Below are 252,665 nucleotides of genomic sequence, written 5' to 3'. Positions count from 1 at the left end.
CCGAGAGTGGGGAGGAGGGCGGAGAAGCTATTTGGGTAAGTATCACTCGTAGACTCGTCCCACACTTCTGTGGGGGGGGGGGGGAGTCTACTTCATTCACTTACCCAAATAGCTACTACATATGCATAGAGTGGCACCGACAATCGGTGGCTGGGTAGGCGAGAGCCCTGGAATCAAATGGTTAAACAACAGTATATATATATATATACATAATGATTTAGACCATTTAGATTGAATATACATGTAAATGTATTACCTGCTTAGTTGGTCTCCTGGCCAGGCCGGGAAGAACTACTGCGCAGGGTAGGGTTCGTAGACGAGGACTGGTGTTGTGTCAGTACCGTCTTCCCTGTGTTCCCTCCAGTCTGGAGTACATCACGTAGGTAGCAGGATGTGAATGTCGTGGCAGACTTCCAGCATGCTGCTTGAGAAATCTCTGAAATAGGGACTCCCCTAAAAAATGCCCAGGACGCCGCTACGGCGCGTACGTCATGGGCTCGGACAAGGCCTTGGACAGAAGCATCCTTTTTGGATGGCCAGTCCGCATTAGCAAATTTGATAGCAGCTACTACCCAACGCGCAATGGTGTCCCTTGAGGCGGGGCCATGTGGCTTTATGGTTGTAATAAAGAGCTGCATGCATTTATCCCTGAGTGACTTAGTGCGTGCCAGATACCATTTTAGGGCGCGCACTGGGCACCATAATTTGTCTGAGGGGATAGAAGAGGTTGACTCTATTTTGGGGAGAAAATATCAGGAGGGCTGAAACTTGCCGTCTGATTTTCGTCAGGAAGGACGCCTTGGGATCAGGCAAACCCCACCTGGTTCCCAGCGGATATGTCCCGAATCTAAAGTCAACGCATGGATCTCGCTGCTACGCCTAGCGGTAGCCGCTGCGAGCAGGAAGGCCAACTTTATAGATACATGAATGAGGGGTGCTTGGCCCAAGGGCTCGTATGGAGCCTTGGCCAAAATGTTCAGGACCTGACCTAGATCCCAGGATGGGACCAGTTTCCGGATTGTAGGTCTCTCGTTGAACATTCCCCGGAGTAGGTTAGTGATTGCAACATTAGAGGAGATAGATGAGCCATCAGCGAAGCCTTTGTGAATTGCTGCTATGGCTGATCGATAATTTCGTATTGTTCCTACTGACAAATTGGCTCTGAACAATGACAGTAGGAATTCCGAACAATGGCTTAAAGAAGCACAGAGCGGATCCACAGCCTGTTCTGCGCACCACCTACTATAATGTCGTAGTCGACTGTCATAGATTCGTCTTGTTGAGAGACGACGTCCCTTTGCGGCCAGAGCTGCAGCGTCTTCAGAAAGACCTGCTGCCTCGGTAGGCACGTTTGACAGTGGCCAGCACGCTAAGTGGAGATCTCCCGGAGACGGGTGTCGGAACCGGGACTGAGGTTGAACAAGTAGGTCGTGACGATCTGGGAGGATTAGTGGGGAGCCCACTAGGAGCCTCACCAGTCGCGGAAAACCAGGGCTGACGCGGCCAAAAGGGGGCGATCAGCAGGATCTTGCACCTGTCTCTCTCCAGTTTCCCGATGACCTTTGTAAGGATTGAGATCGGGGGGAAGGCGAAAGCGAACATGTTTGTCCAGTCTATTGATAGTGCGTCCGAGGCCCATGCATGAGGATGATGGGCTCTCGAACAGAACACCGGGAGCTGAGTGTTGACTGCTGAGGCGAACAGGTCTATGTGTGGACGACCTAGGATCGAGAAGATCTGATGTACGATCCTCCTGTTCAATGACCACTCCGTGGGAACTACTTTGCCTCTGGAGAGAGAGTCCGCTATGTCGTTTTCTGCACCAGGAATGTGAATGGCACATAGATCGACTTTGTGTCTGATTAGCCACTGAAACATTTCCCAAGTCCGGTAGCACAGCTGGGGTGATTTTGTACCGCCCTGTTTGTTGATATATGCTACCACTGTCGTGTTGTCGGTCTTGATTAGAACAGACCGACCCACTACGTCTGCCTGAAAGTGGTGTAGGGCATTGACTACGGCCTGGAGTTCTAGAACATTGATATGTAGGGACCGAGTGTTGTCGTCCCAAGTGCCTGCAGCTTGTCGAGGGGGAAGGGAGGCTCCCCAGCCCTCGTTGGAGGCGTCGGTGGAGATTATGACGTGAGGATCCCCTCTGGGGAAGCTCCGTCCGCACCGAATGTTCTGTTCCAATAGCCACCACCGAAGGTGTGGCCGAATGACATCGTCGATCGAGACCAATAGAGAGATTGGATCTGTCTTTGGTCTGTAATGTGCCAGAAGATGCATTTGCAAAGGACGCATCCTCAGTCTGCACCATGGAACCAGGTCCACTAAGCTGGCCATGAACCCTAGAAGTTTCAGCCAAGCTCGGGCTGGAGCGACTTGAACGGATAGGAAAAGTTTGACGCACTTCAGCAGGCTGGTAACACGTTCCCCTGTGGGGACGGCTATGCCCCTGCGTAAATCGATCTCTGCTCCCAGGAAAGTGATTTCCTGGGACGGGATTAGGTGGGACTTCTTTTCGTTGATGATGAAGCCTAGCCTCGTCGTCAACGTATAAGTATCCCTCAAATTCTGAGCAGTCTGGCCTTCTGATTTTCCCACTATCAGCCAGTCGTCGAGATACATAAAAATCATTATGTTTTCTCGTCGGAGACGTGATGCCACTGCCCGCACAACCCTGGTGAACACTCTTGGCTTGGGTCAGGAAAGTGATTTCCTGGGACGGGATTAGGTGGGACTTCTTTTCGTTGATGATGAAGCCTAGCCTCGTCGTCAACGTATAAGTATCCCTCAAATTCTGAGCAGTCTGGCCTTCTGATTTCCCACTATCAGCCAGTCGTCGAGATACATAAAAATCATTATGTTTTCTCGTCGGAGACGTGATGCCACTGCCCGCACAACCCTGGTGAACACTCTTGGCTTGGGTCAGGAAAGTGATTTCCTGGGACGGGATTAGGTGGGACTTCTTTTCGTTGATGATGAAGCCTAGCCTCGTCGTCAACGTATAAGTATCCTCAAATTCTGAGCAGTCTGGCCTTCTGATTTTCCCACTATCAGCCAGTCGTCGAGATACATAAAAATCATTATGTTTCTCGTCGGAGACGTGATGCCACTGCCCGCACAACCCTGGTGAACACTCTTGGCGAGGTTGATAGCCCGAAGGGAAGGGCAGTGAACTCGTAAGTGCGCCCCTGATACCGAAAACGAAGGAATCGGGAGTGCTCTTGGAAGATGGGGACGTGTAGGTATGCGTCTTTTAGGTCTAATGACGCTCCCCACGCTGGTGTGGGTAATGACTCTAGAACTACATGGAGAGTTTCCATTCGGAAACGTTTGGGTCTGACAAACTTGTTGAGCGGTTTCAGATTGATTATCGGCTGCCATTCGCCAGCCGCCTTCTTTGGTGTTAGAAAGAAGGAGGACAGGAAGCCTTTGAACTGCTCCATTGGTGGCACCAAGCGGACCGCTCTCTTCTCGATGAGGGATGAGATCTCTTGTTCGAGAGCTAATCGTTTGTCTGTGTTTGCCGGAACCGGTGTTTCGCGAACACATATTTCTGACGGAGGGGTGCTTGTAAATTCTAGTTGATAGCCGTGGCCGACTATAGAAAGCACCCATGCGTCGGAGGTGATCTCTCTCCAGGGCCCTACAAAATTTCTGAGACGACCCCCGACGGGCCCCAGTGTCGGGGTCGACTCGGTAGGGGCGTCACCGACGCCACCCAGAGCGGGGGGCCGATTGCCCACCGCCACGTCCCCGGCCGCTAAATTGGCGTGCAGGGGCAGAGTAGGGGCGTGGAGCTGAAACCATTGCACCAGCTGATGCCTTGGCCGTCTGTTGGCGAAAAGGCTTGAATGGTTTCTTAAGGGCAGGGCGAAACGAGGGAGCACCCTTCGTTGCCTTCTTCCCAGAGAACTTGGGCTTGTTAGTGGCTGAAGGCTTCTTCAAGCTCAGTTTGTCTGCTGTCTCAATTCGTTTGGCTTCAACTTCCAGAATTTCCTGGAATTTGCCTCCGAAAAGGTCTTTGCCCATAAGAGGAAGGTCTTTTAACTTCTTCTTAGCGCCCTCGTGTGGTATGTAAAGTGCATCCATCACGTTAGTCCTACGTGACTTGGCAGACAGGATAGAGATTCTCGTAAATTGGTCCAGAGAGAAACGGAGTATTTCGTCCAGACACCGGAAGGCCGCTGCTAACATATCGGCTGGAATTTGTGAATCTTCCTCACATGCGCAGACGATATATTCAGATAACAGAAGTAAAAAGGCGCTTGTTTGTGAGCCAAATCTAGCCGCCTCATCGACCTTCTTCATTGTATCCTCCATCTTTGCTCTAGTCTTATCGACAAATATTGACTTGGTCGGGGCTTTGCCGCTATCTCCAGTCAATTTGTCCTTGGCCGTATCCGGAATAGAAGGCACCGTAAAGAAATCGTTTCGGTCCTTTTCTGGAAATTGGAAATAGGCTGCCGACCTTTTGTTGAAAGCCGTCCATTTCTTTGAATCGGCGATGCGTTGTATGCGATCGGCGCATAAACGATCCACCGGCATAGTTGGGAAAGCTTGATCCCGAGGTTCCTCCACGCCAGTCCGGCGTTTGAAAGAACGACGGGTGGTCTCTGGTTTACTGCTCTCTGGTAGTTGCAGTACCCGAACCATATCTCTTTGAACCAGCCTCAGCTGAGTCTCAAATGGCGAAAAATTGCCAGGGTCAGTGGCCTCATCATCCCCAGAGCGCTCATCTTGTGAGTGAGTGTTTAGTGAGGGCTGCTAGCGAAACGTTGATGTCCTGGAAAGCTTTTAGAAAGATTTCTGTGGATACACCTTTGTTTTTCTTTTTCCGATGCGTCGACTTACGGGGGGGAATCCCCTGAAGAAGACGGCGCGGCCTTGTGTTTCCTTTTCTTGCTTGGGTGACTTGATTCACTGGATGAAAACTCCGATAATATCCTGGGAATTCCGGAGCATTGATCGAAGAATGATGTTGACTGCGAGTCCGTGGCCCGAATTGGGGGAGGAGGCAAGTCAGTCACCGCGAGTCCTGCCCATTCCGCACGGGTGGAAGCAGGATGCTCGGAGCGCGATGAACGCGCAGACAGGGCCGGTGAGGATTGAATCCTTTTACCGCTCCGTGACTGGTCATCCCCGAGAGTTGCTGGAGCCAGCAGACCGGGGGGACGAGGCGAAGAAATTCCCGCGAAACCACGGGAAATCGACGCCGGGTTGCTAGGTGACGCCGATGGTCCGGAGACCGGAGGCGTAATCGAGCGACTATTGGTCCCTTTTTGGGTCTTACCCTTGGGACCGCCGGTGGCCTTTGATGTGGCCTTTTTAACCGCGGAACCCTTACGGCTGGTCGCCTGGGGGGCCGTGGTTACACGGGGAGTTTTATCCCCAGTATCCTCACGGTGTTCCATACCGTAGGACGTATGTTTGATGCCGGTCAAAACGCGTAAACACGGGATGACCGTTACAAACTACGGCGATGTCCCTGCGTGGGGACTCACTGCTATCTCGTCTTTTCGTACTATTGTACTACTGAGATATTTGCAGTTGAGAACAGCCGAGGGGAAGGGAACGACCGCTGGTCGTTGTACCCCACGGAATTTCTCTTTACACGCCCGGCGAGGCGGCCGAGGGAAGTGAACGGCCAGCGGCCGATATACCCACGAATATCTCGCCGCTATCTCGTTTGTCACCGCACTACCGAGATAGCTTAGGACGGACGAGGGGCAGGGAACGACCTCTGTCGATATACCCGACGAAACGTCCTCTTCTAGCTTACTAGCTCCCCGAGCTAGCTGAAACAGTCAGGGGGGAAGGGAACGACCTCTGTCGATATACCCCCACTGTACTCGTCTCGCTAGGCCCTAGCTCACCGCGAGCTTAGGGGAAACGAACGGAGAACAGGGAACGGCCGAAACCGCTATATTCTTCGAAACGTTTCGCTAGTCCCCTGAACGGCCGAAAGTCTGACTTCCGGAACAGGGGCCCCACGTGTGGGGCGACTAGCAGACCCTGTGGAGAATAACCGCACTTCTCTCCGGGGATATACGACGCACTGTCTCCCCTAAAGGTCTTTACGGATTTCTATGGAGTCATAAAATAAATGCACTGCTTTTTTTTTTTTTTTTTTGACAAAAAATATTATTATAAGATAACTGTACAACAGAAATAATAATAATAACTCAGGAAAGCCGACTCGGCTAAAATGGGATTGCACTCGATCCCAAAGGGAGAACCCACGATGCCTACCCGGCACTGGGCTAGCCCCGCGGTGCCGACCTGGCCCGCCGCACGCGGTGTCAGACAAAGGCTGAAAAGCCTGCTACGCCACGTGAAAGAAAAACGAAAGCAAAATGACTCCAAAATCACTCCAAATGAGAACTACTTAACTCAAAACAAACTCTACAGATTCTACACAAACTCACTTGGTTGATAAATTCTATAAAACAGAAACTCTTAAAGCGAAAATCGTACAAAAACTCGTCAAAAGGCGAGAGCAAAAATATTTGCTTCTGCACGATGCCGTCGCTAAGAAAAAAGAGGAAGTATAATGGCGGATTCATGACGTAGCATGATGGGTAGGCCCCGAGAGGGCGCTCGGTGGTTGATTAAATCTTTTAGCGTTTGAGCCTGTCGGCTGAATAAATATGCATATGTAGTAGCTATTTGGGTAAGTGAATGAAGTAGACTGGCCACTTGTTGGTTGAATTCAACTGGTATCACTCATGGAGTCAATAGAAAACTGGTTGAAACCAGATGAACAAACCAGTTACCAACTGGAAATTCATATGGAGTCAACAGGTACCAGATACAACTATTTGAACAGACCAGTAACAAACGGGTCAGTCTTATGTAGACTTTGCTTAATGAATATTGGGAAAACATTGAATTGGGTTTCGTTGGCGTAATGTTATTATTGTAATTGAATTACAATGAACTAGTGTTACACTCAAAATGAAAGAAAGAAAGCTAAAGTTGTGCTTTGTACGCACATGTAATAATAGTAATAATGCACACAAGCACACACATTTGAAAGGCGCACAGGCCTATACGGGGCATGGTACGGGGAAATGCTGAGAAACACTGTTGCATACAAAGTCTATGTGGCTTGAAATACTCTACAAATTGAAACGAGTATCTGATTTAATGTCAACGGAATGCAACTTTTTTTTAGAAAATGAAAATACATTAATGCGGCAGGGGCGGATCCAGGAGTTTCGCAGGGTGGGGTTTTTAGTTTAATGTAGACAACTTTTTTTTCTCCGGACACTTGTCCTCCGTAAAATAAACACTTTCAATGGGTGCGCTGTTCAAATCCGACGATTATTAGCACTATATCACAGAATAATGTACATATACCCGCTAACCAAGCTGGCTCTGTACGTATTTTGTGCAAGGCGGACATTTTGTGCAAGGTCGGAGCAGGGGGAGGGGTGTTTTGCATTTTTTTCAGGAATTTCTATGGGAAAATTTTTGGACAGAGCTGGTTTTTTTTTTTTTTTTGACCCCCCCTCTGGATCCGTGTGTTCCATACTTTCACTGGGGGCGCTGTTCAAATCCGACGATTATTAGCACTATATCACAGAATAATGTACATATACCCCCTAACCAAGCTGGCTCTGTACATATTTGGAGGGGGGTGGTTTTGACCCCCTAAACCACCCCCCCTCTGGATCCGCGCCTGTGCGGTCTTGGTCTGCACCAAGTTTGGAGCTGATCAGATCAAAAACAGTGTCAAATTTTGTTATAAGAAAAAAATCCTAAAAAAAAATTTCTGAATTTGCATACTGGCACTGTTATCTACCTATCCAACAAGTTTCATGACGATCGAACATTCCCAAAAACGTGTTTTGAAAAATTGCATTGTTGATGATGTCATCATGACATCACACATTTTACAAAATTATGTGATATATCTATTACCTAATAAACCTAACACCAAATTCTTTTGAATTTAGCATGTTGCCTTCGTGAGATAAGGTGTTAAGTCTCAAAATTAAGAAAATATGTTTATAATCACACGTAGACGTCATGATGACATCACCTCAATTTTCACCTGAAATACATCCCCCTTTACCTACACACCAAGTTTCAATCCAATTGGACTTACAGTTCTCTAGATATAGGACTTTAAAATATGCACTTTTAAGTTACCGTTACGTGGCCCATGATGATGTCACCATGACGTCACTCTTCTCACTGCCTTTTCGGCCGTTGTGACAAGTGAAGAATGGCTGTGCGCATGAGCCACTTTCACAGCCCCCCCCACCCCCGGACTGGAAATTTGGCAAACGGAGAAAACAATGGCATTCTTACATGTCAGTCCTGTCAGTTACCATGGTTATAGACCGGTCAACATGGCTACATAGCCAAGGTTAGTTTGGACTTTCAACATGTTCAAAATATCGGTTGGAACCCTTCCACTCATAGTCCCGAAATTTAACAAGCATTGTTTGTTCATGAGAGTTTATCCAAGAGCTTCCAAGGGCGTCTATAGGATCTGTCATTCCAAAGAAGTTCAAGGGAAAATGGAGCACATACGAATGTGTGGAGTGCCGTGGCCTCGTGGTTAAGGGCACTGAATTCATGGTCTGGGTTTCATGGTCATGGTTGTGGGTTTGAGTCCAGCCTGGGGTTATGGTGCGTGTGCCCTTGGGCAAAGCACTTTGTCACTCATTGCTTCTCCCCACCCAGGAGTAAATGGGTATCTGTGAGGGCACAGATGGTTATTGCGTTGAATTAGCTTCCTTGCACCTAACAGGCAGCATCCAGCTGTATACTCCTCAAGGAGCTGAGATGGTATTTGGAATGTTTAATTGGCACAATGATCAGGGATAACAATAATACTGTAAGCGCTGTGAATTAGTTTACTAATAAGAGTGTTCTTTAATGCAGATTATTATTATGTGTTCTGTAGAAATTTTTTGGAAGTTCTGAGTTATGAACAGAGCATGGCTAGGAATGTAACAACGTTTACCAGTCTACCATGTTTTAACGATTAAAACAACCAAATCCCAACCCTGTGCCTCTGTTTTGTTCATTCATTACTTGACACAAATGGACTGGAGCATTAGACACGTTCTAATCCGTAGTTTCTTGACTCGCCGTTTGTCTCACAATATTCCATAACTCGTAACAAAACACCAGAAAGAAGGGGTATTTAAAGGGCCCCCTCTCACACGCGTCCCCCTTGGCAACGCCGCTGGCAATGGTTACACTGTGCCAACCAGACTTGTATGACTCGTGACTCGGACTCGGACTCGAGTCCTACTCGAGTCACATTTTTAATGACTCGGACTCGGACTCAAGTCACTTTGACTTATGACTCGGACTTGGACTCAGACTCGGGGCTACGGACTCGGACTCTAACTGACTTGTGACTCGACGGAAATTACCGCACTGCACACGCGCACATACATAAGTCGATCGTTTTCTTTACTGTGCGATACATGTACAGGGCGCTTGATGCGGTGCGTGCGTGGCCGTGGCCGGTTACCATATTGATTAAAGAAATCAATGTACCGAAACTTGTACCCCGCCATCCGCATGTAATACTGCATTGGTGCAAGATTGATAGCGTAAGGTACCAGATTTTTCTTGTCAGACGGCCTATCGTTCACACGTGTATTGCTGTCGCATCGCGATAACACGATATGAATAGTTTGCTGATCTGCCCGTTTCAGTAACGTTACATGCAAGTTGCAACGTAGATTATGATGGCATCCACTCCAAAAATTGTCAATCTTGGGTATCATTACTTCAAGAGAAATGCCAATGGAAGATCAAGTGCAGAATGCAAGTTCTGCAAGAGGAAAATAGAGGAGAAAACCGGCACTACGTCAAACTTCAATCGCCACCTTTCACGTGTGCATCTTAACAAGTAGCCTAGTTTTTCCCTTGCCTCGTACCGTGTTATGTCGTGGAGGACATACTGTACATGTAGGCCTATATCCAAGGTGACTCTGAATCTCTGTATTCCCTAAAATGTACGTTTTTCCAATACAATGTTAGAGGTAACTCGTGACTCGGACTTGGACTCGACCTTTGTGACTAGTTCTCGGACTCGACCTGGAGGACTTGGGACTCGGACTCGAGAAATGTGACTCGGACTCGGACTCGATGTTTCGTGACTCGAATACAAGTCTGGTGCCAACATAACGCTTACATCTGTGCACGGCCCTATACCATGGCGCGTTGCATGCCTGTTTTATATTGCACAGAACGAGAGTAAAATCAGGTTTGCTAACTCACCTTCCAAGGTATTGAAGAGACGAAGTACCATTCTTCACCCCGAAACTGGACATTTTTTGTGGGGTTTACTTATAGACTATCAGTTTGAGGCCCCTAAAAATCCCCTCGAAGTTGACGAAATAAGGCGTACGAAACCAATATTATATATTGAAGTTACTCTCAGAAAAAGACTACATGGACATGGTCTATATTCTGCATCTGACTTCTCATCATTGTTCAAAAGTTAACTTACATATTTACCTAGCCACAACACAGAATGTACATTTGAGTTGCACATTTTTATCTCGCTTTATCATGAACTACATGTGCTTGGTTCATTTTGCTGCTTTGGACCGTATCCTTTTCAGGCAAAGGGTGTACATTCATGAGAACATTCGCTTACTCTTCCTTTATTCAAAACTGCAAAAACTTTTTTTTTTAATACTAGCACTTCAATTTAAATGTTATTTTTCAAGTTGATTTTTAGTCAAATATTATTGGTCAAACTAGTATAGATGGGTGTCAATGAACTTTGTCATGGATGTCATATAACAATGTCATGGATGTTATTGAACTCCGTTATGGATGTCATTAGACATGTACCCTGCGATAAATGCTGTTTGTTATGACATTGCTATCTATAGCTTGGTACTAACATTAGTGAATTTTAGAACAATTTTGTACCGTGGTTACCTCTCAGGAGCCGAGGTAGACAATGCGTTGTGCAGTAATTGTCTGCAGGAATTATGTATGTAAGACAATTAAGACATCAGAGGGGCAGTAAAAGAGAGTCAGCAGTGCGAGGAGAGGGCTGCTCCACCCCAGCCAAGTTCATGTCGCTAAGTTACTGTTACTCTAAAATGTACCTGTGCAGCCATGGCAGGTGCTGCAGACTGCTCCATTGAAGGGTCAATATGACAGGGGCAGTGACATCAACTCTCAAGACATTGCCCTGCCCACTAAACTTAGCTTCAACCGTCATATGCAATTGGCAAAAATCTGATTCATATGTTTTCAGTTACAGAACATATAGCAAAACAGCATCATCTCTCCTTGAGGTTCATCTTTTAAGTCACACTAATACACGGCATTAGACTGGAAATGCCCTTTAATTATGTTCAAAAATGGAGACAGAAATCAAAACAAAAACTTACATAGTTGCTCCAAAGCCGACCCTTTTTACATTCTTCACATCCGTATGAACTCTAGAACAAATGAAATGAATGTAATCATGATTGTGCTGGGTTTCATAAATTGATCACATTTACCAAAAAAGGGCAAGTATAAATTAACAAATTCATAGCAAATTAACAATGAATGGTTCTCCCTAAATTGAGGTAAGCAATCTTTACAAATTAATATCCATGCTTGTGTTACGGTATTTGATATTATATAGCACTGGCAAAATATCAGCTTTGAATAAGACTAGTTATCAGAACATTATCTCACCTGTGACCCGACCTGTACCTGCAACATGACCAGCTGTGGTTATAAGCTGATAAGTTTGTGCTTATCGTGGAATTTAGGAAATTGTGAAAATATTAGCATGATGAAAGGTGACTCTTGTGTTTTACACTTTTGCCAAAACTAGGACTTAATTGAGACAAACTTGAGTCTGATGGCTAGCTTCAGGTCACATGACATCAAGGTACACTACATCTATCCAGAGAACTATGGTGTACAACTCGTATCATGCTCAAACTTAATGAGTATAGTGACAACATAATCTTATTTAAAATTTGAGGTGATGCGATAATGTGCTGGTCATTCTTGGATCAATGATGTACCATGAGCAAACCAAGTTAACCAGTTTTTGGAATTTGAACATGATGACTCAAGAGACAGTATCTTTTGCTGAAAAAAATTAACATAGCTAATCTGTGTCTTACCCTTGTATACTTTGCTGCACTTCACAAAAGCTTGAATCACTTGAATGTTGATCAGATGTCACTTGAATTCCACTCTCTGATGACTGTGAGCTGGCTGATTTCACACTTTGAATATTCTGTACAGGATCAAACTGATGAAGATTTAGCTTAAGGTGGAACCACATTTTCATATAGAGAAACATCACTTCTAAATGCTTATAACGTCCTGCAGATGTAGTCACTTGGTAAATTTGCGAGCAGACATGTTCATGGGCGTCGCCAGGATTTTTTCTAGAGGGGGCAACAATTTTTTGTTACCAAAAATGCTTGTATTTCTCAACACATTCTCGATTTATCAGTTTAAGAGGGGGGCAGGGACATTTTGCCCCCCCCCCCAACTCATTAAATTTACACCACTTTGTCTTCGTGCCTCTTTTTCTTTTTTTTTTCTTCCTTTTTTCTTCCTTTTTGGTTTGTTTTTGTTTTGCTTTTCCGGGGGGGGGGGGGGGGGGCAAGTGCCCCCCCTCGCGACGCCCATGGACATGTTGTGCATGCGCAGTGTGAGAAATCCACTGGTACCTCAAAGCATTTCATCAGCATGTTGTACAAACTGGCTTTAAGGTGATGACATGAGATGGCCAAATATATTTGGTCTGTGACTTTTCCTGCAGTTATACACAAAGAACTTTCCGAAAACATTTACTAGAAAATCAGCCACAATAAATCAGCCACAATACTTTTCAAGAAATATTTATTGATTTTGATGCTGCACTGCCATGAAAAGTTGACTGTCGATAGTATCAACTCCAGACAATTTTCTAGATTTGTTGGTCTTGATATTAGTGAAATAGCTATTAAAGGGAAACTAGAGGTTGTGGCTGTGAACAAGCACGGAGCTGTTCCCAGTTTTGATTCTCTATTGGACCGTAAACAAAATGATATAATGAGATAAAAAAAATGAAATTAATAAAATTGACATTATTACTTTTAAATTGCACTTCCGGTACAACCGGAAGTAAGGGTCAGATGACCTTGACATACACATTTTCATTTATAACGCTTCCCTGTCTATAAACCTACTAAGTTTGAGATCAATCAGTTAAATAGTTTTATAGTTATAAGTCTACATGTATGAAGATTGCCTCATTTAATATTCATGACGTCAAAACCTGAAAAAAATAAACTGCCCAATAATAGTAATGCATAATATATAACCTTTAATGTTGCTTAATGCTATTATAAGGTGTCAACCCCATGAGATTTATAATTCATTAGATATGCTAAATAGGGTCTAAATTAACACTTCCGGTAACACCAGAAGTAGGGGTCACATACACATTTTTATTTATAACACTTCCCTGTCTAGATATTTGCCAAGTTGGAGATCAATCTGTCAAACAGTTTTAAAGTTAAAGAATTATAAAGATTGCCTCATTAAATATTCATGACGTCATAACATGAAAACATTAAACTGCCCATTAATAATAATGCAACATATTTATCCTTTAATGTTGCTTAATACTAATATAAGGTGTCGACCCAATCAAATTTATAATTCATTAGATATGCTTATTAAGGTCTAAAAATAGCACTTCTGGTAACACCGGAAGTAGGGGTCACATGACCTTGACTTACACATTTTCATCTAGAACACTTCCCTGTCTATATACCTACCAGGTTTGAGATCAATTGGTCAAATAGTTCTATAGTTATAAGACTGTAAAGGTTGCCTCATTAAATATTCATGACATCATAACATAAAAACAATTAATTGCACAGTAATAACAATGCAATATAATTATTTGTCAATATAGCTTTGTATTATTGTGAAGTTTCAACCCAATCAGAGATTAATAATTCATGAGATATGATATAGGGTATAAAAATTACCACTTCCGGTCAAACCGGAAGTGAAGGTCACGTGACCTTAACATATCAATTTTGATCTATAACACTTCCCTGACTATATACATACTGAGTTTGAGACCAATCGGTCCAATAGTTCAATATTATAAGACTGTAAAAAATGAACATTCAAATCGATTTCACGTAACCTCCGATGACGTCACGATGACAAAAAGTTTGGGCATACATCTTCAGATGATGGTTAATGACTATGCTAAGTTTAAAGTTAATCGGATTTAAAATAATTCCCAAAGTGACTTGAAGAATAAAAACATGTACAAAACCTATGGGAAAAGTGGAAAAAGAACAAAAAAATAAACTAGAGGTCTATGTCTGTTTCCAACAGAACATAGGGCTTTTCTGCATTATGTTTTTTTTAAATTGAGGTCATGTTTTTCTGTGCAAAACTGTGTGCATTTACCTTTTGTCTAACAAACCTAATTTAAAAAGAATTTGGATTTTGGAATAATGCACTTGTGAGATACGGCAAAAGTATTCAAAATTTAAATATAATATATTTATATATATATATAATCACAAGATGACATGATTTTAATCACAAGATGACATCATGATTTTAAATTGAGGTCATGTTTTTCTGTGCAAAACTGTGTGCATTTACCGTTTGTCTAACAAACCTAATTTAAAAAGAATTTTGATTTTGGAATAATGCACTTGTGAGACGCAAAAGTATTCAAAATTTAAATATAATATATATATATATATATACATATATAATCACAAGATGACATCATGATGACGTCACCTCAATATTTATACCAAGTTTCAACCCAATCTGACTTACTTAAAATATACAGGTTAACGATGACGTCACCATGTCTAATGATAACGTCATCGTAACAATACTTGGCAGTGCTCATTATTTTATTGTGGTTTTAGTCTGAACCAAGTTTGAAAACAATCGGATTAATAAAAGTGTTAAATTTTGTAAGCAGAATAAAATTGGCAATATTAAAAAAATCGTCAAAAATCTACCGATGACGTCATCATGACGTCATTCAAGATTTTGTGTACTAGTGTTATTATCTACCCACCCACCAAGTGTCATGACGATCTGACATTCTCTTATATGTGTTTCAAAAAAGCGTCTTTTTTATGATGTCATCATGACGTCAGACATTTCTCCAAATTTTTGTTCATATACCAATTTGGAGAAACTAACCTAATACAAAAAGAATTTTGAATTTAACATATTGGGTTCGTGAGAAATGGCTTCAAGGTCCAAAACCTCAAAAAATCTATATAAAATCACACTGTGACGTAATGATGATGTCACCTCAACATTTATTTGTAACACATCCCGGCCTACCCCCATACCAAGTTTCAACCCAATCTGACGTACTGTTCATGAGATATAGGGGCGTTAAATATACAAGTTAACGATGACGTCACATGTCTAATGATGACGTCATCATAACAATACTTGGCAGTGCTCATTATTTTATTGTGGTTTTATTTTGTACCAAGTTTGAAAAAAACTGCATTAATAAAAGTGTAAAATTTTGTAGGCAGAATAAAATTGGCAATATTAAAAAATCGTAAAAAATCTACCGATGACGTCATCATGACGTCATTCAAAATTTTGTGTACTAGTGTTATTATCTACCCACCCACCAAGTTTCATGACGATCGAACATTCCCTTATATGTGTTTCAAAAAAGCGCATTTTTGATGACGTCATCATGATCGAACATTCCCTTATATGTGTTTCAAAAAAGCGCATTTTTGATGACGTCATCATGATGTCACACATTTTTCCAAATTTTGTACAGATACCTTTTGCCTAACAAGCCTAATACAATTTTTTTTTTAATTTAACATATTGGGTTCGTGAGATATGTCTTAAAGGTCCAAAACTTAAAAAATCTATATAAAATCACACGATGACGTCACCTCAATTTTCATCTATAACACATCCCGGTCAACCTACATACCGAGTTTCAACCCAATCGAACTTACGGTTCTCTAGATATAGGGTCTTAAAGTTTGCACATTTAAGATGACGTCACATGACCCATGATGACGTCATCATGATGTCACTCTTTGGGACACAATGTCACTAAGGGGTCTTTACATGGGACAAGTTTCATTAGAATACGAGTTTGTTTTAGGTCCAAAATGCCGCAGTGAATAAACGTGTACAAAGTCTATGGGATTTGGGGTAGGAACAAGAGGAAAAAAAAACTAGAGCTCAATGTCTGTTTGCAACAGAACATAGGGCTTTTCCGCATTATGATTTTTTTTAATCAATAATATGCCCTGAATATTCATGAACATAAAATCTGTCAAAAGAATTTTGCATTTTGCATGTTGCGTTCGGGAGATATGGCTAAAAGGTCCAAACAAATAAATATTCATATAAAATCTCAGGATGACGACATCATGACGTCACCTCATTTTTAATCTATAACACATCCTGGTATAGCCACATACCAAGTTTCAACCCAATCGGACTTACATTTCTGTAGATATAAGACTTCACAATATGTACGTAAATTTTCAAAAATCAATAAAAAAATTAGGTGATGACGTCATCGTGACGTCATAGTCTAGGCAGAATTTTTGTATGAGGGTCTTCCTTGGCTGTAACTTTGATGACGATTCCAGATCGCCAAGTTATAAAAATGGTGGCTTGAAAACGTGTACACATAAAAGTCAATGGGTTAAAAATCCAACAGCAGAAAAACTGCACCTTTATATACGTGATTTGCCTTTAAACTGAAACTTTTTTATCAAATATTACTTGATATTCTGACTCTTGGGAATATTTTCAATCAATGACAGGCAAAAAAAAAATACGATTTCTTTTTCCTTCTCATAGTAATTCTCAGCCGAAGTTCAGAACTACTCAGTAAGATATATCAGTGTTGTATAGGGAAAGACTTGTGGAGAAAGCTGTGTACAAAGTCTATGAGAAAAATTAATTATTCATGAATCCATAATAAATCATTTGATGATGACGTCATCATGATGTCTTAGTCTTGGCATAATTTTTGTATGAGGGTCTTTCTTGGCTGTAACTTTGATGACGATTCCAGATCGCCAAGTTATGAAAATGGTGGCTTGAAAACGTTAATAGGTTAAAAATCCCACAGCAGAAAAACTGCACCTTTAAATTAGTGATTTTCCTTTAAACTGAAACATTCTTATAAAATATTACTTGCTATTCTAACTCTTGGGAATATTGTCAATCAAATGACAGGCGTAAAAAAATACGATTTCTTTTTCCTTCTCATAGTAATTCTCAGCCGAAGTTCAGAAAATCTGTCAAAGTTAGCCGAAAATCGGCTAAAACGGTCACTGTGGACAGGATTTGACCTCAGCAACACGTGCGCTGCAGGCTGACTGACATACGATGTATGTGCCTATGTACAACGTACGTGCATGTACATGTACATGTACATTGTGGACGTCCTGTCCTGTGCATCTTTTGAAGCAGAGGTATTGTCAACGTGAAGTTTTATGCGTGCGCAGGGTATGTTCGAGTTCGCTTATCACCTCGAAACTTTGAAATGTTTTAGACCTACCCTTCAATCGACAATTAAAGTAAAAACAAATATAAAAACTGCCATGGTTGATTTTTCAGGAATTTTCAAATGAAAAAGGGTCTTTTTATTATAACTTCTGGTCTGATGACGTCATTTGCCTAAAACTTCCCACACGTCTTAAGTAGGTCAAGGTCATTATATACACCAATATTTAGGCGATTCCGACAAACTTCGCCACAGACATCTATTGAAAATACATTTTTGCTAATTTTCAACCTGTCGGTAGAGGGCGCTCGAAGATTGCATGACGTCATCGGTAGATGATTTGAAGAATTCTATCGGCCAAGAGACTAACACTGTTAAAAGCAAGTTCATATCTATTACCACTTTCAAATAATAAGCCACTTCCGGTTTGGGCCTTTTTCGACCGGAAGCAAGGGTCACGCTATTGCACGCACACTGAATGAAATGAAGACCTTAACCTGCTCTACCACTTGCCGGCAACAGAATGCTGCGGACGCGTACGGTTGATTTCTTATGCATTTTTAAATATTAAAAGTGTCACAATTTAATTGCCTATAAATAAACACAGGATGACGTCATCATGACGTCATCATTCCACACTGTTGTTTGAATTAGGGTCTTTGCTTGGACAAAGATTGGTGTTAATGAATTACTGGCAAAGAGTCAAAAATGCCCTTTGAAAATCGACAATTATTTTTTTAATTTCTGTGTACAAAGTCTATGGGAAAAATTAAATATTCAAAAATCTATAATAAATTAGTCGATGACGTCACCATGACGTCAATCTTCGGGACACATCTTTGCTATAGGGGCTATGCTTATGCTAACTGTGAATGATGTATGACAAACATTAATGCCAAAAGTGGCGTGTAGAATAAACGTGTACAAAGTCTATGGGGTTTTGGGAAAAAAAGAAGAAGAGGAAGAAGAAGAAGAAGAAGAAGAAGAAGAAGAAAGAAAAAAAATCAGAACAAAAAGAAAGACTTTTCCGCAACAATGCGGAAAAGCCAAAAAAAATTCAGAACAAAAACAATGCTTTTCCGCTTTAAAGCGGAAAAGCAACTAGAAATGTGTTTGTGGACAAACACTGAGCTGTTTCGACCGTTTTATTAATAACTGCCGTAAAGGAGTTTCATCCAAGTGGAATAAAACATGTACATGAGTATTCTATACATGATTCTATACATTTCCATCCGATGTAAGAAAAAAAGCATTTTTCATGACGTCATGGTGACGTCACACATTTTTAAAAATTTTCTGTATCAATCTACGACCTAACAAACCTTTTGCAAAAAGAATTTCGAATAAACCACGTTCCGTTGATGAGATACGAGTAAAAGGTCCAAAAATTGAATAATTCATATAAAATCACATGATGACGTCATCGTAACGTCACTGCAATTTGGTCTACAACACTTCCCGGAATACCTGCATACCAAGTTTGAACCCAATCGGACCTCCGATTCTCTAGATATAGGGACTTAAACTATGCAGGTTTAGAATGACGTCATGTGACACGTGATGACGTCATGATGACATCATGATGACGTCATGATTAGGCCTTAATCTTCAGATGGTGGTCCTATAAGTGTGTGCCAGGTTGGAAGTCGATCGGCAAAATTTGAAGAAAATATCAAAATTTGAAAAAATCATAAAAAATCAGATGATGACGTCATGATGCAAAACTTCAGATTTTGAATGCTTTTATCTTTACCTACCTACCCACCAAGTTTCATAATGATTGGACATACCCTTATATGTGAATCAAAAAATCACGTTTTTGATGACATCATGATGACGTCTCACATTTTACGATTTTTTTGCATCTATCTTTCACTTAACAAACCTTTTTGAATTTACCACGTTCCGTTGATGAGATATGAGTAAAAGGTCCAAAAATTGAATAATTTATATAAAATTACATGATGACGTCATCGTGACGTCACTGCAATTTTTGTCTATAACACGTCCCGGAATACTTGCATACCAAGTTTGAACCCAATTGGATTTCCGGCTCTAAATATATGGCCTTAAATTTAGCCTTGGTCAATGCTCTCGTCGTTATTCGTCCTGTACGCGGTCAATCGTCGGCATAAAAATACAACGCGAACAGCGACCTCATGCGGCCACTATTTTTTTATGCAAATCAGTGGGGACGATCGAGAGCCTTGGTTCAATCATTGGCAAAAGCTTATGTTTTTCTTTATTTTGCGCTGGATTTCTAGCGCACGACCTCGTATGCGAATACAGATAAGTGTAGGCGGGGCTAATATGTGGAGTGTCCAATCACACCTTGGTAAATCCGGACGTCATTAAATTATTTGCAGCTATTCGCCTTTTGCGGACGTGACAGGAACCACAGTTTTTGTGCATTGGTGCCGTGTGCAGAGACACACAACATGTACGTGTATGGATTATGTACGGTGCCACGTTTCACTATGCAATTTTCCACGCAACGATCGACCAATAAGAAAACGACATTTAAGGTCAGCTAAGGCTATTAACATAATGAGCACAACCCCCAAAACCTCACACGGACGATTGAACCAAGGCTCTCCATCGTCCCCAACTGATTTGCCTATAAAAATAGTGGCCGTGTGAGGTCGCTGTTCGCGCTGTATTTTTACATGCATGTGCATAGCGCGTGAGGATATATGCCAAAGATTGACCTCGAACGGGACGAATAATGAAGAGAGCATTGACCAAGGCTACCTTAAATTATGCACTTTTAGGATGAGGTCACGTGACACGTGATGACGTTATGATGACGTCACTATTCGGCCTGAATCTTCAGATGGTGGTCTAAGTGTGTGCCAGGTTTAAAGTCGATCAGATTGTTTTTTTATGTAAGTTTGGGTACTTGGAAGAAAATATTAAAATTAAAAAAATTAATAAAAAAATCAAATGATGATGTCATGATGACGTCACTTCCAGAATTTTAATGCTTATATAAATACCTACCTACCTACCAAGTTTCATAATGATCGGACATACCCTTATATGTAAATCTAAAAATCGCGTTTTTGATGACGTCATGATGACGTTACACATTTTACGAAATTTTGTGCATCTATCTATGACCTAACAAACCTGTTACAAAAAGAATTTCAAATTTATCACATTCCGTTTATGAGATATGAGTAAAAGGTCCAAAAATTGAATAATTTATATAAAATCACACGATGACATCATCATGTCATCGTTTTGTGGACAAACACTGAGCTGAAACTCCTTTTCGACCGTTTTATTAATGACTGCCGTAAAGGAGTTTCATCCAGGTCGAATGAACATGTACATGCATATGCTATACAAAAAGTGTCGATCCTATGTAAAAAAAACCAACATTTTTCATGACGTCATGATGACGGCACACATTTTTTGAAATTTTCTGTAGAGATCTACGACCTAACAAACCTTTTGCAAAAAAGAATTTCGAATTAACCACGTTCCATTGATGAGATATGAGTAAAAGGTCCAAAAATTGAATAATTCATATAAAATCACATGATGACGTAATCGTGACGTCACTGCAATTTTTGTCTATAACACTCCCTGGAATATCTGCATAACGACATTGAACATCAGGTTCTCTGAGGTCGATCGGACCGTATTTTATATAATTTTTGAAAAATTTGAAAAAAAATATTAAAATTTGAAAAATTCATAAAAAATCAGACGATGACTTCATGATGACGTCACTTCAGCTTTTGAATGCTTTTTTCTATACCTACCTACCCACCAAGTTTCATAACGATCGGACATACCCTTATATGTGAATCACAAAATCACATTTTTGATGATGTAATGATGACGTCACACATTTTATGAAATTTTGTGCATCTATCTTTCACCTGACAAACATGTTACAAAAAGAATTTTGAATATACCATGTTTCATTGATGAGATTTGAGTAAAAGGTCCAAAAATTGCATAATTTATATAAAATCACATGATGACGTCATCATGACGTCACTGCAATTTTGTCTATAACACGTCCCAGAATACTTGCATACCAAGTTTGAACCCAATTGGACCTCCGGTTCTGTAGATATAGGATCTTAAAGTATGCACATTTAGGATGACGTCATGTGACACGTGATGACGTCATGATGATGTCACTATTCGGCATACATCTTCAGATGGTTGTATAAGTGTGTGCCAGGTTTGAAGTCGATCGGACCGTATTTTATAATAATTTTTGAAAAATTTGAAGAAAATATTAAACTTTGAAAAATTCATAAAAAATCAGATGATGACGTCATGATGACGTCACTTCAGATTTTGAATGCTGTTATCCATACCTACCTACCCACCAAGTTTCATAACGATCGAACATACCCTTATATGTGAATCAAAAAATCACGTTTTTGATGACGTCATGATGACGTCACACATTTTACGAAATTTTGTGCATCTATCTATGACCTAACAAACCTGTTACAAAAAGAATTTCAAATTTATCACATTCCGTTTATGAGATATGAGTAAAAGGTCCAAAAATTGAATAATTTATATAAAATCACATGATGACATCATCATGACGTCACTACAATTTTCGTCTATAACACGTCCCGGAATACTTGCATACCAAGTTTGAACCAAATCGGACTTCCGGTTCTGTAGATATAGAGCCTTAAAGTATGCTCTTGTAGGATGACGTCACGTGACACGTGATGACGTCATGATGACGTCATGATTTGCCGCACATCTTCAGATGGTGGTCTAACTGTGTGCCAGGTTTGAAGATCGGATTTGAAAAAAAGCCAAAAGTGACTTGTAGAACGAAAACACGTGTTATCCTATGAGAACAAAAGTTGAAAAAAAAGAGAAAAACTAAAAATAACAAAAACAAGAGCTGTTTCGGTGTGTACACCGAAACAGCTAAAAAAGGAAAAAAAAAAAAACTTTAGCGAAAACAAAAGCTGTTCCCAATTGAAATTGGGAACAGCTAAAAACTTTAACGAAAACAAAAGCTGTTCCTAATTCAATTTGGGAACAGCTAAATACAACATTTGCAAACATCAAAAAACAAACAATCAAATTATCACGAAATACCTTACTTGATTGTTAGGGAATGACAGTCTAAAGCATCCTGTAAAATCGTGGCTCCTGGTGTGCTGACATTTACAAGAAAAATTGTATTTCTCCAACACTGGTCAGGAGAAAACTGGCTTTTTTTCAAAAACTTGTCCTAAATGTGCATATTCAGTTATTCCGCATTTTCTTTGAAATTGATTACACACCTGTGAAGGGGTACAAGCCTGCTAGACTGATTCTCTGACCTTACGATTCCCCGAAGTGTATAAATTGCTCCGTTCATCTTAAGTGGGGTCTGGGAACCAGACTACGAGAACATGATTGGTTTCTTGTTTTTTCAAGCATCTACAAGCCCAAAACACGAAACAAGTCAGTTTAACAATATCTGCTATAACATACTAATCCTCCAAATCCATTTATTTCTGAAACTTGCAGCAAAAGCAAATGTTGTACATTCCCTTTAAAGCATTCATTATGTGAATATCATTGGAATTGTTGGGTCAACATCGATGACAGTAACAGAGCGAATCATTTGTGAAAGAAATGCCAAAAAAAACCAAAATACTAACTAGAAATGTGTTTGTGGACAAACACAAGCTGTTTCGGATATTTGAAATACTCTGTGCACGTGATGAACACTTGATGAAGTCACTTCGAATGTCATCTGCCAAGTGAAAAGTCAATCAGACATACAGTGCCAAAGTACATGGTTTGAAGAAAAACGTGTACAAAAGCTATGGGAAAATGCATCTTAAATGTGAAGTAACCTTACACCTGATGATGTCACGATCACAAATTTCTTCTAGGACCATCTGTGGGTGGTAGTCTAAGTGTGTACCAAGTCTAACGTCGATCGGATTTACGAAGAGGCCAAAGTGGAGTGTTTTAAAACGTGTACAAAACATATGGGGAAAATGCATCTTTAATGTGACGTAACCCAACACCTGATGACGTCACGATCACACATTTCTTCTAGGACCATCTGTGGGTGATGGTCTAAGTGTGTGCCAAGTCTAAAGTCCATGGAATTTACGAAAGTGCCAAAGTAGAGTGTTTTAAAACGTGTACTAACCCTATGGGGAAAATGCAACTTTAATGTGACATATCCTGACACCTGAGGATGTCACAGTCACGAATTTCTTCTAGGGCCATCTGTGGGTGATGGTTTAAGAATGTATCAAGTCTGAGGTCGATCGGATTTACGAAGAGGCCAAAGTGGAGTGTTTTGAAACGTGTACAAAACATACAGGGAAAAATGCATCTTTAATGTGACGTAACCCAACACCTGATGACGTCACGGTCACCAATTTCTTCTAGGACCATCTGTGGGTGGTGGTCTAAGTTTGTACCAAGTCTGAAATTGATCGGATTTTAAAAAGTGATTTAGTGGACTGGTGGAAGAAACATGAACAAAACCTATGGAGAAAAAGTCTGAAAAAGGAGAAAAAAAACTAGAGGTGTATGTCTGTTTGCAACAGAACATAGGGCTTTTCTGCATTATGATTTTTTGTAATCAATAATATGCCCTGAATATGCATGAACATAAAATCTGTCCAAGTTAGCCGAAAAATCGGTTAAAACGGTCACTGTGGACAGGATTTGACCTCGGCAATACGATGTATGTGCGTGTGTACAAGGTCTTTGCTTGGACAAAGAGTGATCTAAATAAATTACTGGCAAAAAGTCGAAAACGCACTTTAAAAATCGACAAATATTTATAAATTTTTGATGACGTCATCGTGACATCATTTCGAACTTTGCATACTAGTATGATTAACTACCTACCCACCAAGTTTCATGACAATTGGACCTTTCCTTATATGAGTTTTGAAAAATCACATTTTGATGACGTCATGATGACGTCACACATTTTTCAAGTTTTGTGCGAATAGCTATTACATAACAGACCAAATGCAAAAAAGAATTTTGCATTTTGCATGTTGCGTTCAGGAGATATGGCTAAAAGGTCCAAACAAAAAAATAATATTCATATACAATCTCAGGATGACGTCATCATGACGTCACCTCATTTTTAATCTATAACACATCCTGGTATAGCCACATACCAAGTTTCAACCCAATCGGACTTACATTTCTGTAGATATAAGACTTCACAATATGTACGTAAATTTTCAAAAATCAATACAAAAATTAGGTGATGACGTCATCGTGACGTCATAGTCTTGGTATAATTTTTGTATGAGGGTCTTCCTTGGCTGTAACTTTGATGACGATTCCAGATCGCCAAGTTATAAAAATGGTGGCTTGAAAACGTGTACAAAGTCAATGGGTTAAAAATCCAACAGCAGAAAAACTGCACCTTTAAATACGTGATTTGCCTTTAAACTGAAACATTTTTATAAAATATTACTTGATATTCTGACTCTTGGGAATATTTTCAATCGAATGGCAAACGTAAAAAAAAACATGATTTCTTTTTCCTTCTCATAGTAATTCTCGGCCGAAGTTCAGAACTACTCAGTAAGATATATCAGTGTCGTATAGGAAAAGACTTGTGGAGAAACCTGTTTACAAAGTCTATGAGAAAAATTAAATATTCATGAATCCATAATAAATCACTTGATGATGACGTCATCATGATGTCATAGTCTTGGCATAATTTTTGTATGAGGGTCTTTCTTGGCTGTAACTTTGATGACGATTCCAGATCGCCAAGTTATGAAAATGGTGGCTTGAAAACGTGTACAAAGTCAATAGGTTAAAAATCCAACAGCAGAAAAACTGCACCTTTGAATGCGTGATTTTCCTTTCAACTGAAACATTTTTATGAAATATTACTTGCTATTCTAACTCTTGGGAATATTTTCAATCAAATGACAGGCGTAAAAAAATACGATTTCTTTTTCCTTCTCATAGTAATTCTCAGCCGAAGTTCAGAACTACTCAGTAAGATATATATCAGTGTTGTATAGGGAAAGACTTGTGGAGAAAGCTGTGTACAAAGTCTATGAGAAAAATTAATTATTCATAAATCCATAATAAATCACTTGATGACGTCACCATGACGTCACTCTTCGGGACACATCTTGGCTATAGGGACTATGCTTATGCCAATTTTCAATGATGTCTGACAAAGATTAATGCCAAAAGTGCTATAATACATCCCTGTCTATGCACATGCATGAACATAAAGTCTGTCAAAGTTAGCCGAAAATCGGCTAAAACGGTCACTATGGTCAGGATTTGACCTCAGCAACACGTGCCCTGCGGGCTAACTGACATACGATGTCTTTGCGTATGTACAACGTACATGCATGTACATGTACATTGTGGACGTCCTGTGCATGTTTTGTCAAAGTTAGCTGAAAATCGGCTAAAACGGTCACTGTGGTCAGGATTTGACCTCAGCAACACGTGCGCTAGCGCTGAGGGCTGACTGACATACGATGTATGTGTGTATGTACAACGTACGTGCATGTACATGTACATTGTGGACGTCCTGCGCATGTTTTAAAGCAGAGGTATATTGTCAACCTGAAGTTTTAAGCGTGCGCAGGCCATGTTCGAGTTCGCTTATTGCCTCGAAGCTTTAAAATGTTTTAGACCTACCCTTAAATTGACAATTAAAGTAAAAACAAATATGAAAACTGCCATGGTTGATTTTTCAGGAATTTTCAAAGGAAAAAGGGTCTTTTCGTTATAACTTCCGGTCTGATAACGTCATACGCCTAAAACTTCGCACACGTCTTAAGGGGGTCAAGGTCATAACATACACCAATATTTAGGCGATTCTGACAAACTTCGCCACAGACATCTATTCAAAACACATTTTTGCTAATTTTCAACCTGTCGCTAGAGGGCGCTCGAAGATCGCATGACGTCATTGGTAGATGATTTGAAGGATACTATCGGCCAAGAGACTAACACCGTTGAAAGCAAGTTCATATCTATTACCACTTTCAAATGATAAGCCACTTCCGGTTTTGGCCTTTTTCGACCGGAAGCAAGGGTCACGTGATTTCACGCACACTGAATGAAATAAAGACCTTAACCTATTCTACCACTTGCCGGCAACAGAATGCTGCGGATGCGTACGGTTGATTTCTTATGCATTTTTGAATATTAAAAGTGTCAAAATTTAATTGCCAATAAATAAACACCGGATGACGTCATCATGACGTCATCATTACACAATGTTGTTTAAATTAGAGTCTTTGCTTGGACAAAGATTGGTGTAAATGAATTACTGGCAAAGAGTCAAAAATGCCCTTTGAAATCGACAATGTTTTTTAAATTTCAGTGTACAAAGTCTAGTCGATGACGTCACCATGACGTCAATGTTCGGGACACATCTTTGCTATAGGGACTATGCTAACTTTGAATGATGTATGATAAAGATTAATGCCAAAAGTGGGGGCCAGAAAAGACGTGCACAAAGTCAATGTCATTTTAAGTGGAACAAAAAGAAGAAGAAGAAGAAGAAGAAAGAAACAAAAAAAAACCAGAACAAAAACAAGGGCTTTTTCGCAAAATTGCGAAAAAGCCAAAAATGAGAACAAAAACAAAGGCTTTTTCGCAAAATTGTGAAAAAGCCAAAAACTAGAAATTGTGGTTGTGAACAACCACAGAGCTGTTCCCAATATGGATTATCTGTTGGACCCATAGACATATAAGTAGAGATCTATGTCTGTTTGCAACAGAAGATAGGGCTTTTCCGCATTATGATTTGTTGTTATCAATAATACGTCCCTGACTATGCATGAACATAAAATCTGTCAAAGTTAGCTGGAAATCGGCTAAAACGGTCACTGTGGACAGGAATTGACCTCAGCAACACGTGCGCTGTGCGCGGGCTGACTGACATACGATATGTACAACGTACGTGCATGTCATCATCTCATCATCTTCCTATACTGTGCAGAAACCTCCGCTGGAGTATACTCGCACATTGGTTGAAGTGCAGACAAGCAGGTGCAGACATAACTCGAGGCATAAAAAGACAAATATGTGCAAGTAAAAAACACAGCTATTTTTGGACAGATCGGTTATCTGAGGGTGACACCGTTCACTTTGGTCTTGAAGACATCCAGGGTTGGTGACTCAACAACTTGCTGGGGCAGTGAGTTCCACAGGTGAATGGTGTCTGGGAAGAAGGAGCCCTTCAGTAAGGTTGTACGGGCGGGTGGGATGAGGAATTTCTGGCTGTTGCCTCTGGTAGATGAGTTGACCGGGATAAGGTGGTTGTCTGGGATGTCGATGAGTTTGTTGGTGATGTACATGTACCGGTACATTGTGGACGTCCTGTGCATGTTTTAAAGCAGAGGTACTGTCAAACTGAAGTTTTAAGCGTGCGCAGGGCATGTCCGAGTTTGCTTATTGCCTCGCAGCTTTGAAATGTTTAAGACTTACCCTTAAATAGACAATTAAAGTAAAAACTAATATAAAAACTGCCATGGTTGATTTTTCAGGAATTTTCTAAGGAAAAAGGGTCTTTTCATTATAACTTCCGGTCTGATGACGTCATACACCTTAAACTTTGCACACGTCTTAAGTGGGTCAAGGTCATCATATACACCAATATTTAGGCGATTCCGACAAACTTCGCCACAGACATCTATTCAAAACACATTTTTGTTAATTTTCAAGCTGTCGCTAGAGGGCGGTCGAAGATCGCATGGCGTCATTGGTAGATGATTTGAAGGATACTATCGGCCAAGAGACTAACACCGTTGAAAGCAAGTTAATATCTATTACCACTTTCAAATAATAAGCCACTTTCGGTTTTGGCCTTTTTCGACCGGAAACAAGGTCACGTGATTTCACGCATACTAAATGAAATAAAGACCTCAACCTACTCTACCACTGCCGGCAACAGAATGATGCGGACATGTACAGTTGATTTCTTATGCATTTTTAAATATTAAAAGTGCCACAATTTAATTGCCTATAAATAAACACAGGATCCCCAATGTTGTTTGGGTCTTTGCTTGGACAAAGAGTTGTGTAAATGAATTACTGGCAAAGATCAATAATACGCCCTGACTATGCATGAACATAAGATCTGTCAAAGTTAGCCGAAAATCGGCTAAAACGGTCACTGTGGTCAGGATTTGACCTCGGCAACACGTGCGCTGCGGGCTGACTGACATACGATATGTACAACATGCGTGCATGTACATGTACCGGTACACTGTGGACGTCCTGTGCATGTTTTAAAGCAGAGGTATTGTCAACCTGAAGTTTAAAGCGTGCGCAGGGCATGTCCGAATTTGCTTATTGCCTCGCAGCTTTGAAATGTTTAAGACCTACCCTTAAATAGACAATTAAAGTAAAAACTAATATAAAAACTGCCATGGTTGATTTTTCAGGAATTTTCAAAGGAAAAAGGGTCTTTTAATTATAACTTCCGGTCTGATAACGTCATACACCTTAAACTTTGCACACGTCTTAAGTGGGTCAAGGTCATCATATACACCAATATTTAGGCGATTCCGACAAACTTCGCCACAGACATCTATTCAAAACACATTTTTGCTAATTTTCAAGCTGTCGCTAGAGGGCGGTCGAAGATCGCATGGCGTCATTGGTAGATGATTTGAAGGATACTATTAGCCAAGAGACTAACACCGTTGAAAGCAAGTTCATATCTATTACCATTTTCAAATAATAAGCCACTTTCGGTTTTGGCCTTTTTCGACCGGAAACAAGATCACGTGATTTCACGCATACTAAATGAAATAAAGACCTCAACCTACTCTACCACTGCCGGCAACAGAATGATGCGGACATGTACAGTTGATTTCTTATGCATTTTTAAATATTAAAAGTGCCACAATTTAATTGCCTATAAATAAACACAGGATCCCCAATGTTGTTTGGGTCTTTGCTTGGACAAAGAGTTGTGTAAATGAATTACTGGCAAAGATCAATAATACGCCCTGACTATGCATGAACATAAGATCTGTCAAAAGTAGCCGAAAATCGGCTAAAACGGTCACTGTGGACAGGATTTGACCTCGGCAACACGTGCTATGCGGGCTGACTGACATACGATGTATGTGCGTCTGTACAACGTACGTGCATGTACATATACGTGTACGGTTGATTTCTTATGCATTTTTAAATATTAAAAAGTGTCATAATTTAATTGCCTATAAATAAACACAGGATGACGTCATCGTGACGTCATCATGACACAATGTTGTTTGAATTAGGGTCTTTGCTTGGACAAAGAATGGTGCAAATGAATTACTGGTAAAGAGTCGAAAATGCCCTTCATATATGGACATTTAAAAAAAAAATCTGTGTACAAAGTCTATGGGAAAAATTAAATATTCAAAAATATACAATAAATTAGTCGATGAAGTCATCATGACGTCATTGTTCTAGGATCATCCTTGCATAAGGGTCCTTCATTGGTATAAGTTTGATGAAAATCCGAAGTTGCAAAAGCACTAAAGTCGTGTAGAGAAAAAACGTGTACAAATTGAATGGGCTTTTTGGAGAAGAAGAAGAGGAAGAGGAAGCAAAAAAAACTAGAGGTCTATGTCTGTTTGCAACAGAACATAGGGCTTTTCTGCATTATGATTTTTTTTAATCAATAATATGCCCTGAATATGCATGAACATAAAATCTGTCAAAGTTAGCCGAAAATCGGCTAAAACGGTCACTGTGGACAGGATTTGACCTCGGCAATACGATGTATGTGCGTGTGTACAAGGTCTTTGCTTGGACAAAGAGTGATCTAAATAAATCACTGGCAAAGAGTCAAAAACGCACTTTAGAATCAACAAATATTTATAAATTTTTTGATGACGTCATCGTGAAGTCACTTCGAACTTTGCATACTAGTATGATTAACTACCTACCCACCAAGTTTCATGACAATTGGACCTTTCCTTATATGAGTTTTGAAAAATCACATTTTGATGACGTCATGATGACGTCACACATTTTTCAAGTTTTGTGCGAATAGCTATTACATAACAGACCAAATGCAAAAAAGAATTTTGCATTTTGCATGTTGCGTTCGGGAGATATGGCTAAAAGGTCCAAAAAAATAAATATTCATATAAAATCTCAGGATGACGTCATCATGACGTCGCCTCATTTTTAATCTATAACACATCCTGGTATAGCCACATACCAAGTTTCAACCCAATCGGACTTACATTTCTGTAGATATAAGACTTCACAATATGTACGTAAAGTTTCAAAAATCAATTAAAAAATTAGGTGATGACGTCATCGTGACGTCATAGTCTTGACATATTTTTTGTATGAGGGTCTTCCTTGGCTGTAACTTTGATGACGATTCCAGATCGCCAAGTTATAAAAATGGTGGCTTGAAAACGTGTACAAAGTCTATGGGTTAAAAATCCAAAAGCAGAAAAACTGCACCTTTAAATACGTGATTTGCCTTTACACTGAAACATTTTTATAAAATATTACTTGATATTCTGACTCTTGGGAATATTTTCAATCGAATGGCAAACGTAAAAAAAATACGATTTCTTTTTCCTTCTCATAGTAATTCTCGGCCGAAGTTCAGAACTACTCAGTAAGATATATCAGTGTCGTATAGGAAAAGACTTGTGGAGAAAGCTGTGTACAAAGTCTATGAGAAAAAAATAATTATTCATGAATCCATAATAAACCACTTGATGATGACGTCATCATGATGTCATAGTCTTGGCATAATTTTTGTATGAGGGTCTTCCTTGGCTGTTACTTTGATGACGATTCCAGATCGCCAAGTTATGAAAATGGTGGCTTGAAAACGTGTACAAAGTCAATAGGTTAAAAATCCAACAGCAGAAAAACTGCACCTTTAAATGCGTGATTTTCCTTTAAACTGAAACATTTTTATAAAATATTACTTGCTATTCTAACTCTTGGGAATATTTTCAATCAAATGACAGGCGTAAAAAAATACGATTTCTTTTTCCTTCTCATAGTAATTCTCAGCCGAAGTTCAGAACTACTCAGTAAGATATATCAGTGTTGAATAGGGAAAGACTTGTGGAGAAAGCTGCGTACAAAGTCTATGAGAAAATTAATTATTCATAAGTCCATAATAAATCACTTGATGACGTCACCATGACGTCACTCTTCGGGACACATCTTGGCTATAGGGACTATGCTTATGCCAACTTTCAATGATATCTGACAAAGATTAATGCCAAAAGTGCTATAATACGTCCCTGTCTTTGCGCATGCATGAACATAAAATCTGTCAAAGTTTAGCCGAAAATCGGCTAAAACGGTCACTGTGGACAGGATTTGACTTCAGCAGCACGTGCGCTGCAGTCTGACTGACATACGATGTATGTGCCTATGTACAACGTACGTGCATGTACATGTACACTGTGGACGTCCTGTCCTGTGCATGTTTTGAAGCAGAGGTATTGTCAACGTGAAGTTTTAAGCGTGCGCAGGGTATGTTCGAGTTCGCTTATCGCCTCGAAACTTCAAAATGTTTTAGACCTACCCTTCAATCGACAATTAAAGTAAAAACAAATATAAAAACTGCCATGGTTGATTTTTCAGGAATTTTCAAATGAAAAAGGGTCTTTTTATTATAACTTCCGGTCTGATGACGTCAATTGCCTTAAACTTCGCACACGTCTTAAGTGGGTCAAGGTCATCATATACACCAATATTTAGGCGATTCCGACAAACTTTGCCACAGACATCTATTCAAAATACATTTTTGCTAATTTTCAACCTGTCGCTAGAGGGCGCTCGAAGATTGCATGACGTCATTGGTAGATGATTTGAAGAATACTTTTAGCCAAGAGTCTAACACCGTTGAAAGCAAGTTCATCTCTATTACTATTTTCAAATAATAAGCCACTTCCGGTTTGGGCCATTTTCGACCGGAAGCAAGGGTCACGTGATTTCACGCACACTGAATGAAATGAAGACCTCAACCTACTCTATCACTTGCCGGCAACAGAATGCTGCGGACGCGTACGGTTGATTTCTTATGCATTTTTAAATATTAAAAGTGCCACAATTTAATTGCCTATAAATTAACACGGGATGACGTCATCATGACGTCATCATTCCACAATGTTGTTTGAATTAGGGTCTTTGCTTGGATAAAGATTGGTGTAAATGAATAACTGGCAAAGAGTCGAAAATGCCCTTTGAAAAGCGACAATTTTTTTAAAATTTCTGTGTACAAAGTCTATGGGAAAAATTAAATATTCAAAAATCTATAATGAATTAGTCGATGACGTCACCATGACGTCAATCTTCGGGACAAATCTTTGCTATAGGGACTATGCTTATGGTAACTTTGAATGATGTCTGACAAAGATTAATGCCAAAAGTGGCGTGTAGAAAAAACGTGTACAAAGTCTATGGGCTTTTGGGAAAAAAAGAAGAAGAGGAAGAAGAAGAAGAAGAAGAAAGAAAAAAAATCAGAACAAAAAGAAAGGCTTTTCCGCAACAATGCGGAAAAGCCAACTAGAGGTCTATGTCTGTTTGCAACAGAACATAGGGCTTTTCCGCATTATGTTTTTTTTAAAATTGAGGTCATGTTTTTCTGTTTTGTGCAAAACTGTGTGCATTTACGTTATATCTAACAAACCACATTCAAATGGAAATTTGATTTTGGCATATTGCATTTAAATATATTTATTGCAGTTTTAGTCTGTACCAAGTTTGAAAACAATCAGATTAATGAAAGTGTTAAATTTTGTAAGCAGAATAAAATTGGCAATATTAAAAAAAATTGTAAAAAAATCTACTGATGACGTTATCGTGACATCATTTAAAATGTTGTGTACTAGTGCTATTATCTACCCACCCCCCAAATTTCATGACGATCGGACATTATCTTATATGTGTTTCAAAAAAGCGCATGTTTGATGACGTCATCATGACATCACTCATTTTTCAAAATTGTGTACATATACATATTGCCTAACAAACCTAATACAAAAAGAATTTTAAATTTATCATATTGGGTTCGTGATATATGGCTTAAAGGTCCAAAACTTCAGAAATCTATATAAAATCACACGATGACGTCATGATGACGTCACCTCAAAAAATATTTGCAACACATCCCGGCCTACCCCCATACCAAGTTTCAACCCAATCTGACGTACTGTTCATGAGATATAGGGGCTTTAAATATACAAGTTAACGATGACGTCACATGTCTAATGATGACGTCATCGTAACAATACTTGGCAGTGCTCAATATTTTATTGTGGTTTTAGTCTGTACCAAGTTTGAAAAAAATCGGATTAATAAAAGTGTTAAATTTTGTAAGCAGAATAAAATTGGCAATATTAAAAAAAATTGTAAAAAAATCTACTGATGACGTTATCGTGACATCATTTAAAATGTTGTGTACTAGTGCTATTATCTACCCACCCCCCAAATTTCATGAAGATCGGACATTATCTTATATGTGTTTCAAAAAAGCGCATGTTTGATGACGTCATCATGACATCACTCATTTTTCAAAATTGTGTACATATACATATTGCCTAACAAACCTAATACAAAAAGAATTTTAAATTTATCATATTGGGTTCGTGATATATGGCTTAAAGGTCCAAAACTTCAGAAATCTATATAAAATCACACGATGACGTCATGATGACGTCACCTCAAAAAATATTTGCAACACATCCCGGCCTACCCCCATACCAAGTTTCAACCCAATCGGACGTACTGTTCATGAGATATAGGGGCTTTAAATATACAAGTTAACGATGACGTCACATGTCTAATGATGACGTCATCGTAACAATACTTGGCAGTGCTCAATATTTTATTGTGGTTTTAGTCTGTACCAAGTTTGAAAAAAATCGGATTAATAAAAGTGTTAAATTTTGTAAGCAGAATAAAATTGGCAATATTAAAAAATCTTTAAAAATCGACCGATGACGTCATCGTGACGTCATTCAAGATTTTGTGTACTAGTGTTATTATCTACCCACACACCAAGTTTCAAGACGATCGGACATTCCCTTATATGTGTTTCAAAAAATCGCATTTTTGCTGACGTCATTATGACGTCACACATTTTTCCAAATTTTGTGCACATATCTATTGCCCAGCAAACCTAATACAAAAAGAATTTTGAATTTATCATATTGCGTTTGTGAGATATGGCTTAAAGGTCCAAAACTTCAAAAATCTATATAAAATCACACGATGACGTCATGATGACGTCACCTCAATTTTCGTCTATAACACATCCCGATCTACCTACATACCGAGTTTCAACTCAATCGGACTGACAGTTTTGTAGATATAGGACTCTGTAATATGCATATTAATGATGACGTCACGTGACCCATGATGACTTCATCATGACGTCGCTCGTCCGCACACATCTATGCTGTATGGACTATGTCTATGCAAACTTTGAACGATATGCAACAAAGTTTAAGGGCAAAAGTGGCATGTAGAATAAACGTGTACAAAGTCTATGGGGTTTTGGGAAAAAAAGAAGAAGAGGAAGAAGAAGAAGAAGAAGAAGAAGAAGAAGAAGAAGAAGAAGAAGAAAGAAAAAAAATCAGAACAAAAAGAAAGGCTTTTCCGCAACAATGCAGAAAAGCCAAAAAAAAAAAAAAAAATCAGAACAAAAAGAAAGGCTTTTTCGCAAAATTGCGAAAAAGCTAAAAAAATCAAGACAAAAAGAATGCCTTTTTCGCAAAATTGCGAAAAAGCCAACTAGAGATCTATGTCTGTTTGAAAACAGAACACAGGGCTTTTCCGCTAATTATTTTTGTATGACTTTATGCTTTTTTTGCCAATATATATGCAGTCATTTTAATTTTGTTTTTTTGTTCAAAGTTCATAAAGCTTGCGGCCCATGATGACGTGATGATACGAGTGTAGTCAGTGCCCAATATTAAAATTGATCCAGTGCTGTGTGAAGTTGATCTGAGCAAAGACGATGTTAAATTGTGGGAGTTGAATGAAATATAAACAAATGAAACAAATAATAAAGCATGAACTGATGACGTGATTGTGACGCCATTTGATTGGGAGTTGCATATTAATAATATTATCTACCTTCACCGTGTTTCATGAAGATGGGACCTTTCCTAAAAATGTGTGTTTTAAAAATTCAATTCCCATTTGTGCAAATGTCTGACCTGACAAACCCTTTACAGCAAGAATTTTGAATTTAGCGTGTTGATTCCGTTTGTTGCAATGACCTTTAAAATGCCACAAATCCATGTAGAATTTGAGATGGCGTCATCATGACTTTTCTTTGTGTTTAATTACAATAAATTATGTTACGGTGACACGATATTGACTTCCATATAGAAGTTGGTGTCACAACGAACAGAAATCTTATCGATAGTGTTTGTGAATTTGGACTAAAGGTATTACTATAGCTCATTTGCGGTCACAAGAATCAGGGAGAAGATCTCGAAATTAATACTTTTTGTGATATTGATTTGGACAATTTTGAAAATAAGCGGCATGTAATTGAAATTGTCTTTCATTGTGAAGGTAAACGTATTACGCTATATATATATATTTTTTTTGGGGGGGGGGGCTGTCTGAAGTTGAATGTATCAGTGTTGTGGAACATAATCATGTTCAATTTGTATTTATGATGGTACAAGTTCATGCTACGTGATACAAGTGGCAGTGTACAACTGTTCATCTATATATTTGTATGAACACATTCAGTTTTAGTTTGATTGTTAAAATGGGGGGGGGGGCTTATTAAGCTGTGTTTGTGTACTGAGATAATTTCTTGTGGCATGCCCCAGATAGGTGTGGAGACACATGCTTTACAAATATGAAGGTTTTTCTGCATTCTAGAGTATGTTTTGGGGAACAGTTTTCCCTCTTCACTATTTTAGCTGTAAATGTGTAGTCTTCATGTTATCCATCAAAACACTTTATAAATGCTCAGTAACATTTATCAGGGACAGTTTGTACATGTATGCACTTATCTTACTTTTAGATGAAATTGTCTTTTCCACTGTTTTTTAATTGTGTTAAGAAATTAGCTATATTGTCAACGGATGATGTAGACATTTTAATGTTGGTCAATTATATTTAAAGCTATTGTCACATATAGGCCTATGCCCTTCCCAATGTCAGCCATCTTGGCTATAGGGACTACGCTTATGCCAATTTTCAATGATATCTGAAAAAGATTAATGCCAAAAGTGCTATAATACGTCACTGTCTATGCGCATGCATGAACATAAAATCTGTCAAAGTTAGCCGAAAATCGGCTAAAACGGTCACTGTGGACAGGATTTGACCTCAGCAACACGTGCGCTGCAGGCTGACTGACATACGATGTATGTGCCTATGTTCAACGTACAACGTACGTGCATGTACATGTACATGTACATTGTGGACGTCCTGTCCTGTGCATGTTTTGAAGAAGAAGTATTGTCAACGTGAAGTTTTAAGCGTGCGCAGGGTATGTTCGAGTTCGCTTATCGCCTCGAAACTTTGAAATGTTTTAGACCTACCCTTCAATCAACAATTAAAGTAAAAACAAATATAAAAACTGCCATGGTTGATTTTTCAGGAATTTTCAAATGAAAAAGGGTCTTTTCATTATAACTTCCGGTCTGATGACGTCATTCGCGTAAAACTTCGCACACGTCTTAAGGTGGTCAAGGTAATTATATACACCAATATTTAGGTGATTCCGACTAACTTCGCCACAGACATCTATTCAAAATACATTTTTGCTAATTTTCAACCTGTCGCTAGAGGGCGCTCGAAGATTGCATGACGTCATTGGTAGATGATTTGAAGAATACTATTGGCCAAGAGACTAACACTGTTGAAAGCAAGTTCATATCTATTACCATTTTCAAATAATAAGCCACTTCCGGTTTGGGCCTTTTTCGACCGGAAGCAAGGGTCACGTGATTTCACGCACACTAAAAGAAATAAAGACCTCAACCTAATCTACCACATGCCGGCAACAGAATGCTGCGGACGCGTAAGGTTAATTTCTTATGCATTTTTAAATATTAAAAGTGTCACAATTTAATTGCCTATAAATAAACACCTGATGACTTCATCATGACGTCATCATTACACAATGTTGTTTGAATTAGGGTCTTTGCTTTAACAAAGTTTGGTGTAAATGAATTACTGGCAAAGAGTCAAAAATGTCCTTTGAAAACCGACATTTTTTTTAAATTTTGTGTACAAAGTCTATGGGAAAAATTAAATATTCAAAAATCTATAATAAATAAGTCGATGACGTCATCATGACGTCACTCTTCGGGGCACATCTCTGCTATAAGGACTATGACTATGCTAACTTTGAATGATGTATGACAAAGATTAATGCCAAAAGTGGCACTGAGAAAAAAACGTGTACAAAGTCTATGGGATTTTGGCGACAAAAAGAAGAAGAAGAAGAAGAAAGAAAAACTAGAGGTCTATGTCTGTTTGCAACAGAACATAGGGCTTTCCTGCATTATGTTTTTTTTTAAATTGAGGTCATGTTTTTCTGTTTCGTGCAAAACTGTGTGCATTTACGTTTTTGTCTAGCAAACCTCATTCAAATGGAAATTTGATTTTGGCATATTGCATTTGTCATATATAAAATATATATATAATCACAAGATGACGTCATTATGACGTCAGCTCAATATTTATTTGTAACACATCTCGGCCTGCCCCCATACCAAGTTTCAACCCAATCTAAATTACTGTTGATGAGATATAGGGGCTTAAAATATACAAACGATGACGTCACATGTCTAATGATGACGTCATTGTAACAATACTTGGCAGTGCTCATTATTTTATTGCGGTTTTAGTCTGTACCAAGTTTGAAAACAATCGGATTAATGAAAGTGTTAAATTTTGTAAGCAGAATAAAATTGGCAATATTTAAAAAATCGTAAAAAATCTACTGATGATGTCATCGTGACGTCATTTAAGATGTTGTGTACTAGTGTTATTATCTACCCACCCACAAAGTTTCATGACGATCAGACATTATCTTATATGTGGTTCAAAAAAGCGCATGTTTGATGACGTCATCATGACGTCACACATTTTTCAAAATTTTGTACATATACCTATTGCCTAACAAACCTAATACAAAAAGAATTTTAAATTTAACATATTGGGTTCGTGATCAATAGCTTAAAGGTCCAAAACTTCAAAAATCTATAAAAAATCACACGATGACGTCATGATGATGTCACCTCAATATTTATTTGTAACACATCCCGGCCTACCCCATACCAAGTTTCAACCCAATCTGACGTACTGTTCATGAGATATAGGGGCTTAAAATTAGAAGTTAATGATGACGTCACATGTCTAATGATGACGTCATCATAACAATACTTGGCCGGCTCATTATTTTATTGTGGTTTTAGTCTGTACCAAGTTTGAAAAAAATCGGATTAATAAAAGTGTTAAATTTTGTAAGCAGAATAAAATTGGCACTATTAAAAAAATCTTTAAAAATCGACCGATGACGTCATCGTGACGTCATTCAAGATTTTGTGTACTAGTGTTATTATCTACCCACCCACCAAGTTTCAAGAGGATCGGACATTCCCTTATATGTGTTTCAAAAAATCGCATTTTTGCTGATGTCATTATGACGTCACACATTTTTTCAAATTTCGTGCATTTATCTATTGCCCAGCGAACCTAATACAAAAAGAATTTTGAATTTATCATATTGCGTTAGTGAGATATGGCTTAAAGGTCCAAAACTTCAAAAATCTATATAAAATCACACGATGACGTCATGATGACGTCACCTCAATTTTAGTCTATAACACATCCCGATCTACCTACATACCGAGTTTCAACTCAATCGGACTGACAGATCTGTAGATATAGGGCTTTGTAATATGCACATGAATGATGACGTCACGTGACCCATCATGACGTCATCATGACGTCGCTCGTCCGCACACATCTATGCTGTATGGACTATGTCTATGCAAACTTTGAACGATATGCAACAAAGTTTAAGGGCAAAAGTGGCGTGTAGAATAAATGTGTTCAAAGTCTATGGGGTTTTGGGAAAAAAAGAAGAAGAGGAAGAAGAAGAAGGAGAAGAAGAAGAAGAAGAAAGAAAAAAAATCAGAACAAAAAGAAACCCTTTTCCGCAACAATCCGGAAAAGCCAAAAATGAGAACAAAAAGAAAGGCTTTTCCGCTTTTTGCGGAAACCCCCCCCCCCCCAAAAAAAATCAGAACAAAAAAAAACAACAAAATTGCGAAAAAGCCAAAAAATGAGAACAAAAAGAAAGGCTTTTCCGCTTTTTTGCGGAAAAGCAAAAAATGAGAACAAAAAGAAAGGCTTTTCAGCTTTTTTGCGGAAAAGCCAAATACCAAGTTTCAACCCAATCTGATGTACTGTTCGTGAGATATAGGAGCTTAAAATATACAAGTTAACGATGATGTCACATGTCTAATGATGACGTCATCGTAACAATACTTGGCAGTGCTCATTATTTTATTGTGGTTTTAGTCTGTACCAAGTTTGAAAACAATCGGATTAATAAAAGTGTTAAATTTTGTAAGCAGAATAAAATAAGCAATATTAAAAAAATCTTTAAAAATCGACCGATGATGTCATCGTGACGTCATTCAAGATTTTGTGTACTAGTGTCATTATCTACCCACCCACCAAGTTTCATGACGATTGGACGTTCCCTTATATGTGTTTCAAAAAATCGCATTTTTGCTGACGTCATCATGACGTCACGCATTTTTCCAAATTTTGTGCATATATCTATTGCCCAGCGAACCTAATACAAAAAGAATTTCGAATTTATCATATTGCGTTAGTGAGATATGGCAAAAGTCTTCAAAAATTCAAAATTAAATATAAAATCACATGATGACATCATGATAACGTCATCTCAAATTATATCTATAACACTTCCCGGTCTAACCACATGCTGAGCTTCAAGCCAATCGGACATACCGTTCTGTAGATATAGGGCTTTGAAATATGCAACGTTGTGATGACGTCACATGACCCATGATGACGTCATCATTGCGTCTATCTTCGCGAACGACCTTTGCTATATGTTCTGTGACTATGTTAAGTTTTGTTGTCATATGACTTTGTTTTATGCCAAAAGTGTTTGCTAGAAAAAACGTGCACAAAGTCTATGGTATTTTGGTTGGAAGTCCCAAGAGGAAAAAAAAAAAAAAAAAAAAAAAAAAATCGCCTTTTCAGTGGCGGTTCTACGGGGGGCTTTAGCCCCCCCAAATTTTGTCTAGCCCCCCCCCCCCCGAAAAAAAAAAATTGAAAAAAAAAAAAGGCATTAGCATAAAGAAGGAATGTGACGTACATGCGAACGGTCTCCCCCAAAGAAATAGTCGTGACAAGGGTGCATTTGTAGTTAATACAGTGTGCCTGATTGTAGGATTTTATTGGCGCTCCCCATTGAAAATATGGCACGAACCCCCCCCCCCCAACCTATTCAATTTTCGGAAGCCTAAGTGTCTGAAGAAAATAACCGGTCTACATTTTAGCATGCCTCCCTGAAAAAAAAATTCTGGATCCGTCCTGCTAGCCCCCCCCCCCCCAAATATTGGCTCTAGAACCGCGCCTGGTGCGCCGCCATGTTTGTTTGCATTACATGCCTTACTTTGATTTTCAAGATGGCGTACCCTGATAAAGGTCTATTGCCATACCACCCGCTACAGGTACCATAGTGGTATCTGTCCATGCCATGGCATCTATCCACATCTCGGCATGGTACACAGTGGGCAAACAAAACCCAAGAAAGTTTCAGACTTGATTTCAAGGATGATTCTATGGTATTTATCTTGATGTGGAAGAAAATACATACCTTCTGATCCAATGCAGCAGTGACTTCTCCTTTTGTTTCTTTCTTTTCAGTTTGTTTCATTCCTAAAAAAGGACAAAATGGTGATAATACTTAAGAAGTTAAGACCTGGCCACTGCATGTGGGGTGCATTGTGATATATTCATTCAGTACCTAATAAGTGTACATTTGCAGCCCTGGTAGTAGGGGGTGGTAAAGTCCGGTGTCAAAATATGAAGACGCCCATCTAAGAAATGGTTAACACCATCAATACAAGACTTTTGACACCAAAACTAACGCTGTATCTCTTAAATAACCCTCCACCCCTTGAAATTCAAAATTAACTCCAAAATGGCATTTTCTGGCATTCTGCCGATTATAATCTGAGTAGTCCTGTTGTAGTAATGGTTAATAAGGACTTATTATTTCAAATTAGAAACACTAAGTCACAGCAGCATATGGAAAGAACTCCGAAAGATGCTTAGCTTGAGGTGCTGCCTTCAAAGTTTAACCCTTGAAAGAGGGAACAGGAGCATAGCAAGGTCATTTTCTATTGGGTGGGGGTTAAATATTTCTTGAAAAGGGCAGTTGCACATCCGTGCTCAATTGTTTATACAGACTCATTTTTTTCTCAGTACACTTGGCCTCTGTAAAATCAAATGGGGGGGGGGGGGGGGGGGCTGGTGCCATCCGTCGATGGGGGCACTGTTTCTAACCAAATATTATGCACACTGTAAAGGATATCTATGGCGCTTTTCAGGGTGATACATGCATAAAATTCTTACAAAGGCGTCCATACGGCTGATGGCACAAGGGCACAACTTTTTTTTTTAAAGTTACAACTGATGAGGTGGGGGGGGGGGGGGGACAAGCACACTCTCCCCCACCACACTTTTTAAAGTGGGGGGAATATCATATTGTTGGTCCCCCCCCCCCCCACACACACACTTTTTTCATGCCCGAATAAAAATTGTAGCCAACATAAGCTCAGAATAGCTGATTCAATGACTCCAAACTCGAACAAATAATGTTTAAAAGATGATCTTTTGCTCACAAAAATTGGTTTAAGTGGTCACAAATTGCCTCAGATCGCATCACAGAGCGTCTACTAAAATCCAAAAAGTTTCTCGCTCGCAGGTGGTATGTCCACCCCCCACGCATTTTTGAGAAGTGATTGACGCCCTTGGTGAGATTTCAAAGCAGATTTTTTGCATTTTTTTTTTAAAGACATTCCTGCATTATTTGTGATTGCACTGATATGTAAGCTGATTCACTGGATATGTAGGAAATTACTAGGCCATCTTTATAAGATGAAATGACGGACATGGACGGACATTCTTAAATCATACTATACATTCTTGTTATGATTAATCCATCCCTTGTATGTTCCGTTTACAGTCGACCCTGATAAGAACAGCACTGTTAATACAAGGACCTGCTTATAACAAGCACAATTTTAGGTTCAAAGTCTTTGTTTTTCTTTGTTTTCCATTACTGTTAATACAAGGTACCTGTTATAACAAGGTAATTCGTAAAGTCCCAAGGACCTTGTTATAAACTTGTTCGACTTTATGTATAACTTATATAATGTTGAATTGGCATCATTCAACACTAAAACAAGCTGTTTATTTTTGAAATTAGGATGCGACTTGATACATATTCATAACAAGGACACAAATTTGTGACAAATTTCTGTCCCTGTTATGAACAAGAAGTCTTGAAGATGTGTACACCCTGTAGTTAAAAAATACCTACCGGTGGAGGTTTAATGTAAGATTGGTCAGTGGCAATCCCTCAATGGATAGCTTTGTTTTTGGAACAAATTTGGGATAATTCATGTTTTCATTTATTGCTCCCAAACACTTAAAAAACTTATCAAACTTGTTGGTGGGCAATGTTCTTACTAGGATATTGGATATAAAAAGAGGAAAAAACATGACAGATTACTTCATGTATCGACCATGCTTCCCTCTAAATGTCACGCTTTTGTTACCGTTTGTGTGGAAAGGCCCTTATATCTGTTTTATACAAGAGATTTTATACTCATTTACATGTATATCCATGCCCCCGACTTTCTGTGATATTTAGCGATATTAGAGCATTAATAATGTTCTTAATATATTAAATTGTCAGTTATGTGCTCATCTATGAAAGTCTTACTGACTTCAGTGTTGTGTTCAATGTAAACTATACCAAAATTGATTTAAATCGGCACAAAAGGCATTCATATCGCAATAACTTACTGACTGTCCCCTGTGCGTACAGTGCAGATTTAGTTTTTTGCGTGGGGTGATTTTTTTTTTCATTCTAGATACCCACTTCCCATGCAAAATATTCCCAAAATGACCCAATGCATCACCTCTGAAGTGGGTGCAATCATACTCCAAAATTTTGGTTTTTATCCCCATTATCACCCCCTGCTAGCCTTGGGTCTTTTATGGCAATATAATATGCCTAATAGAAAGTGTGCATATTAAAGGGAATATACATCATTTGCTTTTGCTGTAATTTTCAGAAATGGATTGAATTGGGGGGTTGGAAATATATAGCAAATATAGTTACACTGACTTTTTTGAGGTTTTGGGTTCGAAAATGCTATAAAAACCAAGAAAAACAATCATTTATATGACTCCATATAAGAAGAAACAGAGTAGTTTACATACATTGGGGAATTGTAAGGTCAGGGAATCAGTCTAGCCTGCTCGTACCTGTTCATAGGTTTGTAATCGATTGCAAACAAGTGCGATGGTCAATTGGGGCCAGTATTTGAAAAAAAGCCAGTTTTTTCCAACGCTCATCGGCCGATCAGCGTTGGAAATTGATACAAAAATACCACTTTTCTTGAAAATGACAGTATACCAGGTGCCATGATTTTACAGGATGCTTTACACTGTCATTCACTAACAGTCCAGCAAGGTATTTCAAAATGATTTAGTAGTTTTATTTTTTGATGTTTGCAAATGTTGTATTTTCCCTTAGCACAGCAATAACAAGGTGGTTCTCGAACCACACGTCCTGCCTGTTTTCTTTTTCATTTTTTGGACAGAGTGACTAATCAGGGCCAGACTGCCTGGTGTATATTGTAGGGTGGCAATGGCAGGGGGTAGTATAATGAGGATGAGAGGGCCCTGATCAGTGTAGAAATGATTGTGGGTAGTAATGTGGGTGGAATTGTATGAACTGCTAATAATTTTAGAACCTTGACACTGAATTGCAGCATGAAGCGAAGACTCAACGGTCACGCATTTAAGCTTGGAAGATGTTGTCTGTAAAAGTAAAACTGAACTTGGAATGTGACCTTTGACATCTTCAACTTTTCAAATGAGACAATTTACGTCGTTAAAGCTGTTTGGCTTTAAAAATGGTGGAATTGTGTAAATATAGCCAAGGATAAACTCCCTGGTTTTGGGGCTTCCATCTGAGGGCAGGCTTGCTAAAATTACCGTTGAAAATGGATACTATGTGCCTGCAAAAGTGGAAGGCTGCCACTTGTAAGCAGGCTTGGGAACTGTCACTTTTCGAGAGGTGATTTTGTTATGGTATGAATATTTAAAAATGTAATTGGGCCAAAACAAAACTGCTTCCGATAACATGGCATTCCAAAATAGGGTAGGTAGATAGGGATTTTTTTTTTGCATTTTTGTGTGTGAACGATCATATTGAGGCGTCTGTGTGCAGTCAAGGGTAAAATGTAGAAATTGATGATTTTGGGTGTTTTTTCTCATTTTTCGCATAACAAAATTAGGGTGGGGCTGTCAGAATAGGGTAGGTAGGGAAACCGGAAGCAGAACTATTATATTGTTTGGCCTTGGCTAATCGACCCAAAATTCAAAAGAAATGAAAAGATGATTTTGTTTTTTTGACAAACCTCAGTGATGTCGGCTTGCATGTTATTAGGCCCTGAACTCTGTTGATTTTACACTTTTTTCAATGACTTTTTTTTTTAGTTCGTTGTTGATGAGAATAAGTTAATTGAAATGATATAAAGCCACTGATGATATTTTTGCACCGTCTTTTAAATTTCGGTGTTATAAGTGAACTTCTTTCTTCAACACTGTGACTAGAAAGTGCACTGTATTTATTGAGTCAAAAAATCTACCACAAAAGTCATACTTGATTCCTAATGCAAGTTAAGGGTCGAAGAGTCGCCTTAGGCAGATGCCACCCGTCGTGTTTAGGGTCCACGACTTAATACATCCCCTGCAAACAAGGATATTAATCTTTCGTCCCCCGTACGAAGCTGGTCGACGATAGTAATCCTGTTCCTGCTTGAAAAATGGAAGCCATTTGTCCGGTGACAATGTTGTTGATGTGTTCTACACACACTTGATCCAACGGAAGTTTGGGGAACACTTTGTCATTGTTAGATGTGAAGCCCGTCCTGCGCTTGAAAGATTTATGATCGGCCGGAGGGGGCTCATCAGCAGAGGGTAATGTAAGTACCAATATCATGTCCCTCTGGACCAAATGGAGTTCTGTTTCCGCGATGGACAGTTGCTATAATTGGTCTGGTTTTTCGTCATCATCGGCATAATCAACTGATTGGGAAGGCAAAGTTGACACCGGTGAACGAGCGGGATGAGTTGTACAGAACCACGCAGCAGTGGCTGGTCAACTCCCTCGGAGGCAGTTGACACGGGTGAGGATCCCAGGGCACGGCTAACTGTGTGTGGTTGGTCCCATTGTCCACAACCATGGCCCACGGCCGGCAAATGTGAAGCACTCGCCTGGGCCTCCGGTGCACGCAGCAACATGTGGTATACATGTGCATGTACTCATGTATCCGGTTGTATTTGGGCCTCCCAACTGTGGCCAATGAATGACGACTGTGAAGCATTCAAGGCAGGTAGGGACTCTGGAGCACGGCTATCTGTGTGCGGTATGTCCCTTTGTTCACGGACCACCCAACCGTGTGTTGTGGTTTGTCGCTCGTCGTTTCAGTGGGGCTTCCAATGGGGCCCGCCTGGCAGCCTGCAGACAGATAGCGAAGCTAGATCGACTGAAAAGCCTGCAGGAAATCAGTCCTCGAGATTGAGTCCTCACCTCGGGAGCGTTTGCCCCGGTGGGACCAGTCAGAGGAGCAGCCAGAGTCTGAAGAAGAATGGCGTGATCGGCGATCAGCCTTCTTTTTCTTCTTTGAAGAACAGCCCCGGGGTTTGTCGAAAGGAAATGTCATTAGCCCGTCCCGGCAACCAGTGGTACTCGGCACTGTGTCGGGAGGGTACGGGTGACTAGAGCCCACTGGAGCGTGGCGGTTAGTCCCCTCAGGCTGCCCTGTGCTCAGGGAAGGGCCGGGGGCTATAACGGTTCTCGTACTCGAGCCACGCTTGCCATGTCAGCCCTTTTTTAGGCTTTGCTCCGGTACAGGAAGTATGTTTTGGAGGAACCTTGCCGGAGCCTTTTGTTTGGGTGTTCCGCTTGAATTGACCAGAGAAGGAGACCGAAGACCCTTTAACTGGTCAGGGGAACTGCCAACTCCCCCAGCCGGCAGTGGCTGAGGGTGCTGGGCCTGCTGCGGTAACAACGTAGCATTATTGGCAGAGTCCCCCGAGAACTTGGTCCGTCCCCTGGGAGAGGAATTCCCCCCCCCCCCCCCAGTGTGCTACAGATCGGTTCTCCCCAAACGCTTTATAATTATTGAATAAATATTACAAATAAATCAAGAAGACGATTGTAAACTATACAAACTGTTGTTATTAACTCTTTAAGCGAAAAAAAAAAGTAGTAAAATGACGAGGAAAACAGGGACTATTTTACACGTCCTACCCGACCTGCCGCTAAGAGAAAAGAGGACGTTCATGAGGCACGCATGCCGCGGGGCATTATGGGTAAGGTGCCGGAGGGTGCTATTGTTGCTAAGTTGACCAAAATGCCACACTCTTGGCAATCGTGTGCTCAGGAGCAAATTCCTGTCAATATAAACTTGTTTTAATGTAGCCTATGACTTTATTTGTGTTATTGGTACACAAAATAGCTTCACATACCTTTGAGAACATTGATATCCTTGTTAATCTTTATGCTTGCAAGTGTGAGGTCCTTTTCTTCAGTTTCATCCGTAGTAACATCAACATCACTTCCATCTTCTTCATCATCATTCTCAATGGTAACAGCTGCAGAATCGTTCAACTCTTTCTTTATCCATGTTGGCATCTGCAAAAATTAGGAAGCCAAAGTATGAAACCAAACTGCTCTTGACAATGAGGTTGGCGTCTTTGATAGAATATTTATTTGTAGTTGAAAATCTACATGATACAACCTACCCTTGTGGCATGTCTCCCATTAGTTGATTTATCATTTCTAGTGCACTACAGGATAACTTGAGCACAGAACTTATATCAAATTCTATTAACCTAAAGGAGCCGGGTTATTTTGGCCATTTCACAGAAGGTGGGGGGGGGGGGTGGGGGAAATTCCTCCCCCTTCTCAGATCTTGGCTATTGAGTGCAAAAAACTTATGAAACTCGGTGCATGCATAGCGCAACCTAATATAAACATAAACAAGAAATTTCATGATTATAGGTTAAAGAGTTTTGGAATTATCAGCTAATTACTTATTCATATGCACCACTGGTAATTCTGCTTTGTGTACACTACATATGGTGAAATTCAGTCTTCACAGCAAATTTTTTCGCTGTGCGGTAACCCATGGTCGGAATTGTAAGTTTGTTGTATCCAAAGATGCGTAAGACTTGAGGCTAAAAAGTCAGGAAAGCTTGGGTCAAGACAATTGTTTTTGGAAGGGTATCGCGGAAAAAGTTGAGGGGGGGGGGAGGGGCAGATTCCGTGTTCAGAAAATTTGCATTGTAAAGAATGTGTATCGTCACTCCCGTACAATCAATCCAGTAGCAAAAGCCATTTTGTTCGGAGACACCTTGACCTCAGCATGGATAGTTCAGACGAGGATTTGTGTTTTACCCAACCTAGTTTTTGCAGTGACAATGGAGAATCTGACAATGGAGAATCTGATAATGAAGACATAATTAAATAATTTTCTGCAGGAAAGCTTTCCTGCAGACTTTGGCTGTTCATTTTCGAATAATGCAGTATTCGAATATACAAAACTGCATTTGACCAAATATTCAAATCTTTGAAGCTCGCTGGTCAACACACAGCAGTCGCAACTGCATACTGCGCCAGTCTAAACTTGAATGCAAAGCATGCCGGTTAAAGTGAGCATACAGGGGACGATATTGTGGCCCACTGGAGGGTTTTGCAGTTCTAATTTCTTAATTGTGAAGGGCTTTTTCCTTATTTTGCATGTGAACACGTCAACAGCAACAACCAAGGACACTTTGCAGCGCGTATACACGTCCTATGTGGCGCCGGCTGTAGTTTCCAGTATATGCAGTAATTCTATGTAAACAAGGGCCGATCCAGAACACAATTGTTTGTATTTTTGGGTGGGGGCAAAAAAAAAGTTTGTCCCCCAAAAAATTACGGGGAGGGGTTTTTGATTCTTGATGCTCTGTGGTGTGATCTGCGGCAATTTCTGATCATTTTAACACATTTTGTTTGAGGAAAATATAGTGGTGTACGCAGTGCCTGCCTTTATTATGACGTCACTAAAAAAATATTTTTTTGGGGGGGGGGAGGGGGGTCCATGGCCCCCATTGGCTCCCCTGGATCCATCCATATGTAAACACATCATCCGTGCATAGTACACGCATATTGTGGGCCATGCACGTTGCGGGTAGATCAGTCATCCAATCTGAATTTTGCAAATCTTTTGCGCGTATTCATGGCCTCCAGTGCAAACTGGTTAAAGTGTAAAATTCAAAGACAGCACCCTTACTATCATGGAGCCACGGAGCCGTTTCGCTACTAGAACGCACTGGAAATTTTTTTGGTAATAGCTGGCATGCATGCTCGATCAATTCTTTGAATCATAACAAACAAGACTTGGATGGATGCCATTGTTCATTTTGACCCTAAATATACCTAATTTGCATAAATCGTTAACACCTGCCGTGTAATATATTTCTCCCCATATTTAAGTATATTGTATATATATATATATATATTTTTTTTTCTTTTTTTCTGGTGATTCTACTTGCACATCCTTACTTCAATAACATTTTCTTACGAATATAAATAATTATGAGGACATAATAACAGTGTTGTAGTACTCATACTCGGTACTACTCAAGTACTTTTTTGGAGTACTTGTACTCGTACGTCGAAAGATCCGTTTTTTCGTAATTAAACTGATTTTGTTTTGTTTTGTTTTCATTGTAATAGCGCCCTGAGCACCTTGGTGGATATGTGCGCTTTATAAAACTTCGTTATTATTATTATTATTATCTTTTGATACTGATAAAGATGTAATTGCTCACTACAGCAATCCTGAACTGGCTTCCATTGAAGGCACTATAATGGGGTCGTACTAATAAGCATCAACACAGCGTCAACACATGATAGAAACGTCAACTTAACCCAATGATAGAAGCGTCAACACACCGTCAACACTGCCAAAACGCATTGTAAATTGACAAAAAAGGCATAGAACTTTAAAGTTTAGACTTAAAGAGATTTTCGGTGGGTCAGAGGTTACATTTCGTTTACGAAAATGGAGTTTTTTTCACGCGATAAAATGATCCGAAGGAGCACCGCTGTTGTCGGCCATCTTGCCTTTGCACCGAGCTTGGACTTCACCATTTCAGATATGGGTGTGGAGGTAATGAAATTATCATGTCGTATACGGATTCACACGTTACGACCGCCCTCTGTTGATTTATTGTATAATTATATTACCCCTTTTGCGTAATGGTATCGTCTGCGCTGCCCCTGAAGCAACGTGGCTGCCGATTTCGGCGCTGCACTGAGAGCCAATTTTTTTTGAACAGAAAATTACAATTTTCAGACGTTTATCTTATTGATTTTGAGCCAATATTTTATTTCTGCCCATACTGTACAGTTTGAACACTGGTTTTGTCAATTTCAATGCGTTTTGGAGGTGTTGACGCTGTGTTGACGCTGTGTTGACGCTTCTGTGTGTGTTGACGCTGTGTTGACGCTTATTAGTATGACCACTATAATGCACCATGTATTAACAGCTAAACCTATCACACCGCCTTCCTCATCACTTAATTCTGTGCCAAAAGTGCACAACAAATGCACAGAGCTTAAGTGCGAACTGTCTAATGATGTTTATATGGAAAACATGTTAAATGTACTGAGGAACAGAAAATTCAACTTGCTGAAGCAACAAAGAACCAATTAAGACCCTCTCCTGTGGGAAGACCAACGCAAACAAAGAATTACTAGTAGTGAGGCTGCAGATGTTCCCAAAAAAGCTGAGCCACAGAAATGGATTAACAGGAAATTACACAATTGTTTCCAAGGGAATGCAGCAACAAGACATGGTAAAGAGTGTGAGCCACTGGCTTGTGATCAGTTTCAGAGAGCATTTCATAAAAGGGTTACTAAGACTGGACGACTTGTTCACCCAACAGAAGACTGGCTTGCTTCAAGCCTGGATGGTATCATAGATGAGAATACAATCTTGGAGATTAATGCCCCGAAGAAAAATATTAGAAGCACATGGTGGGAGTCTTATAAACATGATAAATGCTGACAAGTATGATGTGAGAAACAAAGATGGAAAGTATTTTGTTTGCATCAGACAGCATCAAGATTAGGCTACTACTATCAAGTGCAATTGGCAATGCATTGTTCTGGGCGTAAAGTCTGTAAATTCCTCATTTGGACCCACAATGAATATAACGTTCTTGATGTTTTCTATGACAGTATTTTGGTTCAGAAAACTTTAATTCATCTAAAGAAGGTGTACTTTGAGAGCTTACTTCCTGTACTAGAAACAAAGATTGCCCATGGACATTCGAAAATCACAGTTCTGTAGTCTTGAAAACAACCCCAAGGTCAAGATATCGTGTTGTGTACAATAAGTACAGTCCCGCAAGCCACATTGAGAAGTGATTTGTGTTTGCTGTTAACATGTTTTAATAATGTGAAGTCTCCAATTAAATAAAAGAAGAACTTGGTCAAGTAATTTTTTAAATTGAGAAAAAAACCAAGCTTTTAAGAATATGTAGGTACACTAAGCCCATGAAGAATTCAAGGTATTAGCCAGTGGTGTGGATTTTGTTTTGGTCCCCCGATGGGTGGTTTTAAAAACACCATTTTGTTGATACCTGTGATTAAATCCACTCACAATGCAAATTCCATTGCACTGTGTGCTATGTAAAAGGTGATTTTAATCAACTAGATTTGAGATTCGGGCTGAAGCCTTCAAGCAAAAACAAGCACCTACAGATAACTGGCAAAGCATTCTTATGATCATTCACCCACTCCTCAAGGATTGCAAACGGAAAGTTCTTTAAGTCTCGTTACTCATCTTCAGTTGCAGTTTCATGGTTATCCTCATTGCCCTGGCAAGGTGCAATTTCTCCATCATGAGGTCTGATTAGATGGGGCTGCAAATTGCACAGTCCTGCACAAACTGCAACAAATACTGAACACCCCTACACCGAACATTTGGCTATACCGATTTTTGTGTAAAATATATACATTGTTTCAGAACAAAAAAATTTAAATGGTTTTAAAAAAGAAAACCGACCCGGCCTTTTAAAATTTCCCAACGTCAAACTGCCGGTACTTACATCACACTTTATGTTGAAGAGTGAAAGGTGGCTTGTATTCATTTTCCAATGTAAAGAAGGGAAAAGCAACCCATTGCTGTAGGATTAAGTTTGATAAGTAAGCCGAGAAACTGTGTACATGTACTTGTAATTACATGATTCTATAGTCGGCATATGGTTAAAATCGTCTTTCAGTAACTTCCAGAGCATGCAGGGCTAAGTTCTGCCAACAGAATTGAAAAGATGAATGGACAAGTTTTGTGACTCTACGCGCATGAAGTGTGAGAAATTGCACTATACTAACAATGGTCAAAAGAGGGCGCTACTGATGTGTTAAAACCCCAAGCCGTGAGGATCACCAAAGTATTTTTTTAATGGAGATAGATGTCGACAGCAGCTTTGATTTCGAAAAAGTAAAGGTTAAAATGGCCAAATCAAATGGCAATCGTCCTACTCTGATGGTTCCAGTGCTCAAGTATACAGTCAAGTTTTAGCTGCTTTTTTTCACCGAGTTTGCTGAAGTTTTATTTAAGAGGAAGATAATGACCCTTTCTAATAAGCAAGAAAATCATCCAGAGAATTGATGATGGTGCCACCCAAGCAGCTGTCGCTCTGGAATATGGGATCGGCTGCTTAATGGTCAATGAATTCTACAAGTCTACAGCTTGAAGGGCAACACCATTTAACGTCAGTAAAATTTTCATCTACATGTATAACACATCCATATATAAGCACATATCAAGTAACAACCAAATTCTTTAGATAAAGGCCATAGAAAAATATTATCTTTAAATGTGATGTCACATGGCACTTGATGACTTCATGATGACGTCACCTTAATTTTCATCTGTAGCACATCCCGGTATAAGTACATATCAAGAAACAACTAAATTGTACCTATACTTCATGAGATCTGGGCCTTAGATAAATGCCCCTTAAATGTGACGTCACTTGACATGTGTTGACATCATGATGGTGTCACTCCAATTTTCGTCTGTAACACATCCCTATCTATGTACATACCAAGTTTCAACCCAATCGAACTGGTACTTTCGAAGTTGTAGCGATTTAAAAAATGCACTCATCATGAACCATCTTCGGCTGATGGTCTGCCAAGTCTCAAGTCAATCAGACATACGAAAGAGCCAAAGTGTATGGTTGGAAGAAAAATGTGTACAAAACCAATGGAGGAAAATGCACATTTAATGTGATGCAGCTTGACACCTGATGACATCATGTCTATTGTAAACCAAGTTTAAAGTCAGATGGTCTTACAAAAGTGCCAAAGTTTATGGGTAGAAGAAAAAATATGTACAAAACCTATAGAGAGGAGTCTGAAAAAAGGGAAAGAAAAAAAAGGGGAAAAGAGAAGAAAAAAACTAGAAATGTGTTTGTGGGCAAACACAAGCTGTTTTGGATATTTGAAATGACTGACATCAGTTAGATTTTCATCTCTAATACATCAATGCTTTTTAGGTACAACTGAAGCAACCAACAGGTGGTCCAGATATTTCAAACAAACGACTTGCAAAGAACTCCCTATTAGTGTGCTTACAGAAAATGAAGGAATTGGAGCAAGGCCAAAGTCAAGAAAACCAAAGTACATTGTTGGTTCAGTCACTTCAGTCCATTCACCGTCTATGGACCATTTATAAAGAAATTAGCCCCCAGGTCCCTCCCAAAAATCCTGGCATTTTTCGCTAGGGGGCCAAATCCAAGATGGCCGCCGACGCCATCTTGAAAAATTAACTTTTGAACCAGAGCACCTACATTGTAGAATCATGTATAAAGACACTTTTTCAGGTAAGTCGGCCATGAAAATTCCGATTCCGACATCAGTTTGAAGCTATGACATTATTTTGACCCAGAAATCCAAGATGGCCACCATTCGATAGAGCAAAAACATAACTTTTGAACGGGGGCACCTAGGATCATGAATGAACACATTATTTTGGCAAAACCATTGCGCTGATGCAATTTAAGAAGGTCCTGGACCTATGCAGCATAAGGAGTGAGGTCCTAATTGGATCGAGGGCCATATCTGCTGGATTTTGTGTGACTTGTTTAGCACAATGACAGTCTGATTTGTTTTAACAAAGCAAACTACTATAGGTTATGTCCCCACTGACTACGGCAATCATCATCATCATCATCATCATCACAGGGATGTGATTTCTCCATTTTTTTTCCGGAAATCTGTTTTTTGGGGCCTCAAAAGTCCACCAACGTGAATCGTGTGAATCCGTTGAGAAAATAGGGGGTAGAATGTGCTAATTAATTATTCATAATGAGTTTTGCTTGCCGAAATATCCGAAATTTACTTACGGACATTACTTCGTTGATCAATATATCTTTTAACGCACGCACATATTGGATACCCAATGTGAGAACGAAGTTGAAGACTATGCGTTGCCGTTAGCGCGATCATGTGATCTTTCGCTCGGGTCCGAGGTTGTGATTATTTAGGTCTAGTTCCTGTGTCGGTACTTGAGAGATGCACGTGTTGCGCTGGTCAGGTGTACAGACTAATATTACTCAGCGTGCGCAGGGGCATACAGTACGGTACAATGTGGATTATGCACGTTGTTGTGTTGTTTTACGTGCGTCGGCGCGGCTCAGAGTGTTTGTGTACGTATGCTTCCAACATGGCTGCGCCCAACAAGTCGATACTGTCGCAAGGAGATTTATCAGTGCGACTGCGAGAGCTTGATAAAGAAGTGAAAAATAATGGTTTTGGGACTTTGTTATTATTGACGGGCATCAGCATGAATTTCAAGAGTGTTTTGGCGCTGGCAAGGTTTTTTGCAATGTTTGCAACGACATTATCAACTACGCATTGAGTGGATAGAAATCGCCCGAGTCGTATCCCATGTGAAACACCCAAAGCACACCAAAGCATGGCAAATACGGCGAGGTAACATGAAAATGCATGGTTCTCAAATTTGAGTACAGAAGAAACTTAATAAGAACAAGAGTACATTTTACAAATGAAGGAAAATTCTTCCTAAAATTAAAACAAATTCTGCTCCAAAATTTCAGAGGAAAGTGCCCAGTAATCGCCTCAGATTGCACCACAGAGCATCTAAAATCAAAAATGTTTTGACCCCACACCATAATGGCTTCGCGCTTGCCAGAGTTTGCACTTCATGCATAACATTTTCAGGTTTTTTTGTCACAGACCAATCACATCCCTGTCATCATCATCACGACATATATGTTAGCACCAAATTATTCTCTTTTTATATATTTTATATCACAAACACTTCTGATACTTCTTACTGTTATTGTTTCCTGGGATTGGTATGCACACTGTAATGATGCTGTGGTTTTGGTGGTTAATTGTGATGTGAATTGGGAACAGGCATGTATCTTATGACAATGTCCACCGTTCCATGTTTCCTCCAATGTGATATGCTTTGCGACAAGGCCACCGATTCCATGACCTCAAATGAGATGTGGGAAAATCCCAAGATAAAGGCCCTGTAATGGAGCGGTCTGAACAAGTTTGGAAATGTCCACGCAACTGACTATTAAAATAAAAGCCCTGTCGGAAAATATCCGTCCATGATGCATGTAGGTTGACCTTATGAAATACTAAGAAACTTGAACAGGCCAACAAAAGACAAGAAAAACAACAGCTTGATGAACGCCAATCTCAGTCTTCGTCTATGTCCGTTGTCTAGTTCTGTTCCAAGGCTGCGGCTCCAGCTGCTGAGTGGCTGCAATTGAGTCCAGGGGCCATACATCATGAGACAAAATGTTAATGGTGCTGCAATACAGATTCAGCAAAGCACCCAAAATCAAAGCAAATCCTGATTTTGTACAATCACGCATGGCCAGCTTTCAAGAGACAGAGTGGCCATGAAAGATCAGATCCTGCGAGACAGATTCAACTGTCCGGTCGATCCTGCAGCTGATCAGCCCTACGCGCTTGAGATCAGACATAGCCTGAAATGTCGTTATGACACCTCAAATGACATAATGCGTAGCTATCAGAAAATAAGTGAAGATGACAAACTCCCACGCATGCTCCATGTCACTCTCTTCAAGGCTCAGACTATCTTCTTTGATTATATTAGAATAGTTATCTTTGAGGAACATGAGCTAAGGTCCGTGCAGATACCTGCTCCAAGACTACAGCTCTATCCTTTCTCAGTTGTCTTCCCAACATCCTGGGTAAAGTCATCCTATATAAAATACATCCTGACCCCGGGAGTTAAATATGTACTTTTTTAATGTAAATCACGTGCAATTCAGCTGTGGCTGCTATTCATGATTTGTTAATAAACCATGTTGAATTGAATTGAATTGAAGATGGCTGAGATGAAAGCAGTTATGTCGTAAAGGACTATACAGCGCCATGAGCCACCCATCCACCCTAAGGCCAAAAAAAAAAAGTCTCCCGCTTCTGGTATGCGCGCGCGTCGCGGTAGCCATGCGCATCGGCAAAATGAAAAAGTTTTTTTTTCAATGAAAGATGATGTCTCAAAACTGCCAAACTCACTGGTTTGACTGGAATCCTGCTGCCGCACAATTTTAACGTGTTTTTAGATTGGGTTATGGTCGAGAATAAGCTTTATGTGGCCTCTCTGGACTCCCATATATTTGCACTAAGGCCTAAAAAAAAAAAAAGTTATGTTGGCGTAACGGGCCAGAAAAAATAGGGTAGGTCGGTCGGTTTTTATTTTTTTTTTATTTATTTATTTTTTTTTAAATCCCAGCAACGAAAATGACATTAAGCCGGTAGTAGTACACGATAACAAAAGAAAACAAGACTACTATTTGTATACTTTTAAACTCTGAGTGACATTTATTTCACTTTTTATGTCTTTCTTTTATAGTTTCTTGTTTTTGTGCAAATAAAAAAAAAACTGTCAGATCGAGGAAAATTTAAGGAAGGCATGGTACATATCAAAGGTACATATCAAAAAGCGGAATCCAAAATCAGACAAAATGTTAGCCGTTTCATCTGGCATCGACATCTTTATATGGACCCGATTCTTCCTTGAAGTTTGTATGTTTAGCACGGTGTAACCCGCTTGTACACCATCGGCACAGCTCTGGGCGATTACCCCCAGCTCTAGACTCAAATTTATCCGCATTAAACGGTCGAAAATGACCGAAGATCCCCATTTGCCCTTGATGGAAACACTGTACGCTTCGGTACCGGGCGCCATGATGCGACGGCGTACGCGCGTAACCACGGGCCGGGGGCCGGCGCGGCGCGGCCGGGTCGTGTCGGCCGCCGGGGTACAGAATAGTTTACCATTTTTAGAATAAATATATATCAATTGTTATCGTGTTAAATAGTGAAAAATTAATTAAAATAATTTATATTATAATGAACTATTTTTTTTAACATGGAATAAATAGCGAAGTATTTTCAATAGTGTATGTAGCAGTTCGCGCCGTGCAACAGTCTAGGACGAGGCTATACATGTACTGTACACGTACATGTGCATCTATCATGCATGCATGGTGCATCGATCTCCGCACGCGCACTAGGCTAGGCCTGCGCGATCTTCTGCATGTTCGTTGTGTCATGGAGAGGAAGGTGCAAAACATTGTGCACTCCAAAGTTCCACGCGCGCTATCGTCATACAATTGAGGAGAAACGGTCAGAAATGGTTTCAAAACGTATTTAAAATTCATTTCTATAGATTTTAATTATATTTCTTCCCTTCAAAAAAAAAAAATATCCAGGGTCGGCCGCATTTTTAGGGTCGGTCGGGTTACGCCAACATAACACTTTTTTTTTTTAGGCCTAAGTTTAGTCGGGCACCACTTGCAGTCATCAGCCGACATTTGAAGCAAAAAAATCAGGTAAAAAAAAAAAAGCCGTGTTGCCGCACCACTTTTTGGGCAAGCTCCATACCAGAAACCGGAGACTTTTTTGGAGGGCCTAATCCTGCGATGTACAAAGCCATGCGCTTAGCGGCGATGATGTAAGACAGCTTGCCTTGGACGCGATTCACAACTGACTTGTTTGGCAGTCAGTGTAACTATATATGAAAATAAGCCTTGCGCTTCCCCTGCTCCATATTCAAGCCATCATGACACCGTTGTATGAAGGAATAGTTTGCTCAGGGCGGTTGCCATTTACTGATACTTGGTTCTCCATCAGCGATCTCCTCACCGAGCACCCCTCCAGGTCATTCATGTTCTAGACGTCACGCAGGAGAATTAAGCACGTTTGGGTAGCTGATCCCCATGTCCAGTTTGTAGTAAGAGTCAACTAGCTCCTTGCTGTAAGTCATCCTGAGAAGGGTGAAGATGGCATTTCTGGCGGATGTGGTGGGTCGCTTTATGACGTATTGTGTGATGAGAGAGGTGATAGAGAGTGTGCTTGGGGACAGATCTACATTGTACCCCCTCTTCCCGCGCAAAGCAGAATGCACGCAGAGCTCCTCCTCCTCCTCTAGCTCCTTGACCCGCTGTGGCCACGGGACAAGTTTGATTAAGTTTGATTATGTCATCCCTAAGCCAATCAGCCACATTGTGCACCAGATGACTAGGGTGACTTGACCCTGGATGTTGGGAAGCTATATATGTACAGAAAAGGTCTATCCTATCGTCTCAGGGCTCTAAAGTGCCCTTAGCTCATGTTCCTCAAAGACAACTGTTCTGATGTGGCCAAAGAAGATAGTTTGATCCTCACAGAGAGTGGCATAGTGCATTCGTAGTAGTTTGTCATCTTCACTCATTTTATTATAGCTACGCACATATTTCAACCGGCATGTAAGGTGATATCTGATCTCAAGCACGTAGGGCTGATCATCTGCAAGATCGATCAGACAGTCGATTCTGTCTCGCAGGCTCTGATCTTCCATGGCTAATGTGTGTCACTTGAAAGCTGGCCATGCATGATCGTACAAAATCAGGGTTGGCTTTGATTCTGGGTGCTTTGCTGAATCTATGTTACAGCTCTATTAACATTTTGTTTTATCATGTATCGTCCCAAGACTCAATTGCAGCCGCTTGGCAGCTGGAGCCGCAGCTGGGGAAGTAGATGAAGACGAAATTGTCATTCATCAACCTCTCTTTATCTTGTCTTTATTGGTCTGCTTCTAGTTTCTTGTTTAGTTTCTTGGTATTTAAAAAGGTCAACATACAATCATGTATCACAGACACACTGTCCAACAGGGCATTTATCCCAAATGACAGTTGTGTGGACATCTCAAAACCTGTTCAGACCGCTCCATAACAGGGCCTTTTCCTTGATTTTCCCACATCTCAATTGAAGTAATGGGATCGGTGGCCTTATCGCAAAGCCTGCCACACTGGAGGACACATGGAACGGTGGACATTGTCGTAAGCTATGTTCTCAATTCATATCACAAACCAGGGAAACCACAGCATCATTACAGTGCGCGTACCAATCCGAGGAAACAATAACAGTAAGAAGTAGCAGAAGTGTTTGTGATATACAATATATTAAAAGCGACATACATGTTGTTATGATGATGATGATTTATGATGATTGCCGTAGTCAGTGGGGACATAACCTGAAAAGGAAGTGTGCTTTGTTAAAACAAGACAGAATTTCATTGTGCTAATTATAGGACCTCACTCCTTAAGAACCATTAATCATCATGTCTGGCTGCGGGGTTCTCGCTGCCTTAATGCTGGATGGATCCAGGACCTTCTTAAATTGCATCAGCGCAACGATTTTGCAAAAATAATGTGTTCATTCATGATCCTAAGTGCTCCCGTTCAAAAGTTATGTTTTGGCTCTATCGAATGGTGGCCATCTTGGATTTCTGTATCAAAATGATGTCATAGTGTCGAAATGATGTCGGAATCGGAATCCTCATGGCCGACTTGCCTGAAAAAGTGTCTTTATATATGATTTTAGGTGCTCTGGTTCAAAAGTTAATTTTTCAAGATGGCGCCGGCAGCCATCTTGGATTTGGCCCCCTAGCAAAAAATGCCGGGATGTTTGGGAGGGACCTGGGAGCTAATTTCTTTATAAATGGTCCATAGAAGTCAAATCAATCGTCAAACCATCCTAGCCAGAGAATGGTCACGGAACTTATGTTTTGGACCCAACTTTATAGAGCTATGTTAGTTTGATAGGAATGTGCTTTAGCATAAGCATTGTTGTTGGTTTGTTACAACGTTCACAGTTCGGCATGCAGTGACTTCAGCACTTTTCAGACATTGGTGTACCTAATGTAAAGCTGCAATAAAAGTGACAATTCAAAATAGTATTTTCTTCAAATTGTACTTGTACTTTATTTCTCAGGAACAGCATTAAGTTATTTACATAGGTCAAAGGTGCCCCCTGGTCCTCAGTCTCAAGAAAATGACATCACGGCAAAGTACCCTCAGTTGTCTGGAAAAGCATGGACAATTTAAAATGTTTGAAGTTGTGCACTTTTCAGTAAAACTAAACAAACAAAAAACACTTAAAATGATTAGAGTAGCACAGAATAGGTTCCTAAGAACTACATGTATTCACTTCATGGGATTTGCCCCCTTACTCTGGAACAAATGCATATTGAAAATCAATCATGAAACACAGATTCTTGTTGTTTGGACAGTTTTGGACACTTACTTAGCCTTATTAGACTTTTAAAGAAAGTCAAACACGTCATAGACATCAGACAATAACAATAACAACCATGCAAGGAAGAAAACCTAGCTAGGCCTAAACCTACTTCATCGGGTGATGAGGACGCACATGTTTGATGAAGGCAGAAGTTGTCCCTGCCTTATCGCTGATGCTGGTTCTTGTTGGGCAAAAAACACAAACTGCGACATGTTTTTTTGCCTCCAGTTTTGGCATCAACGTAGTCTTTGTGGTCCTTGTACGCATACAGTATGATTGCCGAATTGGCAGACATGACTCAAATTAACTCCAACGGTGCGTAAAAAAGAGCAAACTTTCTCGCAAGGGTCATTCCATGTCAGACCAACGCACTTTTTTACCTCATGTCTTCCGATTTTGATAAAAATTGCTGTGCTTGTAGGTCCTGATGAGCAATGAATGCACACCAATTTTTAGCCCGATCCGACCTAACATGTGGTCAGGGCAGAAACCATAAAAAATTGACATTTTTGGAGTAAAATACCACCCTTTTGATAGAAATACGTCAAAACCATATCAATTTTCATCGAATATATGCGAATTTGGTATTAAAATAATAAGAATTGAGTGCTCAAATCAACTTTTTTTGTCAAAATTAAATTTTGTGAAAAGTAGGTCACGTGACCATTAATAGGTTAACCTGACCTTTGACCCAATTTATGCACTAATGTATCATTCCGAAAATCAACGAAATTAAAATGACTTAATAGAGCATGTCTTCCTTCATCAGAATCCACTAAAAATCAATTGGGGTCTTCAAAATTTACAGCTTTATGACTATTTGTGTACAGTTGGTAGGTTACAAATTAGTCAATTTATAGACTTTACATTAGAAATCCACCAACACAACTTACTCTTCTGTTTATTAAGCTACTTAAATTAATCTGGGTTTGTGAATTTCTCATGTTTAGGGCTGATGAGGTCTAACCAGACTCATAATATAAATTATCAGCAGTGGCGCACCCAGGATTTTGCTTTTGTGTGTGTGGGGGGGGGGGGGGCCCTCATAATTTGTTTGGTTTCAATTTTCTGTAGAAGATTGAAAAAAGAAAAAAAAAAAAAAAATCAAACAAACAAATTGGCAACCTTGGAGGGGGAGGGGGGGTGGGGGGTGGGTTCCAGCCCCTCGTGCCCCCTTCGTTGCCACTGATAATTAGTTATCCCAAGAGTGCGCTTTGAATTGAGGCCAACCCCCCCCCCCCCCCCCCGGGGTGCCACTGATAAATCCCCCGAGCGCGCTTGGAATATGAAATAGTGCAATGCTGCTGTGACCCATATGCCACCCGACGCACTACATTATTCCGTGTTCCACGAGCGCAAGTAGGCTGACGAATTTATCTTCAAGCAAACTTGACGTCGAATGCTTGAGAGTCAATTGTCATCAGATGTTACTGTTTAGGGTACGCAACAGCTCTATGCTTTCTACCTGGATCCAGTACAGGAGACACACATCTAGGTGAAAGTTGTCTCGAAGGAAAAAATTGCGAAGTCTGTGAGACTCATTAAATTTCAAGAAGCGCAGTGATGAATGAGTAAGGTAACTTTGATTGCGATATTGAGTATTATCTTCAAGCAACCTTGAATCCAAGACCCTGATTAGTCCATCTATAGCGACAACAATGTGATTTGATATAATATTGCACAGTATTGCAACCCAGATATCGAATGTACATGTACATGTATGTATTGTGTTGTTTTTATTTGCTGCTGAACGGTACATCCCTCACCACGTGCAATGTACGCATTCGACGTCAAGTTTGCTTGAAGATAAATTCGTTATGGCTGGTGGAACATGGAATATTGTAGTGGATCGGGTGGCATATGGGTCACTGCAGCATTGCATTGTTTCATATTCCAATCGCGCTTGTAGGATAACTAATTATCAGTGGCACGGGGGGGGGGGGGGGGGGGGGGTTGAGGGGCTTAAACCCACCCCTCTCCAAGGTTTTCAATTTGTCTTGTTTGATTTTTTTTTCAATCTTCTACAGACATTTGAGCTATGAGCCCCCCCCCCCCCAAAAAAAGCCAAATCCTGGGTGCACCACTGCTGATAAATTATATTATGAGTCTGGTTAGACCTCATCAGCCCCAAACATGAGAAATTCCCAAACCAAGATTAATTTAAGTAGCTTTAGAAACAGAATAGTAAGTTATGTGGGTGGATTTCTAATGTAAAGTCTATAAATTGACTCATTTGTAACCCACCAACTATACAAAAATAGTCATAAAGTTGTTTTTTTTGAAGATCCCAATTGATTTTTAGTGGATTCTGATAGAAGACATGCTCTATCAAGTCATTTTTAATTTGTTGATTTTCGGAATGATACATTAGTACATAAATTGGGTCACAGGTCACGATAACATATTAAAGGTCAGGTTACCTCCTTTTCACAAAATTTAATTTTGACTAAAAAAGTTGATTTGAGCATGCAATTCTTATTATTTTAATACCAAATTTGCATATATTTGATGAAAATTGACATGGTTTTGACATATTTCTACCAAAAGGGTGGTATTTTACTCTAAAAATGTCCGTTTTTTGTGGTTTCTGCCCTGACCACATGGTAGGTCGGATCGGGCTAAAAATTGGTGTGCATTCATTGCTCATCAGGACCTACAAGTACAGCAATTTTTATCAAAATCGGAAGACATGAGGTAAAAAAGTGCGTTGGTCTGACATGGAATGACCCGCAACCGAATCAGGCACGCATGCTTCCCACATACAACGTTCGTGCACTATCCTAGAATGGTGCCTTGCCAGTCAAGTTCCAGATAAATCAACATTGCACACTACACGTGTCTAGTTACCGGACCACGCAATATGTGACTACGGGATACAGGTACCGGTTGCCCTGCAAACCATGCATTCAATACACATCTTTTAAGTGATGGTAACCAGTGGCAATAATTATTATGTGGCTGCGGCTAGTCACCATTATGCGTATAATAGATCATGCACAAAGGCACAAGGTATCTGCCAAAGCTAGCCTTAGCCAAGTCAAACGTAGTAGTCAGATTATGTACGTCAGTGCAGCCGGTACGACGGTCGCCAGAACGATGGAACATTTACGGCGGTATTATTCTGGCGGCATTTGGATTTCGTTAGCAACAACTGCAAGTGCATTTTTGTATTGGTCTCGTGCTGGTCTCGGCCCAAAATTCCAAGAACAGTAGGTGTGAGACCAAGACAAGTGTTTTTTTCCAAGACCATGCGCGGTCGAGACCGAGAACACGTTCAAACTGGTCTCGAGACCAAGACCAGTCTCGACGGCTACAACACTGATATTTGTGAAGAAGTTATTTGAGAAACGATGCTAATTTCTCAAAACAGATTGAAGCACCCCTTAAGATATAAATGGATCTGTCCATAACGTTTTGGCACCTTGCTGATTTTTTTTTCAAAGAAAAACGCGATCCAAAAATTGGGATTTTGCGTTACAACTTGTTACTGAAAATATAAATCCGATGACTGTGGTAGTCTGTTTGTTTTGGACAATAACAGTAAGCACTTTTTGCCACAAATCACACATTTAGTGCTCCAGACATGCTCCAACAAGACGGAACCCGACCGGTGTGTTGCTTTCTCAATAAACTTGATCGTAGTTCGCCAGTGTAGGGTGGGCTAGCCGGGCTGGGAAAGGTAGCAATTCCCTGTGTTTAGTTCTCAGTGCCATCATCTATAATTTCGGGGTTTTTGTGACGTAAAAAATGATGATTCCTCCTTCAAATTGTATTGTACCATGTGGAAATAGCAATCGCCAATCGGGGGCGGATCCAGGGGGAGATGATTACACTTTACAGGGACAGGAAAGATGTCAAACTCTAGACCCCTTAATTTATAGAATGACCAATACTAATGACAACTTTTTCGGGGGTGGCAGGAGCAGTTTTTGCAAAATATTAGAAGAAACTTTGAATAAGTCTGTTGGTAATACATTTCACATTTAAATGAAATTCTTTGAGAAAGATCGGTATGTCATGTGTCAGCACATTTTCATTTGGCTATAGCACGGGAGTTTGGGGAAAATTGTTCCTTACAAAGTACGACTGCGAGTAGTAATAAAGATATCTTCTTCTTTTTTTAAACTCTATCGATCACATGGCGATTATTAAGAAACGTTTTTTCCTTAGCCACTGTTTATGAAAAATAATCGGCTACACTGATTTTTGTGTGAAAAACATACCTTGTTTCAGAAAAAAATTTAAAAACAAAAAACAAACGACCTAGCCATTCTAAATTTCCCAATGTCAAACTGCTGGTACTTACATCACGCTTTATGCTTCATGCGCCGCAGCACCTTGTAAAACCTTATAAGGTGCTACCTAACAGGTCTCATGGCTCTTATGTACTTCATTCACCTGTTTTTAATAATAAACATAACTCCCAGAGCATTGAGTACCAATACTCCATTGTGTTAATGCCTAAACAGGTTTCTGCAACATAGCCATACAGATACAAATATAGAGAAAAAATTTTTTGAAGAATAATGTAATTACTTACCGATCCAAGTGTATCAAGTTCTGAAGCTTCTGAACTGGTATACTCATCACCACCATCACCACTATTTGCAGAATGCGACAATGACTTGGGAACATGGAGGCTCTGGCCACTCCTTAACGAATCAAAAACATAATTTGAACATCATGAAATGTTCATACTATACTATACTGTTGGTCATTAAATGTGATGGTTAAAACCATTAACCTTGTGCGGTTCTGAGAAGAACCAGTTGTTTTAACTCAACCTTTCAAACAGTGTGCTCTGTTCGTCATCAGGAAACTGATGTTACCACAAACCTTCCATTCACAGCTGTTTTCCTTTTCAGTCTTATTTTTATATGCCAAAGCTGAAGTCTTTGTAGTATTAAATATGAAGTAACATGATATAAGATTTTAGGCTTTCCATGGTGGAGTATCAGTATCATTTCGGTTTGCGGTAACACCATGTGGTGATAACTACTGTTGCTCAGTAGATATTTAGTTCTGATAAGAATAGCCCTGCTTAGTTCTAAAAGAACTTGTCTTTGGTCTCAACATTTAGACGAGCCTGCTCTAGTCTTTACTTATCAGAACTAAAAGTACTTAGTGACAGTTGATAATAAGCAGGACATGTTCTTATTAGAACTAAATATCTACTGAGCGACAGTAGTTATTAGGAAGGAAAATGAATGCCTCCTTGACAATTCAGGCAAGACACTACTGATGCGTTGTACATTTTCACCAGTGTGAAGTGGTTCAAAACCATTCTTAGCATGCACTGAAGGGCCTTGAGAAAAGTAAGAAGTTCCTAGTGGTTGATGCGCAGGAGTTCCTCTGTTAGAGACCAGGTTCCTAGAGCACCTCAGTTGAGAGAGAGAAAAATAAACATGGGATCTGAGAAAGAAGAAAGCATGGGATACTTTCTCCAGAGAAGCTGCCCACTGTCTGTCTGTGGAATGAGCTTCCTGTTGAGCTGAGAGAGATGGACTTATTGTCTTCTTTGGAGCACTTGTCAGACCTTCCCATTCCGGGACCCAGTGTTGTAGGTCTCGAGACCGGTCTCGAGACCACTTTTTGCTGGTCTCGGTCTCGGTCTCGGTCTCGGAAGCTGTGGTCTCGGTCTTGGTCTCGGTCTCGGTCCCCTTTGGTCTCAATATTTTGGCTGGTCTCGGGTCGAGACCGGCAATATGTAGCTTTTACAGCTCGATCCATTACTTTGTGTTCACTTCGTTCAGTACCGTTGTTAGTTAAAACATTTGCTAGCCCGTAGATCAAGCTTGTTATATATCGTGGTCGGTTTGGACTTGACTGCACGTTGGAAAGTCCCCAAAGTACATGTAAAGCTGCAGCAGTACCAGTCACTGAACGATTTGGAACAAGTTCGGCATTTACTGTTGAGTCGGGCACATAAAGCAAAGTATAAACTTGTAACAATTTATGCAATAAGGGTCAACCATTTTCGGGGATTGTGTAGTTTAGCCCACCCCTGTGGGCGTAATCACTTGCATTTTGTATTCTGATAATAAATGAGGTGCTTCAAATTAGTTATATTTTCGACCCCACACAATGTTCTCATTAATTTGGGACAGTAATTTGAAGAAAAATTAAATTTTTCTACCTGATTTTCCAGCATTGAACTCAACACACTCTTACCAGTTACCACTCACTGTTGCCATGAATGTGTATGATGAGACCCCATTTTCTGGCTGCTCATTTTGAAGTACCCCATTAATCCTCAAAAATTAAAATCCCGTTCAGAAAAAAAATAAAAATCCATATCTGGCACATTCTGGCTACCACCTCGCAACTTGCGGGTCTACATAATTATGTACAAGTCCACATTCTATGACAGAAATTTAAAAATTAATTCAACATTTTCTAGCTCCCATTTTTTAAAAATCAAGTACACAAGTCTTGTTAGAAGTTAAGTCCTATATTTATTTTAGGAAAAAAGAGGCACAATGTAAAATTAAAATTGCATCTTTAAATATCCGTTAGAAGTCATAGCTGAAACCAAGGGGTGACTGTGGAGTTTAGGATCCGAGTTCCTATAACAGATGAAACATCTACCTTTAACTTTTTTACTTTTGTCACGATTGGGTGCAGACAACATGTCAAAGCCCATATTTCTTAAGTGTAACTACTTTTTGCTCAAGTAAGGTGTCATGTATCACTTTGTCAACACTGCCACTGGTCAAAATTTTGGTCTGTATTCTTTGTGAATAGAAAGGTTACTTTTTCAACTATAATAACGTGTCTTGTTTTTTTATTTCGACTATTGTTATTTATTATCAGCGGTCTCGGTCTCGGTCTCGGTCTCGGTCTCGGTCTCGGACCATATTGGTCTCGGTCTCGGTCTGCCTTGAATCTTCAGGTCTCGGTCTTGGTCTCGGTCTCGGACTATCCGGTCTCGACTACAACACTGCCGGGACCATTCTTCAACTGCCTACTTGCTCTGATTACAATTAATTGGCTGTTTCGGCAATTGCTGAAACAGCCTTTGTTTCTGTAAAGATTTTATTATTGGCTTTTTCGCAAATTTGCAAAAAAAAAAAGCCTTTGATTTTGTTCGATTTTTTTTTTTTTTTTTTGCAAATTTGCAAAAAAGCCTTTCTTTTTTAAGATTTGGTTTTTGCTTTTCCGTCTAGTTGTGGAAAAGCCTTTCTTTTTGTTCTCATTTTTGTTTGTTTCTTCTGCTTTTTGTTGTCTAAATCCCATAGACCTTGTACACGTTTTTTTTCAGTGCCACTTTTGGCATTGATCTTTGTCATACATCATTCAAGTTAGCATAGTCATAGTCCCCATGGAATATAATAGCTGTGTCCCAAAGAGTGACGTCATGATTGCGTCATCATGGGTCACGTGAAGTCACATTAATAATTAATTTATTTAATCTTTGAAAATCAATAGAAATTCAACCGTGAGAGACCTGAACTTGAATTTTGCGGCAATTGATAGAATAATCCTCATAATTTGAATGTGGAAAAAGATGTGAACTTACTTTCAACAATGTTAGTCTCTGGCTAGGTTGTACTTCACACAAAAAATACCAGTGACGTCATAAAATGTTAGAGCACCCTCTAGCGGCAGGTTGAAAAATGTATAAAATGAAATTTCAGTTGATGTCTGTGGTGAAGTTTGCGGTAATCACTGTAAAATGAATATATATGATGACCCACTATGCAAACAAGGCCTGACTGTTGACGTCAAAAATGTTGACGTCATCAGACAGGAAGTTATAATGAAAAGACCTCTTTTCCTTTGAAATTCCCAAAAAATGAACCCTGACAGAAATTAGCTTGATTTAGCTTGTTTTTATAAACATCATGGTGACACACTTCTGATTAATATCTGCTGCACCTACACCCAGTATATTTATTTTGTTCCAGCTACGTTGTGGCAGAGACTATTTTCACTGTGTAGTCCTAATTGTTCCACTGGATTTCATTCCACAAAGTCAACGCTCTCTAAATGGTCCAAATGTGGAAAACTTGTCTTGTTCTACCTGGCCATGATCCTCCAGAGGATATAACAGTATATATGGACATATCAGTAAATCCCACACCTAGCAACATCAACTGTCATGACCGCACTGATCAAGAAAACCACGTTAGACATCGTTTCCAATGCTGTGATCTTTTGGCCATAAAGGCTAATTCCAGCCACAAAATCTTGCCTGATAGTGTCCTGCTAACCTTACAAGAACTTGGCATAAAAACAATGCTATAGAGGCTGCACAGCAGGTGCCCATCCCCGTAGACATATCCCCACACGAATAAAAATCCGCTCTGATGTATATTTGCATCGAAATATACTTCTAACTGACATCACTGTACCAGAGGAGCTTAAATGTTTATGGGTAATGGTTCAACCTGAGCGGCTTCCCTGAGGAGTGTCAGCTTTTAAGGGCAGTGTTCCCTGTATATATTCCACCTGACTCTCCCCACCAGGACTTGCTTCTCGATCATCTAATCAACTCCACTGACATTCTGTGTACAGCTTACCCTGAAATTGGTTTTGTCACAGCAGGTGACTTTAACAGATCTAAAATATATACGCTTGTAAAAGGTAATGGCCTGAAACAGGTTGTTAAATTTCTTACGAGAGCTCAAGCCACTTTAGACTGATAATCACCAATATTGACAGTTTTTTTGTGAGCCAATATACCACCAATAGAAAGAAGCGACCACAACTGTATCGTTTTAAAACCAAGTAATAAATCTGTGCCTAACAAAATCAAGAGGCACATTGTTAGGCCTTTGAAGGATTCCGGCATCAAAAGCTTTGGCTCCTGTATTCAAAACCAGGATTGGGCTGATATGCATACATGCAACTCTGATGTCCAAGGTAAAACCGATGCCTTTCACCGGTTTTTGAATGAAGCAGTTGATTCCCATTTTCCTACAGTAACCAAAAAAATCTTGTTCATCTGACAAACCATGGATAACGCCGAAAATTAAGAAACTGATTTCTGATCGTCAGGCTGCATTTCCTATTGGTGTTTCCTATCAATGGCGTCATTGTGCAATAAAGTTAATGTGAAATTGCAGATGTCAAAATTAACTTTCATGCTGAAAGAGTTAGACATCTTTAAAAAAAAAATTAAAAATTCTAAAAACTGGCACCAACAGATTGAAATCATGACTAGAAACAATTCTACTGAACTCAGCACACATGTCCCGGGGTATGTGCAAGTAATCACAATGGCTTTGCTAATACTAATAATGATCAATTTGTCAATGTGTCATCTGGTCTTACACCATTGGACATTTCAGAACTGCCCGCCTTTTTGCCTGCACCTAAGCCACCCCCTCACCTGTACCCATAGGAAGTGTACACCGAGTTAAAAAAGTTAATTCATCTACAGCTACAGGTCCTGATTGGATACCGCCTAGACTCATACAAAAATTTGCCTACGAGCTTAGTGTTCCACTCACGTATATCCTTAACAGCTCTTATTCTGAAGGAATCGTTCCAATTCAGTGGAAAAAGGCAATTGTTATTCCCAAAGGCAATTGTTATTCCCAAATGCAATTGTTATTCCCATTTCTAATCAATACAAAATCAACCTTGAGAGACCTGAACTTTTGTGGGAATTGATAGAATAATCTAGGATCTTAATTTTATCTCCTCTTTGCAAAATCACGTGACCCTTCCTTCCGGTCCAAACCAGAAGTGCCCTATTATTTAAAAGTGGAAAATGAAGTAAACTTGCTTTCAATGATGTTAGTCTCTGGTAAGGTTGTACTTAACAAAATAATTATCAGTGACATCATAAAATGTTAGAGCACTATGATGACGTCATCACACGTCATGTGACATCACATTAAACATTAAACGTGCATTTCTCTATGGCCTATATCTGCAGAACTAATAGGGCCACTTTGGTTGTAACTTGGTATGTGTCTGAGCCGGGATGTGTATAAATGGAAATTGAAGTGACATCATGATGACGACATCACATGACATGTGACATCACATTAAAGGTTAAGTTTTCTACAGTAGTGTATTGGTCCTGATCACTCTGCACTTTTCTACTGCAAATGTATGTCCTATCAGTCTATCACATGACATACACTACAAAATAGCCAAAACAGCCATATGTTTGTCCTCAAACATACATGTACACCTAGTTGTAATTTTTAACAGTTTCTTGGGGTAGAAATTACGGTTTGTGTATGCGGTTTATGGTTGGTGCCGTGCGATTTAGTGCGCCTTGCGCATTCACGGTACATCGTGGTGATTGCCATCTTTATTTTCGTGTTGTGTTTGTTGTTGTCATTGCCATATTACCGTAATTTCCTGCGGATAAGGCGCAAGGCGGATAAGGCGCAGGTCCCTAAAATCACCCAAAAAAAATTCAAACGCCAACAGATAAGGCGCACCACCGCATAAGACGCATGTTTGACCGCACACAGGAGAACACCAGGCGTCACCCGGTGTCGGTACATCGCCACAAAGGGGCCATTGTGTTGCCTTAGAACGATCACACTATTCGGAGGATGAATTAAACCGTAACCACATTGGCTGGTCACATGTAGAGCCATGAAGAAAAGACCAATGTAAATTGATACCGACCTTCATCATTCAGCCAACGCGCGCTGTGCATGCTTGCTTGCGGTTTCCGATCCTGGCCTTCCTTGGCCTTTTGTGAATGCAGTGCGGCCCAATCAGCGGCCAGAAACGATGGTCCACGCGCTGTCTGAAGATATTGCAACACGCACGCTGGATCAGATTCGTAGACTTGCCCAGTCCCTCCGAGCCAGATGTTGCGCCCTCTACCGGTAACTAATACAAAAACTAGCGTCGCCTATACCATACGAAAATAATCCCGTCACACCGGGGGAAACTACACTAGGCCTTTAAAATTTTCGTTGCGTATTCTTCCATTTCTAAACCTTTTTTATTCGTGAAATTTTACTTATTTTTCCATCCATAAATGACTCTGAGTCCGCACTCACCAAAACACTTCAATTTGGCACAGAATCATGGAAAAGCTTACGAATACGAAATGAGAATAGTGCCGATAACGCGGTGCGTCTGGAGGTGACAAATCTGTAGTATTGATTATAGAAAATTGGAAAATGATGTCGTAGTACATCATGTGACCATTTTAACCAATGAGAAGCTTCAGAACCAGGGAATCCCTTATCGATGCATTGGTTTCTGCCGTGATGTCACACAATGAGCGAGCGGCGCTGTTCGATTTCACCAGTTAATTTATGCACGTACGGATCCTCTACGTACAGATCCGTGATTTATGTCGGTGAATTCGCGTAATTTTTGTCGGTGAATTCATAGCGCTGTTAAAAACTGACCCATCCTGGCCTAGCATGCAACACTACTGCCACTGGCACTCCACAGAGCGCGCGTAATTCCGAACTCAGTGACCTTTCAGACTCAACATTTCCGTTCGAAGAGGTGGATCAAGCATAAGTGGGAACGCGACTTGCGGTTTCGTTGCGGTAAGATAACGATCACACCAAAATGCCGGATCTTGATCCACCTTTTCCAAATTCAAGTGGGAACGCGGTGTAAGGGGGATCAACGTATTGCGGCATTGTTGGAATGAAAGCACGATCATGGGGGATCAACACATCGCGGCATTGTTGGAATGAAAATACGGTAACAATGTCTGGAGAGTTGAGCCTTGGTTGACCGCATTATTGATTGCGGCATTGAAAGAATTCTTCACACAAAGACCGTCACTTTGAACTCAAGCGACACCAGATAAGGCGCACCTGTAGATAAGGCGCAGCGATGTTTTTGTGGTCTAGAAAGTCAGATAAGACGCGTCTTATCCACAGGAAATTACGGTACCCCAAATTCCCTTAACAATTCAAAACCCTGCCCTCTATCTATGACCTACCTGCATGTTCTTAATGTTGCCAACTAGTTAGGTAAGTCAAATAAATTAAAGTGGATTTTGTTGTCTTCTTATTGGGAACCGGGCCTGTAAATACCCAATGGCCATTATATCTTTTGACAATCAAAACACATGTACGCATGTTTTGTGACTATCGTCGTTTGCACCGTACACAAACATCAATGCTTATTGTGCACCACACGTGCAAGCACTGAGAAAAAGAAAGTCGGTTGACTCTGCACATTAGATCTGCCATACGTAATCCTGCTGGTATGTGCGTGTACAGACATTTATTTTTGCAACAGGAGTGTTGCTACTTGAAGTATTGGCACACCCTGGAACTGGACTGGATTCAGTTGTGGTACATGTACATACATATGGTACATCGTACACATACGTATGGAACATGGGAAATCAAAAAGCCAGATTCAGTTTGTATTTACAATTACATACATCGTTTACCTGGCCGCATGTACCTGTGTGATTGATTCAGCAAGATCTTAAGACAACCGATCAGGCTGGCATGACATCGAAATACTATGTCAATGTGTTTAAAAACAACTGAATCAAGTATTGTAGTGGCTGTAATAGGCTTATGGATGTTTTTGCAAAAAGGGCACAATGGCTAAGGTAAATATGGGGCAAGGCAAAACTGGCTGTGAAGACGTATTTTTGTGGGGCACCTCGACCAGTAAGAAGGGCAAGGACGACCCTGGCTGTTATGGCTGTCATTCACTCCAAGCCCTGAGGTAGGTCGGACGTTTGTTTTTTTGCCAATTTTATTTCTTTTAATTGAATGGGGTATTCAATTATATGCAAAATTCAGCCTGAACTATTTCAATTTCGCTATATAAAAAATAAATGGCCACAAAGAGAGATAAAAAGATGCTTTTAATAATATTAAAAATATTTACAGCCGATAATGCTTAAAAATAATGGAGAATTCAGGTTGTGCACACCACCATGTACATCAAAGCTTGTCACCACGGAAAAAGCCCATAGCAGAAGCGTCCACGTCGCGGGCCTGGAAACTGGACAGAGTCCTGAGCTAATTCTGCTACCAACATCATCTATTGTATCTACTGTACCAACTACTGTACCAACTACAAACACCAGTGATGGCTCCCACTGATTGTCGCCGGAAGCCTACGTCCTCTCCAGGACGGAAGATGACAGTGATGTCCATCAATGCCGAGGGGCTTTCATTGGCAAAACAACAACTGATTGGAAAGAACTGCAACGAGAATGACTGCGACGTCTTGTGCCTACAAGAGACTCACAGAGGTCAGCAACAGCATCGACCTAAGATCCCTGGAATGAAGCTAGTTATTGAAAGGCCACATGAGAAATATGGCAGCGCCATCTTTGTTAAAAGAGACCTAATCATTTACCAGACTTCAATGACAGAAAGGAACAACATAGAAATCCTTGTTGTGAACCTGGGGAAACTAGTTGTGACCTCTGTTTACAAACCACCAGGCTGTACATTTGCCTTTGAAGAACCGCAAACCTTCAGCTACCAACACATTAATGTAATCATTGGGGACTTCAACAGCCACAGCACCTCATGGGGCTATAAAGAAACGAGGATGGTAATCTTGTCCTAATTCATGATGCTAATCTCCCTCCTTCCTTCAATAGCTGCCGATGGAAAAAAGGCTGTAATCCAGACTTGGCCTTTACAAGTGATCGACTAACATGTCAAAACTAAAAAGAAATCCTAGAGCCAATACCACACTCAGAAAGGCACCTCAGAAAGTTCCTCTAAGACGGCATTTCAACTTTAGAAAAGCGGACTAGGAGCAGTTTGCCAGCAATCTGGATGAAGCCTTATCTGACCTCGAGCCAGTCCCAGCAAACTATGATCAGTTCGTCAAAACAGTGCAAGAAATTTCCAGAAAGCATATTCCACGCGAATGTAGGGAGAACTATATACCTGGCATCTCAGCTGACAGTGCCTCATTGTACATTGCAGTCGAGTACTGTTTTCTGAGTACCGCCGAGCAGTGTTCTAGCCAGGCATCAAATAGCGCTAGCACCCGCTACGCTTTCGGAAATAAGCGCTACGCTTAAATCGCGCCGCTACGCTACCGCTACGCTATAAATTTTGGTTGCGAAAAAAAATATATCTGCCGTTTGTTCGTATACAAGCGCAGCGACTTTGAGCATTGCGCACTTGCCGTACGACACAGCGAAAAATAAACGACGATCCCACCGCACGTACCCCGTACGATACCCCTACCGTGATGCTGCGCCACACGCATTCGCTATGAAAGCAATATAAGCACGTGCTGTTTTGTGCTGCGTAGATACAGCGCTCCGTACTGACGTACGTGTCGAAACGTCACGTACATGTCACGTACAGAGCACTCTGTGGACCACACCATTTTGCGGTATCGGATGTGCTTTCCTAAGGTCAATATTTACAAGCATTTCAACTGTTTAAAACTTACAAATAATACTTTTTATCAAGTCTGAAACATGTTACTGTTTAAAAATAAGTTCTTCAACGTCGGAACATAATTTTCGTAAAGGATTTATTCGAGAAACGATGTCCAAAGAAAGGTTAAGCACCCCTACGATATAAATGGATCCGTCCACCAAGATGGCCGCACGTGAAGAATTCTTCTCGAAGAATTACGCTGTCGAAAATTTGGATTTTTGGTCGGGATAGGAAGCAATTCCCGGTGATTATTTCTCATTGTCATTATCTACAATTATATTTTTTAACATAACAAAAATGAGATTTCTCCTTCACATTGTGTTGTAGCATATTGAAATTGCAATCGCCGATGACTTTTTCTGCCTGAGACCTCCATGGTTTTACACTTTCTCTCCCTGCCGATCGGATGGTTTTATTTACAAATTTAAAATCGGAACTACTGCTACTACAGCAGCGCTACACAACACAAGGCTTCTTGAAATATGAAATGTTCATGCGATTTGTTCTCACCATTAATATTGACAAAGTAAATCCTAATTTTTTATAAAACATTGAGGAACTACTAAAAATGGTTAAACATCAGAAAGCATCGATCTTGGAACAATTTGTACATTGTAAACATAATCTAAAATTTGAAAACAGAAGAAACTTTACACATGGAGGAAGGAATTACAGGAGCAAGCGTATCAATCATTGAAGCAAATAAAACAAAATTTCTTATAATTTTAAACACTTCTGCTAAAAAAAAATCAGGGGAAAGTGGTAGGGAATCGCCTCAGATTGCACCACAGAGCATCTAGAGTCCAAAATTTTTCGGGGCCCTTAAGCGGGCCCCGAACCCCACGCCGTAAGAGCTTCGCGCTCCGCGCTCGCATTAGTGGCCAAACCAAAATTACCCCTACGCTATAATTTCACCCTGGCTAGAACACTGCCGCCGAGTACTGCCAAGTACTTTAATAGGTTGCAGAGTACGAGTACAAGTACGAGTACGAGTACTTGTTCCTCCGAGTACAAGAACGGGTCTCCGAGTATGAGTACTTGTACTTCCGAGTACGAGTACTTGTACTTCCGAGTACGAGTACTTGTACTTTAGAGTACGAGTACTCGCATTTCCGAATACGGCCATACGGCAAATGGTTGTGCGTAATTGGCCCAGGCCCAGTCAGACCGATATACAGACCCACTCACAGCTAGCTGTTAAATGTGTTTGCCAGGACTTGCACAGAGGAAAATCAGGAAAACTTGATTTCTCCACAAGCCAATCAACCATTTCAAACTGAAAGTATCGATAAAATAAGGCCATGGTAAGTGAAGCTATAACATTCCCCCCAAGTAATGCTATTCGAGTACAAGTACTTTAATGATTGAGTACAATTTTGACATGTCCAGTACGAGTACTTTAATGCCCGAGTACGAGTACTGTCATTTTGAGTACGAGTACTTTGACATTCGAGTAGGAGTACGAGTACTCCAAAAAAGTACTCGAGTAGCACTCGAGTACGAGTACCGAGAACGAGTACTACAACACTGTCGAGAAGTGCTCAAACTGTACGAGGAAGATCCCTTCTCAGAGGAAACCATGAACACAAGGGAGATGCTCATGGCAGCAATATCAGAGGAACGAAGGAAATCCTGGCAAGAACTTATTATGAGTGTGGATATGACACACAACCATAAGAGAGCTTGGTCAACCATCAAGAAGCTCAACAATGACCCCCAGAAGGCAACGCTGGCATGCTGCACTCTAACGTTACAGCAGATCAGGTTGCTCACCAACTGCTTCTGAACGGTAAACCACCACACAAGAAACGGCTCAAAAGGAGTCCATGGTATCAGGGTGATTATTATTATTATTATTATTTATTTGACCTCAACAAAGATTTACAAACAGTGATACAAAACCAAACAAACATTACACAAAAGTGGTTGAAAACGCACAACAAAAGGAACGTATAAACATGTAATTTAAATTAAAAAAAAAAAAATCATTATTTTCTACTGATAAAGAGCCAACCAGGTGCTTTGACAGCAAGGAACTCCAATTGATTGCCTCAAGAACGGCAAGGCAGCTGGTCTAGATGACATTCACACAGATCAAACATTTTGGGTAGATTACAAGGAAGTGGCTCCTCTCGCTGGTCAACAATTGTGTAAAACCAACGGATGTGGATAGCTTGCATGTCTTGGCTGGTATTGCTCCACCAGGAGTTTGTAGATCAGCTGCCAGTAGATACTAGATACTGCAGGATCACGACGAGGACACAACAGACAGTTCCAACTCCACCAGGCCAGGACCGACACATATGCTTCTTCATTTTTCCTCAGAACACTTAAACATTGGAATGACCTCCTGGACTCAACAGTGGCGCTCACCAACACAGACTCCTTTAAGAATGCTCTTTGTGAAAAAAACCTAATCTTGACCACTCTCACTACATCACACCTCCGGTTTAAATTCCCTAGATGGAATATTTTGGAGGACCGCCAACCAAGTACCGAGTACCAAATAAGATCTGAACGAAGTAGGCAAGTTGGGACACCCGCCATCCCTGTCACTTCCATCACCCAGCCCCAAACCACCTGAAGTCAAGAAAAAGCTTCCTTCACACAGTCCAACCACTGTCACAGTCTCCTCAAGCAACTAGACTAGCCTTGTGGGAAAATAAATGCAGTGAGAACCGCCACCACGAAAAGCTGCCAATCCCAACCAAGGAACAGCTACCACCTGGTCAAATATGTGACTGGAAGACCTGGAAGTCCCTCAACAGGCTTCATACAGGGATGGGCCGATACAAGACCAACATGAGCAAATGGGGCTATGCAGATTTGGCAGACACAGAATGTGAATGTGGAACATCTGTACAATCCATGCCACACCTACTAAGATGCCCACTTCTTGGTGAACAGTGCTGCCAGGAAGATCTAGCGGTGGCAAACGAGAAGGTTGTTCACTGTGCAAGAGCCTGGCCGAACATTTGGAACATAGATGATGGACACAAAAGAAGAAGAACCACGGAAAACAGGCCAACGCCGTCTGTATAAAGGGTACAACTTTGAAATATATTCATGAACACGGAAAATACATACACAGACAAGAGAGATCAAGTTCTGTGATTAACTTGCAGTAATTTTCTTTCTCCATCGATGTTTACTTGGCATTTTTATCTTGTCAAATTCAACCATTGATTGTACAATTGTTAAAAATTATTTTAACGAAATGAATGTAAATTCCCAGAGTTGTGTTATTTACAGAATGCACTTACAGCTTTCGGGTGATGGTTCTCCGTTTTTTCCTACTTTTCCTTCTTGGAGGAGGGCACGTAGTTTCAACATGGACAAGCATGTGTTCTCCTTGACAAAGTACATTACTTAGCGTCACTTGGTATGATTCATTTGCACCATCTGTGTCTGTGCCAAGCCTGAAAATAAATGAATACTCAGTCATGCACAAGATTACTCAACATCTAGGCATTCTATGAATGCACATGCGTGTATGTTGCTTGATGTCTTGAGGACCTTAAGTTGCTCATGCAAGTTATTATTTGACCAGTTAGTAAAGCAATGTCATTGGGACTATGGGCTCTTTGCGCCAACAAAAGAGGGCGCGTTTTTACCACTTTTGAGAATCCCTTGGACGGGACACTGCCTGTGCATTCTGTAATGTACTGGTTCGCACGCTTAGTACGCATGACTTATTTATCCTCAATGTGCACAAAGCTAATCCATAGCGTCTTTGTGCGCGAGCATCAGGCGTTGAATACGTTCAAATTTAACTTGCGTCAAATACGTTCAAATTTAACTCGCGATGGTTTCCCAGACAAATCCCCACCCACAATAACTTTTGATCATTCGAAATAAGTAGTGGATAGACTGGGAACCAGGCTAGGTCTCCCCCATTTCTCTTTTTCTGGCCATTGATGGGGTACTTGTGCACGGAGCCCATAGCACTGCATTTCTTCACAAAGTAAGGAGCACTCAAAGTTTTGATTTTTTGGCGGGAACTTTGTCATCGCAAAAAAAGTCAGTAAGCATTGTGTATTGGCCTTGTTTGTGATATCAGATTCTTTATTCGCATAAAATGCACAATAAAAAGAAATACAAATCGTATACACATACAAATTACGCAAAAACAAAAATACACAAAAACAAACTCTAAAAAATCTAAATAAACTTCATGTATGGCTGTCTCTCATAGCAGTAATCTCCCTGATCTGATTAGCACCCCTAATCCTGTCTTCATGACCACAACAAAAGGCATTCCATTCCTTTATGACATTAGAGGTGACATTAGAGGTGCACATGTTATAACTGGAGCACAGAAACCTAAAATTACCACAATATTAGTTCAAAATATGCAACAAGAACTTTACGAGGCCAAAAAACTGTGCACATTGTTTTTCTGTGTTCTAAAATTGTGTAGTATCTACTGATGCAATACCTTCATCTACATTATCCGAATAGACTGAAGAAACAACACTTACTATGATTATATTAAGTAACAAGTGGTGCTTCCAAGGAAACCAAACAACAATAAATTTATTTGAGAACCATTCATAAGATGGAATTTGCATCGGGGTGATGTAAATCAATATTAGGTTTTGCCCTTCACCTATTTGACAACCATTATCAATGCAATGATTCTTATAAATCTTCAAACTTCAGGTGACTCATACTTACATGAAAATTGGCTGAGGTTGCAAGAGTAAATGTCTTTTATCTTGGCTACTTTGACTTTCAACACTGAGTGCACTACTTGCACTGTTGATGTTTTTCCTGTTTTGTTGGATACCTGTTTGAAACAAAGTAATACTTAATAAAGCTATGAAACTTGTAAAATGGGGCCAAATAATGAATGTACAAGTTCCTACATTTATTCTTGAATTGCCTCAGAATGAAGAAGAAATCTTCAGAGATGTCTAATTTTTCCACATGGCATACCCTCAGACCCCCCCCCCCCTAGCTAGATCTGCCCCTGTTATTTTGTGGTAATTGTTAATTGGTCTGCAAGGAAACTACAGTACGCTGTAATGTGCAATGTGCAATAATGTGCATTGTTATACCTCTGTCTTGAATACTGTATTTTCATTGGCCTAGAACGATCACGTGTTTAGTTTATAAAAAGTCATAGCACACTCCCTGTGACGTGATATCCCACAGGGAGTGTGCTATGACTTTGTGCGTACAATACGTACGCATACATACGCGTTTCACACGTAAAACGCAGCGAACTTGCAGACTATCAGCTGTTTCGAGCACGCGACATGCATGTGAGTTGCCATTAGATTGTCATGATTGTTGTGTTTACTGCTGTTTGTTTTCTTGATTTTTACATCAAAATCCAAAAAATCCAAGACATATAGGTATAACAAAACAATTGTTGACTGGTGTGATGTTGGATATGACGTTTTGAACACCCTCGATGCTATGCGCCCCTCGGGGGTTCAAAACATCATATCCCACATCACACCAGTCAACAATTGTTAAATACACGCTGTGAAATATGGAATAGCACACTATAGCTGCGTTAGTATGATCAATCCAGACCATCAAGGATTCAAGTGTGCTTTATTACAGGAATAAATGTGTGCTCTGGAGGTTTTTATCACTCTGTTTAATACCGCTTAAGAGTCTGGGTGCTGATAATTACCCGAGCCGGAGGGGAGGGTAATTATCAGCACCCAGACTCTAAGCGGTATTAAACAGAGTGATAAATACCGACCAAGCACATATTTATTCCCATTCATAAATACCTTATCCGTAAAAAAAATATCAAATAATTCGTTCAAAAAATCCCGATTTTGTTCAACAAGTTCACTTCATGCTTTTTGAAACATCCCTCTAGCAAAATAATGGAGTGTTCAGCTGGCGAGTAAGATGCAAACAACCCTTTTATGGAGATTGACGCGCGCGTAGCATGTTCTGCACAACGTCACGCAGAACGCACCTGGGGCGTTGCGTTTTGAATTTAGAACTATAAAATTCTGACTCGCTTGTAGTGTTGCGCATGCCTACGTGAGGATTGTGAACGTTCAACCAATGAAACGGTAAGAGGCACTGGATTTTTAGGAGTCCACATTTTACTGTGACACTGGAAAAGTGTTTAAGACCAGCTAGCCATGTCTTTATCATCCGTTTAAGACCGGCCACATGACAGGCTCTCGACCAATAGGAATAGCTAAACTGTCTGAGGTATTTATGAATATAAAATACCACGTCAATTACTCTATAAATTTGAAGCACTATAATTAATGACTATATGCATGATATACCTGCATTCTACTAACGCTTTAAACATAAAAATTGCCAAGAATTTCACATTTGCTTTGAAAAAAAAAATTGTGAATGTATAAAACTTCAGATGTGAAGCTGGAGGCCAATGTCAATATGGTAAATGCTTAATTGTAATTTCATGTCTTTGATACTGTAATTTCATTGATCTTGAATGGCAATGTGTCCAGTCTGTAAAAATAACCGTTTACTTCATCAACACTATATTCTATATCACTGTTCGCCTTGCATTGTGCGCCTATGTAGAGCCGGCCCATGTGCCTAGTGACTGAGGGCTGTATGACTCAATCTCTTGTCTGGCAGGACAGTTCATAGTTATCAAAAGGTTTCAACGCAGTGATCATATTTATTTCTTTCAAAGTAAGTAACAACTTTTTATCTTTTTGACTGAATGGTACGAGATAACAAAACATTTGTTGACTGTTGTGAGGTGGTATACATGTATGGTGTTGTTAACTTTTGTCTTGTCCCTTTTACGCATGCCTTCTTGTTAATGTTACTTTGCTTGTTTTGCTAGAAATTTTAATTTTGTTTTTGTTCATCCTACCAAGTTTTTTAAATTTTATTTTATTTGCGTATCGTTCTTTTATCATTACTTTTTTTGTCATCTATTTATTTTTCAATTAGTTTAATTGAATCCTATTTATTTAATCTAACTAATTGTAATGCACATACTCAGTTTCTTTTCGCGATTTCTTTGAAGATTATATATTTGAGTGGTCGGGCACAACCCGACCACTCTTTGGATCTGTTACGATTAATCTTTCTTTCTTTCTTTTTTTTTCCGGACAATACTTCTCCGCGGGTTTTCTCTTAATCGGTATATGGTATGAACTTGTAACTTTCAATATATATCGACCCTCATCCGAAGTGGTGCATATTACTCTGACGTCATGATTACGTCATCAGGTGTCAAATTACAAGTGATTTTATCTCAAAAAGTGACCAATTACTTTCACCTATAACTCTTGAACTAAACAATCAATGATGTTTGTATTTTGTAATCAGATAGACCACTAATCGCTAAACAATTTTTGTCATGTACGTGAACTCGCTTGACCTCTACTTCCGGGTCAACCGGAAGGTCAAAGTTAGGTCAATTCAAAAGGAAGACGTTAGCCTGACATCAAAACAAAGCAGCATTTCTTCCGAACGGGTCACGGTATGATCACAAAACCTTGTGCGAACTTGTACCATGTTACGAAGATGTAATACATTTTGTTACGTCATCATGACGTCATAAGGTATCAAATTACAAGCGATTTTACGGCAAATTTTGACAAAATAGCTTGCGTTATATCTTTTGAACTAAATAGAGTATCGTGTTCGTTTTTTCGTGACGTTGTAGACTATGCCGTGAGAAACATTTCGTGTTTCCGGACACAAAACCGCTTGACCTTTACTTCCGGTGTTACCGGAAGTGCAATAAAAACTTAATATAACTCAAAAGCGGAAGCATTTTACTACAGACATATATATTATGAAAGTGTTTAGTGAGGAATGCAAGATGCAAAAAACAGTGTGATGACGTCATCATCTGAAAGGGCGCCCCCTATCGGCACATAAAATAGAGTTTCCCTTCTTTAATTGTAAAACCATCCGTCCAAATTTTACCAAATCGCCCCTTGACATTCTCTGATTAACCACAGACAACTTGGCAAGGTTTCAAATTCATGACGTCATCAGACCGGAAGTTACTTTAAGGAGAATTTGAAAAAGATCATAGTTTTATTTTAATTCTATCATTTGATCCCTGTCATATCTTCGAAGTCCAAATAATGATATCCATTACAGTGTTCACCTTTGGATCTCTAATACTGTGACTTCATCAAACCGGAAGTTAGGTGTTATCAATACGTCATAAAACTGGAAGTTAGGTGTTATTAATACAAACAATTATATTTCCCATGTTTTCATACGTTATTTTAACTTTACAATGAAAAATTATCCTCTCCGAACTTAATCAGTATTCACTAACCATTTTTGACTGATGACGTCATCAAACCAGAAATAACTTTTTGTGCACATAGAATGTTTACTGAAATTTATCACACCGTTAAAGATACCTTTTTGAAACATTGATTGTACTTGAAGGGATTTAATTTCGTGATCCTTTTTTCTATATAAACATATATTCCTAACTTAACTGGGCAGTGAATAATGAAAAGGCTGTCCGCCCGACCACTCTGCGTTTGTAACTCAACAAACGCGAAACTCTAGTTTTTTATTATTATTATTTTTTTAATGCTATTTTTAATTTAATTTAAATTGATTACTTTAATTTAATTTAATTTATTGCATTTTATGTGTGAACCTTTTAGTCAGGAGAGCCCCTCGACAGAAACATTGTATCTTTTGGGAAATCCTTCCGGAACTGTTAGCTTCTTTTTGTTTTCTGTTGTCTTTTAATTTGTATGTGTTGGTTTTTACTGTTTATCCCGAGAAATAAAGTAAATGTCAAATGTAAGTGTAAATGACAAGACATTCGAATCGCCCTAACACAATAATTATTGTAAACATGCAGTGCATCAAACGCATGCGAATTGTTCTCTGTAACTACATGTACCCTCATATCACACAAGTTAATTAGCACCTTTGCCAGGGACAACACTTCCGATGTGTTCATGCTGCATGCAACTCTCTAAATATCCATGAGAGCTCTTGGTAACTTTGAAACAAATCAAATTATGATTTGATGCACACCATGAACATATTTTCAGATGAGGTAGATCATATAAAAATAAGGGGGGTTTTCTTGGTCATATATATTACCTGACTGATATGATTCTTCAGAAGAGTGTTGAGGGAGTACAGACTGCTCTTCAAATGTAAAAACGCTGTCATTGCCAACTGCTTGGCCAACGCAAGGGGGTGCACTTCTTGGAATTTCTGCAGTAAAGTTCAAAATACATCAGTGTAAGTGTCATTGTACCAAAGGAAAATACAGACAATTTTTCTTTCATTGTATGTTCTTTCTTACTGTATATGAGAAACTAACATGGAAAAAACTTATTATTCCTTGTTTCATAGATTCCACTCACAAATGCTATTTCAGGCTTGTGTTTGTCTTTTATGACAAAAACAGGGACTTTTAAGTTGGCTTACTTGTTTTAAATACTGACGTTGGGGTCAAAGTATTGTTCTTTGTTCTTTTTGTGTTGGATGAACCTCCACTTACAAAACATCTATTATCTATGTATTAATGAGCAAACAATAATATTCTATTTGGCTTTAAATGTTCTGCCTGATCCTATTCACACATACATGTACTGGAGGAAAAGCTGGGATTGACAATATACTTACGATCATTTATTGACAAAGTTTCACCATTTGACTTATCAGAGGGAAGAGCCAGGCCTGTGACTGAACAACGATCCTTGTCACAGTTCTTAAACTCTTTGTCAATTCCTTCATTTGAATGTGGTGCTGGACGACATCCTCTTCCCCACATGAAAAGGGCATTCTTGGATGTGCCAGCTACTGTGTAAGTATCACCACATGCAACTGTCTAGAGGACAAAAACAAAGAAATGGATTTAAATTACATGTATAAAAGAATTATAAAGTTGACTGGATTGCGATATAAATGTGCCAATTGAGCTTTCCAGCATGATGAAAACATGAACGTTCCTGTTTCTATTGGACGCAATTGGTGGATCTGTGCTATCGCCCAATTGCACCACACTATTAGTTCATTGTACAGCCATTGGTAGATGAAAAGTACAGGTGACAGATATACCTGTACTTTTCATCTATGTTTACATTATTAGGTGTTGGGCCTTGAGCCCAATACCTCTTGTTTTTGTAAGATTTTACTGTTTGTATTCTTCTCAGCATGTTCTCAAGAATTCGTTTCCGGAACTGTTTGGAGAAATGGAAACATATATGAACTTCATTTGTCAATACATGAATGCCCAATCCACCGCATATGGTCTTTCTTGTAATTACGTCATCATAACGTCATCATGGGTCACGTGACGTCACTCGAAAGTTTAATAAATTTAATCTTTGAAATTCCATATAAAATCAAGATGAGAGACCGGAACCTGAAATTTGCGGGAATCGACATGGTAATACATGATCTTCATTTTATCCTGTGCGCGTAAAATCACGTGACCCTTCCTTCCAGTCGAAACCGGAAAAAGATATGAACTTGCTTTTAACGATTTAAGTGTCTGCCTGGATTGACCTTTCAAAAAAAATAATGGGTGACGCCATGAAGTGTTGGAGCGCCCTCTAGCAGCAGGTTACAAAACGTCAAAAATGCATTTTCACTTGATGTCTGTGGCGAAGTTTGCGGTAATCGCTTCAAAATAAATGTTCATGATGACCATAATGCAGTCAACACCTGTTCGCTAAAAAAAAAATGATTACGTCATCAGACCGGAAGTTACAATAAAAAAACCTTTAAAGGGAATGTACATCATTGGCTTTTGCTGTAATTTTCAGAAATGAACTATTTGAGGGGTTAGTATAATAGGATTAGATCAAATATTGTTTAACTGACATGTTTGAAGTTTTGTGTTTTGAAAATGCTTGAAAAACCAAGAAAAACAAAAAATGTTTAAGTAGTCTGGTTCCCTGACTCCACTAAAGACAAAATGGATCAATTTATAGTTGTCGGAAAATTGTAAGGTAAGGGAACCAGTCTAGCTGGCCTGCATCCGTTCATGAACATGTAACCAATAGCAAACAAAATTTTGACTGAAAAGTGTAAATTTGGAGCAGTAGTTGAAAAATAGTTAGGTTTTTCCAACGGTGATCGGCCGACCACCGTTGGAAATGTATACAAAAATACAAGTTTCTTGAAAATGACTTGACAACAGGTGCCATAATTTTACAGGATGCCTTAGACTGTCATTTACCAACATCCTAATAAGGTATTTCGTAAAAACTTGGTAGTTTTATTTTTCGATGTTTGCAAATGTTGTATATTCCTTTAAACCTTAAAAAATTGCTAGAAAATATACCGTAATAGATATAATCAAGATTTGGCTGTATACAGCACAATAAATATAGCTCTTGAGGTTTCTGGTAATGACGTCATAATGACGTCATCAGGTATCATATTACAAGTAATCAAAGATTTCTAGATTTAATCTTTGAAAAGCAATGTAAAATCAACTGCTACAGATTTGATTTTGTTCTTTATGGCAATCGATACAATATTGCAAGGTCTTCAGTTTTGGTATTAAGTGCAAAATCACGTGACCCTTCCTTCCGGTCGAAACCGGAAGTGCCTTATTATTTGAAATTGGTAGAAGATGCGAACTTGCTTTCCACGATGTGAGTGTCTGCCTAGGCAGCACTGTACAAACATATTACAGGTGACATCATCAAATGTTAGAGCGCCCTCTGGCGGCAGTTTAAAAAATGCATTATCACTTGATGTAGGTGACAAAAATTGCGGTGATCGCTTCAAACCTAACATACATGATGAACTTAATGCAGAAAAGACCTGTGCGCGAAAAAAAAAATGGATGACGTCATCAGACCGGAAGTTATAAAGAAAAGACCTTTAAACCTTAAACAATTGCTAAAAAATCAACCGTGAGAGATATAATCAAGATGTGGCTATATATAGCAGAGTAAATATAGCTCTGGAGGTTTCTGGCGATGACGTCACAATGACGTCATCAAGTGTCATATTACAAGCAAATAAATGTTTCCATATTTAATCTTTGAAAATCAATATGAAATCAACTGCTAAAGATTTGATTTTGCTTTTTATGGCAATCGATAAAATATTGCAGGGTCTTCATTTTTGGTTTTAAGTGCAAAATCACGTGACCCTTCCTTCCGGTCAAAACCGGAAGTGCTTTATTAATTGAAATTAGCAGAAGATGCGAACTTGCTTTCAACGATTCGAGTGTCTGCCTAGGCAGTACTGTACAACAATTTTACAGGTGACGTAAAAGGTGACGTCTGGCGGCATGTTGAAAAGTCAAACATGGATTTAAAACATGCATATTTTGAGTTGATGTGTGTGGCAAAGTTTGCGGTAATCCATGGCCCAACACCGTGTGGTTGTTTCTACAACCGCTAGTTATTGGCTGTTTCGTTACTTTTGCCGAAACAGCCTTTGTTTTCGTTAAGATTTTTTTATTTTTTTGGCTTTTTCGCAATTTTGCAAAAAAGTCTTTGTTTTTGTTCTGATTTTTTTTTGCTTTTCCGCAAAGTGCGGAAAAGCCTTTGTTTTTGTTCTCATTTTTTTTTTTCCCTTCTTCATCATCGACTAATTTATTATAGATTTTTGAATATTTCATTTTTCCCATAGACTTTGTACACAGAAATCGAAAAAAAATTGTCGCTTTTCAAAGGGCATTCTCGACTCTTTGCCAGTTATTCATTTACACCACTCTTTGTCCAAGCAAAGACCCTAATTCAAACAACATTGTGTAATGATGACGTCATGATGACGTCATCCTGTGTTTATTTATAGGCAATTAAATTGTGACACTTTTTATATTTAAAAATGCATAAGAAATCAACCGTACGCGTCCGCAGCATTCTGTTGCCGGCAAGTGGTAGAGTAGGTTGAGGTCTTCATTTCATTCAGTGTGCGTGCAATCACGTGACTGTGGCGAAGTTTGTCGGAATCGCCTAAATATTGGTGAACATAATGACCTTGACCAACTTAAGATGTGTGCGAAGTTTTAGGCGATTGACATCATCAGACCAGAAGTTATAATAAAAAGACCCTTTTTTATTTGAAAATTCCTGAAAAATCAACCATGGCAGTTTTTATATTTGTTTTTACTTTAATTGTTGATTGAAGGGTAGGTCTAAAACATTTCAAAGTTTCGAGGCGATAAGCGAACTCGAACATACCCTGCGCACGCTTAAAACTTCACGATGACAATACCTCTGCTTCAAATCATGCACAGGACAGGACGTCCACAATGTACATGTACATGCACATTGTGTCATGATGACGTCATGATGACGTCATCCGGTGTGTATTTATAGGCAATTAAATTGTGACACTTTTCTAAAACATGCACAGAACGTCTATATGTACATACACGTACGTTACGCATATACATGTACATGTACATCGTATGTCAGTCAGCCTGCAGAGCACGTGTTGCCGAGGTCAAATCCTGTCCACAGTGACCGTTTTAGCCGATTTTCGGCTAACTTTGACAGATTTTATGATCATGCATGCGCATAGACAGGGACGTATTATAGCACTTTTGGCATTAATCTTTCTCAGATATCATTGAAAGTTGGCATAAGCATAGTCCCTATAGCCAAGATGTGTCCCGAAGAGTGACGTCATGGTGACGTCATCAAGTGAGTTATTATGGATTTATGAATAATTAATTTTTCTCATAGACCTTGTACACAGCTTTCTCCACGAGTCTTTCCCGTTCACTGATATATCTTACTGAGTAGTTCTTAACTTCGGCTGAGAACCTACTATGAGAAGGAAAAAGAAATCGTATTTTTTTTACGCCTGTCATTTGATTGAAAATATTCCCAAGAGTTAGAATAGCAAACTAGAGATCTATGTCTGTTTGCAACAGAACATAGGGCTTTTCCGCATTATGATTTTTTTTAATCAATAATACGTCTCTGACTATGCATGAACATAAAGTCTGTCAAAGTTAGCCGAAAATCGGCTAAAACAGTCACTGTGGTCAGGATTTGAACTCAGTAACACGTGCCCTGCGGGCTTACTGACATACGATGTATGTGCGTATGTATGGTGGCCCTGAAGGGACATCGCATATCGCAAACGTGTGCGCATACGTATGCGATGTCGCGAAATTTCTCGCGAATGTGTGCGCACACGTATGCAATGTCGTGAAACAATTCGCGAATATGTGCGCACACGTATGCGTTGTTGAGAAATTTATCGCGCATATGTGCGCACACGTATGCGATGTCGCAAAATTTATCCGAATATGTGCGCACACGTATGCGATGTCGTGAAACAATTCTCGAATATGTGCGCACACGTATGCGAATTTGTTTGCAATGTCGTGAATTTTGTTGCATACCTTGTCGCATACCTTTCAGTAAAATTCCTAATGAACTGGGGAGTTGTAGCAGCTAGTCTGGAATCTAGACGTACTGTTAGATATAAATAGGGTCTGACTAATAAACCTTCGCGCGCACGCTGTTCCTCGTGCAATCGTTACTACTAGTACTGTTGAGCACAAACTTGCTACTTGCGCAAGTTTGAAACTTGCGCGCGCAAATTTCAAAGTTGCGCAAGTAGCAAGTTTGCACCTCCTCAATTTTGTTTACCAAAGAGCACCAAGGAATGGGAAATTGTACCAAGGCAAATGATCGAAAGCACCAAGGCAAATAATGGAGGACACCAATGTACATGAGGACACCAAAAAAGCATAATAGTTCCCCACCTTGTCTGTACAATCCAAGCTTGAAGAAAAAAAAAAAAAAAAAAAAAAAAAAGGGGCCGCGTGGCCGCGTCAATTCCGGAACTTTGGTCTGACCAGAGACCGAATATTTTTTTTTTTGGCCTAAGAGTAAGATATATCAGTTTTGTATAGGGAAAGACTTGTGGAGAAAGCTGTGTACAAAGTCTATGAGAAAAATTAATAATTCATAAATCCATAATAAATCACTTGATGACGTCACCATGACCTCACTCTTCGGGACACATCTTGGCTATAGGGACTATGCTTATGCCAACTTTCAATGATATCTGACAAAGATTAATGCCAAAAGTGCTATAATACGTCACTGTCTATGCGCATGCATGAACATAAAATCTGACAAAGTTAGCCGAAAATCGGCTAAAACGGTCAATGTGGACAGGATTTGACCTCAGCAACACGTGCGCTGCAGGCTGACTGACATACGATGTATGTGCCTATGTACATGTACAACGTACGTGCATGTACATGTACATGTACATTGTGGACGTCCTGTCCTGTGCATGTTTTGAAGCAGAGGTATTGTCAACGTGAAGTTTTAAGCGTGTGCAGGGTATGTTCGAGTTCGCTTATCGCCTCGAAACTTTGAAATGTTTTAGACCTACCCTTAAATCTACAATTAAAGTAAAAACTAATATAAAAACTGCCATGGTTGATTTTTCAGGAATTTTCTAAGGAAAAACGGTCTTTTCATTATAACTTCCGGTCTGATGACGTCATTCGCCTAAAACTTCGCACACGTCTTAAGGTGGTCAAGGTAATTATATACACCAATATTTAGGCGATTCCGACAAACTTCGCCACAGACATCTATTCAAAATACATTTTTGCTAAATTTCAACCTGTCGCTAGAGGGCGCTCGAAGATTGCATGACGTCATCGGTAGATGATTTGAAGAATACTATCAGCCAAGAGACTAACACCGTTAAAAGCAAGTTCATATCTATTACCACTTTTAAATAATAAGCCACTTCCGGTTTGGGCCTTTTTCGACCGGAAGCAAGGGTCACGTGATTGCACGCACACTAAATGAAATGAAGACCTCAACCTACTCTACCACTTGCCGGCAACAGAATGCTGCGGACGCGTACGGTTGATTTCTTATGCATTTTTAAATATTAAAAGTGTCACAATTTAATTGCCTATAAATAAACACAGGATGACGTCATCATGACGTCATCATTCCACAATGTTGTTTGAATTAGGGTCTTTGCTTGGACAAAGAGTGGTGTAAATGAATAACTGGCAAAGAGTCGAAAATGCCCTTTGAAAAGCGACAATTTTTTTTAAATTTCTGTGTACAAAGTCTATGGGAAAAATTAATTATTCAAAAATCCATAATAAATCACTTGATGACGTCACCATGACGTCACTCTTCGGGGCACATCTATGCTATAAGGACTAAGCCTATGCTGACTTTGAACGATGTATGACAAAGATGAATGGCAAAAGTGAGGGGCAGAAGAAACGTGTACAATGTCTATGGGATTTGCCGGGGAATAAAAAGAAGAAGAAGCAAGAAAAAAAATGAGAACAAAAAGAAAGGCTTTTCCGCAACTATGCGGAAAAGCCAATAATATTTTATAAAAATGTTTCAGTTTAAAGGAAAATCACGCATTTAAAGGTGCAGTTTTTCTGCTGTGGGATTTTTAACCTATTGGCTTTGTACACGTTTTCAAGCCACCATTTTCATAACTTGGCGATCTGGAATCGTCATCAAAGTTACAGCCAAGGAAGACCCTCATACAAAAATTATGCCAAGACTATGACGTCAATATGACGTCATCACCTATTTTTTTTATTGATTTTTGAAAATTTACGTACATATTGTGAAGTCTTATATCTACAGAAATGTAAGTCCGATTGGGTTGAAACTTGGTATGTGGCTATACCAGGATGTGTTATAGATTAAAATGAGGTGACGTCATGATGACGTCATCCTGAGATTTTATATGAATATTTATTTTTTTGGATCTCCCGAACGCAACATGCAAAATGCAAAATTCTTTTTTGCATTTGGTCTGTTATGTAATAGCTATTCGCACAAAACTTGAAAAATGTGTGACGTCATCATGACGTCATCAAAATGTGATTTTTCAAAACTCATATAAGGAAAGGTCCAATTGTCATAAAACTTGGTGGGTAGGTAGTTAATCATACTTGTATTCAAAGTTCGAAATGACGTCACGATGACATCATCAAAAATTTAAAAATAATTGTCGATTTTCAAAGTGCGTTTTTGACTCTTTGCCAGTAATTTATTTAGATCACTCTTTGTCCAAGCAAAGACCTTGTACACAAGCACATACATCGTATTGCCGAGGTCAAATCCTGTCCACAGTGACCGTTTTAGCCAATTTTTCGGCTAACTTTGACAGATTTTATGTTCATGCATATTCAGGGCATATTATTGATTAAAAAAAAATCATAATGCAGAAAAGCCCTATGTTCTGTTGCAAACAGACATAGACCTCTAGTTTTTCTTTCTTCTATAGGTGGTCGAGACCTGAACATGAATTTTGCGGGAATTGATAGAATTATCGAGGGTCTTCATTTTTTAAATATGTGCAAATAAATCACGTGACCCTTTCTCCTGGTTGAAACCGGAAGTGCTTTGTAATTTAAAATTGGTGAAAGACGCGAACTTGCTTTCAACGATGTTTGCTCTGGCTAAGTTGTTCTTTACCATAATATTATAGTAATAGATGAAACTTTATGTGACGTCATCATGACGTCATCACGTGACATGTGACGTCATAATTCAAAGCCCTATGCGAATGGAATCACATATTATATGCCACCATTTATTATAAACAGAACTACACATCCTTCGTTGATAGAACACATGTCACATGTCACAAAAAGCTACTGAAACAGCCCTATGTTTGTCCACAAACATATGTCTAGTTTTTTTTTTTTCTTCTTTTCAGTCATTTTGCCCATAGCATTTGTACACGTTTTTTCTTGTGCACTTTGGGCACTAAAATCAATTGGATTGACTTTATACTTGGCACACACTTAGACCAGCATCTGAAGTTGTGTGCCGAACATTGACATCATCGTGACGTCTTCATGAGTCACGTGACATCACATTATATGCGATTTTTCTATTGTGACCGTTTTCTAGCAGAATTCAGCTAGATCTGACAGATTGGGCTATATCTCCAGAACTACAAGTCCGATTGGATTGAAAGTTGGCACGTACCTAAACCGGAATGTGTTATAGATGAAAATTTAAGTGACGTCACGATGACGTCATCACGTGACATGTCACGTCACAATATAGGTGCATATTTTGAAGGTCTATATCTCCATGACTACAGGTCCGATTGAGTTGAAACTTGGTATGTACCTCAACCGGGATGTGTTGTAGATGAAAATTTAAGTGACGTTACGATGACGTTATCACGTGACATGTGACGTCATATTAAAAATTGCATATTTTGAAGGTCAATATCTACAGAACTACAGGTCTGATTGGTTTGAAACTTGGTATGCACCTAAACTGGGATGTGTTTTAGATGAAAATTTAAGTGACGTCATGATTTAGTCATCACGTGACATGTGACGTCATATCAAATGTGCATATTTTGAAGGCCAATATCTACAGAACTACAGGTCTGATTGGGTTGAAATTTGGTATGTACTTAAACCGGAATGTGTTATAGATGAAAATTGAAGTGACGTCATGATGACATCATCACGTGACATGTGACGTCATACTAAACGTGCATATTTCGAAGGCCAATATCTACAGAACCACCGGTCCGATTGGATTGAAAGTTGGTATGTACCTAGACCGGGATGTGTTATAGATGAAAATTGAAGTGACGTCATGATGACATCATCACGTGACATGTGACGTCATACTAAACGTGCATATTTCGAAGGCCAATATCTACAGAACCACCGGTCCGATTGGATTGAAAGTTGGTATGTACCTAGACCGGGATGTGTTATAGATGAAAATTGAAGTGACGTCATGATGACGTCATCATGGGTTACGTGACGTCTCGTTAAAGATTATTAGATTTAATATTTAAAAATCAATATAAAATCAACAGTGAAAGACCTGAACATGATTTTTGTGGGAATTGATAGAATTATCAAGGGTCTTCATTTTTTAAATATGTGCAAAATCACGTGACCCTTTCTTCTGGTTGAAACCGGAAGTGCCTTGTAATTTAAAATTGGTGAAAGATGTGAACTTGCTTTCAACGATGTATACTCTGTCTAAGTTCTTCTTTACCATAATATTATAGTTATAGATGAAACTTTATGTGACTTCATCATGACGTCATCACGTGACATGTGACGTCATAATTCAAAGCCCCATGAGAATGGAATCACATATTATATGCCACCATTTATTATAAACAGAACGTAGTGCTCAATTGAATAGTTTCTTGCTTGATGGAACATATACTTGAAACTTTACATGTTACGTGTCACAAAAAAATACCGAAACAGCCCTGTGTTTGTCCACAAACATAAGTCTAGTTATTATTATTATTATACAAATCTTTCTTTATGCAATCTAATGTACGTCCTAGAGAGCCGGATCCAGACTATGGACCTGAGGCGCTAGATGTAATTTAATGGACAGTATTCTACGTAGGATGTGGGCTGTTCCGAGGAGTGCAATCTTCTGGACTAGGTTGATGTTAATGTTGCCTAGGATACGGTCGATAAATTTATCCAGACCCTTCTTCACTAGTCCTAGAGCTCTGACGACCACCGGTATTGTTTCTGTTTTCATCCCCCACATCCTGTTAATCTCGATCTCAAGGTCTTTATACTTGGAGAGTTTTTCAGTTACTTTTACGGCGGTGTTTCGTTCAGACGGTATTGAGACGTCTGTTCTTTCTTATCCTTGATGATGATGTCAGGTCTGTTGGCTTTCACCTCCCTGTCGGTGTGAATTGGCATGTCCCAGAGGATGGTGACGTCATCATTTTCAGTGACTGTTGTCGACTGGTGTTTGTACCACTCCCCTGTCGTCTTAATATTGTAATTGCTGCATATCTTCCAGTGAAGGTATGCCGCTGCCTTATTACGTCCATGTATGTACTCTGTCTTCGACACTTCCGGAAAACCAGAAACAATGTGATCAGCTGTTTCTTCGTATTTACCACATATCCTGCATTGTGGGTCCAGTCCATCCTTGATGATGTGATGGTGAAATGATCTTGTGGCAAGACTCTGATCTTGGGCAGCAATGATTAGGCCCTTTGTCTCTGCTTTCAGTCCAGTATTTCTGAGCCACTGGAATGTCCTCTGTTAGTCTACATCTGCATCTCTCGTCCTTTTGGGATACTTTCTGTGCATCACCTTGTCTTCCCAGGTTTTCAGAAGTTGTTCTTGACCCTTGGTTTTTGCTTTCTGCTTAACTCGTCTGGCGTACAGCGTAGATACTTCATTGTCTGATTGGTGATTTTAGGATAGTCAAGCTCTTTGTTGAATTTTGTCGCATCTTTTTTGATGGAGTAGAACTTTTTCTTTCTATCATGTTGTGTCACTATTTGGAGGAGTGACCTTTTAGTTTTTGTCAGCTATGCATCTAGCCCGACGGTGGTAGTCTTGAAGGTCAGCTCAAGTTGCATCAGGCCTCGTCCTCCAGAGGATCTTGGGAGGTACATCCTGTCAACATCTGCTTTCGGGTGGTGCATCTTCTCTATGGTCAGCATTTTCCTTGTCTTGATATCCATTCTCTTGATGTCAGACAGTTTCCAGTTGATAATATTGAAACTGTATGTCACTACAGGTATCGCTAGGGTGTTGATAGCGTCAAATCGGTTGGCCGCATTGAGCTCACTCTTCAGTATCATACGCACTCTTCTGTAGTATTCTTTTCGGATCTTTTCCTTCATTGCTAAATGCTGTATGCCGTCGCCCTCATTTATTCTAAGGTACTTGTATGTGCCTTCTTGCTCCAGCTCCTTGATTTTAGTGACAATGTCAAGGTCTAAGTCTGTTGTTTTGGTCAGTTTTCCTCTCTGGAAGGTGGCCTTTGCACACTTATTGAGTCCTAACTCCATCTTGATGTCGTCGCTAAAGGCCTTCACAATGGTGAGTAGACCCTTTTGCTGGTTGTCATCCTTGGCAAATGCCTTGAGGTCGTCCATATAGAAGAGGTGGTTAAGTTTCCCATACTCTGATTTGTATCTGTAGCTACTGCTATTCAGCAGATTGCTAAGTGGAGCTAGCGCTAGACAGAAAAGTAGTGGTGATAGTGAATCTCCTTCAAAAATTCCGCACCTGATGTTGATCAGTCTGGATGTTAACGTTCCTTCTGCATGGTGGAGATTCAGGGTGGTTTTCCAGGTCATCATGCTCTCTGTCATGAATTTTACAGTTGTTGGGCATATTTTGTAGATTTCAAGGCTCTTCTCTATCCAGGAATGTGGTACGCTGTCAAATGCCTTCTTGTAGTCAATCCAAGCTGTTGATAAGTTGTTTTTCTTAGATTTGGCTTCTTCCATTATGGCTTTGTTAATAAGTAGCTGGTCTTTGCAGCCGTAGCTTCCTTTTCTACATCCTTTCTGTTCTGCTGGTAGCAGGTTGTTGTTCGTCAAGGAAGCTGTAGGTCCTCTCAGTTATGATGGAGGTAAGGATCTTATACATTGTGGGTAGGCAAGTGATTGGTCTATAGTTCTTGGGGTTCTTCAGAACTTCTCAACTTCTTCTATGGTGGGTGGCTCGATGACATCTATCTTCTTATTACCAAGCTTTCGGTAAAGTTTCTTTGCATCTTCTTTAAAGATCTTGTTTTGCCAAAAGAACTTGCTCCTTTTGTCAAATCTCCCGAGTCTCTGTGCCTTTGCTTGAATCTGTTGCTTCAGTTTTTCCTTGGCAGTTGGTATATCTTCCATACGTTTGACGTTAAGCTTTCGTTCCAATTGTTTTCTCTTTTTCTCTTTGATGTTGGAGTTCTTTTCAACTTGGCACAGGAGTGATAGTTGTCCCCGTAACCTCCTAATCTCCTTCTCTATTTTCTCCTTCCAAACCAGCTTTCTTCTTTTTTGCTTCCGTTGTTGTCTTGGTTTTTCTCCCACTGTTTCTGCAATGGATGAGGCGGCCGCGTGTATGAGCTGGTTGATTTCTGTAAGGTCCATAGGGCTTGTCATTTCAACTTTGATGCTTTGGACTGCTACATTGGCAAGTCTGATGGCTTCTGTAGATTGATGGTTTTTCTTGATTTTGGGGATTTGCGTACGTTGTTCGACAGGAATTTCTTTCAGTGTTTCCATTTTCTGTCGGATGTTGGTGATCATTTCTGTTACTCTCTCATTGTCTCCTTCTGGGTTAACCTCTGTTAGGCGTTGTGCCTCTGGGGGAACAGCAGTGGTAACTCCTGCTTGTTCTACTTCCACATCAGCGGTAGGTCTTCTTCTTAGCATGTCCACAAACATCAAATGTACTTCAGCCATTGTTGGACGCATTTTGGGGCTATATCATTGTAGACTGCAAGGTCGTCTGCTGTGCACACTTGCTCCAAAACAGGACATTGGAAGAGATGCTGCATGGTCTGGGGTGCAGTTCTACAATCGCAGATTACATCTCTGGCAATATCCAGATATCCCCATTTCTGTAGGCTCACTTTTGAACGGCTTACTCCAGTCCTGAGGCGGTTGAGGCACTTCCACTCAGTCCACTTGGTGTCAGCTCCAGGTGAGAGCTCTTCCTGAGGCTTCAGTGCCAAGGATGTTGTTGCTGGGGTGTTTGGTATTCTTTCCTCCCACAAGGCAACTCTTGTGCTAGCTGGAGATGTTGCAAGAGGATCGACGCTTCTCAGGAAGCTCTTCATCTTCCTGGAGTCTTGTTGAAGGCAGGATGACGTACATCTTCAATTTGGCGACTACGCTCATTCATGCTTGCTACATGACGTCTGATATCAAGGGGAGCTATGCCTGCCAGTATGTGTAGGCTGTCTGTAGGTGTTGCTCGGTAGGTAATGTCTTGTCTGGATTGTCAGTAATATGCTCCGCTTTGCTGGTGTGGATGGTGTTCATCGTTATTTTTCTCGGATGTTTTTCGAGTTCCAGTTCTGTTAGGCCCCCCCAAAAAAGTCTCCGGTTTCTGGTATGCGCGCGCGTCGCCGTAGCCATGCGCGTCGGCAAAATGAAAAAGGTTTTTTTTTTCAATACAAGATGATGTCTCAAAAACGCCAAACTCACTGGTTTGACTGGAATCCTGCTGCTGCACAATTTTAACATGTTTTTAGATGGGGTTATGATCGAGAATAAGCTTTATGTGGCCTCTCTGGACTCCCATATATTTGCACTAAGTTTAGTCGGGCACCATTTGCAGTCATCAGCCGACATTTGAAGCCCCCCCCCAAAAAAAAACAGGTAAAAAAAAAAAAAAAGCCGCGTCGCCGCACCACTTTTGGGGCAAGCTCCATACCAGAAACCGGAGACTTTTTTTTTTGGCCTTAGGCGTTGTTTGGATACAATGTCACGCCTGATGTTGGAGAGTTTATTAGCATCCAGATTCAGTCTGTGTGTTGTTTTTTTTCTCGCCATATGTTGTAGGCGGCTTTGGTTGTTGATGTCTCAGTCGGTATTAGTGAAGCGGTGTAGAATGCTTCCATAACATCTTTATACTCTTCCCTAGACCATTTTTGTCGTGTTCTTTTTTTCGGGTTTCGAGTTGTTGCACATAGGGGGCCACTATGAGGAGTGTCCTCGGCGTCGTGTTCCTCTAGGGCTTGGTGGGTAGAGTTTGTTCCAGCAGCACATTTTTCGATCCCAATCTGGTTCCCCACTGGAGATCACAGTCCACGATGACCCGCCTGACGACCGATGCGGTGTGTTGATCTAGCTAGTTGAAGTGGCATATTGTGTCTAGCTGTCAAAGCCCTTTCGGTAGCTTGTATCATTTCCACGAGATGGACTGGATTGTGACGTCAACAATGGAAAAACAGTGTATGCTGCGTAAGGCTGTTTGATTTCAGTGTAGTTATCACTTAGAATTCTAAGATGGCGTGGGCATTGTGTTTCCCGGAATGAACACAGATGCATCAGCAAGAACAAATTTGAAGTATACAAATGTTCGATGAAAGTTGACTTTTCTCACCTCCGTTTAACAGGAGTTTGAAGTCAGACCAGTCCCAAACTGTCCTAGTGCTGTCTATGTGATATGTTGTGTAAGCACTCCAAACTAGGTGGTTCTCTGTTTAGGAGATCTCCATATTTTTGCAATATTTACAGAGCCCGAAATTTGCCCTGTTCACTGTCTGACACGCTAGATTATTATTATTATTATTATTATTACTATTATTCCTACAAATATACTATTAGGGAGACACATTAGCGTAGAAAATTTGGTAGTAGGGAGACACAGGCTTAATAGGGAGACACCTAGGTGTCTCCCTATTGGCGCAGCCCCCCTTTAGAGACAAAATTTTGCTGTCGCAATTGGGTTATATTTGTTGTTCGTGGTCTAATTAGTAAAAATACCAAAATTCGTGGGAAAAGGACCAGGGAATATGGGAAAGTCTCCCTATTACCCCATTACCGGTAATTATTATTATTCTTATTATGATACGTGTAATGGTATCATTATTAAAGGAAACAGTTATCGTAATTCGTTATCGTTATTGACATTTCCATGTCTCCTAATGTCACAGCCCCCATTTAGCGGCAAAATTGTGATATCGCAATTAGATTATATTTGTTTCTCGTGGTCAAATTAGTAAACATACCGAAATTTGTGGAAAAAGGACAAGGGAATATTGGGTTAGGGTACATTTAAGTTTGAACAATTTTGTGCACAAGTCTATGGTGATGTCTCCCAAATGTCCAATCCGGGGTAATAATTAATAATATTATTATTATTATGGGTAATTAAATACGACTAAATGTACCATTAAGGAGACACGGTATTGTAATTTCTTCGATCATTAGGGAGACATTTTTATGTCTCCCTAATGTCACAGCCTCCCTTTAGAGGCACAATTTTGTTATGTCACAATTAGGTTATATTTGTTGCTCGTGGTCTAATTAGTAAACATACCGAAATTCGTGGAAAAAGGACAAGGGAATATTGGGTTAGGGCACATTTAAGTTTGAACAACTTTGTGCACAAGTCTATGGGGATGTCTCCCAAATGTCCAATCCAAGGTAATTATTATTATTATTATTATTATCAAACGCTCGCAACCAGAAGGCCGAATTGCGGTTTAATGTACAACTACATTTATGTTTGTGGACAAACACAGGGCTGTTTCGGTAACCTTTTTGTGACATATGTGACAAAGTTTCAAGTAAAAGTTCCATCCAGGAAGGACGTGTAGTTATGTATGTATTTAATGGTGACATATAAATATGTGATTACATTCTCATAGGTCTTTGAATTATGACGTCCCATGTCATGTGATGATGTCATGATGACGTCACATCAAAAAAGAAAATAAATTGTTATTGTATTTTTATGTCATGTAAGGCTGATAGGAAACATGTGGGGTAGAGGGATCAGGACCAATACAGTTCTATAGATAGTGTCCTTCAAAATATGCACATTTAATATGACGTCACATGTGACGTCATCGTGACGTCACTTCAATTTTCATCTATAACACATCCCGGTCTAGGTGCGTACCAAGTTTTAACCCGATCTGACCAGTAGTTATGGAGATATAGGCCTTCAAAATATGCTCTTTCAACATGACGTCACATGTCACGTGATGATGTCTTCGTGACATCACTTAAATTTTCATCTATAACTCATCCCGGATTAGGTACATACCACGTTTCAACCCAATCAGACCCGTAGTTCTGTAGATATAGGCCTTCAAAATATGCTCTTTCAATATGACGTCACGTCACGTGATGATGTCATCGTGACGTCACTTCAATTTTATCTATAACACATCCCGGTCTAGGTATGTACCAAGTTTCAACCCAATCGGACCTAAAGTTATTGAGATATAGGCCTTCAAGATATGCACCTATATTGTGACGTCACGGGTCTCGTGATGACGTCATTGTGACATGAATGTTCGGCACACATCTTCAGATGCTGGTCTAACAGTATAAAGTCAATCGGATTGATTTGAGTGCCCAAAGTGCCTCCCATGATGAAAACGTGTACAAATGCTAAGGAATTGGCTAAAAAAAGAAAGAAAAAAAAAGAAGAAAAAAAAACTTTAACGAAAACAAAGGCTGTTTCGGCCGGTTGCAAAAACAGTCAATAAAATGATTTTAAAAAGTTCAATAACAGTTTAAATCAGCAGTTATTACATTTAAATATATACTACATTATTAGATATAAAATCACACTGATGTAAATACCCACCCCGTACTATTCTGTAGCAAAGCCCTAATCCTTAATAAAAAAAAAGCTACCAGATAAAATTATAAGAAAATAAGGTTTCATCAACTAAAAAATCCATATACGTACACAATGGGATACATTGGAAAAACCCCAGACACTGTCAAAAGTAAAGAAACGGGTAAGTATTTGCTAGGTTTCCCTCAAGTTTGGAAAAGTGAAATTGTAGCACCTTAGGAATTGGTGCTACAATTTCACTTTTCCAAACTTGAGGGGACAACTCCTTCCCTAAGAGAAGAGTTAAAGATATCTGCAACTGGCAAACTCGATTCACATGCAAATTCCTTAATGATCTTATCAGGAATATTGTCCGGTCCAGCTGATTTACTGATTTTTTTTTTGCAGTTCTTGATACATTTCCCATTCAAAGACCCAAGGTGGCTGGTTGGCTGGGAGAAATGCAGGCAAATCACCTGGGCTGATAGGGAGTCTACTTTGAGCAGTCAGCATCAGCAATGTCATCACTAGATGATAAACTTGGAACGTTTATTGTAGCCTGTGGTTAGGGGTGGTTTGCTAACAATTGAATGCCACAGTGCCATTTTGCAGGCTCTGATGACTTGCGGTGCTGAAGTCTGTCTGAATAAAAAAATCTTTTTGCTTGCCCTATTTGTTTTTGCACTAGATTCTTGTAGAATCTCCATCGAAGTGATTTTCTCTCTCTAGAAAATACTTGTTGGCATTTGACTATAAATGACTTGATGGCTGGGCTGATCCATGGTATGTCCTAACTGTGTGATTCGATTGTCTTTGTAGGGAAGTACTTGTCCAAGGCTACATTGAGAGTCAGGTAGAAAGCAATGGCTTTGGAGTCGGTGTCTGGTGAATGGATCACCTTATCCCAGTCATGTGAAGTAATCCACTGGCCAAAATTGTTGAAGAGCATGGTTGGGCAAAGGTCTAGTCTCACGCTTTTGGATACAGTTGGACTGAGCAGCTTTTACCAAGGGAGCCCAGATTTCACAGTTATGGTCACTCCGACCTATTGGTGAATGAATCACTGGAGACTGATATTGCTGCTTGCGGTTGGTTATGATAAGATCCAGGGTAGCATTACCTCTGGTTGGTCGATCTACTATTTGCTTGAAACTGTGTGCTCTACAGAGAGGCTGGATGTCAGTTCTGTTAAAATCACCTAGAATCACAAATTCAGCATCGGGGTACCTCAATTTCAGGATGTCAACTGAGTGAATGAAATGGTCAAGTAATGTGTCTTGATGTGGAGAGCCTGGAGGGATATATACAGCTCAAACGACTTTACGAGATACTGAGCGAGGGAGTCTCTCGAATCCACACCCACAAACACTCAAGTTCATCTGGGATGTCGATGTTGGAAATGATGCGTGATGCGAGTTCATTCTTGACGTATACTGCGACGCTGCCACCTCGCTTGCATTTCGATGGTGTGTGTAAATTTCAAACCCATCAATAGATAGTTGGTCATTGGAGATGTTAGGGGTTTGCCATGTTTCAGTCACAACTGCTAATTCAGCTTGACGGTGTTGCAAGAGTATCCCAAGTTCGTCCACCCGTGAACCACAGACCATGGGTTTGTCATGAAGATACAAGGAAGATACTGATACGTCTTGTCCTTTTTGGCAGGCTTTATGGTGCTTGGTTTGGTGCTCTTGGGTATAGATGTCAAGTACCGATCGGTGTACCTATCGCTGTAGTCCAGTGGCAAATGGGTTGCAGACTTTTCATCGCAGATACTAATGAAAGGACGAAAAGGTCTGCGGAAGTTTCTTCCTGCACTACGCCCTCTATAGTGACGGTTTATGCCTACTTTTTTTATAACAGCAAGCACTTCACGAGGGGGACTATTGTTACAATTAGCTTTAATGGCCAAGAGTTCAGCTCGTTGATACTTGAATTGGGTTGAATGTCTGGAAACCGGTATCTTTTGTCAGTGTTTGCAGTGGTGTGGATGTCACTAGTGTAACTACCGGTACTGGGCATGGCCATGGTTTTAGAAGAGGGAGGGGGAAGCCTCGCACGATGGCCAGAGTCATCGTTCCAATGAGGACCAGGGTTTAAGGAAACATCCATATACACTGTTATATCTTGGAGAGGATCCTGTACAGGAACTAGTAAACTAGTTTGTCCGTGTTTTGACCACTTGGATAGGGGTACTTTGGTGGGGTGAAATCCTTTTGGTGCTAACTTACTAAGACGTGGAGAAAAAATGTACAAATGACTGCCACAGTAACATCATCAAAGGCATCAAAAGCACCTCAACATTAATTTAGTTTTGTTCAGCACGCTGAGCACCCAGGCAAGACACACACATAAGCCCTTACTGTCCTTGCTACATTGCATGTACTTTTCATGCCCAATCTCAAGGAACATCAGGAGAGCGTTTTCACATGTAGATAAAAGCAGGATGGTTTAAACATGGATTTTCCTTCACGAACGGCTTGGCGGTGGTAAATGCATGCGTCTCGTGTGCATCGTGAACTGGTTTCCGCTGCCACGCGCACTGCAGAGAAAACTGCCAAAGTGATGTTCGAGGAAAGTCTAGTCTAAAGTGATAATCGAAGGATCTGCTGATTTAGGCGCATGCAGGAGGAGAAGAAAAGGATTTCTGCTTATTGATTCGCAGAACTTGATCTGTGTTTTCTGTGAACGTATTTTCCGTTTACATGTATTTTATTTGGAGGTCTGAGTACTGCTCGTAGTGATTTATGTCGTGGATTTTTTTGGCGAATTTTCCGCCACCGTTGCATTTTGCAAGCAGGTGTGCAGCTCATGGTTTCACACAGTAGTTATGGCATAAATGGCAGACCGTGCAGCGCATCAGCAAATAAACTGCCTGGACCTCAGTAATAAATCCCCACTTCTCAAGTAAACTTCAATCTGTTTTCATCATTTTCATTTTCTGATCAATTTTTTTGTGGTAGGCCCTAATCCGGTAACTAATAGGGAGAAAATTCCAACCGACATTAACCGTTCAGGCAATGCACATGACCCGATACCACATTCGGTCTGCAAATCGCGAGCAAGTATTGCGTTGAGCACACAGCACGGATAAAATCTACTTTGTACACACAGTGTACGAATTCCGTTTAATGGATGAAAATCAGTCTACAACCATGCCACAACATGAGGTTGTTTTGGAGCTTATTTTCCTGGATTATTTTGTCCATCTTGGTGTATGGAAGTTTTTAACCCACCGTTCCCGTAGATAAAGGTAAAACAAGGTAAAACGAGAGTAAACAAATTTTTCTTTTTGGTTTCTTAGACCCTGGATGTCAGTTGTAATGCAATGAAGACATCCTCCAACCTGGGTGGGGGGGGGGGGGGGAGGCAAACCAGTATGGTCGAAGAACAAAGGGGATAAGGGAACAAAGGAGTGTGGTAGGAAAGAAACAGAAGAGGTTAGAAGGAAGGAATGATGCAGGGGGAACAAAGGAGAGTAGAAATGAATAGGGTGTTAGTGTGAATGGGGAAGGGGGGGGGCAACAGGTGGTGGAGGAAAAGGGTAAAATTTAGTGGGAGGGCAACAAAGGAGGAGTAAAACCCTGGAGGGTTAGACTGGATCTGAAACAAATGACACTTGGAGAACAAATTGAAAGATTAATCGTTGCCTTATTGGCTGTTAAGACCATGTCGTTCAACAGTCCGAACCGCATCATCCACACTTTCTCCGTGCTTAGACGAACTGAGTCCTTGGGTCAGCCAACCGACTCTACACCCTCTAAAATCATATCAGAAATTAAATGGTAATGGAGGTTGAAATGGTGACCGTCAGGGGTGTCCAGTCTCTTGGTTTTGACAGTTGATTGATGACCATACAAACGCTTTTTCCTTGGTGTCCGGTGGTCCAACTTTGTCACCAACACAACCATCATGGGGACCACCGGTCTCGAGGATATCCGTGCTACCATCTTACGGAGCCGCCATCCTCTCTTCGGTCACATCCGACGCTATCGGATGACACGCCAGCCTATACCGCCCTTAAGCTTAGCGTCGAGGTACTAGGGGGACTCCACCTTGACATTGCCTGGAAGAGACCCAGGGGCAGACCCCGCAGCACCTGGGTGCGACAGCTAGAAGTTGACCACAAGACATGTGCACAACAGCTGTGGCAGTCTGCATCTGATCGCTTGGTCTGGGTGGCTCAACGTCCCCCATGATGGATTTGGAGAATGATGATTATGATGGTATGCCGTACAAAATGTCCACTGTATTTTCATTATGTCTGCACCATCAAAATTCATAGTTCAGTCAAATTGTGCATACGTGCCACAAAGTGATTTTATGCCAATCTGTTGAATTATTGTCTGAATGAAACTAGTTAGTCTGTGGCTACAGCTTGTTGAACCCGTCTTGCAGTGGGATGGAACATGGAGTCACCGTTGATACTTGTTACTAAAACCGTATTACAGTGAAATCTCGATAAATCAAACTCTGATAACCCCCAAAAACCTGTTAAGTCAAACAAAGAATCAATTCCCTTCAGTAGTATTACAATGATATACAACCCTGGGGGGCGGCCCATCAACTTTTTCCGCAATACCCTTGAACAAATTTTTTATTTCCCAACCCGAGCTGTCCTGACTTGTTAGCCTCGAGTCTAGTGCATCTTTTGATACCAAAAACATAAAATTTGGACCACGGGTTGCCGCGCAGCAAAACCTTTCCGCCGCTACGCGTAGTGAAAACTGAATTTCCCCATATACGTAGTGTACACGAAGCAGAATTACCATTCGTGCATATGAATAATTAACTAGCCAAAACTCCAAAACCCTTTGACCTATAGTCATGGAATTTCTTGGGTACGTTAATGTTAAGTTGTTCTTTGCATGCACTGAGTTTCATAATTTTTAATCACTGGATGGCCGAGATCTTAGGCTGTGCCCCAAATTCGTTTTCTGTCATTCGTTTGAATGTTGTTGTCATTTCATTTCGTTTCTGGTGACTTAAAACGTTAGAAAATGTGCCCAATCTTTGGAATTATTGAAAGAATTGTGCACATTAATAAAAAATAAAATTTCAACATATATTTCCTAATATGTATAAATAACAGTAGTTACCTGTAAGTTTTGAATCTCCTTTTCTGTGTTTCACAATTAACATTAGAATCAGGAATAGACCTTTCACAATATGCTTTTTACCTAAGACATGGAAATTAAGCATCAAGATCAAACACCTTTGTAATATTGCTCTTTGATAGACAGACCTAACTTCTGTGGTTTTATTCATCAAATAGCAACATTACGAAAGTGTTTGATCTTAATGCTTAATTTCCATGTTATAAGTAAAGAGCATATTGTGAAAGGGCTACTACTGATTCTAATGATAATTGTGAAACACAGAAAAAAATTCAAACCTTACAGCTAATACCTTAATTTATACATAGGCCTATAAGGAAATTATATATATTGAAATTAACATTTTATTCATGCGCACAATTCTTCAAATAAGTTAAAAAAATTTGGCACATTTTCTAATCATATGGTTTTAAGTCACCAGAAATGAAATGTAATGACAACAACATCAAAACCTATGTCAAAAAAACGAATTTGCTTTTTCAATTCAATGCCGATTGCTACATGAGATGAATTTCACAAATTTAGGACGAATCGGTGTGCTAAAAATTTGAATTATTCTGAACCTTAAATGAAATCTAGTGCTGGCTTTTTGAAATTCAAATTGAGAATTGAGCCTCGCCATGTTTAAGTATCGATATAGGGAATTTGTGTGATACAATTGTTAAAATAACCGGGAAAACCTATATTATTTGTATACTTGTGATACAACTGGCATATGGTAAAGGTGTGAAAGGGTGGTTTATATAATCCCCATCAGACAGAGAAAATAAAAATGGAAGCAATAGCAAAAAAGAAATTCTCCTTTTGTGTATCTTTGCACAGGTAAAGTCAAGTTAATTATTGAGCAATGAAGCCTGGTGGTACCACTCTTTATGCTCAAGGATTCTTTCTTATTCTAATACTAACTTAAAAAACATCCTTAAATAGCTTATTATGCAACAGAATGCCAAGAGAAATAAATCACCTTTAATGCTACTTGACTTACCAATACATTTTCGTCTGACATCTCTCTAACTTGCATAGGTGCCTCACGAGGTTTTGTATGACCCAAGCCAAGTTGCCCATGGGTGTTTCTACCAAATGTGAAAAGCACTCCAGGTTCTACAAGAACAGCACTATGGTGAGGACCCAATATCATGTCTACAACTCTGAAGGAAGCAAGTGGTTTGATTTTGGTAGGAACTTTTCTGCCCTCTACTTCTGTCTGTGCATAAATAGAATAAAAGAATACTTTGTTGTATAAATCAATAATACAAAATTCATTAAAAATACATCCAGAAATTCAGAAAACTTTTACAATTACTCTTGATGGAAGTCAAAAAATAATCCTTCGCCTTTGGTTCAAGCAATTATCAGCATCCATTCCCCAAGCTTGTGTAACAGTCTCACCTATCCGGTGTGTTAACTTGTCCGGGTTGATTCAGCGGATAATTGAGCATGTTACAGTCACATACCAAATGAGAGGGTCAATCTTCTTCAAAGGTGAGTCTCTCTGCTATGTCTGCCGACACCACATTGAAGCAAATTTATCAATTTCTACCTTTTACCTTCATGCAGATGCCTCCATTTGATCGTACACAAAAAAAAATAGGTAAAAAATAAAATTAAAAAAAACCAATTCCCTACCTACCCAACCTATTTCCAAACGTCATGTAATGGGAAGCATAACTATTTTTTTTTAGCCTGATCGTACAATACGAGAGCTGCTGGTAGCTTGTAATGTTTGTATGTTTCTTCCAATATTAAAAGTGCATCAGTACAACCGCAAAGAACTCGGCACACAACTTGGCGTTGGTGAAAATGTTGCGCAGCGTATTGAAGCAAAATTTCCCTTTCTGTATAGTTGGCACACTAGATAAGTAAGGCCGCAACACCAGTCTTAAACAGACTTGCTTAAAACCAGCCAAGCACATATGTATTTCCTTATAAAAGACGATTAATGCAAAAATCAAGAAAGGAAATGATTCATCCAATTGGCTCAAAACACCACAGTACCCTGGAATGTTTATATAAATGACGGGATCTTTTGAGTTATAGCAATTTTTTTAAAGTTTTTTTTTAAGTTGAATCACAAAATACTCTTCGAGGCAAAACTTTTTTTTTTTAATTGTGATTTTATGGCATTAATTATATATACATAGGGGAGTCAAAAAGATAGTAACTGCATTAGAACAATTTTTAAAATAAAATATGTGGCTCGCTCTGTTTCAACAAAATAACATAGTAATTGTGAAAATTTCACTTGATTTGCATAGTCTCTTCCCAAGTTATGACTATTTTAATAAAGACTAGAGCTATGTCTCTTCAAACAGAACACAGGGCTTTTTCGCATTTTATAAATGTTTATGCTACATGTATGTTTGTCCTTTGCAGTCATTTTTTAGAGTGTTTAATACAGTTAAAAGTTGTTCATAATGCTTAGAATAATTCCAAAAGTAAAGATTTATCACATGACATCATATGCCCTGCGATGACGTCATCTTGAAAACCCTTCACAATGCACATGTTGTCATTGTGGTCTTGGTTTGAACCAAGTTTACAGTCAATCCAATGAAAGGAAGTGTGCAATTTTGGAAGCAGAATAAAATTATAAATATAAAAAAAAATCATAACAAATCAAACGATGATGTCATTGTGACGTCACTTCAGACTTTGCATACTAGTACCATTATCTACCTACCCACAAGTTTCATGACGATCGGACATTCTCTTATATGCGTATATACAATTTATATTTTTTTCTGCATAGCACGTTTCCGCGGGTTTTCTCCTAAACGGTATATGATATGAACTTGTAACTTTTAACATATATTGACCCTCATTCCGAGTGGTGCATGTTACACTGACGTCATTATGACGTCATCGGGTGTCAAATTACAAGCGATTTTTTGAAAAAATGACGATCTCCTTTCATCTATAACTCTTCAACAAAATGATCAATTAAGCTCCAACCTTGTAATCAGATAGACCATAAATTGATAAACATTTTTTGTCGTGTACGTAATCTCGCTTGACCTTTACATTAGCCTGAAATTGAAACAAAGCACAATTTCTTCCAAACTGTTTACGGTATGATCATAAAACCTAGTGTGAACATGTACCATGTTACGAAGATGTTATAACTGATGTTACGTTATCATGACGCCATCAGGTATCAAATTACAAGCGATTTGATTGCACGATTTGACAAAATACTTTGACCTATATCTCTTGAACTAAATAGAGTATCGTGTTCGTTTTTTCGTGAGGTTGTAGACGGTGCCTTGAGCAACATTTCTTATTCCCGGGCACAAAACTGCTTGACCTTTACTTCCGGTGTTACCGGAAGTACAATAGAAACTGAATCTAACTCTTAAACGGAAGCATTTTACTACAGACAAATACATTATGGAGGAATGCCAATCACAAAAAAAACATTATTTTGACGTCATCCACGAAAGGGCGCCCTCCAGCGGCACATAGAAAACAGTTTAATTTGTTTTAATGTTAAAGCCCTCAATCAAATTTGTATGATATATTGCCCTTATATATCCCGTGAGCAACCACAAATGAATTTGTACGGTTTCATAATCATGACGTCATCAGACTGGAAGTTACTGTAGGGAGAATTCAACAATGACCATTTTATTTTTTAATTTAAATCCATCATTTGATCCCTATCACATGAGTTTGTTTTTTGCCCCCCCCCCCCCCCAAAATGACATCTGCTACACTTAATATTGACCTTTTGCTTCCAAATACTGTGACGTCATCAAACTGGAAGTTAGCTGTTTTTATTACATACACTTAATTTCCATATTTCCATGCATTATTTTTACTAAATGATAAACAAGTGTCCTCCCTTCCCTGTTTTGACTGATGACGCCATCAAACCGGAAATAACTTGTACGTGTACCCAACTGCTTACTGAAATTTATCATACCTTAACAGATGCATTCTTTTTGTACAAAATAATTGGTACTGGAAATGTTGAAGTTCTTGGTCCTTTTTTTTTCTGACATAAACATATTCATAACGTAACTGGACAATGTCTAATGAAATGGTTGTCTACCCGACCACTCTGCGTTTGTAACAACAAACGCGAACCTCTAGTTGGTTTTGTACATGTTTTCTTATCAAGGTCGTCCTCGATTTGGTTACTGTCCTCAATTCATTGATGATGTTGCATGTGTGTGTCCTCGATTTACACCATAACAAATGCATCTTCAGTCACGGACATCCTGTTGTCCTAGGAGTTTATATTCTAACTTTTTGGAAGAACTCCTAGGGAGAATCTCACCTTTGTGAAGATGTTCTTCATTGCCATAAGAAAACCTTGTCTATTGTTGAGTGCCAGCTTATTGTCCTCATTACTGCCGCATGCCAACAAACAGCCCATGTCTGTCAGAAACATAGTGCCATCAATGCCGCATTTTACGTCACGTACATAAATCTGTCCCATATTCAGTTCTTTTGGTTCACAACTGCAGCAAAAAGGGCAGGGGAGAATACATACAATTTATTATAGCACTAGAATTAAAAAAATAAATAAACAAGTCAGGTGTGTTTACAAACACAAATGCCCCGCAACCGTGACTGTTCCCATGACATAACACCACTCTTTTAACATCAACTTACATGTACCTTGGTCACATGGAACATTCATTGACAGCATTAGTGTCTTCTGTAGGTTTTATATGAATTAATCCCTAATCCCTATAATCTCAGAATAAAAAAAAGATTTCTATTGTTTTAGCCACTGTGAACTTGACCCTTGACCTTTTGGCCCCAAATTCAATAGGCTTCTTAGGATTGCCAAGAACAATCCACAAACCAAATTTGAAGTTCATATGTTAAGTATTTCTCAAGTTATCGCGCTGACAAGATTTCTATTGTTTTAGCCACTGTGAACTTGACACTTGACCTTTTGACCCCAAATGCAATAGGCTTCTTAGGATTGCCAAGAACAATCCACAAACCAAATTTGAAGTTCACATGTAAAGTATTTCTCAAGTTATTGCGCTGACAAGATTTCTATTGTTTTAGCCACTGTGAACTTGACCTTTGGCCTTTTGGCCCCAAATGCAAAAGGCTTCTTAGGATTGCCAAAAACAATCCACAAACCAAATTTGAAGTTCACATGTAAAGTATTTCTCAAGTTATCGCGCTGACAAGATTTCTATTGTTTTAGCCACTGTGAACTTGACCTTTGGCCTTTTGGCCCCAAATGCGAAAGGCTTCTTAGGATTGTCAAAAACAATCCACAAACCAAATTTGAAGTTCACATGTAAAGTATTTCTCAAGTTATCGCGCTGACAAGATTTCTATTGTTTTAGCCACTGTGAACTTGACCTTTGGCCTTTTGGCCCCAAATGCGAAAGGCTTCTTAGGATTACCAAGAACAATCCACAAACCAAATTTGAAGTTCATATGTTAAGTATTTCTCAAGTTATCGCGCTGACAAGATTTGTCCGGACACACACACCCACCCACCCACACACACACCCACACACCCACCCACCCACCCACCCACGGAAGGACAAGGCGGAAACAGTATGCCCCTTCGGCTTCGCCGCGGGGCATAAAAATAATAGTGTATCCATCTCTGTGCACATGTACATGGTTTTTAATTATAGGTTTTCCCATCCAATTTTGCACCTAGTGCATGCAAGAGTATAAATAGTTTATTCAATTTTGCTATAGGGCAATCAAAAATTCAAAGTAGTCATTCAAAATCGCCATAGGGCAGTCGAAAAAGAAAAACAGTCATTCAGAATCACCATACGGCAGCCAAAAATTCATAATGGGCATTCAGATTCGCCATAGAGCAATCAAAAGTGTAAAAACAGCATTCAGATTCGCCATAGTGCATTCAAGTTAGCACAGAAGGACACGTGACTAAAGATAGAGCATTCAATTTCGCTATAGGGTATTCATGTTCATAACTAGTGCATTCAATTTAGCACTGTATTTACATGACTTGTATACAGTAATACATATTCAAATATTCTTTGCGCGTTTTTGCCAACCTGCAATATGTGTGCCACCAATGACCATTCATAAAACTTCACTGGACAATTTACATTATTTTTTACAGATGCCTGGGCTTCGATAGTTGTATTTGTTTTGTCTCCTAGAGGTGAAATGTAAATTATAGAAGCATTGGCCTGCTTATTGAGCAAGTTATTTTGTTCCTCACCAGCGCCTTGGCGCAAATTGTATATATATTTCTTTCATCTCCTTTGGTAATGCATTCTTTGCATTTCACCTTTTGCTTTCCACATATAATTATCAGCAGCTTGAGAATTTACATTGGCAGACATTACGCAATTAACATCAATGGCTGAAAAAATGACTGAGTTTTGAGCTTTGAACTTTAACATGTAAATTTCCTACCAAAGATCAGTAAATATAACCATCTGCAGTTGCGATATCATATTAGGTATATACATTAAGTTATAATTATGTTTTAAAAAGATTATAAAAGGTTCAACAAAGAATTATTATAAGGGAAGAAAACCGTAATCAATGTCTTAAGTTGTGATGAAAGATTGTTTTAAATGATTAAAGTCATATGAAAACAGATACAAGATAAAAAACACAAGAAGTACATATATATATGCTATATGAAAGAAGAAAATCATGATATTGTATAAATGCTATGATTTATGTCTCTAGTCAATGCATATAATTAAAGAGATGGTGCAAATGGCCACAAGAAAATATACATTAAGAAGGAAAATTTACAAAGATTAAACCAAAAACATATGAATTAACAGAGGGAAATGTAAGGACATCTTCCCTCTGTTTATTCATATGCCTTTGAGCCATCCGATAAATATGATTTGTATTCGGCGACTTAATATAGACAAAGCAAGCTCATAAAGTGGAAGAAGACATAAACATGAGAAAGCTATAAAAAAAAACAAATAGAAAAAATATTACATGTGCTGAATTGGATGCACAAATTGTATAATTGGATGCCCTATGGTGAAATAGAATGCTCCAACTTAGCTCGAGGGGGTTTCAAGGGCGAACTTGGTTGCACTATGTACGAATTTGTATGCCGATTGGCGAATTTGGTTGCCCTAACGCGATTATGAATGCCAATTGGCCATTTTGGCTGCACTGTAGCGAATTTGAATGCCGATTGGCCATTTCGGCTGCCCCATAGCGAATTTGAATGCCGATTGGTGATTTTGGCTGCCCTATCCGTGAAATTGAATGACCTATTTATACTTTCTCATGCACTATGTGCGAAATTGAATGACCTATCTTTACTTTTGCATGCACTAAGTGCGAAATTGGACGGGAAAACCTATATTAGGCAGAAACAAAACAGAGCAATAGGCAGTCAAACTAGAGCTACATGTATGTCTGTTTGATGAACAGATCATATGGCTTTTTCACATATCATGTTTTTCAAGTTGATGCTTTGTTAGACTTGGTGCCAAGTCGGTAATTGTGTTGCGTATACAGTACCGTAGTCTGATTCCCAGACCAAATGATGCTGACTATTGATGTTCAATTACCGACTTGGCGAATACGTTTTCAATATTGTACACCACATATGGGAGTATTTTGAATCGCTAGCAAATTCTATGCGAGCACTCTGATTGGTTCAGATTCCAGAGCTTATTTTAGGCCGCCACAGAAGATCGTTCTCATTACTTCGAGGGTTGGTACTGTGTTTTAACATTACAACAAGAAAAGTAGTGTTGAAAAACACAAATGCCCCGCAACCATGCCTATTTCCATGACATAACACCACTCTATTAATTACATCAACTCACATGGTTCACATGGAAAGTTCATTGACATCATTATTGTTTTCTTTAGGTTATATACCGTATGTAATGTATTGATGCCTTCAGTCTTATATTTTCAGTCTTAAGCAAGACATTTCTCAAAGGCAAATCCTATGAGCATAATGCTTTGAGCATGGGGCCTACATGGAAATAAGAATTTTTAAATAATCAAAAGAAAATATGGTTATTTGAATAAGCAGAATTATCAGCATGACATCATTTCTTTTGTATTTTAATAATGAGAACAGTTGGCCTATGGGGTCCGAAAGTGACTCAAAAACTCCTATAGAACAACCTACTGAGCTGCATATACATGTACATGTACTAAGGTGCAAGTCTCATGTTTTAGTAATACTGTACATGTACATGTGTTTGTTGAGAACACTTTTTTTCTGTTGTTTCAATTAAAAATATGACTGTCCAAGAAAAAAGGGGGGAAGAAGCCACATTGATTAAAAAAACAAAAACATGTATAAACAGTGTACACAGGTCCCCTAATACTCTAGTGAGTGATTTCATTTGCTCATGTACATGTGAACTGGTTTGGGGAAAAGAAAAAAAAACAACACCCTATTATTTTAATCCTAATTACCTTGGCCTTTGTCTTATGGGGTCCAAACTCATTCATTGTCTGCAAGATATACTAGCAAGCTACCTTCATTGTATCAAGGTTCAAGACATACATGGACATTCAATCCAGATATCGCTGTGGAACCAAACACGTACACCCATACACACACACACACATACTGAAATTTGTATTCTTGTGGAGACATTTCTTTGTTCTTGTGTAGTAAAGTTTTCGAGTTTGAAAGTGAAGTTTGAAAATGCTCTTATTTTAACCAGAATTAATTTTCTTGGCTGAAATTCGGACTTAATGTCCCTTTTCTAAAACTCTTCCATTTGCGATGGATCAACCCACCTTGGACATTCCTAGTTTTTGAGTAAAATCCATATATCTATTTCGTGAAAATCTTGTGGAGACGTATTCATCTATAGAAATTGCCCTGTGGAGACGTATACAATCTTTCGTTCCCTATTGTGTGCACGTCTCCAGAGGGCACGGTGTATCAGATCACACGCACGCACACACCCCCACACACACGTTTGTTTATGTCCACATATGCTATGTGGACATTCCTTTGTTTTCGTGTAGTTAAGAAAACTTGGTACAAAAAATAACTTTACTTACACTGTGAAAACTCTTTCAACCCAAATTTTTTTTCTATGATTCCCTATAGTGTTTCACTTCATTCTGCCACGGATAAACCTAACCCAAAAATGCCTCTAAACCTGTTTTCCAGAGAGGGCAAAACGTTATGGACATGGCTTAGTCCACATAACGTCAACACAACCTGCATTATGTGGACATCTTTTGTTCACAAGTCCACATAGTTAATGTAAGACAAACTCACACGGACAGACTAGGCGGAAACAGTATGCCCTTTCGGCTTCGCCGGCGGGGCATAAAAAAAAACAGGCAAAATTCTTTTTTTGTTTGTAATGGGTATGTTAGGTCATACATAAGTTGCACAATAATGTGACAAGTGTGTGACGTCATGATAACATCATCTAAAATGCATTTTTTTTTAATCACATACAAGGCTAAGTCCGATCGTCTTGAAACTTCGTAGGTAGGTAGATAGTATTTCTAGTAAACAAAATCTGAAGTGACGTCATGATGTCATCACCTGATTTTGTATTAATTTAAGAACTTGTTACATTTTCTTCTACTACCGTTAGCAAAATATGCCATAAAATGCAATCCGATTGGCCTCAAACTAGAACAAACAAAGACCCCAAGGTTAACTTGGCTCTTGACAAGTGATGTCATTATGACGTCATCAATAGTCATGTGTCATCATCTTAAAGGTATATTTTTAAGGATTTTAGATCTGAAGAACTGTAAGTCTGATTTGGTTGGAATTTATGGCGTGGGGTCTGGGGCCCACAGAGCATCTAGAATCCAGAATTTTGGATTCTAGATGCTCTGTGGTGCAATCTGAGGTGATTCCTGGCCACCCTCTTTGGAAATTTTGTAGCAGAAGTTTTTTTTTAATTATAAGAAGAATTTTTGTTGAATTTTTTTTCTTAAATGTATTTTTGCTCTTATAAAGTTTCTTCTGTACTCAAAGTTGAGAACCACATACTTTCATCAATATATTAATTTACTCTTTTTTTTTAGAGGGATTGTACCAGTATTTAGGCCCTATGACATAACTTTTTGTAAATTATTGCAAGGATGCTGTCTGATGTTATCTATTAGTTCCCTCAATGTTTTGTCAAAAGTTGAGCGTTTAGTTTATCAAAGTGCAAATTGTGAGAACAGAACACTTGAACATGTATTTAACTTTACATTGAATTCAAGTTTGAACCACTTTCTTGCTCTTTGTTGGAACTAAAACGGAGAATTAGGCCGGGGGGCCTACATTATGTACATTGCACCTCCACAGCTACACACCAGTTCCAGTTTTAGCCATGTCATGAGTCATGACTACGGAAAATGAAATCAGGTTTTTCCTGTTTTCTGTGTGCAATTTGCATTTTTTTTTTGTCTTTAGTGATATTTTTTGAGAAATTTTCTTGATTTTAATACAGTCCAGTTTCAATTTCAAGAATGGGTAGTTCAGATTATAAATAATACATTGGCATCGCCGCGGCAAGACAAATGATGTGTACACAAGTCTCTGAAAGAAGAAGTCATCGGCGATTGTAATTTCCAAATGCTACAAAACAATTTACCAGGAGGAATCTCATCTTTGTTACGTAACACATTCCATAAATAAATTTCCATGTATTATGATGTTGAGAAATAAACATCGAAAATTGCTACCCATCCTGGCCATCTGTGCCAGGCCAGCGCCTGCAGAACGGGCTTGCGAACGGATCCCATGCAAAATACGATCAAATTTTCCCGCATGCATTGTCGAAGCCTGGAGCATTTAACTCTGCTTTGTGGCAATCATTGCTCATTGATTGTTTTCCTAATAACAAACAGGTCTCGTTTTGCTACCAAACTTATCAAATTGTTATATTCAGCAACGACCTAGTAACGTCAAAAACGAAATTTTTCAGTAACAAATTTCTTTAAAAAATCAGCCGAGTCGCCATTTTATGGACGGATCATCCATTGATATCCGTCCGTAAAAGGAGGAATCTCATCTTTGTTACGTAACACATAAATTTACATGTATTATGATGTTGAGAAATAAACATTGAAAATTCATTGATATTGATAGGGCTGATTCAAATTTTTTTTTGGTTTTACATCATTTCCTCAAATAAATTCTTTAAAAAAAATATATGATGATGTTGAAGAACCTATTTTTAAACAAGGAAATGTTTCGGACTTCATAAAAAGTATTATTTGTAAGTTTGAAACAGTGGAAATGCTATTGCTGGTGAATTGTTCTGAAGAAAGAACACCCTTTTACCACAAATGGTGTGGTCCACACAGCTCTTTGTGGTTAACGTACAGTTCAGGGTGCATTTTGTACATGATGTACAATGTACATGTACATGTAGGTCGCACTGGAACTGCACAGTCCAAAACAGCACGTGCTTTTCAGCATCGCGACTTTCAAAATCACATCTTCAGCCCAGAGCGATCATAACACATATCCCACTACCACTGATCTACGTGTGTAAATAATCAGTCTCCATCAATCTACTCCAACCACGTTCTCAATGGGACACAAACTTCATATGATCAGAGTAAATTTGGACATGCAAAACTTGATATGAATAATTAATTAGTACATTCTACCCCTCCCTCACCCCCATTTTCTCATTGGATTCACATGTATCATGTGGGTTGACTTTTGAGGACCCCAAAAAATGGATTTCCGGCACAAACCAAATCTGGAGAACTAACCTGACTGCATATGGACAAAACAAAACATAAACTCACAAAAAAATTAATACGGAAAAGCCCTATGCTCTCTGTTCATCAAACAGACATAGTTCTAGTTTTAACATTCATTTTGGTAGCATATGTTACACCCTAATGAAGTAACAGCATTACAAAATTTCAATCCAACAGGGAGTCTGGAGACTTTCAAATGAAAATGTATTCAATTTTTGGCATTTTTCTTCATATGTACTGTAAGTTACTCATCAACTCTTACTGCCAAATAGGCAGAAAATTTACCATGGTAGTTTTCTTTTATTGAATTTAGTCAGTTAAATTCAAGAGATCTTCTGTGATAGATTTGAAATGGTAAGAAATTATACAGAATAAAACCATGAAGCTGAAGGTAGACCCCCTTTTAACATAATGTGATTTACCTGGGAACCGCCCATACTAAAACAACAATCAGAACATTCCCAATAGAAGACTGCCAACAGAACTATTGAACAGTTGTTCCTAACAGACAACATTTGAATGGTACTCACTGGTCTTCTTCATCACCAAGTCCAAGTCTTCCATCTTTACCAACACCCCATGCAAAGACTTCACCATCAGCTCCAACTGCAACCACATGACAAGGTCCACTGGATATTGCCGACACGTCAACACTACAAAAAAATATTTAAGGCAAATCAGTCTAAAACAAATTTTAATTTTTTTAATTTTATTTCTTTCTGGTAATGAAACCAAGGATTCCTCAAAAGTGCCCTGGGGACTGTAGCTCGAAAGCCTGAAGAAACCTGTAGAGGCAATGAGAAGAAATTACAGTTTTAGAGGTGGGAGGAAAAGCCCAGAGGAATATTCTGAGGAACACCCACGTAATCAGGTAGGGACTGAAAACCCAATCCACATATTGGCCCAGGCGGGATTCGAACCAGGGTCACAGCGGTGGAAGGCGAGGAAAGTACCGCTTCGCCAACCTGACTCCTGATAATGAGTAGTATTGAATAGTTCATGATAACATCTCAAGTACAACAAACAGAACTTGCTATTTTCCTGTGTATGGCCAACACCTCACTATTACAAAGTAATGCACAACACCCAGCTCACAGCAACCACAGGTCTGTATGCGCATGCATGTGTTGGTTGCATGTACTGCCCAAGCACCAAAGAGTTGAGTACAAACGTGTAGCTCGATGGGTGCAGGTAAAATTTGACTAATTTTATATTAAAACTAGAGGTCAAGGCGCTTGTTGAGATACAAACGCAGAGTGATCGGGCCGACAACTATTTTATTAGACACAGCCCAGTTAAGTTATGAATAATTTTATGTCAGAACAAAGGATCACGAAAATTTAACCTTTCCAGTACAACCAATGATTTTGTTTAAAACAAAAATGTATCAAATTTCAGTACATATTTTATATTGACGTACAAGTTATTTCTGATTTGATGATGTCATCAGTCCAAAAAGGGAAAGTGAATAATGATTTAGTTTGGTTTCGGTTTTGCATTTGCATTTTCGGGTCGGGTCAGGTCAGTTTAGCCATCTTTTTGAAAAAAAAAAAACCTGAAACAGTTGAGATATTCAGGTGATGCAATATTATTGACAGTCACTGTGACCGCAGCCCATTGTGTGGTGTAGCCAACGTGTGCAAGTTCCCCCGGTATTAATTTCTCCAGTTGGATCGGGACTGACAGTGAAACAGATAGATTGTAACAGTTTTCATGATACCGCGTGGCGACCATGCGTTTGTTCAATAAGCGGAGTTACTCTCGATCAACCCATCGAGTATGAGAGAGAGAGAGACGATGGTTTTGCGAAAGAATTCATGCCACATGGGTAAGGCAGGCACAAAAAAGTGATCACTTTGTCCGTGCCAGATTTCGTTGTTGTTTTTTTTCAGGTCGGTTAGTGTTCAGTCAGTTCGGGTCGGTGTTACCATATTTTTTGTTGGGTCGAGTCGGGTCGGTTTGAGGGAATAAGATCGGTTTTGGCTCAGATTCAGTTTATATCCTACTCTAAGTTTCGGGTCGGTTTGGCCTGGTTAACCTGACCCGATGCACATCATTAGTGTACTGTAGGCCATAGGATATTTGATTGTACTTGTTGTTGTTTTTTTTACTGTCTTTATTTGTTTGTTGAAGTCAAATAAATAATAACAATAATAACGAGTGCGCATATCTTTCTGAGATGCATGCTATCGATGTTGAGTTTCGAGTTTGCATTTTTTACACAAATTTACATTAGAGCCACGGTACGCGATAGAAATATCCCACCAAAAAAGCTTGCAAACGCATGCTGATTTATCTTTTCTGGACGTTGTGATAAACTCAAACTCCTTCAATACTTGTCACTAAGAATTGTCCCTTTTTTGTTGTCTTGGAAGTCATGATGATGTCACACAAAGTTCGAAAAATGTTTTGTGAATACTACGAACATGATGACTCACATGGCAATCTTTTGGGCGCCATCTTAAAAAGCTAGTGTATGACACACAAGCTGGTTCCAAGTTGTTTGCACGCATGTATTATTCTAACTGGCTGGTGTCCAGCGGTTGCCATGCCTCATAAGACTCGTTTGCAATTTCAAGCTGTAGCCGATAGTTCGGATACGGCTTATATCTAGCCGATTTTTCGGCTATTTCTCAAGTTATCGTGCTGAATATTTCTCAAGTTACCGTGCTAACAAGAGTTATCCTAATCAAAACAAAATACACAGACACAAACATTTGTTTATAGTGTGAATCGAACATTTTCTATTGCCCTATTCCCGTTTCCTTTGTCTATACACGTTTTCAAACCGAGGAAATTCGGTTTCTGTCCTTGTTTCATCGATAATGTTGCACGTGTGTGTCCTCGATTTACACCATAAACAAAAGCAGACACACATACATACATACATACATACATACATACATACATACATACATACACACATACTGAAATTTGTATTCTTGTGGAGACATTTCTTTGTTCTCGTGTAGTAAAGTTTTCGAGTTTGAAAGTGAAGTTTGAAAATGCTCTTATTTTAACCAGAATTAATTTCCTTGGCTAAAATTCGGAATTATTATCCCTTTTCTAAAACTCTTCCATTTGCGACAAATCAACCCACCTTGGAAATTCCTAGTTTTTGAGTAAAATCTATATATCTATTTCGTGAAAATCTTGTAGAGACGTATTCACCTTTAGAAATTGTCCTGTGGAGACGTATACAATCTTTTATCCCTATTGTACACGTGTACGTCTCCAGAGGGCACGGTGTATCAGATCATACATACATGTTTACGTTACATACCAAGTGTTGACAGTCCCTTGGTTTCGTGTAGTTTCGTGTAGTAAACCTCGGAAAACAATCATTTTACTCTCACTGTGAAAACACTTTCAATCCAATCTTTTTTCTATGACTCCCTCCAATGCCTCTTAACCTGTTTTCCAAAGGTTGAAACACTGTGTGGACTTGCCCACGTCCACACAACATCGCCTCTACCTGGTTTATGTGGACCTTTTTTGTTCGGAAGTCCACACAGTGAATGTAATGCCTTCTCACCGACACCCATACATATACACAGAAGAAATACACTATCGCAATATCCCCCTACGGCTTACAGCTAGGGGGATAAAAATTGAATTTTGATGTGTTTTTTTTCTTGACTCGTACATAATGTTGTGTCCGTGCAACAAGGTTGTATCATCTAAAATGGCGTGTGACGTCATGTACATGAAACCCAAGGGTTGCATCTCATTTAAAAAAATAACAGCGTTGCTGTTGAAACCCCTCAGCCAGAGTCAAGTTATCATCCGGCAACCAAACCTTAAACTGAACATCGTGACCTTGACCTTTGACCTCAGAACCAATCCCAACATGCCTGTACTTTTTTGGCAAACCCCTACCGAAGTTAGACACCAAAATTTCACTTCTAACTCAAGTTATCATCAGGAAACCATTTACCTTTACCTTTAACTCACCACGGTGACCTTGACCTTTGACCTTTTGACCTCAAAACCAATCCCAACTTCCCTGTATCCAAGGGGCAACCCCCTACCTAAGTAAGAAACCAAAATCTCATTTCCAACTCAAGTTATCATCCTTTTGACCTTTTGACCCCAAACCAATCCAACTTGCCTACTCCCAAGGGCAACCCCCTACCAAAGTTAGACACCAAAAACTCAAGTTATCATCCGGAAACCATTTACCTTTAACTCACCACGGTGACCTTGACCTTTGACCTTTTGACCCCCAAACCAATCCCAACTTGCCTACTCCAACGGGCAACCCCCTACCAAAGTTAGACACCAAAAACTCAATTTATCATCCGGAAACCATTTACCTTTAACTCACCACGGTGACCTTGACCTTTGACCTTTTGACCCCAAAACCAATCCCAATTTGCCTACTCCCAAGGGCATCCCCCTACCAAAGTTAGACACCAAAATCTCATTTCTAACTCAAGTTATCATCCAGAAACCATTTACCTTTAACTCACCACGGTGACCTTTGACCTTTTGACCCCAAAACCAATCCCAACTTGCCTACTTCTAAGGGCAACCCCCTACCGAAGTTACAATCCCAAACAACATTTCTAACTCAAGTTATCATCCGGAAACTAAGCTGCCCGGATGGTCTAGCCAGACGGAATTGTGGGGTGATAGCATTGTGTTCCCATTATCCCTTTTTCTAAAGATTCTCTTCTGGGGTGATGTTTTTCTATTGTGAAAATAGTGGGGTGATGTGTCCTGAAAGGAACATCACCCCACAGGGGGGGTATGGTCAGAACGGACATACGGACGTTCCAGCCAGACAGAATTGTGGGGTGATAGCATTGTGTTCCCATTATCCCTTTTTCTAAAGATTCTCTTCTGGGGTGATGTTTTTCTATTGTGAAAATAGTGGGGTGATGTGTCCTGAAAGGAACATCACCCTACAAGGGGGGTATGGTCAGAACGGACCGACGGACGGACGGACACCGTAGGCGATGGCAATACCCCTCGAGCCTCTCGGCTGAGGGGTAAAAACACTGATTTATACACAAAGTCAATGGAAGTCACAATTCGTGAGATACGTCCTTGTTGCACGGAGCATATTAGTGCGAGATACAAGTTTGTTCCAGAATCGAGTTACAACCTTGATGCACTGGCGCTACGATGTTGCCTTAATATTTAATATCTTGCCATAGTGATTTCCCCACAGTAACTGCTATTTTTTGTAATCAAACGTGTAAGCTTGACATTTCTTGAAAGTATTTTTATTTTAGAGTAAATAGTTTTGCAAGGATTCCGAAGTAATTTTTTACAAACATGAAAGCGAGTGATATTGCATGTTTGTCGGTCCTCTAAAGTGACGGTCTTGGTCTCCGAGTTGCAAGTCTTGTTGTTGGTCTCGGAAGTTAAGGTCTCGGTCTTGGTCTCGGAGTCAGAGGTCGAAACTCATGTACGTTCACGGTGGCCATTTAGTACTTGGTTACACATAGCAACCAGTGATCTGAGGTTTCGCGCGGTTTGTGTGAAACATTGTTGACAATTTTTTGCTGGATAAATTACATGAAAATTGAGGAGTGTATCGTAAAGTACTCAGTGCACGTTTCATATTTATGAGCAAATTCAGACTTTAGTAACGATTATTTTTCAATATCTAATAGATTCGGCTTGAAAACGCTGCATTTACGACCAACTTATTTCAGTGAAGTGTCGAGTTTCATGAAAATAGTTGGTGTAAATTTACTCAATTTTCTACATGAGAATAATTTTTCTAAGTTGTGATTCCTTCATTAATTGCGAGTCGAGGACCTTTTTTAGCCATTTTTCATGCCGTGAATGAAAAGCATTTGGAGGTTTTTGGGACAGGCTTTTTTTTTTTTTAGGTTATTTTTCGCGCCATGTACATATTTCACATAGTGCTACGTGTGTTTGTGCACAAAGCCTGCATGTCGTACGGCACAAAGCCCTACCCACATAATGTCGTGTTGAATCGCGGAACTTGTGTAGTTTAGGACACTTCCATTTTTTTTTTCAATCCATAAATTACTTTTGAAAATGACAGTTGCAATATGACTTTTGCAGCCTCAGAAAGGCTCAAGCTGTCTTTCTTCTTGGTGTTTCTTCTCATGTTGATGAGTAATTCTTAACAAAATGTGACTTGACCTTTTGACCATGTTGACAAATGGTTTGAATACTCTGAACAAATGATCATGATGATAGTGTCTCCATTTTCTTACACAGAAAAAATCACACACAACAAATGTGGTCCTAATTATCCACACCACTGCTGGAATTGGGCATGGTGTGAAAGTATATGCAAAATGTTAGGACTTATTATTTTTGAAATGATTGAGACATGGTGTAGTCCCATGGTGTAGCATTGGAGGTGTGATGAACCATGCCATTGACAAACTTGCAATGGGTGAAGATCAACTGGGTCCCAAACCAACTCGTTCCAAGTCAACCCGGTCCTAGGTCAACTGGGTCCCAGGTCAATACAAACAAAGGTCGGATAATTTTAAAAAATCCTGTCCAGTATTTTGTTCATGTACCTAATTAATGTTGCACAATATGATTTCCACCCCTAGTGCCTTGCTAGAGCATTTTCCCTTAAATTTACCATTGACCTGGGACCGAGTTGATGTGGGGCCGAGTTGATTTGTGACCGAGTTGACTTGAAACCACATGCCTCACCAATGTATGCCACTTTAGCAGTGTTTTAGAAAAATGTGGAAAAATGCTGAAACAGTTTTCTTTACAACATTATCTCTGACATATCATATTCCCACGGTTACTTTACAGCTTTGGCTACCAGTGACTCTACTTGGACACAGAACTGAAATGGCAAAGTGTCTGCAATGATACTGTCTCCTACGATGAGGTTGTTCTGTCTTGGTAGTGATTTTTCACATTCGGTAAGAATTCAATTTTGTTTTACTAGCGGCATTCCTTGGATTTATACAACTTTTAAAGTTCTTCAAGGGGAGGGGGGGGAGGGGGGGAGGGGGCACTAAAGGCAACTGATTTTTTTTTTTTGGCAATTCGAGATTTGAAAATGGCATCCAGCTACAGCTAGAAACTGAACTTTGAAAATGTTGGAAATTATTTGGTCGAGAAAATCACAGTTATACTTTTTGGAAACAAACATCCTAAAAACTTTACATTAATCAATGTGCACAAGAAAGCATGCCCGCTTTTGCAACAAATATGTTTTTAGAGTAACTTTTTAAGTAAGGTACAAATAATTGTCATTATTTGTGTGAATGGTGAACCCATTCCAGTTTTATAATATGCTTAATTTAATTGATTGGGTTTTTTTAGTACAACTTCTGTAACTTATTGCAGTTCACATTCTCAATTGCAGAAAAAAATCCTGAACCCATCTTTGAAAGTCTCCCTTGATTAATTATTGGAGTCAGTCTTTGTTTAAAATGAGCTTGTCCCCTTTGTCCCTTGACAGTTTCATCATTTCTAAATTGGTACCTACCCCCCCCTGCTTTTTAAGATATTCTACAAGGTAAAAAATTGGGGTCAGTTATGCACAATTTACAACTTGCTAAGCGTGATCTGAATATCCAACACCCTGTTAACAAAATTCTGCATACGAACTTGTAAACATAAAACAAGCCTCTTGGTTTATCATTCATCAAACAAGCATTTTTGTTTATTTTTCTGGATATTTTAAAATATTAACTGCAGTCCTTGCAATGATATGAAAAAGTAGTCCTTTAAATGTAGACCTAGTGTTTTGACAAATGGGACTGTTTGTATATTCCCGTTCATTCCATTTTTCGTACTGTACTCCCATACGAAAGCCACAAAAGAAGCCATCATTCCAAAAAGACCTCGGCGCTGCCGAAATATGGGTATCGATAGCGACCGAAGAATCGCACTATACTATGGACCGAAAGCACAATGCGAGTAAGCATTCGCCCATGCAAACGAGTATTCGATATCTAGAATGGAATAGCGAGTCCAACGGTCATTCAGGACAACGAAAATAACAGTGATTTAAATTTTAAAAGTACATTTTTCTCTTAAAATTGCATATGCATTCCAATAATATTTCTGTGTTGTTCATGTATCCTTTGATTTTTTTTTCCAATCAAAAATAATTTTGATATAAAAATATTTGAGGGAAGTTGAAGAGGTAAATTGGTGGATTCCATTTCTAAAGGTTTCCTAAAATTCCACTTTGTTATTATTTAAAGTTATTATTTCCCAAATCCCCTTAAACTTTGAAGTTAATTGTGTTTTCTTTCTTCCAACAAATGTAATTGACTGGATTGTTCTTGTCTTCGATACAAGTGTCATTATTCGTTTGTCCAACTTCACCGTAGTGCGTCGTCTGCTAGCGGGGAAAACCATCAGCATCTGCAATTTATTGTAGTGCGCATGCGCACAGTCATTCAACTAGTTGTCCGTTGGTCTTATGGGCCATGAACATACATGTACCGGTATGTGAACTATATCACTGAGCACAACAGAGTTTGTGATTCCCAAAAAAGCTGTTAACTGTATAAGTGTATTGAAAACAATAAACATGCTTTACCTGAGCAGTGCTTCAATAAGACGTGGTCTCGACGCACTGCTCCAGTCACCATGGCCAAGACATCCTTTACTACCATCTCCACAAGTCATGACAATACCATTGTCACTTCCAAACACACTGTAAGATTCTCCACAGCAAGCCCTAAAATAAAAATAAAAAGATTTAACTCAATGTTTGTAAACGATAATAAGAATTTATTTAATTTCAATTCTTTTCATCTAGCCCAGCCTGCTCAAGATTGCTTTACATACACACACAAGAAAGGCCATATTAAAATTCATAATATTCAGTATCATTGGAATGGAAAAGTGACATGTACCATTTATGCAAACGGTGATAAGTGAGGATATGGAAGGTCCTCTGTTAAAAAAAAGAGTGTATATGTACTTGATTCACTTGGGGAATGGGGAAGGGAATAAAGAGATGGCAGCACCTTTTCACGGTTACATTGACTTTGAAATGTACTTTGATGGAGTGCGACAGACAAGTTTATGGCACTGCATGGCCTTCTTTGGTTTTCCGGATAACATATCAGACTACTCAAAGCATTATATGATAAATCAGTGAGCCCAGGTTGGTGTGATACAAGAGTATTTCAGCCCAGTTGTTCAATATAATGCCCAAGTAAATGAAACCATCTTTATAAACTACCCGAGATTTGCTGATGACATCGGCTTGATAGCTGAATCAGGAGGTCTAAGGAACATGATATCTAGTGTCTTAAACGAGCTCTCAAATGAGACTACGGAGTCTCAAAGACACAAGTCCAAGTGGTTGGACGTAGCGCTGAGCAAATCAACATTAAACATGCACATCAAGCTCTTGAAAAAGTTGACTCTTTCAAATACTTGGGCAGTGTCATTATGGGTGACTGATTAAGTGAAAGCAATGCCAAAAGGAGGACTGGCCTGGCATACATGCTATGCAGACCCTCCACCCACTCTGGCATGCCAAAAGAGCAACCAAGTCAAAATCGACCTCTATTAAGCTCCGTTCCTTTCCTTTGTTCTCTATGGTTATGAAATTTGGATTCTGCAAAAGAAAGACACAAACTGTCTGACAAGATTTGAAATGTCCTGACTCCGTCAAATTCTGGAAGTTACAGAGCCAATCTTTGACAGAACGACTACCCAACATGTACTATGGACACATCATGCGCATGGATGCCAGGATATTCTTTTGCCTAACCTACATGTATGCATTGACAGACACAACAACGGAAGTAAACCTGTAGGAAATCAACCCAAGAGCTGGACAGACAGTCTATGGGAAAGCTGCCAAAGCAAGGAACCAGGAATACTACACCAGGCCCTGCTACTCACACTAGATCTGATACTGTGGAGAACTTTCACCTATGGCTGACACCTTGAAGGACCCTAGGCTCATGCAAGAAAGGCATATGTCAAGTAATTCTATGAGTAGATTTGGTACTTGGGGGATGAAGACAATGAACATATCTTATCTACAAATTCAAATAGAACTTAGTGCAAGATCAACCCAAAAAATGGTCAATCAAAATAAAGTTTACCAATTCCTATTGGTCGAGACTGCAAATGTAGGTTACATACATGTATAGTTTTAAACCGCTGTTAAAAAAACTGTTGAGATGTTTTAAAACCCTCTACTACATAACACAGACAACAAATGTCTGCGTTTATTAGGTGTTGGGCCTCAGCCCAACACCTATTGTTATTGTAAAAATTTACTATTATTAGGTGTATTATTATTATTATTTTTTTTTTTTATTATTATTCTTCAAGACACATTTCTTCTCCGGAACTGTTTGTCAACATGAAAAGTCATATGAACTTTAATTGTCAATACATGAATGCACAACCCACTGAAGATGTGCTTTTTTGCAATTACGTCATCATGACGTCATCATGGGTCACGTGACGTCACTTCCAAAAATAATAAATTTAATCTTTGAAATTCAATAAAAAATCAACCGTGAGAGACCGCAACTTGAATTTTGCGGGAATCGACATGATAATACATGCTCTTCAATTAATCTTGTGTGCGTAAAATCACATGACCCTTCCTTCCGGTCGAAACCGGAAGTGCCTAATAATTCAAAAGTGGAAAAAGATATGAACTTGCTTTCAACAATGTTAGCCTGTTGGTGGGTTGATCTTTCCAAAAAAATGATCGGTGACGCCATCAAGTGTTCGAGCGCCCTCTAGCGGCAGGTTAAAAAATGTCCAAAATGCATTTTCAGTTGATGTCTGTGGCGAAATTTGCGGTAATCGCTTCAAAATTAATATACATAATGACCTTAATGCAGACAAAACCTGTGCGCGAAAAAAAAATGATTACGTCATCAGACCGGAAGTTACAATGAAATGACCTCTTTTCCTTTGAAAATTGCTAAAAAAACAACCGTCAGAGATATAATCCAGTTCTGTGCTTTAAATGGCACTTCAATAATAGGTCTAAAACTTCTTAAGGTTTCGTTACAATAAATTTACTAGAGGATGCCCTGCAGCCCCCTTGAAGTTTGAAGTTGAACACACCTACGCATTGAAACGCTCATTTAATGCCACGTACATTGTGTGTACAGCACATGGGGATAATTGCGTACAAAGGGAAAATCCCGAAAAACAGTGCGCTGCGATTGCGTAAAAGGGAACTTCCCGTCATATGATGCTCAAAAATTGGGCTGGCAAAAGCGCCCAACTGGGCGCTTTTTTAAATTGGGCGCTTTTTTTCTAAAAACATGCACATTGGGGTCAAGAGGGTATGGCGAGCAATATCTTGTATTGCGCAAATGTTGTGCGACCTTTAGTTTTAGAGATATGAGCTATTATATGGGTTTTTGTAACAATTGTACTATATAAGTTTACAGTACAGCAGCATACGCGGGTGCAGATCCTCACCTGACTCTTTTTAACTATCCTTTGTATAATTACTCCACGCGCTATTTTTCAACCCTCAACCCTCAACCCTCAACATCAACATCACCAATCAACAATCAACATTAACATAAACAATCAACATCAACAATCAACATCAACAATCAACAATCAACATTAACAATGAACAATCAACATCAACAATCAACATCAACAATTAACATCAACAATCTGACATTCAACATCAATAACCAACATCAGTAATCAACATCAACAATCACCATCAACAATCAACAATTAACATCAACAATCATTAACAAAAACATCAACATCTACAATCAACAATCAACATCAACAATCATCAACAATCTACATCAATAATTGTTAATCAATATCAACAATCAATTATCAACAATCAACAATCGACATCAACATGAACAACTACCATCAACTATAATCAACATCAACAATCAACAATCAACATTAACATCAACAACCAACATCAACAATCAACAACAATAATCAACAATGCGAAAAAAGCAAAACCTCTAGCCCAACACCGTGTGTTTGTCCTCAAACTCTAGTTTTTTTTTATTATTCTTCTAGACACATTCTTCTCTGGAACTGTTTGTCAAAATGAAAACATATATGAACTTCAATTGTCAATACATGAATGCACAACCAACTGAAGATGTGCTTTTTTTGCAATTACGTCATCATGACGTCATCATGGGTCACGTGACGTCACTTCAAAAACTAATCAATTTAATCTTTGAAATTCAATATAAAATCAACCGTCAGAGACCGCAACTTGAATTTTGCGGGAATCGACATGATAATATATGATCTTCATTTTATCTTGTGCGCGTAAAATCACATGACCCTTCCTTCCGGTCGAAACCGGAAGTGCCTAATAATTTGAAAGTGGAAAAAGATATGAACTTGCTTTCAACGGTGTTGATGTCTGCCTGGATTGACCTTTCAAAAAATATAATTGGTGATGTCATGAAGAGTTGAAGCGCCTTCAAAAATTGCTAAAAAATCAACCGTGATAGATATAATCAAGATTTGGCTAACTATAGCACAGTTAAAATAGCTCTTGAACTTTCTGGTAATGACGTCACAATGACGTCATCAAGTATCATATTACAAGCAATCAAAGATTTCTAGATTTAATCTACGAAAATCAATATAAAATCAACTGCTACAGATTTGATTTTGTTTTTTATAGCAATCGATACAATATTGCAGGGTCTTCATTTTTGGTATTAAGTGCAAAATCACTTGACCCTTCCTTCCGGTCGAAACCGGAAGTGCCTTATTATTTGAAATTGGCAGAAGATGCGAACTTGCTTTCAAAGATGTGTGTGTCTGTCTAGGCAGTACTGTACAAAAATTTTACAGGTGTCGTCATCAAATGTTAGAGCGCCCTCTGGCGGCATGTTGAAAAATTCAAACATGGATTTAAACATGCATATTTTGAGTTGATGTGTGTGGCAAAGTCTGCGGTAATCCATGGCCCAACACCGTGTGGTTGTTCATACAACCTCTAGTTTTTATTCAATTTGTCTTTTTAATAGAGAAACAATTGTGTTTGGTGCTGAGGCTAAAACCTTTCATTACATATGTTGTCTACCTGTTCACATATTATTATCTCATTCACGTACATACATACTTGTATGACTGTGCGAGGCTACGACTACCATACACACATAGCCGAATGAGGCCTGAACAGCTATACCACCACAATGTGAGCATGCAAGGGTAAAACCAAAGTGCACCAAAAAAAGGCAAATGTGATTATGCAGCATTTGACTACTTTCACAATACTGAGATTGCCAATACCCTGTGCGAATATTTCATGAATGAATTTAGCTTCAATGACCAATGACTCGTCATTTAGTATTAAAATCTGGCACATCTGGAGAAAATAATAATAAAGATGGCGGAAGTGTATTTCATTATGAAAATTTAGTTATTTTACATCAAGCTATGGTGCTCAAATTTCACTTGAAGCTACTTTAGAATCCAAATTAGATGGAAATTCCATTTCCACTTATTTAAAATTGGTCTGAAACATGAAACTTGCGAGCGCTATGACAACTACACAATCACTAGAACACCAAATGTCAATAAGGATAAGAACTGTACAGCAACATCTCTATCATACCCTACCCTTTAACGCACTGTCCACAGCGACAGCACATTCATCTGAAAAGACGCCACTTTTTCAGCTAACTTGGAAACAGGGGTTTGTTGGCCTTTGTTTTGAAATCAAAGGTGCTCGGTCGTTCATGATTGAAGAGATGCAAATAAGATATAGATATCAAGGAAAAACTAATGAACTACCCTTTAAGATGGAGCCTCTTTGACAGTGTTGAACTTCATGACTTTTAACCCATGATTTTTGGATTATATCATGCTAATGGGTTGGTAACTTGTAGTGTAGGTAAGGGGTGAGCGGCAAAGAAACGATTACGAAAACTACAAGAATAAATCTAAATACTACAACGAAGGCAGCTGGGCATCCATCTACTAATGACTCCATGACGGGCCAGCGGGAAACCGGAAAGTCATCACGGACCGTTGGTCCTGATAAGCGTCGTCTGCCTACCTTCAAACCCCTTGTTGTGTCCACCTACAATGTTCGTACCCTATATCAACAAGGGAAAACCCATCAGCTGTTCTTTGGTTGTGCTGATGCTGGTATTGATATAGTCGGCATACAAGAGCATCGGCTAATTACCTCCTACCCAACTGAAGAGCTATGGTCTGATGATAAGAACTGGGTACTTGTTTACAGCTCAGCCACTGACAGGAGATTGGGGGGCGTTGGACTACTCATGTCTAAACACATCTACAAATGTCTCCAGTGTGTTCACGTCATCACCAACAGAATTCTAACAGCAACATTCTATGGAAATCCCCAGTTAACCATCACCATTGTGTATGCTCCAACGGAGTGCTCGGCCGTTTCTGACAAGGATGCATTCTACACTTCACTGAATGACCACTTGGACCAAGTCAAGAGGCACAACATCCACTTAGTCCTAGGTGACTTCAACGCTAGAGTTGGACTAGACAGCCATTCCCATCACCCGACAGTTGTAGGACGACACTGCTTTTATGAGACCACAAATGACAATGGTGAGCGGCTAGTCACCATGTGTGAAGAAAACAACTTGCGTCCAGCACAAGTGAGATTCCCCCAGCCTAGATCACGACTCTGGTCATGGCATCACCCCTCGGGCTCTGTGCATCAGCTGGATCACATCTTGATAAACAACAAGTGGGTTAACTCTCTACGGATTCTGACCATCGCATTGTCAGCATTACCCTAGTCACCAGTCTTAGAACTAGCAAGGGTAGGCCATCTCGACGACCAAAGTTCAACTGGAAGAGACTGCAAGACCCTGCCATCAAGGAGAAGTTTCAACTCAACTATCCAACAGATTTGAAGCACTCCAGAATGACATCACTTCAACAATTTCTGAACGGTATGACAGCTTCGAAACCGCTGTAAAGGAAGTGGTTGAAAATGTGATCGGGGAACGCAGACCATGTGAAATGCCAAGCTGGGTGTCAGAAAAAACCATGAAACTCAAAGATGAAAGAGAAGAGGCCAAAAAGAGGTACTCAATATCAAAATCACAACAATCAAGGGAGAAGTGGAGGAAACTTAACACCTCTCTGAACGAATCATACAAGAGGGATGAAAATGCCGCACTCAACAAACAGATAGATGATCTCAAGCTAGCAGATGAAATGGGAGACTACACCACTACATGGAAAATTATCCATGATCTCTCGGGAAATGACAAAAGAACAAGTGTCAAAGTCAGAAAGAGCGATGGAACAGTCCCTGCTAGTGATTCAGAACTGCTTTCAGAGTGGAGCAAATATTTCAGCTCCTTACTCAATAATGAAAATGGCCCTCCATCGGAGCTACCCCCACCTGCTGTGAAGGACTTGCCCATCATCACCGACTCTCCTTCATGGTATGAGACAGCCAAAGCCATCAAAGCTTTGAGAACCAACAAGGCAGCGGGTCTTGATTGTGCAATAACTGCTGAACCTCTACAGAGTGGAGGTGATCAGATGATAGACGCCATCCATAATTTCTGTGTTGAGGCGTATACAACATTATCACCACCGCATCAGTGGACCATAAATGTCATCGTACCAGTGCCCAAGAAAGGGGATCTCTCTCTCATGACTAACTACCGCGGGATCAGTATCACATCAATAGCTGCAAATGTTTTCAACAAAATTCTGCTCAACAGGATTCCCCCCGTCATTGATCCAATACTGAGGAGCAACCAAGCTGGCTTCCGTACGGGACGCAGTTGTGCTCAGCAGATTCACGTCCTTCGAAGGGTAATGGAAGGCTTCAAAGACCACCGACTTCCTCTTGCTGTCACCTTTATTGACTTCAGGAAAGCCTTTGACTCCATCAACAGAGCTGTAATGTTTTCCATATTACGCCACTATGGCATACCCGAAGCAGTGGTTAGCGCCATTCAAGCCATGTATGTTAACTCTCGAAGAGCTGTTATGGTGGGTGGAAGAATCTCAGAGCCTTTTGATGTATCCACTGGAGTTCTGCAAGGGGATGTGCTTGCTCCTTTTGTGTTCATCATAGTTGTTGACTACCTTCTAAACAAAGCCACCGCTGGTTTGGATTCTGGAGTTGTAACTCACCCACGTCTATCTAGGAGATATCCGGCAAAGCAGCTTAATGACCTTGACTTTGCTGACGACATCGCCCTTTTTGAGTCTACGTTACCACGGGCCCAGGCACAGTTATCCAAGACAGCTTCAGTAGCAGAAGGCGTTGGCCTCATAATTAATGTACCCAAGACGGCAGTGGTGTACGCAGGATTTTTTCAAGGGGGGTGTTTCAAAATTGGATATCATCATTTATGACGCTAGAAATGAAGATGGTAAATTGTGTTGGCGCCAGAAATAAAAATAGTATCAGTGGGCTAAACTTAACGCTAAAATAAAAGTCGGGAGTTTGTGTTGGCGCCAGAAATAAAAGAGGGTATATTTCGAAGGGTTAAACTCGAGGGGCCGGGAACCCACGACCATCAGTTATCTTTTTGAGCTAAAGCATAGTAAAAAAGGAAAAAAAGAAACATTTTCTGTGTCTTTAAAGTTTATGATGAACATATGAGTAAAGGGGTCAATGTGGGCAGTCCCCTCCCTCAACAGCATTTAAACAAAAAAAAGAAGAAGAAATTCAAGAAAAAAAGTGACACGGGCTGCGGAAGTGCTAGGATCTGTTCTTGTAATTGGCTAAAATTACTCAGCTTCGTACCCTGGATCTCATGATTCTCATCCGTTGGGAATCTTTGTGTAAACCGCCCCCACCCCTAAAGCCAAACTTCAGATACAGGATACGTATGCGCTCTCACAGGGGCGGATTAAGACTGCCATTTGCCGGGGGGGCCTAGAATTGTAATGAAGGGTCCAGGACCTGCGAGCACGCAGCGCGAAGCCCTTACGGCGTGGGGTCCAGGGCCCGCTTAAGGGCCCCGAAAAAATTTGGATTTTAGATGCTCTGTGGTGCAATCTGAGGCGATTCCTGGCCACTTCCACCATTTAGAAAATGTTTTAAACATCGAAAATTCCATTTAAATTTGTTATTTTGTTGTTCTTTATAAAGTTTGTTATGTAGGCCTACTCAAAGTTGAGAACCATGTTCCATCTCCGTATTTTTTCACAATTTTCTATTTTGGAAAGGGATTTAGGCCACTTGTAGAGCCATTCGCTGCTGAAGGTACAAATAAGGTGGGGGCACCGCTAGGGTGAAATTATAGCATAGAGGGAATTTGGCCGGAGGACTAATGCGAGCGCGGAGCGCGGAGCGCGAAGCACTTTACGGCGTGGGGTCCGGGGCCCGCTTTTTTTTTAGCAGAAGTTTTTAAAATTATGAGGGGATATTTTGTTTCATTTGTTTCAAATACATATAGGCCTATATACTCTTGCTCTTATAAAGTGTCTTCTAGCTGTATTCAAAGCTTAAAGTTGAGAACATGCACATAATTTGTAATTGTTCCGCGCTCGGTCACATAACTCTCTTTTCCCTCCATATTTTTACATGGCAAAGGGGGGTGTTTAACAGCCAAAACACCCCCCCTGTGTACGCGCCTGCAAGACGGAGTACATTACATCGCATTGTGAGCCTTCCCCCTCACTTCATGTCCACAGCAGTCCAATAAAACATGTGACTGATTTTAAATATCTGGGATCCATGGTAGCATCCAGCGCAACCGACCTCAAAAGACGCAAGGCACTGGCCTGGACGACTTTTTGGAAGTTGGAACAGCTGTGGAGAAGCCCCTCCTTACCAATTATCACCAAAATGAAGTTGTTCAACACAACATGCATCACAGTTCTCCTCTATGGATGTGAGACATGGGTAATCTCCAAAGACATGGAAAGTAAAATAAACGCTTTTGCCACCTCTTGCTACCGCATTATGCTGAGCATCAAGCGCACCAACCATGTCCCCAATGCCACCATCTATACTATGACCAACTCAAACCCTCTTGTGGAGCGTGTAAGAACTCGGCAGCTCAAGTTCCTTGGGCACATACTCCGCATGCCAGACGATGAGCCTGCAAGAGTGTATGCCCTTTATACACCACCCCAGGGGAGAAGGAAACCAGCAAGACAATGCACATCATACCTAACTATCACCGCGTTCCCACTTGAATTTGGAAAAGGTGGATCAAGATCCGGCATTTTGGCGTGATAGTTATCTTACCGCAACGAAACCGCAAGTCGCGTTCCCACTTATGCTTGATCCACCTTTTTGAACGGAAATGTCGAGTCCGAAGGGTCACTGAGTTCAGAATTACGCGCGCTCTGTGCCAGTGTTGCATACTAGGCCAGGATGGGTCAGTTTTCAAACAGCGCTATCAGAATTCACCGACAAAAATTACGCGGCGAATTCACCAACATAAATCACGGATCCGTGCGTGCATAAATTAACTGGTGAAATCGAACAGCCCAGCGCCGCTCATTGTGTGACATCATGGCAGAAACCAATGCATCGATAAAGGATTCCCTGGTTCTGAAGCTTCTCATTGGTTAGAAATGGTCACATGATGTACTCCGACATCATTTTCCAATTTTCTATAATCAATACTACAGATTTGTCACCGCCGTACGTACCGCGTTATCGGCACTATTCTCATCGCATACTCGTAAGCTTTTCCATGATTCTGTGCCAAGTGTAGTGTTTTGGTGAGTGCGGACTCAGAGTCATTTATGGATGGAAAAATAAGAAAAATTTCTTGAATGAAAAAGGTTTAGAAATGGAAGAACATTTAACAAAAATTGTAAAAGGCCTAGTGTAGTTTTAGGATATACCACGTGCGCTGGTGCATGCGCGGTGCTAGCCCGTAGTTCAGCGGTTGTTTATTGTGCATGTTGTATACGCTGGAAATTTCACACGATCTACACGCCTGAAAACGTGTTTCTTCGTTCATAAGACCACAACATTTTCGCGCCACTCATGCACCGGGCGGATGATGACAGGTCAAATTGCCGGATCAGATCCACCTTTTGCGTTCCCATCTGATCGTGATCCACCAATTGCAGGATCTGATCCACCAATTGGGGGATTTGTATCCTGGTCCAGAGGTGGATCAGAAAAGGTGGATCTGATCCAGATCCACCTCATAACGGTTAGCGTTCCCACTATACACAATTGCCGGATCTGATCCACCATTTGGGGGATCTGATCCGGCAATTTGGCAAAAGGTGGATCAGATCCCCCAATTGGTGGATCAAGTGGGAACGGGGTCTTATATTCAACGCTTGCTTGGAGATAGTGATGGCATGCTGCGACCAGACCAAATCGCAACACTTGCCCATGATCGCAGTAAATGGAAGAAGCTTGTAGTCGACTGCTCCGCAGCCGAAAGATGATGATGATGATGAGTGGCTTGCAACTTGTGCAAAGCCTGACTCCTTCGATACAGTGACACGGGTGTAAGATAACGGAACTGCCGGTTACATAACGGCGTTTGTTTTGAATGTGCTGCAGTGTGACAGATTTGTTAAGTACAGGCATGAGAATGGACTGAGAGAAAAAAAACTGAAAATATAATGTACCAATGCGAAGCGCAGCGAGCGAAGCGAGCGTAGCTCTCGCGGCTCACGGCCGGGGGTCCAGGGGCCCGCCTTAGGGCCTGGGTTTTAGCAATTGAAAAAGCTCCTGGGTTTTAGCAATTGAAAGGGCAATTGGAAGCCATTCTGGAGTACCAATTTTTATAGAAAAAGGAACTAAAAATGTAAGAAATTTTACTAATAAACTTCTATATTCTGTTTACTACATACATGTATTTCAATAGTACATGTACATGTATGCACTTTCAGCTTGAAAATGACAACCTCAACCAACTTCATGGCTCATACCAAGTTACAATGAGTAATGTATTTGAATATAATACAATTTAAACATTTTGTTCTGTATCTCAATACATGAAATGCTGACTTTACAAACAATTTGTGGTGGACAGCCACGTTTTATTTTCATTTCAAAAACAAAACCAGCCATCTCCCTTTCCTACCTTATCAGCTCTGCTTTTAGCTCTCTGGTTCCATTTCACTTGCAATTTGCCGTAAATGTAACACTAAACATAATAGTACCGTAATTTTCGGAATATAAGCTGCGGCTTACTACTTTGATTTTGCCCATGAAAATGTTTACTGCGGCTAGTTATACGCAGGGCAGCTTATACGCCGAGCCTTGAAGAATAAAAATAAGACATGTGTAGTTAATGTACTGGTATAAGAAAAGAGGTGTTGCTGAAATGAATTATCAATTAAGAAAGTCATTAACACACCGGAACTCAAAAGGTATCGAGCGGTAAAAAGTACGGTGAAAGCTGTCTTCGACGCTTGCCACTTAGTCGTATGTGATATGGAGGAATCCTCCATGGCATGCATGATAGTGCAGCTGCATGATGCATGTGCTTTCCCTAGCGGACCACACCATTTGTGGTAATGAAGGGGTGTACTTTCTTGGGAACAATTATTACCAATATTTCCGCTGTTAAAAAAAAAAAAGACAACTAATACTTTTTATGGTGTTCAAAACATTTCTTTATTAAGTAATATATTTTTTTTCTTGAAAAACAGGGACTAAATCACCCCTTACAAAATTAATGGATTCATCCCTAAAAATATCAACTTCGTTTCCTACGGCGCTAGAGGTTCTTTGGTTTTGACTAATAATTTTTGAAGAAAGTTATGAAACTTGAATTTTTAACGTTAATACTCACTAGAAATCACAAAAATGTGATAGTTTTTGCATGGTTTTTGAGGTAAAAACAGACATGTTCATTCTTAAGACAAAACAAATCAGCATCTGTTGCCACGAAAGCAAGATTTGTAGCACTCCAGTCAGACAACACATGGGTGTGTTACATACTCTCTCACGTAGATTTACAATGTATATCCACCATGGCTGACTGATGTTGGGTGATCATTTACTCGGCTCTGATTGGTCAATACGCGCTATCTAACTGGATACGCGGAGCTAACTGGATCATCGGGGAACACTCCCGTGTCGTATTCATTTGTGAACGCAAATGAATAGAACATTGCGATGAAAGAGTCCCGGGCACGATGAAAAAATATTTTTCTGACTTCTGAAGTTCCAAGCACTCGAAATAACTTCTAATTATGAGGAAAATTCCAGGTCCTGACTGGAAATACATGTGTGACCCCTCACCCCCCCCCCCCCAATTTTATTTCAAATTCACATTGAACTCGGAGACCACAAATTTTGATGAAAAATAAACGGAATTCCGTTTAAAAACGGAAAATTCTCATGCCTGTAAGTAGCAAAATACCGGTATCATGCTTATAGTTCGGTAACTTGTAGCGTAGATAAGTGGTGAGCCGCTTAAAATTCGTGCGACGCTCCCTCTTGTAAAGCCTGACTCGTTTGGTACAGCGTGTGTGACTTTCAGCCCGTGACGCAAACGGTCATGACATGTACTTGCAGCCTGTGCAAAACAACCCACTTGCTCAGTATGACATGAGTTACTTGCAGCCTGTGCAAAGTCTTGTTAAAAAATGGTTGTATAAATGTAGGAAGCGAGTATCTTACAACCTGTGTAGAGCCTCGCTAGTTGGGTACGGTGTGAGTTACTTGCAACCTGTGTGAAGCCCCAGGGACATGGTCTTGTAAAAGCCGTGTAAGTGAGCGACCAGCAACTCTGTGCTGTGCTAGGCTTCACTCCCGAAATGTACCAATAACGACCAAAGAAATACCGCGAGAAAACTGACCAAACATCACAAAAACTCACTAGTTTTGTAGAAACGACAACAGAAGACAAAATAGTTAAATAAAAACCATGAAGTTAGCTAAAGTGAATTGCTGGAGAAAGAAGAAGTACTGTATGAGCAAATCAAGAGCTCGGTAAAAATACATCTTTCACATAGCGCCGCTAAGCGAAAAGAGGAAGATGGCGGGCGGGCTGCAAGGTACTGTGGGTAGTAAACAGAGTTGTAGCGAGTCACTGATTTTTGTGACTCGAGTCGAGTTGAGTCATTTTAAAGAAGTGACTCGAGTCGAGTCGATTCATTTTAAAGAAGTGACTCGAGTTGAGTCGAGTCATTAGGTTGAAAGGTCGAGTCGAGTCAAGTCAAGTCAAACATTTAGCTCGAGTCAATTCAAGTCACGAATATTTGAACACTATATACCAAAATTTATAAAAGGAGGCCATAAGTTTAGCCAGCGTTCGAATCCAAGAGCTGATGAAACAGCGAAAATCTATTATAAGATAAAATTTTGCGTCGGGTGATATAAATCAAATTAGGTTTGCCCTTCTTGCGTTTATATGTCGGTGAAGGGCAAACTAATTTGATTTATATCATCCCGACACAAAATTCCATCTTATAATAGTTTATGCGGTACCCGCTGCTATGTACATCAGATTCGAACCAGCCAACCGACCCCGTTTGCTCGGTTGAGTGGTAAGACATCTGCACTAGAAAGCAGGAGGTCGTGGGTTCGAGTCCCACCCGAGTGATTTTTTTCAACTTTCACTGGGGAGGTAACACACTGAGTAAACAGTGTTTAAACGTCGGTGAAGGGCAAACCTAATTTGATGAAGCGAAAAATCTGGTTCCTGGATAGTATTTTGTGCATTCTAGAACCATGAGGTGGGAGTCTGTGACACGTTGTATATTTATATATGACTAATTCGCAAAGCGAAGTGAGCATAAATTTTGCAACGTAAGTCATTGCAAATACTTTTCGCAAAGTTGTGCTTTTATTTTTGGGACTCGAGTCTTATTAGCCTCGGTTCGAGTCAAGTCGAGTCTTTTGATGAAGGACTCGAGTCGAGTCATTTGCTCACAGTGACTCGAGTCGAGTCGAGTCATTTATCCTTAGGGACTCGAGTCGAGTCGAGTCACCAAAAATTGTGATTCGAGTCGGACTCGAGTCGAGTCATTGACTCGAGTCATTACAACTCTGGTAATAAATCTTAGCGAATGGCAAGCACCCTCTAGGAAATAATGCACATGTAGCAATTCTCTACAGGTAAGTAGAGCGCAGTAGAATTCCACACTAACTTCTTGTCATATTAAGCAAAATCATTTTATTTGGATACAAAGTTGTAACAATATAACCTTGCAAAATTTGTCAAGATGAACATTTCTCAAACACCCCACATACCAGTGCAATTCAGATGAGCGATCTTTGCAAGAGCTGATTAGTTTAATATCTCTCCCTCCAGAGTGTTACTTGTTTTTTTTAATTTTATCGGCAATTCCAAAAAAAAAAAAAAAATAATGATTGAAATAAATAAAAATAAAAGCTTGTTGTCTTTTCTGTCTTCACAAAATACCTCTCAACAACCCATTTGCGTCAAAAAACGCTTGTATTTATTGTTTTCTTACTTACATTTGCTATTTTTTTAAAAAGAAAGCAAATTCGCTCCGCGATCTGTCATCATACCTCGCAATTCGATGTCACGGTGACTATAATCACGTGCGTAAACCTTGCTCAATGCAGTGACGACTGGTTCCCGCCGCGCCGCGCAGGGGCCAATTTAGAAGACATGATGAAAATGCGGTAACCAGTCGGTCATATGCGATCGCTAGCGCTAGCATGGCTATGCATTAGGCACGTGCACTGTCAGTGTCAACTGGTCGGATTCGACATCGTAAAAATGCCACGAAAACACCGATGGAGAAAGAACATTTTTGCAAGTTAATTCACAGAATTGATCTATCTTGTCTGTGTATGTATTTTCCGTGTTCAAAAGTTCATTTTGAGATCGCACTACTCGTATTTGGAGTGATACCTGCAGTGTGTTTCCCGAAATGTTTGACCGTAAAACGAGGTCTGTCGGCCGCGGGCCACACATGCACAGTGCATCACACAATTCGGAGTTTTGGCCAGCTTCCCATCTTGACTAGCGTTGTGCATATGATGCGAACGGCCTGAATTTTCCATTATTTTTTAAGAATTAGCGAACATAAATATATTGACAATAATTAAGGTAGGTTTTATTCACTTTTCGTGGCCATTTTGTGTATAGCTTTCGTAGTGCAATGGAAATAGTTCAGGCTAAAACTTCCCATATAATTGAATACCCCATTCAATCTGCATTAAAAAAATTGGCAAATTTTTTTTTTTTTTTGACCGACCGACCCTATTTTTGAAAGGCATGTAATCGGAAGCTGAACTTTTTTTTTTTCGGCCCAAGTCCTGTTCAACATTAATCCAAAACAGAACTATTATAAAAAAATGCATGTTTAGGGAAAAAAGATTGAGTCAATTATACAGTCTGGGTGGATGTTAACATTTCCATGTAATTCAAATCAAACATTGTAAGTTCATGTCATGATATCTACTAACCTTATTATCGACTTTCCTCTCAGGGAATGAATCACCTCAGGATAAGTTCTCATAAGAAGATCACCATGTCCCAGCTGACCTTTGTTACCTTCTCCCCATGAGTAGACATCACTCTCAAATGTCACTACAACAATGTGTGTTTGGCTGACTGCAACCTGAAATGACGATTAACATAATAATTTGGCATTTAATTCCATTAATATTGCAGATCAGTTGATCATAACACATGAAAACAGATTGTTTTTGTAATTTGCATGACAAAAAATATAATTTTCAAAAGAAAAAACAATACTGCAAGTGAGACTTGCATGATTTCCCTAACATACTGGCAGTTTTTATAAAGTCAGTTAGTATGGATACTTGTCAGTGTCCCTAACAAATGGAATATTTCTATTGTTTTAGCAATAGTGACCTTGACCTTTGACCTGTTGGCCCCTAAAGCAATAGGCTTGATAAGACTACCAAGAGCAATCCACGTACAAACCAAATTTCAAATTTGTATGTAAAGTATTTCTCAAGTTACCACATTGACAAGATTTCTTGTTTTAGCAATACTGACCTGTCGGCCCCAAAGGCAATAGGCTTCTTAAGACTATCAAGAACAACCCACAAACCAAATTTCAAGTTTCTAAGTAAACTATTTCTCAAGTTATCGTGCTGACAAGAGTTATCCTAATCAAAACATGACACACAGACACACACATTTGTTAATGGTGAAAATCAAGGATTTTTAGTTGCTCCTCTTCCCTTTTCCTTTGTTTATACACGTTTTCCAACCAAGGAAATTCGGTTTCTGTCCTCGTTTCATCAATGATGTAGCACATGTGTGTCCTCGTTTTACACCATAAACAAATGCAGATACAAATACTGAAATTTGTATCCTTGTGGAGTCACTTCTTTGTTCTCCTGTACTTAAGTTTTCGAGTTTGAAAGTGTACTTTCAAAATGCTCCTATTTTAACCAGAATGAATTTCCTGAGCTGAAATTCGGACTTAATATCCCTTGCATTAAATACTTCAATTTGTGACAGATCAACACACTTTGGAAATTCCTATTTTCTGAGTAAAATCCATATATCTATTTCTTGATAACCTTGTGGAGACTATTCACCTATAGAAATTGCTCTGTGGAGACGTATACAATCTTTTGTTTCCTATTGCGCACATGTCTCCAGAGGGTACCGTGTAACAGATCACACATGCAAGTGTGTATTTGCCTGCAATCGGGGACCTATTGTCCCTCTTTTGTTTGTACTAACTTTTTAGGAAGACCTCCCATATGTTTTGTACACATCGCCAAATTGGGGACCCTTCGGGCATTGGGGAACCTATTGTCCTCTATTGTTCAACATCCCCTATTGAATGCAGAAACAAACTCACATACACATTATTTGAAGTTCTCTCTTTATTATTCGAAGTCATTTCTCGAATAATAAAGAGAGAACCAGCCAACCGATCCCGTTAGCTCGGTGGTCGAGTGGTAAGACATCTGCACTAGAAAGCAGGAGGTCGTGGGTTTGAGTACCACCCGAGTGATTTTTTCCAACTTTCACTCGGGAGGTAACACACTGAGTATACAGTGTTTAAACATCGGTGAAGGGCAAAACCTAATTTGATTTATATCACCCAGACGCAAAATTCCATCTTATAATAGTTTATGCGGTACCCACTGCTATGTAGATCAGATTCGAACCAGCAGTTTTTCCTTGCTTTACACCGCTGTGACCCGGGTTCGGATCCTGTCTGGGCCAATATGTGAATTGGGTCTTCAAGTCCCTGTCTGGTTCCTCCCACCTCTAAAACTGTAATAAGTAAGGAATCCTTGGTTTCCTTACTAGAAATAATTAATAATCATAATAATAGATGGTACGAGCACACTCTTCCGCCAGTTGCAGAAAATGATGTCATGAAGCTGTCGGCGATCAGGAAGTACTAACAGATCGTACCATAATGGCTAACAAACCTGACACCATCGCCATATAGACAAACCACGATGTGAGGCTAAAATCATTAAAGTCAGCATTACTGCAGACGGCAACATCAGAAGGAAGTTTGCAGAGAAACGAGACAAATACCAAGACCTGAGGATGGAGATCCAGAAAATGTGGCATGTCAAGGCCACCATACATCCTGTCATCGGTTCAACTGGTCTTATGTTGAAGGAAACAGTCCAACAGGCTGAACACCTTGGGGTACAGACACACCTGGCTGATAAAGCCATGTTTACTAAAAATAATAATACATGTACTAATAATAATTTGCTTGCAATACTAATGTCAATGTCAAAATGTTTTCTTTCCATAAATTTTCTTTCCAATAAGTATGGGAATTTCCTTGAATTTTTCAAGTCTCCCACGTTAGGCAACCCTTCACTAATTAGGTCAATTAACAGTCACCTCATTTTTCCCCCTTGTTTGTTTGCTGGGCTAAATATCACAACGTTATTACTGTTCACATTATTTTCCATAAGGTTTTAATAGGGTAACTGTGCCAGTAAGTAACTTGGTGAATTTGAAGCTCATCAATACTGAGGTTTGGCAACACTACTTGAAGATATCGTTTTGGGTATAATAGTAGACATTTTGGATTGTTACTATGTCCTCATAATTATTCAGTCACTTATATGCTTTAGAAAATGTTATTGAACTAAGGATTTGTAAGTGGAATCACCAAAATAAAATTTTCAAAAATTAAAAAATTAAAAATATACCCAAATATGGGGGGAAAATATATTACATGGCTGGTATTAATGATTATGCAAATTAGGTATATTTAGGGTCGAAATTAATGATGGCATCCACCCACATTTTGTTTGTTATGCTTCAAAGAATTGATCTAGCATGGATGCCAGCTATTACCAAAAAATGCCGTGATATTATTTTCTAGAGAACTTTTCCACATTTAGCTGACCTACTATTTGACTAGAAAAGTACATATGTCCATTAAAAACATGTGCCGTGTTTACATGTGACAGGCAACTAGTCTATTATGGTAAAAGGTTAACTCGTGTAGTGGCTGACATGTTGTAATTTGCATGCGATGTGACACAGTGAAACCGAACACAATTTGCAGAGAAAATAGCTATTTGTCTGCCGTCTGTTATTGGTTTAATCAGGAAACTGTAGAACATAACACTGGCAACTAATGGATAAAACAGTATCCCACTTTCACCTGTTATTCAGAGCCTGCGACCTCGGGCCACGATGGGAAAGATGGCTCATGTCATTTGAAATGTATGCAGACGGCAAAGGCCATAGCGCCAGAAGTCAGACAAAGACGGTGTGTGTTGTTGCTTCATCAAGAGGCTACTGACTACAATGCAGCCAAAACTACTACTTACCTACTATTACCCATAAGCAATGATTTGACTAGAAAAGGAGCAATGATTTGACTAGTAAACCATAAACAGTATGGTTTGGCTACGTACGTGAGAGAAGATGTTCCTGCTTCCGAGCTATGTTCCTCTAGTGCTGACAGTAATGTCTACTGGAACGCCATCCGGATAAGGGATCAAACCATCGTCAATGTGTACAAACCCCTGTGTCAGAATGGTTATCACCGGCCCTTCCTCCGTTTCCGACACCTGTCCTCTTTTGTGGAGACTACAACTCTCAACATACATCGTGGGCATAGAAGCGAGATGAACCAAGTGGTTCAGCCCTTGTTGACTGGGCTAGTCGGAATGACCTCATGTGCCTTTTTGATCAAAAACAACCAGCCTCGTTCGGTGCACACTTGACCAAGTCCTCAATCTCACCGACGACATCGAGGCTTCGTTCCAGCACAAAATGAAGGTGGGGGCTGTATTTGTAGATCTTACAGCAGCCTATGATACCATCTGGCACCGTGGCTTAGCCCTAAAATTACACCGATGCCTTCCCAGCAAGCATTTCATCAAGATGATCATGGAGCTCATCACCAACCGGTCTTTCACGCTCCAACTTGGAAACAAGAAGAGCAGACAGCGCTGCTTACGCAACGGCCTACCCCAAGGATCGGTCCTTGCACCAACGCTCTTCAACATCTACACGGCAGACCTTCCATTTACCACAAGCAAGAAGTACATCTATGCTGACGACATATGCCTTGCAATCCCAGCAAAGACCATTGATGAGCTGTCAGTTACCCTTACCAAGGACATGGAAGCCCTGGATGCCTACTTCCACAAGTGGCATTTAATTTTGAGTGTTGGGAAGACCGTTGTTTCAGCTTTCCACCTAAACAACAGACAAGCAAAGCTGACCCTAAGTGTATTCCTGGGTGAAAAAAAGCTGGACCATGCTAACAATCCAACATATCTTGGTGTGACCCTGGATAGGTGTTTGTCCTACAAAACTCACCTTGAAAAGCTGAAAAAGAAAGTAGGCACCAGAGTCAACCTCATCAGGAAAGTAGCTGGAACAAAATGGGGAGCAAACGTGCCCACCCTATGGACGTCCAGTCTGGCCCTGGTATACGCACCAGCTGAATACTGTGCCCAGTCTACTGTGCAAGCTCTCATACGCCGAAGTTGGACACAGAACTGAACGCCTCCATGAGATTAGTCAGTGGGACAGTCAAATCGACCCTCATATCCAGCCTCCCAGTACTGGCAAACATACCACCACCTCACATTCGACGTGAAGCTCTAACTGCCAAGACAGCCTAGAGAGCTGCAGCCAACAGCAATCATCTCCTACATAGAGCTGTGACAGGTGATCCTTCACCAACTCGGCTCTCATCCCAGTCTCCGTTCTCAATGAGGGCTCGCCCTTACCTTGCAGACCAGGATATACCACAAACAAGGGATCGCCGCAAAACCGCTGCTGATCAACTCATCATTGAGAAATGGTCCGCAGAGTGGGAGAATGACGACAATGCCCTCAAAGAACTCCAGTCACCTTCTGTAGTACCAGCTGGACCTCCCCAGACGAAGCTGGTGTCGCCTTTACCGGCTGCTCACAGGCCACGAGCGTACTGGCCACATGCTACACAAATGGCATATGAAGCCAACACCTGAGTGTGACTGTGGGGCTGCTGATCGGACAGCAAGGCACACTGTCAACGAGTGCCCAATCAGAAAACTGGACGGTGGCATCGCTCGTCTAGCCAGCTGTGACCTGATCACGACACTGTGGCTGTCAAACATGGACCTTGACATTTGATTCTGCATACGAGAGAGAGAGAGAGAGAGAGAGAGAGAGAGAGAGAGAGAGCCAAAAAAGCACTGAACACTTACTTCGTCCCCAAGAAAAATGCAGCGTTTGCACGGCAGATATTTCACCAGGTTGCCCCAAAGGAGGGGGAGACAGTAGTGCAGTTTGTATCCAGACTGCAGAGGGCGGCTAGAGACTGCAACTTTGGAGGTGAAAAAGATATTGTCTGATCCATTTCGAAAACTAACCAGAAAAGGTGTTCGGTTTCAGTTCGGACCGCACCAGAGAGCAGCCTTTAACGCGCTGTAGGAGAGCCTAGCCAAGGCAGGTACACTTGCATACCATGACAAGACAGCACCAACGCACTGTACTCATCCAGGGAACAACGCGACGGTTTGGTTCCAGTCTGCTACGCAAGCTGCAGTTTGACAGACTGCAAGAGGAGATATTTGTAGACAGAGAAGGAGGCACTGTCGCTGGTGTGGGCCTACGAAAGATTTCATGCCTTCATCTACGGCCACTCGAGGGGACATATGGGCCCCATTCTAAACCGTGTGCACGAATCTGGTTGGGTGCTACGCTTGCAGCCATACGACTACAAAGTGGTGTACATCCCAGGACGCCAAAACACCGCTGACACCCTGTCTCGACTCTCATTGGGCAGGGGCGAATTCAAACATAATCACGATGCGAAGGAATACGTTCGCTTTGTGGCTGTGTCCGCAACGCCATTCCCTCTGATGAGAAAACAAGACGAAATCGCGTCTAATGAGGATGAGGAGCAATCCAAACTGGATTCAAAAACCTATAAGGCGGACAACTGGTCCTACGTTGAACGCATCGTCCTACTGCAGAAACTGAGACAACGGGCATTAGCTCTCGCACACGAAGGTCACCTTGGTATTGTTGGCAAAACCTTCGTACTTAAGTGTGGTGGCCAGCCATGGAAAAGGCGGCAGAGAAATTCTGCAGATCGTGCCGTGGGTGCCAAACCTTAGCACGACCTGACCCTCCAGAGCCGTTAAGACCAACCGTGCTCCCCGACGGTCCGTGGCAGGACTTAGCAACCGATCTCTTAGGACCACTCCCATCAGGACATTCTATCCTGGTGTTGGTCGACTACTAAAGCAGATACTACGAGTACAGGATACTGGGTTCCACCACCGTGTACTTGACGTCTTCGAGGAGGCTTCCAGCCGTCATGGCCTCCTACTGACACACAAGTCCGACAATAGTCCCCAATTCCGCTCCCAGGAGTTTTGCAACTTTTGTGAGGAAAACGGGATAGCTCATGTGAAAGTAATGGCTGAGTGGGCTCAAGCAAAAGGCGAGGTGGAACGCCAAAATGATTCGATCATGAAGTGAATTTATATCGCACAAGCCGCAGGTCAGAACTGGCAGAAGGAACTTCGAAAGTATGTGGCAAAATATCGCGCATCTGAGCACCCTGCCACACGGAAGACTCCTGCAGAGTTGTTGTTCAATCGAAAAATCAGCGGAAAACTGCCAGTGTTCCAGGCAGGTGGTCGCACCGACCTGGAAGTCCGTGATTGAGACGTGGAGAGCAAAGAACAAGCTAAACTGTACGCGGATGCTCGTCGGAGTGCCAAGTGTTCTGACGTACAGGTTGGTGATGAAGTCCTTGTGAGGCAGGAAAAATAAAACAAGTTTTTTACCCCCTTCAATCCCGAACCTTTCACTGTTGTGAACAAAACTGGCAACAGTGTCGTAGTCGCATCACCAAAAGGAGTTCAGTATTCACGAAATACAAGTCATGTGCGAAAGTTTATACAAAACGTGACATGCCAGGGACAGACACTGCCATTGAACCTCCCACTGTGGACAGTGGTGGTACCAACCATCACAGACTAAGCTTCGGTTTCACCAAAAAGGAGTTCAAAAGATACTCCACCAGTAGCGAATGAACAGTCCAGTCCATGTGCCAGTAGACCCAAGAGACAATATGGCATGCATCCGAAATATAAAGACTATGTCTTGAACTGAGCGGACTAGACTGAACTGTGATCTGAGTGCAGTTGCACTTTAAAGTTTAAAGCATTACTATCCAATGCATGTGTTATCTAAAGTTTATCAAGTAGAAGCATTATCCTAGTGTTATCATTACCAATTGCATTATTTGCTTATTATCTAGAGCCTGTTGAGTTACAAGTTTGAATTTGGTCATTTTACTTGGCAAGGAGTGATATTCTGGAGTCGCCAATATCTGGTTCCAAAATTTGCATTATTTGTAGTAAACAGTTTGCCTGATATGCATGAATATGTAGAAGGTTAGACAAAAGTATGATGACAATTCTAACTGCATTAAAGTAGGGAAAGTTCATCTAAATCAGCATAGCTTTAGAGTGTTACAGCCGGAGTTTGATTTAACTTGCTTTTATTTGCCATTGTACTGTTCACGAAAAGTTACGGTCTCTTCTAAAAAAAAGGAGGGATGTCGTGTTTACATGTGACAGGCAATTAGTCTAGTAAGTTCAATGGTTAACTCGTGTAGAGGCTGACATGTTGTAATTTGCGTGCGATGTGACACAGTGAAAATGAACACGATTTGCAGTGATAAAAGCTATTTGTCTGCAGTCTGTATATTGGTTTAATCCGGAAACTGTAGAACATAACAACATATTAGTGGTTATACTACTGAATTATTCACTACTAGAATGTTGTAGTTTTAAAATGGACTGAAGTTGGTTAATGGTATCTTCCACGCATCTGCATTATTAAAGGTAAATGACTTAACTAGCCTGCAGAAAAAAATGGCTGCCTGCTGGGGGTCTGATCATTCAGGAGGTGATCTATCTAAATCTTTAAGACAAACGTTTTCATAAATGTTTGTTCGACAAAGGCTCCCAGGTCATCGGCTCCCCCGCCACCAAATCCGCACTGAAAAATGCGGGAACATGTGGAATCGGTCGTGGGCAGGTTGAAGACCTTTGGGTCATTGTCGCTTTCACCCACTGAGCAAAAATGCGAGAAGCAATTTTTTTTTCGAATGCATTTTATTCTTCCAGTGGCTGTCGAGTGGCTATTATAAAAATTGCGTGTCTGCCCTCAGACTTAACGGCTACGCACTTTCAGTTTGTCCTCGCAGCACGTGGTCACCGCTAATTTCAGAGGGGTTGTGTTTCGGTGCAATACTTATTGGTGGTACAATTGAGTCGTACGACAAACAGCCATGAATGGGCAATATGCATACCAAGTTATTTTAGGAGGTCGCAGATCATTTAGTTCTATCATGCAGCTATCTTGGAACTATGGTTGTATTACTGAAGAGGAATGCAGTGCTTTAAAATTTGCTACCGATGAACTAATTTGGGTAGGGATAGCGAAGAGTGCATAAATAACCAGGAAGCACATAGAGAGCGCAAACCTCTGCCAAGGTTAAAAATTCCCGCCATATTGTGCAAATGTGGGACCCTTCGGTGGGACATGAGAAACACCTGGATGGGAAACAACCAAGGCGTGATGACTTCTAGTGTTGGAGGGCACCACCTATTGACATGCTTGTTAGTAAACCCAAGAGAAATACTCGCATAAATGGTGCAGAATCCTTTAAAAAAATCCTGGATCCAGACCTAGATCACTTCCAAAATCTAATGAATTTCTACTTGTACTATTAAGGACCACCCCTACAAAATTTTGCCTGCGAATCTGTCCATATCTTTTTGAGTTATCTTGTTAACAGACAAACCAACCAACATGATGAAAACATAACCTCCTTGGTGGAGGTAATAACATTCAGTGGCGGTTGTTGGAGGAAAAAGATGATCACCCCGTACATAGTACAGCTGTTTGGTTGACTGGAATTGTGCAATTGTCTTGGACTTTTCCCTCAACTTTCTCAAGAAAGAACTTGAACTAAAGTTTGTTGATGAGTCCGTTACTTTATAAACTCAATTCAGACTTTGCTTTTGTATACGAGCAAGTTGTGGTTTACACTCACCTTGCATGTATACAAAAGTGACACTTTTTTGGTAGCATTTGTCATAAATTGCATAATGTTGTACACATTATCACTGTTTTGGGCCAAACGAAGAGTATGGCTGGATTGCTAAGGAATTTCTGTACTGATCCGTCGTAATTTGAGCAAGATGTGCCCAGTAGTTTTTGAGTCAAAAAAGTATGAAGGGGTTTCTTTCTATTTTGGTTGAGTGTAGTATTTCTTCTTCTTCGTCTTCTTCTTCTTTTTTTGGGGGGGGGGGGGAGTGTGGGCCTTCTTTAACTCTCTAACAAACCTCCTGAGGTACTTTTCATGACCACATTTCATTTCTTAGGATTTCATATTTAATGCAGTTACTCTTCCAACACCAATTTTCTCAAAGATGACACTCTGAAACAAAACATTCCAATCTGACTGTAACAAGATAACCTACCAGTTTCTGTTAGCCTATTGGAGCATATATTTGTTTTATTTTGTGTCTCTTGCACTTGCATTTCCATAGGGGTTACTGTATCTTCAACAAATTTACCCCTTGACATTACTGCTCCCCACATTTCATACCCCAACCCTAATACGTCCTACCCACTCATGATCGGGCACATCAGCCTGTAACTAATAATAAACTACCAATCATGTCAAAATAATAAGTACAAGTGTATAGCAATTAAACAAAAACTAGATTTTGCCACCTCGGATGGAACCGAGTGTGTTTCATTACCACAGAATGATTGAAATTTAATAGTAAATTCAATTTTCTATATTTTGTTGCTTGAATTGGAATTTGTCATGAAAAGGACCCACGTGGACCTAATGTCATAAGCTTTATAAAATGGCCCAAAAGTGAGAACCTACAGGGTAGAGCACTCTTGAGGATGTGAACTTTTTGAGTTTTTTTAATACACAAAATATTAAATGTTCTATTTCGGATTTATTGTTTCAAGTATCATTGTGTTTCTATGAAGTAAGCATCAGGAGAGCGCTTTCTTTCCACATTTAGATTTCCTTGCATATTTGCAGCCCCCAGTTAAAACAATCATAATCATCCAGGCACATTATTCCAGGCACATGGTTTCTACAAAAGTCAAAGAACATAGTATTTCCTAATATTGTTAACGGTAAATGGGAATCGCTGGATTGAATTTTTTTTTTAACCAACACATTCTGCAGTGACAAACATGTAAAAATTTTGTTGAAAATTCTTCATAAATGATCACAATTCCTCACAACTACTCTTTCAACAAGTTGGACCCAGATAACTTATTATTACTATTTTAGAAGTAAAGACGACCTTTTATCTGCAGATTGAGGTACATGTGTGTAGTATAACATACACATAACTCTTCACCTCCAACTCCTTTACAAGCTCATGGATGGACATTTCCCAGTATTGGAAAATACAGACCTTGTTCAGCATACTGCTACATGTATTCAAAGTAACAGTCTAAACAGTTGAAATCAAACCAAAAAAACTGAGCACAATTAATCTGGGCAGAGAGTTTCTACATTTAAAGAATCAAGTCCCTATAATGAAAGGTCTTGGCCAAAGACCACTGTCCTAATAAGTTGTGAGCTGCTTCCTTGTGAAACTCAGTGGAGCCAGTTTTGTGGTTATTTCTTATACTACATAATCAGACTGAACAAGGACATTGGACACAATTTTCCATCCACAGGATGTTTTCCATTCTAAAAATTTAAGAAGACATCATTACACATGTTATGCTATATTTTTTTTACTCTATAGTTTCATTCAGGCTAAACGCAATATGTAAGGGTAGTTTAATATGGCTATCAGGTTGAGCCTGATCACCCTAAAGAATAATAACCAACCTGCATGATCTTGATTTTGGCTGGTAGGTCCACTGGAATGACATCAAAGTTGCAAATGCTAAAACGGTACAACACTGACCTGGAAGCCCAAAAAGCGAAATTAGCATTATAATTATTGGTTCACTCCATGTAGGAGGCTGAGAAGACTGAAAAGTTCTTTCTTTCCTTCCTTCTTTTTATCAATTGAAGAAAATTATATTGTGGATCAAAACAAAATATAAATTTACTAGTTGCTGCACCCTATATTGTATATTAAGGAGATATTATAGACCCTTGAATGGCACTGTTGCATGAACCCTGTGCCTCCTGCCATGCACATGAATGAAATTGGGAGAAAATAGAAGATCCTCAAAACAATCGGCAGAGGGTTTGAGGGTCACCAAGGGCCCAGAGCAATGAAAGGTCTACGGTATATGTTTGTATAAAGGCACCATAAAACAATTTCTTTTGTTCCATAAGATTACAGTAGCACCATGTGACAAATCTCTTTTTGAGCTAGTGAGGTTCTGAAAAGAAGCAGGGAGACTCAAAGTCTCGGACAGTATGCTCTGCCCGTCATCAGGAGACTGAAGAAATTCCAATGGTGAAGGGGTCTTACATGTATGTAGTAGGACTGGAGGCAGTGAAGCAAGTGAAGGATGCAACATTTTTCAGAACCTCAATAACTCACAAAAGCATGTCACCATGGTGCTACCATACATTTTTATATTATTGCAATCTTCACCATGAAACCCTGAAATCTCATTCTTTTGCTCAATAAAGACCCCAATAGGTACAAACACTATCACGGTAAAACATCAGATTTAACATTTTAAAGGAGATTCCTTAAAAATCCAGGAACAATTCTGACAAAAAAACCTGAAATCAGATAAATCCTGAGAAATCTCACCTTGGCCCTGCATGCAAAAAGAAGAATGGGTTGAAAGATAGTTACGACATCTTCTGTAGGCCATTTGCATGTATATGAAGATCTGAGAGTAGTCATAGAGTGTCATGTCTACACACTGGAAATTAACTGAGTGCTCACAATGTCTTAAGTTCACCAAAATTTGATCATCAACCAAAATTTGAATAGCAAGCTGGTTCAAATAATTATGACAAAAAATTAAAAACATGCACATACACACAGCTGCGATGTTAATTTTATCATAAAGTTGCAGCATTGCATTGTCAGATGCCACTTTTTGTCGGCGGTAACTTTGTTTGTCAATAGCATTTCATTGGTCCCGTCCCTGTTTTTTGACAGATACGATAGGCCCTAATTACTGCAAAACACTCCTATAACCCATAAAGGACTCCTGTAGCAGGAGGCTTTGCCTGCAACTTTTGACCGGCTCTGCATTCAGTTACAGCTGTAAAACTGAATCAAATAGTTGAATACTTGAATATTCCGTCAGATGCACTTTCGAATAGTTCAATACTAACTTCAATAGGTTAATTAGGGTACAAATCCTACAAACCTTGATCTCTGCCTTTTACTTGTATTACTTTCTGAGGCTTGCTGATCATCTTCAACATCTGTTACACTTTCTTCATATTTGCTCATCATGACAGGAAGTCGTGCTACTACCAGTTCATTAGCTGATGGGCGATACTCTGGTTCCCTCTGCAGCAAGTCTTGCACAAGTGTTTTGAATTCAATGCTGTAATTTCCCTTCACAGGAGTAAACTGACCCTGTTGACAATTTCAATATAATGAAACTTGAAACTAAACTACATTAAATTGATGAGTGTTGGTGTTATTGACAAATGCATTGCAAGATGATTAGGCACATCAACATTTTGTATATGTTGCTCAGGCCAAACAAAATAAATGGTGTGTTTACGATAACGGCCCGAAAAAAATCCAGGTGGGTAGGTAGGGAAATATATTGTATTTTATTTTGTGGGGCTTCTTTTTTTTTTTCATCCCAGTTCATGCATCTGCGTGTCCTTTTGAAATGTTTGAGACTCATTAACCATGTCCGTGTACTCATTTTTGTTGCAAAATGGCAATAAAAGTTTGGGGTCGCCAATTTGGCCACAAAAATTCCAGGTAGGTCGGGTTACCGTAAACACACATTTTTTTTTTTTGGCCTCAATTTAAATATAAACATAAACGTACATTGTCTTTTAAGAAGAAAATAAATGGTAGAAAAATGACCGCTTTCACAGTTTGCCGATTTAATCTTTTGAACAAAGTCTGCCTATGTTGGTCTGATAGATTTGGTTAAACACACTTTGTGTACATGTAAATTACTTCTGGTCTGCTGATGTCAATGATTAAAAATCATACAAAATTATTATTAATTAATAATCCATTTTTAACTTTACAAGATGAGAGGAAAATAAGTTGTTCAAAATCAAACAAACAAATTTTATGTTGTGCAGTGATTCACACATTTGTAGACTTTGATGAAACTTTCTCTTCTCATTATCTTGAACTTACATGTTGTATGTGGAATATGATCCCCATGAGCCTTGTCTTACAAATAAGTGGCTACATGTGAAGGATGTTACAATGTTAAAAGAAAGTTAGCTTATAGTGATTTATAATGATTTAAACTACATTTCAAACATTTCTTTTTAATAAATAATACACTTGGCCCAAGTCTGGGTTGCACTCGGTCTGTGCCTATAGTAGATCCATGCATAGCGCATACCTACATCCGTACAGTATAACACGCACCCTCATGCGTCGAATCCCGCCCATCATGTTAAAAACGTACATGTACATGTTATTTTCAAGTGATGCAGCAACCCAGACTTGGTCAGTCGCTCGTTTGCTCCACGTTTGTACACAGGCTTTGGAGATTAGTTTTTGCTGTGATTGGCTTCTATCCATTTGGGTAGAAGCCAATCACAGCACAGTGTTTCAGGCGAGTAACGTTTTTGTTCCTTAAAACATTTTGATATTAATTCCTAAGGCAATCAGCATTGTCTGCATATTCGTGCAGCCAAAGTTTCGCGGAGAATACACACGCATCCCAAGGTGAGGTGTAGAAACAGATACAGGCACGCGTACATTCAAATGCTTTGAAACGGCTCTGGGTATGTACAACACTTGCATAGTGATGGTATAGCATATGTATCGATGAATACATGGGGGTACATGCGAAGGGGTGCTGATGGCAGATTGATCAAGTCGGAATTGCTTACTTTTGCACCACATGCGCTTGCTCTGTACATGCACGCACGTTGTACAAGTGTGGGCGCATTGTTTTAGGGCACTGAAGTGGAACACGCAAAATGTAAACTAAGTGATTTTTGTGATTTTTTTAACTTCTATTTTAAGATACCGACTTAAAGCGATTGAGTCAAGTCTAAATAAATAATGACATTTCAGGAGGAAGGTTAAAAGCTTATTTTGAAACGATTCAACATACCTTCATAATCTTGTTGACTAATGCAGGCAAATTTGTTCCCTCAAATGTTTTCTGCAAACATGCCATTTCGTACAGAATACATCCCAGAGCCCAGATATCCGATTTTTCATTGTATGGCTTGCCTTCACACTGAAATAGAACATACCGGTATTTGAACCTTTTGACATTGAAAAGAAAAAGAAACTGCTGTTGAAGTATAGAATTACTGCAAAAGGTCATTTCAACCCACTCAATGAAAACACATGTAACACTTGAATCAGAATCAGTACTCCTAGATTCTGTGAACATTATGATACAGGATATTATCACTATACCTCCATAATACATTGTAGGAGAGGAATTACCGATAGGTAATAATTCGCGTAAAAGATTTCTCACATTGCATGTATTTCGAAAAACGTCAAAAATATACCCATTTATGATTTTGGGGGATATTTGACCATACTGACCCTGGCCCCACCTCCAAAAATGGAGCGGTTTGTCCAACCTTTTGAAGATGTTCAAATATTTACCTAGTGTATTTGTACAATTAATAAAACAAACTCCTTAGTCTTAGACAAAAATTGCAAAAATACATGTAATGCTCTTGTCATCATCAAAGTGGTTTTTGGAAGACCTGTACATGTAAATCAAAAAGTATACAATATGTGTAAATTTGAATAAGGGAATAACAGTGTGAGGAGCCGGTCTTCACTGCGTGATAATGACCGGGTTTGGGGGTGACCGCTGTTAATGGACCGAGACGAAGTCGAGGTCCATTAACAGCGGTCACCCCAAACCCGGTCATTATCACGCAGTGAAGACTGGATCCTCACACTGTTATTCCCATTAATAAATACCTTTTTAACGAAATAAACACTTAAAATGCTCCAATTTTGTGACTTTTTTCCGGCGATATTTCCAGACTTTTTGTGTTCATGTTCATGGGCCATATTTTAGCTTATGCGTGGTACCCTGTCTCTTCAATAAGCGTTGTTATATACACCACAGCCGGGCCAAGGCTGCACTGGACAATTGCAACGTCTTCATTGTGTACGTGTACGACTTCTGCTGCCGTAGCCAAACAAATTACAACAATGTTTTCATATTTTTACCTTATGGAGGAAGCTGAAATTTCGTTTACACATTCCTTGTGTCCAGAATTACAAAGATGCTTGGTTTAGGAAAGGTAAATATGTCGATGGGCGAAGTATTTACAAAAAATAAATCGTAGATCTACGCTTTAGTCGTAACATCCTCAGTATAGTGCACTGCCACTGTACGATGTCGTTTCAAACTTCCTTACGCGCGCACACCCATAGCAACTGTGTTGCGTACGCGCGCGTCAGTCTCACGCGAAGGTGGTTTAGCGCATGTGCAGTGCTGTATTGTTACAAGCTGCCGTATGACTGTTGTAAATTTGGCCAATCATAGCCTTCCATGGGGCTGGATCAATGCTGGTTCAGGGGCCATTTATTCGCTTGTTCTTTGAAGCCGGTCATTATCACCGTTAATGCCCGGCCACGTGATCGAGTCTCGACCAATCAGAAACCATCAACTCTCCAAGGTACTTATTAATACACAATATGCGTTAATGATTACATCATTAAAATGCCTGTAACTCAAAATATTATACCCCAACTTTTTGGATACTTTGTAGAAAACATGTTCGGGTATAAGTTTTATCAAAGTTCGTCTTCAAGTCATGTGATCCACAAGGTCAAATTCAAGTTCAAAGTAAAGTTCAAAAGGTCATCATACTTCAAATTACTCCAACATGAAAAATAATGGTAAATTTTGATTTCTTAAGATGCAACCTTTCAAAAGAAAACAAAAGATTATCAAATTTGGCCAACAGGTTATGTGGATATGGTCAGTGTTGGAGGTCTCGCCTTGGCCTCGGAGTGCAAGGCCTCGGCCTTGGCCTCGGATCCTTCCGGCCTCCTGGTACATACCCAGTTTCAACCCAATCAGACTTACAGTTTTGTAGATATAGGTCTTTCGAATATGATGATGTCACATGACCCATGATGACATAATCATGACGTCACTCTTCAGCACACAACTTTGCTTTAGGGGCTACGCCTTTGGTAACTTTGAGGAATGTATGCCAAAGATGAATGCCAAAAGTCATGGACAGAAAAGATGTGTACATAGTTAACTGCAAAAAGTCACAATCAATCCATCCTCTTTAACGTCGGGATGATTAATGTGAACCATGGCACATTGAAGCAAGGGCGGATCCAGAACACAATTTTAGGGGGGGGCCAAAAAAAATTTGGTCCCCCCCAAAAAAGTGGGTCAAAAAAATTACGGCGTGGGGTTCGGGGCCCGCTTAAGGGCCCCGAAATTTTTTTTGGATTCTAGATGCTCTGTGGTGCGATCTGAGGCAATTTCTGACCACTTTAAACCAATATTTTTTTGAGGAAAAGATGGTGGTGTACTCATTGCCTGCCCTTATTGCGATGTTACATTAAAAAAAAAAAAAAATTGGTTTCGTTTTGGGGGGGGCCATGGCCCCCTTTGGCCCCCCCCTGGATCCGCCCTTGCATTGAAGCTACTCTTTCCCAGATCAATTCAGAGACCAAAGGGCCCAAACCAAGACCGATACCAAGTCAACCATTGGGTCAACCATATTTGGTCTCCTGGTAGGTCTCCTGGTCCAAGTTAGTTAGACCATCTGCTCCATGTGGAGAATGGTAGATGGGGCTATCGGAGAGACTATGGTCTGTAGTTTGGTCTGCAATCCCACATTTGCAGGGGGTACTGTCCGCGAGGCCCGACCTAGCCATGTTGGCTCTGAAGCACCCCACGCCAGTTCGAAGGTGGTTTAGTTTTGTCTAGGCCTTGCATGTTAGATCCATTCCGCTGATGTTGGTGTGGTCCTGTGCGAACTGATGTAGGCATGCAGTGGATCCTTGCCATGATTGCTCCCATTTGTCTGCAACCCAGGATGCCATAGTTGCTTGGGAAAAATCCTGTAGTAGCTCTTGGGCTGAAGATGAGAATGGGTGGCGAGACTTGAGTCTTCGGGCTCCCTTAAGCTTAGTGTGTAGCAGGTGTTCTTCATCCAGCAGTGCAAGTTTTAGGGTTGCAGCATCTCTGTGGATGTTCGCTGGTGGAATTTGTCCCAGAACTGGCAGAAATTCTGATGGGGTTGGACGCATGCATCCTGAAATGATGCGGAGCGTAGTGTTGAGGCTTGAATCCAGCTTCTTAGTATGTTTGCTTCTACTCCACACTGGAGTGCAGTAGTCTGCAGGGGCGAAGACCAGTGCAAGTGTGGAGGTTTGCAGTGTAGTGGTGTTTGCACCCCATTTGACACCTGCCAGTCGCCTGATGATGGCACATCGAGTACTGATTTCACTATTCAGGCAGTCAATGTGTTGGCAGACTGCTTTGGTCAAGTTTAACGCCGAGATATGTTGGATTGGGGTCGAACTTCAAGACTCTTCCCTCACAGGAGACATTGATTTTTCTGGTTGCCTCTTTGTTGTACAGGTGGAATGCAGAAGCGGCTGTTTTCTCGACACTCAGTTTTAATCTCCACTGCGTAAGGTACCGGTATGTGGAGATGGATGTTATGTCCGTGGTGAGGCCTCGATGGTTAGCCACGTCTTATCTGACAGCATGATCGAGATTTTGTTGGCGTAACCATATTTTCTGGACACTGTTGTCAGTAGGTCACTTACGGGGGTAGATGTTAAATAGCGGTGCGAGGACAGATACCTCTGAGGCACAGTATTTGGCCGTCTTGGTCTGCTTCTCTGACTGTCGTTGGTCTTTAGGATGAAACTTCGGATCGATATCATTTCCAGAATGAATTTCTCTATGTTCTTATCTGGGATCATCCGAAGGAGTTTGAGTGTCAGGCGCCAGCCTTTTCCCTTCTCTCGAACGCATCCCTGATGTCTTGGGTGAGAAGCGTTACTTGGTCAGTTGTTGACCTTCCGTGTCTGAAACCTCCTCGGGGAACTGTGGACCAATGATGGGGTTGCTTCTGTTGTATGTATGAAGTCAGGACCCGGAGCTTTGCCAGGCTTCAGAGTAGTGAGTGCTGCCTTCATCTCTTCAGGAGTGATGTCACTGGTTAGGTGCAAGTTGACGGTGCTGGATTTCCAGAGACTGGAGACTTAATTGGATATTTTTCTGGTGAAGTCTCGATCAGGATCTCTGAAAAGGCTGTTCTAAACGACTTTGCTTGCAATGGCATTGACACTCAAGGGCAGTTTCCACAGTGATTGAATTTACCAGAAAGTTGGTTTACTGTTCTCCAGGCTTTTTGGTTTAAGTGAGTCGATTGACTCCACTGTTTCCTGTTATCTTGCTCGACGTTTTTGATTGAGTCAGTTGAAGAGGGCCGTTTGCAGTTGATGATTTGCATAGAACAACACTGCACCGAGAGAGGGATTTCTGGGATAGACTGAATCCTTCAGAGATATGTGACCACTCTGAGTTGTCTGAATCAGACGCAGTTCCCTCATCAATATTGCAAGTGTGCACTGTGTTGTGTTTCTAAGCTGCTGATGTACCGGTATCTACAATGCATATGATGATACGTCAGACCGGTATGATATTTAAAAACATTAAGAACAAAAGGAAAAGTGAATGCAGGTCTACATTTGTATGTTCATTGTCGGTTGATATTTATCTTTGTCGATACATATTCCTCGCACATTTTCCCCTGACATTGTTGATGTCACCTAATGCTGCGCAATTTGAATTTTTGCCTATAGTGCCTAATTATCCAGCAAAAGTTTTAACTCAATGTTCACAGTAAAATTAATTTCATGAAGCCCCATTCTCATCATTAAACCTTGAATTTACCTACCTGTTACAACTTCAGAGAGAAATTTTTCTTTGGCACGATTTTCCAATTTTAATTTTAAAAGGAACCTTTTAAAATGCACCCTAATATGAGAAACAAAATTTCTGACAAATATGTAATTGGATAAGTAAGTGAAGAAAATAATGGTTTATTGGAATGTTTCAACTTTTATGAAACTCTTAAATGTTCACCTGGGAATTTCTGTGAATTTCAGGTGCACCTCATAATACACTATTAAAGGAAAACCTGGTCGATTCTGTGCCAACTTTCCAGAGGCCACCATTTTTGAAATTTGGCTAAGTTTTATACTTTTTTTTTTAATAAACTTATTATTTCTAGTTAACATAGCTTTGTCAGCCAGTGGACTACACTTTTTCGAGACTATGATTAGTCCAAAGAATAGCAGTTTAGCCACTTTGTCCGTTGTAGGTTTCCATCGCAGTTGATGATGCACCAGGAGCTAGATGGTTTGGTTTAGGAAGCGACGGGTGATGTTGCATGTTTGGAGGATGACTATCCGTTGGAGAAGGTGTGTCTGTACCCCAAGGTGTTCAGCCTGTTGAACTGTTTCCTTCAGCATGAGACCAGTTGAACCGATGACAGGATGTATGGTGGCCTTGACATGCCACATTTTCTGAATCTCCATCCTAAGGTCTTAGTATTTGTCTCATTTCTTGGCAAACTTCCTTCTGATGTTGCCGTCTGCAGGAATGCTGACATTGATGATTTTAGCCTCACGTTGTTGTTTGTCTATGGCAACGATATCAGGTTTGTTAGCCATGCTAGTATGATCTGTTTGTACTGGCTGATCCCACAGCAGCTTTATGACATCATTTTCTGCAACTGGCAGAGGAGTGTGCTCGTACCATCTGCGTGCAGCGTTGATACCTGTCTGGTGACACAATTACTAACAGATGATGGACGCCACATCCGCTGATAACATGGTTGATCGTTTCCTCACTCTCAACACATTCAGCACCTTCCAGCCACTTGCAGTATTAGGATGTTCTTTTCATACGAGTGTGTGCGAATGACTTGGTCCTGGATCGCCACTGTCATTCCTTCTGTTTCCGGCTTCAGTTGCCCATACCAAAGCCTTTGGTATGATGATTCTGTAGCTGCATGGACTCCTTCAGCTACTCTGCAGTGTTGCCCACAGAGTGGTTTGGCTTTCCACCTATCCTTCATCTGTTCTGTATGATGCTGACGGTACTCAAGTTTTGATGAAGAACAGAAGGCGCCAATATCAGCTTTCTAGCAGATTGCAATCGCCTGTTTGGTAACAGAGTGGATGGGCCTGCTGTCATGGTGGAATTTTTTTAAGACACGGAGAAGACAACCATTACTCTCTTCGATGTTACTTCCCGAGGCTATTACAGCTCGGCTATGCATTCCTTCTAACTGTAGGAATTCCCGTCCACCATTCCTACGCAGGAGGTACCGGTAGAGTCATTCCACTGCTGCCCTTGGATGGTGCAGTCAAGAGTTTTCTTGTCACCCTGTCCAAAAGCCGTATCTCATCTATCCGCCAGCTTATAACACCAAAGCTGTATAGCAGCACAGGAACAGCAAAGCTGGTGTTCAACTCTATCGCCAAAACGAGGCGGACCCGTCGAGCACATTCCTTTCTCGGTCGATCTTTCATGATTTCATCTTCCTGCTTCGCATTCTCCTCCAAACCAAGATAGCAGTATGTTGCACCTGGGTCAAGGTTTCTTATGGCTTCACTATCAGCGATGGCAGTATTCTGTAGAGTGTTTCCCTTGCCAGGTTTGATCGTCATTTTGGAACACTTTTCTGTGCCAAACTTCATGCAAATGTCAGATGAGAAGTTTGACACAACATCAAGCATTTGGGATAGTTGCCTGTCACTCTTTGCATAGATTTTTAGGTCATCCATGTACAGGAGATGACAGACAGTTTTCTCAGGTGTAGCCGCTCCTGTACCCACACTGTATCCAATTTGCAGCCGCTGTAACTCCCTGCTGAGTGGGTTCAGGGCAATGCAAAACAGGAGAGGCGACAGAAATCCCCTTGAAGGATTCCTCGGTTGATTTGAATCTCCTGTGTGGTCACCTGGTTATCTTTCCCCTGATGTACATCTGGGTGTCAGCTAGATAGTGCAGTGGCAAGGAAGTTCACAATCTGGTCGTGCACTTGGTATAGCTGCAACGATTCAATTTTCCAGCTTTTGATAGTCGATCCATGCCACTGAAAGGTTTGCATGTCGGGCATAGGCATCCTGCAGCACTGATCAATCAACAACCGTTCTTTGCCCCCATTGCCCCTTTTCTGCAATCTTCTTGCTCTTCGGCCATGATGTCATTCTCTCGTAGATGATGATCAATTTTTCGCATTAAGTGATCGGTAGAAAGCTCTTGCATCAATTTGAAATTGTTTGTTTTGTGGGTATTGAAGATTTTGTTCTTCGTACCTTCTGATTCTCTGTGCAAGAGCCTGCACTCGCATCTTCTTTCCCTCAAGGGCAGCATTAATCTTGTCAGGTGTTGTTAAGTCATGCTTTTTCTGCAGCTGCCTCTTTGCGTCACATTAAGTTTGACGGACTGTACCCGCACGCATCGCGGACAGGCGGCCAATTTCTCTTCTTAACTCTTCAATTACTAATGGTTTATCTAAAGAATTTGCAACTGTAGGCTGAATTACAGTCACTTTAAAATAAAAATCAGAATTAAAATACATCAGCATAAAAATTACAAATGCCTAAAAATACATAGAAAATTTCCAGACAAAAAATATACACAAGTGTTTAACAGCAAGCAATTTTCAGAAATTAAGTACCAGTATTTAATATAATTAATTTGAAGCTTGTCAACAAAGAAGTTTGACAACACTGCATGAGGACATTAAGGGAAAACATGAAAGTGCACGACATTATGGGACTCCACAGCAGTGTCGCTAAACTTCCTGTTTTTAGCGTCAATAAACATAAGGATGTTATGAAAAGGTCAGAAGATTGTGGAAATGTACATGTATACATGTACATATAATTACAAGAGGTTCCACTATTGTGTTAACAAGACCCACCTCTCATACAGTTTCATACAGTCTCATACAAGAGCATTAAATATAATAAAGTTTATATATAGATCTGTACTCACGATCTCTGGTGAAATGTAGTAAGGCGTTCCAAGCACTGTGCTAGCACCGCGATTATTCGAGGACATGACTTTTGATATTCCAAAATCCCCAATCTTGACCGTGCCTTCCTTGGTTAAAAAGACATTTGCAGTTTTCAAATCTCTACAGAAACAGAACAAAAATGATTATTTGTAATAGGAACAATTCCTATGCTAGTAATATAACACATCTGAATCAGACAGTTTCAACAAATACTGGTACATGTACTTTAGTTAATACTCTGACAATTTCTCAATAATTCATCATAATGACATTGATTTAAGACAATCATAATACCATGTTTCGTTTAAATCAACCTTATCATAATTTTTCATGGTATTTAAGAAAATCTGTTAATACAAGAAACCACCCTTCCAAAAATAGATGGTTAAGCTTTGCGTTATTGGATGATTGGGCTCAACTCCACCACCATTTTGAAATTGTTCTTTCTTTCTATGTTTCTTTTTTCTGGACGATAATCCTCAACGACTTTTCTTCTACATGGTGTAAACATAAAACATGGAACAAAGATCAAGCCTGATCGGCTGATCCCAAGGTGTGCATATTCATCTGACATCATGATGACATCCTGATGACATCACCAGCTGTCAAATAATAACTGATTCAAGTTGAAAAAAGTGACCAACTTCTTTTGCTTGTAACTTTTGATGTTCATACTTTCTAATCACATAGATCATTGATTGATAACCGTTTTTTTTTGTGATTGCGAAGTCGCCTGACCTTTACCTATGGGACTACCAGACGGTAATATCATTGTAAATCGGGTCTGGTTGACCAGGCCAAACCGACCTGAAAAATTATAGATATACACCAAATTCGAACAGAAACCAATCTGAACTCTCCAAATCTGACCAGACTCGACCTTACAAAAAACAAGCAAAAACAGACCCGAACCGACCCAAAACTCTGAATATCATTGGGGAGCTGTGTCCACCGTTTTGTGCCTGAACTTACCCCTCTGTGAGAAAATTGTTGCCTCTCAGTAAAGAATCGACGATGGGTGTGATGTGAAAATGTTTTTAGTTTGTGTAACCACACATGCCGCAGTATTCGTGAGTTGTTCTTGTGGGAGGCCGAACAAGAGTGAATTTTCCATTTCGAGCCGAGATGTGACAAAAGCATGAACAAGTTGTTCAATAGAGCTGCGGTCAAGGTATTTCCTGATTTTTCCAATGTTACACATGTGAAATGAAGTTGAACAAATGACATAAGAGATATGACTTTTGAATGACATCGAGGTGTCAAAATGACGCCTAGATTACGGGCTCGGTTAACTAGAGAAATATTAGAATCGCCTTTTTGTATGAAGGGGACAGTGACATCAGATAATTGTTGTGGAGAACCAGTCAATAGAAATTTCGTTTGGTCATTATTTAGCTTTAGCTGCATCCATTGACGAACTTCAGAAATGCAGGTCTCTATGCAGGTGATACTTGTATCGGCATGCTGTTGTGACGGATTATTGAAATATAATTGTGTATCATCAGCATAGAAATAGTATTTTAAATTGTGATGCAGGATGATTTCTTTGAGTGGATATACATGTATGTATAGAGTGAACAATTGTGGTCCAAGAACTGAACCTTGTAGAACAAAAAAGTCATCAGAAACAGGATCGGATGTTGCTTTACCAACACGCACGTACTGCTGCCTACTCTCATATGCCTGGCACCACTGAAGAGCAGGCAAACGATGTCATGCAGTCTAGACAGCAGTATGGTGTGGTCCACTGTATCGAAAGCAGCACTTAAATCAAGGAGGATCAGAGCAGTGATTTTTTGCTGATCTACCGCATTTAGCATGACGTTCTGAATGCGCTCAAGTGCTATTTCTGTGCTGTGATTGGGTCGAGAAGCAGATTGAAAAGAATCTAAGAGATCATTGTTATGCATATTTGCAGACAGTCTAGAGAACACAATTCTTTCTAATTGTTTTGCCCAAAAATGCTAGACTGGAAACAGGTCAGAAATTCTCGAGAGTGTCTTTGTCCAGGCCAACTTTCTTTAACAGAGAACAAATGCAAGATATTTTGAGAGGAAATGTACCAGTATTGAAAGACTTGTTAACCATGTTGGTGATGTATGGAACAATCTCATCAAAGTAATCTTTGATCAATACAGTCAGAACAGGGTCAAGATTACTACATTTGGCAGGAGTTCAAAATTCACATTCTAACTTCAAATTTGCTAGACAGAATATTACGGATGATGACAAATTTGATAACAAAAAAATCTGAGGATTGTTTCGCTAGATCTGTATAAAGCGATTTACAATGCAAAATATTTTTCTCTGATCCCTATAACACCAATTGATTTGAGAAGAATAATAGACTATTTTAGCTTTATTTATAAACTCAGTCAATGCGTCTCTGGGCACAATACTTCTGCCAATGAACCTCAAGCTTTGAACTTTGCCATCTCCATTCCAGTTGCCGCCGGATGTGTCAAGCAGCATGCATTTCCTCATTGAACCATGGACTGTTTGTTCATACTCTCACAAGTCGTGTACGAACAGGAGCATAATTGTCAAGCAGGTCACCAAGTATTGACTGGTATTTGTCAACGTAGGATTCAAGATGGGCAGTCTCCAGGTCGACTTGAGAGAATGCTGATGCCAGATCTCAGTGGAAAACATCAATGTCTATCGATTTCAGTCGACGGATGGATACCAAGGAAGGGTGGCTATTGTTCTAAAATACACTATTGCATCAGAGTAATGCGAATTGAGGATCATCCCTTTCTGGTATTACCAGAAGTGCAATGAGAATTGAATCTACAGTAGATTCCCGTAAGTCCAATCTCAAGGGAATGGATAAAAATGTAAGGTATCCAGAAATCTTGTTGAACAATTTTCCTGATTTTTCTACAGTGATGTCATCTACACCTACATGTATGTACATAAATGGCTTTTACCGATACTCGCTATTCAATGGACACGTTATTTGGCACAATTGCCTTTTTTTTCATTCTAATTGAATAGTCACCAGTCACCAGGCATCATTTTCTAAGATTTCGTATTGTTTATACTTAAAACATGACAAAACTAGATCTATGTGTGTTCCAGGAATAGAACATAAGGCTTTTCCACACTATGTTTTTGGATGCTTTTTATGTTCAACAACCACCACAACAAATTTCCTCTAGAAATGGGCAAAATTTTGTAAACAAATGATAATGTCTATTGATTTGCATACAAGTATTCATAAGTTGGTTTGCATAATTACCAGTCGTTTTTCCAGACTCAAAATTATTTAGTTCAAACAGAGTTGAAGTTGGAACAACAAAAGGCTGATTATTATTTCCTGACTAACCCTGTCTGTTCTTTTACACACGTGTACTTGTACCAAAAGAAAATACAAACTGTTGAAAACACAAGCCAAAGATTTTTTTTTATTGTCAAACATGAAACATGAAGTACATGAATGAGGAGATTACCTGTGAAGAATATTGTGGTCATGGATGTGCTTCACACCTGCAACCATTTGCTGAAACATGATGAGGATCTCTCTTTCTTCTAATTCTCTCTTTCCTTGCAAACTGTTCAAGTACTGCTGTAATGTTCTGGGGAAATAATGGTGATGATGACATTTTACAGCGTCTGCAACTTGAGTGAAACACTCACTTAGTATGATTGCACTATTTTCAAGTTCCATTCATAAACACCAAAGACAGTTGTCCCATTCCCAGGGTTGGCGATTTAAAAAAAAAAAAATTAAAAATCAGATTTATTTGATTTAAATCAATTTTTTTTAGATTTGTTTAACTTTCAAAATATTGATTTGTCTAAACATGTGTCTACATCTCCCCATGCACCCTCACACCCATCACAAAAGAGTTTACAGGTTCCTATAATACCCATCATCCACAAAATTCAATAAATTGCTTTTGAAAAAAATTGTATTGAATCAGTGATTTAAAAAAAAATCACTTGATTTCTTCTACATGTTGTCTACATCATTGGTTCAATGGTACATTAATACTGAAGACACTTTAAAGGTGCATTGCTTGATTGAGATACAGCTGAGATACGTTGTGTGTAGATATGAATGAAAAATTGATTTATGGTACCAGTACATGGTATACAAAAAAAATATGACAGTTCTCCATGGGCATGTTAATTTCATAAAAATGCTTCTAATTTCAAAACCGGCGGCACTGATCCTTGTGAAACTTATAGGGCCTAGTGTTCATGGGCGTCGCCAGGATTTTTTCTAGAGGGGGGCAAAAAAAAATTTTGCCCAAAAATGCGTGTATTTCTCAACACATTCTCGATTTATCAGTTTAAGAGGGGGCAGGGACATTTTGCCCCCCCCCCCAACTCATTAAATTTACACCACTTTGTCGTCGCGCCTCTTTTTCTTTTTCTTTTTTCCTTTTTTTTTCTTCCTTTTTTTTTTTTTTTTTTTTTTTGCTTTTCCAGGGGGGGGGCAAGTGCCCCCCCTTGCCCCCCCCTCGCGACGCCCATGCTAGTGTTTGATTGATGGTCCAAGGTGGAGAACAGAAATCAGGCCTCGCACCTTTAAAAGGTTTATATAAATCTCAATCTAAATTTGTAGGGAGAAACGTTAGGAATAAGACTATCAATTGGGACTTAATACACCTTTTGATGGTTCATGTAAGCCTACATCAGCACAGTTGATTCACAATATTACTGTAAACAGATCAAAGAATGATTAAAGCAAACGTGAGTGTGCTCTCTCTAAAATTAAAAACTTTGAAGAAAAACTTTTGAACTCAGATCTTGACTTAATCAAAACAACAAATTCAGTTGTGCAATTATGCAAAACCTAAATTTAGTTGATGGTGACGAAGTAGGGGTGTTTGAACATGTTGAATGTGTTAACAACATCTTACACTTTGTAATTAAGTGGAATCAGCTGATTTAAATGATTAAAATGACCCTCAATCAATTGATTTTGCCAAAAATATGATTTTTACAAAAAAGTGATTTAAATCAGTGATTTTTATTTTAAAAAAATCATTTGATTTAAATCGCGATTTAAATCAGTGATTTAAATCAACGTGATTTAAATCAGCCAACCCTGCCCATTCCTATTGGTCAAGAGCCTGTCCGCGCCAGTGAACTACGACAAAATTTTCCCACAGCATTTGAGAAAGCAACGCATGCCTTGAGCGCTAAAGAAATATTACTTTCTGGCAATAATTAGGTGTTGGGCCTCAGCCCAACACCTATTGTTATTGTAAGAATTTACTATTTTTTTTATTATTCTTCTAGACACATTCTTCTCCGGAACTGTTTGTCAAAATGAAAACATATATGAACTTCAATTGTCAATACATGAATGCACAACCAACTGAAGATGTGCTTTTTTGCAATTACGTCATCATGACGTCATCATGGGTCACGTGACGTCACTTCAAAAAATAATCAATTTAATCTTTGAAATTCAATATAAAATCAACCGTCAGAGACCACAACTTAAATTTTGCGGGAATCGACATGATAATATATGATCTTCATTTTATCTTGTGCGCGTAAAATCACGTGACCCTTCCTTCCGGTCGAAACCGGAAGTGCCTAATAATTCGAAAGTGGAAAAAGATATGAACTTGCTTTCAACGGTGTTGATGTCTGCCTGGATTGACCTTTCAAAAAAAATAATTGGTGACGTCATGAAGAGTTGGAGCGCCCTCTAGCGGCAGGTTAAAAAACGCGAAAAACGCATTTTCACTTGATGTCTGTGGCGAAGTTTGCGGTAATCGCTTCAAAATTAATGTACATGATGACCATAATGCAGACAACACCTGTGCGCGAAAAAAAATGGATTACGTCATCAGACCGGAAGTTACAATAAAAAGACCTTTAAACCTTCAAAAATTGCTAAAAAATCAACCGTGATAGATATAATCAAGATTTGGCTGTATATAGCACAGTTAAAATAGCTCTTGAACTTTCTGGTAATGACGTCACAATGACGTCATCAAGTATCATATTACAAGCAATCAAAGATTTCTAGATTTAATCTTTGAAAATCAATATAAAACTAGAAATTGTGGTTGTGAACAACCACAGAGCTGTTCCCAATATTGATTATCTGTTGGACCCATAGACATATAAGTAGAGATCTATGTCTGTTTGCAACAGAAGATAGGGCTTTTCCGCATTATGATTTTTTTTATCAATAATACGTCCCTGACTATGCATGAACACAAAATCTGTCAAAGTTAGCCGGAAATCCGCTAAAACGGTCACTGTGGACAGGATATGACCTAAGCAACAAGTGCGCTGTGCACGGGCTGACTGACATACGATATGTACAATGTACGTGCATGTACATGTACTGTACATTGTGGACGTCCTGTGCATGTTTCAAAGCAGAGGTTTTGTCAACCTGAAGTTTTAAGCGTGCGCAGGGCATGTCCGAGTTTGCTTATTGCCTTATTTGCGTATTTGCTGTTTTAGACCTACCCTTAAATAGACAATTAAAGTAAAAACTAATATAAAAACTGCCATGGTTGATTTTTCAGGAATTTTCTAAGGAAAAAGGGTCTTTTCATTATAACTTCCGGTCTAATGACGTCATACACCTTAAACTTCGCACACGTCTTAAGTGGGTCAAGGTCATCATATACACCAATATTTAGGCGATTCCGACAAACTTCGCCACAGACATCTATTCAAAATACATTTTTGAAAATTTTCAACCTGTCGCTAGAGGGCGCTCGAAGATTGCATGACGTCATCGGTAGATAATTTGAAGAATACTATCAGCCAAGAGACTAACACCGTTGAAAGCAAGTTCATATCTATTACCACTTTCAAATAATAAGCCACTTCCGGTTTTGGCCTTTTTCGACCGGAAGCAAGGGTCACGTGATTTCACGCACACTGAATGAAATAAAGACCTTAATCTACTCTACCACTTGCCGGCAACAGAATGCTGCGGACGCGTACGGTTGATTTCTTATGCATTTTTAAATATTAAAAGTGTCACAATTTAATTGCCTATAAATAAACACCGGATGACGTCATCATGACGTCATCATTACACAATGTTGTTTGAATTAGGGTCTTTGCTTGGACAAAGATTGGTGTAAATAAATTACTGGCAAAGAGTTGAAAATGCCCTCTGAAAATCGACATTTTTTTTTAAATTTCTGTGTACAAAGTCTATGGGAAAAATTAAATATTCAAAATTCCATAATAAATCAGGTGATGACGTCAGCATGACGAAAAGTTTCGGCATATATCTTCAGATGATGGTTAATAACTATGCTGAGTTTAAAGTTGATCGGACTTAAAATAATTGCCAAAGTGGCTTGTAGAATAAAAACGTGTACAAAACCTATGGGAAAAGTGGAAAAAGAAAAAAAAAGAAAAAAAAGGAAAAAAAAAAACTTAAACGAAAACAAGAGCTGTTCCCAATTGAAATTGGGAACAGCTAATCAACTGCTACAGATTTGATTTTGTTTTTTATGGCAATCGATACAATATTGCAGGGTCTTCATTTTTGGTATTAAGTGCAAAATCACGTGACCCTTCCTTCCGGTCGAAACTGGAAGTGCCTTATTATTTGAAATTGGCAGAAGATGCGAACTTGCTTTCAACGATGTGAGTGTCTGCCTAGGTAGTACTGTACAAACATTTTACAGGTGACGTCATCAAATGTTAGAGCGCCCTCTGGCGGCATGTTGAAAAATTCAAACATGGATTTGACCATGCATATTTTGAGTTGATGTGTGTGGCAAAGTCTGCCGTAATCCATGGCCCAACACCGTGTGGCTGTTAATACAACCTCTAGTTTCTGATTGGCTTTGTCCTAAGAACAAACAGGTCCCTTTTAACTACCAAACTTATCAAATTGCTATTAGCAACAAGCAAGTAACCGTCAGAATGCTACTTTGCGATTCAGCACGTTGAGGTAATTTTTATGGACAGATCCATTGATATCGTAAGAGGTGCTTTAACATTTCTCGAATAAATTCTTTATGAAAATTACACTGTGCCGTTGAAGAAATTAATTTGCGAAGGAAATGTTTCAGACTCCATAAAAAGTTTGTTATTCCAAATTAAACAGTGGAAATGCTGGTAAATTGTTCTTAAGAAAGCACAACCAGTACCGCAAATGGTGTGGTCCAGTCCACAGAGCGGATATGTGACACGTACGTATCGCTGGAACTTCTTTGGTCATTTCTCTATGGAACTACACAGCAGCATAACACAGCACATGCTTTCGTAGGGAATTATTACTTGTAAACGCATAATGTTCGTATCAGTGATGTAGCGCCTTGATGCTGGGCCTTGGCCTTAAGGCTGCCTTAAGGCTGGATTTTAGGGCCTTGGCCTTGGCCTCGAGGCTTGAGGGCAAAAGCCTTGGCCTTGGCCTTGGCCTTGAGGGTTCAGGGCCTTGCAATTTTGAGTCAAGGCTCTTCAAGGCCCATAGATTTTTGCATTTTCCAGATAAATCTGTTTGAAATTTTGCTGTTACCATTTTAATCGTATTACCATGGAGGAGGGAAGCACCCTATAGATTTGTGTGTTGGGCACACTTCCACTTTTGTAGCATCACATTTTGTTACCATTGTAGTAAATTTGCTGCAAAAATATTCCGTACACTTGTGGGGCTAATGAGATGATCACTTTAATTGCATATAACTATGGAATAGATCTGATTGGTTTTATATGTCTCCCTGATAAGTGCTAAACATTTGCATGTATCTGTTTTAGATAATGCTGATATTTCTTACCATGTTGGGCCAGCAAATAAAAATTTCCCAAATCAGTTTCTTGGATCCCCCTTTTGTTACACTTGGGAGAATTGTGTGTCAATATAGAAGTAAATCATTATTTTGTTTAGTTAAACCATATTGAAGACCTGAACTTATACTTTAATAGATACAGTGCAGTCATAAAACGGTGTAGGCCTATGCGAGCATGTTAATTGCAATGAAAGAAATGTTGTTCTTCGTAACGAGCAATTCGTGATGATAAGGGCGGATCCAGGGGGGCCAAAAGGGGCCATGCCCCGCCCCCCCCCCAAAAAAAACGAAACCATTTTTTTTTTATGTGACGTCGTAATAAAGGCAGGCAATGAGTACACCACCATCTTTTCCTCAAAAAACATCGGTTAAAATGGTCAGAAATTGCCTCAAATCGCACCACAGAGCATCTCGGATCCAAAACTTTTTCGGGGCCCTTAAATCGGCCCCGAAGCCCAAGCCGTGATTTTTTGACCCACTTTTTTTGGGGGGGACCAAAATTTCTTTGCCCCCCCCCCCCCCAAATTGTGTTCTGGATCCACCCTTGCGTGATGATGTGTCACTCATGTGACTATAATTAGTTCTATATCAGTGGTCATTTCATAAAACAGGGCCTTGGCCTTGGCCTTGAGGGTTAAGCCTTGGCCTTGGCCTCGAGGCTTGAGGGTCAAAGCCTTGGCCTTAGCCTTGGCCTTGAGGGTCAAAGCCTTGGCCTTGGCCTTGGCCTTGAGGGTCAAAGCCTTTGCTCCAACACTGGTTCGTATGAATGGCATCACGGTACCCATGTCGTATAAGGTGCGGGGGGAGGTCGTGAGGTCGCCGCACTTATACGATTATGAACAAACGGAAGCAAATGTTTTTTCCGTAAGCAAAATTTATAGCCTAGCAGTAGCATAGCAGCACGATTTAAGCATAGCGCTTATTTCAAAAAGCGTAGCGGGTGCTAATGCAATTTAATGCCTGACTAGTACAATGAAGAGACCACAACCCTGACCCGGCAGAAATTCCTTTCTGTAATGACGTTGGAAAACCCTTTCAGACTTTGAGGTTGATTCTGAAGCTTTTGAATAAAAGTTATGGGCTCCCACCCTACATGTACAGTGTATATGAATGCTGTCATTGCAACTTAGAGTAGCATGCCAGTGGCTGAAAATGGTTGTAATGAATGATTACTGCTATACTGAACAATCATTTCTGGACCCTGTCATGTCAGAGTTGTAACGAGTCACTGATTTTTGTGAATCGAGTCGAGTTTAGTCATTTTAAAGAAGTAACTCAAATCAAGTCGAGTCATTAAATTAAGAAGGTCAAGTCAAGTTGTGTCTAGTCACAGTGTGTAGTCGAGTCGAGTCGTGTCGAGTCAAGTGTGTAGCTGAGTCGAATCAAGTCACAAATATTTGAACACTATACAATAAATAATCACAAGAGAGAAAGTCATTTTTTGACTTTTTTATTTTCGTTTGGGCTACTACATGTGGTGACACCTTATTTGACTCTTAATGAAAATAAAAAAGGGGGTGCCAGCTGATCGCCATTCAACTAATGGGAATACTGATCAAACCACATATAAACATTATTCACGACCATTCTAACTTGACGCGAACAAAAACCGGCACCGGCGTAAGTCATTGCAAATATTTTTCGCAAAGCTGCTTTTATTTTTGGGACTCGAGTCTTATTAGCCTTCCTCGAGTCCAGTCGAGTCATTATGATGAGGAACTCCAGGGTTTGACCTTAACTTTTTTTTCACTGGCCAGCCGGGCTACTGAAACAGGCTCTTAACTAGCCCGCAGGTATTTTCACTAGCTGGCATGTTGTTTTTTTTAATAGAGTGTCTCATTAACAACAATGTCCAAACATGTAAAATGTGCATAGAGCCTGAAAGTTGACCCCTGGTGTCGCGCTTCAGGGCCCCTCGGAAAAGAAAAATTAACGTGTAAAAGTCAGAGTTTTTAAAATTAGTTTTGGTATATTGATTTCTTAAGAAATGGAAATGGAAACTGAAAAATCGCATGACGTGAAAGAAAATATCGTGCCAAAATAGGCTTGGGACAGTATTGCATTTACTATACCGCGGTATCCAGTGACAAAAAAAACGCGGTATTCACTAAAACCGCGGTATTATGTTAAGTGGGGTATTAGTCACGTCATTATCAGAAGAAAAAATAACTAACCACCAGGCACCACGTGCCGAGTTGATAAGCCGCCGGCGCAGCATAAATCACGCAAATGCTTCACGCCGCAAATCTCCTACACTAAAAGTGTCTTGTTTCAAACTTTCATTATCAGTCCATTTGTTTGTAAAAACAACATATCATTGTTACACTAACAGATTATTAAACACGGGAAGCTTACTTTTTGTGGTATTGCATTTTTTGAATTTGTAAGTCATTGACTTGACAAGGTCCACTAAAAAATAATGCAGATCGTCGACCGATGCCAGAGGCCGACCACGCGATGATCCCCAGATCCTAGCGAACGTATGCTTTTCAGTTGGTATCCATTGTGAGTGACTCAAAAGGCTCATGCAATTTATGCCGGCCACCAGCGACTCCTTACGCGCTTCGCCGGTGTCATGTGAAAATCAAACTCCTACAAAAAATATCGTACTCCTTCTCACATGATCGGTCCGTGATTGATAATAGTAAACATCACAATATTACGCATGCGCAATTGTGGACGCTGTAATACGTTGTGTATGAAGTTGTCGGTGCCGCGACCTTCATAACGAACGGACCAATCATTCCAAAACATGAATGGAAAATGTTTCGAGCGCCGTTTTAGATTGCCAATCAGCTTGATCTACACAGTGCGTGGGAAAAAGCACGTGCAATTGTGCTTGTGGGCCTAGCAGGACGGGCGTAGCTTTACGTGTGATTGTGCGGGCATTACGGGGGGTTTTCCCACGGGTGAGAAATCATGGTTCTTGTATTACGCTTTCTTTTGGAGTATTTTCTTTTCTGGATTTTTATCTGGACACTCGGCATATTCAGGCGAGGCCCTTCCCTTTGAACGTCGGTACCGATGAATAACTAACGGACCAATCGAACCGAAACATGAATGAAAAAAAATTGTTCCGAGCGCACGCATATAGCACTAGACTGAAGCCTGCAAGTTTTGGCAGTCATATAACCAAGATTGACACGGTTTTTTTTCTTGTTGCTGATATTCTTGGGAACTATGTTGTGGCAAAAATTACGCATGATGATGTAAGATTTCTCTGAAACAACCACGGAGAAACAATTAAGACGACCAGTTTTTATCACAACCGTCAAAAGATTCCCACGTGTAAAACATTGTTTGAACTTTCAGCGGAGACACTTTACACACAAAGAAAACCGCAAACACGGCGGCGTTAGCAGAACTTCAAAGGCCTTTGTGGTATTGCAGCTGCCGAAGTATCAGGTTTTCTAGTCGAGCTTGACAATTGTGTTCAATCTGTCAACGGTAATTGACAATGCGGACATGAAACTGGATGCCTGAAACCACAAAGAATGGAATCAAACATGTCAAAGAGGTTGCTTGTCTTTCTGTTTGAAAGGCTTTTGCGAAGATTCTGAACACTAGGAAGAATACCGCGGTATTGAAATTCCACACCGAGTTCACCTGTGTTTCGGTATTCATGAATCATTAGTCGGTGTTAGTCGGTTATTAAAAAAAACCTTGACTATCCGGTACTACCGAAATACCGTCCAAGCCTAGCCAAAAATAGACCTCTCACTTCCCAAAACCTCTGCGTGGACTCGTGGAACTCGATCACTCGTTTAAGCATGACAATTTATGAAAATTATTTTGTGGCGGTCATTGGGTAAAAACTTAAACTTAAACAGATGACTAAAATGTCTTTTAAGACGGACAATTGTTTTGAATAAACTTGAAGGATTTATTTTCATTTACAAACAAATCTAAAATGACCGTTGATAAGACCTGTATTAAAACGTGATCCAAACGAGCCTGAATAAATATAAAATTCATTGGATGTAGGTAGGTAAATCTTCGCGTCGTTATCATTTTCGTTCTCACGCAAGTACGCGATGTGAAAACAGACGTGATCGAACAAGGAGACAGGATCTGGATGTAAAGGTTGTAAGTAAAGTTCTTTTTACCCATTTCGAACTGATTTCTCATCTATTCTGAGGCAATTTTGTCAGTGTTTTCAAAAAACAGATCTAATAATTTAACCCTTTCAAACAGTTGTTAAATTATACACAAATTGATGCTGATTTGCTTTCTGAATTTCATGATTTATTTTTTCCTGTCCTTTCATCTTTGCAGTATCCCAATAATTTTTTGACTCGCCAGCTGGGCTACTGTAGAATAGTTTGACTAGCCCGCTGCCGTTTTGACTAGCATTTGGCTACCGGGCTACCGCTAATTTCGAACCCTGGACTTGAGTCAAGTCGAGTCGAGCCATTTGCTTGCAGTGACTCGAGTTGATTCGAGTCATTTTCCCTTAGGGACTCAAGTCGAGTTGATTCACCAAAAATTGTGACTCGAGTTGGACTCGACACTGACTTGAGTCATTACAACTCTGTGTCATGTTCATTGTAGAGAAATTTTACTCTACATGGACTTGTGAAAGACCACCATCCTTACACAAATTTGTTTTCATTTATACACTTAGAGAAAAAGTATTATGGATTTAATTTACAATGAAGAAATGCAAGTACTCACCCTCCATCTGCATATTCCATTTCTATCATAAGCGTTCCATCTTCTTCAAAACTGTCATAGTAGCTAATGATGTTTGGGTGGTCGAAAATGCTCAGTACACGAATCTGGAATAATATGATTGATAATTGATACATGAAGTTACATACCGGTACATCTTAAAATATTATGTGCGAGTATACCCTGCTTAGTGTTGCGTCTGCATGCGGGCGCAAATCGCGCGATGGTACCAAGTACTGCTCTTGGTTGCTTGGTTGACAACTGTGAGTTCCATCAGTGTTGTAGGACTGAAGTCCAGGACTCCAACTCGAGTCGGACTCGAGCCACATTTTTCGTGACTCGGACTCAACTCGAGTCACATTGGAAAATAACAGCGTTGCTGTTGAAACCCCTCAGCCAGAGTCAAGGTATCATCCGGAAACCATTAACCTTTAACTCAACATGGTGACTTTGACCTTTGACCCCAGAACCAATCCCAACTTGCCTAGGTACCCAAGGGCAACCCCCTACTTAAGTAAGACACCAAAATCTCATTTCCAACTCAAGTTATCATCCGGAAACCATCTACCTTTAACTCACCGTGGTGACCTTGACCTTTGACCTTTTGACCCCAAAACTAATCCCAACTTGCCTGTACCCAAGGGCAACCCCCTACCGAAGTTAGACAGCAAAATGTGATTTCTAACTCAAGTTATCATCTGGAAACCATCTACATGTACCTTTAACTCACTGTGGTGACCTTGACCTTTGATCTTTTGACCCAAAAACCAATCCCAACTTGCCTACTCCCAAGGGCAACCCCCTACCAAAGTAAGACACCAAAATCTCATTTCTAACTCAAGTTATCATCCGGAAACCATTTACCTTTAACTCACCACGGTGACCTTGACCTTTGACCTTTTGACCTAAAAACCAATCCCAACTTGCCTACTCCCAAGGGCAACCCCGTACCGAAGTTACAATCTCAAACAACATTTCTAACTCAAGTTATCATCCGGAAACTAAGCTGCCCGGACGGACGGACGGACGGACGGCCGGTCTAGCCAGACGGAATTGTGGGGTGATAGCATTGTGTTCCCATTATCCCTTTTTCTAAAGATTCTCTTCTTGGGTGATGTTTTTCTATTGTGAAAATAGTGGGGTGATGTGTCCTGAAAGGAACATCACCCACAAGGGGGGTATGGTCAGAACGGTACGACATACGGACGGACGGACGCCCTAGGCGATGACAATACCCCTCGAGCCTCTCGGCTGAAGGGTAAAAATCACTTGGACTTGGACTCGACCATGATGACTCAGATTTGAGCTTTGTGACTCGTGACTCAAGTCACATATTTTTATCAAAAGAAAAAACATAACGTTACGTATTTGTGCGATGAACGTAGCATTCTTTTGTACTCCATAGACAAAACACGGCGCCGTGGAAAATCGTATCCAGGGCCGTGCACGCTCGCCTAGTGCCTGCACAACGAGCACCAGAGCCCGATGTCATGCCAAAAAGTGTCCGGTACTAAAATGGAATTTTGGGTCACACACAAGGTACACACACAAAGTAAACCATATACACTGGGATTTACTGGGACAGACGGGATGATTGAAAAATAATACACACAAAAAATAGATTAGATTGGTGAACAACTAAAGAAAAGTGACTCGTGACTCAGACTCTGGTGCCAGACATCATATACAGTATGTGCCAGACATGATATACAGTATGTTTGCTTAGTTCTCAAGGATATACCACGACGCTGAAGGATAACAGGGGACGTGCAATGGCCTATAAATGCAATAGAATGCGAACGTACAATGCACTGGGTATGGGCTAAGACCGTGTAATATGAAAATGTTCAGTGTTACCATTAAATAACAAAATCTGAATCATGGAGAAAAGTCATAATTAAGTCACAGCATTAAGAGTGGTCAACAAACGTAAACTTGAACTTCTTACAACTTAAACAGACCTGCTAGAAAAAGTTTGATTCAAGTTTGATTCGAGTTTGTTCAACCATAAAGCAAAGCCAAACAGCTTTACTCACGTTCATAGTGGTCTGTTTCTTCCAACAACTGCTAGTGGATTTAAAGCAATGGATCAATCCTTTGTTGATCCCAAGGAAGTAACAGACATCAAATATCTAGTCTTTTGGGTGAACTCCACTCAGGGTGATATCAAGATCAGGAAAGCCCTAGCCAAGACAGCCCTCAACAAAACGAAAAGTGTGTGGAACGCCAACATAACAAGACAGGTAAAGCTGAGCTTTTTCCTAGCCACAGTTGAATCGGTACTGCTCTATGGGTGCGAAACATGGACTTTACATCTGTCCTGGAGAAGTCACTCAACGGCACCTATACTCATATGCTGAGAGCTGTACTCAACATCAACTGGAGAGATCATATTAATAACACAGATCTGTATGGGGAGCTCCCTAAGGTTGGGGACAAAATTGCCTACAGAAGGATGGAATTAGCAGGACACTGCCTCCGTCATCCTGAGCTACCCACGAGCCAGCTAATACTCTGGCAGCCGACTCATGGAGAAGACATACAGGCAGACCAAAGGCATTATACATCAATGTACTGAAGAGAGATACATGGGTGGAAGAGACAAATGAGCTAGATGCATGCATGAGGAATCATGACGAATGGAGTATCCGTGCCAGCACCCGATTTCACGAAGCGCTGTGTAACACGTCGCAACTCGCGACGCGTCGTATGATCCTTTTCATGAAAGTTGCGATTTGTTGAACACGTCGTAAGTTCCTTGACAACGGCTTAAAACACGTCGCAAGTTACGACGTGTCTAGTGGTCATCGCAAAATAAGAAGAGTCCCTTTCTTAGCCAGTTTAATGCCATAAACAAAATTATAATACCGAGGCAATGTGTGTAAAGTTGTAAATAGAAAATTCATTGAATAATTATGAATTAGACTGGAATATTGCAGTTGAAATTTCAAAGTAGCTATACAGTCCACTGAGAGCTTGTTTTCCTGCAAAATTGCATCGCACGACCACCATTTTGTTTTATGTTTTAACAAATTTCGAGCTGAGACCGGACGGCTCTTTGATGAATATCAGACGACTATTTACTGTACGCTGAATAAATACATAAAACAGTCACCCAGTTGTGCTATAAATACACATACGACGCGTCGCACTTACGACGTGTTTTGTGAAATGGATCGCAGGACACGTCGCAGCTGCAATGTGTCGTAGAGATACGACGCGTCGCAGCGCTGCGATGCATCGTAAGTTACGAAGAGTTTGATGAAATCGGGTGCAGGGCTCAGCTGTGGCCAACTTAGTGAGTGTGAATGAGTGAGTGAGTAATTCCAAAACAGGCCCCAAAAATAACCCATATTTCTACGGATGTGGTGGGATTTTTGGCGTCGCGGGAGCCGGCGGTCTCGGATCCTTTAGGGAGCAAACATTTCTCGGAGGCCGAGTAAAACTTGCTCTTATATATATATATATATAGATTATGATAAGTGATATCTACATAACCATGTTAACGCCAAGCACAATATCTTTAGCTTTGAAATGAACTATGAAATGTTCGCTTTTATTTTATCGGTTCAGGACCACATCTCTCAAAAACTCTGTATGGAAAGCCTAATTTAAAACGAAATTTGGGTAAACGGTGTTTTTCCTCGAAATTTGACGTTTATTTCCCGGGTAAATACTTCATCTATGATGGCAAAAACTGCACAATACCATCTGTTATATCCTAAAGTAATTATTTTTTAACAATTTGGGAACAATTATATAGCATAAGGAGTAGTTTTGCTTACAGTTTTATGAATATTTCCATTTTTGAAATCATGCACACAAAAAAAAAAAAAAAATGGCACACCTGGAAAATTCGCAATTACAAGCCTACAGGTAGTAATGCCCATTATCACGCGTCTAACTAATTAAGGCAAGTCAGCTCAGTGCATTTTGTACTAGAACTCAGGAAAGTCATTTATCCTTGTGTGTAGGATCCCTGATTAGGATAGCTTGTGAGTTGAACTGGGACTAGATGACTTGTGGTGGACTTGCAGAGACCTGAGATGGACTTGACTACAGCCCTGCTGTATATTGCGTAACAACATCCAACAAATACAATTATTTCATCTTATAACATTAGAGTAAATTATGTATTGTTCAAAATTTATGTAATTGGCTGCCAGACACTATGGCTCCCAGTACCATGGCCACGTTTGATTATACAGGCCTATAGATAAACCAAAAAACCTACAAACAATTCAAATTTTGATATAAGAAAATTTAAATGAAATCTCAGTCATGGTACATACCTCATTAAGGGCCATTTGGCGTTCAGAAGCTGATAGATCCAGCATATTTATCTCCTTCAGAATAACCAAGGAGTCATCGTCTTTTTTCCTGTACAAGACTGCTGCTCCATATGCTCCTGATTTGGAAAATTATTGTTCATTTTTCATTAAAATGTCACATTTGGGCATTGATTACATACATTTTTCACAGGCAATTATATTTGTTGCAATTTATCACAGTAATAGTTTTAACATTTGAAATGCACTAATATTTTCTTTATTAAATTTGCACTTTACAACCTCCCTCACATTCGCAATGCACAAACACAAAACCTATCACATAAATGTAAACATAATGTAAAGATAAAGGAATTATGCAAATCATTAAGTAACATTTTTGTTTTACTGAACTACAGGAGACAATATACATGTAAGGTTAAAAACACTGACCCACATCATGGTCAGTGTTGGTCAATGGCCCCCACATGGGAGGGTCCCAACATCCTGTTTCCAACTACTACTCTCCCTCATGAGTCATGGAAACAGATGGACAATCACTGGGGCAATTTCCATGAAATAATTTTGTATTGTTTTACTTTGTCATGAAATGGGTTTATATTGTGAAGGCAAGTGCGATCAGCTTCATTCTGATTCAAGCCGCAGCAGCACTGACTTCAACAATTTACTTCCCACCCTCCCTCCCTTTTGCTTTATGTTAAAAAACAAAATCAACAACAACAAAAAACACAAATTTTATAATTGTTTTGTCTCTTTCATTTTACTTTCCAACGATGTACAGTCGAACACCTTTATAACAAGGTCCTTGGGACTTTACAAATTACATGTACTTGTACTGGGTATCTTGCATTATTAGTAATGGAAAACAAAGAAGAAAAAAAACTTGGGACCTAAAATTGTGCTTGTTGTAAGCAGGATGTTGTATTAACAGTGCTCTTCATATCAAAGTTTGACTGTATTGTGTTTATGAGGATTCTTTTTTGTTATATGTGTATGTGATTTGGCCTTGTAGAATTCCTTAATTCAATTTGGTCCAGCCTAGTAGCCTCAGAATAAATAGTTCTCCATTAATGTACCCATAACAGCTTGACCATTGGTCTCCTTATTTTGTTTGGTTCATATGTAGCTGTAAGAATTCTTGTGCATTCATGGCATTATACTTTCAAAATACCAGTTTGCAAACTGTTAAGAATTTCAAGAATTTTAGAGGGGCCTGAAAGACAGAAAGTCATCGGTCATTTATCAGTCTGATACATTGTGCATTAAAAAAGGGCTTTCTGCCAACACCACAGCAACTAACATATTGTCATGAATGTAAGCATATATTTCCAAAATCAATTTTGTCTTTTCGTGAGGACAATCCTCCACCTACTGTATGTTGCAAGAAAGAAAGGGGAAACCAGAAAAAAAACTTTCCATCTACAAAACATGTATACATGTACTGTCAAAATGTCTACCAGACAATAACCATCATGCTCAAAGGGAAAGGAGTTAAAAATCATTACCAAATGTGACTAGAAGACTCACCCTTTCCTACTGTGCGAATGCGCTCAAACCCTGCAAGGGTTTGTGGCTGTGGACTCCAATTTTTCAGCTTGTCTGTCTTGAAATACATTTCTCCAACACATCTACATGATAGGTACATGTACACAAACAACATTATTCGATGGAACAAAGTATTATGTTGAACATCACAATGCAACAAAACATATGCTTCAGGGTTGTTTCATATACAGTAATTAACTCCGGCTAAACCGACATCGTATAAACCGTCATATTGCTTAAATCGGCCGTCTGACGAAAGTCCCGATTGTCTCTAATGCATTTCCATTGACATTTTCATTTCTAAGCCGGCCTTTGTAAGCCGCCATTTCGCCTATGTCAGCGTGTTACTTTCAGTCCCATTTCCTCAAAACCACACAAATTCCTCTGTATAAGTCGGCATCGTGCTCTGCGGTTTGTAAGAAGTGTCGAGTGAAAAGTCCCACACACTAACTGACATCTGTTTATCAATGGCACGGCCCGTGATCGATGCATCGGCCAGCACGTGTACACTAATCGCACGTGTACACTGTTTCATGCACAGTCTGTACATTGTGTGCATCGTTCGCTTACACGAAGTACATGTCCATTCCGTACCATCAATACCAGTACCCCCTCTTGGCTGCACGCATGCGCTCTGTTCATTTTGGGGGTCCCCTCATTGTACCAGTACCATGCACACATTTAATTCGTGACTGTACACGTATGTACGTGCACAATGAAAACTATATGTACATGGACGTACAGTATGCAAGTGGTCTGTATACCACTGTTACCGCCAGCTGGCCGCGCCGTCCTTGCTTCGTACGTACGTACATGCATGACTTTCTGTGATCAATACCACAGTCTGTTTGTGATGATAAACATTGAGGATATATTTGCTGGAATCAACCATGGATGTAGAAATAAACCAGGGTAAATCAAAGCCTTTGAAATTTAGCCATGAATCTTGTTTACATGATCCAGATACAGATGCGCATAGGCCATTAATTCAATCTATTTTTTTCACTCCGTGATTCAATTTGTGTATTTGTGTAAGTCGGCAAAATGACGACTTGCAGTAGAAGCCGACATTCACGTAAGTCGTCACAAATTCTCTGGTCCCGAGAGTGCCGTCTTAGCCGGAGTTTACTGTAGTTAATAAGTAGGCATGAGGTTGAATTTTTTTTTTTTGACACCTTATTCCATATTCCTTAACTACATATCCAATGTTACTGCACTGAGAATGCATTGTTTTATCTCTTGACCTTGATGTTTTCACACAAGTTCAACATGTATTGATGCTGTGGACCCGGGACGATCTCCGATTGCCTACAATGACAGGCAGTCTTCCTCCCCCTGTGTATTCTGGCCATACATTCGCGGTGGGTGTGCCGTGATCGGCGCCGGCACTTGCACTCAGTTGCAAGGGTTGTAGCAGGTCAAGGGTGGCTTGCACAGGGTCTCTGTACTAGATCCAAAGATCCAGTTGTACGGCAAGTTTTATCAGTAAAGGGGCACTGAAAGTACAAGTCTATTCCCTTGTTTAGTGAATGCATAAATAATGGTAGATACCTCTGCTGGCAGGGCCGAGAAGCAATTGGCATTGTTACACCCTGCGTAAGATACAATGGATTCATCTGAATGAAGTCCTGTATCCATGGAGATGCCTGAGCTGCCAGTGATTTTGAATGGAACATTAACATATGAAGCAACCCATCCGAAGAAGACGACCATGCAATTGTTTGCAGAGGACAATATGTTTACCAGCGGTTGAAGGCAAGCTTTGGTTTTCCAGCTGATACTGGTATAGCAGAAAAATTGTCCAGGAAATCTCCAAAAACGAGATGACTTTGAGACGAATATGGATCGCCATACTGATCTATGGATATAAGTCTTTCAAATGTTGAGGAAACTTGGTGTGTTGACTGAAGCATAAGGGTGAATTATTTGATAATTTTGGAGAGCTGAAGACGTGAAAATTCTTGACAGTCATTTACCTCATCCACCTACATTCCTGAATGAGGACATAGCAAAAAAACTTGTTTTTCAAGTGACCAACAAGAAAAACTTACAAAAGGTAATTGATCTGGTGATCTTGGGGCCATTCAACTTGGTGGAATAAGGGAATCACAGGTCGCTTCTGAAAAGAGGGGTTTTTTTCTCTTGTTCCAAAGACAAGATCAGAATTTTGATTTTTGAACAGGACAGAATCAGCATGAAGAAAAATATGAAAAATTCTGTGCAAATAGTTCACCAATACTGCACTGCAACAGAACGAGAACCACAGTTTCAGACATTACCAGTCAGAGAGTTGGACAGCTGCAGCTAGCTGTTATCTATTACCATGGCATAATAAAACAATTGTTGCCTGCTGTGACGGGGTCCATGGGTTTTGTACACCCTCGGGAGCAAATGGTTGCTTCCTCGGGTGTCCAAAACACCATGGACCCTGTCACTGCAGGCAACAATTATCCTTGTATGTATTAACATCACTGACCAAGCATACAAATTATTTGTATCTTAACTTAACTTATTTTTCAGTTATAACTGACTGGCACAACTACCTTGTAATCTTTAATATTGTGCATATTTTCAACCAATACCAAACTTTCTGTTTGAAGATAACAAATCTTCTAATTGTTAAGGAAACAAGTGCATGCTTTGACTTGACTTGACTTGACTTGACTTGACTTGACTTGACTTGACTTGACATGACTTGACTTGACTTGACTTGACATGACTTGACTTGACTTGACTTGACATGACTTGACTTGACATGCTTTGACTTGACTTGACATGCTTTGACTTGACTTGACTTGACTTGACTTGACTTGACTTGACTTGACTTGACTTGACTTGACTTGACTTGACTTGACTGGACTTGACATGCTTTGACTTGACTTGACTTGACTTGACATGACTTGACTTGACTTGACTACTTGACTTGACTTGACTTGACTTGAATTGACTTGAATTGACTTGAATAGAATGGAATTAGTTTATTGATCCATAAAGGAAATTACATTTGCTTGCCGGTACAAGAAAAGGGAATAATATTTTTTTTAATGTATCAACAAATGCTAAAAAGAAATTAAAATAATGTAAAATTAAAATTATAAAATGCAAGATGTAATTAAAACATATCAAAATATGTACATATAACTTGTCACTTACTGATATGATGGCCCATGAGAGCTTGCCTCCAATGGGATGTCTGTTCCAAGAATTTCCTTAGAAATACCAACAGGAACCTGTTTTATCAAGCACCAGAATGAGAGTTAAACTTAACCTTGTAAACTGCAGATTTTTCTGTTTAAGTCTGGTGTGTGATGAGGGGAAAAAGCAACCTTTGTTTGATGCTCAGTAGGCTGGAATCCTCTTACAGAAATTCAGTGATGGCCACTGATCACTGTGTTTTGTTGGTTATTGTTTACCTCCTACGGAAGCCCTTTTCACTTGCATTCCCTCCTTTTCATGATATTCTGCTTAAAAAAAGTTACTGTAAAATATGTGTTATTTTTTTAAATTTAGTTTTTGTTCTTTTTGTTAACTACTTTTTGTGGCATTTCTTGTTTTTGTATCACTTTCCTTGTTGTGGAGGTGGAATAAATAGTTAAAATGAACATGCAAAGGGCACATTATACGTATGTGTTTGTAAAATCGTTCAAATGTCCTTTTTATCTACCAAAGTATCTGAAGGTGTTTTTTGAACTTGCAAACTGCTCACAATGCACTTTTTGAAGGATGGGAGACACAATATCAAATGTCCCCCACAGAATTTTGAACCCATGTGTCTGATTTTAGGGCCCTTTTATGTGCTACTGCCAGATAATTAGGCAGTTCTAACCATGAGTAGGCGTATTATGATTTGCACTCTTCAACTGTACACTCGATGAAAACTATAACTCGAAAAATGATTCCCAATTGATAGTACGTGACAGTCTACCTAGCATGCATGCGGCAGCCGGTGCCGGTTGCGTGCGCACGCGTAGCACATACATGTATGGGTGCGCTGCAATCGATCTGGTGAAAGTTGTTCAGATGTATACTTTCACCCTATATTCCCATTATTTTATGTACTCTAGCCCCTAAATTTGATCATTCTATTATAATGATGTTCTACAATAAACATTGTAGCCTGTATTATTCTACAGCTCAGAATAGCTGATTCAATGACTCCATCCTCGAAACTGATGTATACATGATTACCTTTGGCTAAGAAAATATTGGTTAAAGTGGTCAGAAATTGCATCAGATCACACTGCATTTTGATATGGCTTAGTTCATTCTATTAGTTAAATCAACAATTTGTGACTTACCTCTAATAACTTTGCCAATGTCGGTGCCAGATGCCCTATGTCGGATGGTCTTAGTGCACTGCAGGCAAGCAGATCAAACCGTACTGATTCACAGTCTCTTTTACAGAACATACTTAGGAGGGATTTGAAGAAAATCACTACAGAGTTTTGTTCTGCAATGTTACCAGGTGTCAGCGTCTGAAAGATTCAAACAAATCTAGGTTTCATACATTTCTGTAGATGAGGCTTACCCCTTACCACTAATCATCAGTCAACTCAAAAACATGCACACACACACACTCGTCTATGTCCTTTACATAACTCTTGAGCACAATGATTTTTCCTTTGTCCCTATAATATAACACTCTCCCATAGACTAAGCACACAAACTCAGGATCGAGGAATGTTTTCAACAAAAGATGAATGCTTGTGGACAACAAAAATTTGTTGTTTTCCCTTTGTCTGTCAGTTTGCGAGGTGTATGTAAAGTAAGCACACACCTACATAATGTATACGGATTGGCTTTTGGGCCGGGTACATGTACTTGCATCGTTCTTCTTTTATCCCTCATATTTAGAATTTCACATGTGGGTTCCATTAGACAAAAACCGACTTATGGTTTTTATTCCTCCCTTTGTGCTAGTAGCCCATAAGGACACTTTCATAAACTGCAACCTTACACACTATCTCCGTTTCGAACCGTGTTGAAACCAACCCGGATCCAACCCGGTTCAGCCAGAGTTGTTTTCGACACGGATCGGAGAGAAGCAACGTTCATACTGTTCTTTACGGAAATGGCCGCTACGTGAACCGTGTAACGTTCAATCCGGCTAGGGCCCCTGCGTGTTCACACTACAAATCCTCAACACGGATCGCATTTTCAATCCCATTATGCATTGGGACGCACGCGGCTCAGCTAGCTGCGTGCACCCACGAGGCTAACCGACAGGCCGGTGTGCAGCGTGAATTTACTTCTCAGTGAAATACGGACTCATTGGTAGTATTGTGCTTGCCTGAGTATGATAATTAGGAGAAAGACTGGTCACGTGAGAGCGTTTGACCAATAAGAGAGTAAAGGCATTCATGGGAGTCTGATTTTCACATATACGACACCAGCTGTGTGCAACATAATATTTCCAAAATGGCTCCGCTCATTTCGTTAGATGATTCGTTCTATATACATGATTTAACGTTAGAAATGTACCTTTTTTGTACAGTTTGCGGACATAATATATAAAAGCTCAGACTCCGTAAAGGATGCTTCATACTCCGAGCCATTTTTGGATGATAATTAGGGAACGATTGTCTCGTGATCGGTGTTTGTGATGGCGATGATAGTGGAGGGAAATAGGCACGGCGTGTCAGATTTTCGGTGAATGTCGGCCTCAACTCAACAAGGATCGGTCACGAGTGACTCAACTCGGGGCGGTTCACACAATCATTTTCGCCACGGTTCATGCCGAAAAATGCAATTTCGATCCGGGTTGAGATTTTCAACCCTGGTCCCTGCCAGGGTTTATTTCGATCCGGCTAGAACACGCTACCTGGGTCAGAACCGGGTTGAAATTTTAGAAGTCGGAACAGGATTGAAACAAATCTCGGGGTTGGAACCGGTTCCAACCCAGAGACTTTGGACAGTGTGAAAAGGCCTAAATATACTTGTGGGAAAGACAATTGTTACTTTCTTTTGTTTTCCTTGATAACTATAGAAATGTCAAACTTCATAGTGTTTCTCTGTTGGGTACATAGATTTCTACAGACTGATTTGTGGGGTCTATTGTCTTTACTGTAATACTCCACTGCTTGCTGCCACATCAGGAAACACACATGTGTGTACACGCATTCTTGTTCCATAACTCTTGGGACTACACAGGAGTTATCCCATGGTACTATAGGGACTGAAGACACTATGGGGACAGCAGAAAGTCCCCACAACTCGATGAAACATTTCCCCATAACATGGTGACAGCCCGCCCACAAATACACATTTTGCACTTCACAGCACACAGCACTGATTACTACATGTATGCAAACCACAGCCCAGACAGAAACTTGTCCTTTACAGAGATGGCCTCTCAACATGGTGTTCAAATTACATCTGCCTGTATTCTTGACACACTAACTCCGTCAGTCTGTGGCACTGACCCTGTTTGTGCAGAATCCTTAGTTATTTTCACATGTAAATGCACAAGCCAAAAATTGTTGTTAACCTGTGAAATGTGCTAACCAAAGGAGCAAAATTTGCATCCGAATTAGAGGAGGCTGTTCTTTGGTTTCTTTTGGGGGGGGGGGGGGGGTAGCTAACAGTAAGAAGTGCCATGAAATAAGGACTTGCTATGGTCAATGTGTACGAATGCTGGACATACACCTCCAAAGCAATCCCAACTGACTCATCATGGACAACAGAGCTGTATAGGTCAATGCACAATACACAACAGCCTCATTCCACCGGATTGGGACACAGTGCGTGTTACATCCAAATATTTGGTTATATTATTAAAAGTGTCAATGCATTCTAAACAATTGCTCAACGTAATATTTGTCTTTAGGCATTTCAATACTTTAAAAAAATGGACATCATTTGAATGTACTTTGACAAAAATATGAGCAAAAATGTATTCATCCAGATATAACATTAACACTGTGTCAATGTTACATCCAAATACATGTCTTCTGTTTTGGCCGGTTTTTTTTACACATATACCCGGTAGGCCTACATACATATGTAAAATACAAAATGTATTACCCAAACTGATATTGCATATTTATAATTGGACACCTAATGAACCAAGAAAAGCTTTTGTTTTTGGTATAGTTCAAATATAGCAGAAACAATACCTTAATGTGGACGTAACGGTGTCAATATCACTCGACGGAAGTGTGACATTTGGGGTTTAAACGTTAAAAACATTTGGGGTCATAGGTCACACATTGTGTCCCAACCCGGTGGAATGACCCAACATCTCTCAATAAGTTGCCAAATTAACAGCATTAACTGGCCTCCTCCCACACAATACATGAATCACCACACAGCATTAACTGGCCTCCTCCCACACAATACATGGATCACCACACAGCATTAACTGGCCTCCTCCCACACAATACATGAATCACCACACAGCATTAATTGGCCTCCTCCCACACAATACATGAATCACCACACAGCATTAACTGGCCTCCTCCCACACAATACATGAATCACCACACAGCATTAACTGGCCTCCTCCCACACAATACATGAATCACCACACAGCATTAACTGGCCTCCTCCCACACAATACATAGATCACCACACAGCATTAACTGGCCTCCTCCCACGCAATACATGGATCACCACACATCATTAACTGGCCTCCTCCCACACAATACATGAATCACCACACAGCATTAACTGGCCTCCTCCCACACAATACATGAATCACCACACAGCATTAACTGGCCTCCTCCCACACAATACATGGATCACCACACAGCATTAACTGGCCTCCTCCCACACAATACATGGATCACCACACATCATTAACTGGTCTCCTCCCACACAATACATGAATCACCACACAGCATTAACTGGCCTCCTCCCACACAATACATGAATCACCACACAGCATTAACTGACCTCCTCCCACACAATACATGAATCACCACACAGCATTAACTGGCCTCCTCCCACACAATACATGGATCACCACACAGCATTAACTGGCCTCCTCCCACACAATACATGGATCACCACACATCATTAACTGGCCTCCTCCCACACAATACATGAATCACCACACAGCATTAACTGGCCTCCTTTCACACAATACATGGATCACCACACAGCATTAACTGGCCTCCTCCCACACAATACATGGATCACCACACAGCATTAACTGGCCTCCTCCCACACAATACATGGATCACCACACAGCATTAACTGGCCTCCTCCCACACAATACATGGATCACCACACATCATTAACTGGCCTCCTCCCACACAATACATGGATCACCACACAGCATTAACTGGCCTCCTCCCACACAATACATGGATCACCACACAGCATTAACTGGCCTCCTCCCACACAATACATGGATCACCACACAGCATCGATACCATTCAATACCCCTCCACTCAAACACTTCCAACTCATCCTTACATTCGCACAATTGTAGCATTAACCCTAACCCCCTAGGCCCTTGTTGCTTACAACCATCCTCAATCCTCCAAAATCCTCCAAAATTTTTCAACTCCGCCTAAATTTTTCAAAATTGTCAGACAGTCCTGCCTCAAAATGCATTCATCCTCAATCCTCCAAAATCCTCCTCATCCCAAAACTTTGCACTCGTGTTTAAATGAAGGATAACCAATGCCAAATCCTTCAAAATCATCAGACAGTCCTGCCTCAAAATGCATTCATCCTCAATCCTCCAAAATCCTCTTGTGCTTCATTCACCATTCATCCTCAATCCTCCAAAATCCTCATGTGCTTCAATCACCATTCATCCTCAATCCTCAAGAATCCTCATTTGATTCAATCACCATTCATCCTCAATCCTCTAGAATCCTCCAAAACCGCCAGGAAGAGTTTGGAGGAGTGAGGTGGGTTAGGGTTAAAATGCAGGGCACAACTACGGTACTTGTACGCCAATATCGTCATGGGCCAGCTTGAACCTCCTCAGATATTGTCCGGAGAATCTTCTTTCAAAGAGTTGCTATTGTAAGTAGCAACTCTTTATACATGTACCGTACCGTACCATACTAGTTATCCAATTCACATGTGAACTTTGTAGGACACACTTTGCCTACGTGTTCCTAGATGTTCTTGTATGACATTGACAGGAGTATGGTCTCTTCATCATGGATGTATATTCCAAACCAAAGACATCAATTGCCCAATTTCCCTTTGCATCAGGTATGAGCCACATCTTTTGAACATCCCATCAATACCTCCATACAACTCTCACATTCTTCAATCCACATCAGAGCTCAAATTCTGTTTTCCACATCTATGGTTTCCTACAAAAGATGTCCCAGCTTAAAAGATACGCTTGGTTCATCCATCCATGGAGGTTGGAACCCCTGGCAATTTTGGATTCTTTCAATACAGAGCAAAATGTGGCATAACATGTAATAAAGATAAACATCAATGTTAGTTTTCCCCAGAAATATGATTAAATTTCACTTCACTCTGAAGTGGCTACATGTATGTATTAAAATCAAGTCTTACCTCTCTGTTTTCTCCATTTGTACACAGCAATATGTTTCCTGGTTTGGTATGGAAGATACAGGCAATACTTTCAACTTTTGCCCCATTCAATGCTTGTGTTACTTGATTAAAAATAGCATCACATGCACCACTCTCATATTTGTACTGTATGAACTTCACATTTGAGAGGAGTGAGCTGCCAACAATGTTGTGGTTCTTGATCTTATTCGAAAGAAGCAGCAGTCTTTGTACGACATGTGTGTCTCTGTCAAAATCTTCATTAAGTTCAGTTGTAGCATAACTGGTACAATCACACATATTCTCGGTGCCATGATCTGACTTAGGTAAGGTCCCGTGTCTATCATCATCTGACTTGTCTGAAATATCTGAAGCCTCCGGAACACTTTTAGCTGACATCTGGAAAGTAAGAAAGGATTATAAGTGAAAGAATTACGAACAGTATGTACACCAAATGTACAGTGTATCATGTGGTACATGACATGAAAGATGTGCCGATGTTTAGATGCCAAATAAAACATCGCTTCGTAAATCCTACGCACACAACATTTTCATTTTATCTCAGGCCCATTCTTTTCAGAACGCACTTATTCCAAGAAGAGATTTCTTTCCACATGGTGTTACCCGGAAATGTCCTCTATTTCATCAGGCCCATTCCCTGACCTCAGACTTGGGTGGGGTAGTCTTGGCCCAAGTACTGGATTTGGATTATGTCCATCTAACGTACAGCTGCCCCTAGCAGCGATGCATGGCTCTAGCAAGTGCAGCCAATTTAAACCAATGTTAGAGGGCGCTATCTACAAGACAAATCAAACCCAATCTTGCCAACTCTGGCTCATATTAGCATGAAGAATAACACATGCACAGTTCGTAAGTCATCTGTCATCTGTCATCATCAGAGACCCGTGAACGTGGCGTGGTATACAATGCAACGCTCTGGTATCATTTCGAACCTAGTGAAATTGATCCGTGGTAGATCATTTCCTATGACTTGGCACGTTGGTGTACGTCACTCATACTAACAGTTCCCAGTCTGAATTATAAAAAAGGGAGTACTCTCTACTGACAATGACAATGACTCCTATATCATGACAGTTGCTGCTTCTGGAGAGGGAGGGTTCCCGGCACCAAAGCGCTCAACCCACCACCGCCCGGCCTAAGTCGGGGGGCAGTTGCAGCAGTCTGAAAGATCTGACAACAGGATACAGATATAACCTGGGCTTGATAATTTTGTTCACAACTTCATGCTGTGCAGATCAAGCCAGGTAGCGGCTATAACCCGGCCATAGTTTTCAATCCCTTACCTAGAAATCTTTGTGTGCCTTCACGCGTGTTCAGGGCGTGTTATTTCCAAGAAATTTGCCAAAAATGAAGACCCTTACGAACATGTAGAAATACATTTTAACTTTAACTGGACAAGAACCCAGGGTTAATTGCATGCAAAATTATCAGAGCCCTCCAAGCTACCCGTCTGCTTCATGTTACGCATACGATTATGGTTGTCGCTTGGACAGATTGACAGCTGTTTCATGTCGCATCCCAGATCATGTGGGGAGGACGGCTACTACATCTTTTTTTTCCATAAGAAGACCTATAGATTGTGTTTGTGGTGAACTTAATTGACATCCCAGTTCATCAACAAGATCAGCAAGGATCTTTTCCATGCCTGGGCTTTTTTCTCTTCTGATTTTAGTAGCAGGTGTAAGCTGGAGCATAAAGAGCAACTGTTCAATTTTGCCAATGTATTAATGGCACAAGAGGTGAAAAGTGTAACGACTGCATTTTCAACTTAATTATAAAAAAAATCTGAATATTAAAGTGAAAAAGACATGGGCCTATAAGAATATTCTTATATGATGAATTCATGATGAATTCAATTTATAGGATTCCAGATCCACCTGTTTTTGTTGTTATTTTTTTATTGACTACATTAAGCACAAGAAGTAAGATGTAAATTTGCTGTGCAGTTTTTGCTTAGGAATACCATGTATTTTAAGGTTTCAGATTTATTTCCATACTATTAAGTTGAATTGAATACTGTACTTCAGGTAAACATTTTAACGGAACTTGAAAGTATGGGGAGTATTTATAAAGTAGGTCCTTGTTACTTGTTCAGAAAAATAAAAAATAATATTTCCTCTTATTTTTCGCGTCGCAGCGAGCAGTAGTGCGCCCTCGCCAGATTTTACATCAAATTTCGTTCATATGCAAGATTTGCCGAAAAAGCAGATTTCAAGAACGTTTCATATATAGGAGCGCTTATCACACGGTAAAATAATATTCAGTTTTAACTTTGTGTCATGAAAAGATAGTTTCGATGGTTCAAAATGGTAATGGAGCGTGGCGTAGTTTACAAGCCACGTTCACGGGTCTATCATCATCATAGAGTCACAGGCCTAGTCATTTTACCCCCAAATTTCCCTCAAAAATGCAAAACCCTGCCCTCTATCTATGACATACCTGTTTATTCAGAATGTCGCAAACTAGTTTGGTTGGTCTAATAATTTTAAAGTGGATTTTGTTCCCTTATATCGTCCAGAGCCCCAAATTTGCGCTGACCAATATTCGCGCAGCCAACTTTCTCGGCTTGTATCTTTTTTCACACAACACGGACCAATGTCAAATCACCGTTAATGATCCATCGTCACATTGCCTTTCTTCTCAATGCATTTATGCGAAAATCAATAGCTTTTCCGAGAAGTAATTTGAAAGAAATAAAAGAGAGACTAAATTATTGCCGTACTGACTAGATACAAAACGTAACATTATTGAATGGCCCAGAAAACTAATAAAAACATCACTATGAATTTCAAATCAATGTCGCCGTCCAACCCCCAAACTTCGCTCGTACCCCCCGCCCTGCAAACATGACGCTGGAATACTCTGATGAGCTTCACAGAATCTTGTGAAGGAAGTGGCCTATGACCTATGTATAAAGCATCTGGCTGCAGCTGTTCAAGACTGCAGTTAGACAATGTGCGCTAATGCTATCCGAAAACTTCCCATAGAATTGTGCACATTCCATACCGGATGTGATTTCTGTTTCATTGCGGATCATGTGGACAAAGTTTTGAGCATAATGCAATCCCACCGTTCGTGATTCGAAACGGAGCCTGAGCGAGTGACGGGAATTGTAAATTTACAACACAGATAAGTTTTACAGAATTTCCTACATTATTACGCTTTTCAACGATAAAAAACATCTCTAAACTGGAATAAAAGAGTAATGAACCAGTCTTAACGGCATTTTCAAACCTTACAGAGTCATGACCTTGATGACGCGCAGGTCACTGGTCATGCAAAATCCAACCAATCAGAGCATCCTGTTTGCAGGGCGGGGGTACGAGCGAACCCCCAAACATGATATTCAACTTCGGTCGACTTTCATTTAACAACAGAGGGCGTAATCAGAATTAAGGAGCATGAAAAACGACATGCGCTTTATATCAAGTCAATATTTTATGATCTGTTTTGTTAAGCTAGATGCAGATTTAGGTACTGATTCGTTTGTTGGAATGAATATGCTTTAAAATATATTTCTGTCGGAATAAGACCTAATCGTAATTTTTAAAGTACCCCAAAAAATGCATGCAATGTGCATTAGGCTGATACCTATTTTTTTCATTGAAATGAGGTGTATGCGATCATGTGTCGCGTCGAGGTGGCGTGATCGGCCATGGTATGGTCGACTGTATGCAGGCTAGGCGCGCCTTATATAATTGATTGATTGATATTGCAAGTGTACTGGAATGAGCAATAAATGCCGGAGAAAATTGTTACAGAAGGGTGGCTTTGTTATGCTTTTGCTGGACTCAGCTGGAGGGGTCAATTCAAATATATTTTTCCATGTACTTAAAAATATAGCCACGGCTACAAAATGTAGTTCATTTGCATTTATTTCTATTGTTGGCGAATCTGTACTAATATGTAAAATGCTATGTAATTGGCACATGGTTAACTTTCAGCAAAACAAAAATTCTCGGAATTCTTTCCATGCATAGGATTTTACTTCTTACATTTTTGACAAAAAGATATTATCAGATATATGAAAAATGTGTGGATTAATTTATTTACCTCCAATTTTCAATTATGAAATGATTTTGAATATTTTGCAGGAAGTTTTGTCCACCAAAATCAAAAGAAATTCATTTATTTCATATTTAAACAAACGGGTATTTAGTAACAATGCCAGGTGGCAAACTAAAGTTAGTTTATCAAACTACAGACCAAAGTTGTGCACATAAACTTATCCTTTATTCAACAAACATCGTTCCACATTGTTTTCAGAAGTAGGACACAATGGAGACTTTGCAGAATGATATTTTCCGTTCGTGCGAGAATTATCGGCACCAAACTTTTGTGGCAGCCAATTTGACTCATCTGCAGTCGACAACGTTCTTGGTCAAATTGACGTTCGAACTTGTTCAAATTATTTTTCCACGAAGTTTATTAATAGTCATTCTTACAAAATTAAAGTCCATAACTATGTAGGGTTAAGTTTATACAAGAAAAAAAATCGGTTAAAGTATTAAGTGCGCGAAAAAAGGTCACACGAGGATACTAGTATTACTAGGAACCGTGTTCGTAGATACACAATCGCCTTACTTTGTCATGATTGTGCTTTTACTAGTTTTATCACCTGTGATGTAATTTCGCTTGTTTACAAGCCATGTACACGGGTCTAACTGCGCTCGAAAATCAAAACTCTACCCTCTCTCCACCAAATGTATCCTTGCACATGACATCTTTATTCTTAGGGGAGTCCACTGGCTAGGAACGTGGTCCTAAACCACAGAATCACTATAATTACTGTAGCCCCATAAATAGGGCCAATTTACTGGACTACCTCCGTAAATAAAGCAAAGGCCACACTTCCACCATGTACAAAAACATGTAGAGCTTCGTCAAATTTTGATTTTCACATTTAGGCTTAGTTTGTAGTTTATTTTTGCTTTAGAAGCATACTCACCCTCTTTATAGGCTAATCAGAAAGTGCGGCTTTGCTCAACAATCACCTTTTCAATCAAAAGCAGATTTTTCTCAACTCTAATGACACCCATTTTGCAATTTTGAACAGATTCTTGGGGTAGAAATCACAATTTTCCTGCGCGGTTTGTGTCTTGCGATTCAGCGCGCCGTGCGTGCTCACGGTACATCACGCAGTGATCGCCATCTTTATTTTCGGGTCGCGTGTTGTCGCCGCGCTGTCATCGTCATTTTACCCCAAAATTTCCCTCAAAAAATCAAAACCCTGCCCTCTTTCTATGACATACCTGTTTATTGAGAATGTCACCAACTAGTTTGGTAGGTCCAATCATTTTAAAGTGGATTTTGTTCCTTGATTGAACCAGGCCCTACACTACAGTCTAGTCTACACGATCACCCTAAATTAAAAAGAGGGTGAGTATGTTTAAACTAAGCAAAAATAAACTACAAACTAAGCCTAAATGTGAAAATCAAAATTTGACAAAGTTTTTTTGTACATGGTGGAAGTGTGGCCTTTATTTACGAGGTAACCAGAATTAATTGGCCACATTTATGGGGCTATATTGTTGATGTACCCTAACGTGGCGCACTTTGATTTTTTGCCTATAGCGCCTAGCTACAGCAAAAGTTTTAACTGAAATTTCACAGAAAGTGACATTTCATCAAGTTCTAAACACTCCCGTTTATAAATCGCGAGTTTATTTACCCGCTACAAAGTTAACAGAAAAATTTCTTTTGGCGTTTTGGCAAGTGCAAAGTGAACCCTTTGAAAAGCCCCGAAAAATAAGAAAATAATTTTCTGACAAACATCTGGCTGGGTATGTAAGTAGAGATAATAATGACTTATCAAAATTTATCAAGTTTACAGAAATTCTTAAATGTTAATTTGGAATTTTTTTTTAGTGCGCCACGTTAGGGAACACTCCGCCAATTTGTGCCCAATTTCCGGACGCCACCGTTTTTCAATTTCGGCTTAAATTTTAGGCAGTGTATATTTTGCCGGAGACGGCAAACCTTTAGTAAACGTTAGTTTGCCGGATATGCACTGAACATGCGCAGTTACTGTATTTTTGTACTTCAACATTTTCCGGTGACAAGTTTTAGGCTGGCTCCATGCCAAAATTATCGTTGTCACCTCGTATTCACAAGATGGGATTCAGACCATTTTATAATTTCGGACTTTATTTCCCTTTTAAAAAAAATCCTCCAGAGCCACAAATCTGAAAAAAAAAATGTAATACTCTGCAAAACATGTTTGAGACATGTTAAAATAATAAAAGAAGAATATTCTTATTTATTTGGGGATGAGAAAAAAAAACTTAAAAATGTGGTGCGGTCGGAATCGAACGCGAGTCATCCCGCTTACTAGAGCCTTTGCTTAACCATTACACCAAACGTGCTACACAACATTTGGTGGGAATTTAATACATCTTATAATTCAGCCCTATTTTAAAGAGTACAGCGCCCTCTGTTGATATGGATTGCCGCCGGCAAACCTTTAGTAATCGTTAGTTTGCCGTCATTACCTCCGGCAAAATATCCACTATAAATTTTATGAAACCGAAATTGTTCACAGAGGTTAAATACTAAGCATTAAAAAGGTAAAAGTACCAGTTTTTCACTGCATGAATTTGAGGTTTGTCAACAAAGAGGTTTGGCAACACTACACGAGGAAAGTTGGGTAAGCTTCGAAGTGCGCCACGTTAGGGAACACGACTATACCTCCATGACTATATTGTTGATGTACCCTAACGTGGCGCGGCCCCTAACGTGGCGCACTTTGATTTTTCGCCTGTAGCGCCTAGCTAGAGCAAAAGTTTGAACTGAAATTTCACAGAAAGTGAAATTTCATCAAGTTCTAAACACACCCGTTCATAAATCGCGAGTTTATTTACCCGTTACAAACTTAAAAGAAAAATCTATTTTGGCGTGATTTTCCGATTTTATTTTCAAGTGCAAAGTGAACCCTTTGAAAGTGTCCCGAAAAATAAGAAAATAATTTTCTGACAAACATCTGGCTGGGTTTGTAAGTAAAGATCATAATGATTTATCAGAATTTATCAAGTTTACAGAAATTCTTAAATGTTAATTTGGAATTTTCTGAGATTTATTCAAGTGCGCCACGTTAGGGAACACTCCGCCAATTTGTGCCCAATTTCCGGACGCGACCGTTTTTGCATTTCGGATTAAATTTTATGAAACCGAAATTGTTCACAGATGTTAAATAGCAAGAATTAAAAAGGTAAAAGTACCAGTATTTTACTGCATGAATTTGAGGTTTATCAACAAAGAGGTTTGGCAACACTGCACGAGGAAAGTTGGGTAAGCTTCGAAGTGCGCCACGCTAGGGAACACGACTATACTTACCGCTGTAGTGCTAGGCCTATTCTAACGTCAGTTACTATGGTTACCGCTAACGCGCTTGGGCCTTGGCCTTGAACTGTTGAATGAACCATAGGCTATAGCCTAGGCCTAATTCCTGGGAACACGCACGCCTTTTTTTCACAAGAGCATTTGAAGGTAGAATAGAGACGTCCACACACAACCACGACGTTGGTCGTATTTTGTGTTATTCTTGCGATACCAGATTAATTTCGGGGTCAAAAAGATGAACAATTCCTTTTAATTCATGTCGTGCGCAAGGTACTGCCATGGCTTGGTGGCGCCCTTCCCCGGGCCCTTCGGGGCGGGGAAGGGCGCCACCTCGCTCCTGGTAGGTAACAAAACTAGACTTGGGCCCAATTCTTGGTTTCGCTCGGGCTAGCTGCGGTGTATTATCTGCAGCACACATCGTCAATGATCATGATTATTCACTTATGTACGTTTATTCATAAGAAAATATTGTTATTTAACAATGACGTCACACCATCGCTTTCACTCAGTCATACATGTACATTAAAGGTATAGTCCATCATTCGTAATTTATAATAATATTATAATAATAATATTTATTAATAATAATAATAATAACATTTACTCTTTTCGCCCCAATAGGGTGACTTTCCCAGACTTGTGCACAAACCTAAACTGTCACCTAACCCAAGTTTACCTTATGTTTTTTTCCACGAAATTTAGTATTTATACTGATTGGACCATGAGGAATCGATCTAGATGGTTAGCGACAGCAAAATTCCTTATCCTAAGGGTCGTTTTCATAAAAGGGCGACAGTTATTTTGTCGCCTCAATAAGGTGTATCCCCCTATTGTGGACGGAGTTCGCAAAATCTGTCGCCCTATTACAGTAATAGTAGTAATAATAATTATGAAGTCAGCGTCTGAGACACGTTCTCACCACAGAGCTATATTAGATTACTAGAGCAAATCTATTAGGTTTTGAAGGTTGTTTGGGACCTGGGAGAGATCTTGCTGGTCAGCAGATTCACCCAGGGCTCCCTGATTACTGAGAAACTAGCCAATCGCAACGTTTATATTCAAATTATATTACGGGGAAGGAGTGGTCAAATTAATATTTAGCCAATCGGCAAATGGATGGAAGTGTCCATCACCCAAACAAAGTGGGTATTTAAGATCCCGCACCAGGGTCAAAAGACCAGTCTGCACCCACATCTAGCAGGCCACTGAAGCAAAACCGTTGTAGTAGCCATATCGGGTGAGTTTTATTATCTTGTTATTTTGAGTTGTAATTTTGAGACTTAGTTTCTAGAGCTACTTTTGTTCTGTAGTTGTAATGTTGATGAGAGTTAATCATTCTTATATTTGGTTGTTCGTTATTCGATCGGTTGTCTGCGTTTCTGTGAACGAAGTTATCTACATCTTGAATTTACTAATGACTGTTTAATTGCTTTACTTTTAATGCATTTCAAACAAAAGAGATTAGCAATGACAAGTTTGGTAGTCAACTTAAATTGAATCAAAACATTATTGATAATGTGAATTGAACTTGAACTTGCTATTATATCAGTATCTAATTGATATTTTATAGAACCGTTAATTTAAGAATCATTTTATTCTTTCGTATAGCTTCCAGCTACAAATATGGTGACGTAGCTGATGTAGCAGTAAGGTCTGCTGTTAGATATATCCAGGTTAGCTCTTGATTTCTTGTGTTTTTGATTCACAATTAAGTGCCGGATTTTGAATATTATCTTTGATTTCGTTGTTGTATTTTTGGAAACAATGTTTACTCAATTCCAATTGACAAGTCAAGACAGTGTATTAATAAGATCTGTTTTTCAAGTTGTTTTGTGTTGTTTTGAGCTACGTTCAATCAATGTTTTGTTTCTGGTGCTTTAAATGCCTTTAATTGAGGACAAGGAAAAATCTCTGTCTAACCAAAACAGTGTTATGTAACCTGTCACATTCCATATATTGAGCACCAGCTGATGTACTGTTTTATAGTGTTTTGGTTACCAGCACTATGACCTTTGAACTGTGTGTTGTGGTCTATTGTATAATGACTGTAGTAGTAGTATTTTAAACCCATGTTTTGTATTATTTCTTAATGTACAGGGGTCCATCGAGGACCGTTAAACTCTAGGTCCATCATGTTTTATCTTCGGTAAATTGTCAGCCAAGGAGGTTTGCCATCAATAAAAGTTTATCAGAGAGACAATCGCGGAACTGTGTCATTGTCCGTCAGTTGTTGTATCTCGATCTCGAACCCTGCGTTTAAGAACGTTAAACTAAATCCGCTGCGAGGAATATACGACAACACAAACAACGGAACCATGCCAGTAAGGGTGTTAAACCCGACAGCCGACCCCGTTACGGTCTACAAAGGAAGCCGCCTTGCCCTGTTCTCACCGATGGATGACCTGGACGTGATAGAAACGGAGGGGATACTGCTGACAGAGTTCGCCGGAGCATTCACGGGCCCGGACGGCAAGCTCGGCCGGACAGATCTGATCCAGCATAATATCGAGACAGGGATAGCGGCACCATACGCCAGCCGCCAAGGTGATTGCCAATACATAAACGACTGGAGGCGGAGTGGAACAGATGCTGCAGGAGGGTGTGGTCGAACCCTCCTATAGCCCTTGGTCCTCGCCAGTTGTTCTTGTCAGAAAAAAAAGACAGTCTGTCCGTTTTTGTGTCGACTACCAGGAAGTCAACGAGGTGATGTATCCCATCCCCCATTGAAGACAACCTGGACGCATTGAGCGGGGCAAGGTGGTTTAGCACGCTGGACCTGGCCAGCGGCTACTGGCAGGTCCTCATGGACAAGAAGGACCAGGAGTGGACATCCTTTGGAATGCAGAACGGCCTATACCAATTCACTGTGATGCTGAGCGTCTGATGTTTGATGCTTGAGCGTCTGATAGAGCAAGTATTGAGGGGGCTGCAGTGGCAGATAGCGGTGGTCTACCTGGACGATGTAATCATTTGTGGGAAGGACTTTGAGGAACACTACCGGAGGCTGGCTATGGTCCTGGAGCGATTTTGAGCTACCGGCTTGAAGCTCAAACCGAAGAAGTGCAACCTTTTTAAGACAGAATTGTCCTTCTTGGGTCATCTGGTGTCGGTTGAGGGGAGTGAGGACGGATCCAGGGAAGGTCGTCGTTATCAGAAACTGGCTGCGACCGATGAACCTGACTCAGGTCCGGAGTTTTCTAGGACTGGCGTCCTACAATCGGTGCTTCATTGCTAACTTTGCTGAGATCGCCCGATGCGTCCCCTTCATGCCCTTACCAACAACAACAAGAAGGCTTAATTTCTCTTGGTCAGATTCCTGTCAGTCGGCCTTCGAGCATCTCAAAGACGCGCTGGCCACGGCACCTGTGTTACGTTATCCGAACACGGAATGTCGTTATATTCTGGACACTGACACCAGCAATTGCACAATCGGAGCATGTGCTGTGACAAGAGGGTGGCGATGGGGAACGGGTTGTCGCCTACGGCAGCTGCACCCTGTCCAAGGCCGAACGCAACTATTGCACCACTCAGAAAGAGTTGCTGGCCGTGGTCCATTTGTCAACTACTTTAAGCACTACCTCCTGGGCAAACGTTTCCTATACTCAGAACAGATCATGGGTCGCTGCGATGGCTATTCAACTTCCGGGAGCCAGAAGGGCAAATGGCCAGGTGGCTTAAGGCTAGGATGTTATGAATTCGACGTGGAGCACCGAGCGGGTCTGAAGCACAAAAACGCCGATGCCATCTCCAGAATTCCCTGTGGCCAGTGGGTACATTCGAGGGAAGTCGGCCAGGAGTGCTTTGCTGGGAAAGGCCCTTCTGCTCGACGGGAACCCGATGACTCGTCGAGGGGTCAATTGCACAGCACGGGGGAGGCACAGACCTGGACGGGCTCTTGGGAGCCTGGGACCACGAACAACTGAAACAAGAACACCACAGTGAAACTGAGCTGGTCAGGATCATGCGGTCACTAGAAGAGGGAGTTTCCAGGCCTAGCTGGGTGGACCTCTCGGCCTTGGATGAGGGCACGAACTTTTGGTGGGCCAAGTGGGAGACATTGCGATTGTCTATAAGGGGTCTTGCAGGTGAGATGGGAACAGCCAAACGGCGGACCACCAGTGTGGAAGGTCGTGGTCCCACGGGCGAAAGTGGAAGAAGTACTGAGACTGGCCCATGACAATGGCTCCCGTGTACTAAAGAGAATTGCGACGTCAGACGGTGGACTGGTGCCGAAAGTGCCACAAATGCGGATTTTAGAAGCCACTGCCGCGTTCTCTGAGAGCCCCACTCCAACAGTACGTGGTGGGGGCTCCAATGTAGCGCCTCAATTGCAATCGACCTCATGGGTAGGCTTCCGAGGACGAAGGCCGGGAATACGATCATCATGGTGGTAGCCGACTACTTCACCAAGTGGGTAGAGGCATTCCCGATTCCTGGCCAGACAGCAGAGACGGTTCGGAACCCCCCTAGAGATCCACACGGATCAAGGGAGGGAATTCGAGGCTGGCCTGTTCCAAGGGGTATGTAAGTTGCTCGACATTCACAAGATTATTAGCACCACGCGGTTTCACTCTCAGTCAGATGGCAGCGCTTCAACCGCAAGGTGAACACCATGCTGAGCATGTTCGTTGACGAAAATCAGGACGACTGGGACGAACATCTCCCGTACGTGATGATTGCCTACTGTTCCTCTCAGCACGAAAGCACTAAATTCACCCTGAACATGCTCATGCTTGGCCAGGAGGTGGGACTTCTGCTGGATGTGGTGGTGGGCCTGCCGAAGGAACAGACAGCGGGTGTGGCAGTACACGGATATGTAGATGAATTAGGGTGAAGATGGAACGTGCCCAGGAATTTGCCCGGCGCCACCAGCAGAAGAGTCAAGCGTACCAAAAGCGACAGTACGATCGGCGGGCCCAAGGAGCCGGGTATGAGCCGGGGCTGCCGGTGTGGTTGTACACCCCCTTGAAGAAGGTGGGACACACACCCAAGCTGCAGTGCTGGTAAGAGGAGGGTTCCTTCGCGGTGTTGAGGAGGATCAATGACTTCACGTTCCAAATACGGAGGTCTCCACGTGCCAAAGCGAAAGAAGTGCACTACAACCGACTAAAGCCACACCTGGGCGATGCCAAGATGGATTGGTGGAGATGCACAGCTCAGAGGCCTCTGGGGCAGAAGGATCAAGCCTCGGAGGCAGGACTACCAACAACCCTGGACCGACGAATTAAATAATCCGTAATAACGAATTAATAATCCGTTATAACGAATTAGTAATCCGTAATAACGAATTAGTAATCCGTAATAACGAATTAAATAATCCGTAATAACGAATTAATAATCCGTTATAACGAATTAGTTATCCGTAATAACGAATTAAATAATCCGCAACATATATACTTGCAGTGGCGCTAATGGGCTTTCGTACATTTGCAATAAGATTAACCCAAAAAGTGTTGTCAAATGTGTAGTTTTCTTACATTCCACAGAGTTGCGCAAAAAAGAATTCCTGAGAAAAATTCATTGCACATACCCTTTAATTAAGAAAGAAAGTCAATCTACGGTTTGAAGTCATCAACTATGATTTACGCTAAGGAATACGGATACGTATGAAGTCTTAAAAGATGTTTGACAAAATGTGAAATATGTTTGCCCATTAATGAAAACGAATGCCCGATCAACCCCTTACTAATGGTTTAGACGAAATTGAATGAACAACGCGATACTTTTAATATGAATGCATCTTAAAAGGTGATAGAATGCTCAAGTTCAATCTAAATCGAATGAGCCAGGCGTTAAATTGAATGAAAACTTGGTGAAATTGGCCGGGAAAACCTATATATAATATATAATGCAGCATATATGAATGAATCTCGATACAGTTTCTCGTGAAGGCCTCGGTGTTCAGTTAAAAAAAAAGAATGGTTCCTTCATTAGAATATTTTTCGTTTAATTGATGGACTCATTCAAAACGGCAATTTACTTACAACCAACTTCGAGAGGAGGGATAAAAAAAATACGAAAATGAAATACGTAGATTTTGAAATGTTTTTTTTTTTATGAAAAAACCACGAACATTAAATACATTGATTTCGAAAAGTTTTCATAAAAAAAATAATAGGCGTATATGGAAAATCTGTTTGAAGTTACTGACGTAACTCTCCATTGTTATTTCATGTTTTTTTTTTTAATGCTTTTTTCCCGGAACGCTTCGATTTTTCCCGATACAAGTCTTGTCTAATAAAAACCCTAATATCTCAATAATTCACTTTCCAAAGTAAACGAACCGAGCATAGGCGTCGCCAGGATTTTTTTCTAGAGGGGGGCAAACAATTTTTTTGCCAAAAAATGCTTGTATTTCTCAACACATTCTCGATGTATCAGTTTTAGAGGGGGGCAGGGACATTTTGCCCCCTCCCCCAACTCATTAAATTTACACCACTTTGTCTTCGCGCCTCTTTTTCTTTTCTTTTCTTTTTTTGGTGCTTTTCCAGGGGGGGGGGGGGGGGGGGCAAGTGCCCCCCTTGCCCCCCCCCCCCCGCGACGCCCATGGAACCGAGTAAACAGTGCGCTTATACAGAAACGTGGCGCGAATTCCTTGTACCAACATAGTCAGGTGGCTTAGACCCAGTTTTTGACAAGATCGTAACTTGTCCAAAGCACCAAACTTGGCAGATAGATTCGCACAGCCATAGAGAAGATATTTTGAAGGGGTGACACCTGAAATTCTTTTGGGAAGGGTGCTTACTTTGCATAAATCGTAAATACCCCCGTACGGTGTAGGCATTATATATTTGTTCCCATATTTGGGTATATTTTTATATTTAAAAAAAAAAGTATTCTACTTACCGGAGGTGTAATTAAGAATCCTTTTTTTTTTTTTTTTTTTTTTTTTTTAACTATATAACATTTTCTAAAGCAAAATTATAAGTGACTGAGTAATTAGGAGGACATGGTAACGATCCAAAGTGACTATTATTATACCCTAAAGTTGCGCGCATTTACCTTTTCTCCAGATATCAAATAGTCTGGCACTTGAACCTCAGTATTGAGCTTCAAATTCACCAAGTTGCTTACTGGCAGAGTTAAAATATTAATATTTTATGAAAAGCAATGTGAACAATTATAACATTGTAATGCAAAGGTTTTCCCGGCTAATTTCACCAAGTTTTCATTCAATTTAGCGCCTGCTTCGTTTAATTTTTAGATTGAAATTGTTTGTACAGCGGCCGCCACTTATTATGTGGCGGCCGCCACATAATAAGTGGCGGCCGCTGTACCAAAACAATATTTTCACACGTACACAAAAAAATATTCAGACTTATTGAGTGGCACTTTCCGTCTTCCGTAAATTCTTAATTATGCCAGCGTAAATCATATCTGATGTCTTCAATCCGTATATGCACACTACTCCTTAATTAAAGAGTCCGTGCAATGAATTTTTCTCAGGAATACATTTTGTGCAGCTTTCTACTACTCTGAAATGTATGGAAACTATTTTGACATCCGTTTTTTGGATGGTCTTATTGCAAAGTGCAAGTCTTTAAACATTTAAAGCTATATTGCATAATTTGCAGCCATCCGAAAAGTAACTGGCGTAATTATTGTTGAAAAACATACTTGGTTGAAAGATAGTAAGGGGACTAAACTCCCTGTGAAATTATTCTTTCTGGCAAGCTGTCATTTTGAAGTAATCAACGAAAGAAGGCCTTTCCAACGGTGCGTCTTAACCGTAGGAAAATTTAAATTAGTAGTTCGTTTTGTTATTCGGCGAAGCGCGCGCAAGCATTGGCACGACGTACACGCGCGCGCGGTTGCAATAATTCGTCGGATCAGTGCGCGACATCGCGTATAGCTTCAATCAGGCGTGCATACGCGCTATAGAGTGTGCACAAATTCCCCCGTTCCCTCATGGACGTTCTACGCGCAGTAGTGCGTGGGGCAAAACGTGCGTTACGCGCACCTACATTCCCGTAGGTTTGTGCACAAACTTATATTTTTATGTCCGTAAAAGTAACATTTTTACCAGTAGTTATTGTGTATCCAACAAAATTCAATATGCATATTCAATCTGGGTAGTCACCTCAAAGTTTGCTCCATTTTCCTCTCGTATTTATTTTTCGTTTAAAAATGGTGGTGCGCGTTGCTAACAATCTCCACATAGAATCAGCTTATCTGATAAAATGTGTATAAAAACATTGTTTTAAACAATGACAAGGAAAAAGTAGAATGTAAAAAGTGCTTTAAATTACCGTTGCATTAGTTAAGAACATTGTGAAATGTTTCAATGGATGATTTTAGAGATGTGTGTTAAAATTATTATCCTTTCTGGCATGAGAACAATATACTTGGATTGCATTGTACATGCGTGACTTTTAATGACAATAATATTGCCCCGGAAAACCGTTTTCAGAATGAAATGAAATTACACTCCCGTAATGTTCCGAACTTCTGAATATAAACCTAATTAACTCCTCAAGTTTATTTACATTGTGCTCTACGTTAAGCACCCATTTTGTTCAACATGGTGAGATTCTTGCGCCTTCTTGAAGATTTTCAGATGCTGGATACGCCACAAGAGGTCCGGAACAAAATAACACAAACTTATTTGTTCTATTTTTTAATATTTTGTTTAGTGAAGGTCTGGGGGAGGGGCGTGCGTCCCCCCCCCCCCCCCCCCCAGTATCCAACAGCACAAAACTGCATCTGATATACGGCGTATGTCATAGGCCTACCCTGAGGAGGGGAAATGGAGAAAAAATGTTCTGGGTGTTGTCCCTTAAAAGCTGCCGTGAATTTAAATTAGCGCAACAACTACGGAAATAAGACGTTTAAAATTATGATTCTTTTGTTTGTTGATGAAGAAAATAGCACTCAAACAACTGGATACAAGGTTTTTTTTAAGCAACGCGCACCAGCATTTGAAAACGGGAAATAAATACGAAAAATAAAATGGACCAAACTTCGAAATGAACATGCAGCTTGATAACCCATTTTTAAATTTGTCGGAGAAATAATTACTACAGGTCAAAAATATTACTTTTATACGGACATAAAAATATATCTTTCCATACAAACCTACGGAGAAAAGGTGCGCGTAACGCAACTTTTGCCCCACGCGCTAAAAAATGGTGCCGCCCATGACAGAGCGCGCGTCTGTACGCACTGCCGATCTAGTCTTTTTTTTATTCTATATCTATGGCTGCAATCGGCTCAGTGAGAACCACTGATCTCTATATAAAGACTGGATAGCTAATAAAGAGCCGCACAATGTACGAATTTGACGCCATATTGGTGAGACCGGCTGGTGATCTACAAAGGACAAGTTGTCGTTTTTATAGACAGCATGATTTCTTTTGTAACGTCGCGGTTCACTTGACTTATATTTTGACCACCATCACTGACCAAGGTTAACTACAATTTTTATAACGTCGTGGTTACTAAAATGCCGCAAATATAACTTTTTCGGCGTTTTGAAATAATAATCACTACGGAAATGTGTCCCTTTTAGAACGTCATAATATGTGTACGTGACCAAAATGCGCGTCAACTGTTGATACAACGCGCGCGTATTTACGCGTAGAACGTTCGTATCATACGCGGCCATCTTCGTGAGACCGGGGGCGAATTGGTCAATATGCAAAGTCTACTGTGTGAATGTTGTATGCATATCCGCTATCCAGTCTTTATATAGAGATCAGTGGTGAGAACGCGTCTCGGACACTGAATTCAAGCAATTCAAAACATGATTCAGCAACTTTTGATTTGAAATTGAGATCCTAGAATGCTGTTTTTCTCGGAATATACAGCTGAAGCTGAGCTGAAACTTCATCAGGTTAGTTGTTTAGTACCCTTCTTTAGATTTTGAACACTTTTGTTGCTTCAAACGAACAAAATGCACAAATTACAAATGATGGACTATATCTTTAAAAGTATCCATGCTTTTCCGGACTACTGAGCACGCTGTTGCTGTGATGTGATTTCAGGAAGACATTGTTCAGTTTAGAGGTTCTTTCAAATTTATCTACCCAAATTTGCAAATTTAAAACATTTGTGAGAAAGGATTGCTCATTGGCTTACTGCCATGTACTGACACAACAAAGAATCAGCAAAGAAAAGAAATTTATGACAGCAAAATATCCAAAATTCTAGCAACTTCTTTTTGCTGAAATAACCAAAAAACATGTAACCTCTGCATGGAATGACATCACAGTTTTGCTCATGAATATGGAACTTTGCATTTGCATAAAAACGGAGAAGGCACCAAAACTACCTTTCAGATGGAACAATTAAACTTGAAAATAAGGTTAAATGTGTCACAAAGATGTATTCTCAAGGTTTGCACCCAAAATGTACTTTGCATGGCCCTTTAAATAAGTGTTCGGTCAGACATGCAAGAAAACGTTTTTAAACGCGTTTTAATAAGAAATTACCAAAATGAAGTGTTCCTGATGATACAACCATTGCCAAGCATATGCCCCGATGTGTTGCACGTCAAGAAATCGTCAACGTAAAGAAGCCCCTTGATCAAACAAGTAAAAGAGTTCAACAATGAAAAAGAAATAAAATAGCCAAATTCATTTCGGTACATCTTGTATCCTTCATATCAGTTAATTTGTTATATTGTAAATTTTACAGTCACCAGGATCTTTTTGGGGGAAATTAACCCTAGGAGGAAAATATATCAATTAAAAATCTTATTAATTAGAATTACCAAACGATGAAAGTGATTGCCCATAAACGAATAAGAAACGAAAAGTATGATAAGCGCATGGACGTTCGCTAATTCATGCGTCAACCGTCAAAAAGTTGCAAAGAATTTATTTAAGAATGCACAGAGTTAAGTCTTGAATGCACTAAAACGCAATAGAATGTCCAAAAACAAACACGAAAATTCAGTGATGATCTTGAAATTGAAATTGAATGCCCCAGAAAAGAAACCCCAATTTGATCACATGTGCAAAACTCACGCGAAATTGAATGGCTGATAATGAAATTGATTGGAAAAATTCGGAAATTGGCCGGGAAAACCTATATTTAGCCTAGAAAACAAAAACTGAGGAAAACGAGGTGTTCGTAAATTGGGATAAAAGGTACCGTAGGTGAGGGGTTGGGTCCCTTAACATGGGAGATTTCAAGTTCAAGGAAATTCCCAGCTATTGGTAAATAAAAACCTTTTAAAGTAGACGTAATTATTGTACCAACGGTAATATCTTACTGTGGGGGATTTCCTTGAACCTGTTCAAGTCCCCTACTAACGTAGGGGCAACCCTTCCCCTAATTTTTAGACCAATATAGGGACACCTCATTGTTTCCCCCCTTTTTGGGGGGGGGGGGGTGGCTTAATATGAAAATGCTATCATTTTTTTCACATAATTTCCCATTTATTTTTGTTAAGGTAACTGTGTCAGTCAGTGGCGTAGCCAGGAATTTTTCAGTGGGGGGCGCTGGGGGGGGGGGGGGGCTGGAACATTTCATGGGGGGGGGGGCGTCATGCAGGGGCGCCAATCGCTTCTCAAAAGGGGGGGGGGGCGGACATACCTTGATCAGAATTGATGCGAGCGCGAAGCGCGAAGCCCTTACGGCGTGGGTTCGGGGCCCGCTTAAGGGCCCCGAAAAAAATGGATTCTCGATGCTCTGTGGTGTGATCTGAGGCAATTTCTTACCACTTTAACCAATAATTATCTTAGCACAAAAGATAATAATTTAAACATAATTTTCGAGGTTTTCTCAGCTAAAGGCATAAGAAATTTTTTTGAACATTGTTTTCGAGGTTGGAATCATTGAATCAGCTACCAGAATTCTGAGCTTTAGGCGTGGGGTTCGGGGCCCGCTTAAGGGCCCCGAAAAATTTTGGATTCTAAATGCTCTGTGGTGCTATCCGAGGCAATTTCTGACCACTTTAACCAATATTTGTAGTACATTGTAGTACGTAATAGGGCCATGTAAATGAGACACGAGTTCAAAAATCTGGGGGGGGGGGACATTTGATATTGTGTCCCCCACCCTTCAAAAAGTGGGGGGGGGGGGACATGTCCCCTGTCCCCCCTCCCCCCCAGGATTGACGACCATGGCGTCATGTAGATCAATGATAATTTTTTTAGAAACTCAAAATCTCAGTGGGGCGACAAGGTTTCATGGGGGGGGGGGCGGTCGCCCCCCCCCCCACGCCCCCCCCCCGGTGGCTACGCCACTGGTGTCAGTACAGTAAGTGACGTGAATTTGATGCTTATCTAGTACTGAGGTTTAGCGAGACTCAGACCGTGATGATATCTGAGGAAAAGTGAATGCGCGCAACTTATATGGGAACAAATGAATTCCACAGCTGGGATTTAACGATTTATGCAAATTAGGCACCCTTCGCAAAAAAAAATTCAGGGCTCAGTATACGAAAATACCAAGTTTGGTGCTTTGGATCAGTCGGTTACGATTCCGACCATTCTGAGCTTTAGGCGTGGGGTTCGGGGCCCGCTTAAGGGCCCCGAAAAATTTTGGATTCTAAATGCTGTGTGGTGCTATCTGAGGCAATTTCTGACCACTTTAACCAATATTTTTTAAGCAAAAGATACATTGTAGTACGTAATAGGGCCATGTAAATGAGACACGAGTTCAAAAATCTGGGGGGGGGGGGGCATTTGATATTGTGTCCCACACGTAAAGTGGGGGGGGGGGGGGGGGACATGTCCCCTGTCCCTAACCCCAGGATTGACGCCCATGGCGTCATGTAGATCAATGATAATTTTTTTAGAAACTCAAAATCTCAGTGGGGCGACAAGGTTTCATGGGGGGGGGGCGGTCGCCCCCCCCCACGCCCCCCCCCCGGTGGCTACGCCACTGGTGTCAGTACAGTAAGTGACGTGAATTTGATGCTTATCTAGTACTGAGGTTTAGCGAGACTCAGACCGTGATGATATCTGAGGAAAAGTGAATGCGCGCAACTTATATGGGAACAAATGAATTCCACAGCTGGGATTTAACGATTTATGCAAATTAGGCACCCTTCGCAAAAAAAAATTCAGGGCTCAGTATACGAAAATACCAAGTTTGGTGCTTTGGATCAGTCGGTTACGATTCCGACCATTCTGAGCTTTAGGCGTGGGGTTCGGGGCCCGCTTAAGGGCCCCGAAAAATTTTGGATTCTAAATGCTGTGTGGTGCTATCTGAGGCAATTTCTGACCACTTTAACCAATATTTTTTAAGCAAAAGATACATTGTAGTACGTAATAGGGCCATGTAAATGAGACACGAGTTCAAAAATCTGGGGGGGAGGGGGGCATTTGATATTGTGTCCCACATGTAAAGTGGGGGGGGGGGGGGGGACATGTCCCCTGTCCCTAACCCCAGGATTGACGCCCATGGCGTCATGTAGATCAATGATAATTTTTTTAGAAACTCAAAATCTCAGTGGGGCGACAAGGTTTCATGGGGGGGGGGGGGGGTCGCCCCCCCCCCCCGGTGGCTACGCCACTGGTGTCAGTACAGTAAGTGACGTGAATTTGATGCTTATCTAGTACTGAGGTTTAGCGAGACTCAGACCGTGATGATATCTGAGGAAAAGTGAATGCGCGCAACTTATATGGGAACAAATGAATTCCACAGCTGGGATTTAACGATTTATGCAAATTAGGCACCCTTCGCAAAAAAAAATTCAGGGCTCAGTATACGAAAATACCAAGTTTGGTGCTTTGGATCAGTCGGTTACGATTCCGACCATTCTGAGCTTTAGGCGTGGGGTTCGGGGCCCGCTTAAGGGCCCCGAAAAATTTTGGATTCTAAATGCTGTGTGGTGCTATCTGAGGCAATTTCTGACCACTTTAACCAATATTTTTTAAGCAAAAGATACATTGTAGTACGTAATAGGGCCATGTAAATGAGACACGAGTTCAAAAATCTGGGGGGGGGGGCATTTGATATTGTGTCCCACACGTAAAGTGGGGGGGGGGGGGGGGACATGTCCCCTGTCCCTAACCCCAGGATTGACGCCCATGGCGTCATGTAGATCAATGATAATTTTTTTAGAAACTCAAAATCTCAGTGGGGCGACAAGGTTTCATGGGGGGGGGGCGGTCGCCCCCCCCCACGCCCCCCCCCCGGTGGCTACGCCACTGGTGTCAGTACAGTAAGTGACGTGAATTTGATGCTTATCTAGTACTGAGGTTTAGCGAGACTCAGACCGTGATGATATCTGAGGAAAAGTGAATGCGCGCAACTTATATGGGAACAAATGAATTCCACAGCTGGGATTTAACGATTTATGCAAATTAGGCACCCTTCGCAAAAAAAAATTCAGGGCTCAGTATACGAAAATACCAAGTTTGGTGCTTTGGATCAGTCGGTTACGATTCCGACCATTCTGAGCTTTAGGCGTGGGGTTCGGGGCCCGCTTAAGGGCCCCGAAAAATTTTGGATTCTAAATGCTGTGTGGTGCTATCTGAGGCAATTTCTGACCACTTTAACCAATATTTTTTAAGCAAAAGATACATTGTAGTACGTAATAGGGCCATGTAAATGAGACACGAGTTCAAAAATCTGGGGGGGGGGGGGGGCATTTGATATTGTGTCCCACACGTAAAGTGGGGGGGGGGGGGGGGGGGACATGTCCCCTGTCCCTAACCCCAGGATTGACGCCCATGGCGTCATGTAGATCAATGATAATTTTTTTAGAAACTCAAAATCTCAGTGGGGCGACAAGGTTTCATGGGGGGGGGGGGGGGTCGCCCCCCCCCCCCGGTGGCTACGCCACTGGTGTCAGTACAGTAAGTGACGTGAATTTGATGCTTATCTAGTACTGAGGTTTAGCGAGACTCAGACCGTGATGATATCTGAGGAAAAGTGAATGCGCGCAACTTATATGGGAACAAATGAATTCCACAGCTGGGATTTAACGATTTATGCAAATTAGGCACCCTTCGCAAAAAAAAATTCAGGGCTCAGTATACGAAAATACCAAGTTTGGTGCTTTGGATCAGTCGGTTTCGATTCCGACCATATGCAACTGCATATGCATTTCGCGATATCGCAGCTCGCGCTCATGTCCGACTTGTGAGTACGGCCTGTGTATCGTGAATATCCGACTCCATGAAATGTGGACGCATTGGTAGTACTGCGCACGCGTGAGTACGATACTATGCTATTTTTAGAATCGTTTCGGGAGAGTGACCTGTCACGTGCGAGGGATCAAAAATAGGGGTCCGATTTTCATAGGAGTCGGATTTTCATGTGACACCGGTAACGAAACTTGAAATTGGACGAGAGAGGGCGTTATTGTTTCGGTCGTTAATTATTTTGCATACTCGCTGCGCTGAATTTAACAAAATGCCCGAAGTAATAAAGATACCCAGTGATCAGGAACTCAATGTACCTGTGCTTCCTTTAACATCATCAGCGTTAAGAAGTGGTGCTCATCATCTCGCAAGACAATGTGATAAGCCAAACAAGGTAGGCTAGCTGGTTAGGCGCGAGAATGTCGGTCACTTTGGCACCTAGTACTAGCCAACTCGGCACCTGCCAACTCGGCACCTGGACAACTCGGCAACTGGCTAGCCCCACTAGTGTGGCCGCGGTAGGTTCAGCGCAGCATACCGCGGCCACACTAGTGGGGCTAGCAACTGGCTAGTCCGAAAATTTGGGACTCTCAATACTGTGTAGTGTGAATGACTCTGAGAGTCCCAAAACTTAAGGTATCCATATCGTGCAAAAGTTTGTGCTGCATAATAAAACCAGTGTGAATCAAATTTGCAAGCTTCTTACTCACTACAGTTTTTTTCAATAATCCCTGAAACTTTTGCCTCGCAAAGTTGCTGTTGTGAGCATTGCCACACTAGCTGGAGTTACCCAGCCCTGAATTTTATCATTGGGTTGTCATCTAGGGCTGGAGCTAGTTTTTCACGTAACCGAGCAGCGTAGGCAGGTCCCCAAAAAAATTGCGAAAATTTTTGGAAAATGTTCAATTTTGTCCAATTTTCGCAATTTTTTTTGGGACCTGCCTATGCTGCTCGGTTACGTGAAAAATAAGCTGCAGCCCTAGATGACAACCCAATGATAAAATTCAGGGCTGGGTAACTCCAGCTATTGCCACACCAAAATTTCAGCTTTAAATTCTAATTTTACAGAGAGTTAACAAAATCCAAACGTGAGACATCATGTTGATGTGTGCTGCAATGCATTGTGCAAAAAGACTCCTCAGCTACAACATTTTCATCGTGTAGATAAAACAGCGCCCTCTTGTTGATCAGAGTGAATTCAGAATGTTTCATTTTTTAACAGAGGGCGCTATGTTCTTTTGGCCATCGATTAAAAAACCAGTAAGCTGCAAGGCACTAAGTGCATCTACCAGAGGGCGCTATGTTCTTTTGGCCATCGATTAAAAAACCAGTAAGCTGCAAGGCACTAAGTGCATCTACCCAGAATACTTTGTAAATCACATGCACGTCTTCAGATCGTGGAGAATGACATGGATGGTTTTTGAACTGCCAAAAACCTGCCTTAAAATTGGATTTAAGGTCTCAAATTTCGCAGGTGACATGCTTGCAACTAAAGCATTTTGATGTATGTGTTGTGTGGGCATTAATTAGCCGAATGGTGAGTTAAAAAGTGTCAGTAGTAATTTTGCACGTTTTCATGCACTCACGGTCCCAGTCTGGCAACTGGCCAACTCGGCAACTGGCCAACTCGGCACCATTATTTTGCCTCTTTCTCACAACTTCCAACTCGGCACCTGACTAACTCGGCACCTGACCAACTCGGCACCTGACCAACTCGGCACCCGTCATCCCGAATGTTTTGCCGTTATTCACAACCCATACCCCATCTCGATTATAGACTTATTTATTTAATTTAATTTAATTTGGGGGGGGGGGGGGCTGGAACCGGTGGCGCTGTGCGGCCAGGCGCGGCACTGTCACCGGCCGTGCACCGTTGTGATGGCTGTTGGGGATGTGCGGCCAGGCGCGGCACCGTCGCGGCCGTGCACTGTGGCGATGGCCGGTGGGCTGTGCGGCCAGGCCAGACGCAGTGCACCGTTGCCATGGACTTGGAAGGACAAGCGTTGACCGGTGATGGCCCGCGCTGGGCGTACAGTGCTTGCTACCCGTACTCAAAATATCGGAGGAACTGGCAACGAACGTTGCATTCTGATATCGCCAGTTCCATTATTACCAGCTCAATGAAAATCAGTAATGTGCGGACTGAGTCTAGTACTGAGAAACATTTCGAATTTTGCACATGGGGAGGTGCTGAGTTGGTGGGTGCCGAGTTGCCTTGTGATTTCACCCAAGAGGAATCCAGGAAGCTGTGTAAATGTCGATGGGGGCGCTGTTCAAAACCAACGATTATGCACACAAACGGACAATAGGCCTATATGGTGCTTTTAACAGCGATACATGCGCGAAATTATCAAAAAAGGCACCCGCAACGACCGATGACACCAAAAAGGCCACCAGTTACTTTTAAAAAGGGCACTTGTTAAAACAAGTCAGGTGTGTTTACAAACACAAATGCCCCGCAACCGTGACTGTTCCCATGACATACCGGTACCACTCTTTTAACATCAACTTACACGTACCGTACCTTGGTCACATGGAACGTTCATTGAGGTTTTATATGAATTAATCCCTAATCCCTATGATCTCAGAATAAATACAAGATTTTTATTGTTTAAGCCATTGTGACCTTGACCCTTGATCTTTCGACCCCCAATGCGATAAGCCTATTTGGATTACCAAGAACGATCCACAAACCAAATTTGAAGTTCACAAGTAAAGAATTTCTCAAGTTATCGCGCTGACAAAATTTCTTTTGTTTTAGCCACTATGACCTTGACCCTTGACCTTTTGGCCCCAAATGCAATAGGCTTCTTAGGATTGCCAAGGACAATCCACAAACCAAATTTGAAGTTCATATGTAAAGTATTTCTCAAGTTATCGCGCTGACAAAATTTCTATTGTTTTAGCCACTGTGGACCTTGACCCTTGACCTTTTGGCCCCAAATGCAAAAGGGTTGTTAGGATTACCAAGAACAATACACAAACCAAATTTGAAGTTCATATGTAAAGTATTTCTCAAGTTATCGCGCTGACAAAATTTCTTTTGTTTTAGTCACTGTGACCTTGACCCTTGACCTTTCGGCCCCAAATGCAAAACGGGTTGTTAGGATTACCAAGAACAATCCACAAACCAAATTTGAAGTTCATATGTTAAGTATTTCTCAAGTTATCGCGCTGACAAGATTTGTCCGGACACACACACACACACCCACACCCAGTCGTTTTTTGCTATGCTTCCGAGGATTGGCTTTGTGTTTTCCTTTGTCCCTGTAATATAACACTCTCCCATAGACTAAGCACACAAACCTGCATTCGAGGACAATAGGCACCTTCCTTCGAGGATCAATGGCCCCTTTGTGCTCCTTTTGTTGTCTGTCCTCAGGCGTAATGCCATGCAGGAACACACCCACCCACGAAGAAAAAGGCGGAAACAGTATGCCCCTTCGGCTTCGCCGCGGGGCCAAAAAATAGGGCACTTTTTACAAAATATTGGGGGGGGGGGTTAAGCGCTGGTGAAAAAAGGGCATTTGAATAGAAAAGGGCAGTCTTTACAAAATATTGGGGGGGGGGGGTAAATACCCCCCTTACCCCCTGTTGGCTACGCTTAGGTTATTGCGCATAAACAGTCGGGACTCGCTTATGCTGACGCATGGCTTTTGCGGGGTCAACACGATGGCAGAGCCGGCTGCTCACAGCATGACACTTGACAGTCGCACAGTAATAATTAATGTAGAATGTACATGGACGAATGTTGAAGTACAAACGATGAATTCATGAACAGTCACACAGTACAGTCAACAGCCGAGACTCGCTTATGCTGACCCATGGCCTTCGCTGGCCGGTCAACACGACGGCTGACGTTTGGCACGCACGTGATGAAAGTCACACAGACACAACAGTGAACACAGCCAAAAACAATCCGGAAAAATCTCCATTCTCACACGACATCCTGCCGACTATGCCAGTGTAACGGCTTCTTCCATCACTTCAGGTTCGGATGGTCAATGCGGGAACAGAAGACAATCACGGACAGTTGGCGTTTACGATCGACAAACAATCATATTTTAATCATACATGCATCAACCAACAGGAGCCATCTTGACAAGCTACATCTCTTTACCCATAATGCAACAATCCTAGTATGTGGAGGCTAAGTGTACAATATTCAAAAACACTTTAACATCCCGTTACAATGCAAATCGATCTTGTCGCTCGGGCGCACGAGTTGCGATGCGACAGCTGTTTCTTGATTCACCCATACTGTATTGCTTCGCACTATAATACTATTGGTTGAGAACTTGTACAAGAAACAGCCGTCGCATTGCAACTCGCGCGCCTGAGCGACAAGATCGTTTTACATAAGCGCGAAGTCACAGCTTTGGGGTCATCGCTTCTTACATTCAAAATGGCTGCCATCAACAGATGATTTTCATGTGCAAATGGGCTCCAGAAAGATTCAAAAATTTCTCGGAAAATTGGATATTAGGACACCTAAGCATTCCAGAAGAGAACAGCAGAGACATCATAGAATACAACCATATGTAAGAAAACTTGCGTAATTTTTTGAGAAACCCTCAATGGTAGGGAGAACCTGGCGTGTGGCCAGAGATACAGCGCAGCAATATCGCGACCACTCTAGTGGGGCTACTCGTACCCGATTCAACTCGTACCCGATTCAACTCGTACCCGATTCAACTCGTACCCGAGTCAACTCGTCCCCATAGTCATCTCGTACCCGAGTCAACTCGTAAAACAATTACAGTCATTTTCCTAGTTCAGGATAGCAAACAACATTCAGGCTGCTTTCGGCTCAATTACTCCACGAATTCAAGCGACATTGGTTAAAAAGTTTAACTTGAGTGATGGAGATAGGCCTACCACGTCAAAAGTACCGATGCCACTTTTCCTAGTTCCAGATCATTTTAAATCGATCAAAAACTGCTTCGCACGAAGAAAAAAATCAAGCAAGAAAATCAATTTTTCAGCCAGAACCACCCCGAATCAAGCACATTTTCTAATAAAGTGTTATTTAATTTTCCAAAAATAGTTCATTCAAGAGACTTCCAGCAAATTTTAAAAAGAGAATTAACGTAAATGATTTTGAAACTTTTGTCTGCAGCGCAACGGCATGAACTCACGCACGGACCGAAAACCTTTGACCCAGCACAGAATACGTCACACAAAATTGATTAATGCGCGTTTAGTTGGGTCATAAGTGCATGCGTGATCTGGAACTAGGCAAAAACATACGGTCATTCGTTGGCGAATTTTAAAATATTAGAGACTCTACAACTTATTTTGATTCAACAAACATTCGATGGAAGAGTTTATACGACTGTAGTGTATGAACAAAATTTGAAATCACACGGTACGAGTGATGTACCGAGGAGAAAATTTATCGTTGATTCGTGGCTCCCGTGATTTGCTACAAACCCTCCAAACATGTCAAAATGCGAGTCAGAAATCTTGCCAAAATTCCTTTACTAAAGATTTTATCCAAAAGTTCTTTAGTGTATCAAGAAGCTTACATTTTTGGCGAGCTGCGAAGCAGATGCGAGCCTATGTAATACCAATTTCCGTCCGTCTGTCCGGGCGTCCGTCTGGCTAGAACGTCCGTCCGTCCGGCCGGCCGGCCGTCCGCGTTCAGATAAAAATGTTGAAGTTTTTGGTTCTAGTTAACTTGGGGAAAAAATTAAATGCAGTTGTCAGGTATCATCTTTAGGCCTATAACTTCAGTTAGGTTCATATCATTGCAGTAAATTTTATGATTTTATTGAGGAACTTTAATTCAAGGAAATGTTAAAGTTTTTAATTGTTACATTTACATGTACATGTATACTGGTATAACATGTACATGTGTGTATACCGGTGTAACATGTACATGTACATTATGCATTTTGGGGATGTGCATGAGCTTCTGGTTTGATCTTTTAGTTTATGGGGTTGGAGTAGGGATGGGGTAGGGGAGGGTGGGGTGGGGTGGGGTGGGGGATAGGGTTGGAGTTAGGGTTTGTGTGAGTAGGATGAGTAGGGGAGCTAGGATGGGTGGGGCGGGGCGGGTTGGGGTGGGGTGGGGAGAGGGGTTGGAATACTGGGTTTGGGTGGGGTGGGGATTTGTAGGGGTGGGGTGGGAACAGGTAGGGAGAGACAGGTAGGGAGAGGATGGGCATGGATGTAGGGGTTGGGTTAGGAGGGGGTTGGGCAGGGGGCGGGATATAGGATCGGAGTAGGGGTTGGGTTGGGGATGTGTAGGGATGGGTTGTTGTAGGGGTTGGATAAGGGGAGGGGGCAGTATATAGGGATCAGAGTAGGGGTTGCATGGGGTCAGGTGGGGATGTATGGGTGGGGGAATGGGGTGGGCGGGATATTGGAATTCGAGTAAGGGTTAGGGTGGGGATGTGTAGGGGTGGGTAAGGACAGATAGGGGAAGATAGGGTAGGTGGGTGTAGAGGGTTGGGGTAGGGGAGGGTACAGGTCAGGGGAGGGGACGGGTCAGGGGAGGGGGAAGGAGATAGGGATTGGAGTTTGGGTGGGGTTGGGATGTGTAGGTGATAGGGTGGGGATGATTAGGGGAGGATGGAATGGGTGTGGGTAGGGGGTTGGGTGGGGGAGGGGGCGGGTTGGGGATGGGTTAAGGTTTTGGGATGGGGTAAGGTTTGGGGGAGGTGGTGATAGTGCTGTGTCTACATGTACATACCCATTCTTGTTCTGCATTTGTGGCGACTACACAAGAGTTTTCCCATGCTAATACAAGTATGGGGAGCAGAAGACACTGTTGGGGCTGCAAACATCCACAACTGGGTCCTAATTACCCTAACAATGGAAAACTCCCCCATAATACAGTGACGGCTAACCTATATACACATGTATTTATTAGGTAATCTGTTGACTTTTTATTTGACATTTAAAAACTGACCTCTACACCTAGGCACATCAACAAGAATCCTGATCCCCTTCCATCATGCCCATCCCCAACCCTACCTTCAGCCTCCCTTCCTGCCTTGGCCAGCGAGCCATGGCGGCTTCGCCGTTCTAGTTCTTTTCAAAATGCACTTTGTCAGAATTTTTTTTTATTGGAGACTAATCCAAGAGAGGTAGGTTTTTATTTGAAGCGATTCGGAACTAGGAAAAATCCGGAACTAGGAAAACGACTGTACTCGTACCCAGGTCAACTCGTACTCCCCTCCTTGGGAGTATGAATGGATGGTTCGGAAAGATTCCCAGGAAAGAATGTTGCAACCTGACGCTGTTGCAACCTGATGCTGTTTTTTTTTCTTCATAGGCCCTATATCATCTCAATTGAACTTACTAAGGTCAGTAGGCCTCGTTGCAAAAATAACGAAAAGACATGAATCTGGGACTGAGAAACATTTCCAATTTTGTTAGGAAATACTTGGAAATTTTCTTGACTCTCCATAGACTTTGTACACAACTGCTGAAGTACATGTAGTGTCAGGTTGCAACATTCTTTCTGATTCCCATATCTGGCCATCACTTTTTACCCTGTGCACAAACCGTATGAGAGTTGAGACTGGTCTAGAAAATTGTAAGTGTTTTCTCAGTAAATACATGTACTTCAATATTTTCCTTGCTAAATTTGACTTTTTAGGACAAATTATCACCTTCTGATGGCTGATACTATTTCTACCGTAGGTCACAGAAGGGAAAATGGTGATCGTGTAGTGTAGCTGGCCCCTGTTTTATTTCGATCAAATTAGAATCAAGAATTTTTTTATTACTAAAAAATGACATTGTCAACCTAAAAGCAGACTTCTCTCAATGTAATGACACCTTTTTGGTAATTTTTGAACAGTTTCTTGGGGTCCAAATTACGATTTTCCTATGCGGTTTGCGGGCCGGTTGGTGAGGTGCAGTGCGACTTGCGTGCTCACAGTACGTCGTGTGGTGATCGCAATCTTTATTTTCCTGTTGCGTTTTGTCAACGTTGTCATCGTCATTTTACCCCCAAATTTCCCTCAAAAATTTGAAACCCTGCCCTTTATCTATGACATACGGTACCTGTATGTTCTTAATGTCACCAACTAGTTTGGTACGTCAAATAATTTAAAAGTGGATTTTGTTGCCTAAGTTATAATTATAGGAACCGAGCCCGTAGAAACATTGTACATGATCGCCGGGAAAATAAGTGATGGCCAGATCTGGGAATCTTTCCGATGGTTTCAACAAAAACTTCCGATTTTAAGTTATGATTTTATCCTCAAAATGGTGACAGAAATAGTGGTTAAGCCACCAGAGATACAAATAAAGTTTGAGGTTTAAGGTCTTAGTAGGGTCATTCCATGTCAATTCAACACGATGCAGCGCATTTTTTCTGCGCTTCATGCTATGATTTTGGTTTTATGTTATGAAATGGAGGCCATTCAAAGAGCTTTAATATGATGTACGACTTGGCTTTGTAGGCGCTATAGATTTTGAGATACAAGTATTTAAATTTCGGATGTCATGCTAATTAGTCAAAAGTTTGTTGACCCGAATCTCAAAAAGTAACGAGCCAATTTACAAAAAAAAAATCAGTTTTGGGGGTTTCTCATATAGGCCAATCATCACACCAAATATCGTTTCAATCTGTGAGGGTCGGGTCCAAAATTGTGTTGAATTGACACGGAATGACCCACTATAAATGTTAACTCACAATCTGGATGAAAAGGGAAATTTGCCGTTTATCTGATAAACAGTTAGCCCCATAAATGTGGCCAATTTACTGGACTACCTCCGTAAATAAAGACCACACTTGGATCATGTACCCGAACTTGTAGAACTTTGTCAAGTTTTTATTTTCACATTTAGACTGTGTTTGTAGTTTATTTACGCTTTTGAAGCACTCACCCTCTTTTAAGCAATAGAAAATTATTCCCCCTTTCAGACGTCTATATTTCAAGTAATTTCCAGGTTCGTTTTCACATGTTAGTGTATCTAAATTCCGACACAAAATTTACACGGCTAATTTTCTATTAGTGTGCTTCTAAAGGGTGAACACTCAAAAACAGCAACATCCCAAATTTGAATTTTGGCCTTGGGATATTTTTTCCATCGGTTACCCAGTTCCTTTACTACCCGCAGATGCACAGGCCTAACCTGAAACTGACCTGCAGGGTTTTCAAGGGTTTTACATACATGTTTCATATTGCTGTGAAAATTGACTTCCCACTAGGAGGGTTGATGATGTTATATCTTTTTATGCCCCGCTGCGAAGCCGAAGGGGCATACTGTTTCCGCCTTGTCCTTCCATGTGTGGGTGGGTGTGATCTGATACATGGTACCCTCTGGAGACATGTGCACAATAGGGAACAAAAGATTGTACACGTCTCCACAGAGCAATTTCTAAAGATGAATACATCTCCACAACGTTGTTAATAATAATATAATAAAATCATTCTTATAGAGCGCATAACATAACCGAAAGAAATCTCAATGCGCTTAACAATAAACATAGATACAAATTTATACAAAGTTACAAGCTGACTGAAAACATAATGTTCTACAATGTGTGTGGATAGGCTAGTTGGAATAGGTGGGATTTTAGGCTGGTTTTGAACCGGTCGAGAGTGTCTACTGCTCGAAGTGAGGATGGTAGGGCGTTCCACATCTCGGGTGCATTATGAGAAAACGCCCTGGAGCCGTATGACTTGGTCCTGGCTGTGGTTGTTGTGAGGAGGCCTTGAGAAGATGACCGCAGAGATCTTGACGGAATGTATGGACGGAAATATATTTTGTTACGAAATATATATGGATTTTACTCCAAAACTGGGAATTTCCAAGGTGGGTTGATGTGTGGCAAATTAAAGGATTTTATGTAAGGGATATTAAGTCCGAATTTCAGCCCAGGAAATTAATAAGGGAATAAATGTGTGCTCCGGAGGTTTTTATCACTCGTTTAATACCGCTTAGAGTCTGGGTGCTGATAATTACCCGAGCCGGAGGCGAGGGTAATTATCAGCACCCAGACTCTAAGCGGTATTAAACAGAGTGATAAATACCGACCGAGCACATATTTATTCCCATTCATAAATACCTTATCCGTAAAAAAATATCAAATAATTCGTTCAAAAAATCCCGATTTTGTTCAACAAGTTCACTTCATGCTTTTTGAAGCATCCCTCTAGCAAAATAATGGAGTGTTCAGCTGGCGAGTAAGATGTAAACAACCCTTTTATGGAGCTTGACGCGCGCGTAACATGTTCTGCGCGATGTCACGCAGAACGCACCTGGGGCGTTGCGTTTTGAATTTAGAACTATAAAATTCTGACTCGCTTGTAGTGTTGCGCATGCCTACGTGAGGATTGTGAACGTTCAACCAATGAAACGGTAAGAGGCACTGGATTCCACATTTTATTGTGACACTGGAAAAGTGTTTAAGACCAGCTAGCCATATCTTTATCATCCGTTTAAGACCGGCCACGTGACGGGCTCTCGACCAATAGGAATAGCTAAACTGTCTGAGGTATTTATGAATTCTAGTTAAAATAGGAGCATTTTGAAACTATACTTTCCAACTCGAAAACTTTAGTACACGAGAACAAAGAAATGTCTTCACAAGGATACAAATTCCAGTATTGTGTGTGGGTGGGTGTGTGTGTCCTGAAAAATCTTGTCAGTGCGATCACTTGAGAAATACTTAACAAATGAACTTCAAATTTGGTTTGTGGATGTTCTTGGTAATCCTAAGAAGCCTATTGCATTTGGAGTCGAGGGGTCAAGGTCACAGTGGCTAAAACAACAGAAATCTTGTCAGCAGGTAACTTGAGAAATACTTCACATGTTAACTTTAAATTTGGTTTGTGGATTGCTCTTGGTAATCCTAAGAAACCTATTGCATTTGGGGCCAAAAGGTCAAGGGTCAAGGTCACAGTGGCTAAACAATTGAAATCTTGTCAGCGCGATAACTTGAGAAATACTTAACATATAGGCCTATGAACTTTAAATTTGGTTTGTGGATTGTTCTTGATAATCCTAAGAAGCCAATGGCATTTGGGCTGAAAGTTCAAAGGTCAAGGTCACAGTGACTAAAACAATAGAAATCTTGTCAGCGCGATAACTTGAGAAATACAGTACTTGAAAAGACCTCGACTGTTTTTGATGTGAAGCTTCTGGCGTGGCTGGGTTTAGGGGGTCTTTTGGGGTTCATATCCTTCTTCTTGGTGTCGTCAGATTTCTGGTTGACGGGGCTGCAGGCGATGCGAGCTTCTCGAGCTATGAACTTGCAAAACTCGGTAAACGGTGGGTATTCACCTTGCTGAGCATCGGTGCTGTCTGCACGAGTGCTTTCATGGCCATGGATCTGACGATCGATGACACGAAGCCACCGTTCTTGTATCTGCCGTGGAAGCTTCGAAAGAATCTTCTTGTGCTCTGAGGGGTCATTCAGTATCTTCAGCTGGCTGAGAGTGGCCATAGCTGTCTCACACTGAAACAGAAAGTCAGACAAGTTACGGAGTGCCTTGCCATCTCCCTGATTGATTGTCTAGATATCTGTTGCATTTTCTCATTAAGTTCTCGGTACAGCCGCTCGAAGCTTCGATGCTTTTGTTCTCTCTGATACTCCATCCCTTTCGTCGTTAGCTTAATTTCTCTTCCAATTTGACTCTTCATCTGAAATGTATTCCCATCTGTCATGGTGATCCTGGGAGAGTTTTTACTATGGCGGTTATCAGAAAATTAAAGTTCTCTTGAGGTTCAATTAAAAGTTCCAAGTTTGATTTATTTGATATATTTTTCTGGCGTTCAATAGCTGTCACTTCATTGGTTTTCACTAGTTCAGTTGATTCACCTTTCACTTGATTCAGATCATTCACGTAAAAACTCCAATAATTCTATGAACTATAAAATATATAGTAATCAAATTACCTCTGTCCCTAGGTCAAATTTTGGGGGGAGAACCTCAATTGTTTGTAGTCAAAATTCACTAACGATTCACAAAATGCGATCAGATGAAGATATGTACGGCGCGCAGAACAGCGCCACCAAGCGGCAAGAATTAACAAGGCGCAACTGCCGTCACACCATCCATGCTCTTTCTCATAGACTAGAATATAAGTTTTAGGGGACCAATAAAGTTGATTGATCTTGTGTTTGAAAGATTGTTTGGACATTAAAAAATTATAATTCAAGTGCAAGAGAAAGTTTGATCTTAAACAATAGCTAATGGTTTTGCTTTTTTTTTGCGAAAAGTTTCATCTTAAAAACTTGACATCGATTCATCATTGACTGCAGACAATCCGATCAATCGTTTTGAGCAGCACAAAATTGTTCGTCGGAAAACCACAGGATCATCTGTAAAATACGTCAACTTTCCATTTGTTTATCCTGACTTTCTTCATAAAAAATCAGCGAGGTGCCGACAAGGACATGTATTTGACTCAGTAAAAATAAAAAACAGTATTTGTTATTTTGAAGTGGAAATGAAGACAGTTTTTCTTTACGAACGAAAGATCCAGCACAGACATACCGGTACGTAAATTGTTTGAATCATTCTGGCAATGCACACAGTAAAGTTCTGCACATGTTTTTTGCAGAGAATTCATTGTACCATATCATCTGCCTACTCGTTGATCAGGTAGGACACTAAGGTACATGTACGTATGATGAATGAAACGGTGGGCTTCTCACCGTTAATAGTACGGCCTGTGCTAGACGTTCAAAATCGCAGCGCTTAACCCCAAGCAGGCGGTACTTGTCTTTAGTATAGCACCGCAATCCAAAAATTGGGATTGCTGCAGCAGTCACAGCATCCCCCATTCTCATAGGCTTGCCTCATTTGCAGTAAATGCATGTGACGTCATAAGAGAAAGAGTCTATTCTAAAAAAAGTTATGTATCTTTATTTTTCAATTCATCAGGAATTTATACTTTGCAAGGAAGAAGAGAAAGATCCCAGAAAATGTCTCAAGGAGGGTCGAATGGTGACAGAGTGTGCCTTCAACTTCTTCAAGCAGATCCAGACATCTTGCAATGAATCTTTTACTGACTATTGGACTTGTCTAGACTACAATGAGCAAAAGTTTCCAAGGTAAAAAACAGAGAGAATTAAGGGTTTGGTGGTTTGTTTTATTGATTGTTTTATCAAGGACACTTGTCCTCATTCCTATAAACATCTATACGCTTGGTACCGAAATGGGAATCTGGTGAATTTTGACTATGCTATTAACATGTGACTCGCTGAAGAATATCGCATTTTTCGCCTTGAATCTTTTTTTCAAAATACAAAAGCGGATGTTATTAGGATTCAGAGAATGCTACTTTAGGTCCACATAGGCATTTTGAGATAATCATACTCTCCGGATGCCGTGACCACAATTTACACTAAAAAGCCAAACTGAAAACAATAGAAATCTTGTCAGTGCGATAACTTGAGAAATATCTTACTTATGAACTTCAAATTCGGTGTTTGGATTGTTGTTGGTAATCCTAAGAAGCCTATTACATTTGGGGCCGAAAGGTCAATGGTCAGGTCCACAGTGGCTAAAAAAATAGAAATCTTGTCACCGTGATAACTAGAGAAATACCTTACATATGAACTTCAAATTCGGTTTTTGGATTGCTCTTGGTAATCCTAAGAAGCCTATTGCATTTGGGGCCGAAAGGTCAAAGGTCAAGTTCACAGAGGCTAAAACAATGGAAATCTTGTTAAGTACTATAAAAATGAAATGTGATCTTGAATTTTGTTTTATATTCAGCTGTGTTTTTTTAATTCAGCTTGTTTGTACAGAATCTCTTCACATTCTCTCACTCTTTTAAATCACATACAATGACTTCCCAACAGAAAAGCAAAAAAAATACATTATATTTATTCTGAGATCATAGGGATAAATTCATATAAAACAATAATGATGTAAATGAATGTTCCATGTGACCCAGGTATATGGAAGTTGATGTTTAAGGGAATATACAACATTTGCAAACATCGAAAAATAAAACTACCAAGTTTTACGAAATACCTTACTAGGATGTTGGTAAATGACAGTCTCAAGCATCTTGTAAGATAATGGCACCTGGTGTGAAGTCATTTTCAGGAAAATGGTATTTTTGTAAACATTTCCAACGGTGGTCGGCCGACCAGCGTTGGAAAAACCTAACTATGTTTCAACTACTGCTCCAAATTTACCATTTTTTCAGTCCAAATTTTGTTTGCTATTGGTTACATGTTCATGAACGGGTGCAGGCCAGCTAGACTGGTTCCCTTGCCTTACAATTTTCCATCATCTATAAATTGATCCATTTTATCTTTTTTGGAGTCAGGGAACCAGACTACTTGTTTTTTTTCTTTTTTTTTAGTTTTTCCAACCTTTTCGAACACATAACTTCAAAAATGTCAGTGTAACAATATTTGATCTACCTTATACTAACCTCTCAAATAGTTCATTTCTGAAAATTACAGCAAAAGCCAATGATGTACATTCCCTTTAAAAGAGTGGTGTCATGTCATGGGAACAGTCACGGTTGCGGGGCATTTGTGTTTGTAAACACACCTGACGTGTTAATAATCTGTTACAATGAATAATATATTTTTACGAACAAATGGACTGATATTGATAATGAAACCAAAACACTTTAGTGTTGGAGATTTGCGGCGTGAAGCATTTGCGTGATTTATGCCGCACTGGCGGCTTATCCACAACTCGCCACATGGTGCCTGGTGGTTAGTTGTTTTTTTTTCTGCTAATGACGTAAAACCCCACTTAACATAATACTGCGATTTTAGGGAATACTGCATTTTTTTTGTCATTGGACACCACGGTATAGTAAAATGCCAAGTTACCTGATAAACCATGCCCATGCCTAGTTACCTGATAAACCATGGAGAAGCGTGGAGAACGTCTACACGGCAGTGGTTGAACTATGTTCCTTGCTCTATGGTTGAACTTACGAACTTCTTACGATAAAACATGTCTCAAAAATCATCCCACAACACTTTCATTGGGGACCTCTTCAACATGTATCGTTCCTCAAATGTGTTGGTGCCAGAACAAAAAAAAAGTCATGCCGATCGACTGACCCAATAGTATTTTTTTTTTTGCCTAAGGTGGGCGGGGCTAATGATTAAATCTGGATCGGTCCATTGCTACCTATCCTGGCCCGGTCAGCCCGGCCCGTGTTTCAGCATGCATTGTTGGAGCATTCCCTAAGAACAAACAGGTCTCTTTTTACTGTCAAACTTGCCAAATTGCTATTTTCAGTAACAATCTAGTAACGTCAAAAATCCAACTTTTCGATTCGCGAGTTTGTGTGAATTCTTGACAAATGAAACATTTATAGGGGAGAAATGCACTGGTAATTGCTACGTGGGGAAGAACTTGCAAGTAGACTCCTCCAAGCGCTGGATCTGATAGTGGTAGGGAAGAAAGGTTGAGCTTGTAAATATTTACCTGTGTATTTGCTTATATTTACCAGATGCCGCAAAACCCAGGCAAAGTTTGACAAATGTGTTCTAGACAATCTAGGCTGGATTCGACCTGAGCTTGGAGAAATCAACAAGGTAAATATGACAGTTTTTCAATTGTATGACTTGGTAAAAGCTGACTGAAATATAACCTATAGGCCCAATGCATCATATGATAATAATCAGGGAATAAATGTGTGTTGGCCGGTTTTAAACACTATGTTTAAGACTGGTTTGTAGTCTGGATGCTGATTTCGGCTCGGATCGTTGTCAGCATCCAGACTCCAAACCAGTCTTAAACATAGTCTTTAAGACCTGCCAAGCACATGTTTATTACCATTACTAGGTACCTTTTCCTTAAAAAAATCAAAAGTTGTCAGTCAAAAAGTCAAAACAAGTAAAAAATGTCAAAAATGATTTAGATTTAAGTCAGAAAGAGTACCGAGTACTACCGAGTACTACCGAGTACTTAGGTTGCCGAGTACGAATACGAGTACCTGTACCTCGGAGTACAAGTACAGTTCTCCGAGTACGAGTACTTGTACTCTTGAGTACGAGTATGAGTAATTGTAGTTCCGAGTATGAGTACTTGTAGTTCCAAAGTGACCATATGGCAAGTGTTTCATTGTGCATAATTGGCCCGGGCCCAGTCAGACTGATATCAAACCCACTCATGGCTAGCTGTTAAATGTGTTTGTCCGGACGTGCACAGAGGAAAATCAGGTAACTTCGATTTCTCCACAAGCCAATCAACCATTTCAAACTGAAGGTATCGATAAAATAAGGCCATGGTAAGTCAAGCTATATTATATAACACCCAATTAAATATCTTGTCATTTGATTGGAAGATCGTAGGTCACGTGGCATTCATTAATTGAACCATTGTACGGCCTACATCATTACCTGCATTTTTGGTTCCATTTACCAAGCCCTTTTGATCTATTGCACGCCACGTGCATGCCACGCACTTTATAGACCATATCATGCGTTACAGCAGTACACAATTTGCCTTTGAAGTTAATACAGTTGCCTTGATGATTTGTTGGCATTGTTTTAAGGACTTACGGTGTTAATTATCATTACTGTAAATGATTTGACAGTTAACCTTTGATAGCCTTAAACAAACTGAAAAAAGTATTGGATATGATACAATTTTGTTAGTTTTGCTTGTTCCTAAAGTTTTATCCTCCAATCCAATGATGAAGATCTACTTGGTGGTTATATAAAACAAATATTGAATGTTTATGAGTGCAATGGTGAGAATATTTTCATGAGCTGAAAGATTGAATGTTCCATTCAACGAGGCAAAGCCGAGTTGAATGGAATTTACTACGAGTACCGTCTTTTTCCCCCAAGTACTGCTATTCGAGTACGAGTACTTTGATGATCGAGTACATTTTCGACATGTCGAGTACAAGTAGTTTACTCCCCGAGTACGAGTACCGTCATTTCGTGTACGAGTTCTTCGATATTCGAGTACAAGTACGAGTATGAGTACTAAAAAAAGTACTCGAGTAGTACTCGAGTACGATTACAGAGTAATATTAATAATAATGACACTTATATAGCCCTTTACAAATTTTAAAAATCTATAAAAGGGAGAGGAAATTTACAAAAGGATCTTACATTCCTACCTAAAAAAACACGAAATTTCAATGAAAGGTACAAAAACGTTACAAGTTAGACTTACAAGTTAGACTAAAAACAGTAAAAAACAGCTGACTTGAGAAGAGGTTTAATGAAGGCGTGCTTCAGGCTGGTTGGAAATATGCCACTTATCAGGGAGCGATTTATTGTCTTAGTGATGACACGTAGAAGTTCATTCAAGGATTTTTTGAAAACAGTAGATGGAAGAGGATCCGTCTGGCAGGTTGTGATGGGTGATGACCTGATTATAGCTAGGCCTGGGCAACTATCAAAATTCAATAGTCGCGGCGACTATCAATAAATAGTCGCGACTAGTCGACTAGTCACGACTAATTGCATTGTTTATTTATCCATTAAAACCACTGATAAGGCGTCCGTGGATCTGCGTTTGCATAACACAAAGGGATACCCACACACTAGGCTTACCACAAGCCGGCCCCACACAGCATTTCTCCACTAACTAGTCGGTGGAGTTTTATCATTTTTTTACAAACGAATTATGAATTATGACGCACTTTCCTAGCACTTGTGTTAGATCAAGTGGTTGTTATTAGTCAAATAATTCCTTGATCATCAATTGCAATTAATTCTACAAATCCATGCTTGAGTACTTAACATGTGAGGCATGCCGCACGCATTCGATTTTGCCAGCAACATGTTTTGTACATGAATGAACTGCATTTGCATTATGCAAAGTGCGTCGCACTTGTTACGCGTCTTTCCAGGCTTGTGGTTTCAGATGATTTCTAGAGATCAGTGAGTTGTCCACATAAACAGAACTGGCTCCGCTAAGATGCATAATGCATGAGAAGATTCAGAAGACGCACATTCCGGTCCCGCCCAGCGGCCAGTCAGTCACGATCACGTGCCACTTAGTTAGATATTTCCATTTTCATTAAGGAGAGGTTTAAATTTATTGAATACGGTTACACAATTGTTGTTAAAAATAAAGTCGAAACAGATTTATAACGAATAAAATATTGTTTGAAATACCATATTCAATTATAATACACGAAAACAAAACATCGTATTTTATTTTACAAACATGTACATCATGAAATAGAAAGAAAACATCCCCATACTTGATAATGAATCGGACCAGGGCCCCGCACATGAAAAATCAACAACATGTCAGCCTTTCAAGGAAGGAGGAACTACCACGTGGTTTTTGGATCCCACGCTTGATAATGAATCAGACCAGGGCCCCGCAAATGAGAAATCAACAAAATGTCAGCCTTTCAAGAAAGGAGGAACTACCACGTGGTTTTTGGATCCCATGCTTGATAATGAATCGGACCAGGGCCCCGCAAATGAGAAATCAACAAAATGTCAGCCTTTCAAGAAAGGAGGAACTACCACGTGGTTTTTGGATCCCACGCTTGATAATGAATCGGACCAGGGCCCCGCAAATGAAAAAATGAACAAAACGTCAACCTTTCAAGGAAGGAGGAACTACCACATGGTTTTTGGATCCCACGCTTGATAATGAATCGGACCAAGGCCCCGCAAATGAAAAAATGAACAAAACGTCAACCTTTCAAGGAAGGAGGAACTACCACGTGGTTTTGGGCTAAGGGCTCAAGGCAACTTAAATGCAGACAGTAATCAACATTCTGAAAGTTGTGCGTTGTTTGTTGAAGTAATAAGCCATATCTGAAGCTAGACTGAGTCTTTGATTAAATGATCATTGCTGGGAGAAGTTTGAGAAATCAATAAAAGCATGAATAAATAAGCAAAGTTTCTGGGCAAGCTGGGTCTAATAAAAGACGTTTCGAGACATTCAATGGAGGCCTTGATCTTGTCCGTTTCTTACTTTTCAATCAATTTGAAACTTTGCAAAAATTACATCGAAACTTTACTAAAAGAACTTAGACTAGTTAAAAAGTTAAACTTACAAATCTTAATTACAAAAATTATACGCAAGAAAAATAAAAGGACTCAAGCAAACAAGCAGCTGTCTGATATTTTATTTTTTAATTCAAGAAACACACGACGAAAGTTTTTCACCAACAACCTGTGGAAATGTAATGGAGACATACGTATGTGTAGGCCTACATTGTTTTGTGTGTCTGGCGGCCTTCATGTGCGCCGAGTTCATTGTGTACAGTTATCGGCACTCAACAGTCAACACGTGCGCCGTTCATCGTTCATGAGTGACCCCGGCCCCAATGCAGGTGTGCAGTGCACGCACTATCGCGATGTATTGTACATGTGTACGATGTACATGTACATTGTAGCGTTCAGTGAGTGTTTCGTTGTGTGTGGTGTTTTGTTGAAACTGTAAGTACTGGCTGTAGGTGTCTCTACGTGTGCCCGGTGTACAGTATAGTGACTGGTCACTCAGAATTTGAACGGTGGGTGGTGCAGGGCAGGTTGATAGTCGCAACGCAACAAATAGTCGCGGCGCAAACTATTGCCACGGTGCACTAGTCACGACTCGCTTGACAATAGTCGCCGCATGACGACTACTCGACTATCTGAAAATCGATAGTTGTGACTACTCAGTTGTGATCACCCAGGTCACTCAGCTTCTGCTGATAAAAGTCCATGTAGCGATCAGCTAAGTCGCCTGGATCACTATGATCAGGTAGCACAGGGTCCAGACTCGGTTTCGTCAGCTTGTTCACAACACAAAAAAGATCATGTTAGTCAGCCTGTTTGATTTCCAGTTGATGATACGAGGATTTGGCATTGCTGAGCATCGCGTTGTAGAGATCACACTGTTCCTGTTAGTACTGCTTATGAACGGTAAGCCCTGAATGCGTAAAAAGGCACTCTCTTCGGCATTTTTCCCGTTTTGCAGCGTGAATAGACTCAGTGTACCATGGGGCATGGGGGCGTAGGACGATGTTCCGGTTTACAAGGGGAGCATGATTATCAATGATGTCTCGAAGAACGCTCCTGTTCTGGTTGACAAGATTATTGACTCCATCGGCTGGCTGCAGAAAAGGGGTGAATCGTTGATGTCCTGTCGTACAAGTACTCTACTGAGTACGCCATAGCGCTGGAGGCACTAATGAGGTGGATTGAGGAGAGCGCACAGAAGCAAGGCCGTCACAAATTCTTGGTGGAAAGCTGAATGTGATTCTCACCACTCAGTTAATGGCTGGGCTGTAAGACGAAAGAGTCATGGAGAGGCTTGCTCCTTTGTGTCCCCTCAGCCAAGAGATGATGCAGTGTCCACCCTGCAGCAACGCATTATGCAGCAAGTGGAGGAGATACATTTGTAAAGGCAACATGTCACAACGGGGTGAAGGCAATTGGCCAAGTGCTCCAAGAGCAACGACAACATGGATAGCGCCTAGTGCATCTGGCAAAAGTGGTATTCCAGCTTCAGTTGATGAGTCAGCCCCACCAGAGTAAACCCCCATACACACGATGTAAATACTGTGGAAGCAAATAGCATCTCGCGAGGAACTGCCCTCGGGTTTGGACCAACAGATGATAGCACCAGCCTCTAGAGATCTACCACAGATCTACCAGACACTGACACAGTTAGGCTCGTTAAAATGAGCAAAACCTGCAGATATAGGGCTGTCAGCGGGTTCGTTGAGGAAATTCCCAATTAATCCCACCCCTGTTGTCTCCACTCCCCTCAACAAGTCTCTACCATGCCAGGCGACGATGTAGAAAACTTAACAGCCTTGTCTGGGCTGGTTAACCGAGAGGTGTTAGAATATCCATAGTTCTTTGTGCATCCTTGCTGGACACGGGATCCCAAGTGACCACGGTAACAGATGAGTTTGTAGCAAAGCATCTTATCTTGAGTCCATACTTGTCCATGAGTTGAGTTGGAGAGCAGTCTGTTCCACACAGTAGTGTTATTGTGCTAGAGATACAGATGTTGGGTCATCATATTCATAAAGTCTAAGTTTTTGTTGTTCCATCAACCCCTTTTACGCATGAAACCCCAGTCCTCTTCAGAACCAACCTAACTCGGGCCAGTCGGGACCAGCTGAAGTCAGCACATGGACGGAAATTCATGGAAAAGAGCTGGAATTTTTCTCGTCAATGGGTTTAAGTGTTCCAGTTTATGAATGAGGGTGGGGCAGACATTGCTAAGACTGATGGCGAGATAAGGCAATTGAGATGTGGTACATTTGGAGTCACCCACTGAAGATACAGCCTGGTAAAGAAGTTTCCATCTTGGCACAAGCTCCGTATTCTACAAACGGAAGGAACCTTACAGGCTCGGTAGAGGGAGAGGACAGCGAACAGTTAACAGTTGGCCATCAAACCCACACGGCATGTTTTGTTGGAAGCTGTCCGGATGGATACAAGTACCCCTACTGACAGTCTTTTACGTTGGGTTGGCACACCTCCAGAAATATGTGAGTGCAGTGTCCCATACGGTGTTAGAACTGAAATGGGTATGGTTCCTAGTAAATCATGCTAGGGAGTTACATGCAGTGTTGTAGGACTCGAGTCTAGGACTTGGACTCAAGTCACATTTTTCGTGACTCGGACTCGACTCGAGTCACATTGGAAAATGATGACCATGATGACTCGGACTCGAGTATGGTGACTCGTGACTCGAGTCAGGTATTTTCATCAAAAGAAACAGCATAACGTCACGTATTTTGTGCGACGAACATAGCATTCGTTTTGACTCCATGGACAAAACACGGCACCGCGGAAAATCGTATCCAGGGGCCGCGCATGCACGCCTAGCGCCTGCACGATGAGCACCAGGGCCCGGTGTCCTGCCAAAAAGTGTTCGGCACCGAAGAGTGTCTGCACACCGGACGCACGCTGTAGTCCATAGTGCAATATTCTCGACAATGCTAATACTAGGCGGACACCAGTGTTGTAGTCAAGTACTTTTTTCCAAGTACCGAGTACTGCCGAGTACTTAGGTTACCGAGTACGAGTATGAGTACTTGTACCTCCGAGTACAAGAACAGGTCTCCGAGTACGAGTACTTGTACTTACGAGTACGAGTATGAGTACTGTACTTCCGAGTACGAGTACAAGTACTTGTATTTCCAAATACGGCCATACGGCAAATGGTTCATTGTGCGTAATTGGCCCAGGCCCAATCAGACCGATATACAGACCCACTCACGGCTAGCTGTTAAATGTGTTTGTCCAGACGTACACAAAGGAAAATCAGGAAACTTTGATTTCTCCACAAGCCAAAAAAACATTTGAAACTGAAAGTATCGATAAAATAAGTCTGTGGTATATAGTCAAGCTACACCATTTTCCCCCAAGTACTGCTATTCGAGTACGAGTACTTTGATGATTGAGTACAATTTCGACTTGTCGAGTACGAGTACTTTGCTCCCCGAGTACGAGTACCGTCATTTCGAGTACGAGTACTTTGACATTCGAGTAAGAGTACTCCCAAAAGAGGACTCGAGTAGTACTCGAGTACAAGTACCGAGTACGAGTACTACAACACTGGCGGACACTACTTTGCATTACACCGGATAGGCCTAGTACATCTACATATCCTGTTATTTTGGGAAACCATGGGAAACTAAAAATAAGTGTCACCAATACGAATTTAAAATTTGGGATTTTATTTTAATGCCCCCACCAAAATCAGTCAAAACTTTAACCTTGTGTTCAAAATTTTGGCACAACCTTTGTAATCAGGAAATATTCATGCAGTATGGGGAAGACTGAAGTAAGGGCATGCACTGAACACTGGGAATTAAAAGAAAAACACATTTGAGTCTCAACAACATGTACACACACATTGAGACAACATGTACACACACAAGATAAACTATATACACAGGGATATACTTAAAAGACAGAATGGATGATTGACAAATAAGTTCAAATTTTTTTTTATTAGTTTGGTGAACAACTAAGAACAAGTGTGACTCGGACTCGAGGCTTGTGACTCGAGACTCGGACTCGGACTCGAGGCTTGTCCTTGTGACTCGGGACTTGAACTCGAGGCTTGTCCTTGTGACTCGGGACTCGGACTCGACATTGGTGACTCGACCACAACACTGGTTACATGTGTAGGCCACTTGTAACTATTGAACAAGACGATCAATCATGTCCATATGTGATGAACAGTTTTTTTGTAGTGTACGTGAAATCGCTTGACCTTTACATGTGTTTTCAGGGCTACCAGAACAGGGGAAGGTCAAAGCTAGATGAATTTAAAATACAAACAGAATCTTCCAAATAAAAACGGAACTTCCGGTACATGTAATTCCTTCAAAACTATTCTTGGGATGATAATAAAACCTGATACGAACTTGAACTCTGGTCCAAAGATGTGAAAACAATTTCCAAGTAGGTATCAAATTACAAGCAATTATGCCCAAAATTTGTATTTAGAATTAATTTGAACTACATGTATCATGTACATTCTAGGCACAAAGCCATTTGACTTTTACAAACTTCAGGTATTATCAGAAGTGCAAAAACAGTCCAAAACACCATTATACTCTGCCTTGCAGTGAAAAATATTTGGCCTATTATCTTTACCATGTTGTTTTCCACTTAAAGGGATGTTTCTTTCAATAATTTAAGAGAAATTAACAGCATGCAGTTTTCGTCTTGCTTCAGATCTCTAATGTCCTACTTTTGGTTGCCAGTATTGTGTCCTTAATTATAGCAGCTTCAAACATTCACTATAGATTGTCAAAAGTTCTTTCCACCGTGTGGTGAACATGTATCCTCTCTGAACTAAATCAGCACTCAGTTTGCACATTTTTACCCATGATTCATTAAACCAGAAATAACATTTACATGTAGATAAAATGTATACCGAAAAATGAAATGTATATATACCACAAAAGACACTCTTTTTGTGTCGCCTAATGAAGTTTTTAGGAGACAAACAAGTCCTAAGACGTACAGTATGACCATAGAGCCGTATGACGTAGACCCGTATGTTAAAGTTATGAAAAACATGTACATTGTGTAACTTGTATGCTTTCGTGGATTTTGATGAAACTTGGATGCAGTGACCCTTTGGTGGGAAGACACAATTCTTCATCAGATTACTGAGGTCAAAGGTCATATAGGGGTCATTAGAGGTCATTGTGCAAATATGCTTCAAATGTTTCTTTGTGTACAGAATTTGTTGGATTTTAATGTAACTTGGATGGAGTGATCCTTGGGTGGGGGTTCATCACAAGTCTTCCGAAATCGGAGGTCAAAGTCAAAAAGTACAAAATTTGACCTTTTTTAAGGAAAAAAAAACATATAGGGACAGTTTTACAACACATATAGGTATCAACCTCGGAAAAAGGTGACACATGCGACCCGTGGATCACTTGTTTTCATATAACAACAAAATATGTTTCTACTCAGGAGGTTGTTTCATTTATTCTGTTTTGACATAAAAAACTAAACAACTTAACTGGGTAACGTCCAATGAAATATATCTCTTCCCAGTCAGTGCCGTGCATTTGCAACTCGACAAAACCGAATCTCTAGTTTATCCAAGGTCTGTGTCCTGCAGTTTTATGCCTCAGTAATGCATTTATTTTGAGATGATTAAATTTATTCAGTTTATGACGTGATGATTAAGTTTATTCACTTTTTTGATCACGTGGTCATAGATTACAAAGTCTCATCACTGACGTTTAATTTATGTTGCTTGATTCTAACAGGTTACCGTTGTAAAGACTGACAGACCACTGCCAGAGCCTATGCCAAGGCACAAGCCAGAACCAACCTATCTGCCTGAAATTGAACCAGGCAGTACGCCAGCTCCTAAGCATGGGTCCAGATGGTTTTTCTGGTGGTGAAAACAAATTTTCTTCATAGGTTTGAATTTGTGTGTTTTACATACATTTATCTGTTTCTCTAACATTCATAACATTTTGTGCTATGAACTATATTTAGATTTAGAGACTTACCACAGGGATTATTTGAGAATGTCACTATTGTTACACATAATTATATAGTTGATATACCCTTACATGGCATACTTTTATTTCTCACCTTTAGTGCCCTGCAAGAGCAAAATAGTTGCTTCAAATTTAACACTAAGTGAAATGTCATCAAGCTCTAAACTTTCTCATTAATAAATCTTGAGTTTGCATGCTTGTTACAAATTTTAGGGAAATTATATTTTGGCGTGATTTTCCGAGTTTATTTTGAAGTGCACAATGAACCCTTTTAAAATGCTCCAAAAAATAAGAAACATAATTTTTGACAAACTTGTAGTTTGGAGTGCAAGTGGAGATTATAATGATTAGTCAGAATGATCAACTTTACATAAATTTATTGTTAAATGTTACCAAAAATATTTTGAGATTTGTTCAAGTGCGTCATGTACTCATGTTTATAGAGAACACTCGGCTGAATTTGTGCCCAAATTCCGGATGCCACCTTTTAAAAAAAAATTGGACTAAATTTCATGACACTGAAATTGGTTCACCAGCAAGCATGATTAAGGTCAAGGTACCAGTATTTAAGGGAATACATTTTAATGTTCTTAACAAAGAGGTTTGCCGGTCAAGAATACATATAAGTCTGTCACGTAAGGGTACTCCACTCAATATGTTATTAACCCTAACCCCCTAGTACTTCCTCAGGACTACCCTGCTAAATCCAACAGAGTCCAACCGGACTTTCCTGTTCAATCCACTGTGCCTCATTTTCAGTTGTTTGCTGAATCCAATGGAGTCCAACAATGCGTTATAATGCAGTTCAGTTGCCTGCTTGAATCCAACATTTTGCATGAGGAAGGTACACAAGGGGTTAACTGCTCAATCCAACAGGCTCCATCAGGTATGTGACATAGTTGGATCCTGTTGGCTTCAGCAGGGTTATATGGTTTGAATAACCACAAACCTCGCGTGAGCAATCTATAACAGAAAAAATTCCAGCAGATTGGAAATCAAACAGTCACAAAATAACAAATTTGTACGGGCCTTTTACATTTAGGAATGATGCCAGACAAAATAGACTAACACTGTAGATTTCATGTGTGTAAGTGGTACTCTGTCTAGGAAATTACTATATGCATATTGTATAGAATATTGAGTGACACCGGAAGTATTTCACATGAAAGAATGACATTACAAAGCAATTTTTTGACCAGCTGTCAATTTGTTCTTACTGTTTCTCCTGATTCTTGTAATGTTTTTGTTAATTTTTTTCCCTATTAAAAGCTGGACAAAAGACAAATATGTATTAAAACTAAAGAGCACACATACCTTCTTATTTATTGATTATTCTAATTTCAAAAGTTACTTTTCAAATGTGTATAAAGAAGTGGCAAGTTTGATTTGCTATTGTTGCGCCTCCAAAAAGAAAATTGGAAACGGTGAAAGTAGCCAGTGCACTCCCTGTTTTTCTTCCTTCGCTTTTACATGTATAATTATTTTTGGTTTAATTATAGGTTTTTGCTATTCGATTTTGCAACTTATTGTAATCAGACAGAATTTTCACTCAAATTCCCTCCAAAATGGGCCTTTTTGCCACTGCCTATACCTGTGCATTGTTTTCATACAATATGAAAACCAAAAATTTAAAGGGACACTACGTCCTGGAACAGCCCAATTGGGTTACAAAACGCGCTTTGAACGAAATGATGTTAATCGGAAAGAACATTTAAAACTATGCTTAAAAAAACTGGGCGTTTTTGTGTTATTCCTGTATTATGCGTGCGAGAATGACTTCAGGGGTCCACTTTTGCGACTCCAAAAAGTCGTGCGACTTCAAAAAGTCGAGCTGTTTGTGACGTGCTAGTTGTGATTAAAGTGTTCGCCTTTTGCGGACGTGTAAGAAACCACATTTTTGCGTTGGTGATTGTACATGCCTGACCGCGCGCTGTTCGCGAGCGCGGTGCTGTCTGCACAGACGTAGACGTCACACACAATGCGTGAGAACGACAGGAAAAACGCATTCGTACTCGTCGTGTCCGATGTAAACAACCAGGATTTTTCGTCTTTTCTCTGGAACGGTAAGACATAAGGTTGGTTTCCTTTCAACCAGATGTTTGAAATTTGATAAGTAAACAATCCAAAAACATGAAATTTTCGGGGATTTCAGGACCTAGTGTCCCTTTAAAGTGATGCAATTTGTGTTAAACTGATCAGAGGCGGATCAGGAGTTTTTGGAAGGGGGGGGGTTTTCATCGGCCAAAAATCTGAAATGTACCCTCATACACGTAGTATGATACGTACAGAGCCAGCTTGGTTAGATAGAGGGTATGAGGCTCATACCCTCTATCTAACCAAGCTGGCTCTGTACGTATTTTGTGCAAGGCAGACATTATTACAATGTACTAGCAAAACAATTTTGGGTGTGGGGGGGTCGCTTTTTTTTTTTATGGGAAAAACAAATTTTGGACAGAGCTGGGGGGGGGGGGGGTGACCCCCCTCTCTGGATCCGCGCCTGACTGATGTTTTTTTTCTTCTGCCAACACGATTAACGTTTTGCAAAATGCAAATGCAAAATTCAGTTTTTTTCTAATTCCGTTGCACTTCCACCAAGTTTACCTGCTCGGTGCTATCAAATCGAAGTCGGTACATTGTAATTGGTTTTGTTTTGTTCGAACGCCCCGTTGCACTGTGCATGCAGGGTGTGATGTACACTTTCGATCTCTGGTTGTGCTCCGTGGCTAAGGTTATGGCGTCAGTCGCACTGACGCCATAAATTGTATTCTAAACTTCATGTCAGTGAACAAAAAAATCACCGTCATCGATGTCGAAACGTCATACTGGTTGCTGGTAAAGCTGACCTTAAAAGTAAGGAAGAAATCGTTCGAAAACGTCCCCAAATAATGTTTATATGTATTTATGTCAATTTCTAGGAATCCCTTCAAGTTGTTATTTCACAATTAGTTACATATTCTGAATTTCAGCTGAATATGTTGTTGCAAACGCTTGTGTTACACCTTGAACTATCTCTAAGCAAAATTGCGACGAGTAATTTTCTTGCCGACCAAACTGTAGACCTATGGTTTTCAGGTTTTCAGGTTGGCCGATTTGGGGGCAACAATGCTAACGAAGCGCATATTGGCACAGTGACGCACCCAGGATTTGGCTTTGGGGGAGCTCAAAAAAAGAATTCAAAAAATGTTGCCCAAAATGTTTGGCCGCAAAAAAAACTGGGTTTCTTCGGGGGCGTACTATTTTGACGGTGGTGGTGCCACTTACACCCCTATTATACTACTCGAAAATATGCCACATACATATCACCAAGGTCAAATCGTGGGACTAAAATAATTGTTTATTCGACACGGCACAACGTTTGAACCCAATTATTGATTTCGGCTCGGCAGAAGACTTTAGCTCGACCAGGGTCTGCCGTGCAATTTAGCACGGCAGTATAGAACGGCGCGGTTTCAAACGACGTGCTTGTGCCGTGTCGAATAAAGAAAATTCAAGTTTATTTCTATTCGACACGGCATAAGCACGACGTCTGAAACATGCCTATTTGTTTCGTATAATAATTTTGTTTCAAGTGTATAACTTTTTCTATCTGTTCATTATTAAACCGATTGTAGAATTTGGTTTGAATTGATATTTCGAACATATTTAAACTCACGTTCGGCTAAAAAATAAAAGCTTTGTGTTTTCGTGTCAGGTCACGATACGATAGTACTAGTAGTCAATGCAATTCCTCTGGCTGCAAAATGACGGTTTCTCTCACATTTTTGAGCATCGTTTTAGGCTATACAGTATTTGGCAAGAAATTGACGAGCAGTATCGGTAAGAACGGACTGAAATCCGTGCTGCAATGAACGACAGCGCACAGACACTGTCATGCGTCTATATTGTGCATCATGCTCAGCGGACTCTATTTGGCACCGGACAGTTTTTGGCATGACACCGGGTCCTTCGCAATTCAGCTTCTCAGCTGCGAGCAAGGAGCCTCCCAAATGACTATTTTTATGAAGTACATGTAGCCCTTGCTGGGACGGTTTGTGTATCCTCAACCCCAACCCCAACATGCATGTACGTCGATTCCCATTCGTACCCGTGTCATTAGATAATAAACATAAATTTGCCCTGTGCTAGTAGATATACAGGTATTGGGGCGCCGACAGACGAAACTCAACTACAGTAATGACTTATTCTCCTCGTCTGACTTGGTGGTAAATAGAAAACTAGGCTATATAACAAACGAAACGGATTCAGAGTTTCCTTGCACGAACATTTTTTTACCACACGTTTATTTGAACATATTCAAACGGAATCACATACTGTGACTGCAGTTTACAAATCGTTTTCGTACCAAACTTACCGAAACCTCATAAAACGGAATGAACAATTACGGATTGAATGAACAAGTTGCGAAATTGAACGGGAAAATCTATTTATATTTATATTTACGGTGAAAAATTAACATACACAGTTTCTTTGCTATGATATATGTGTAGCCATGAGAATATATTGAACATCTCCCTTTCTTCATTTCTATATCCTTCCACACAAACACATTTACTGTCCGAACATTGTTGAGTGGTCGGGCACAACCCGACCACCGATTGGAGTTTGTTACGATTAATCTTCTTTCTTTCTTTGAGAGGTCGGGCACAACCCGACCACTGTCTAGAATTGTTCTCATAAATCTTCTTTTGTTGGTTCTTTCTTTTTTTCCCCGGACAATACTTCTCCTCGGGTTTTCTCCTAAAACAGTATATGGTTTTAACACAGTGTCCATAATGATTCGTCATTGCCGATCAAATTCGTCTGAGCTGTTACCAAATGGCAGCATTCAGAGATTAAATTCGTCTTATGCCAATCAATTTAAAACTGTTGTTAAGTAAATTAGTCTGGCGTGTGTTATTTACCATTTCCCTTGTGCCCGAGGTCCATACAACAAAGTTCGAAGCAGGACAGGATACGAATTAACGTGGTGCCATGGACTACATCCAAGTGGCTGCAACTTTGGGCATTTAACGAGTGAAAAAAATAAAGACGACCATGTTAAAAAAAAAAAAATTCCTTTGTTACATTGTACCTCTAATGAGTCTATAACTTTTTTTTATAAAGAAATTCGATTCAAAAGAAACAAGCAATACGCCTATATTTATGAACAACAGGGAAATAACAGAAAACCAGTGGAGAAAATATCCTCATCTGCGACCTTTATGCCTTCTACGGAGGATGCCGCAGTGGACTGTTACGAAATTGAACGAACTTATCATTAAATGGTGTCAGTGGCAAAAGACGAATTTTATTTCTGAATAAAACTGTTCGGCGTAGACGAGACGAAATCGAATACTCCTCGCCGAAAATGGGTGTTCATGGATTGAATTCGATTGAACAACAACTGAAATGATATGACAAAAGACGAAATTAAACATTAGAAGTGCACTTAATCGATGTTGATGGACGAATTTGAATATTAAAAACGGGAAATAGCCGGGAAAACCTATAAAAGATTCCTACTTGACTTTTGATTTTCAGACATTTCGTGAAGTGTTATTTATTTCAAATTGTAACAACTCAACGATTGCACCGAATCATGTAGTCCTAGTTATGGAATAGTAATTACTTCACCAATCTGCTTGCAGTATTACTTGTACGTTATTACAAGTGAGTAAATTATTTTAGGCTATTTGAGTTTTGATTCAGAAATGTTGTGAAGTGTAATTTATAAGAACGCCCATAAACCAAAAAAAATCTTGATTTCTGAATGTTCGCGCCACGTGACCAAAGCAACCTTTTGGAACTGGAACAGGCACGATATCCAAGCACCAAGCACGTTTCTCCAGCTTATTTAATGCACGAGAATACTACAAATAACTTTTTTTAATGCACAAGTGGAGCATAAGCGTCAGTCTTGGATTGATTGTCTTTATTAATTGGACAAAATATTTAATCATAATATAATATAGGTTTTCCCGGACAATTGCGTTTTGTGTACACGAATTTGTAAAAGAAGCATTCGTTTTCGTGCGAAATAGAATGAACATTCCTAATCTCTGTTTCTATTTAACAAATGATAATTCTTTTTTCGTGAAAGTGCATTCAGTCGTAAAAAATCAGCGTACGATTTCTCGAATGTGCACTGCATGTAGTGTATTAACATTTCATTTTAGCACGAACTCGAAGGTACATCCGCAATCCTGTTTTCCTTTTAATTTATCATCAATCTTTTTCGCTAATGGTGCTCTGTCAATGAAAATTCCATTGTCTGGTTCCCATTCTACTGCTGCAAACACAAAATGAAGTTGAAGGACGATATTTCCACCGCGAATTCGTAAACACTTTTACGGGATCAAAATAAGGACAGCGCGTTAAAAAAAATAATAAAACGGCACACACGTGTAAAGTGAATGGCGCCCCCAATCGCCAATCAGTAGACTTGTCTCAGTGATGTTTGTTTTCCTTTCGGGAGAGGGCCGTGCTGGGTCTTTGGTCTTAACCAGGGGCGTAGCACGGTCATTTTTATTGGGGGGGGGGGTTTATTTTTGAAAAGGGCACTTGCACATCCGTTGTGAAATGTAGACAGGTTGTTATCTCCGGACACTTGGCCTCCGTAAAATCAAGGGGGGGGGGGGGGGGGGCTGGTACCATCTGTAGATGGGGGTGCTGTTCAAAACCGACAATTTTGCACACAACGGGGCCAATATATGGTGCTTTTCAGGGCGATACTGTGAGAACTTCTGAAAAAGGCACCCAAAATGGCAGATGCCACAAAAAAGGTCACCACATCTTTTTTGAAAAGGGCACTTGTTAAGAAAAAAAGGGCACTTCGTAAAAAAAAGGGCACTCTTTAAAAATATTGGGGGTAAGCACGTTGAAAAAAGGGCAGTTGAGTGGAAAAAGGCGGTAGGTAGCTCCAGTATCACAACTCGAGTCAGGGGCGGCGGAACCGGGGGGGGGGGGCATTTGCCCCCCCCCCCCCCAGATTTTCCCAAGTGCCCCTTTTGCGGCCATAAATGTGCCCCCTCGCCTCGAGCATAAAAGTACCCCTGCGAGAAAAAAAATGCCCTTCAAGTTTCTTTCTATTTCTTAGAAGTAACCATTTCCTAATAATGGTATAGATAGTTTTGATATAAACGAGGAATATGAAAACAAAGCCCCCAAAACCCGTACAATACGCCCTGAAAAGGGGCACAGGGGCACTTAATGCATAGTTAGCATATAATCATCAGTTTTGAAGAGCGCCCCCTATGTTGGAAGATGTTTTATTTGGGGGGGGGGGGGGCTTAAATGCGAGCACCAAAGTTTGGGAGATTCGCGATACGTTACTCCTAATAATGCACCGTTTAAGCATTTGCATGGTGGGCCCATACGTTTTCCCCGATTATAAAAAAACTATGGTAATTATTTTGGTAATACCACCAACCCAAGCTGTTGAGGACATTCAAAAACTTAACTCGACACTCTCGGCCAACCTCAGTGAAACATCGTCCCAACTGGAGTCAGCAAAATGTAAACTTCTTCACTTAGAGGAATCCAACCTGAATCTGGAGCGATATTCAAGGAGTTACAACCTCCGATTTGGAGGTATTCCAGAACTCGAGAACGAACCTCCTGAATACCCAAATGAAAAAATAAAAGAAATCCTGGCTGAGAAGTGTAATCTTGAACCGGAGATCGAAAATGCCCATCGCTCTGGACGCATCCTCAAAACACCAACAGAGAAGCACGACAAGCCTCGGCACATATTAGCCAAGTTCATATATCGGCCTGAACGACAAGCAGTGTTGCAGCGTGGCAAAGCAGCCCTATCCAAAGCTGGGATCTTCATGCTACAGGACCTACCGCCAAGCTGATGTCGCTACGAAAAGAGGCCTGAGAGAGGTGATGAAAAAGGCATACCAAGCAGGCAAGAAACCCGTGTTTCGGAGTGGTCACCTCATATTAATGGTCAGAAATACACTCCTCCATCAGTCACACGCTCTGATTGATCTAAAACTGAAAATGGATTTCTAGCCTACTGAAAATAATTTTCAATTGGTGGTCAAAACTAAACTAAGACAAGTATCAAACTGATTCTGCAAATAATAGTTCGAATTCCAGAAAAAAGGTACAACATTAAATATGTAACTTGTGGGCCGACACTACAATTTTGTGCATTCTGGAGACTATTATCTCAGCTCAGTTGATACTCGTCCTTTAATCTACGTCAGCAGTGTTGATGTGTGTCAATTTGTTTATTAACTATAAGGCCAAAAAAGAAATATATATTCTGTCTCTGGTCAGACCAAAGTTCTGGAATTGACGCGGCAACGCGGCTTTTTTTTTTTTTTTTTTTTTTTCCCAAGCTTGGATTGTACAGACAAGGTGGGATACTATTTTGCTTTTTTGGTGCCCTCATGTACATTGGTGTCCTCCATAATCTGCCTTGGTGCTCTCGATCATTTGCCTTGGTGCAATTTCCCTTTCCTTGGTGCTCTTTGGTAAACTAAATTGAGGAGGAACGGCAATAGAGGGCGCTGTCGGAGCTACCGCGGAACATTTTGGAACAAAAGAAGATTGACGCGCATGATTAAAATCGACGCGCGCGCTGCCAGAGACCGACTTATTTATTTTTTTTTTGCCTAACTTGCGTACCTCATGAATCTATTTATAACTAGTGTGATAATATGTGAATTGTTTTAGTCCTTGTTATTGTTGTGTATTGTATGTAGTTTACAGGTCAGCAACAGTCTTCAACCTTCACCAAGATACTGTTACCCCTAATTCTTTAATTGATGAAGATGATTTTAATACCAACAACCTGTTCAGTTTATCCAATAATTCTAATTACTACTCTATTGAACAGTTTCCCAAGATAACAAATAATCAATCTGTTTCCGTGTTACATATTAACATTAGGAGCCTCCAATTTTTGTGTGAAAACCTCAAAATTCTTCTGAATTCAATAAAATATAAATTTTCCATTATTGCGCTCTCGGAAACTTGGCTAAAAACCGCTCCTCACAGTTATGATTCCTTGCCTGGGTATGATCTCATCATAAACACGGTGCTAAACCTGGGGGTGGAGTTGCACTATATATCTCCAGTGAATTGAATGTTATAGCTAGAGAGGACCTTAATATTTCAGATGACACACTGGAATCATTATTTGTGGAAATTTCTAATGGCAAATCAAAAAATATTATTGTAGGTGTTGTGTACAAAGCCCCTTCTATTCATGGTGAGTTTATGACCACTTTTGAACATATTTGCTCTTGCATAAACAAACCTTGTATTATCTCTGGCGATTTTAACATTAACCTGCTCAATTATACAAGTTCTAGTTCCCAGTTCCTTATTGATTTATTAACGAGCCTTTCTTTTCTCCCATTAATTGATAAGCCTACCCGTATCACTGATACCTCTGCTACCCTTATAGACAACATATTTTGTAATATATTGCCTTGTCCTAAATCTGGTATCTTATTGTCTGATATCACCGATCATTTACCAATCTTTATGTACATTTAGTCCCCAAATTCTAATGTTTCTAATGATATCAATCATAATCCATCTTGTAATCGCAATTTCTCTGAAATTAATCTTCAAAAATGTAATGAGGACCTACTTGGTCTTAAGTGGGATGATGTTTTCTGTTGCAATAATCCAGAAGTCGCATTCAATACCTTTATGGAAAGATTTAACTATTTTTATGATAAAGACATTCCACCCAAGTCCCCAAAACACAAATTTAGTCGCCAAAAATCATCAAATACACCATGGATAAATAGTTCATTCATTAAATCAATTAATAAGAAAAACAAAATGTACCGTCAATATTTGTCTAATCCTACAATCTTATCTAAATTTAAGTATACTCAATACAAAAACAAACTTACAAGCATTTTACGAGCTTCTAAGAAAATGTATTATACTCACCAGTTCGAAAAAGAAAAAAAAAACAGTATACGCGCGGAACACTTGGAAGGTTATAAATTCAATTTTAAATAAACAGAAATCTTCTAAAACTATTAGAAGTATTATTTCAGAGGGGAATTTAGTTTCCAATCCTAATGAAATTGCTGATTGTTTCAATGATTATTTTACCAACATCGGTCCCAATCTTGCTAGTAATATCCCACCAGCACAGTCCTCCCGTGGTTTTAAAGAGTACTTGTCTAATCAAAATGATAAATCATTATTTTTAACTCCAGTAACCAAATATGAAGTGATTGACATTGTTAACAACCTAGAAAATAAACAAAGTTCTGGACATGATTCAATTAACACGCTTATTATTAAACATTCTATTTTAGCCATAATTATGTGAACCACTGACACATATAATCAATGCTTCTTTTTTGACTGGTATTGTACCTTCTCAATTGAAAATTGCTAAAGTTATCCCAGTTTTTAAAAAGGGTGATCCCAACTGTGTGAACAACAATAGACCTATATCACTACTGTCGTATTTTTCTAAGATTTTTGAAAAATGTGTATATGCACGCACTATCAAATTCTTGGATAAATTTAATATTTTGTCAAAATCGCAATATGGATTTCGTAGCAAACATTCAACTTCTCATGCCCTTTTAGATTTTATTGATAAGGTTTCAAAAGCAATTGATGACTCTAAGCATACACTAGGAATATTTCTTGATCTCTCAAAGGCTTTTGATACAATTGACCATGACATCTTATTGTATAAGCTTTCTCACTATGGAATACGAGGAACTTCTCTTCAGTTGTTTAATTGTTATCTTTCAAACAGATCCCAATATGTATCTATCGACGGTACTACATGTAATTCAAATTCTAGATTTCTCACACATGGCATACCCCAAGGATCAATATTGGGACCCTTCCTTTTTTTTTTAATATACATTAATGATTTTACACAATCCTCTGAGGAACTTTCTTTTATATTGTTTGCTGATGATTCTAATATATTCTGTTCTCATAGTAACCTTAACTATCTGATCAACAAGGTGAACAATGAACTTATATCTGTTGCTAATTGGTTCAATGTCAATAAGCTATCTCTTAATATTGCAAAGTAAAAGTAAAAATGTGAAGTTAAAATTCTTAACACCGTTATCCAAAAAAAACGATTGCTGTAAATTTCTGGGTTTGCTTATTGACTCTGGATTAAAATGGAATAATCACATTGACCATCTAAGTAAATTAGTTTCTAGAAATACTGGTGTAATTAATAAGATCAAATACTTTGTTCCAAAAAGTGTTCTAGATTCTTTATATAACTCATTAATCTAGTTATACCTTAATTATGGAACACTTGCCTGGGGGGCCAGTTCGGTCACTAAACTGAACAGGCTGTTACTTCTTCAAAAGAAGGCATTACGTATTATTAATTATGCCGACTTTAACTCACATACAAATCCCTTCTTTTGTAAACATAAAACTCTTAAAGTTAAAGATATTTATTACCATCAGCTTGGGTCCCTCATGTATCAATCTACCCGTAATACTCTACCATCTTCAATTAAAAGTATATTTACCCACAATCGTGACATTCATTCTCACTTTACTCGTCAAGCCTCCAGCTTTCATGTGCCTTATACTCGTACTTCTCTTGCACATAACACAGTCAAATACGAGGGACCCAAGCTTTGGAATTCGCTAAATGATCAACTCCAAACTTCTAAAAATCTGTCTGTATTTAAACGCATATTTAAGTCCACTTTGTTGGAATCCTACTGCTAAATTGAGGTTTCAATTTTTTTATATACTTGTACATTGCTGACCTGTCGTTGTCGTAGTTGTATCAGTCATATTTGTTTGTTTCCGTCCGTTGTAAGTTTAATTAAGAGAGTTTTGTGTTTCATTTTTATGGTGCATGTGCATTGAGCCTGGTCATTCATATTCTGATGTACGGGTCCGATTACGAGTACTCATTTTCTTGCACTCGTTTACTCGCACACTTGGTTTCTACTTTTCTTGTACAATTGTTTTCTTCCAAAACTAAACAAAAAAAACAAATTAACAAAAACAAAATCTCATTATCCGGCTCAATGCACACGCACTTGCTCAGGTGCCCATTTCTTACAAGCTCTGCTTCTTTATGGGCCCCTCCACATTATCTTTCTTACTTATTGTTTGCTTACCTTCGACTTTATTCAATATGTTTTTCTGCTGTTTTCTATAAGATTGTCATTGTAATTATCATTGATATTGTTTTGGTACTGTGGAAATAAACTGAACTGAACTGAACCCTCTTGGCACCGAAATTACCCAACGTTTCTGCATATGTGGACAGTTTCAGCTTCACACAGTTAATTTATTGTTCACTGTGGAAACTTTGAGACAAGCAAGGTCAACTTTCCCTTACACAAAGGTAAATGATCACTGAATCATTTGCATCTCCAAGGAATTTTGTGGTTATGGCGCTACGAAGTCCTCGGATGCATATATATTGAAGTAATTGAAACCGCGGAGATAATTTTTTTTTAGTAAGGGACCGGACAATTGTTTCAAGCACGGTGGCGCACCCAGGATTAGGCTGGGGGGGGGGGGGGGGCGCGGGGCGGCTCACATTTTTTTGTTTAAATTTTTAGAGAAGTTCAAAATTTTAGAAATAATCTTGCCCAAGATTTTTGAACGCAGAAAAAAAATTGGTTTTTTTTTTTTGGGGGGGGGGGGGCCTGACGCGG

General features: G+C 40.2%; 3 protein-coding genes across 3 annotated transcripts; 1 reads left to right on the top strand and 2 right to left on the bottom strand.

Annotated features, from left to right (window-relative positions):
* Positions 1 to 1,320: 1,320 nt before the first annotated feature.
* LOC119720969 lies at positions 1,321 to 2,640 on the bottom strand. Its single transcript, XM_038190834.1, has one exon. It carries the CDS (start codon positions 2,638 to 2,640, stop codon positions 1,321 to 1,323), a length of 1,320 nt encoding a protein of 439 aa, XP_038046762.1.
* An 8,288-nt stretch (positions 2,641 to 10,928) lies between these two features.
* Positions 10,929 to 200,424, bottom strand: LOC119720968 (serine/threonine-protein kinase Nek8-like). The gene is made up of 27 exons (XM_038190833.1): positions 200,115 to 200,424; positions 192,765 to 193,160; positions 187,574 to 187,750; positions 186,429 to 186,505; positions 183,258 to 183,358; positions 181,734 to 181,849; positions 177,445 to 177,548; positions 167,485 to 167,610; positions 164,011 to 164,152; positions 156,085 to 156,213; positions 154,180 to 154,394; positions 152,720 to 152,798; positions 141,804 to 141,958; positions 126,057 to 126,197; positions 118,072 to 118,194; positions 110,169 to 110,352; positions 106,875 to 107,093; positions 84,398 to 84,602; positions 83,867 to 83,983; positions 79,484 to 79,595; positions 78,070 to 78,225; positions 65,020 to 65,131; positions 47,315 to 47,480; positions 41,355 to 41,416; positions 12,129 to 12,244; positions 11,394 to 11,444; positions 10,929 to 10,974 (listed from the first exon to the last, which is right to left on the bottom strand). The coding sequence occupies exons 2-27, from the start codon at positions 193,158 to 193,160 to the stop codon at positions 10,929 to 10,931; spliced, it is 3,627 nt and encodes a 1,208-aa protein (XP_038046761.1). The 5' UTR covers positions 200,115 to 200,424.
* Positions 200,425 to 215,359: 14,935 nt separating this feature from the next.
* On the top strand, positions 215,360 to 241,924 carry LOC119720476 (NADH dehydrogenase [ubiquinone] 1 alpha subcomplex subunit 8-like). The gene is made up of 4 exons (XM_038190148.1): positions 215,360 to 215,555; positions 228,018 to 228,187; positions 230,569 to 230,653; positions 239,791 to 241,924. Exons 1-4 carry the CDS (start codon positions 215,433 to 215,435, stop codon positions 239,926 to 239,928), a joined length of 516 nt encoding a protein of 171 aa, XP_038046076.1. The 5' UTR covers positions 215,360 to 215,432; the 3' UTR covers positions 239,929 to 241,924.
* The last annotated feature ends 10,741 nt before the right edge of the window (positions 241,925 to 252,665 follow it).

This window comes from Patiria miniata, unplaced genomic scaffold (assembly GCF_015706575.1).
Source record: "Patiria miniata isolate m_02_andy unplaced genomic scaffold, ASM1570657v1 HiC_scaffold_9, whole genome shotgun sequence".
In the NCBI taxonomy this organism is placed as follows: domain Eukaryota; kingdom Metazoa; phylum Echinodermata; class Asteroidea; order Valvatida; family Asterinidae; genus Patiria; species Patiria miniata.
This window is presented reverse-complemented; position numbering and strand designations above follow the sequence as displayed.

Bases quoted from the DNA above. Each gene is read 5' to 3' on its own strand.
- LOC119720968 (XM_038190833.1), bottom strand. From the start codon at position 193,160: ATGTCAGCTAAAAGTGTTCCGGAGGCTTCAGATATTTCAGACAAGTCA. The intron at 181,850-183,257 runs GTGAGTCTTCTA...TTTCCAAATCAG, and splicing joins CATTCGCACAGTAGGAAAGG to GAGCATATGGAGCAGCAGTC. The intron at 177,549-181,733 runs GTATGTACCATG...ATATTATTCCAG, and splicing joins GCCAAATGGCCCTTAATGAG to ATTCGTGTACTGAGCATTTT.
- LOC119720969 (XM_038190834.1), bottom strand. From the start codon at position 2,640: ATGATTTTTATGTATCTCGACGACTGGCTGATAGTGGGAAAATCAGAA.
- LOC119720476 (XM_038190148.1), top strand. From the start codon at position 215,433: ATGCCCGAAGTAATAAAGATACCCAGTGATCAGGAACTCAATGTACCT. The intron at 215,556-228,017 runs GTAGGCTAGCTG...TCAATTCATCAG, and splicing joins AATGTGATAAGCCAAACAAG to GAATTTATACTTTGCAAGGA. The intron at 228,188-230,568 runs GTAAAAAACAGA...TATATTTACCAG, and splicing joins AATGAGCAAAAGTTTCCAAG to ATGCCGCAAAACCCAGGCAA.